The 288,358-nt window shown below is 39.5% G+C and overlaps 14 protein-coding genes and 1 long non-coding RNA gene across 18 annotated transcripts; 8 read left to right on the top strand and 7 right to left on the bottom strand.

Moving 5' to 3' along the window:
- Positions 1 to 18,222: 18,222 nt before the first annotated feature.
- st3gal2 (ST3 beta-galactoside alpha-2,3-sialyltransferase 2) lies at positions 18,223 to 46,504 on the top strand. The gene is made up of 9 exons (XM_058645512.1): positions 18,223 to 18,251; positions 23,558 to 23,615; positions 25,304 to 25,975; positions 39,590 to 39,649; positions 40,076 to 40,209; positions 43,864 to 44,043; positions 44,396 to 44,441; positions 45,264 to 45,383; positions 45,472 to 46,504. Exons 1-9 carry the CDS (start codon positions 18,223 to 18,225, stop codon positions 45,643 to 45,645), a joined length of 1,473 nt encoding a protein of 490 aa, XP_058501495.1. The 3' UTR covers positions 45,646 to 46,504.
- An 18,217-nt stretch (positions 46,505 to 64,721) lies between these two features.
- Positions 64,722 to 84,264, bottom strand: aars1 (alanyl-tRNA synthetase 1). Its single transcript, XM_058645329.1, has 20 exons — positions 84,117 to 84,264; positions 80,648 to 80,805; positions 79,924 to 80,112; positions 79,663 to 79,808; positions 78,702 to 78,893; positions 77,228 to 77,372; positions 76,534 to 76,679; positions 75,725 to 75,833; positions 74,722 to 74,872; positions 74,460 to 74,584; positions 72,018 to 72,162; positions 71,726 to 71,904; positions 70,345 to 70,458; positions 69,237 to 69,443; positions 68,948 to 69,132; positions 67,824 to 67,932; positions 67,401 to 67,514; positions 67,048 to 67,254; positions 65,912 to 66,025; positions 64,722 to 65,620 (listed from the first exon to the last, which is right to left on the bottom strand). The coding sequence occupies exons 2-20, from the start codon at positions 80,789 to 80,791 to the stop codon at positions 65,441 to 65,443; spliced, it is 2,901 nt and encodes a 966-aa protein (XP_058501312.1). The 5' UTR covers positions 80,792 to 80,805; positions 84,117 to 84,264; the 3' UTR covers positions 64,722 to 65,440.
- A 609-nt stretch (positions 84,265 to 84,873) lies between these two features.
- Positions 84,874 to 86,895, top strand: exosc6 (exosome component 6). The gene is made up of 2 exons (XM_058645332.1): positions 84,874 to 85,237; positions 86,126 to 86,895. Exons 1-2 carry the CDS (start codon positions 84,960 to 84,962, stop codon positions 86,670 to 86,672), a joined length of 825 nt encoding a protein of 274 aa, XP_058501315.1. The 5' UTR covers positions 84,874 to 84,959; the 3' UTR covers positions 86,673 to 86,895.
- A 723-nt stretch (positions 86,896 to 87,618) lies between these two features.
- Positions 87,619 to 97,359, top strand: psme3ip1 (proteasome activator subunit 3 interacting protein 1). The gene is made up of 8 exons (XM_058645333.1): positions 87,619 to 87,747; positions 89,589 to 89,720; positions 89,848 to 89,946; positions 90,949 to 91,071; positions 93,881 to 94,019; positions 94,520 to 94,599; positions 95,246 to 95,458; positions 96,944 to 97,359. The coding sequence occupies exons 2-8, from the start codon at positions 89,594 to 89,596 to the stop codon at positions 96,946 to 96,948; spliced, it is 786 nt and encodes a 261-aa protein (XP_058501316.1). The 5' UTR covers positions 87,619 to 87,747; positions 89,589 to 89,593; the 3' UTR covers positions 96,949 to 97,359.
- A 2,150-nt stretch (positions 97,360 to 99,509) lies between these two features.
- cpne2 (copine II) lies at positions 99,510 to 136,289 on the bottom strand. 3 transcript variants are annotated; one of them, XR_009241845.1, is made up of 17 exons: positions 136,076 to 136,289; positions 132,947 to 133,147; positions 129,076 to 129,255; positions 128,696 to 128,770; positions 128,409 to 128,480; positions 128,235 to 128,318; positions 127,932 to 128,021; positions 126,992 to 127,090; positions 125,340 to 125,426; positions 123,044 to 123,103; positions 115,649 to 115,782; positions 115,088 to 115,142; positions 114,420 to 114,471; positions 111,667 to 111,800; positions 105,362 to 105,598; positions 100,016 to 101,229; positions 99,510 to 99,897 (listed from the first exon to the last, which is right to left on the bottom strand). XR_009241845.1 is itself a non-coding variant. In XM_058645331.1 (17 exons), exons 3-17 carry the CDS (start codon positions 133,121 to 133,123, stop codon positions 101,122 to 101,124), a joined length of 1,644 nt encoding a protein of 547 aa, XP_058501314.1. In that variant the 5' UTR covers positions 133,124 to 133,147; positions 134,258 to 134,410; positions 136,076 to 136,289; the 3' UTR covers positions 99,510 to 101,121. The 3 variants fall into 3 exon arrangements, 2 of the variants coding, with proteins under 2 accessions (XP_058501314.1, XP_058501313.1); XM_058645331.1 differs by adding an exon at positions 134,258 to 134,410 and having other exon boundaries at positions 99,510 to 101,229; XM_058645330.1 differs by having other exon boundaries at positions 99,510 to 101,229.
- Positions 136,290 to 137,385: 1,096 nt separating this feature from the next.
- nlrc5 (NLR family, CARD domain containing 5) lies at positions 137,386 to 171,062 on the bottom strand. Its single transcript, XM_058645339.1, has 54 exons — positions 171,006 to 171,062; positions 168,577 to 168,911; positions 166,683 to 166,775; positions 163,583 to 163,768; positions 163,036 to 163,190; positions 162,478 to 162,609; positions 161,552 to 161,867; positions 160,992 to 161,418; positions 160,235 to 160,397; positions 159,996 to 160,126; positions 156,988 to 157,216; positions 156,661 to 156,902; positions 155,956 to 156,039; positions 155,435 to 155,518; positions 155,256 to 155,339; positions 154,500 to 154,589; positions 154,357 to 154,407; positions 154,213 to 154,242; positions 153,894 to 153,977; positions 153,471 to 153,554; positions 153,131 to 153,220; positions 152,931 to 153,014; positions 152,330 to 152,413; positions 152,160 to 152,243; positions 151,756 to 151,845; positions 151,455 to 151,502; positions 151,334 to 151,363; positions 150,675 to 150,761; positions 150,510 to 150,593; positions 150,280 to 150,369; positions 150,127 to 150,186; positions 149,767 to 149,850; positions 148,584 to 148,667; positions 148,421 to 148,510; positions 148,147 to 148,212; positions 147,869 to 147,952; positions 147,636 to 147,719; positions 146,908 to 146,994; positions 146,717 to 146,776; positions 146,125 to 146,208; positions 145,946 to 146,029; positions 145,773 to 145,859; positions 144,452 to 144,526; positions 144,020 to 144,091; positions 143,804 to 143,887; positions 142,436 to 142,534; positions 141,869 to 141,955; positions 140,366 to 140,449; positions 140,199 to 140,282; positions 140,004 to 140,087; positions 139,832 to 139,909; positions 139,371 to 139,454; positions 139,032 to 139,115; positions 137,386 to 138,490 (listed from the first exon to the last, which is right to left on the bottom strand). The coding sequence occupies exons 2-54, from the start codon at positions 168,893 to 168,895 to the stop codon at positions 138,403 to 138,405; spliced, it is 5,712 nt and encodes a 1,903-aa protein (XP_058501322.1). The 5' UTR covers positions 168,896 to 168,911; positions 171,006 to 171,062; the 3' UTR covers positions 137,386 to 138,402.
- Positions 171,063 to 177,099: 6,037 nt separating this feature from the next.
- On the top strand, positions 177,100 to 187,719 carry LOC131469905 (myosin heavy chain, fast skeletal muscle-like). The gene is made up of 40 exons (XM_058645325.1): positions 177,100 to 177,152; positions 177,546 to 177,586; positions 177,836 to 178,057; positions 178,131 to 178,274; positions 178,363 to 178,519; positions 178,611 to 178,638; positions 178,721 to 178,826; positions 178,920 to 179,012; positions 179,104 to 179,167; positions 179,251 to 179,349; positions 179,430 to 179,533; positions 179,661 to 179,799; positions 179,945 to 180,063; positions 180,444 to 180,593; positions 180,695 to 180,865; positions 180,963 to 181,263; positions 181,357 to 181,421; positions 181,516 to 181,603; positions 181,714 to 181,831; positions 181,950 to 182,073; positions 182,291 to 182,427; positions 182,516 to 182,771; positions 182,851 to 183,093; positions 183,180 to 183,356; positions 183,437 to 183,582; positions 183,671 to 183,761; positions 183,868 to 184,257; positions 184,354 to 184,480; positions 184,562 to 184,680; positions 184,762 to 184,958; positions 185,078 to 185,261; positions 185,373 to 185,538; positions 185,627 to 185,751; positions 185,839 to 186,351; positions 186,454 to 186,579; positions 186,661 to 186,831; positions 186,935 to 187,039; positions 187,134 to 187,229; positions 187,324 to 187,455; positions 187,620 to 187,719. Exons 3-40 carry the CDS (start codon positions 177,851 to 177,853, stop codon positions 187,638 to 187,640), a joined length of 5,799 nt encoding a protein of 1,932 aa, XP_058501308.1. The 5' UTR covers positions 177,100 to 177,152; positions 177,546 to 177,586; positions 177,836 to 177,850; the 3' UTR covers positions 187,641 to 187,719.
- Positions 187,720 to 190,058: 2,339 nt separating this feature from the next.
- LOC131469906 (myosin heavy chain, fast skeletal muscle-like) lies at positions 190,059 to 200,153 on the top strand. The gene is made up of 40 exons (XM_058645327.1): positions 190,059 to 190,127; positions 190,275 to 190,311; positions 190,603 to 190,824; positions 190,898 to 191,041; positions 191,129 to 191,285; positions 191,377 to 191,404; positions 191,487 to 191,592; positions 191,686 to 191,778; positions 191,871 to 191,934; positions 192,016 to 192,114; positions 192,199 to 192,302; positions 192,408 to 192,546; positions 192,688 to 192,806; positions 192,982 to 193,131; positions 193,232 to 193,402; positions 193,479 to 193,779; positions 193,863 to 193,927; positions 194,022 to 194,109; positions 194,189 to 194,306; positions 194,388 to 194,511; positions 194,745 to 194,881; positions 194,971 to 195,226; positions 195,306 to 195,548; positions 195,635 to 195,811; positions 195,892 to 196,037; positions 196,130 to 196,220; positions 196,327 to 196,716; positions 196,814 to 196,940; positions 197,021 to 197,139; positions 197,222 to 197,418; positions 197,538 to 197,721; positions 197,833 to 197,998; positions 198,087 to 198,211; positions 198,299 to 198,811; positions 198,915 to 199,040; positions 199,125 to 199,295; positions 199,398 to 199,502; positions 199,597 to 199,692; positions 199,777 to 199,908; positions 200,059 to 200,153. Exons 3-40 carry the CDS (start codon positions 190,618 to 190,620, stop codon positions 200,071 to 200,073), a joined length of 5,793 nt encoding a protein of 1,930 aa, XP_058501310.1. The 5' UTR covers positions 190,059 to 190,127; positions 190,275 to 190,311; positions 190,603 to 190,617; the 3' UTR covers positions 200,074 to 200,153.
- A 2,697-nt stretch (positions 200,154 to 202,850) lies between these two features.
- LOC131469904 (myosin heavy chain, fast skeletal muscle-like) lies at positions 202,851 to 213,465 on the top strand. Of its 2 annotated transcripts, XM_058645324.1 has the most exons (39): positions 202,851 to 202,878; positions 203,175 to 203,396; positions 203,472 to 203,615; positions 203,703 to 203,859; positions 203,951 to 203,978; positions 204,061 to 204,166; positions 204,260 to 204,352; positions 204,444 to 204,507; positions 204,589 to 204,687; positions 204,772 to 204,875; positions 204,987 to 205,125; positions 205,259 to 205,377; positions 205,544 to 205,693; positions 205,794 to 205,964; positions 206,042 to 206,342; positions 206,427 to 206,491; positions 206,584 to 206,671; positions 206,751 to 206,868; positions 206,951 to 207,074; positions 207,552 to 207,688; positions 207,780 to 208,035; positions 208,124 to 208,366; positions 208,936 to 209,112; positions 209,193 to 209,338; positions 209,431 to 209,521; positions 209,628 to 210,017; positions 210,134 to 210,260; positions 210,341 to 210,459; positions 210,542 to 210,738; positions 210,857 to 211,040; positions 211,152 to 211,317; positions 211,404 to 211,528; positions 211,616 to 212,128; positions 212,231 to 212,356; positions 212,441 to 212,611; positions 212,714 to 212,818; positions 212,921 to 213,016; positions 213,111 to 213,242; positions 213,356 to 213,465. In XM_058645324.1, the coding sequence occupies exons 2-39, from the start codon at positions 203,190 to 203,192 to the stop codon at positions 213,374 to 213,376; spliced, it is 5,799 nt and encodes a 1,932-aa protein (XP_058501307.1). In that variant the 5' UTR covers positions 202,851 to 202,878; positions 203,175 to 203,189; the 3' UTR covers positions 213,377 to 213,465. The 2 variants fall into 2 exon arrangements, with proteins under 2 accessions (XP_058501307.1, XP_058501306.1); XM_058645323.1 differs by lacking the exon at positions 213,356 to 213,465 and having other exon boundaries at positions 213,111 to 213,272.
- Positions 213,466 to 215,967: 2,502 nt separating this feature from the next.
- LOC131469519 (ganglioside GM2 activator-like) lies at positions 215,968 to 222,058 on the top strand. Its single transcript, XM_058644519.1, has 4 exons — positions 215,968 to 216,193; positions 218,815 to 218,967; positions 220,609 to 220,791; positions 221,143 to 222,058. The coding sequence occupies exons 1-4, from the start codon at positions 216,107 to 216,109 to the stop codon at positions 221,299 to 221,301; spliced, it is 582 nt and encodes a 193-aa protein (XP_058500502.1). The 5' UTR covers positions 215,968 to 216,106; the 3' UTR covers positions 221,302 to 222,058.
- A 4,083-nt stretch (positions 222,059 to 226,141) lies between these two features.
- Positions 226,142 to 234,146, bottom strand: syt19 (synaptotagmin XIX). Its single transcript, XM_058644517.1, has 10 exons — positions 233,680 to 234,146; positions 233,044 to 233,122; positions 232,188 to 232,402; positions 231,563 to 231,636; positions 229,289 to 229,405; positions 228,390 to 228,569; positions 228,090 to 228,242; positions 227,451 to 227,570; positions 226,944 to 227,055; positions 226,142 to 226,850 (listed from the first exon to the last, which is right to left on the bottom strand). Exons 3-10 carry the CDS (start codon positions 232,366 to 232,368, stop codon positions 226,543 to 226,545), a joined length of 1,245 nt encoding a protein of 414 aa, XP_058500500.1. The 5' UTR covers positions 232,369 to 232,402; positions 233,044 to 233,122; positions 233,680 to 234,146; the 3' UTR covers positions 226,142 to 226,542.
- A 304-nt stretch (positions 234,147 to 234,450) lies between these two features.
- si:dkey-12e7.4 (uncharacterized protein LOC558132 homolog) lies at positions 234,451 to 240,276 on the bottom strand. Its single transcript, XM_058644518.1, has 6 exons — positions 239,757 to 240,276; positions 238,430 to 238,481; positions 237,902 to 238,089; positions 237,635 to 237,808; positions 236,339 to 236,449; positions 234,451 to 236,051 (listed from the first exon to the last, which is right to left on the bottom strand). Exons 1-6 carry the CDS (start codon positions 239,907 to 239,909, stop codon positions 235,938 to 235,940), a joined length of 792 nt encoding a protein of 263 aa, XP_058500501.1. The 5' UTR covers positions 239,910 to 240,276; the 3' UTR covers positions 234,451 to 235,937.
- Positions 240,277 to 241,663: 1,387 nt separating this feature from the next.
- On the top strand, positions 241,664 to 243,226 carry LOC131469520 (uncharacterized). Its single transcript, XR_009241809.1, has 2 exons — positions 241,664 to 242,011; positions 242,387 to 243,226. It is a non-coding gene; the product is annotated as an uncharacterized LOC131469520 (long non-coding RNA).
- Positions 243,227 to 250,721: 7,495 nt separating this feature from the next.
- Positions 250,722 to 269,819, bottom strand: calb2a (calbindin 2a). The gene is made up of 11 exons (XM_058646633.1): positions 269,530 to 269,819; positions 263,074 to 263,150; positions 262,565 to 262,654; positions 261,489 to 261,569; positions 258,043 to 258,099; positions 255,989 to 256,066; positions 254,777 to 254,832; positions 254,615 to 254,654; positions 254,439 to 254,492; positions 252,329 to 252,400; positions 250,722 to 251,613 (listed from the first exon to the last, which is right to left on the bottom strand). Exons 1-11 carry the CDS (start codon positions 269,630 to 269,632, stop codon positions 251,497 to 251,499), a joined length of 825 nt encoding a protein of 274 aa, XP_058502616.1. The 5' UTR covers positions 269,633 to 269,819; the 3' UTR covers positions 250,722 to 251,496.
- A 5,794-nt stretch (positions 269,820 to 275,613) lies between these two features.
- Positions 275,614 to 286,885, bottom strand: pnp6 (purine nucleoside phosphorylase 6). Its single transcript, XM_058646361.1, has 6 exons — positions 286,476 to 286,885; positions 283,072 to 283,241; positions 282,877 to 282,980; positions 279,050 to 279,225; positions 278,755 to 278,945; positions 275,614 to 278,027 (listed from the first exon to the last, which is right to left on the bottom strand). Exons 1-6 carry the CDS (start codon positions 286,496 to 286,498, stop codon positions 277,831 to 277,833), a joined length of 861 nt encoding a protein of 286 aa, XP_058502344.1. The 5' UTR covers positions 286,499 to 286,885; the 3' UTR covers positions 275,614 to 277,830.
- Between the last annotated feature and the right edge of the window lie 1,473 nt (positions 286,886 to 288,358).

Raw genomic sequence — 288,358 nt, 5'->3', positions numbered from 1 at the left:
CTTGTCTGCCCCACACTAGAGGATTTTTCAAATCTGGTTTTTAATGTTTTTAATCCTGAGAAAGCACCGATCCAGTCAAGACACAGCACCACACATTTGGCATTTAATCAGAGCCGCTGCTCCCTAGTATGCAGACTGTAGGGCCCCAAGTACCTGGTGGGGGCCCCCAAAATTAAGGTTGATTTAAAAATGTCATGATAATCATTGCATTATTACATGAAAAAAAATATAAAAATTAGTTATGAACAGGCCCACTGTTGTTTTTTTAATTGTGTACCCTATCCCTGAATTAGGGCAAATTAGATGTTTTTACCTAATATCCCTTCCCCGAAATGGAACAGTCTTCAGAATGATCGTCTTTTTAGTATGGAGTTAGCTACGGTTCTCTGGTTGTAGCCTGATGTTTCCCATATTTCTTTATCAAGCTGTTTTTGAGTAGTGAAGTCGTCATAATGGCAAGTAAGATATATGACTCAATGACTCACCAATTATGATTAGGGCTCCCAAAAGCTTAGCAGCGGCCCTGCATTTAATCAAACTATTTCAAGGAAACTCTGGTGATTCAGCATAGACTGTAAAATGTAAACGGACATCGAGGATCGTGGACTGTCGTGTCGTGGGTTAATAGCTGTTGTGTGTGCGCGATGTTTTGTGCTGAGAAGATATGGATGAAGTCATGGCTGAGAAGACAGAATCAACTTGGCTTGTAGAAGTTACGGTTCTGAACAAAAGTACGCAATTTGTTCCTCGGTCAACTCGCCGGGGCGCTACTCAGTGTGGCAGCACATTGCTCCTAATTCTAGGATGTGTCAAATGCAGAGAAATAATTTCCCTAAGGGGATTAATAAAGTATAAGATTTAGATTTAGTCACAAATATAAAACATCAAATCAGCCTAAAATTGGAAGGTGCCCAGGATTGTCGGAAGGGCCAGTTTGGGACCAAAATCTAGAGTCTCCTCTTGAGTGGGACAGGCTTAAGATATCTTGATATAAGCTCTACAGTCGAGATCATTACTGGTGCATGTGAACTGACTGGCCTTATAACCAGGTGACCTTTTTAACATAAATGCATCAAAGGCATGTGTCTCTGTTTTGTTGCCTTTGGTGTTTTCTAGTTAATCTTAACGAGTGAACAATAAGCTGCCAACTCTGTATGTAAAGGTTAAAAAGAGTGTGTCTGTTCTTTCTGTCGGTGTCTTTGTTGTAAAGAAACAAAGACTGAGCCAGTTCTCAAGGCCTTTTGTCTGTCAACTGTTTCTTCATCATATCTGTCTCCCAGAAAACTTCTCATCCCTTTTTTCAAGAAATGTGTTGGGGCCAAGGCCTAGTTTTATCGACTCCCCCCCCCCCCCCGAAACCAGACGCTCTGCTCACTCTGAGCCACCACCTGACATGAATTTAAGTGCTCATTAGTTCATCCTTGGTTGAATATGCATGACATGAAAGCTCTGAGAGCTGGTTGGGGTTTATATTTACACTCCCTCTGGCACACATAAGTGAATGTGTGCCTCGTAACCAACGGTAACCACTCTCCTGGCACTGCAGCACCCAGTGTCTGCTGCTGTTGCTTTTCTACTTTTGAAACTTGGAAACTCAAAAAAAAAAACAAAGTAGTGGAGATCAAAGCTGTTGCAATCCATGGCAACACTGACAAACAGACTAGAAAGACTAAGACTATAGACAGTCCTCATCATAAAGTATCTGGTTGTTTTACAGCAACGGGGACACAAGGCCGTCATACATGACACTTCTTTTGTGTGCTGCGCAAGTTCCTTTCTGTGCTCCTAATTGTGTCAAAATGTTATGCCCTTGGGAACATTATGGTGTTATTGCTGCACTGAAGATATCACAAAGTGATGCCAGACATGATTCAGCATTTATAATTTGCTAAGAGCAAAAGAAGCTTTATAAACTCAGCTGCATACAAGCTGCCTTTTGTTGAGTCTCTCTATTCAACCCATTTAATAGTGACTCCAATACTTCAACTAATGTTAAGACATCCTCCCACCACCTGATGGCATGGTGAAACAGTGGTTTGTACCCTGGTCATTTCTTTGTTAGATTTGCATGTTCTCTCTGTGTTTGTGTGGGTTTTGTCCTACAATCAAAATGTGTGAGCGTAATGCTCCTGAACTCCTGAACATTCAAACTGGAGTTGTAGTTTTTGGTTCTAGGAAGGTTCCTTGTAGAGAGTGAGTGAAATGCAGAGGAAGAATTCAACGACCAGGATTAATAACGTTAACATAACGCTGCCTTAATCAGCCACCGGATCCTCACTGCTGTAAAATTTGTTTTCAACAGAGCCAATGAATTCAAGTTGTGGAGCAAAAATTGTGGAGTTCACATTACCATAATGTGCCACAACGTGACAACGTGACATGTATTACCACAAGATGGTAGCAGCAGCCAGTATTTAGTGGAATTCATGTGTGTTTGCAGAAGTGTTTGAATTTATGAGGTTTCTTGAATGCATCTCGTCAATTGCTCTTCTTCACCCCACATTCCTCTAACTAGCTCTCAGGCGTTGGAGTTTAGTGTTGTTTGTTTTCATCTGATGATCCCCAGTAACTGCTGAATAGCACTTTTTTCACCTCTAGTAATTACAGCTGTTCACCTAATGTTGCTTTATCCTTTCTGTGTGAGTTTCCTTTAAAGTTAACTGATCCGAGCAGCTTATACATCATTTGGGTTGTTGTGGTTCAGAAAGCTGACTTTTGATAGAAGGCTCATAAAGAAAAGATTGTCAGAAATGCAGTATTTCACTCTTGTCTGAATTGCCATTTAGTCTGGCCACATTTTTTGGACACAGTGCCAGTGATGGATGTGCTCTGTGATAAATGTGACACATACAACAGATGTGTTGCTGACTCCAGTTTATGTCACTGTTGTAGCAGAGTGAGTTATGTCTGGGCTCACACTGGATGCGTGTGCAGTGAATGACAACTGCATTATTGCTCACCTCTGGTGCATCTGCTGTGTACCTGCTGCTATGCATCTGGTAATTTTTGTCATGCCTTTTCACTCAACAAAATGCCAGGACTGTATGAAGTCATGCATCCACTGGTTCTGCAAGTATAACCCGCTGTAAAACCCTTAATGGATGCTTTTACTTTGAAATGGGTACATAAAGTGCTCTGTTTGTGACATATTCGACAGAAATAGACAATGAAAATGTGGTCAAAGATCATTTTCACTGTCTATTTTGCTGTGAGCCGTGCATGGCACGCAGAGATAATAGGCAGGAGCTTTGTTCCCAAGAACAGCAGCGGGGCTCTCTCACATCTCATGGGGCCAGTGTAGCTGATCTAATCTAATAAAGTGGGTGCCTTAATGAAAAGGAGCCGGTGTGGCCCAGTCCTCAGGTTCCATTCGGAGTCGGAGTGAGTGCTTGGGCTGCCTGCAGCTGTAACACGGAATATGAATTTAGCCTTTTGAAGAAGTGGAATTCATTATGTGGTGGGGAGTGTTGGCCACAAAGAGATAAGCATAAGGGCCATGAGAATCATAATTTTGGTTCATTGTGAAACTGCAGCAGGTCAGTGGACATCAGCAGAGTATCCAGACATTCATTGTGATCTAGTGACAAGTGTCAACCCATAATAACATCATCCTTTTCAAGTCTTAACTTTAGTATTTTAGCCAGCACCAACCATATTTAAAAAGATTGGAGGTGTATCTGCAACCATGCAACTTTTGGACAATGCTAGATGTCCGGCACGATGTGTTCCTGTCCCGATCGATGGTGTGCTTTGTCATCTATTTTGCTGTAAATATAGGACTATAATTTACAGGCTGGGCATACATACTACCACATTTAGGGTCATTTAGGGGTGTGTGTGGGGGGGGGGGGGTTTATGTGTATGAAGAAATGTCTTGAAACAAAGCTGTGTTCATGGAAAACCTTTTAAGATTGAAAAAGATTGCATCGGGAAAATTCTCTTTCTGTGTGAATCGGGCCTTGAGGGGATTAGGGATGAGCATTTCAAGCAAAAACAGTCCAAATATTTGACAGGAGGATTATTTACCAGATTTTGAATATTCTAAGTGCACAAGAGCTAGTGACAGTAATGCAGGGTGCACAGCATGTTGAGCTATGAGAAGCTCATCTGATGCATTCAGGAAACCTTGTAAACGCTATCATTTCAACATACATGCTGTAATAGATTCAAGATTCAAGATTCTTTATTGTCATTCCAACACACATTATGACATGAGGTGGGAACGAAATTGCAGTCTCTCCAGAACCTGGTCAGACCAAACATTAAGAAGAAAAAAAAGAATTTAAACTTAAAATATAAAATTAAAAATTAAAAATTAAACCTCTGGAGGTAAGGTGCTGTGTGACTATGAAAGAATAAAAAAAAAGTTTAAATTTTACATAGATACACCACAGATAGTTTTTTAAATTTAAGAATTGTCACATTTACTGATCAATTTGTAAACAAAGAATAATCCAGTATTCGTTCCTATGCCTGCTGCTCATGCATCCAGTGCGACCCCATATCCTAAAGCAGCACCCTCCTCCCATTTCATCCCTAGCTGGACGTTTCATCTGATATTTGTTGCTGGTATTTGCGTGTTGACATGTCTGATATGCATGGTGATGTGTCGGCGTGGAGGCATGATTAGAATACTGCGTCCCATCTGTGTGCATAGTAGATAAGGGATGGACACGCGTGATAATATCATTGCTTACAGAGCACACTGAAGATGACTTATGCTATCACTGCTGGTTTGTCACATAAGCACCCAGACAGCCCACAGGTCTGTGGAGGAAGTTTTCCATCAAGGGCTGGATTCCAAGGCAGTGTCATCCATGCCCCCCTGTGTTTGGATGGATCGCCTCTGCAGCAGCAGCAGCTGGCACTGGGCCTCAGGACCCAGTCTCTTCTCCTGGTCTTCCCTTTTATATTCCTCTCATCTCTCTCTTTAAGACCGAAGAGTAATGGAGAGAAGAAGGGGGGAAGAGAGCAGAGACACTATTAGGGACAGCAGGGAGATGGGAGAGAAGAAAAACAAGTGGCTGGTTCATGCTCTCTGTTGCTTGAAATGAAGCAACAGTGTATGGAATAAGACAGGCCATCTGGGCACTTGTACAGTCTTGTTTCTTGCACCTCCCTTGATGTTTGTGTACCTGAACCACTGAGTGCATAGGTTGGTGTAATTCACTCAGTATTGATCAGCTGACATGTACATTTTTGTGCTTACCCTATTGTGCTTTTAAAACGGTATAGAGCTAGTTGTAAATGGGGTTGGGTCGATCATGGTCAAAATCACTGGACCAGATATTGGGAAAAAACTCCATATATTGTAAAATACTTCACTAAGAATAGAGCTGCAATGATTATTTTCAAGATTAATCTGAAATGACTAATAATCTCATAATTTTCTCCCTAAATCAAAAATCAATGACTTATTTTGTCCATAAAATGTCAGAGAGTGTTGAAAAATGTTGATCAGTATTTCCCAAACGATGTTCTCAAATGTCTTGTTTTGTCCTCAAAACAAAATAATCCAGTTTTAATATTTTCTTGTCATGTGGAGCCGAAGAAACAAGAAAATATACCCATTATTTATTAAAAAAAAACACTGAAAGGATTCATTGATAATCAAAATGGTTGGCAATTCATTTAGTAATCGATCAATAATCAGTGAATCTTTGCAGCCCTAACTATGAACATACAACACGTGATAAAGCTGCTGCTATCATGTGACCAGAATGTGAGTGAGGTTTGCACATGACTGCCGCACTATTGCAGAACAATGTTTGTGAAATGACTTTTGAGGTATTGAGTGCATTAGCAATGTGACCTTTGCTGTTTTAAAAGGGACAGAAAGACTGCATGATACTGATACTGGTAAATACTTAAAACTTGTGGTATCTGCGCATTGGTATCAGATGAAAAATGAAAAAAAGTGGTATCGAACCATCTCTTGGTGGAAATGCAGGGGGGAATTATGGAAGAGAAATGTGTTGTTGTTTTTTTACTCTATAGTCCTGGTTGTGCGCATAGATCACATACTTGAACACAAAGTGGTTATTGCTTGGAGTTTATCGATTCTCTCTATGTTTGTTGAGTTTATAATATTCCGTTTTACTTATACACATTTTTGTTAGCTGAGAAACTTTGAAACAAGTACAGCCTCACACACAGCCCTATGTGTACTGTGTCAGTGTGCAGAAGTCCAGCTCCAACGGTACAACACCTAGTTACAGTCCTACCTCGCCTCGGCACGGATAAGTAACGTTTCCTCTAGCATAGTACCTGGTACCTGGTACTTTTTTTAGGGGGCGAGGTTCCAAGCACGCTGAGGCGATACTGTGCGTGACGTTGCCAGACTCCTGAACAATGCTGAACTGTAGATCAGTTAAAAAGACTTCAAAATTGGGATTGTCTTAAAAAAACAATTTAGAAATTGATTAAATGATTTGATGACTGATCACGACCGGCGAGCTACATCACAAACCCTGCCGCTGTATTTCAGTCCAGTGACTGTGTCAGATGAAGTACTGAACACATAGTTTTAATTAACCGATTCTAATGATTCAGTTACACTAAAAACAACTGCTTTACAAGTCACTAGTCACTCGTTTGTGTGTGTCGCATGCAAAGTGAAGTCACAGCAGTTTCATTTTGTAGTGGAAAACCAACCTAAACCGCGCCGTGCCAAGGTGAGTCGAGGTGAGCTGGGACGATAGGTGGAAAAGGGGCTTAAGCTATGAGTGGACAGTTGGTTTTTCAGGATTGGAGGTAGCGGCTGGTCAATAGTTCTTCTTCAAGGGCTAACACAAGGTCTGTTAAGGTGTTTCAGGCTGGTTCCAGATTATTACACCTCATAATAAAACACCCAAGGTGTGTTTTGGCTTTTTATTGCAATTACAAGTAATTACAATTTACATTTATGTTGTGCCTGGTGAGCATTACCTGATGTGCTATGATTTCCCCCATCTGTTTTAGTATCTCAGAAAAACCTCCAAGGAATCCTTTCCAGTTTGGTACAAACATTGACGGAAACGCAGAAATGAACTAATTAGTATTTGGCTGGCCGTTGGTCAAAATCACATGACCTCACACTACCTTTTTTTTTTTTGCCTTGTGAATATGTGATGTTAAGAACGCCCCGAGTGAATCTTTGTTTGTTTAGACTCATGGGTTTACTGTTCCGACTTTGGTGGTCAAAGCTGAAGGTTACTGCTACAAAACATCTTCTACCGGGGCGGTAAATCTATTTTTTAGTTAGAAAACACAACATAAATTTGCATTAAACAGTAAGGGAATTTTGTTGTTTTTCATCTTAAAGTCAGCCGAACTGTAGAAAACACTAAATGTTTGAATATTATTTACAAGCACAGTGAATCACCTCAGGGATTTCACACTCCAAGTTAAATTTCTGCCAGAACCCGACCTCGACGGTGTGAGAACAGTGTCTGAGATCATTCGCATGCAGCACTCTCCTGAATGCAGAGTGAAACACAGCGAAGAAGATGGAAAGTGTGAACACATCTGTTTGTGAAAGCATGCGTGTGGACGATAAGACACGCAATGAAATAAATTAGGTGAGAAAAAGAGCCTGAGGCGTCAAGATGCAGGGTGTAATCGAGGATCAAAGCGGAACTTTGCAAGACGGGTTGTTTTTTTCTTTTCCCTTTCTCTCCGTGGAGCTCCCCCTTGTGTCTACAGCTTTATCGTCACTGTCGTAAAAACTCAGCGCTGGCACTCCTCCCCTCCCTTCCACTCCCCTTTGTCCATGTGCATTTTGTTTTCAATAGAGCCGCCAAGCACGAGCCGTGGAGTCAACCAGCCACCAAAAAACAAACCATCACCAGACATCGTCAACACTAGCAAACAGCGAGAATGTGCAAATACACATAAATACATAGAGATCAGAGAGTTTATCCCAGAGATACTTACAAGTGCAGCGCTACGGCGATAACCATTTGCATTATTTTGGGTTTTGGGTTTTGGTCCATGTTCACTTGTGTGTGTGTGTGTGTGTGTGTGGCCCCTCGCTCGATCCGAGAGTCGTTTCCTCTTCCTCGCTTCCTCCAACAACGTTTTTCTCTGCTCCTTTTTCGCCGGCTCTGCCATGATGAATGTTTAAAATAATCTTTTAGGGGTACCTGGCTAGCGTGTATTGCCGTGTTTCCACCGGCTCGACATGCCTCGCCACGGTTAAGTTGCCAGCTACTTTTTTTTAGTACCTGCTCCGGCGTGGTTCCAAGCGAGCTGAGGCGATACTATGCCTGACGTCGCCACTGCTTTACAAGTCACTCGTCACTCGTCACGGCAGTTTCATGCAGCCATGCAGTGATGACTCCGCCCATGTTGAGGACGTCCTATTTTAGCAGTGGAAAACCAACCTGTGTTGTGTTGTGCTGTGGCGAGGCGAGGCAAGCTGGGACCATAGGTAGAAAAAGGGGCTTATGTGCGCTTGTGTAAAGTGCCTAGAAACAATTTGTGACTCGTGACTTCATTAGACCTCCCGATTCTGAGGACCCTGGTTTTCCGCTAACAGACAGTAGGGGGCAGTGTAGACAGCCCTCAATCTCCCCACAACAAGACATTTAACCATCACCAATGACTCTGAAGCTGAAAATCCTTTATGTTTAAGGTAGTTACGATTAGTGTCTGTGTGATAAGGTGTTGGCATGAGGTTTGCATGTGAGAGGGTGACTGTGGTGTGTTAGTGCGAGCAGAACAGTGCTGTAACAAATGAGAGTTCAGAGGAAACTTGCACCAGACATGAAAAAGAAACACGCTGGCATGGAATCCTGTAGAGAAGAGAGAGGGAAAAGAGCAGAAGTGTAGGTTACTAATGATTCATACTGTTAATTATGAGCCATACATTATTCACAACGCGTCCCTGAGTTGCATTTCAGTGCCCTTTTGTGTGAAAATCCTTTAATTTTAAATTTAGATTTTATGTAAATGTGTTGTGTTTGTAAGAATGAAAGAACAGAGAGATTATGATGAGAAGACGGACAAAGTGAGAAGTGAGGGAGGAAAGAATGGTGCAGGGAGATGAGAGGCAGGCAAAAGGATGTGATTGTTTTTGTGATCGGCCACTTCGCCGGCGCTTTTATACGTCTGTCAGGGGAGAAAAATCGTAAGTGCCCTTTAAGTGCAGCCATTTTTTCCAGTGATTGAGCAAACGCGATGCGATCCAATTCCAATACAGACTGTGACGTCTCATAAATCCAAAAGAAGAAAGTTGAGTGACCAACTTAGAAGAGAAAGTCGTTTTTTTTTCCCCTCGGAGTAAAAAAGAGTCGATGGAGCAGAGATTAAAATGTTTATTTGTCACGCCAGGAAAAATAATTAAATGATAGGATTTCCTCATGTTTGGCTGTAGATGAATATTCATTTTGTTTTCTTTGTTGAAAGTTTCCATGGGGAGTTTTTTTTTAAACCACCACTGGCAGTTTATGTGGTTTTTTGTGTGAAGTGTTCGCATGAGCAACAGTAGAAAATTGGAGAATTACTTTGGAGTTTATTACTTTTGAAGCAGATTAGTGAAACGTCAAGGTCTGAAATTCACATTATCTCCACAAATAATAGTTAATAGTCAGTTCACGGTGAGTAGGAAATAGTTTTATGATAAGTCACATCAGGAAGACATTCCATAGAACTGTGGCTTTGAGGTACTGAAAGAACATAAACCTAATATATCTAAAAAATAATAAATATAATGTAGAGATAAACTGATTTAGGGGTTTTCTTATGGCTAATGATGCTGAATTTTTTGGTCATTTTCTTTTCTGTCTGATAAACTCGCAGTTGTTCAGCTTCTTAAACATTTGTTGAACTGCTCTTATGGTCGATCTCTCTTATCTGCATATGCACTGATACCTTTTAAGATAAACATATTAAATACACGACACAGGTCATCAAAAAAAAACAAGATTTAAAATTAGATTTGAATAGTTTAGCTGACATAATGAGGTAAAAATAAACCACTTTTAGAAATTATAGTTGTCAGAAAGCTGACTAATTAATTGGCCAAATAATTGGTGAGCTTATTTAGTCTAATTCTCTTCTGCACAAGCCTTAAACTCACGGACCCCCCAAATCTCATGCGGCACATCACTAGTCTGTTTTTGATATTTGTCCATTTTGCATACTAAATATGTTTTTGTTGGGAACTTTACATCATTCCATAACAAAAGAAACAGTTTTATGTTGAAATTCTGTGAAATATTGTCATCATTGTGATATATTTTGAAGCTAATATCTTCTTACTCTCTGAATTGTTGTTTTTTTTCCCCCCAAGAAAGTTGGAGACCCCTGCTCTAGTGTCAAGAAAGCTTGGTTTACATTCATTCTCCAGCTTTTTTGAAAATGAATTTACGTTTTCTTCGTAAATGTGTGATCAAATCTATAGAATTGAGTTAACCGAGTCATCGGGTTATGGCCCAAAATATTGCCAACTAGTTGTTCTTTGATTTTCCAGCCTCTTCAATGTGAACATTTGAAAATATCATAATTCCGAGGTTTTGGGAAACAACTGATCAACATTCTCTGAAATTTAAAGACATTGCAACTTTAAATAGAACCTTGACATGGCATTGGTTCAGCTAATGAACGTAGAGTGGTGCAGTGTGATGCAGTGTTTTGCAGTGGCTCTGTAAAATTAGAGAGAGAGAGATAGATAGACAGACGGACGGACAGACAGACAGACAGAGAGATATCAGGCCTGAAGTAAAAGCTTCATGTATTTTGAATGAGCACGTACCTGCAAACACACAGAACATCATCTAATGCGATGTGATGATAACTCGCCTTACAGTCTGTTCTGCCCACTATTCTGGCATCAGAGGGGAGGATTACGCTCAGTAAGAGAGACGTAGCCTCAGACCAAACATCTCCCAGTCAGTATAAGGCACTATTGTGGCCTAAATTAAAGCTTAGTGAGTTAATAGCTTGTGTTCTTCAGTCCTTTTAAGTTTGACTCTCTCTCTCCCTCTCTCTGTGTATCTGCATAAAGTGGCTCCAGGCCAGCAGATAATTTCGGCACAACATGGCCGTGGTGCATCAAAGTACATTAGTTTTGATAGTTTATGGACGTCACGGTTCTCACAAGGTAATAAACTCGTGACAACACCATTATAGATTTTACAAGTAAAACTGTGTCAGCTTAATTTGGGCTTCTTTTATACTTTGGTCTCACACTATGAACAAAAGGCGAATGCTTGGAAGGTTGCGATGCAGTCGCAATCTGTCTTATGTTCAGACTTTATTTACAAAGTGAATCAGTCAAGATGAAGGACGCTGCTGACTGCAATGTAAAATAAAACTAACAAATTACACGGTTTTCAATCTACATTTGGGATGGGATCATATTGATTATAGACTCATTTATTATGTAAAACAACTTAATTTGTGTTGCATCCATTACCACAAGGTGGCAGCAGCAGCAAGTACTGGACTGCATGAATCTGACTGCAGGTGATGATATTTACCAGGGTCTTTGAATGCATCTCATGAGCTGCTCCTCTGACCTCAACTCTCTGTAAACCCTGCATGACTTTCTCTAGCTCTCGTGGTGAAGTTAGTTTGAAGACAGCCCACACTGTCAGATCAAAAAGAGCCAACTTGAAACGTACTTCACACTCAATTACCATTTTGTATCATCTCTGTTGAATGGCTTGTTTCTAAACTGTCACATGGAGGAGAGATCATCTATTTGTGTCCACTTTTGGCCTGTGTGTGTTGTGTCTGTCTTTGTTACCTCTTTAGCACCTTTTCGGGCAGAAACCCTGACCTTGTGAGGACCAGTATAGTCCTGATTGTAACTAAAACCTGGTCCTAATCAGGCAGAATCTAATTTGTGAGGAACTGGATATGTATTGGGCTAAGATTTAAATTGTGGTTCAGGTTAAGGATAGGGCTTTGTTTAGGCTTTACAAATGAATGGAAGTAGATGCAGTGTCCTTAAAACAATAGCTGCACAAAATTGTGTGTGTGTGTTTCAGATGTTGCTCATGTTGTGGGGACCTAAATCTGTTTACACGGTCACATTATGGCGACTTGTGAAGACCTGTTGTATGGTTAAAATCAATGTAATGTCCTCTGAAGTATGGAAACCAGACTCTGTGTGTGTGTGTATTTGTGTTTGTTACCTCTTAAGAACCTTTTCTGGCATACACAATAGACCTCATGGAGACCAAAACCTTGTCCTAATGAGGCAGCTCCTGAGGAACTGGGTAAAGTTAGGGTTGATATTAACTGGTTATGGGTAAAGCTAAAGCTTCAATATAGCTGCGCAACCCAGTGTGTAAGTCTTTCACACTGGTTTTTATGTAAGATATTTAGTTGAAGGACATTTATTTTCACTCAGATGTTTGTTTGCTTAATGAGATGTTCAGTGTTCATCGTTATTCATGTGAATTCAATTTCTCAGAGGCCTCTGCAATTCAAAATAACAAGATTAAAGTCGATTGTTGTTGTGGCAAATTTTCTCAGTACAGTTCGTGGTGCATGTTCCAGGAATCTTTAGCCATTCTAAACAGCCGTGTGTGTGACCTCTGACCCCCATGACGCAGCGGAGTGATGACTGATGAGTATTTGTCATCCATTTTGTCCTTTCAATAGTTAGATCACGCACTTATTCTTAGCCACTCTCTTGGTCACACTCACTCACTCTGGCTAAACAGCACATGAATTGTGTTTGTAGAGTGTGCACACACACACACATACAAACACAATATTATATAGTAATGATATGCACCAACAGTCTAGCGTTAATCATTTAAATTCCTCCAGCAGAAAGATGCCTGATGTGTTTAATTAGCCACGAGGGAGCTATTGAATGGCTTTTCTCTCTCTCTCTCCCTCTGTCTTTATCTTCTCCATCTCTATCTATCACTCTATCTTTGCCTCATAGTTTTTCCATCTCTGCCTTCCCCTTCCATCTGTCTACAGGCAGAGCAGCTCTCATGAAGTCAAGCCAAGTTTCCCAGTGTATTTAAAATACTTTTCATTTACATGTTGTGGTGTTTGTGTGTACATTTTGCCACCACGTCAAAACAGTGCGAACAAGACGGTGGAGAAAGTATCTGTGAAATTTTGTGCTCCCTCACGTGTTCATTGTGCTCCCTTACTTGTTCTTTGAGCTCCCTTATTTGTTCTTTGGGCTCCCTTATTTCTTTGCGCTCCCTTATTTGTTCTTTGGGCTCCCTTATTTGTTCTTTGCGCTCCCTCACAAGTGTATTTTCAAACAATCAAATACAATATTTTTGAATGATAAAATGGATATTTTTTTTGCTTCTTAAATAGTGTTGTTTGCTTTGTCAAAAGGGTTGTTTGAAAATATTGACACAAATCTAATTCCATATATCAAAGCTGTTTTACTCTACAATCTTGCCATTCACACCCATTCACTCACAGTCACACATTCACACGGCACATCTACGTGCAGCGTTGTGTGTAACCTGGGATGAGCCACTATTTTAGTTGTGGTCTTGACCACTGTTCCAGCATATCATTGATAAGGTTGTTACTGAATGCCCTTGCCACTTTTTAAAACTTGTTATGCTGGGAACACGCCGCTCCTGTGAAACGTCTGAGATTTTCCCTCAGTATGCAAATTCCCATCTGGTGTGATTATCTTTGTCAGCTTCTGAGACCTGAAGTGACTGTTGCTGCTACTGCTTTCATCTCCACTGCAAAGAAAAGAAAGTTTTACCATTTTAACCTCTAAAAAACCTGAAAGTCCACAATTACACAAGCAGAGATTGGTAACTAAAGTGTTACTAGTACAAACATCCACTCATGAAACCATAGATCTTTTATGAATGTGAAGCCCTGAAGAAATTCAGAAGTGCTATAGTAATAATAATAAATGTCATGGACTGTATATTATGGAATGCTTTAAAGCACTTTAGTGCACTAGATTTTCCTCCCAGTGCACTCAAATCTTTAATGCACAGGAAGAAAATCAAAATTGAAAAGTATAAACAGGATTTAAGGGGTTTCTGGACAAACCAGATTTTCAGAGTGGGATTTTACTTCTTGTTGTGGACAAAGTGGGAGGTGCTTAAAACATATCTTTTTACGGGACAAGGCTGCAGATGACTATTATTTTCATTGTTAAAACATCCATGAAATGTAGAAAATGGTGGGAAAATGTTTTGTTTTGTCTAGGAACTAAAGATATTCACTTTATTAATCAATTACTGAATTAATCATCATATTAACTCCTCTTTCTGACATTTCATGGACCAAACAAGTACTCAATTAATAATCGACAGATTAATCGATATGTTATGTTTATTTTCTTAGGATATATGTTTTATTTACTGTCAAAATGCCCTTTATTTATTTCCTAAAAGCACTTTCCTTTTGTTTTTCCCCTCCTCACGTTATTTACTGGTAGATAATATCCTTTGCCGTGTTTTTGTTGGTCTGTTTGTGCGCAGTTACAGACAGATTTCAGTTAAATGGTTTAAAGGTGTGAAATGATTATATTTTGGTATTAATGTGGACGCAGGTCACTTTTTGTGTGTATTGACACAGTAGGAAATGGATAGACCTTTTACACTGTGTGAGCTCTTTCTGTAGTTTCTGGAGAGATTGTTGTGACAGTGATCCATCTGTTACTGCAGTAGGTGTGATGATCATACTCAGAAAAATGATAGAGACTTCATTTCAAGAGAGTTGTCGCCACGCTGCTGTTAGAGATCACGATGAGAAATACTTAATTTTAATGAATCCCTGTGGGGAAATTGAGTTTTGTTACAGCTACTCAACAACTAAGAATGGTAAAATAAAAGATTATATAAAACGGAGCGTAAGAGTTTTGCACAACAGTGCATCTCTGTCACAGTATGTTAAGAATACGACTAACAATTATTTTCATAGTACACGTTTGGTCCATAAAATGTTGATCACTTTCACTCAAACCTGGAACTGATTAATGTTTTCAAATGTCTTGTTTTGTCCACAAGATAAAATGATTCATTTTTAATGATTTCTTTGTCATATGGAGCAAAGAAACCAAAACCTTTTCACATTTAAGTAGAAGTTGGGGAAAAAAATATCTGAAAACCTCTTTTAATTTATTGAAAAAACACTCAAACAATTAAATAGATTATCAAAATAGTTGACGGTTAATTTAGTTATCTATATCTATATTTGATTACGACTAAGGCATTAAGATGCAGAACAGTTATTACATTTATAAAAAAGTCTCCTCCAATGCCTCCTGTCTTTTTTGTGGTGCTATCTATCTATTACCACAAGGTGGCAGCAGCAGCAAGCATTTAGTTGTTGTGAACTTCACGTGATTAAAAGTGATTAAAAACATCTTGAAGTCGCCCCTCTAAGCTTAACACACTGTACATCCCGCAGAAGTGAAGAAATTTACTAGAGTCCTTGAATGCATCTCGTTAGCTGCTCGCTTTAGCTCGACACGCTTACTCTCACAATGCGCTGGAGTTTAGAACGTTTGAATATTCGAATACCAATACCAATTTTGCTTGAAATGACTATTAAATTTATACTGCATATATTCTGGTTAATTAATGTATATACTGTGTAGTGTATTCTAATTTTATAATCTTAATCATCAATATCTCCTGTATCGTACATTTGTACATTGCTGTCTTTGCTGTTGTGACACCAAAAAATTACCCCACTGTAGGACTAATAAAGGATTATTTTAAGTACAACAACAGCATCTTAACTCAGTCTGAAAGAAGTTAATTAAAAATAATGGGATATAACCTATTTTATCTGTAAAATAAGTGTTGAATTGTACATACGAACAGTATATACTGTAGCTGGACCATAGAGTAAGTGTATTATGATTTAAATTCTGTATATTCGATTATTGGAAATGGAACGTGAAACAGCACAAAACTCATCTCTCCTATGTGAAAACACTTTGTGAGAACATATGGATATGAAAAGCATGCATTGTGAAATGGTGTAATGAAGTGGTTTATGCCAATTCAATTCAATTTGAGCAGCGACGTAATCAGGGTGGCTTTGTGACACAATTAACTAAAGGCTGGAATGAAAGAATAATCTTTCTATAGGATACAGATAGTGTGTTTCCATGGCTACAGTCCAGAGCGTGAGAGTCAGGCTCTCAGCATGCAGTTTATAAAATTTGATGATGAAAAAAAACCCCATTGTCTTTTTTTAAAGTGGCTGCTTCTTTTGAGTCTCATCTCGCTTTATTTAATTTCACGTCTTAATTTTGTCCACTCACAGCGTGCGTCGCTGGAGCGCCTGCCCTCGTCGCCATGGTTTTCTTGTCTTGTGTTTGAAAGCGGCGGTGGTGGCCGTCAAAGCAAAATCGAAACTGCCCCAAATACACAGTGAAGTGCTGACGTAAGAGTTGCACCGCGGTGGAAGTTGTTTCTTTAAGTGGTTTTCTCCAGAGGACAGAGGAGACTTGTTGAAGGCAGTGACTGTGAATGAAGCTGAATGAACTCCATTTGAATTATCCCCACAGCACATTCACGCCTTATACTCATCAGCGCGTCTCCAGTATCTCCATGATGTATTATTCTTGTTTGTGTATAAAAAATATTGTTTGAATATAGGACAGGAAACAACTACCCAGCTTCTTAGATGTGAATATGTTCCGGTTTCTTTGCTCCACATCACTAAGAAATCATTAAAGCTGACTCATTTTTGGCTTATGGACCAAACAATAATTGACAGATGAATCGATTATGAAAATAATCATTAGATGGTAATTAGTTAACTAAGCACATTAAATAACCTTCACAGCCTATATTAAGATACATGTACTAAGATATAAACTAAGAATCAATATATTAGCTGCAACTAACGATTATTTTCATAATGGATTTTTTTATTTTCTTGATTAATCGAGTAATCCTTTGGTCCTAGAAATGATGTCCTCAAATGTCTTGTTTTTGTCCACAAACTAAAATCATTCAGTTTTTAATGATATTTCTTTGTTATATGCAGTGAAGAAAAAAGACAATATTCACATTTAATCAGAAATCTTGTTTTAATCATGTAAAATGTTTCAAATCCATTCATCAATTATCAGAATAGTTGACAATTACTTTAGTGATTGATTAATAATTGAGTAATTGTTTCAAGAACAAAAAAGATTGTATACAATGAAAATGTTTTACCTCTGGGTAAATATACAAGAACTGAATAAATACGTACCAATATACAGTATATAAACAGTCTTAGGACTGAAACAATTACTCAATTACTAAATGAATCATCAACTATTTTGATAATCTGTTATTGGTTTGTGAAAGAATTAAAAAAACAAGTTTTTTAGCTTATTAAATGTGAATATGTTCTGAAAGGACAATGTCAAAGAAGGCGTAATTTGAGAACATCATCATTTCCAGGTTTGGGAAATCTAGTTGCAGCTGTAATGTTGTGTTTATTTTCTTCCTAAAATCACTTTATTTTTTGTTTTCCTCCTACCTTACAGGTAGATAATTACCTCTGCTGTGGGCATGTTAATGTTTTTGTTTTGTCTGTTTCTAATTGGAAAGGCTGCGCCATACTGCTAAGGATAATTCTCTATATTAACCGTACAGTAATTAAAAAAGCAAAAATAATTACCGGATCCACCTGTCAATCTAGATTCCCCGTCCCCTGTCAATCACACAAACAAACAATGATAGACAGGCAGTGATAATGGACTGGGGACAGGAGACGGGTGAGGTTCAAACGGACCGATACGATGAAATGTGGGGAGGAAACAGAGAATACAGTTTGCGTAAGTGCACGTCGTGTGACGAGAGGCGAGAGAGAGAATTGCATAACAAATACAGTACACACACACTGGAGAGTGTGGACCATAGATCACATTAAACTAAAACTGTCCATTGAAACCTACATTTATAATTTATGCTGATGGGAAGCATGGCTTCTTTATGAAACTACAGTGATGCATCGCTACACACACACACACACACACACACACATTTGTGCAGCAGCCTAAACTCATCTTAACCATAACCAGTTAAACGTCTAACCCTAACCTTAACCTAACCACAGCTCAAATATCAGCCCTAAACTTCATCAGTTCCTCAGAAATTAGGTTCTGCCTCATTAGGACCAGGCTTTGGTCTCTATGAGGACTACTGGTCCTGACAAGGTCAGTGTTTAGGTAAACACACACCCCGGCACGGTTAAGTACCTGGTACCAGGTACTTTTTTTAGTGCCTACTCTGGCGAGGTTCCAAGTGAGCTGAGGCGATACTATGCGTGATGTCGCCAGACTGTCGGGCCACTGATGGGTCAGACTGCCGGCCACAGGAAGAGACGTCCGACACAAGAATCAAGCCGAACTGGAGATCAGTTAAAAAAAAAAGACTTAACAATCCCCAAAAAAGGGGGGTTAATCTCCAACAATTACCAGGGAAATGTCTAAAATCTCAATATTTATCAGAGCAGTCTGGTGTATCACAGCAGTTTCATGCAGCCTTGCAGCGATGACTCCACCCACGTTGAGTTGGTACTATTTTTGTAGTGGAAAACCAACCTGTGCCGTGCCGTGCCGAGTCGATGCGAGCTGGGACCATAGTGGAAAAGGGCCAATAGAGAAAGAACCAGATTAGGGAGAGAAAGCAGCAGCAGCAGCAGCAGGAGGGAGGAACATTAAATACCTGTAACAGCCAAAATGGCTGAGGTGAAACCCAAAGACAAATGGAGCAGTTGGCTTTGGCTGAGAGAATAAAAATTTAGAGGAAAGCAATGAAAGGGAGGTGATGGAACGTTTTTATGAAGCTGTTGTAAATTTTAAAAAGGACGTCTTCTGCTACTGATAAATGTTGCTATTACTAATGACAGCCGCATAAGAAGCACAGTGGGAGCAACTGGAGCAGGTTGTTGTGGCGTGGGATTCGTCACCTCGACAGTCTTTGATGCGTTTTATCATCGTAAACACACATCTTGTTGTAATGACTGGAGGAGGTGAATGGGGGGACTGGGAAATAATCAGAGAAAAATGGGAGCAGAAGAAGAGGAAAAGTGATTTTTGTGTGTAGTTATGGGTGGTGGTGGAGGAGGAGGAGGAGATTGCTGCTAATAACAGATGTTTCTTCGGCAGAATTCTGCTGATGCCATATTTTAAACTGATAACGACGAGAGGCAAAGAGACAAGGAAGCGGCGAGTGAAAGAAAGCAGATGCTGGTTGACGTATATGAGAATTGACTCTTTCAGGCAGGTTGGCAACAACAGCAGCAGTTCAGACGAGTTATTCAAGTAATTTAAATGTTGGAATAAAATCAGTAAAGTCAGAATGATGCAACACCGTGCGATCCACAGATCTACAGGCTGACTTAAAGTGCAACTATGCAGGATTTTTACCCTAATTTAACAGCTGCAGAGTCATTGTGATGGTTAAATGTCTTGCTGTCGGGAGTTTGGGGGGCTGTTTCCACTGTCTCCCCCTACTGTCTGTTAGCGGAAAATCAGCCTTGCAAAATCAGGGCCACCGACCTGGGCAGTGATAGCATTATTTTAGACGTAGCAGATACAGCAAAAAAGCAACCAGGCTTGCAATGTTCCAAGTAAAACAGAGTATTTTTCAAGCAGCTTGGTAATTCTTGTCTAAGTTGGATGTTTCTTATAAACGTAACAATAACAAAATCGCCCACCACACTCTGAAATTACTTTATTAAGATTTATTCATGTTCCAAAAAATGTTCCATCACCATATTTTGTATTTTTATATATTCTTTAGTTAGAATAATAATACATTTTTGGTGTGTTAATTAATAGAATAAACAAGTACAACTGAAGTGGATGAAGTAAATAAATGATGGCATTTCATGTCTTCATGACATGACCTGCAGCAGCTGTTAGCAGTAGTTCTCTCTGCCACACAGGAAAGAGCTTTGGATAAAAGCGTCCGCTAAATGACATGTAATGTAACGAAAGACATTTGCATGAGGGCAGATTTGCAATTGACTTAGTCACTTTATTTGTTCAGTCATTAGACACCCACACCTACTGCTTAAAAAGAGAAGGTGAGACTGAGTGGAGTGAGACATTACAGCACGCAGGAGGAAGGAATGTGTGAAAAGCCTGAACATTTTCCAGCACCTGTTGAGAGTCATTGTTTCTCAAAGGAGGGTTTTTGTGATTCTGTAATAATTACAAGCTGTAAAGATGAAAATGGGGTGGTGTCACATTCCCAGGATTATGACAATAGGTGTTTGCCTTAAAGCAGGAACTGGAGACAGCAAAGGGAAAGAGTGTGTGCAGGGGGGGGGGGGGGGGGGGGTTGCAGTTAAAGGTTGCTGTCATTCAGAAGGCAGAGCAGTGCAAAACTGGACTGAACACAGAGGTTGACATATAATCCGTGTTTCTTTTGACACTGGGGGCCCTTTTTTTTAGACAATTCTAAAATGCATGGTTTAGGGCGTGTCCATCTCCATTTTCACTCTTTACAAGTCGTGTAATCTCAGCGCAAAGTCCCAGCAGCCGGCACCCTGGCTGTTAAGACCAGGTTTTTGTGGGTCAGTGATGCACTGACTTTCTGCTGCACAATTTGCTACATGCACAGTGGGGGAGCTGGGTGTGAAATTGACAATTGCACTGGTTGGAAACTAGTAATGACGCTTGGTTTGCGTCAGGCGTAAATTAGGGGCCCCGTATGTTCACCAGCACCTGTAACCAGGCTGCTATTGGATGATACCAGCTGTCAGTCGCACCTCATATGTGCCGTGCTTTATCGCATACTTTCCTCTAAATGGAAACAGAATTTATAAAAACCAGGCACTCGCAATTGAAACCATTATTTGCTCGTGAAAATGTTGACTGACGTTTTATAAATCCAGTGAAAATCAAAGCTCACTTTTCCATACACTTCCATTCAAACCAAGTTCTTTTTGCAACCAGTGGTATGGCTGACCACTAAATTGTGCAAACACTCTATGGTTCTTACATAAACTCACTGGAATATAAACCAGAGATTATACTCAGAGAGCTGACAGGAGAATATCTTCTGAATCTATGGAGCGTCATCTGGTGTCGTTTGCATTCGCACATCCTGTACCGTCGTGCAATCAGCGGTGGATCAGTGGGTTTGAGTGCATGTCTGAGAGCAGCTGAAACCTGCGTCTACTGTGTGTGAATGTTTATTAAAGTTGTCTTCCTAAATGGGTTGAGTCACCGGTCGCGGGCTGCATGGATAAGTCTGCTGTTGACAATGTGTCTAATGCAATATATTCTCCTCACTGTTTACCTTGTCTCTTCGCTACAGATAAAAATGACAAGTGACATGTTTTGACAAAGATTTAAATCTGTGCAATCTAACAAGTTCCCCTTCCGACACATTTAAGCGTAAATGTGTAAAATCCCACAACGTTCATGTGTTAAATTTGCAGCATACAGTATTAGGGCTCAGCTGCGATAACATCAGGCTCTGTTGCCAAAAACCCAACTAGACAGGTAGGACTGTTGATGGTCTTGAGCAAACACTACGAAGAAAAGAAAGACAACTGTCCTAGCGTTGATTAGACGGGTCATGGTTGGGGACTCTGTCGTCTCTGTTGCCGTAACAACCCTGCCTTGCTTGCTGGCTGCCATGGCAATCATCAAAAATAGAGAAATGGAAAGTAATCATTACATTTTGTTTACTGGGAAGGTGCGTAGCAGGAGAGAGGAGCCGATTGTCTTCACAGTTTAATTCAACTTTAAACAAAAAAGTTTACAAGAAAAACTTTTTTTTTGTCTCCAACTAAATAATGAAGTATTTGTTGACTCTTTTCTGGTAAATTAGTTTCTTATTATACCACAAGGGATTCATGGAGGTTTTGCACCATTAGAATGATAAATGGTGAGACAGGAGTCATACATTAGAGCGGCATCTATTATTTTCAGTTAATTAACCTGCGGTTAATTTTAACTTACAAACTAATTAATGAGTTTTTTTAAATGTTACAAAACAACATAATGATGACAAAATGTCCTATAGCACAGATGAGTTCATCATATTCCTGTTCCAAAACACAAAGACCAATGAAATTATTATTGAGTGAGACAAATAATAATGACATACTCACACAGCTGAGAGGCTGCTTTATATATCTACAGTATGTATGCATGTTGACCACTTTACCCTCCACATAAGGGTCACGGGGGAAGCCAAGCCAATCAAAGACAGGTCTCCAGTCCTTTGCAGGGCCATTTTCTTTAGTTACCCCGTTCTTCAGTCTACCTTAAATAATGGCTAATTTGTAACACCTATATAGTGCGCCATGATTTGATCAGCCAGCACAGAGGCCCTGGAAACATCCAAAAGGGACCGTTAACTTAATAAACAGAAGGTTTTTATATTACCACCACAACTCAAGAGATGTACCCTGGGGGTTGCCTTTGTGAAGCATAATAGAAAAGGAAAACCAGGCAGGTTTAAAGAATGAGAAATACAAGTGTACAAGTGCATTTATCACGTTCAAAATAATGTATCTTCTATCTTCATTCAGCAAATTTAAGACATCCAGTTCCTTGAGCGATTTAAGCATTAAATTACTAATATTCCCAAGTTAAAACCTGATACACGAGGATAATAGAGTTGAGTGTCGTCTGCATAAAAAGATAGAAGATGCACTCAGCACTGAGTGAGAATGTCTTTAACCTAAATTTCTTTCTATTATTGTTTTCTATTGCTAAACCTGGCACACACAGACTGTTGCGGCCACTTGTCGTACTCCATGTCTCGCCACCAAAGCAGCAGCAGCAGCTTTGTATCTGCAGAGAGAAGAGTCTTCCTCATGTAGACTTACATCTCCAATGTGCTGTCGCTGCTGCGGCTGCCTTGAGTCCCAAAGTCACTCAATCTGTTCAGGTCCCTGTTGTGCAGTCACTGTCATGTGATATAGTAGGAAATCTTACAGGCGCCCTCTGCTGGATGCTAAGGTCTTTGAGACGGCAGCAAGTATTCAATACAGTGAGTCATTACAGCTCGAAAATGATGCTAAAATATAAAGTGACAGCCCTAGAGTCAGTTGGTACCGTTACAGAGACGTGAAGCCCTTACACTTGTGTTATACACTTGTAACCATGGTAACTGTATAAAAGTAGCCCCAACATACTGATTAGAAATCAAAAAAGTGTCACTGATGCTGACTTCACTAAAATATCTAAAGCCACTGTTTGAGAAAAATGAAATGACTAAGATTAAAGTAGTTGAAATGATCTTTGAGTAGAGCTGCAACTAACAATTATTTTCATAATCAATTAATCTGTCGATTATTTTCTCGATTAATCGTTTGGTCCATAAAATATCAGAAAACATTCAAAAATGTTGGTTGATGTTCGTCAAACCTGGAAATCATGATGTTCTCAAATGTCTTGTTTTGTCCACAAACCAAAATGATTAACTTTGAATAATTTCTTTGTTATCCAGAGCAAAGAAATGAAGAAAATACTCACATTTAAGAAACTTAAACAATCGGAAATTTTGTTTTAATCATAAAAAAAAGCTTCAAAACGATTATTTGATTATCAAAATAGTTGTCGATTAATTTAGTGATCGATTAATAATCAATTCATCTGTGAGTGAATAAATATCTTTTGTCTCTTCCTCTACAGGTTCTCCACGGATCAGGAGGCCAGACATCTGGCAAGAGAAGACAGTCAGGAATCCCAGGTGGACACAAATTCACAGACATGGACACTAGGAAATGAAATCATTTCATCAGTGGTTTTGTGCTTCAGGGCGTCGGCATATGTCTGTGTGTGTGCAGGTGAGGTAAGCAGGTGTTTTATAGGGCATGAGATGAGGGCAAGGCAGACACAGCTGGTATAGCGTGGACACCGCGGGGACTCCACCGCAGGATTCCAGTTTAGCAGGTTATCGCTCGACAGTCACCTCAAACTCGCCAGACGCCCCCCCATGAAACTTTCGCCACCGCCGGCCAGTTGGTCGTCCGCAAACACAAACACCGACACAGCTGTAGAACACAATTAGATTAGTGCAACTGGCAGACGCTGTGCAACCTAGCTTAGCTCCACACATTACATCAAAGGCACACACGTACACACACACAGAGACTGGGCAGCAGGACAGATGCTGCCCCCACCCTTCCACCCACCGCTCTCTCAAAGCCAGCTGGAGAGAAGATGAGATTTGGGACAGATTGGTTTTGTCTGTTTTTTCCGTCACACCCTCTGCACACCCCCGCTCTCAACTTCTCTTTGTGCCGCATCGAGCCCAGACGAGGCATCTTCATGAAAATCTTTCCATCAGAACGTCGATCAATCTGCCTTTTGATGCTTTGATAACTTCCCCCCAAACTTCTTTTGTACTTTTGCATTGTTTCATCTCAACGGGGAAGCGGCTGAACAGTGAAAAGACTTGTTGATCAGTCGTTTGATATTTTTAGCCAAACTGCCCACAGATGCAGCGCGGATATAAATAAGATGATTGTGAGAGATGCTGTACATCACCATGAAGCCTTGTTTTTTTCATTAAGATTTCATCGTCCAGCACAAAGGTCTTTTCATGCCGACTTTTAAAACTCCGAAGAGTTTCTTTAAACAGAGATTCAGTGGAACAGGCAGGCGTGCACAATGGAGTGAAAGAGGGGTAGAAAAAGGCACAAAGAGGGGCAAAGAAACAAGAAAAGAGTAAAAACGAGTAACCAAGCAGAGGGAGGGAAAAAAAGCAAAAGAGCAGGGAAGAGAGGTATCTTTTTGTCGAGGTTGGCGAGAGATGTGATGGAACACCCTTCAGGCCAAACCTCCTCCCTTGTTCTGCTCCTCCTCCCTCTCCTCCTCCCTTTGCCCTCCCTCTTTCCGCTGTTCTCTTACTAGTCTGCCAGCTTTCTGTGGTTACGTCGCTTCAGTGTAACCGGGAGAGACAGAAAAGAGAGAAAGCAGAGAGAGCACCGGAGCAAGCATCACCATTCACACAGGAAGGGCCTGCTGCATTCACCCACTGGATTTCACTGAAGATGGACACTGCTGTTGGGGGACAAAAGAGGCATGTAAAAGAGAGAAGAGGGTGAAGAGAGAGTGAAAGTTGGAAAGTTTTTTTTTTTTAAATGATAGAAAGATGGAAAATTCTGAGACTCTGCTCGAAGCCGAAGGACAGATCAGCTCATATTAACAGAAAAAGGACTTCCGAAGCAGCCGGGCTGCTGCTGAATGTGATTCAGCCACGACTCCTGTGTGTGCGTGTGTGTGTATGCTGTGTGTGAGACGAGCGCATAGCTGTGGAGCGAGAGGGAGGGAGAGAATCCAGTGAGAAGGCGGTGGAGCATCGCTCAGTGCACAGCTTGACTGTGAGACAAATGGACTCTGACACATTGTGTGTCTGAGTGTGCGTCTCACTAGGCTGATATAGTGGGTGATCTCGTAGTTCACTGTCAGGAGGTCACTCCCATCGCACTGACCAGGCCCTGGTGGTCGTTGCACAGAGGCGGAGGAGGAAGTGGGCTGGGGACAGTGGCAGGCCCAGGGGTGGGGGCATGGCCATGGGGGGGCCGCATCCCGTCCTCCACTCTGAACAGGGACAGACGCTGGGGCTGGGGGTCCTGGGGCGGAGGTCCGTCCAGGGGAGTGCCCAGACTCTCCGAGCTCAGGCCGTTCCTGGGCGGAGGGGTGGCTGGGGCAGCGGGGGGTGGAGGTAGTGGTGGCACAGGAGGTGGAGCGGAGAAAGGAGGCAGAGTGAGATGTTCCCGCAGAATCTGGGTTCTCCTGGGCTCGCTGGTTCTCGTCTTTCTCACCTCGCTCTTCTACACCGTCTCAATCCGCGGCGGTGTCAGCTTCAACTACCTGGAGCCGCCTGGGTGGGAGGAGTCCCGGCGAGTGAAGCTAGTGCCCAACTACGCGGGCACTCACCACCTGTCGCCACCCGACACTTCCCAACAGACTTGTGCCTGCCCGCGCTGTGTCGGAGACCCGGGCGTTTCCGATTGGTTCGACGAGAACTACGATCCAGATATCTCACCTGTTTGGACCAGAGACAACGTCCAGCTGCCTCCCGATGTCTACTACTGGTGGGTGGTAAGTAACAAGATGATATAACTTTGCCTTCTTCACTCAGTGAATTAATAAAGTGGGATCTCTTCCCACGTGGTTTTCATATCTTCTTCAGGTCAATGTTGAAAAACGGCAGTTGAAATCATTTGATCGTCATCTGAGATATCATGGTTTGCCTTATGTCCCTGTTGCTATGGAGAAGAAGCCATTCAGAGGCTGTGATCAGTGCTGAACACAAATTCAACAAAAAGGCTTTGTGATAAAACATGAAATATGGCACCAGAGGAACTGAATTCATCCATGGGCGTGAACTGATTTTAACATGCAAATTGTAAATCAGGGTTAGATCTTGGGTGCAGTTCTGGAACAAAAGCATGTACCTACGCCACAGTCTGCACACACTGTGCACCGTTAAAAGACATGAATACATGCAAATGTTGCAGCAGGGCGAATCTTGTCATGCAAATATCCACAATGCACACTTCAGACACTCAAGCTTAAATATTTGAACTGAGGAGAAAAAAAATGACAGTTAGCATGGAGATATTTTTACGGACTTTGCAACGCTGTATTAAAAGTTGCAGACAGTTGATTTATGTGTGCAAACACAGTGAGCGAGGCGAGGTGAAGAAGTGGGGCAGAAAGTCAGTGTGGAAGTTGGACAACCTGGTTAATTGCAGGGATTAAAGTTGGATTTCTGTCAATGCTGAAAAAAAAGGATTGAGAGGAGAAAAAAAACAGTTGCATGTGTTTATGTTGTGGTTTTGTTTTGGCCGTTCAATCTAATCATCTCCGAGGCATTAAACTGCTGCTACTCTTAACCCATAAAGCCAGCCACATCCATCAGAAGTAAAGCAGGGCAGGTCGGTGTTGCCAACAGTGGACCTGTGCGACTGCAAGGCCTGAGTAGAGTAGCTACGTTTGTTTAATCTCTGTGCTACTTGAACAGCTGTCGACTCGTAGGGAAATTAGATTAAGATGGAACGAGAGATAACGAGTTATTTGTTTAATTTTCCATGCACTCTGGTCAAAGTTCCTCAGCTCCACTCCGATCACTCACCCTGTCATATACAGCAGAACAGTATTTCTGATTATTCCTTCATGTACCACCAGAGGAAGCTCGCGTACCACTGGTGGTACACGTACCACAGTTTAGACTAAAGCCTTATTGCTATTTGAATGTTGTGTTAGAGAACAGAAGGTCTGTTGGGTTAAGTGCTCGTACTCCTTTTTTACATGAAAGATTTAGTTTTTGCTTAAATCCCTGTGAGATAATATAAGATAAGATAGTCCTTTATTTGTCCTGCAGTGGGGAAATTTGCAAGCAGTTGGTAAGTTGGCTTTTTCTCACTTTGATTGAATCTGTTGGTTGGTTGAGCAGTTGTTGATTGGTTAATAATTGTTGGTTAGAATTACCTGGTTATCATTACACTTATATTTACTCACATTGATCACTTGAGACAGGCAAGTAAATACAATGGGTTGTTTGATGGGAACGCACCTTAAATCTTACTTGTATTGTGGTTTAATATCATCGTTTTTTTCGTGCATGAATCACGTAATAATATTTATGAGCCGTTACTTTTGAAACAAGGCTTAAATAACACTTCAACCCTAAATTAAATTTGCTGAATAAGTCGAAACACAAATCTGTTCCTGATTTGGTTTGAGCTAAGTAGAAAAGAAAAGAGAAGAAAACAAAAGAAAGTTAATCAGGAGGATTGAAACCACATTCATCTGTTTAGTAAACATGACTCAGCAACCACTTGAATAAAGACTGGGAAATCTGGGAAAGCACTACACTGGCTCTGTCACTTATAACAAAGTCTGTTTACCAGAACCTCTAAACCTCAGTAATCATGATTTATCTTGTTTGTTTGCCTGTGGATTAAGCCATAGCACATAATCCTTCAAGCATCTTGTTTTTAGTCCACTCTGAATAGACTGCACAGTTTTGCATAGTCTTCTATTGACTGATTTGACGTCACTGCACTGATTTTCATTTCATCTTTATGATCGTATTTTTCTCTTGTGAATAATTACATCCCAGTCTTTGTTTTCTTATTCGATTAGTTGCTTCTCAAACTTCAACTAGTCCAGAACTCTGCTGCACGTGTCGTCACGAGAACTCTCCATCTTTTCATCACATCACTCCTGTTCTGCCACAGCTCCATTGGTTAACAGTCGCGAGGCAAGTCGAGCCGGTGGAAACACAAGATTTATCTTACATATTACCACACGCACCCGTACTTTAAAGTTGTCATCCTCCACTCATCTCGCTGTTGACCCCCATCTGTCTGACCACTAAGGCGGCCAGAGCCTTCGGTTACTCTGCCCCCCACCTCTGTAGTTCTCTCCAGAGGTGTGAAAACACACAACTCACTGTGATCATTTCTCATTTTTGCTCACATAAATTTTAATGTAGTGATTACTGTATGCTGTCTGTTGTTGATTTTTTTTATATTGTTTTAATCCTGTCTTGTGAGGCGATTCTGGCATGTTATTAATATTAATTCTAATAATCTAGTATTTATTAGTTACATCTTATCATGTACACCAACGACAAGAACTAAGCTCAACCTTAGCAGTAAACCTGAATCTGATTCTGATGAACAAGATGCTACACGATCCATCCTTTAGTTAGAACTGGCTTTGCAGCCCCCGTGCTCTCCTACTGAGCTGCACAGATTTAAAAAGCTCAGCTGTACTACAGGGAGAAAAAAGGCTCACATTTCCACTGACGCAGTGTGAGCAACAGTCGGGCCTGTTGTGATCATCGTAATTAAAGTAGGGCAGGGAGGTTCAATTAAAATTCAGAAAAATGGTCCATTTACAGAAAAACCTCTTATTACGTCGTGTTATGATTCAAGTGTAACTGTCAACAACTGACAGAAGTGCAGTAATAAGTTGTTCTGGAAAGATTATGAACGAGGATTCTAATAAAGAATAAATCCACTTTTCTTGCGTCGAGTAGAAAATAAAATCTGGCCTCCACAACAGAGAGATTTAGAAGAAAACTAAAATGAAAAAGTGTTGTAAAAGCGGTGTAAAAAGATGAGTCGAGATGTCTGTTTCCCTGACGCACCTGAGACGCGGGGCAGACTCTAATGAGCAGCGGAGAAGAAAATGAAAAGCAACGTTCCGTGACGCGGATGCAGCCGGTATGACCACGGTGTAATACATCATAATCACATATTCCTCTCCGTCCTCCCTCATCATCGAGACAACAGCTCCCTTATTGGTCGTCCGTAACACATCGAGTCAGCAGCAACTAGACTTTGTAGTAGTTTTTCTTGACGATGTTTCACCTCTTTTATCCTGCGAAGCTTCTTCGGGTTCTTCTTCATTAAACTGTAAATGTTGTAAAGAAAAAACTACAAATCGATGTGTTCATTGAATAATCAATGAATGAGAATCTACTCAGACGTAAACATGGTCCTCGTGTATCCGTGCTAGAGCTAGAGATACGAATAAATGAATTTTAGTGAAACATGGAGTAAAATAGGGTCGAATTCAAATGTCATCTAAAAGACAGGAGATTTGTGTTGGGAGTGACCAAGATGGACAGGATTAGAAATGAGCATAATCGAGGGACAGCTCAGGTTGAGACAGTTTGGAGATAAAGTAACATAGAGTCAAGGTGGAGACAGTTTGGTCACATGCAGAAGAGGGATAGCGGTTGTACTGGACAAAGGATGTTGGAAGGTGGAGCTGCCAGGCAGGAGGAGAAGGGTTAATGGACGCTGTGATGAAGGACATGAGGACAGTTGGTGTAACAGAAGACGACACAAGGGACGGGGACAAGATGGAGTCAGATGATCCGCTGTGACGACCCTCAGCCTCGTTTAATAAATGCAATGAGTGAAAATTAGTGATTGACCTTGTGTCTCTGTTAGGAACGGAGATTTACTATTTTCCAACAGCACATTGAACACAACACGCAGGCTGCAGTTCAATAAGAGCTTATTAAGAAGAACTGATGGTCGTTAATGGTGAGATGAAAATTAGAATTTTCTCTCTTAAGTGCTAGTGACAACTTAAGTTAACTGGATGTAACGATAACTTGTGTCGCAGTATCCATAAATAAAAGAGGACAGCAGCTATGCATGGTGACAGTCAGAGGATGCTTCAGATTACTCTAACTGTTGTTGGCAGCAACATTTTGGCCTGAGCGTCACTTTAATCTGTGCCATTTTGTGTGTCAGGGTGTTACTGTGGTGAAGAAGTGGAATATTACAGCACTGGCCACTGCACTGTTCTTAAAACTACAACTCAGCAGCAGTTTTTTAAAAAAAAGACGAGGAAATCCTCTGAGAGGAAGATGTGCAGCTCTTCATTAAATCATGCTTGCATTTGCAGTTTATATATAGTATATATATTTGGTTTTGTGCACATGTTTCATTGGTTGTATTCAGTGTTTCCAGTTCTATACCCAGTGCTGCATTGTGTTGTGTTCAGGTTCGTGCTTCAGAGCAGTATCCTCAGTCCAGCTCTGGAATAACAGAAAACTGCAAACACAGGCCAACAGTTGCCAAGTCATTAGGGTTACACCGCAACAGGGAGGTGATAAACAGAGAGAGTGATGGAGAAGAAGTAATTGAGAGGAAGGGAAGATGACGAGGAGATGAATGGGTACGGAAGGAGGCAGGGGGAACAGAGGAGGTCAAATATTGGATTAAGGAGAAAAAAAGTGGGATAATAACAAAAAAGCTATGTTGGAAACGAGGGTTGCAGTCATTATGTTAAATTTATTTATTTATTCAGATTGGTGTGGATTTTAATCGCCGCCGAAACAAAAAGAAACACATTTCAAAAACACAGTGAAACCAAAGCGTGTTTGTAAATATTTGCATTTTAATAAACGTTACAAATACAAAACCATGTGTTGCTATTTAAAATAAGATCAATGACTGTACCTTAATATAGTCATTCCTGCAGCACATCATAGTCTCAATCAATAGGAATATAGTGTTACTTCATTTGAAGGTCACTCAAAGTGGCAAACACCAACACAAAATCCAGACAAACACAAACAAAAATCAATGCGCAGCTGTCTGAAGATGAGAGGAAAAGTTCTTGTCCTGGCCTCTGCTTAGGTACAAGTGTATAGAACCACCACACGGTGCCTCCTTGTGGTGAAGAGAGGGACTCAATTTGAGTTTTGAGAAGTTAATTGACTGAATTTACTGAAACAATTAAGAATAACTTTTACCAAACAAAATAAACACACCAGTCTAGATCATTGTCTCTGTTTGGACCTTAGAATTTACCTGTTATGAGAAAGAATACAGATTTAATTGTCACAAATGATATATTGCACATAAATCTTAAAAGCTTTAATTTCCCTTTTTTATAAAACGATGAACAGCAACAACAACGTTTGCTTTTACTAAAGAATCCACTGACGGGCTGGAAACCTGGCAGGTGACTTGATGATGAGATATTATTCACAACAAAACTAGTAAAAAATAAAGATTAAGTTGCAAAAAGGAGAAATCTATAAAAGCTGGTGTTCAGCAACAAGATGAATGGAACCTGGTTGACCTTAAAAGGAAACGTAAAGTTCTCTTTACATCATTGCCCCGATTAAGGCCATTATTTGTGATTTGTAAACTCAAAATAAAGTCTAATTTAATCAACACTGCATCTGTTGTTGTTGTAGCAGATTTTATTATTCTTACAACACACACGCCATAAAGAAATAATAATCACATTATTGATGTTTTTAGAATTTTAAAAACAGGCCTCAGACATTCATGGTTGAATCACACCATTAACTTGAGTTACTGGTATTAATCATGCGGCTGGTTGGTGTAAAAGTGCTTTGAGTGGTTAATAAAGGCTAAACGCACCTTATTATTAACGCAACTGCCCAATCAGCCAATCACATGTCGGTTACTCCGTGCATTTGGGAGCACAGACATGGTCAGGATGACCTGCTGAGGGTCAAACTAGTGATCTACTGGGATTTACCCCAAAAACTACACTATATGGACAAAAGTATGGTGTCAATTCAGGTGTTTTAATTCGGCTTTGGTCTCAGGCCCCTTTTCAATGAAGGACAATCTTAATGCTTTAGATACCAAGACATTTTTGGACAATGCTATGCTTCCAACTGTGTGCCAACAATTTTTATAGCAAGGACTATAAAGACATGGTTTGACTGAGTTTGGTGTGGAAGAACTTGACTTGTCAGGTCTTCTCGTCCCAACATCAGTGTCTGACCTCCATAAAATAATGCTCTGCAGAAGGAATGGACACAAATTCCCATAGAAACACTTCTTCCAAGAAGAGTGGAAGCTGTTAGAGCTGCAAAAGCGGGACATAGCAATACTTGTGTTTTATAGTGTCTCTCCAGGGTTTACAGGGAATGGTTTACAAAGGGGAAAAATGTCCAGTGTGCAGCAGTTCTCTGGACACAAATGCCACCGTTGTTGAGAATGACCAGACTGAAATGATTCTGTCGATTAGGCACTAATAATTCAAATCAGCACTTGTTAAAAACAACATATGCAGAGAAGCATCTCTGAAAGCACAGCAGGTCGGTCAAACCGGGAAGCAGACGGGCTCCATTAGCAGAAAACCACACCAGGTCTTTGTGTACCTAATCAAATGTTATGTTTAGTTATTACTAAATATTTCCAGCCAGTAACTGCCTGCTGCAGGTGGAACCATTAATGCAGCTATTAAAATTGACAAAACGACTTGTTTTTCCCCGTCTCGGCTCTCATTATCATGTCAGTTTATCTTTGAAACGTATCTAAATCATGAGTTCAGCCGTTCTTAAACATAATTTACGTCCATTCTTTAAATACGACTCTTTTCTCTCTCTCTCTCTTATAGAAGGAATGAGCAGTAGCATGTTACGTTGGACTGAAAAGCATATACTCACTCATATAGTACATTGAAGGTTTTTTTTCCTGCTGAGCGGTGGTTGATTAGAATCTGTACTCAAAAGCAAATGAAATGAATGCGTGTTGGAGGATTGGGTTAATGTTACTCCACCATTTAGTTTGATTATGTTAACTCTCTCCATATTGAACCACTTTAGACTCACACACGGGAGAGAGAGAGAGAGAGAAGCACAGAAGTGACTGGGGAGCTCTTACACTGACGATCAGGAAACAACCATTTATTCTTATTCCCAAGAGGAAAACTTTAATATTATGTTGCCCAATAAGCAAATATTGGTTACAACACGTGAGATATGCACCGCCTGCAACACTGAGACTTAGCGAAGAACTGCAGGGATCGATGTAAATGCCTGGATCGGTTAAACCAGACTTGTAAGCCAGGGTCTCCAAACTAATTTTCCCCAACCTTTTTAAATTAAGATTCATCTTTATTTTATTTTATTTTTTTAAAGCAGTTATGGGGAATTATGTGGTGAGATATTTGCATGAAAGTAAAAAGTACTAAACTTTTTCCAGGTGTAAACAAGTGTATATGTGGGTCTAGTTCATCTTCACAGTTTTGTGTAAATCCATGGTTTTCAAACGGTGGCTTTTATCAATTTGCTCTGTGGGAAACGTTTCGGTGAGATATTTTTAACTAGTATTATGGGATGTAGTCCTAACCTGGAATGAAACAAAACACTGCTTCCCAAAAATGCAGGTGTATACAAAAGGTTAAAGTGGTGGAAAGAGTCTCTAATTGGCATCTGTTTTTTTGTCTTGTTTTCTGCATGGTGCCCCCCCCCCCCCACACACACACACACACACACACACCCGTGAGTCTCAATGTTGAGACTGCAGGACTTTACGTTGATTCCCCCCCTCAAGAACTTAAACTACCTTATGTTTCAATAAAACTAGTCAGACAGGAAAGATGGGGCTCCTGTGCTCCAGTGTTTCAAATTAAGTGACCGTGACTGTATGTGTGGTGAAGTGCTTTTTATTTAAACACCCCAAGCACAACCACATTGATTTCAAATTTTTGGGGGGGCCTTAAACATCCACAAAAACCTTTAAAATGTCATATTCTTTAGTCGTTAGCTGTGGGTGTGGTAAAATGGCTCGACAGCGCCCCTTAAAGTCAGTTCTGGGAAACTCTTTGACTGAAAGATCCCAAATTCGGGAGGAACATGCATCAGGTTAATATGAGCAAAAAATTCTCTTGAAACCACATCCCAAATGCAACAGAACATCCGTTTTATGCATTTTGTGGCAATTTCTTTAACAATTTTACGTCTCATCCTTTAGACTGATAAATCTCCTATTATCTCATTCTTACTTCAAACATAAAGTGACATAAAGCAGGTGCAGGACACTTTTTTTGGTTATTGATTTATATTGATTTAAAAGCTGCATTTTTACCTGGGAGTAAAGTAAAGTAGGGAGTAGAGGACAGTCGAGAGGCATCAGCACAGCTGCCAAAAACCATCATTAGTAGCTGCTGAACAACAGCAGTGCAGCATGCCAAGCTGAGTCTGGTGCCATGCATGGAGGGCAGAGGATGGAGGGATGAAGGAGGATAGAAAAACAGAGCTTAGCTCATGAAAGACAAAGTTAGAGATAGCGAGTGGAGAGAACTTTGGGGAAGGATTAAGTGGTCTCCAACACTGATGAGCTGTGAGGTGCAGAGGCATCCCAGAGAGACCAGAACTGGAAGAGAGACATCAGGGGGAGGGGGAGGAGGAGGAGGAGAAGGAGACAGAAGCGAGGGAAATTAAAGAGAAGGAATTAGACAGGAGGAGGGTGAGGATGCAACTGGAGATGATGTGGGAATGCAAATGCAAATGAAGGAGACCTGTGTTAGGAAAAGCAAATCAAGGCCGATGGTGGGTGAAAAGGAAATGGTTACAAAAGGAGTAGAGAGATGAATATTGCTGTGTGGGAGACCAGAAGAAAGGAAAATGTGCTTATAGAGAAGAACAGTCCTTATGGACGTGTGAGTGTGTGTGCGCGCGCATGTGTTTGTTTGCAGAAAGGTTTTGCATGATTGTGCAGGTGCTTTCTCTCTCTCTCTCTCCCTCTCTCTCTGTCTCTCTCTCGTTACACGATTGAATCCACATCTTTTGCATTTTCGGTTTGGCCGTCTTTGTAGCAGCTGCCACTTTGTGTCTTCGTTCTTTTTCTTCACGTCCCACAAGAGTCGCTTCAAGTCCACAATGAAGAAGAACTGTGACTTTTATGTCTCAAGTAAACAGTCAATTTGCAGGAGATTTAACCTGAAGGTGACGTCACGCAGCCATTGGTATTTAAAGACTTTTGGTTCATGTTTGGTCCTCATGTATAAAAGAGTGCGCAGCTTTCATACTAAAAGACGGTGTATGCACAAAATTTGAAAAGTACCTACACAAAGAAAACTGATTTATAAAACCGTGCATACGCCAAGTCCTGCGCACCTTTTCTTTATACATCCCATCAAATGTAAAACTGAGCGGAGGTGAATGAGTAACACACCACGCCCCCTGTTCCACCCACAAATTAATATAATATAATAATATATTAAGTGACTCTGACGCCTTCTTCCTGAAGAAAAAGAACAAATGAGGCACCAAAGAAAGAGGGAAATAAAAGAAAGAGAAGGAAAGTGTGCGATCAACACATCAATTTATGATGTATAAATCTGTAAAAATATATTATTTTGGTCGTTTGCTTTTTTTGGAATTGGTGATAAACACGAAGGAACTAAATGTCAGGGTCACAGCGACTGCTCTCATATTAATATTATTATTGATGCTTTAAAAAACTGGCTGTGCATTGATAGTTCTGTGTAACATGTAGGTTTAGACATGATTTTTCCGTGTGAGCTGAATTTACAGATCATTTCAACGATCTATAAGTGTCACACGTCATCATCTACACACATTACACACAGAATAAGCAGACAGAGCTCACTGAGTTACTCCATGTAACCATTCATTACTGTCACTGATTGTGTTGTGGAAGCTGGGGAGGGAGGAAGAGGGAGGAAGAGGGGGGAAGAACATAATACTTCGTGGCCACGAAGTAAGTATAACATGCGCACGTTATAGCTATTATTTTACCGTAGAAAATATTAATCTGTGGAAAATTCATTTCAATAATTTGCTCAAAGTAAGCAAGTGAGTCTCAGGCACACACAGGTTTGTAGTGTGTGTGTGTGTGTGTGTGTGTGTGTCTGTGTGTGTGTGTGTGTGTGTGTTTGTGCACAGGATCAGTTTCATCTTCACTGTCCTCTCTGATGTTATCCACATACTGTTTGTTCAGGCAGACGTGGTGTATCAGTATTGTTTGTCACTGTAGACACATTAATAATATTATTTTGAAACACTGTGTTTCAGCAACAGGCGGAGATTGAAAGTGAAAGTGCGTCTGCTGTAGAGCAGCAGCAGCAGCAGTGTACTCAGGTGGAATTTGCTCCAGCCTACTGCGACTCTCATGTGGAGGATAAAGCTCTAGATGATGCTTTTATGACTAAATACAATACATTTCTTACACAATGTACCTTTTAATGGACATTTTGTCATCATGAATGTGTAAGTTTCTTGAACTGGGTGAACTGATTTCACTCTGAAAGAGGGACGCCATTTCGGCCAACTTCAGAATCTCCTAAAATAGGAATAACCATCACAGCGGGGTTTTTGCATGGCGCGCTAGAGGAGACAGAGAAGTGACATCTAGCAGCTTTTGTATACATCCAACTTGCCCGCCATCAAAGACCAGCTGTTTCTCCTCGGAGCTCGAGCTAGAAAACTACAACAAGCTCGTTTCTTGACATGTTTTCAGTCACTCTACATAAGTCACCCGGGTCATTAGTCTGATTAGTTGTAGTTCTATCCAGTTGAGGCATTTTGGTCTACCTACGTCTAAACACTTCCTCCTTAAATTCCCCCGAGGTATCGCATTCTCCAGAACGGGACAGACAGACAGACAGACAGACTGACTGACCATTAACTGGAAATCACAACGCCTCGGGCCACAGCTGTCCCCGGAGGCACTGAAACCTCACTCAGCATTAAACTGAAGTGTAGAAACACAGAAGAACAGTATATTATTTTTTCACTCTCGAGTGTGAACTTGTGTTTTCACAGCAGTTCCGTGCCTCTAAGAACACGTCGGCTGTCAATCTCGTCAAGTCGACGCAGATGTCTGCCTCGGAAATGATAGGTTCACAGATTTCTCAGTCCGCTGCTCATACAATCACAGAAAAAGGGTTGTGTTTGCTTTATTTACGGGTGAGTTATTTAAGTTTCATGGGTCAGAGTCTCTAAAGTATTACCATATAGACGTTAAAACTCTGCACTGTGCTCTAGTTGGATGAGTTGTTTAAATATTAGTTAATCTAATCGTTTAAACAGCCTGCAGGTTAAACAAAGAAAGTGTCATTTCATGTCATTGTGTCACATGATTATTTTGATCATATATTAGAGAATCCCAGGCTTACATTTCGATGTCTTTACTTTAAATCCAGCTTAAATTAAGTGTCCTTTTCTTAATTTTTTTTACATTTTCAACCAGATATTCAGCTTGGCCTAAAAAGCCATTTTCACAGTAGTGCTGGAGAAAATCAGCCTGTTTTCTTGCCTATTAAATCTTTTTCAATTGGACAAAATTGAATCACCTGCAGCATTGCCTCCCTCCCTCCCTCCCTCCCCCCTCTTTCTGTCTCTCCATTTACATCATTTGCATCGTAATGCTCCCTTCCTCTTCTTAACATTCTCCACGGCACATGTCGTTTTTTATTGTCTTTTTCTTTTTATTGTCCACCTGCTGTTTTTTTCTGTTCAACTCATCCAGACATGAGAGTCTTGTTGTTATCTCCGCTGTCAGATCTGTTTATTCCTCACAACACAACAGAGGTGCTGTTGTTGTTGTTGGCAGACGGTGTGAAGAGTAAGATGTGCACGATTCATCACCTGCAAATCAGATACAGTCAATATTCTCCTTGTTGACTGTCTTCGGGGCATATTAGAGGACATTAATTGATACAAACATCAGCCATTATCTGGGCTGTGTGGGTGGATAAATCTTTTCATTAAATATATGCCAGTTGAGTAAGAGATTATTTATGACTGAATTTTGTATTTATGGTTATTTTATAACTCGGTTTGGTTGAATGTGTGATCGCTCAAAGATAGTGTGACTAAAGTGAATTAACTTTTTATGATGATGATTGCCTTTCTTTTTAATCTACGCCACAATAAAAAAACACAATTTAGCTGTTACATAAAATAAAATACATTTAGAATTAAAAAAACATGATTTAAAGATTCTAAAAGGTAAGGTGCACTATTACCCTACAACCAGTGTGCGTTTACATCCCTGTTAAGAGTCTGATTTTAAGGTGGACGAAGACAATAGTTTGGTTTTCTGTAAACATGAAATCAAACTATTCTTAGTCAGACTAACCTAGATACCTAGATAATTCGATTCAAAGTCCAATTACTCCTGCATGTATATGCTTTAACCTAAAGCAGGGGTCTCATACTCAAACGACCTGGGGGCCACTGAAGTGTCTAGTGTGGTCAGTAGGGGGCCAATCATGTTAAAAAAGAAAAATGATGAGAAAAATATGTGTCAAAATAATAATATTCATGATGACATTTCACAGAATTTCAAAATAAAAGTGTGGGACGTTGAATAGTTCACAATAAAAAGATATTTGTGACATAAAATTGAATCTATTCATTAGAAAAACATTAAAATGAACTCTCTAATACTTGATGTTAAGTCAGTGGCAGGTTTGAGTCCCCTGGCTTAAACAGACTGGAGTCAGACGCTGCACATGCACCAACATTTCCTCCCCGGTCTTTGTCCTTGGATGCACAAGGAGATGACGTTTAAACTGCGGCACTGTTGCCAACACAGCAACCACAGGAGCCGTGCTCCATCTCATGTGTATCACGACTAACATGTACAGCATTTATGAAACATACAGGACCACAGCACGACCCATCTCACTGCTCGTTGTTTGTTTCTCTGTGACGTGAAGGTCAACAGGAAACTGATTCAGTAGCTGATAGAGACATAGCATTAGACGTGTCATAATGACGACATCCTTGTGTCTCTGACACTAAAATACAGACAGAGATCACAGTGGGATCAGTGTCAGCTATAGGGTGAGTTTAAACGGCCAAGAATTTCACAGCTGTTGCATCATTACTGGAAAGACACAGTGGAAACCTTCTTACTTTCCCTCTGACATATTTCTTCTTATACTTCACTGCCTTTTTCCTCTTTTTTTCTTTACGTCAGCTGTTTTTTTTAATATACAGTATGTGCTTCTGCTCCTCTGACCACAGCTCACCAAGTCTGACTGCATCCCTTCAGTCTGACACACGGCTGATTTAAGGACTCGCATTGACTACCATTCATGTGGACAGCCTGAACAAACCCTAACCTGTTGTTTTGCGTACTTGTGTCTCGAGTAGAACTCTGCACAGTGCTGTGTTCATTCAAGGCTTAACCTTGAAAAAGCACTTTAAAGTTGTGGGGCAAAGAAAGGTGTGTACGTTTTCTTGAGGCCTCACAAAGACAAAAATACAAGTACACACACACACACGTGTGTGCACACAGAAGGAAACTAAATTTAAAGTCTGTCATATCCAATTTGTCTGCAGAAAATAAACTGCACATCCTAACCATACTCTTCCTCTGTCTCTCTCTCTCCCTCTGTCCCTCTCTGTCTCTCTCTCCCTCCCTCCCTCTCTAGATGTTACAGCCGCAGTTTAAACCCCACAGCATCCAGCAGGTGCTGCTGAGACTGTTCCAGGTATTTCATATTATTAATTCATCCTTCCATTGCCACGGTACTTTTCAAATCAACCCCAAGTCAATTACTTCACACTCGTGGGCGAAGGCAGTGGGGGAACAGATTGACTTTTATTGGACATTAGCTTTATCAACGAGCCAGCTCATTTCCCTCTAATGCACCTGTATGTCTTATTTAAAGCTGTGTGTTTTAAATGTCTCAGTCTGGCTTCCCTCAGGTCAAAAAAAAGGTGCTCATGATTTTTTCATGGAGGGTCTCATGAAGAATTCACCCCCCCGCCCCCAGTATAGAGATCAGGATGTATGTTTACAGTCAGGGTCTGAGCTGCAGGTTGGGTTATTAATGCGTCTCCTGCTGTTCCACTGCAGACGCCCCCGTTTCATTTAGCTTCAATCCAAGCGTGGCTGTGTACTTTTATTTTTTTAGGTGATTCCAGGAAGGACGCCGTACGGCTCGTGGGATCCCGGGCGCTGCCTGCGCTGCGCGGTGGTGGGAAACTCCGGCAACCTCCGCGGGGCTGGATACGGCCCCACCATAGATGGACACAACTATATCATGAGGTGAGAGGCGCACATGGAACGAATGGAGGAGCGAGCCAATAGAAAAGTGGGTGGGTGCTAGATTTCTTAAAGTAACTGAAATTGGACGCTGGGCTGCAATAATGTTGTGTTCCAGTCGCTCCAAGTCGGTAGTTTCAACTGGAACACTCGGAATAACCTCACAAATCCTGACATAGGACCTCCGTTGTTAAAATACTTCTACTTTATTGCAATTCTGTTGTATTTGGTTCTCATTAAGTCAGTTGTTCAGTTGTACACATGGCTCTGTACTGTAAATGCATGTAAATTGATGTAAATGGCAAAAGTGTAAATGCAGTCTTTGGATTTGAAGTAACTCACTGTGGGATGTAAAGAGACAGAATCTTCCACGTCCACATTGAAAATGAAAGAAATGTGGATTCAAACACGTAAAGTGTAATCCCACGTGGACAAAAGGGGGAGGAGTCTGGGACAACAAGCCTCACGCTGGTTGGACAAGATGGTGAGGAAAGTTTGTAACAGTTGACGCAAGAGTGGACTAAGCCAATGGCAACATTTGGAGGCAGTAGCTGGTGTTAGATACAGTAGATACACTGATTATGTATAATTTCAACACTTTTTATATCAAGAACCACCTGAGAAAATATTGAGCTCTGTTGAAATAACACCATTATCACCAATGTTAAAATACAGGTTGAGCAAAGTCAGTTAGGGCATTAGATTAAGATGGAGCGAGAGATAAAGTGACTTAAATTATTATTATTATATGAGTTGATATGAGTATGAGTGGTGGTACAGGTACCACAGTTTGAGAGGCATGGGATTAAACTATAAGAGCCAGCAAGATGAAAGCTGAGAGTGGGAGACAAAGAGGAGGAGGAGGAGGATAGACACTGGAAGGAAGAGGATTATACCGTGCACAGTGTGTTTTCATTGAAGTTACATCATCACCGTATTTGCGTGTGAGGGGGAGATGAACTTAAAAGATAGATGATGGGAGACGGAATGAATCAGAAAAAGGGAAATTGCAGAATAAAGAAGCAGACAGCTGATGTGTGGGTCTGATACTATATTTAACCTCGGTGCTAAATGCTGGCCGCTGTCCAACTCTCCCATTATTCAACAGAGAGCGAGGTCACCTGACTCAAAGATGAGTCGTCGCTTTGTCTCAGACTCTGTATTAATGTCCGTCATCAGTGATGTTATCAGAGTACATGAACAGGATTAAATGACAGAGAAAGAGAGGGGAAAAAGTGGGATTAGCCATGTGTAGAATCAAAGCTCTACACATGCTGCTGTAACATGAAATACCATTTAAACTGTTAGTGCTCATATTGTGGCGGTGGCTACATATACGGTGCGTCCCATTTACATGGATGACATCGCCGACAGGATTTGGCATGCATACTTATTACCAAGAGAATTTTCTCCAAAATCCAAAACTGGAGATGGACTAGGCTGTGATCCATAATGCTAATCCACAAAAAGTTCAATCTTTATTTGTAACATCAGTTCAATATATATTAGTGTCTCAAAAGCGATATAATATTTTTTTAAAAATACTGTGAAACTGTAGCGGGGGATGTCAGAGGACGTCTTTATTTTTGTCCTCAGTGCTGCCCTCGTGTGGTCACATCTCTCAGGACTCGGTCTTTCTTACACACACACACACACACAGTAAATCCTTTTGTAGCAGCTTTCATTGTGTCAGAGGCTGATTGTTGTCAGCGGACGTGTTGTCTCCTGCAGCGTGCATCTGTGTGTGTGTGTGTGTCTGTGTGTGTGTGTGTTTTGAAAGCCTCAGCAGGGCCGACGAGCGCTCTGTGCGCTCCAGACATTAGCATCCATTAGCAGTGCATTGTCAGCAGACCTGCGTGGGCAGGCCTCAAACATCCATCTCCTGTTTACCCCCCCCCCCTCTCTCCGCTGTAGTTTGATCCTCATTCCTCTGGCCCACAGCCGCGCTGCCCACCACTGCTGCCCACCACTGTCTGCTGTTTGTCTCGCGGTCTCTGAACAAACATCTGCTTTGTTCGCTGACACATGTGTAGGCACACTCGGCAGCTCAGTAGTTTTTTTTAGTTCAGGTGAATCCTTCATGTTTACATTAGCGGCGCACTCCTACGTACACTGAGTCACATGTGCTGTAAACACTGGAACAGTGATGCTCCATTTTTGTTTAGAAACACTTAAATCCTGCTCCATATTCGTGAAGCTCGTGCTACATGACCCGGAAAAATAAGTGGCTCTAGTTTAGGGCTGCAGCTAACGGTTATTTTCTCGATGAATCGAGTCATCGTTTGGACCATAAAATGACAAAAGATATTGATCACTGTTTGTCAAACCTGGAAATGATGATGTTCTCAAATGTCCAGAAACCAATAATGATTCACTTTTAATGATTTCTTAGTTATATGGAGCAAAGAAACCAGAAAATATTCACATTTAAGAAGCTGAAAAATCACAGAAACAAACTCAAATAATCGATTATCAAAATAGTTGAGGATTCATTGAGTAATTAATTAACAGTCAATGAATGTGCGGCATTTTTGTTTGCGTGCCGGAACAAGCTGTGATGTTTTTGGTAGTCCGTCTTCTGATTTACCAATAAGACTTTACACTGAAATTTAGCAGCACTTGTTCAATTTTATGATTTAAGTTGAATTAAATATAAATGTAATCCAAATTAGGTCCATTATTCGTATAATTGGACTCTTTGATTCTGTAGGGTAGAGGCCAGGTCTAATCTTTTACTTTACCTTTATGAAAGGGATTTAAATCATTTTTCAGTTGAATGAATAAACACATGTTTCAAGGTGTGTTTGTTTGTGAAAGTGAGTTGGAAGCGTTCCCGGCTTTTAATGTTGTGAAGCCGACACCGGGATTATTTTCTCTGTTTTAACATACTTAAGACAACATACTAAATACTGTATTACATAAAACACTTAATAAAGGCCTATTATTCTAATTCTAACTTTTTTATTTTTACATACTTATAGCAGTTTTTTTGATTCCCTGTATTATTATGAAGTTAAATATTCATTATAATATAATGTTACAATTAAACAACCACCTATAAGTGTAGCAGACCAGAAAGACATCACTAGAAAATAAATCAGAAATACCTACGGTAGATGACTGGATTGAGATTATGTCATTTTTAAGATGGAAAGAATCACTTTTTCAGTTTCAGAAAAGATGGCTGGATTACATTTGTTACACCTGTTCAACCATCATTTGTATAGACGACACATTTCGGCCTTTTGTTCTGTTTTTGTTGTTTTGTTTTGTTCTGTTTATGTCTACTTCTGTGCGAAGTGATTTGAGGATTATAAAGGTTTTCGATGCTCTGTACGTATTTTCATTTTTATATTCACATCTTTAGCTATTCTGCTGCTCTATACCGGTTTTGCATTGTCTTTTGGAAGACTCATAGAATGATAGCATCACTGCGAGCACTATGTAACTGTCTCAGTTTATATGGACCTGGAGATAGGTCAATAAAAAAGGAGAAGAAAAGAAATGAAACATAATCTTATGTTAACAGCAATGGTGTTTCCTCTGAGACACTGAAGTGGATTATTTCATAGCTCAGCCTCAAGAGAGGACGCGTGACCTGCCGACTCCTGAAGGATTACTGATGCTGTTCCTCCTCCTCCTTATTCTTGCTCCTAGGATTAATCTGGCTCCCACCGTGGGCTACGAGGAGGACGCAGGCAGCCGCACCACGCACCACTTCATGTACCCGGAGAGCGCCAAGAACCTGGCGGCCAACGTCAGCTTCGTCCTGGTTCCATTCAAGACGCTGGATCTCGTCTGGATCACCAGCGCTCTGTCCACGGGCCAGATTCGATTGTAAGGATTAAGACACACACACGTGAACACACACACACACACACACTGGAACTTGACACACACGCTGAAAAGTTGCTGTCCAGTATTTGACACACACACACACACACACACACACACACACACACACAGACAGTAAAGTCATTGGGTTGGAAAGATCTGTCAGCTGTTCGTCATCCTGGATTTATAACTGCAGCAATCACTTAAAGTGCTGATTGAAAATGTTTGATAAATCTCTCTCTCTCTCTCTCACTCACTCACTCACTCACTCTCTCTCTCTCTCTCTCCCCCTCTCTCTCTCACTCACTCACTCACTCTCTCTCCCCCTCTCTTTCTCCCTCTCTCTCTCTCTCAGTACCTACGCTCCAGTGAAGCAGTTCCTCCGTGTGGATAAAGACAAGGTGTGAATTTCCATCTACTACTTTTAGATAGACAGTCCCACACACACACACACACACAATCGTTGATGAAGGATTACACTTAGATTATCAAAGAAATTCTCATTGTTTCAAGTAATCATCTGCTTTGGCTCTTTAATCCATGAAAATAAATGAATGTGAATGAATCCTCCCGCTGTGAAGACTTGGTAAAAAAACATCTTCAGCCGTTCACCCGAGACTTTTCAGGGATTCACGGTGTCTTTGGAGCCGAGCCGACACAATATACTCTAATACACGGTGGTTTCAGGAGATTTTCCCGCTCCACTGCGAAGCTGGAAGCAGCAGCAGCAGCAGCAGCAGCAGCATAAAGCCCCGTTTGTTTTGACTCTGCATCATGTGGAGGGAGATGATGAATCTATTATTAATATTCATGTGTTCAACGGTGCTTTCAGAGAGCGTCGCCTGTAGTAGACTGTATTTAGACTCTTGTGTGCACGCAAGAGTCTAAATACACACCATCCACTCACGTGTTACTACAGCGACTGCTTTGGTCTGACACCTAGCTGAGACGTCTTTGTCCCACAGGTGTCTCACCTTTAAAAAGCACACAGAAAGGCTCTGCCACTTTATTTAACCTTCCTAAAGACGAGGACATGAAGTAGAGAAGAAGAGCAGACTCCTGCTGTGAGAATTAGTTCAAATCACACCTGTTAACCCTTTACACTACAGAATAATATGGCCAGAAATCAGCCTTAAAAAGGTCGGAAGGACCTCAGGACCGAAATCTGACCCTCTTTTTAAATGTTTTTAATGACATTTATGTCTTGAATAACTTTCTTTCAGGTCCAAATCTTTAACCCAGCGTTCTTTAAATACATCCACGACCACTGGACGAGCCATCACGGACGCTACCCCTCCACGGGCATGCTCGTGCTCTTCTTTGCCCTTCACATCTGCGATGAGGTGAGTGTTTCGCTCTCCTCGCTCACTGTGAATCCACCGTGCTGTGTCTTCTCACGCTCACGCGCCACTCGTCAATAATCTCCTGCAGGTGAACGTGTTTGGATTTGGGGCGGACAGCAGAGGGAACTGGCACCACTACTGGGAGCAGAACCGCTACTCCGGAGAGTTCAGGAAGACGGGCGTCCACGACGCGGACTACGAGGCCCAGATAATCGAGCGGCTCGCCAAGGCCGGCAAAATCACCGTGTTCCCTGGGAAATAAGCGGCTAATCACAGACCCAGTGCGTTTAATGTTAGAAGAAAACTCTGGAGAGGCTGCGTAGAATGTGTGTGATGTTCTAGCTGTCGCTCTTTAGTTTTGATTCCCAGTTTAAAGCTAGATAAAGAGGCCGCTTCACAATCAGCGCACCATTCTTGGATCATAGTGTTGCCTCTTCCTGGACGTGTTGATCTATATGTAGGTCTGAAACTAACGCTGAAGAGTTCACCTCTAATGTCCCTGACCACTGATCCGTTTCCCAGAGCAGATTCACCACAAATATCCTCCACCTCTGGACTCAATCTGGCGGAAAACATTTCCCTTTTATGATAATTTAATCCACGTTTATTAACAAAAAAACACTCAACATCTAACATACTGAGACGACCACAGTTGGGGCTTTTGTTTTGCAGCTTCATGGCGTCTCACGGCAAATTTACAGCTCATCGTCGGCGCCTGACCTGTTGGATATTTATGAAGACGAGGAGCCCGAAGGCCTTCACACGGAAAATTGAGGACACAAACTGTGGCGATATTGGATTTTATTGTACTGTCAAACACCTTGAAGGCACCAGGGCGACTTTTAACAGCTCCATTAGGACCTCGGGGACATTGTTTGATTTGCCGTCACGCGAGAAAAAAAAAAAATTGTTCTCCTCGAATCACAAATGAGGTAAAAAAAAACGTCTCTCTCGCCACTTTTCCACCATTAATAACTCAACTTTATGTGAGTTCTGCCTCAAAAGACTGTTTCATAGACTGTGTGTGTCTTTGATGGGTCATTAAAGACTTGTTATAAGATGATTGGTGACTGCTGGGGGGTTCTGTCCTCCAAACCCTTCCAGATCCTGACCAGCGTTTGCAGATGGCACTGAACATCAGCTCCTCCAGTCTGACTTTCACTGCCCACGGCAACCTCAGTCCTCGCTGCTGGAGAGTATTACCGAGACTCTTTAACGAGGCCCAAAAGTCCACCTCCTGGGATTTCATGTTTGGATGGAGACAGGCCCGTTTCTGGACTGGAGTTTAATCCCCATGTGGCCCGCAAGGCTCTAATTTGGGAGAGGGAGCGCGGCGCAGACAGAGAGCTGGAGAATGAAGAGCCAGTCTGACAAAGGCCAGTATTAGAAACGCAGCATTTGCTCCAGCGTTTCTTCAGTGATGTTTATCTGCAGCAGCTTCACCACGTGAAATGAAATGAAGCAAAAACAACAAAACTGCTTCATTTCATTTTCCACCCCCCGTCACTAATCTCAACTCTCCAGCCTGACTCTTTTATCCCTCTGAAGTTAAGAGACTGTGACTGACTCTGGCCCAGATTTAGGACCTTCATGATTGGGCGAAGGAAAATGCCCAGTGGATTTGGGAACTATTTAACTTGTCAGCAGCTCGGCTTCGTTAACCACCAGCTCCTGGTCCCTGCTCAGCCAATTAAAAAACGTCAGATAATGTCTGGAGGGCGCTGCAGCCACCAGACAGGCAGACAGGCAGACAGACAGACAGACAGACAGACGCCTTAGACTTCACCTCTGTACAGCATAAAGTGTGCACCTCCTGCTCAATGCACATATTCCTCCTGCAGATGTTGTTTGTTGCTGTGTTGAGTTTACACTTTCAGTGGATTTATACTTTTGGCTCAGATCAGATCCTCGTTACCGTCCAGGTGGCACATTATCATCATCCCGTGTCATTGTCACATAATATCCATTTGCACATTTATAGCCTCCATTGTTGGTCATTTACACTTGAACTGCACCAAGGACACGCAAACAAGTGTCGGGAAACTGAGACATCTGTGAAAAAGGAGGAGATGAAAGTGTAAATCTAAAGGTCATAGGTCAGAGAATAATATCTTCACTGCCCATTTCACACTTAACTCATGTGTGGGTTTGAATATTTATTGACCAGCATTAATGCGGCTACTTCTCACAGTCGTACAGTGATTCCCAAAGACTGGGTCGGGGCCCACAAACGGGCCATGGGGACTCCAAACTAAATTTGCAGAATTTTCCCAACTTTTCAAAGTTCAGATTTGTGTGTATTTTGTTTGAAATAACACGTGTAAAATGAAGCTGTTATTCATTTATGAGATATCTGTTCATTTTACTAAGTCATAATCATATTAGGGGTTACCATGGTTGTAAATCTAGTCATGATTTATATTGAGATTTGGGTCACAATAGTTTGCCAGAAGGTTTGGGGAACACTGTGATAGAATCCAAACAACATTCAAAGTTTCAGGCTCCATGTGGAGTTTTAAGACCTCGTTGAGCTTTTGACATAATGTTTTTCCACTTATTTATTTTGTCTGTGGCCACACAGTGACATGGCGGTTAGTATCGTCGCTTCACAGCAGGGCGGTCATTTGTTTGAATCCCAAATTGACGAGGACGTTCCTGTGTAGAGTTGAGAACGTTCTCCTCATGTGCATGTGACTTCCTGCCCAGCGCTGTTTTAAAACAGAAGACACGTTGAGGTATTTCAGTAGGAAAAGCACCGGTGCTGCAGGGGTTGGGTACCTTGCTCAAGGGTCTTTGAACTGATTAGAAGCCCCAATTCCCTTCCACTTCACATATGAGGAATGGAAAGGTTAGTTGGTTGGTGAATCAGCCTTGAACCCTGTCTTGTCACACTGATCTGTTTCAGTGAAAAGAGAGAAAATCACTGTTTTCTGCTTGTGTGGGGACGGTTGGTCTACATCACTGAGGTTAATCCTAACAAAGATTTTTATAAACACAGACGTAACTAAATGAAACATTTAAACTTACTGAAGGAGGCAGCAGTGGATCATTTGGTGAGAATATTCTAAAGATACTGTAGACTTTTGAGTTGACGTAGATTAGTTTTTCCACTGATCATTTACACCTGTGCTTTTCCTCCTGCGACCTCTCAAACCTCTCAAAATGGCCGGTTATTACTTCACTCAGTGACTCATCATATGTATCAGATATTAAAAAAATGTGCCGCCTCCACCACTGAATTTTAAAGTCGCGAACAGACGCCGTGGAAAAATTGAGAGTGTGAGCGGCTGCGGCAGATGGTCGCGATCGCGAGTTCGAGGTCAGGGGATGTAACCACATGTCACGTGTGACGCTTGTTTCACTTTAGTTGGGGAAACATTTAACACCTCTCACACACACACACATAGTAGAGGGGAGGAATGGGGGGGTGTCACACTGCCCCCAGCAGGTGATGGAAGGAAATGTGCCTCCTATGTTTTACATCAGTCCGTGTTGCCGTTTGTATTGTTTTGCTTTTACTGACGTTGTGAATAATGTTTTACTGTCATATTCCAGTGCTGTCAGTGTTTTTAGAGACTCTGAGTCAGTGTGGCTGATTACACATGTTTGTTACACACACACACACACCGTTCCTGCTTTCCGTGCCTTGTCCTGCTGTCGGACATCACTCACCTGCAGCTGCTCCATCAGCAACACACTGCTACCTTTGCATTTTTCTTAGACACAAACACACTTTCTGGCTGATATCTGTGCCTTTGGAGTTGTGTACACACACACATTTACACACACACACACACACACACACACACACGGACGGACGTGAAAACACACACACACTGCCTTGTGTTTGGGTTACAGGCTCCGCCTCTCGCCTCGCTCTTCAATTCTAAGCGCTTTGTAAACAGACAGCTGTAGGATAAAGGACATGATGTGCCGTGAATTTCATATGAACTCAACTGCTACTGTTGTTTTTCCTCTTAACATATAGTGGATGTTTTTTTAAAGGCACGGTGAGAAAGTCCAGCGACGATGGACGGCAGTCTCAGAGGGTCACCTGGTAAATGAAAGCCCGGGACATCGCAGATGCCAGATGGAAGGTTAAAGCTGTAGTGCGTAACCTCTGTCTCTCCCTGAGGAATTCTGGGTAATTAATAATTGCTGGAGCCTTTACGTGATGTATGCATCGGTGATCTTATACCAGCAAAGCCTCTCCGTTTTGACCAGTTTGACGGAATAAAAAGCATTTATTCTGTCAAACAAATGCAGCATTTATGAGGAGCTTAATATACCTTTAATTTGAGCGTCTGAAAAAAGTTAAATATTTAAAAAAAAAAAGGAGAAAAAAGTTGATTATAATGTACAAACTGTTTTCTGGGTTGTAAATTTTGATCCATTTTTGTTTATGTTTAAGCTGAAAATGTTAACGTTTGGACAAACTAGGTCAAACAGGTGCGAGGGGGCCAACTGTAGAGGGTGCTGTTCAGCCCTCGGCTAATGAGTTTCATGATTTTTCATCTATGGTCAATGGAACAAGAAAACCTAGGATAAATATTATGTGCAAGGGCCTGACGTTAGGGGGCACTGTTGAGCCAGTTTGCCATAGCCGGAGCCAACAACCCCATGATATTGGTTGAGAATGGGGTTTCCATTTTATTTCTCTATTTTAGGCAAAGGTTTGTTTAATCATTTGGGAAGAAGAGCAAGAAGAAAATCTTAGGTCAAACAAGTGCAACAAGCAGACTTTAGAGGGTGCTGTTGAGCTATTTTGTCATGCTAGCAACAACCAAATGCAAACATTTTTAGTGTTTCTGAATTGTGGGACCTTATTAAAAACACGACAGTTTCTGCTTTCAGTTTTCTTGATGACGAGAAAACGCGTTTGTCTTCGCTATTGGTTACTCTTATTTTACATTACATTTTCTTCTGTTGGCAGACCAACCAGCAGAATATTTCATTTGGTGCTTGGTGTTTTTATGGTGTTTTTTTAGCCATATTCCCACTGTCTTGGTTTACTAGTGAAATGTTGCTGTTAAAGTTAATGTGGAAAAAAAAACACTTCCTGTGCACAGATCAAGAATGTCTCCGGGTGACACGAGATTCCAGATACTTGATCAGCGGTTGTTCATTAGTTAGAAGTTACGCACTGCAGCTTTAAGACACATCAAATCAAATATACTTTATTGTGTCCACATGGAAACAGCTGTAGGACAACAAACAACAAACGGCAAACAAAGGACGTATAATTCACAGAATATAAACAACAGATGATAAAGATGCGCACTGTTCACACCTGGTTCAGTTTTTTTCCAGCCCTTTTATCGATGTTTGTTCACTAATGCGCTCCTTTCATCCTCAAAATGAATGTGGACATTGTTCTGGAGATAACTCGGCTTCCGTCGGGAGGTTTTTGTGTTTTCTGGCAGCAAAACAACAGCCTCTTATCACATTTACTGCCCCCAGTCCGCGCTGCAGTCTTTAATAGTCGACTGTGTGGCCTCCTGCGAACACAAATGCTATCAGTTTCCTTAATTTCTCACAGATGTGGACCAGAACATTGTGATCAGATAGAGGACACTGGTAGGGTGATCCCTCCGTGCTGTAACGGCCAAAATTAGATCAGATTTATTTTCCCCCACCAACAGCACATGACACAGATATTCGATGTCTCTGTTGCATTTATAACCCGAAGTAGGTCTTTTCCCCTGCTGCTGACCCAATGCACAGATTATGGTTTTTTCCTTCTTTCTTTCTCCTCTAACTCTCTTCAAGTTGATTCTCAAAATAACGTGAAAATGTGTGTCAGGATCATCAGTCAAGAAATAAAGAGCTGCATAGATTGAAAGCATTTTGGGAAATGTGTGTTTTTTTTTCTTCTTTCCTTCCCTCAAACAGGTCGAAATGAAACAGCAGGTTTTTCACAGGTGAAGTTTGATTGTTTGATTATAAAGACAGACTGTTTCAAAGCTTCTGTTCAAAACAAGAAATCATCATCTTGTTCTGTTTTGCTTCCAATTTTTTATTCTGTGTATTAAAGTGAGTGCATAGTGTGAGAAATCGATCTCATTTGACTTTGCCATCCCAGAGGAAAATGCATTTCTAACCACATTGCTCAGTTTAATGATTTAAATTATTAAGTTACAAATCTTATAATGTGTGAAGGGGAGACTCTCTACATTTAATTGACCGTGGCTCTTAGTTAATATGTGTTGTTAAGGAATGATGTTGTTTTCTTGAACACTTTTTGCTTGATTTTACATTCACTGATATACTGTATGCTCATAATCAAAAATGTTGTAAAATACAAAAGTTTGCTGTCACAGAACCCAGGGATTTTATATATTATTTTCCAAGAAAATAATGACAACATTAAGTACTTTTATGATGATTAAAAAACTTTGGAACTGTTTTTGGATAGGTGGTTTACAAATAAAGCTAACTTATCGTTATAATTACAAGTTATTATAATAATTAATAATATAATAATCATAAAATATTAAAATAAAGTCAGGCCAGAAAACATGCAGACTCTAACGTGATCATATTATTAGTAACAATAACAACGTGTTAGAAGTAGTTTTATAACTCCACATTCTTTCACTCAACATGTTTATCTTCAACTCTAATTCACGTGTTCATGTGAATCAGTGCTGGATGAGCAAACGAACTCTTCTCCTGTCCACAATTTCCAACCTACACAGACAATGTTTACATCAAAACGTTGCTATGGTTGTCGTCTAACCCTTCATTAAACTAGGACATTTTTGTCAAACTTGGACGACATACTAAACTATGACCTTTTAGTGTAAGACCTGAGTGGCATGGTGGTGAGTGGTTAGTAGGTCTTAACTATGCTACTGTTGCCAGAATGTGCTGGGTTCAATCCCAGGTCTGAGATGTTTCTGTGTGGACGACATACTAAACTATGACATTTTTGACTCATTTTGGACGACATACTATACTATGATTTTTTTGAGTGATTTTGGACGACATACTATACTATGACTTTTTTGAGTGATTTTGGACGACATACTATACTATGACTTTTTTGAGTGATTTTGGACGACATGCTATACTTTGACTTTTTTGTCACATTTTGGACGACATGCTATACTATGACTTTTTTGTCACATTTTGGACGACATACTATACTATGACTTTTTTGAGTGATTTTGGACGACATACTATACTATGACTTTTTTGTCACATTTTGGACGACATACTATACTATGACTTTTTTGTCACATTTTGGACGACATGCTATACTATGACTTTTTTGAGTGATTTCAGACGACATACTATACTATGACTTTTTTGAGTGATTTTGGACGACATACTATACTATGACTTTTTTGTCTCATTTTGGACGACATACTATACTATGACTTTTTTGAGTGATTTCAGACGACATACTATACTATGATTTTTTTGAGTGATTTTGGACGACATACTATACTATGACTTTTTTGTCTCATTTTGGACGACATACTATACTATGACTTTTTTGAGTGATTTTGGACGACATACTATACTATGACTTTTTTGTCTCATTTTGGACGACATACTATACTATGACTTTTTTGAGTGATTTTGGACGACATACTATACTATGACTTTTTTGTCTCATTTTGGACGACATACGATACTATGACTTTTTTGTCACATTTTGGACAACATACTATGCTATGACTTTTTTGAGTGATTTTGGACGACATACTATACTATGACTTTTTTGAGTGATTTTGGACGACATGCTATACTATGACTTTTTTGAGTGATTTTGGACGACATACTATACTATGACTTTTTTGAGTGATTTTGGACGACATGCTATACTATGACTTTTTTGAGTGATTTTGGACGACATACTATACTATGACTTTTTTGTCTCATTTTGGACGACATACTATACTATGACTTTTTTGTCACATTTTGGACGACATACTATGCTATGACTTTTTTGAGTGATTTTGGACGACATACTATACTATGACTTTTTTGAGTGATTTTGGACGACATACTATACTATGACTTTTTTGAGTGATTTTGGACGACATACTATACTATGACTTTTTTGACTAATTTTGGACGACATACTATACTATGACTTTTTTGTCACATTTTGGACGACATACTATACTATGATTTTTTTGAGTGATTTTGGACGACATACTATACTATGACTTTTTTGAGTGATTTTGGACGACATACTATACTATGACTTTTTTGACTCATTTTGGACGACATACTAAAGTTTGACTTTTTTAGTGTCATTTTGGACGACATACTATACTTTGACTTTTTTGACTCATTTTGGACGACATACTATACTATGACTTTTTTGTCACATTTTGGACGACATACTATACTATGACTTTTTTGTCACATTTTGGACGACATACTATACTATGATTTTTTTGAGTGATTTTGGACGACATACTATACTATGACTTTTTTGTCACTTTTTGGACGACATGCTATACTATGACTTTTTTGTCACATTTTGGACGACATACTATACTATGACTTTTTTGAGTGATTTTGGACGACATACTATACTATGACTTTTTTGTCACATTTTGGACGACATACTATACTATGACTTTTTTGAGTGATTTTGGACGACATACTATACTATGACTTTTTTGAGTGATTTTGGACGACATACTATACTATGATTTTTTTGAGTGATTTTGGACGACATACTATACTATGACTTTTTTGAGTGATTTTGGACGACATACTATACTATGACTTTTTTGAGTGATTTTGGACGACATGCTATACTTTGACTTTTTTGACTCATTTTGGACGACATGCTATACTATGACTTTTTTGAGTGATTTTGGACGACATACTATACTATGACTTTTGTGACTCATTTTGGACGACATGCTATACTATGACTTTTTTGTCACATTTTGGACGACATGCTATACTATGACTTTTTTGTCACATTTTGGACGACATACTATACTATGACTTTTTTGAGTGATTTTGGACGACATACTATACTATGACTTTTTTGTCACATTTTGGACGACATACTATACTATGACTTTTTTGTCACATTTTGGACGACATGCTATACTATGACTTTTTTGAGTGATTTCAGACGACATACTATACTATGATTTTTTTGAGTGATTTTGGACGACATACTATACTATGACTTTTTTGTCTCATTTTGGACGACATACTATACTATGACTTTTTTGAGTGATTTTGGACGACATACTATACTATGACTTTTTTGTCTCATTTTGGACGACATACTATACTATGACTTTTTTGAGTGATTTCAGACGACATACTATACTATGATTTTTTTGAGTGATTTTGGACGACATACTATACTATGACTTTTTTGTCTCATTTTGGACGACATACTATACTATGACTTTTTTGAGTGATTTTGGACGACATACTATACTATGACTTTTTTGTCTCATTTTGGACGACATACTATACTATGACTTTTTTGAGTGATTTTGGACGACATACTATACTATGACTTTTTTGTCTCATTTTGGACGACATACGATACTATGACTTTTTTGTCACATTTTGGACAACATACTATGCTATGACTTTTTTGAGTGATTTTGGACGACATACTATACTATGACTTTTTTGAGTGATTTTGGACGACATACTATACTATGACTTTTTTGAGTGATTTTGGACGACATACTATACTATGACTTTTTTGACTAATTTTGGACGACATACTATACTATGACTTTTTTGTCACATTTTGGACGACATACTATACTATGATTTTTTTGAGTGATTTTGGACGACATACTATACTATGACTTTTTTGAGTGATTTTGGACGACATACTATACTATGACTTTTTTGACTCATTTTGGACGACATACTAAAGTTTGACTTTTTTAGTGTCATTTTGGACGACATACTATACTATGACTTTTTTGTCACATTTTGGACGACATACTATACTATGACTTTTTTGTCACATTTTGGACGACATACTATACTATGATTTTTTTGAGTGATTTTGGACGACATACTATACTATGACTTTTTTGTCACTTTTTGGACGACATGCTATACTATGACTTTTTTGTCACATTTTGGACGACATACTATACTATGACTTTTTTGAGTGATTTTGGACGACATACTATACTATGACTTTTTTGTCACATTTTGGACGACATACTATACTATGACTTTTTTGTCACATTTGGGACGACATACTATACTATGACTTTTTTGTCACATTTTGGACGACATACTATACTATGACTTTTTTGACTCCTTTTGGACGACATGCTATACTATGACTTTTTTGTCACATTTTGGACAACATACTATACTATGATTTTTTTGAGTGATTTTGGACGACATACTATACTATGACTTTTGTGCCTCATTTTGGACGACATGCTATACTATGACTACGACATGCTATACTATGACTTTTTGAGTGATTTTGGACGACATACTATACTATGACTTTTTTGTCTCATTTTGGACGACATACTATACTATGACTTTTTTGTCACATTTTGGACGACATACTATACTATGACTTTTTTGAGTGATTTTGGACGACATACTATACTATGACTTTTTTGAGTGATTTTGGACGACATACTATACTATGACTTTTTTGAGTGATTTTGGACGACATACTATACTATGACTTTTTTGACTAATTTTGGACGACATACTATATACTATGACTTTTTTGTCACATTTTGGACGACATACTATACTATGACTTTTTTGTCACATTTTGGACGACATACTATACTATGACTTTTTTGAGTGATTTTGGACGACATACCAAAGTTTGACTTTTTTAGTGTCATTTTGGACGACATACTATACTTTGACTTTTTTGACTCATTTTGGACGACATACTATACTATGACTTTTTTGTCACATTTTTGACGACATACTATACTATGACTTTTTTGTCACATTTTGGACGACATACTATACTATGACTTTTTTGACTCCTTTTGGACGACATGCTATACTATGACTTTTTTGAGTGATTTTGGACGACATACTATACTATGACTTTTTTGTCTCATTTTGGACGACATACTATACTATGACTTTTGTGACTCATTTTGGACGACATGCTATACTATGACTTTTTTGAGTGATTTTGGATGACATACTATACTATGACTTTTTTGTCACATTTTGGACGACATACTATACTATGACTTTTTGGCTCCTTTTGGACGACATGCTATACTATGACTTTTTTGAGTGATTTTGGACGACATACTATACTATGACTTTTTTGTCTCATTTTGGACGACATACTATATACTATGACTTTTTTGAGTGACTTTGGACGACATACTATACTATGACTTTTTTGAGTGATTTTGGACGACATACTATACTATGACTTTTTTGACTAATTTTGGACGACATACTATACTATGACTTTTTTGTCACATTTTGGACGACATACTATACTATGACTTTTTTGTCACATTTTGGACGACATACTATACTATGACTTTTTTGAGTGATTTTGGACGACATACTAAAGTTTGACTTTTTTAGTGTCATTTTGGACGACATACTATACTTTGACTTTTTTGACTCATTTTGGACGACATACTATACTATGACTTTTTTGTCACATTTTGGACGACATACTATACTATGACTTTTTTGTCACATTTTGGACGACATACTATACTATGACTTTTTTGACTCCTTTTGGACGACATGCTATACTATGACTTTTTTGAGTGATTTTTGACGACATACTAAAGTTTGACTTTTTTGAGTGATTTTGGACGACATACTATACTATGACTTTTGTGACTCATTTTGGACGACATGCTATACTATGACTACGACATGCTATACTAAGACTTTTTGAGTGATTTTGGACGACATACTATACTATGACTTTTTTGTCTCATTTTGGACGACATACTATACTATGACTTTTTTGTCACATTTTGGACGACATACTATACTATGACTTTTTTGAGTGATTTTGGACGACATACTATACTATGACTTTTTTGACTAATTTTGGACGACATACTATATACTATGACTTTTTTGTCACATTTTGGACGACATACTATACTATGACTTTTTTGTCACATTTTGGACGACATACTATACTATGACTTTTTTGAGTGATTTTGGACGACATACCAAAGTTTGACTTTTTTAGTGTCATTTTGGACGACATACTATACTATGACTTTTTTGTCACATTTTGGACGACATACTATACTATGACTTTTTTGAGTGATTTTGGACGACATACCAAAGTTTGACTTTTTTAGTGTCATTTTGGACGACATACTATACTTTGACTTTTTTGACTCATTTGGACGACATACTATACTATGACTTTTTTGTCACATTTTGGACGACATACTATACTATGACTTTTTTGTCACATTTTGGACGACATACTATACTATGACTTTTTTGACTCCTTTTGGACGACATGCTATACTATGACTTTTTTGAGTGATTTTGGACGACATACTATACTATGACTTTTTTGTCTCATTTTGGACGACATACTATACTATGACTTTTGTGACTCATTTTGGACGACATGCTATACTATGACTTTTTTGAGTGATTTTGGATGACATACTATACTATGACTTTTTTGTCACATTTTGGACGACATACTATATACTATGACTTTTTTGAGTGACTTTGGACGACATACTATACTATGACTTTTTTGAGTGATTTTGGACGACATACTATACTATGACTTTTTTGACTAATTTTGGACGACATACTATACTATGACTTTTTTGTCACATTTTGGACGACATACTATACTATGACTTTTTTGTCACATTTTGGACGACATACTATACTATGACTTTTTTGACTAATTTTGGACGACATACTAAAGTTTGACTTTTTTGAGTGATTTTGGACGACATACTATACTATGACTTTTGTGACTCATTTTGGACGACATGCTATACTATGACTACGACATGCTATACTAAGACTTTTTGAGTGATTTTGGACGACATACTATACTATGACTTTTTTGTCTCATTTTGGACGACATACTATACTATGACTTTTTTGTCACATTTTGGACGACATACTATACTATGACTTTTTTGAGTGATTTTGGACGACATACTATACTATGACTTTTTTGAGTGATTTTGGACGACATACTATACTATGACTTTTTTGAGTGATTTTGGACGACATACTATACTATGACTTTTTTGACTAATTTTGGACGACATACTATATACTATGACTTTTTTGTCACATTTTGGACGACATACTATACTATGACTTTTTTGTCACATTTTGGACGACATACTATACTATGACTTTTGTGACTCATTTTGGACGACATGCTATACTATGACTTTTTTGAGTGATTTTGGACGACATACTATACTATGACTTTTTTGTCACATTTTGGACGACATACTATACTATGACTTTTTTGTCACATTTTGGACGACATACTATACTATGACTTTTTTGAGTGATTTTGGACGACATACTATACTATGACTTTTTTGAGTGATTTTGGACGACATACTATACTATGACTTTTTTGACTAATTTTGGACGACATACTATATACTATGACTTTTTTGTCACATTTTGGACGACATACTATACTATGACTTTTTTGTCACATTTTGGACGACATACTATACTATGACTTTTTTGAGTGATTTTGGACGACATACCAAAGTTTGACTTTTTTAGTGTCATTTTGGACGACATACTATACTTTGACTTTTTTGACTCATTTTGGACGACATACTATACTATGACTTTTTTGTCACATTTTGGACGACATACTATACTATGACTTTTTTGTCACATTTTGGACGACATACTATACTATGACTTTTTTGACTCCTTTTGGACGACATGCTATACTATGACTTTTTTGAGTGATTTTGGACGACATACTATACTATGACTTTTTTGTCTCATTTTGGACGACATACTATACTATGACTTTTGTGACTCATTTTGGACGACATGCTATACTATGACTTTTTTGAGTGATTTTGGATGACATACTATACTATGACTTTTTTGTCACATTTTGGACGACATACTATACTATGACTTTTTTGTCACATTTTGGACGACATACTATACTATGATTTTTTTGAGTGATTTTGGATGACATACTATACTATGACTTTTGTGACTCATTTTGGACGACATACTATACTATGACTTTTTTGTCACATTTTGGACGACATACTATACTATGACTTTTTTGACTCCTTTTGGACGACATGCTATACTATGATTTTTTTGAGTGATTTTGGACGACATACTATACTATGATTTTTTTGAGTGATTTTGGACGACATACTATACTATGACTTTTGTGACTCATTTTGGACGACATGCTATACCATGACTTTTTTGAGTGATTTTGGACGACATACTATACTATGACTTTTTTGTCACATTTTGGACGACATACTATACTATGACTTTTTTGAGTGATTTTGGACGACATACAATACTATGACTTTTTTGTCACATTTTGGACGACATACTATACTTTGACTTTTTTGACTCATTTTGGACGACATACTATACTATGACTTTTTTGTCACATTTTGGACGACATACTATACTATGACTTTTTTGTCACATTTTGGACGACATACTATACTATGACTTTTTTGACTCCTTTTGGACGACATGCTATACTATGACTTTTTTGAGTGATTTTGGACGACATACTATACTATGACTTTTTTGTCTCATTTTGGACGACATACTATACTATGACTTTTGTGACTCATTTTGGACGACATGCTATACTATGACTTTTTTGAGTGATTTTGGATGACATACTATACTATGACTTTTTTGTCACATTTTGGACGACATACTATACTATGACTTTTTTGTCACATTTTGGACGACATACTATACTATGATTTTTTTGAGTGATTTTGGATGACATACTATACTATGACTTTTGTGACTCATTTTGGACGACATACTATACTATGACTTTTTTGTCACATTTTGGACGACATACTATACTATGACTTTTTTGACTCCTTTTGGACGACATGCTATACTATGATTTTTTTGAGTGATTTTGGACGACATACTATACTATGATTTTTTTGAGTGATTTTGGACGACATACTATACTATGACTTTTGTGACTCATTTTGGACGACATGCTATACCATGACTTTTTTGAGTGATTTTGGACGACATACTATACTATGACTTTTTTGTCACATTTTGGACGACATACTATACTATGACTTTTTTGAGTGATTTTGGACGACATACAATACTATGACTTTTTTGTCACTTTTTGGACGACATACTATACTATGACTTTTTTGTCACATTTTGGACGACATACTATACTATGACTTTTTTGTCACATTTTGGACGACATACTATACTATGACTTTTTTGACTCCTTTTGGACGACATGCTATACTATGACTTTTGTGACTCATTTTGGACGACATGCTATACTATGACTTTTTTGAGTGATTTTGGACGACATACTATACTATGACTTTTGTGACTCATTTTGGACGACATGCTATACTATGACTTTTTTGAGTGATTTTGGACGACATACTATACTATGACTTTTTTGTCACATTTTGGACGACATACTATACTATGACTTTTTTGAGTGATTTTGGACGACATACTATACTATGACTTTTTTGTCACATTTTGGACGACATACTATACTATGACTTTTTTGAGTGATTTTGGACGACATACTATACTATGACTTTTTTGAGTGATTTTGGACGACATACTATACTATGACTTTTTTGACTAATTTTGGACGACATACTATATACTATGACTTTTTTGTCACATTTTGGACGACATACTATACTATGACTTTTTTGTCACATTTTGGACGACATACTATACTATGACTTTTTTGAGTGATTTTGGACGACATACCAAAGTTTGACTTTTTTAGTGTCATTTTGGACGACATACTATACTTTGACTTTTTTGACTCATTTTGGACGACATACTATACTATGACTTTTTTGTCACATTTTGGACGACATACTATACTATGACTTTTTTGTCACATTTTGGACGACATACTATACTATGACTTTTTTGACTCCTTTTGGACGACATGCTATACTATGACTTTTTTGAGTGATTTTGGACGACATACTATACTATGACTTTTTTGTCTCATTTTGGACGACATACTATACTATGACTTTTGTGACTCATTTTGGACGACATGCTATACTATGACTTTTTTGAGTGATTTTGGATGACATACTATACTATGACTTTTTTGTCACATTTTGGACGACATACTATACTATGACTTTTTTGGCTCCTTTTGGACGACATGCTATACTATGACTTTTTTGAGTGATTTTGGACGACATACTATACTATGACTTTTTTGTCTCATTTTGGACGACATACTATATACTATGACTTTTTTGAGTGACTTTGGACGACATACTATACTATGACTTTTTTGAGTGATTTTGGACGACATACTATACTATGACTTTTTTGACTAATTTTGGACGACATACTATACTATGACTTTTTTGTCACATTTTGGACGACATACTATACTATGACTTTTTTGTCACATTTTGGACGACATACTATACTATGATTTTTTTGAGTGATTTTGGACGACATACTATACTATGACTTTTGTGACTCATTTTGGACGACATACTATACTATGACTTTTTTGTCACATTTTGGACGACATACTATACTATGACTTTTTTGACTCCTTTTGGACGACATGCTATACTATGACTTTTTTGTCACATTTTGGACGACATACTATACTATGATTTTTTTGAGTGATTTTGGACGACATACTATACTATGACTTTTGTGACTCATTTTGGACGACATGCTATACCATGACTTTTTTGAGTGATTTTGGACGACATACTATACTATGACTTTTTTGTCACATTTTGGACGACATACTATACTATGACTTTTTTGAGTGATTTTGGACGACATACTATACTATGACTTTTTTGTCACTTTTTGGACGACATACTATACTATGACTTTTTTGTCACATTTTGGACGACATACTATACTATGACTTTTTTGTCACATTTTGGACGACATACTATACTATGACTTTTTTGACTCCTTTTGGACGACATGCTATACTATGACTTTTGTGACTCATTTTGGACGACATGCTATACTATGACTTTTTTGAGTGATTTTGGACGACATACTATACTATGACTTTTTTGTCACATTTTGGACGACATACTATACTATGACTTTTTTGAGTGATTTTGGACGACATACTATACTATGACTTTTGTGACTCATTTTGGACGACATGCTATACTATGACTTTTTTGAGTGATTTTGGACGACATACTATACTATGACTTTTTTGTCACATTTTGGACGACATACTATACAATGACTTTTTTGAGTGATTTTGGACGACATACTATACTATGACTTTTTTGAGTGATTTTGGACGACATACTATACTATGACTTTTTTGACTAATTTTGGACGACATACTATATACTATGACTTTTTTGTCACATTTTGGACGACATACTATACTATGACTTTTTTGTCACATTTTGGACGACATACTATACTATGACTTTTTTGAGTGATTTTGGACGACATACCAAAGTTTGACTTTTTTAGTGTCATTTTGGACGACATACTATACTTTGACTTTTTTGACTCATTTTGGACGACATACTATATACTATGACTTTTTTGTCACATTTTGGACGACATACTATACTATGACTTTTTTGTCACATTTTGGACGACATACTATACTATGACTTTTTTGACTCCTTTTGGACGACATGCTATACTATGACTTTTTTGAGTGATTTTGGACGACATGCTATACTATGACTTTTTTGAGTGATTTTGGACGACATACTATACTATGACTTTTTTGTCTCATTTTGGACGACATACTATACTATGACTTTTGTGACTCATTTTGGACGACATGCTATACTATGACTTTTTTGAGTGATTTTGGATGACATACTATACTATGACTTTTTTGTCACATTTTGGACGACATACTATACTATGACTTTTTTGGCTCCTTTTGGACGACATGCTATACTATGACTTTTTTGAGTGATTTTGGACGACATACTATACTATGACTTTTTTGTCTCATTTTGGACGACATACTATATACTATGACTTTTTTGAGTGACTTTGGACGACATACTATACTATGACTTTTTTGAGTGATTTTGGACGACATACTATACTATGACTTTTTTGACTAATTTTGGACGACATACTATACTATGACTTTTTTGTCACGTTTTGGACGACATACTATACTATGACTTTTTTGTCACATTTTGGACGACATACTATACTATGATTTTTTTGAGTGATTTTGGACGACATACTATACTATGACTTTTGTGACTCATTTTGGACGACATACTATACTATGACTTTTTTGTCACATTTTGGACGACATACTATACTATGACTTTTTTGACTCCTTTTGGACGACATGCTATACTATGACTTTTTTGTCACATTTTGGACGACATACTATACTATGATTTTTTTGAGTGATTTTGGACGACATACTATACTATGACTTTTTTGTCACTTTTTGGACGACATACTATACTATGACTTTTTTGTCACATTTTGGACGACATACTATACTATGACTTTTTTGTCACATTTTGGACGACATGCTATACTATGACTTTTGTGACTCATTTTGGACGACATGCTATACTATGACTTTTTTGAGTGATTTTGGACGACATACTATACTATGACTTTTTTGACTCCTTTTGGACGACATGCTATACTATGACTTTTTTGTCACATTTTGGACGACATACTATACTATGATTTTTTTGAGTGATTTTGGACGACATACTATACTATGACTTTTTTGTCACATTTTGGACGACATACTATACTATGACTTTTTTGACTCCTTTTGGACGACATACTATACTATGATTTTTTTGAGTGATTTTGGACGACATACTATACTATGATTTTTTTGAGTGATTTTGGACGACATACTTAAGTCTGACTTTTTTGTCACATTTTGGACGACATACTTAAGTCTGACTTTTTTGTCACATTTTGGACGACATGCTATACTATGACTTTTTTGTCACATTTTGGACGACATGCTATACTATGACTTTAGTAACTAAACCTTTTGTTGATAGGTGGCCTAAGACATTTGCAGTCAATGTATCTCTAAAATATTGCTGTGTTATTGTCTACATTTTTCTCAGATGGTTTGAGAACAGAACACACACACGCTTATTGAATATCCACCAGTTGCATTTATTCCATAACATGACATTGTCTCTCTGACATGGGAACAGCTACAGCGGCAACAATATGCACTGAATCAATAATAGTAAACGTCAGGGGAAGTCGAGTTCAGTTCTTCATGATTATTTCTTTTCTTTTATACAGTTAATGAACACATTTACTAAATTATGACATGAAAAGCAAGACTATCATACAGCTACATCATGTAAAACACATGGCTTCAGCCTCTTAATGTGTCTGAACTGGACGAGGAAGCCAAACGTTAAATGAAGAGGGCAAAGGTGAGATGAAACAGACATAAGATGGAAGTGTCAGATTAAGAGCAACTGAGCTGCTAGACGATTTAAAATCCCTAATCATTTTAAATTTCCTCTGTGCACATGCACATAATGACGACACAGACATGATAACGTTACTCTCAAAATAATGTGGCATTCCTCTTTCACCTGCATGAAACATGAACAGTTTCCCTAGAAAAGAATTTTACTTGTTGAAGACAGCAATGATTCATTCCATCCATAAATATTCGAGTGGCTCATTTTTTGATTTATTGCTGGCTAAGCGTCAATGTGCGTATGCTGAATGGCCAGAGTGAGAAACCTGGACGTTTTTTTTGTAAAAATCTTTTCAGACCCAAACAGAGACGAGAGACAGTAAAGGAGACGGATGTTTCGACAATTCCTAATTCCTCTCCTTCTCTGCTCTTAGTTTTCTCCCAGTTTGAGTCGTGCAAACTCGTTGGCCATCTGTAGTGCCTCCGTCAGGCACTGTGTGTTCCTGCCCGTGGCCTGAGCAGACATGTCCTTTCCGCCTCCTTTTCCGTCCAGCAGGGGGCACAGCTCCTGAACCCACTCACTGGCCTTCAGGCCGCGGTTAGCCACGTCCTGTGGAGAGAAGATTCGATCTGGTGAGTTTGCAGCTCACGCCTTCACATCATGTGACTGAATAATGTTCTGTGACCTCTGTGATTCCCAAAGACTGGGTCAGGGCTGACAGATTTTTTTCTTTTGGGGTTCCCAAGCACTTTGTCAAGCTTTAAATTAAGATTTATGTGCATACGCTTTAAATAACATGTATAAAATTAATTTACCAATTCAAATTGGATTTATATTGTGCTTTTTGGGTCACGATAAGTTTTCCATCTTTACAAAGTTTTGAGAAACGCTGCTCTCTACCTGAGGGACTTGACACAGGCAGGTGATCTTGCCGGCTTCGGGGTCTACGGTGAAGAGCATCGCTGCGGTCTGAGGAGAGCTGGACTTCAGCAGCTTCAGAGACTCGTTCAGAGCCTGAGAGGAAGAAAAGAAAAGAAGAAAAGAAATAGGAGGGAGGGAGACACACAAATAAGTCTACTTAATCAGCAATATTGATATCTCAAGGTCAGAGCTAACGAGGCCACAGAGCTCAGCCGCTCCCGTGGTAATAACACAAAGGGATGAGCCTCAAGTCTGAGCCGGGGAAAATGTTCAATACAGCAGAACAAACAGAATTTTAATTGTGTTTGTACATCCCAATTGTTTTTCTGTACAAGTCGATGTAGAAGTGTGAGTGCATTAATTATTCCTTTACATCGTAGTTTTTGTGTCCGATATGATATCAGTCACATTACAGTCTTTTAATCAGTTTAGCTGCTAATACGCAGACATTTGCAGCCTTTACTTTAGAGCGTTTATGGAGGGTATTGATTCTAATTCTTGGTTTAAACAATATTTAATCCTGTTATTTTGGCGAGTATCAAACTGATACCGAGTATCATAGTTTTCAGTAGAGCTGAAAAATATTTGAAACCGGGAGTTTTTACATACGTCACCTGCAACCACACTCTTTTCAAAACATCAATCAATATGTTATAATTATTATAATAATAATAATAATAATAATAATAATAATCAATAAATCTGCACCTTTGCATTGATTAATCAGTTAAAATGAAGTTTTTAAACAAACTATGACAGAAAACTAAGCATCTTTGTGTCTTTTGGATGTTATACTGAAGTTTTAGAAGCACTGATTTACATATTCTGCATTTTATGGAAGAAACAACTAGAAAACAATATACAGAAATAATAATTTTGAAAATAATCTTTGGAAACAATTCTCATGTTTGTGTTAGAGTAGTTAATATTTATTTGGATATTTGGATGATGTCATGTACTCCTTATTTCAAACATGGTGAATATTTAACGGAAGCTCCACTTAAATATATATATATATATATATATATATATATATATATATATATATATATATATATATATATATATATATTGTGAATCAATGTTGAATAAAACAACTTAATCCCGACTTTTACCTTAGCTGAGGCTCCGGTCTCCATCTCCATTACGAGCAGCGGCTGGTTGGGGCTGCCCTCGATCACCTCCTTGGTCTTCTCCAGGACTCTCTTCTGGATGTCGGCCTTGTAGCCGCGGTCCAGGTCGTCCATGGTTTTCTTCAGGCCCTTCAGAGATTCCCTCATCTCGTCCTTCTGCCACTGGGAGATCACTGCTGTGCCTATGGACTGCAGACAGAGCACAAGACACAAGGTGATGCCGCAGCAGAAGGAAGACGGAACATTTACTCTGATATTTGCCTGACCTTCATTATCATACATCTTTAAGCAAATAAATAGATGTCATATTTCAGGGGGTTGAAGTTGCGTATTACCTCAGTCATGTCTGCGATCTCTTTCTGTACGTCCTTGTTGGGAGCGGTCTGCTGCTTCACCCGCTCTGCCAGAGCAGACAGAGACTGATTGAGGGCATCAGCTTTTCTCTGAGCCTGGCGAAGAAAAAACCCAAGGGTTTGAACGGCGGGGAAGAAAGAGAGCAAAAAATGTATGCAGAAATAAAGGGAAAAAGGAGGATAAAACAAAGTGCTGATGCTACCTGAAGGCTACATACATACGCATAGTTTCCCCATCACACTTAAGGCGAGGGGAAATTTAGCTGCAACTTCACCAATAAATGATGTGCCTTTTTAATATTACATCCACTGTGAGGGGAAGAAAATTATTCTCTACTTTGTTTATAATATCAACAAGTGTGGGTGGATGTGTGTGTGTGTGTGTGTGTGTGTGTGTGTGTGGACCTTCTGGGCCTCTGCTCCTGTCACAGCAACAATGCGGCGGATGCCCTTAGCGATGGCCTCCTCAGAGACTATGACAAATGGCGCAGCATGACCAGAGTTCTGCAGATGGCTGTAGATAAGCAGAAACCAACGCTATGTTACCAGCAGCGATTCATGAGTGTGGGAGGAAGAGGAAAACAAGAGCTGAAGAGGAGGAGGAGGAGGAACAGCAGCAGCAGCGTTTAGAGGAAACATCACAAATCAGCAGCAGCAGCAGGAACAGAGGGAGTGTTTGTAGCAGAAGACAACAATGAGACACTTAACAATAGTTTTTTAAACCTGAAGTAGAACAAGATGGTGGAATTTCACTTAAAAAGGAAGATTCATTAAAAACCCAATCTAACATTTATATATGTAGGACACTTTTCCACATCTGTATACACGCTGAAAAACCACTGACTCCCGCAGTAAACACATGAAATGAAAAGTGTTGCTATGATCTGTGTCAGATCCGTGCGGTTCAGGGACGTCATGGCTTTTTAATTTTACAGCGAGGAGCAGCCACTGTAAAAGTCAGTGGAGCAAGTCTAAAATAGTTTAAGGCTTTGATGATGAGACAATACACAAGGGAAAACTGAAGAATATTTCATGTGAGGAGTTGAAAAATGCTGTGTAACTTGTTAACAGACAGCTGAATGATTCTTATTTTCCACTTTATGATGTTTACTGAAACTTTGCAGAAAAATAAGAGTGACGAAACTGTCCCGTCCCTACGGTTCTACGCGTGTGTAAAGTGTGGTAACTTATACGATCAAAACCTTCACATCCAGGACTGACAGCCACTGGGACACTGGGACCTAACCTAACCTAATCTGAAAAGTGACGTGTGGAAGTATTACAGGTTTCTACACAATAGATAACAAAGTATATATATATATATGTTCCAACGAATTTGGTTTGAAGCCCACCAGAGGGCAGTGGCCCACACATTGGGAAGCACTACCATAAAATATAAAACCACATAACAGCATAGAACAAGAGAAGCACGCAAACAGGACAAAAATGCCGACTGTATGTGCGCTGTGATTGGCTGGTTTTTACATCTCCAAGTTTGCACGAAAGAGAAAGAAAAACATCGTACTCACGTTCCACCACAAAACTCGATGGAGGTGAGAGAACCAGCAGCGCTGTTGGGGTCGTCCAGCAGGTCCTGAACGGGGATACCGATGGACACGACTCGCACGGGGTCAGGGTAAGTCTCGTCAAACACGGCGCGCAGACCCTGAATGGCTTTAGCTTCTGCCAGCGGGGTGTCCAGGGCGTAGACGGGCTGGAAGATTATAAAACCACGTTACACTGAGATCAGGACTGAAGTTCTGGTGCAGACGACACAGACACAGAAATAAAATGTTGTTTTCCCAAACCCACACTGACCTTAGCGTCTCTTATCATGGCACAGGCGATCTCCTCGGTGCGGCGGATCTCCCCTGTGCTCAGCGCACCTTTGGCTGTGAAGTCAAACCGCAGGCGGTCGGGAGCGACCAGCGACCCCCTCTGGTCGGCCTCTCCCAGAACTCCTCTGAGGGCAAAGTTCAGGATGTGTGTGGCGGTGTGGTTGTTCATGATGAGCCTGCGACGAGCCTGGAGAGAACAACAGGTAAACAACTAAGAGCTGCTGCGGCTGAGCAAACATACGATTGTATAGATATTTATTACATTTAACTTAAATTTAAAAAAAATTGTTATTAAAATGAGTTATCTAATATAACGAAAATTATCTTTTTCCCCTCTTAAAAAATAAAATACTGCTTTTCTTAAAGTTGGTGAGATAATTTTCCTAAAAAAAAAATCAATTTCTGCATTCTTTTTTAAAATTATTATTATTATTATTATTATTATTATTATTAATAATAATAATAATAATAATAATTCTTCATACAAAATTGATTTTTGATCCATATCTGAATTAATTAAACATTTTCCATAAAGATTTCAGTTCTCTTTCTTTCTGAATCAACACCTTTTATAATCATTAAAAAGATCTAAAGCCGTTTTTCTGAATTCAAAAAAAGTTCCATACAAATTCACATAAAAAATAAACTTTGGCTGTTTTTCTGAAATATAATTGTTTTTATACTAAATACATTTTGCAGTTTATATTTTATATTTTCATTAAAACAAATGTCAGTTGTTTTTGCTCTGTTTTTCTGAATAGAGATGTTTTCATTAAAAACACAGCCTGTCCTGTTTTATTAACAATTGTTCCATTAAAAATTGTTTCCAGCTTTCCTTTGTTTAAATCTGATAATTTCCTTCTTTATTTGTATTATTTGTCTGAATGAATGAGATGCTTTAAACAAAAGAATCTTCCATTTTCTTCTTGACAGCTCAATTTAATGGAAGCAAACATGTCGCGCTTATTAATTTATTTTTGGGTTTGAGAAGCTCCTGTCTTTATGTCATATAATGAAGATGACAGAACGCTGATGTTGCTTCATGTAGCTGCGAGCTAAAATTATAATGTCAGACGTTTGAGACTCACCTCATCTACTTGTAAGACGACGCGGTCTCCGACCTTCATCGCTCCGTAGACGGTTCCCACGTGGAGGACGTAACCTCCTCGCACCTGAGTGTTCTTCACCGTGAACTCCATCCGCTGCAAACAAAGACACGAGAAACAGACATTAAATCTGCCTCAGTGAGAAAGCCGTCTGATGCTTTGTGACAATAGTGTATTTAATTTTCCGAACTCAAGAACAAAAACAAACCCCTCAAATGTTTTTTTAATTGACAATTTGTGTCGGAGAACAAAGACTTCTCGTCCTCGGCAAAAAAGAAAAGAATATGAAGAAATGAAGACAAAGGGAATGAAGTGATGAGACAGCCGTTTGGAAACTGCGATATAAAAAACATCCTTGTGCCATTCCGAGCTCTCACTCATGAGACAAAGACAACACAAATGTATCTCTCCTCTTCAGCCAAAGCTGATGGATTTTATTTAGTAGCCTTTTGTCGCATTGTCGAGTCTCTATTTGTCTATTTTGCAGGCACAATTTCCACAAGCGATCAGAGCCAGCACAGTTCTACACAAACTGTTACACACCCAGTCTGCTGTGGAGATTAGACTGTGATAATTATTATGGGTTTTTTTTCTCCACATTTAAAAGTAAATAAAAAATGCTAATTATACTATATATATATATATATATATATATATATATATATATATATATATATATATATATATATATATATATATATATATATATATACATATATATATATATATATATATATATATATAGTATAATTAGCAATTTCTTTTATTCAGATCTCTTGTAAAATCCAATGTAAACCTGCATCAGTGCAGCTATTTTCAATAGAATCAGAAGAATCATGGTTAGTGGGTCAAAAACAGACCTCTGTACTCACTGATGGTACTCAATGTTCATACCATTTATATTTTATTATAAATTAACCTTTAGCACAGATTACATAATTACTTAAGATGTGCTGCTAGGTAACTTGACACAGTTACCTAGCAGCACATCTTAAGTTAATACAGTTTTATTAATATCTCTTTATTTAATCTTGTTAAAAAACTAAATATGACTAAGAGAGAATTCAATGAATATTATGCATAAAAACCTTACAATTTCTAATTCTTGTCATTTCTGATTATCATGAGTTATATATTGGTCATAATTCAATATGTTGATATTTATCAGAGATCAAAATACCTTATATTACACACACACACACACACACACACACACACAGTGTTAATTTGACATGTTATATGGTCGTGTTGTGGTGAGTCTGTCTTTGTGCACACGGAACATTCTCTCTACGCTATTGTCCCATATGTAATAACTTAGTACAGTAAAACAGTTTATTTATTGTCTTTTTTTTCTTGCACTTACGTCCTCCGCGTTGTCGTCCTCTCGAAGTATGAAGCCCTCGTCAAACGTCTGTCCGCCCTGCTCGGCGTAGAAGGACGTCTGGTCGAGCAGCACACCGCACACTTGACCTGTGGTCACCTCATCGCAGAAGGCACGGTCGCGACGCAGGGCAAGCACCGTAGCTGTGGTCTGATTGAACTCTGAAACACATTATTAACAGGAAGGACGAAGTAAGGTCAGAGCACGAACGTGGTGAAAATACAGAACTGAACTGAACTGAACTCGGAGTGAACATGTGTCTCCTGTCACTCACCGTATTTCCCGCTTTCATCCGAGGTGTATTTGTATTTGGGAGAGTCGTCTGTGGCCGGTACGTTCTTGTTCCTCAGTTCATCGATAGCGTAGATGTCCAGCATGATGTGATCGTTATCTCCTGCACCTTTACCCTGAGACTTCAGCTGCAAGCAAACACACACACACACACAGTTTCGTTATTTACTTAAAGAAACTCTAAAGCAGCTAAAACTATTTTTTAAAACAATTTTGACATAAAACTCAACAACTCAATCACCAAATACTTTGATAATCGACTATTTGGTTTGACTATTCATCTGATTACAGTTTCTCAAATGTGAATATTAGGACTACAACTAACGATTATTTAATGTTGATTATTTCTAGACTTATGACTAGACTATTAAAAATAAGCAACTGCGAAACACGTGTTTACAGAACTATGTTTAGTTTAGTTGTCGTTTAATTTAAAAAGGTGACAGTTTGGGAAAACGTCTCCATCAGTGAGAGTCGACAATCTCCAACTGTATCAAATTCAAAGTAAAACCAAAATGAATGTAAGGGGTTGTCTTTAAAATATAGTTTAGTGACTTTTGTTTCCTGTGCATGTCCACAAGGTAACAAAAGTCCAGCCAAGACGCATCATAATGAAAAGTTAAAAATCAATAATGAACAAAACAGTTTATTGTGTCAGCACTTGTGCAGTCAACAGACCAAGAAAATATATTATTGTAAATCATGTGGACCGTTACGCTGTGGTAGAAACCCCTGGAGACGGAGAAGCCGAGAGAAAAGAAGTTAAATAAAATGATGTCTCTAATAACAAATAACAACAAAAGTTTAAGCTGTTGTCAGCAGGGTTTTTAGATAATATCGATATAATTGGTAAACTTTGGTTAGTTTACTCACAGTTCGAGAGGGCAAATGTTCAAATAATAATAATTATAATGTCTTTCTTATCCAGTTATCCATGTATTAATTGTGCAGCCGACAAATCTGCAAAAATTGTGCAATGCAGTTTAAGGAAGGAAAGTTTCCAGCAGCCTATAAAATCTCCACCATAAAGAGGAGAGCAAAGATGGTCTCTGCGTGTAAACAAGGACGTTGTCATTATCTGATCCTTCACACATGTGCTGTGCAGGACGTAGCCACACTTTCCCACATGGGTAGAATAAAGAATAAAGCATAAAGCAGGTTTGTGGTACTGATCAGGTGACAGACAGTCATGTGTCCCATGAATAATGAAGGAAGCAGCAGTAAGCCACCAGGGAAGCGACTCTGCTGGTTGTGAAAATAACATCATTTGAATGATTTAGGGCTGCAACTAACGATTATTTTCACAATTCATCGAGTAATCATTTGGTCCATAAAATGTCCGAAAATGCTGAAAAATGTTGATCAGTGTTTGTCAAACCTAGAAATGATGATGTTCCCTAATGTCTTGATTTTGTCCACAAAATAATTTAAGAAGCTGAAACAATCAGAAATGTTGTTTTAATAAATAAATCCATTATCAAAATAGTTGAAAATTAATTTCGTAATTGATTAATCGAGTAATAGTTTTAGCTCTAGAATGATTCCTAACATTAGTAGGGCTTATTATTCATTGTCAAATATTTTTATAATCAGTGAAATAATATAAATATATAGTTTTTTAAATAATTAAAACAAATTATATTATTATTTTACCTTCTGTGTCAATTGCAGCTCAGTTAATGCTCTAAACAACTAGTTTCAGCTCTTCTTTGTAAATTATTTTCCCTGCTTAGAGGATAATAAATGATAAACAGCATGTTTATGAGTGGACACCAGCCTGTCAGATTAATCTCCATCTTGAACTTATGTCACAATACCAGTGTGTAAAGTATATGAGGAGGAGGATGATGAGAGAGCAAATGATCTTATTAGGAATAAATCTGCCTCCTGTGAAGTCTGTAGCTGACCTATTTATACCACTGTATTTTAACGTGGGTGAACTCAATATTTAATAATATTAATACATATGAATAAGGTGGTACTCGGTGTAAAAAGTTTGAGAACCACTGAAGTAGAGGCTTTTAAAAAAAAAAACGGGAGTTTGTTTTACAACCAGACGACTATATTCCTTTTTACAGTCTGCGGCCTGAACAAGAACAATAAGTGTTCCTATTAATAAAGTGCTCGACTCAGACATTAGGCAGCAGCACGATGCTGCAGTATGACAGCAAAGGAAATCAATCATCTCGCTAAATCAAACAACCGGGGATTAGAATGGGACTATAAAGTAAATATAATTAAAGTCGATTACAAGTTTTTTTCTTGTAATAGCAGGTGCTTTCACTTACAGGGCAATATCGCAGAACGCCGACACGAGGCAAAAACAGTGTTTCCCACGGGAGAGGACCCCAAACACAGCTCAGTGAAGTTTTACCTCAGAGCGGTCACGGCCAAATTCAAACAATCACAACATCCTTCTCCTCACCTGTGCTGCCTTCTTCTCCTCCTCGAACGAGGACAAGTCCACCAGCATGCCTTTCTCCTCTGCGATGAGGGAGGTCAGGTCCAGTGGGAAACCATACGTGTCGTACAGCAGCCACGCTGTGTCGCCTGGACACACAGAGAGAGAAAATAATCTTAACATGCAAGTAGGTGTAATCTGTGTAATCTGTGTAATTATTAATCTGTTTATAAATACACAAAAAAGAGCCACTAAAGTCATGCAGAACATGTTGAGGGCATCTCACCTGGGATGGTTTTGCTTTCTCCCAGACTCATGATCTTTCTGTCCAGGATACGCCGCCCCCTGCTGAGCGTTTTGAGGAACTGTGTCTCCTCCTCATTAATAACATCCTTCACCATCTCTGGGTCTTTCCTCAGCTCTGGGAATGCGTTGCCCTGGAGAGAAGAGAGTGTGATCATGTGGGGATTGATTTTGAAAAGTAAGGGAGGGCTGGAAACCTGAAGATGTTACTGTGGTGTTAAATGATGATGATAGAAAATAGTGAATATGAGGTACATCTGCAATTTATTTAGATATTAATGTAAGCCATTTTAAATGTGCAGTAGGTAGGGTTTTATCTGCAGGTTATTAAAACACTCACTCTTTCCTGAGCTCCGCTCGTCAGTGCTTCATACACAACAGATGACTCAAGGAAATCGCTCACACTTTATTGTGTTAAGCGTATTGTACTACTACTCTTTTTGTCTTGGTTTCTGTGCAGCATAGGTTTTTGTCAGTGCTGCAGCATTGGATACGACCCAAATGTCACTGCTAACAGAACTGTCATTCTCGCTCAGGTCACCCAAGTTACTAAATGCTAAAAGGTTACTGTGAAATCACCAATGACTACTTTACTTTTAACAAATTCTTATGAATTTAAAGTAAATGTCATACTGACACACACACACACACGGCTTACTGAGGGAAAAAGTGGATATATTGAAATAAAAACGGAAAGGAAGTAGGGCTGTAGTTGTTAATCGATTATTAAAGTTACCAGTTTGAAAAATCAGAACTTGTTTAATTATTTAAAACAACAACACTCTGTTTCTTCAATGTGAATATTATCTTGTTTCTTGGTGCCATATAATAAAATAAATCATTAAAACTGACAAGATCATAATTTTTCTTCCACATTCTGACATTTTATGGACCAAACACCAACTGATTGATTCAAATAACCGAAAGATTGATCGATAAGGAAAATAAATTGTTAGTTGCAGCCCTAGCAGAAAAATATATCTTACCAGAGAGCTGACGACCACGTCCACCAAAGTGGCAAAAAAGCCTCTCTGAGCCCCGAGCTTCTCGTGGGCGTAACGGACTGCACGGCGCAGAATCCTCCTCAACACGTAACTAATGAAGCAATAAAAAAAAAATCAACATAAAACCCTTGCGCTAATATCATGTCATCTAAAACTTTTTTTTTTTTTTTTTTAAATATTGTATAAGCTCTAATGTTTGACGGTAGTGAATCACCAAATTACACATTATTCTGCAAAATGAGTTCCAGAACCTCACATCACATGATCACTAAGAATCGAAACAAAGCCATTCTGGCAAGAAGCTACACTATTAAAATCCACAGACATACTGTATATACCAGGCAGTATATATATACCAGGCAATGGGTCAGGCAACTCTTTATTTTGCTGTGAAGTGAAGACAGTAGACAGCTGTTGTACCCTCAGATAACAGAACAGCCAGGGACAAGCAAACTTTAAAACATTTAACTGGATCACCAAAGATCCTGAGACCCAGCAGAAGTGGATCACTGCCATAAAACAGGCTTAAAGTGAGCATAGAAGACTGAAATATCTTGCTTATTATACATGACATAACAGAGACTTTATCAGAAAGCTGTAGACATTTGAATACTCTCAGGTTTGATGAATCATTGCTTTATATTAGGGAAGTTAAATGTGCAGTGAATGGCTTGAAATCGGCAAGGGTGGCATACATTTTGCTTTTCCTGCCAACATGGTGGCGTGAGCGACGTGATGCCCGGAGCTCTACATACAGTATATTCCCAATCAGACATTTCTACGTGTCTCACCCTCTTCCCGTGTTGTCCGGTCGGCCACCATCAGACAAGGCGATGGTGATGGTGCGGGCGTGGTCGGCCAGCACGCGGTAAGCCATGTCGATGCCGTCAGTGTCCTCAGCACCGACTTTACCAGTGTAAGTGCGAGCACCAGTTCCCTGAAACAAAACACAAAACTGTGTTGGGACTGCACGTTTTCCCTCATCCCCAAACATGGATCATGTATGGATGTAATCCAAGTAAATATTAATAGAATGTTTTTAAACAAAGAATTAATATTGTTTAGGTTTGTCAAAGTAAACCAGCCCAACAATTACTCACAGTGGTTTTTCTTTTGCTCTTTTTCAAGCTTTCTATTATTTGTTTTTGTCTACCACACTTGTGGCCCACAACATGACTCATTTACTGCTTATTATTTATTTATTATTTACAGTCTGCATTTATTATATTTTTATTGATATACAAACCAGTGATTTTGACCAGTATCTGACCTCATCTCTCCTTATTAATGAGTTTTCATTATTATTACAATGGCAGAAATTGGTGCATGGTGCATGCTAACGTTGAGATAACATTTCTAAACCTACCTTTTTGTTTATTTTCCTCACAAAAATGTTGATATTTTCTTTTGAAGCACTTTTCTTTTTAGTTAGTCAGGAATCAGGTATCAGTTTAGCAAAGTTCAGTAACGCAAATTTTGACCTACCTTCTGAATGGCTTCAAAGTAGGGGACAAAGAGGTCCGTGTCGTAGTTGGACATTTTGTTCTGCAGCACAGACACCAAACGCTCCAGACCCATTCCTGTGTCAATGCTCTTCTTAGGCAGCGGCTTCAGCTCCGTCTCAGACTCTCTGAACAAAACCCAGATTAACTCATCAGTAAAGAAGTGTATGATAAATTCATTATATAATGTAGTGATTCCCAAAGTCTGGGTTTGGGACCCACAGATGGGTCATGGAAGAGAATTACAGAATTTCCTCAAACTCTTAGTGGAGATTTGTGTGTATGTATTCAAGAACGTGCATAAGACCAAGTTGAAATTTGTTTTTACCAAACATCTTCCACAAATTATTAATTCACAAATTCATAAAGGATGTCTGTAAAGAAGATGTTTGCTTTAATCAGGATTGACATAATGATTTGGCTCATGATTGCATGCCATTGATAAAAAGTGAAAGGTTTGGGGTGGTATTCAGGAATTTCTTGTGTAAGAAGTTTACAAATAATCTACTTTTAAGTCAGGGTGGCTATGACTATTTGATTATATTAAAGAAAGAACATCACTAAAAAAGTTACTGATCCTCTGGTAGATAAGACAGGTCAAAGGAACTTTTCATATTTCAGAGCCAGGTTCATGATGAGTGGCAGGGTTTTCACAAGGTAAGAGATGACTACGAATAATCGCGGAGAATACACACACAACTGTAGATGAGCATTTCTGCTTGAAATACCCATCCCTAATATCTAGATATATCTAACCCTAGATCTGTTTCTTAGTTTTACAATGAATGCTTTGGACACATGTACTGACAAACAATGACAAAGGTGTGTCCAAATTCCAATGTCACCTAACCTGATGTGAAGTTCAGGTAAGGTTTATAAGTTGTTTATAGATGTGTTGCTGTCACATAAGTTGTAATTATTTTACTAATCTTTAATTACCCGACTGAACTGGTTACAGGCTTAAACTGGAACAAAAAAGAAAAAAGATGGAACTTGAAAAACAACAACAAAAAATCCAACAAGAACAAGTAATTCAGATCAATCCAGCTCAACACGTGTGATCCATCAACTGAAATGAACAATTTGGTGCATTACACAAACACAGGACTAATTAATTCATAGAAGACACATTACAAGTAGCGGTTAGGGCATTTTGTTTATTGTATTTTGTGTTTTCTTGGTCCTCATTAGAAATACGAATACTTTTTTTAAAACCTTTTGTTTAGATTTGTGTGTATAATTTTTAAATGACATTACCAAAATTAAGTTGCAAATTATCTACCAAACATCTCTTGAGGTGTTATGTCAGATAGGTCTGCAAATTAGTTGCTACACTATGCACAAATTTGCTCTTGTCACGACTGATTACGTCTGCAAAAGGACTGATTTGCAACTTACATTTAAGGTATGTTATTAATTAGAAATTCTGATGCCGTTATATTGTTGTGTCCATTTACCTGTTGAACTGGATGAACACCAGGTTCCAGATCTCCAGGACGTTGGGGTCGTCCATGTTCACCAAGTGAGAGGCGTCTCTGCCTCCGATGCGGTCGAAGTGCATCTCACTGCAGGGGCCGCAGGGGCCGGTGTCTCCCATCTCCCAGAAGTTATCCTTCATACTGCCGGGCAGGATGCGAGCCTCGTCAATTCTGAGAGAGAAGACAGCGTTACTTATATTAAGATGTAAAAAAAAAATATATTTACATAAACAAAAAATAAACCAGTAGCCACAAGAAAAGCCACATGGATACTAGGGTCGAGTTTTTCTGTGGCTGATACTGATCTTTAAAATAAATTAAATAATAAATATAGAAAAAAGATCATCAAATCATGTGAAATAAAGCTTTGAAGGAAAAAAACAAGATTTACTGCACTGCATTGAGCATTTATAAAGCATCTGTAGACAAGAAACTTGCATAAATATGTAATAATAATCTGTTCATCAATGAAAATCAGTGGCTTATTAACATAAAAATGTATGGTCTAAAATCTTAATTTTTTATGTTCACAAAACACTGCACTGTTGAAGGGCCAAAGGGAAATCTTCCATGTAAAAGATAAATTATGATGAGATGTGATGTGAGACGAGGATGTGGAGAAGTGAAGAGAAACAGATTATCCTTCGGGCTGTTGTTGTAACAAGTTCTCTGTTTCTGTGGCACTTGGGAAGGACAAGAAAGGAAGTTCTCCGGGGAACAATCTCACAACATTAAGCAATTACTCTGAACAGGGAAAATAAGACAGTGTGGCTGTCGTGCACAAACACAAAATAAGAGCCGTGTATAAATTCTATTGAAGTCATTAACTTATCCTGGGAGATGATGCATGGCATGGAAAATAATTCACAGGGAAGGGTGGTTATTAAAAGTTACTCAAAAGGCAAACATAATTAAGAGTAGATCTTATTTTTAAGCTCACCCCAAGTCGATCCAGATCTGTTTACACTCCAGGTCGGGCTCCAGGCCTGCTTCCTCGCATCCCCCGAAGTAGGTGACATACAGACGCTCTATGTCAATACCAAACTCCTGGGTCAGCAGCTCCAAGGCCATTTTACAGGCCAGGTGCTGCAGGTGACAAGAGGGAAGAAGGAGATCAGACAAGAGTGGACAATAAGACATACGTGTGACAGAAAGTAACTCTAGTGTTCTCATAAAACTACAAGGGCTATCGACATATTACCTTAAAGTAGTCCCCAAAGGACCAGGACCCCAGCATCTCGAAGAAGGTGTGGTGGTAGACATCTTTACCCACATCGTCCAGGTCGTTGTGTTTGCCTCCAGCGCGGATACACTTTTGGGTGTTGGCAGCGCGACGCAGCCTGGCCATAGGGTGGGAAGGGTCGATGGTGTTCAGGAAGATCGGCTTGAACTACGAGACAGTTATATAAAAACAAACTTATTTGTGACTAGTTTAAGAAAACTGTACAGCACCACTAAAAACATTGCTAAAATCAGTGTGTATGAAACTAGAGCCTGACAGAGAGAGGGGAACAGATATTTGGAAATTCTGCTGCTGGATAACCCAGCATTTGAATGTTTGAAAAGTACATTTTTGATTTAAAATTCCACAGCTGCATCTGATGGTGCATTCCAGTTGTAGTTGGAAGTGTGAACTTCCGAGTTCTTGGATCAGAAGCTAGGATTTACAACTCAAAAAGTTGGAGCAACCTCAAAAACCCTGACACTGGATTCCAATACAGCCATCACGTCATCATGTCAACAGCAATAACACTCTGCTACTTCGGTCTTATTTGTTTCATATTAAGTCAGTCACATAGTACTGTTCAATTTTTATCTGTGGACATGTTTATGAGTTTTCTATACTCAGAAAGAGCAAGAAAAACAAAGGCTTCCTTGTACAGGTGTGACAACACAGTATAGATGTGGATATATGGAGAAAATACCTGGTTCATGCCAGCATTGGCGAACAGCAGCGTGGGGTCGTCCAGTGGGATGGTGGCCGACGAGTGGACGTACTGGTGTTCATAGCGTCGGAAGAAGTCAATGAACTTCTCACGGATCTGAGCTGCGGTCAAATGGGAGTCCATCCTGAAACAGCTCTCTGAAAGAGAAATACAAGGTTGCAACACATTTAGTTCAATTGTCCTGGGTTCATTGTGGTTTTTCAAAGCATGAAGATTTCTAAACCAAATTTTGGATAACAGCTAATCTTCACCTGAGCCAGTGCTAACTTCTTAGATATAGTGATGTAGCAGCAAAGTCTAGTCTGGATCCACAATGATTCCCAAAAACTGGGTTGAGGCCCACAGATGTGTTGCGGAAAATGTTATTTTAAGTCCACAATTTACCCGTTTTGCCGCAGTGAATTCACTCGTTCTGCCGCAAGGCACCAAGAAGCAATATTTCCAGTAACAAACCAGTTTAACCAGTTGAGGCTTTTACTGTAGGTGAGCTATTGCCCCAAGGTCAGCTTAGTTCCAACACAGAGGCAAAAAATGAGGGGAAAGCACACATCAAAGAAAACTAGTACTAGTAGTTGTGAATTAACATGTTTAAGAAGACAGGACTTCTAATCAGTGTCAAAATAGTGGGGGAAAATGATTCAATTGCATTTTTCCAACAACCAAGGTTAGACTCTAACAGCCTAAACCAGCAGATATTCAATTTACAAATGTATTAAAATAAATAAGACCGCTATAAAGTATTGTCTGAGCCATATGTCGACCCTTGTCCAATCACCAATTCAGTTTGTATGCTGTACATGTCTGAACCGGCTCTCTTCGTAGATTTGGGCTTTGGGTTTTTTTCCTCATAAACTAAGATCAGCTCAGGAATCCTGGGGCTTTAGGTGCTGCAGTGCACTATAATCAACCTGACAGTCAGTTTGAGTTCCCACCGACAGCATACTGTCATATCAGTGCAGTATTGCATCAGTGATGCAGTGCTGATTTGGCTTTGTGTGGAGTTCCTCAAGGTTGCTGTTCAAAAATAGGGCTGCAATGATTAATCAATATCTACATGAATCAATCCCAGATTTAAGTTCTTATTCACAGTTCTTCTCCTCCTCTCCATCCTCATTCTTTCCTTGTTCCATAAGCCTTTTGGATTCTAATCCACAGTTCTCAAAGCTTTCCTTTGCCAGAAATTATTATTAGAAGAAGAAGAAGGCCATTTTGTGGCATCACAGAAAGATCACAGGACACACACAAAGGATACTAGTTTCTGTGGACAGTCTCTCCACAGCACCAAGTGGCCTTTGTAAAAATGAAGAAGCACCTCACAGTGTACACCCGGTCGGATATTATTAGAAGAACAAGAAGAAGAAAAAGAAGAAGAAGAGGAGGAAAAGGAAGAGGCTGAGGAGACGAGAAACCAGTTGAATGGAGAACTTGCGTTGAAGAACTTTGAACTGTTATGAAGAAGAGGCAGAGACTGAGGAGCTGAGAACTGTGATAGAAAAAGAATTTCAAACAAAGAGCAGCATTTCACCTCTCAGTGTACAGCCTGTTAAAATCATTAAAATCAATCTGGGTGTGGAGAGAGAAAGAACAATCTACAAAGTAGAAAATGTCAGAAATATATTTTATGCCAATTTGCTTTTGTCACAATGAATATTTGGGAAATGTTGGGCAACAATGGCACAAGTTTGGGCAACACTGGACTTAAAAGAAGTTCGGAATATTACCCACTCATAGATCGGATACCAATTAAAAACAATGATCTGCGTGATTTAATTTATTTAAATTCATTTCATCATATTGTTTGGACCATAACCAGGCAGTCTAACCACAAAACAAGATAAACCATATAATTGTTAAAGGCAAATACCCATCATACACTCATTTGTGGACTAGCTGACAAAGGAAACAACACAGCTGGCACATACAGCTCTCTGGGGCCAATAGGCGGCCAGTAAACAGCCACTGTCCCCATCCTGACTACCAAACCCTGTTGACAACCAGAGGAAGTAGAGTCATTTAAGTGATGGGATGGAAATTTCAGCCTGTGTGAAGAAGAGAATATTTAATAGAACTACCGTATTGTAAAGGCACAAAAAAGGGCAGAAATGTCAGAGGGGGTTTACACTGCACAAATATTAGTGTTTTTACATTACGCATAAACAAGTTTGTCAACTTCTAGCTTCATGATCGTCTATATTTACATGGCACATTTTCTCAGTGCCTATGGATAGATAATCAGAATGTTGTAATGATATACAAATGTTGTAATAAGAACAAATTAGGACTGCAACTAATTTTTTTCCCCATAATCTATTAATCTGTTGATTATTATCTCGATAAAATGTGAGAAAACCTTGAAAACTTTCGATCGACATTTAGAAAACCTGGAATTGGTGAACTTCTTGAAGTTAAAAATAAGGCATTGTAGAACTTTCTAGCAGGCAAAGCTATTTGTCTTTCATTCTATTTATCTGTTCATTGTTGTAACTGGCATCAAAGCACTGTTGCCTTTAAAGTGCCTTTAAGGTGCATCGTCAAAGCCATGTTTTGTTATATATTGCCTTTGTATGCGCCTTTGTAAATCTATCTATCATTAGAACTTGTACGACTTGTCGGTTTTACAACCTAACTGACTGTCTAACTGACTGACTAACTGACTGTACTTAGTAGCTAACAAGATGCTGTCTAACTAACTTCAACTTAACTTAACTGCTGCTTAACTGTGTATGTGGAATAAACCTTCAGAAAGACAGTCGAGTTGTGCCCGCCGTACTTGTTCTGGTTACCCTTTCCAGAAGGGAGCATTGAGCTGGAAAGACCAGCCAGCAGAAATCTGGACAGGCATCATAATAACAAAAATCTAAAATCATGCGCTCCTTTAGTAGCACAGGTTAATAAATCACTAGGTCTGTATGTTCATTTTCATTTCCATAAAATTACAAAATTGTTCTCCTTTCAGGATCATACTAATAATTGAAATTAAGCAGGGGTAATGTTGCAATTATTATTATTATTATTATTGTTATATCCATAAAATAAAAATTCAAATTAGGAAGAGACTCCCTTTCCAACAAACAATGCATATTACAGGAGTCAGATGGGTAATCTCCTCCTCAACACTTGCAATTGTGATGTAAATAAAGGCCCATAGATCAGAAACATTCATCAGAAAATAGTTCCTGTCATGTCGGACAACATCACACCCTTAAATGTGCTCCAAAACCCCCGTGATGTCACTTTATCAGACGGTGAAATGGTGGTTTGTAAACTGCTGTGTTGTCAGAGACATTAGCTTGACAAACTGACGTTAGCAAGCTAAAAGTTAGCCAGCCATGCTACTCCTCTATGTCCAACACAAAGAGACAGCTTTCACTACACTGCGCTGACAGAAAACCAGTTTAATTTAATCGTAAGGCAACTGCTGTTTAATTTAAACGGCGATAATACTCACAGAAGTCGCTCTTGACGCAGAATGAAACGGAGACTGCTCCCAAACACAGTGCTTTCACTCCACGCCGCTGGACCAGAAGGGAAGCGCAACGCTGATGAACACGCCCAAGCCGGCTGTTAATTGGCCCGCAGTTCCGTCGCATCAGAAAAGCTCGAACTCTATTGGACAGGCGAGCTGTCAATCACGGCCGAGCCCGCCACATCAGTGCCCTTACCCGGCTTGGCTGATGCAATGGGAACGACGTGGTGTCAGTAGACGTTAGTTTGAAAATAAATAAAAATAAAAATAAATACGTTTGTGAAAATATTTGTAATACTTATTTTATAGTATTTTTCAGGATAAATTTGTACATGTTATCGTTTGAGCATCAATGTTTATGTCTATATGCAAGATGCTGTTTGGGGGTCCCTAGTTTGCCAAACTATTATATTAAAATTAAACATCTTAATTTGAGCCACTCAAGCAGGTTACACTGATTTAAAAATGATAATATAAAGGAAACAACAAACCTCTATATGTCAATAAATAAAACACATATTGAGTGTAACTCAAAAAAGTTTACTTTAAATTTTAAAAGCAATAACAGATCACGTTCTCACAGTAACACAAATTCTCACAACCCTAAACAACAATTAACAGATGAACAGAAAATAAAGTACTCTGAGCCAGCATCGATATCAATGAATAAAACCTCAAAAAAGAAGAAAAGCATCGCTTTCCTTCGGCGGAACTATTCTCTGTCCGCTGTGCTTTAGTGGGAACATATTTCGCGCAGGACCTGGTCAGGACACACGCTTCTTCTGCTGCTGTTTTGAAACCCGCTCGTCTCGTTGCTCCATAACCATGCCGACTGACACCAAACGTGTACGCGGCCCAGAAGTGTCCCAGAGCCCGCTCTTGTATGCGACTAAGCCCGCGGTCACTGTGCCGCCTCGCGGCCCTAGAGCGGACGGTCGGCAGCGGGACCAAGTGGACGTCCGGCCCGTGTTTGTCCGGTGCGGACTGGTGAGCCAGGCTAAAGGCTCTGCGTACATCGAAGCTGGAAACACCAAGCTGATGTGCTGCGTGTATGGTCCCAAAGAAACCGAGCGGAAAGATGAGACCGATATGAAAAACGGAAGGTATTTAAAATGTCTATTTACTATTAATCACCATATCGGAAGAGCGTTGGAGTCATAGCCGCTATGACACCGGAACCGTCAACGATTTCTCATATTGTGTTTATTTTTCTAAATATACACTTCATTGGTCGCTTTATTATGCAAACTTCCTTATAACCGGGTTGTAAATTAGATTAGATGAGACTTTATTGATCCCACGCCGGGGAAATTGGCTTGTCTCAGCAGTAGCGGGGTCAAAGGTTACATTACATGACATGTCACATGTCATTTAGCAGACGCGTTTATCCAAAGCGACTGACAAGGGAATTGAGTACAACCTGCCACTCTTGCGACCATGAAGTCTTTTGCACACAGGGTCTTAACCACTGAACCACTCCATCCCCTATTGCACCATAGGTTGACATCTGACAAACACAAACTGGATTAGAACAAGCAATAAAATGTAAAATGGGAATAGAATGAGATAAAAAAAAAAAGGAAGACGACAACTTTCATGCTACTTCACAATGTCACCAAACCCATTCTTTTTGTATTGTTTTTGATTGTGAATAGAAGATGATGGCAGATTAAACATTTACTGTAACTTAAAATGACATTGGCATTGACACACCCTACATATCTTATAAGTGGTTTACTAAACACAGGCTGTAAAACAGTAAATAAAAGCAGTAACAACATTTTACTTAAACAGCATTGTTTTTAAAAATGGCTCGGTGGTAAATGCATCAGCACAAATGTGATGAAAATTGCTATTTAGTCAAGACTTTGGTGGACTGATCTCAGTATTGGACACTAGAATCACTACTTTTTACCATAAATTTGCATTTGTATCTGCTGTAGAAAGAATTTATATAAATAATAAAACTTTATCTTTCTCTATTTATCCAGATTGACAACTGACATGCGTTTTGCACCATTCTCCTGCCCGGAGAGGGGCTCCTGGATTCAGGGGAGCCAGGACAAGGACTTCTCTCTGATGCTACTGGAGAGTCTGCAGCCGGCGGTGTGCCTCCACAAATACCCCCGCTCTCAGATTGAGGTCAACGTGATGGTTCTGGAAAACAGCGGCTCGGTTCTGGCCCACGCAGTCACATGTGCTTCCCTTGCTCTCGCAGACGCAGGGATCGAAATGTACGACCTGGTGCTCGGTTGCTCCGTCTGCCAGGACGGAGTCTCTTATGTGGTTGACCCGTCTTACGACGAGCAAAACACCTGCAGCTCTGTCAGCGGCGAGAACCAGGGCAGTCTGACTGTTGCGTTCCTCCCCAGCCTGAACCAGATTTCTGGACTGCAGTCAGATGGAGAAATGAGTGAAGAGACTCTGACAGCAGGGGTTCGGACCTGCATTGAGGGATGTTATAAACTGTACCCTGTCATCCAACAAGCCCTGGCCAAGGCTGTGCGCAGCGCTGCTCCCCCACCATCAGAGAGCTGAGAGACTTGTTAACCAACAGTTTTTAGATTTTCTAATTTACAATCTCCAGTCATTACTTTAGCGATATAAACTATTTTTCTATGTTTGGTATTGTGGTTTAAACTTGTTTTCATGTTAAATAAAACGACCAGCACTCTTTGTAAAGTCTTTTAATGATATTGGTCCTTTGGGGTTGTTCTTGAATGGTCGTGATTTCAGTGTACAAAATAAAGTGTCAAGTGAGTTCAGTAGCCCCTTTATTCAGTACTGTTTAAGTGCTCATTCATGCAAATATCTAATCAGCCACTCACATGGCAGGAGCTCAAAATAAAGCATATACACACAATCAAGACAACCTGTTAATGTCCAAACTGAGCAGCAGAGTGGAGAAGCAAATTGAGTGGGAGAATTGGATGATAGGTTCAAAATCTTTTAGATCATGGATCCATTCAGCCTTCTCTGAACAGTTCAGGCTGTGTAATAGTGTGAGGGATATTTTCATAGCACACTTTGGGCTCCGTACTACCAACTAAGCGTCATATTCATCACCACCAACAGATCTGGCTGTTCTCTTAAAGCAGTGGTCAGCAACAGGCAGCTAGCCTTAATATCTGGCTCAGTAAATTCATTCAAAAATCAGATTGCCCGACCTAGAGATGTGCGTAATATAATTTATTTAATCTCTTGTTTAAGGTTTTAACTATTTTTGTCAGAATCCGCTTTACTGGCCAACGGCAGGGAACAATTTAAATACATAATAAATACATTTGTACACGGTGTATTTACAATTCAGTTGTGCTGGCATAAAGAGTCCTGTAGCGCCGACCGGAGGGGAGAAGGTGAAACAGCATGCGACCGGGATGGAATGGTCCTGGATTGTTTCTATGTTTGTGCTTTTATATTTGTCAGCACATATTAATTACCTACGTCAATGTTCTTCCCGTTTATAACTTTCAACAACATAAATAAATAGTATATAACAAGGGGGGGAAATAAAATCAAGTTGGAACTAAAGTCACACAAAAAATCCGTCACGAGCCGGTTTTACTGTAACACAAAACGTCATTGATCCGGAGCTGTAATACTACACCGACTGGTAAGTTAAATTTGACACAGAAAATGGACATAAAATCAATTAGTTATGAGCTTAAATGTGAGTGTGGACTGTTGTGCGTTCGGAAATAATATGTTTTTACAATGACAGTGAATTTAGCACACGGAGAGCGACGAGAACACTTAGCTCAGATGCTAACGTTAGCTGGGGGGGTTGCAGCAGCAGATTTGCGTGATCATGGATTTATTACTCAGTCACCAAAAGACTGATTCTCCCTCTCTATTGCAAGTGACACCGGCTAATTGTGCTTTGTTAATTGTCTGCCTTTAAAAGCTACGCTTTGTAAGCAGCCAACGCCGCACTGAATACAGCCCAGTGTGATTGTGTGAGTGCATTTAAACAGCACTGAGTCGAGCTAAAGCTTCTGCTCGCTTTGTGTTTCAACTGCTTTTTTCTTCGTTGAGAAGAGAAGTTCATTTTATTGTCGTTTAAAACCGCATATTACTTCTGACCATGCTTGTGATGACTGAGTATGACCACAAGGGGGAGCCAAAACCCCACTAGTATGGGTTTAGCTCTCTAAACCCGCGGCCCGCGGGCCACATGCGGCCTTCCAGTCGATGCCCTTTGGCCCTACACTTACTCTAAAATAGAGTAAGTGGCCCAGTGACAATATATTAATAATAATGATAATACATTGGGGTTAAACTGATCACATCATCAAATGTATGCATGCTTTGAAATTTCAATTAAATCTTGATAGTCCATTATGATGTTGCAATTAAAAATATTAAGGATGATATTGCACACCATTTCAAAGTTAAGTGTTTTCTTCAAAAACGTGATGCAAAATATAAATAACAATAAATATGCACACACCTATAGACAAGCCTATATATTATCAAATGTACTATTATAATGAAAATATTGTTGATGGGCCAGTGTTCAATATAACTTATTGTTATAAAGTAAATGTAGGGGCCAGAGGGTATCGACTGGGGAGCCAGTTGATATATATACACTTTTCTAGTGTAGACATGATTTATATTGTGAACAATAATAATAATAATACACCTTTTGAAAAGTGGGTCCTCATATATAATACATACATACACAAAAAATACTACTTACTTGACCTACGATAAATGTAGATTGTTCTTCGCACGAGTTTTGTTTGGCCAATCATTTGTTTATTTATAATAATCATTTATTATAAGATAGATAACTCTCTCTGTTTTTCCCTTAATTTTATCAAGTTTATTTACCATTTTCTCCTAATATGGCAGTGCTTTACTCTACTTACACCACCCCCACACCGCAACACCATCAATGGTAATCAATTATTGAATCAGTAACTTTGTGGTTGTACTGCTGCATATAATGTGTATATACAGTATATATATATTTTAGAAAAATGCAATGGCACTCACTGCAATTGAGAAAACCTAAAAATATAAAACACACATTCATTCAATTAGAATGATATTCAGATGTAAAACTGGTAAACCATAAATGTGATTGTAGAAATAGAAACCTATAACAACAATAATCACAGCTGAATATTGGCTTTGTGCAGTGGTTATTTGTAGTGGTTGCACATAGCTTTTCTCCGGGGACACAAGCTGAGTTGTAATGGATTAGATTGATTACTCTTTTACTGAACTACCTAGTTCAAATCAATTAAATCTAAACATAGTCGGCGTGGAAACGAAACCCAGAGGATCACCATTGACTACTGCTGCTATTGAGCTGACCTCTTCACCTCTGAGTCTATCATCGTCCGTGGGGAATAGACAATGCCCAGTATCCACCCTGCTACAAAACATCTTTTTAGGGGATAATAATCTTAAATATGGTATGTGTGTGTGTGTGTGTTTGTTAAGTTGAAATGGAAGGGGGAGGGACAGCGGGCGTCGACCTCAGCAGGAAGTTTGTGACCGAAGCGGAGCTCGATGAGAAGAGGAAGCAAAGGCAGGAGGAGTGGGAGAAAGTCAGGAAACCTGACGACCCAGAGGGTAAGACTGCACACACACACGCACACACACACACACACACACACACACACACACAGGTCCAAAAATGTCTACACACAGCTGTTTATTCATCCATCATATTTGTTTGTTTGTTTGTTTGTTTCTGCAGAGGCACCAGAGGAGAAGTATGACCCGCGTTCCCTCTTTGACCGACTACAGGAGCAGAAAGACAAGAAGCAGGAGGAATTTGAGGAGCAGTTCAAATTCAGTGGGTCCTTGTCCATCTGTGTCTCCTTCTCTGCTATTTTAAATCTTAGGCTACGTTCACATTACTCACTATTTTTGATTAAAAAAAAAAACCCTCTGCTTCTCATACGTCTGCCGTCCACACTACCCCGGCATTTTAGAGCCACAAAATTGAAGAAGTTTGAAAACGCTCTAGGCCCAATTTTCTCTGGGAAATGGTGATTTTAGGAAAACGATGAGGCACTTCCTGATCGGTTCGTATCGGCTGTGAACGAAAAGTATTGTTCCTTGTTAGCAGTAACACCAGAATTGTCACTTCTGCTTCAGAGCCAAAACTTTGCGCAAAATGAGTCTGTATTTTCAAGTAAAAACAAAATAATAAAGTAGTATAGATAAGTCACAGTGAGAGAGAGAGAGAGAGTAAAAAAAAAAAAAGATGTTTGAGTAAACAACTGCTCTACCAAGATGAAACCTCTGGATGCTTTATGCTCTCTGAGTGTTTTCTCTATGATTAATTCATATAAAGGTTGACAGACACCTTCCTTATGCTTTTACATTTTTCATAAAGTAACTGCTAACTGTGAATAGTTCCTGCGGTGGAAAAAACACACCTAGAAAGTAACTGAGGAAACACAGTATTTGATTAATTATATATATATATATAATTATATATTTAAGAAATGAAATAGTTGAGGTTTTTGTGCTAAGGTATTTCTTCCTAATAGAGCTTTCAGAGGGAAAATAATGTTCTTTTGACGTCACTGTTTGTACGTCTTGTAATCTACATCTAATTTTATCATTACAGAAGCTAAATCAAGTCAAATAAGTCAATTAACTGATACGTTAAGCTGTTTTTCAAGGTTTTTCCCTTTTACACTGCATGAAGGTTACTTGTGCATTGATTGAAAGCGCACTATTATTATTATTATGGTTTGTTTTCTGGTGGTGGTGGGGTAAAAAAAAAAAATAAATGCACTCACTTTGCTGCCATGTTTTGAGAGCATGTTTGTTTCCATGGCGACAGAGAACATGGTGAGAGGATTGGACGACGATGAGACCAGCTTCCTGGACGAGGTCTCCCGGCAACAGTGCCTCGTGGAGAAGCAACGCAGGGACGAGGAGAAGCAGGAACTGCTGGAATACAGAATATCCTTTCATCTCGTGTTTGTTGTACACGTTTTAGTCAGTGTGTTTGTTTCATCGTTTCAGCGAGCCACGACGGATTTAGTTGATTTAAAATAAGCGATGAGATGTCGAGGAAGTCACAGCAGTTGCAAAAAACACTCGGGCTAAGAGTAGCTCTGGAAATTAGTATTAGAGAAAAAAATATAGAGAAAAGAAATCATGACAAAATGCAAAAAAAAGGCATTTTGGCAATGAAAGGGTTAAATAAAGAAAATAAAGAAATCAGTATGAAATAAATAAACAGTAATTGCCTCATTCTCCGAACAAAGAGGAAATGAGGGATCCATCAATGTCCCAAAGCCCAACGGGGAGGGAGGACCCCCCAATACTATTGATTTTGCTGAAACAGACAAAAACCAGGACACTATTTTAACATCTGTGAAATCAGCTGATCTTTAGTGTTTTCCACACTCAGTAGCTAAAATTAAAGATCATTCACCGACGGCACGGGTAATTGACGGCACAATGACAGATTTTTTACCACCAGTCGCAGAAAAACTCGTCACATTGAGTCACGTTGTAAAAATGTGATAGTAGAGAGGGAGCTGAGAGCCAGATGTCCCGCACAGACTGGTCCCTGAAGTAACCGCCACTCGTGACGAGTGTGATTTCTGTAGCGGAGCGACGGCTCTCTCTCTCTCTCGCTTCCTCCACGTCCATTTATCTGCCTCAAGTGAAGCAGTTGAAGCCGTTTTCCAGGTGATGTTTGTGCGTGTGCGCGTCATACGTACAGAAGGACACGGCGGGTGTACTGCCAACACGCGGGGTCCCTGGGTTCATGTATGATAAGCAGCTTTATGCGCGGTTGGCACGTAGTCGGGGCCCCCGTTTTTTCCAGCACAGTCCTGGCTCCTGCTGGGACTGAATCATGCATACATTACACACAGTTACACCTTCTGTACTACAGTGTAATCTGTGTTTATGCAGCAGCAGCAGCAGGCGAGAACTGAGCCTGTGAACAGTGAAGGCATCTCTTTGTGTTACTGAAGGACAAATATCGTCAGCCACGTCCTTGCGATAACAGATACTCCAGGGCAAATATCGATATTTAAATTAGCACATTAAGGTGCTCTAAAGTAAAGAGTCGCTGCCAGTTTCACTGGCCCGGGCGTCGCTACTTCGCGTCTTCTCATGGCGGCGCTGTTCAAATGAGGGGGAAACTGTGAGTTTACAGCGGGATAAAGCTACAATAAGAGATGCTCCGTCCACGTTCAAATACATAGACTTTATGCACTTTGTTCTCTCTGTTGTGAATAAATAAGAGAGAGAAATCCTGCACTAACTTTAACATTTTGTTATCGCAATTGATTGCAAAACCGTTGTATTACGGTATTATCGTATCGTGAGGTAACCTGTGATTCACACCTAATCGCTAAGAGCAGGAAACTCGACTATTAGTTTTTTTTTTCCATGTGCGTTTTGTAATAAAAACAGCTTTTATAGATTTGGTGCCCTGGTTTTGTTATTTGTCTCACTGATACCGTTGATAACTGAGAATTTAAACAGACAAGTGTAGTAGCTACAACTCCCTGTTAAATCCGTGTGTGCTCACATTTCACACTTTGTCCGGTAAGTTGTCGCTCTTTGTGCTCCTCTGCTCCGTGCCGTCACTCTCTCTCTCTCTTTCTCTCTCTGTCTTTGCAGACAGACGGATCCCTGACAGACAGGTCTGTCTGCGGATGATGATGATGAGAAAGGGTTGTCGTGGAAACTGTATCATAGGGCTGGTAACTACGGCGACGATTTAAAAGCACATCCTTACACGTGTAGACCTTGGTTAATGCAAGAAAACATCTGCGCCGCTCGTGTTTTATCCTCGCACATCTGTAAACTCGGCCACTTTGTTAGGTACTCTTGTTTTTTTTAATTTAAAATACAGTGTATAATCGCACTGAATTGCAGACTTGGTTGTGAAGTTAGGGAATGTTTTGTATTTGTTATCATTAAACTTTTATGTTATATTTTATATCAGATGGTGGAAGAAAAAGAAAATCTGCTAAATATGTGGACCAAAAAAATCAGTTCCAAACATCAGGAGTTGGCTGTCCTGACTTCTAAAGATAACCCATATTAGTCGACCTCTTAGAAACATAGTGGCTAGTTAGTGTAATCCCTGATTTTACATCTGTTGGTCTCCTTCCACCTGTTTTTAATCTTCTGTTTTTAACTTCTGTCTTTCACCTTACTTGTGTGTGTGTGTGTACCAGGTATTACTAATGTTGTGGGGACCAAAACCTGTTTACACAGTCACATTATGGGGACTTGTCCTCCTTGTGGGGACAAAAAGCAAGTCCCCATAACGTAAATTACTACAGGTGAAGATATGTTTCATGGTTAGGTTGAGGTTAGGGTTAGGATTAGGATTAGGCCAGTAGTAATTGTGGTTAAGGTTAGAGTAAGTCTCCAAGAAATGAATGTAAGTCAATGCAATGTCCCCTCAAGTCATGAATGTCGAACATGTGTGTGTGTGTGTGTGTAGCTGACCTCCTCCTCCTGTCTCTGCATCTTGACCCTGTTTCATGTCTCCCGAGCTCCGTCTATCTCCTCTTCCTTGTTTTAGCCTCTTTATCTGTGCCACTGCTTTTCTTAGTCTCGCAGAACTGTGCCACATTTTCCAGCACAGTGACAAAGAGATTAAATGGCTCTTCTGGGGAAAAAAAGAGAGGACAAGACCATAAACTTTAGCTGAATGGGTTTTGTGGATCTCCTATGTTTCTACTTGTCCCTGAGCCTCGATTATGGTGTATTTAACTTAACCCCGCACCGACACAGCGCTGTCGTGAAGCAAGCATCCACTGAAAGCCGCAAAGAGCCTGAGAAGAAGGCGGCGCCAAAACATTCAGGTTCAGAGCAGAGGACGAGTCACCTGTCTCAGGCCCATCTATTGGTCGGAGCCGTCAAGAGACGGAAGTAAGCGCTGATGTTTCTGTTTGTTCATCTGTGAGCAACACTGACAATTCAGTTATGCTTTAATTCAGCAATTATGGCATTTTCTTCATGGAAATTATAACAAAAGCAAACAGTATATAGCAAAACATAAGCTATTTCTGAAGTATTTTGGAAGAAATTGAACACACTTCCTTCAAACCATGATAACATGGGTTTTTCTGGCTGCTGTAACACAGTGGTGTAAGATTTCCTCCAAGTAAGGCACAATCCTAGATTTCCTTAATTTTAAGTTCATTAATCAAAACATACATAAATATTAACTAAAAAGGTCATAATGATGATGGTCCCAGTGTTTGGGAATCACCGCTTTAGAAGCCCATGCTCACACATGAACAAGAATCTGGGTGCATTTCTGTGCAGTGTTACAGCACCACACACACATATAGAGAAAGTTCTGTTTCCGTGTGGATGAGTGAGGCCTTAACTCTTAAAAAGCTTTTTTCTTCTTCTCTCACCCCTAGTTCCTCCCAGTCGTCAGACGGCAGTAAGAAACAGAAGGTGGAAGTCACATCGGAAACAGGAAATGGAGACAGACACACAGGTGGGCTGCAGCCTCAGATCCGTCTGAAGTGGCTCTTCAGCTGCTGAATTTTGGCGAGATCACTCGTTCTGTGCACAGCAAAAAAAATCACACACACACATAACGTTGAAGGCAACTGCAGAATTTGGTTTAAGCACGCTGCTGTGCTTTTGACTCACCCGATAAAACCTACACCTGTTTATGATCTTAAGAGTACATTCACTGCTTTATCTCACATTTCCAATGAGAAACTTAAGTTTGTGTCTCTTTGTAAACCACTCACTCCCTGCACCAAAGTCCACAGAGTGTCATTTTGTGAGATAATCCTTGAAAATCCTTAAAATTGGATTAAATTAAGTGACACAAACTCACCACACGAGGCAGCAGCAGACCTGCGTCTCCTGTGACCCCTATGAGCTTAAACGCTGATTTTCTCTGTGGACTTTGGTGTGGGGGGGTGGGGTAGTGAACATCTTTACAAACTTGTTTGTTTCCAGTACACAGAGTTTGGTCACATTATCCTGCAGCATTAACCTTTGCATCAGTCACTCTCCATTAAACTCATTTTCCCCGCCCGCCAACTTCAGAGTTTCTTTGCTCTTCTAAATTTCGTGCCTGACCTTTTGCAAATGAGCCACCAAGTCTGACAGGGTGTTGTGCTGTTTAGAGCAGGAGCGAGGAGGAGGAGGAAGAAGAGGATCAGGGGGAGCTGAAGATCAGCAGACAGTCCCCAGCCTCACGGCGAAGACCACCTCGGCTCCCCTGACCTCCAGTGAGGGCGTGGTTCACCTGCCGGCAGCAGCCGTGTGCGTCGGCGTTTTACCAGGACTGTGCGTTTATTCCAGCAGCAGCGACTCTGACAGCAGCTCGGACAGCGAAGGTAGCGTGGACGCAATCCTGTTGCCATATCCCCGGCACAGCAGGGCTTACAGATAGACACACACACACATACACGGCCTCTGAAGCATGTTTACCCGACATTAAAATAGCTTTTCAGCAGTCAGGATCGGTAACGTCACACAGGATAAACATGTACACAAACAGACTAAAGAAGTGCTGCTTCAGAGGGGAAACACAAGACTTAGGATAAGAAAGTTTCATGCCGTGATCATTTTTCCCCCTCAAAATCACAACGTCGCGATTAAAATGGTTCCAAAATTGTGTTAATGTACAAACAAACAAGTATAATAATTATTATTATTATTATTGTTGTTAATAATTACAAAAGCAGAAGTATATATTAAATGTCGTTACCGTGGTGAAGACAAATTATTCTTACCGTTACCGTTCTGACGAAAACGAGTCACTTGCGTCAATTGTTTTGGGAGAAATATCTAATTGCGACATTTCTAGTTTTTGGCTTGTGATATTTTCTTTGAAATCAAATTTAAGTTTGATATGAAATGTAACAGCTTCATTAGGGGGTGCATGATTTGGGATTTTAAAATGAACATTTAAATGTTGCAGCAGATTTAAACATAAATAACAGCTGTAGAGGGCGTCAGCTAAGAAGTCAAGAAGGATCGTGTTTACGCGTTTACCGACGTCCGATAATATCGTGCGCATTAGAAGAGAACTTAAAGATATGAATTAACATGTAATTGATTTGTTAATCAAGTCGTCTTAAATTGAATATTTCAGCTTGTGTGTCAAAATCACGTGATGCGTTTTTTTCGCGATAACCAGTCGTTATCATTATCTCAAATTGCGATTTTCCAATTTGACATTAATTCATTTTGCGGCCCTGCGTAGCGTAGGAGTTGGAATATTTCAGCTTGTGCAATAATAAAATCCTGTGAGATTTTTAACGTCACGGACGTTATGCTGTATCTGTACGACACTGCTACTTCCGTGTGTATACGTTAAAAAAAACGATGACGTTGAATCATCTTCTCTTTTAAAAATACGCAAGCTTCAATCTAGATTTGCACAAAAATCTGCCCGTGTAAAATAGACACAATGGTGAACGCGTAGTAAGGACGCAGACTCCCCCTTGTGGCACTTCAAAATAACCACATTGGCGAACTAGATTAGTTCAGTTTCAGGGTACTCACATGAAATAAGTACAGTTATTCCCCGTTTTACACTACCAGGATTCCATGCTAGTTCTTTTTAGCACGTACGTCGTCACACAAACACTAACACACACTGAGCTTTTCCCATTGTTTTCACAGCTGTGAGTTGACCTGTCGTTCAGCCCAGTAATTTCATCTAAATCTAAAACATTTCAACTAAATCTGTGTATTTATTATGATTATTATTATTTGTTGTGTTTTGAATTTCTATTGTGGCACTCAACCATGACACCTTCCACCCTTCCTTCCTTCCTTCCTTCCTCTCCTTCCCTCAATCACATCTCACGCAGTTTAAGGCGAGCGACCAATCCCGCGCTGCCTACCCTGACGACATCCTGCCCCCCCTCCCTTCACTTCCCCCCATCCCAACACAAGCCACAGCGACTGCAAGCTGTGCTATTGGCTGAGGGAACAGTGATTGACAGCTGTGGAGCAAGGACGAGACCGCGCTAATAAGACTGTGTCACATGACTCACACCCTTTTTTTAAGCAATGTGCAGCAGAGGAGCGAGCGGGATTTGGGCTACATAAAGAGTTTGAATGGTTTGAAAACATGTTGTGTGTTCTTTGTTTATTTGTGTGTGCGATGTGATGCGTTGTTTGTTTTTCAAAGTAAGATCATGCTGGAAAGATGCTGGACTGTTCTTTTTCTGCCGAGTCAGGCTTTGGAGTCTGAGCAGTGAAATAAAGAGCTTTTCCCCTTGTACTTTGTCTTCACTGTGTGTGTGTGTTGTTTTTTTTGTGTGTCACGATACACAATTCACAAAAATGTAACAGTTAAAGGTGCAGTGTGTAAGATTTAGGTGGAATAAAAGTATAAATATGATTTTTTTTAAGTGTGCAGTTACCCAAGTGTATGTTATTTTTCATAACTACAGAATGAAACCTTAATTTAAATCACCTTGTTTTTAACTGACAAACTTCTGAGTTTTAATGAAGGCTACCATTGTGTTTGTGTAATAGCTAAATCCTAACACACTGCACCTTTAACCAACAGTGCCACTAATAGGGAGGGGTGAGACATAATATCGATTAGGTGACATATTGTCGTCCTTCCTCTTGTAATAAGATAATAGATACACCAGGTCAAATATTGATATTTTAATTAACAAATTAAGGCGCTCTAAAGTTCCTTTGAATGGCGATATATGGGGAAAAATAAGTCAACTGAATTTATTATTAACGTCTCATTAATGGTCTGTCACTAATATAAAGCTCTTCTTCAACAGCAAAATGTTGATTTGATAAATTACGTACCCATTGGACACCAGTGTGATTGACAGCAGGTATAGTCCAATAGGAGCCCGGCTGGAAAAACGTCAACGTAACCCTGGCCACATTGCGAATCCTGAGGCTTCAAAACGGGAGATCTGATTTTTGTCGCCCCCTGGTGGCAATCCAATGTATTGTAAGTTCCCGGTTGCCGCCATTTTGGTAAACTGGAATATTCTGTCCACTTTTTAAATACGATCTGTGGTAAATTACAAATTGGAGACTTTGGCGTTGACATGAAAATGGGCCATATTAATGTGGAAAATTGAACGACATCAAAACTAATTCAGATAATTGGATTCTGGGAAGTGCACCAAGTCCTCATTAAAACATGGCAGAGGCAGATTTGTGCATGAGGAGCCGAGCTCAAGTTCGTTGATTGAGATAGAAAAACAGGCTGGCAGTCGAGGGCGATATATTACATTTCTGAAGACTTTGACTTGCGTTTAACAAACTTATCCGTCCAAATGTTTGTCTGGAGCAGATAGAAAACCATCTCTGCCGTGTGTCACCCAGCGACTGAGAGTGACTCAAAGCCTGTGAAGTTAATTTTATCCTGCATTCATTGCCGCTAACAAGCTTTTTGGTTTGTCTGAGGACACTTCACTGACGACACCGTGGCAGCCGCTTCACCATCAGATGTGGCTCAGTATTTCTGGTGGAGCTGTGAAAGGAGTTGCCATGGCAACAGATGATAAAAACAACATACACATCGGAAATATCAGGTTCAGGATTTGAGCTTTGAGCTGCGGCAAACGCAAGCCTTTTTACATGAGAAAGGCAGCAGCACCAAACCAGAGAGGAGGAATCCACGCTGGCACCTCAAAGGCTGAAGGATGAGCTTTTTTCTGCTGCGTTTCTCTGATGCAACGTTTAATAGGGAAAAATACTGTAGTGTTACACTATAGTAGGTTGTTTTTTTACACCCACAAAGATCAGGTGCAAGTGTTTTTTTTCACCAACTACACACATTGTCTCTATAGATTTAACCATATATCAATTATATACATTCACACACTAATACAGAAGCAGGTTCAGTCATTTGTAAGAAGTCACTTCATCGTTCTCTATTTGTCTTATTTTCGTTTTGAATTACTTGTGTGTATTTTGTGTCTTTGTGGTCATATTGTGTGTCTATGTGGTCGTTTAGTGTCTCTTTGTGGTGGTTTTTGTGTCTTTGTGGTCGTATTGTGTGTCTTTCTGGTCGTTTTTGTGTCTTTGTGTTTGTTTTGTGGCTTTTTTTGGTTGTTTAGCGTTTCTTTGTGGTCATTGTGTGACTGTATGGTCGTTTAGTGTCTCTTTGAGGTCGTTTTGTGTCTCTTTGTGGTCGTTTTGTGTCTCTTTGTGGTCGTTTTGTGTCTCTTTGTGGTCGTTTAGTGTCTTGTGGTCGTTTAGTGTCTTGTTGTGGTCATTTAGCGTCTCGTGGTCGTCTTTGTGATCATTTTGTGTATCTTGGAGGTCTTTTTGTGTCATTGCAGTCAATTTGTGTTTCATTATTGTGCATTCCTTACAGCTGTCCTGCGTCTCTTTGTCGTCACTGTGTGTCTCGTCCTGTGCTCACGCCCACAAAACGCAGAGGACGTGTGACGTTTTCTTCAGTTTATTAACCTGAGTGTGGACAAAGACACAACTTCATATAAAATCAATATCACATCATTTGTTACAAAGATGCACGGAAACAAACACAGTAGCAGTTCAGGTACACAAATCAGCACTGCATAAAAAGTACATTTAAAAACATTGGCCTTTTTAGAACAGTAACAGCATATAATATAAATATACATTCAATATACTGAACATGCGCATCACAGACGTCTGCTTCCACTCGTTACACTTCATGACAACACTTTCATTACCTTTTTTGTTTCTTTCTTGTTTTCTTTTTTTTACACATAATCTCATTTAAGTATTTATAAAATCTGTTAAATAAAAAAAAAAAAGAAGTCATGCGCTTGTCATCATCAGCACGAGTCTGTAAACAGAGAGTAAATATCAACAACATGCAGGGTGGACAAAAAGTCATAAGAAATACAAGGATTTCTGTAAAAGCTGCATATTTAACAGCCAGATGCGTCTGCAGAGAGACTCACATGTTTGTCGCGTTAGCGCTCGAGCTCCTTCTCTGCTGTCTTGAATCAAATCCAACATAGCGCAGCTTTAACCGCCGCCTCCCCAGGCGACAGGCGATCAAAGCTTCTAAAAAGGGTAAAGTTTCATTTACGTCACAAGTCGGGAACTGAGAGTGACGTCACTTCCAGGGTGAGGAAAAACATGGACACAAATGTGTTGTTGTTAGCCACCACCAGTCAATAACGATGCTTTTAGCAACATGTCCACGAATAAAAACTGTCCAGTGAAACAAATAACACAGAAATGCAATTAACAGTGTTTTTACTGTTCACGTGAGCGGCGGCCGTCTTGGAAATCATACGTCGGAGGTTTGCAAGGTTGCTCCCACTTTTCCAAGTTAGAAATCCGACCCGAGAGGGCGCTCTAGTTGAGACCTCTGACAAGAAACTTGGAAATTCCAACATCCAACTACAATTGGAACGCACCATGAAAAAAAACAACCAACCCAAAAACGTTCACTTGACTCATGTTCAGGTTCGGTCCGAGCATAAAAACAGCAGCGTTCATCTGATCTGCTGCCAGGAAACGATCCACACGTTCAGCCAGAGAGGATTCAACCACCGCTGAGGTTCAGCTCAGTCATTGTACTGTATGCATCACATGGTATCAGTCACAAGACACACACACACACATACATGCAAAAAATAAAAGGCATAATAATAATAAAAAACAAGACAAACCAGACAAAGCTGCTTCTCTGTGTCTCATCTGCATACTCATTCAGTCATTTCTGGAAAAAACCTGCCATCACCTTTAACATGCAAGGTCCTTCATACTGTACATTTCCACTTTATACACGACATCACTTCTGATGGAGTCACACTGGAAACTGACCTTTAAACCAGTACTAACTAAAAGGCAGTTTTTTATTTATTTTTTACTCTCCTTAACTAATTTCTGCTGACACACACACACACACTGTCTTTCATTAACGACAGGAGAGGTTTTGTTGAGCTATTGTACAGTGTATATGAAGTGTGTGTGTGTGTGTGCGTGTGTCTGTGTGTGTGCGCTCATCTTTTTTTTCGGCAGGGTAGGTGGTGGTGGTGGTTGGCGGTGTGAATCCTCACTCTGGTGCCGGGTTGATGGGCGGGACGTTCCGCTGTTTGAAATACTGAGTGACCTGTTGGGGCAACTCGGCCAGAACCGACTTGGCGAGAGTCTCCTTGGGCGCCTGCGCATGAGAGAGAGAGAGAGAGAGAAGAAGGAAGGCACAATTCAGTTAAATATTTATTTGTATACCATATTATGTCAAGGCACTTTACATGGTGAGGTCAAGACCTTACAATAGATATAGAGAAACCCAACAGGAACACAATGAGCAAGCATGTGGAACACAACAGTGTACAAACATCTGCCTCCACCTGGATGAGGGAGGGAGGGAGGGAGAGAGGAGAGAGAGGAGGGGGAAGGGAAGGAGGTTAGTCGAGGAGAGGTGGGTGAAAAGAAGAATGGAGAGGAGGGAAGAAGATAGAGGAGAGATGGAGAACACAAACGGTTGTTGCAGTAATCGTTTGGTCCATAAAATGTCAGAAAATGTTGACCATTGTGTCTAAAATGTGGAAACGATGATGTTCTTAAATGTCTTGTTTTGTCCACAAACCAAAACAATTCCGTTTTAATTCTTTCTTTGTGATTTGGAGCAAAGAAACCAGAAAATACTCACATTTAAGAAGCTGAAAAATTCTGAAAACATTCACAGATGAATCGATTATGAAATAATTTGATGATTAATTATCAATTAATTCCAATTAATATCTTCACTATCATCTGATGGATGAAGATAATAGTAATTTTAGCAGTAACGAGTAGCTATATAATATATAACATATAATAGTAACAGTTATAGTAATTGAGTCTGGATGTTGAAGCACGTTCATTTTCAAAAAGCACAAACATGTGAGAGTGCACAGTTAAAGGCGTCATACGTAATTTCCAAAAACAATTCTCTACAGCGACACCTGTGGTCGAAACTTTAACTTCAGCCTCATATCTATGCTGTCTCCATCTCTATTGTATTGAAATCCATTGTTCAGATTCACCTGAGTGACAGACTGACCACACAGGGGCAGTAGTGGGCGAAGCTAAAAACACTAATTTACTCAAAGGACTTTGGTGCGGGAAAGTGAGTGAGTGAGTAAATGATTCATAAAAGTCATAAAAGTGATGGCACATGACTCTACACAAATATTTTCTTTTATATATAATATATATATATATATATATATAACATTTTCATCTCCGAGACGACTCGAGCGACCACATGAGCCACTCCTCTGCTCCACACCTTATCTTCTCTCCTATCGCTGGGACCTGTGCTATATCTCTGGTCACCATGGTGACTGCTGATGGGAACAGAGAGGATTTGTGTCGAGGTGAACTTTAAGCCGCTGTGATATATATATTTTTTTTCTGGGTGGGGGATAGGATCTTCTTCTGTGATTTCTTGCCAGGAGCTCCATGTAAACCATGAGTCACTTCAGCCTGAGCATCTGTCTTTGGAATCATCTGAGGAGAGTAGCCACTGAAATTGAGTATCTCTGTTTAAAGACTGATACGTACACTATATGGACAAAAGTATTTGGCCACACCTGTTGAGTATTTGAATTCAGGTGTTTCTGTATAGGCTATGCTTGCAACTTTGTGGCAACAGTTAAGGCTCTTTTCTATTCCAACATGACTTTGAGAACTGGAACAGAGATTGTGAGCCAGGTCTTCTCGTCCCAACATCATAAATGCTCCACAGAATGATTGGACACAAATTCACTTCAAAATCTTGAGGAAAGTCTTGCAAGAAGAGTGGAAGCCGTTCTAGCTGCAAACAGGGGAACAACTCCAGATTAAAGTACTATATGTGTTGTAAAATGCTAGCGCAAATGTGTTGTTAACAGCTTCAGAGATTAAAAAAAGACACCGTTATCAGTAGATACTCGAGTTTAGTATCAGACACAAAAGTGATATCGTGCCATCATCCTAATGTAAAGAGCAAAGAACTACAAGAGCAAAGACGTTGTAGTTCTTTTTTTTGGCACGGACTCAACACACCTTGGTTGACATTAAATTCAAGGACTTTCCAGGACCAATTCCCTCAAAAATCGAGGACCAAACATGCTTTATGAGAGGGCAACTTGCAAGAGCCGCTTCGCCCATGATGGTGTCTACTTTTCTTGATTTTCAGCACGCTCTGCATCTGGATTAGTGTTCTTAGTTAAAGTGGGATCTTGGTTAAAGTCAGTCTTTGTAATTTTGGGTGAGACAGAGATCTTGGAATTTTCCTTTCCCAGGCATCACGTTGTCATTTGCTCTCTCTTGCTCATTGTTCTGCATGGACTCTCACGTCAATGGCAGAGAGAGACAGTGGACAGTGTCCACAACACAGCTTATTAAATGTTTTTTCTGTGTAGGTCTAGTCTACGTACATCAAGCGATGCAGGGCATGAAACAGCAGGTGACGTCGCAACAAACAAGGGAGACATTTACCTAAATATCAACTGAACTTCTTTCTTGCACAAAATTCAAACACTTTCAATGACCCATGTCTATTCACACCAGTTTTCTCTATAACTTTCAAGGACCTTGAAACTTTTTTTTTCCTTCTCAAATGTACAACTTTCAGGGATTTCCAGGACCAGTGGGAACCTGCTCAGGCTTTGACAGAGGAGACATTCACCTTGTTGTAAGCTGATGTAGCATCAAAATAATCTAGGAGACATTATTTGAAGAACTTCTCTTTTCTTGCCACTGTAAATGTTGTGGTCAAATGGCTTTGGTCTCATGAATTAGACTTTAACGGAGGTTGCGAGTGTAGGAGATACAGACCGATCCAACTCCCTCTCTATAAATGATATTGTAATAGTTTCTAATGTTCGGTCCAATCGCCACCGACGACACCAACCTACAACTTCTCCTGCCAAATGAGCAGCTCGTCATTTCAGGTCAGTCTCATTAATACGTTTCCTCTGAGTCTCTGAGCTTCATTTATCTCCCTCTCTGTTCTCGTCTGTTTGTTGTTGTTGTCTCTCACCCTCCCACCAACAAACTGGAAGGAAGCCAGCAAACACTGTCTGTTCCTCCCACAACAAAGGAAGTCAGCTCACCCACTTACCAGCCCACACACACACACACACAGTACAAAAAAATGACAAAACAAAATACACTAAATTAGTCTTTGTGTGTGTGTGTGTGTGTGTACATTTTGAGGCTACACACACACTAATTAACCTGCATTCTGTCTCTTGCTTCACACATTTTTACAACTACACACACACACACACACACACACACGCGCGCACTCATAGGATAATGCTGCATTGACTTCCATTCATTTAGACAGAATAACCAGAACCTCATCTCGAACCTTAACCATAATCCAATCACAATGCACGTCTTAATCCTGACTCTGACCAGACTCCTCAGAAATGAGGATCTGCCTCATGAGGCCCAGGCGTAGGTTCCCATGACAACAATTGGTCCTGACAAGGTGGGGGTTTGTACCAGGTCTTAAAGAGCTAAGAGAGACAAGTAAAAGTTTGTGCTCATTCTGTTTCTCCATGGTTGTTCTGTCTCTCTTGGTGATCATCTCTTCATGGTCATTCTGTCTCTTCATGGTCATTCTGTGCCTCTTTGTGGTCTTTTTGTGTCTCTTCATGTTCATTCTGTGTCTCCCTGTGGTCGTTCTGTCTCTTCTTGGTCATTTTGTGTCTCTCTGTGGTCATTCGGTGTCTCTCTGTGGTCATTCTGTGTCTCCCTGTGGTCGTTCTGTCTCTTCATGGTCATTCTGTGTCTCCCTGTGGTCGTTCTGTTTTTCATGGTCATTTTGTGTCTCTCTGTGGTCGTTCTGTCCCTTCATGGTCATTCTGTCCCTTCATGGTCATTCTGTGTCTCTTTGTGGTCATTCTGTCCCTTCATGGTCATTCTGTGTCTCTTTGTGGTCATTTTGTGTCTCTTCAGGGTCATTCTGTGTCTCCCTGTGGTCGTTCTGTCTCTTCTTGGTCATTTTGTGTCTCTCTGTGGTCATTCGGTGTCTCTCTGTGGTCATTCTGTCTCTTTGTGGTCATTTTGTGTCTCTTCATGGTCATTCTGTGTCTCTTCATGGTCATTCTGTGTCTCTTCTTGGTCATTTTGTGTCTCTTCTTGGTCATTTTGTGTCTCTCTGTGGTCATTCGGTGTCTCTCTGTGGTCATTCTGTGTCTCTTCTTGGTCATTTTGTGTCCTAATGAGGCACGTTAGCTTAAGGTTAGGGTTCTGGCGTCATGTCTCTTAGGTCCCAGTCTGTGTATAAATACCAGGTTGAGATTGATACTCACGTTACGGAAATCCCTGAAAGGGACGAACTGCACAATGTCCCGCACCGCCTCCTCTCCTGCGCTGGACCTCAACACGCTGGCGTCACCGTCGAGAAATTCCATGGCAGCGAAGTCTGCGTTGCCCACGCCGATGATGATGATGGACATGGGCAGTTTAGACGCCTGCACGATGGCGTCGCGCGTCTCGTCCATGTCGCTGATGACGCCGTCTGTGATGATGAGGAGAGTGAAGTACTGCTGCAGAGGGAAAAAAAAAAATCAGAAAGATTATCATTGAAACAAATGCAAATAGAGAAGAAAATCTGTCACAATCGTGATGATTATGTTGTCAACGACTGTAAAAGAAACCAAAATGAAAGGTTTTCTACATTACAGCGAGTTGAGCTCCATTCAAAGAGCAAAGAAAAGTTTTTTTAATGAACCTTTATTTCTCTCGGAAGTCACACGGAGTTTAAAATAAATTGAATGGTGATGGACTAAATAAAGAAGAAATGATGAATCATTTACAGTAAATTCAGATGGAAACATCCTGTCGCCTGTCATCAAACATACATGTTTACATACATCTATGTTTCTTCTTAATTGTTTTCAATGCATTACAGGCAAGGCAGTTTTATGTTTTTTTATGTTTCATACATTAGTCAAGCTGCTGTACACAAATATATAAAACCAACACAGAGACAGAATTATAAGAAGTGACAAACGTAAGCAATGAAATAAAAAAAAAACTGTTAAAAATAGTGAAAGAGAAGTTAAAAGTTTAAGATTATAGGATATAGTCTGTATGAGTGGTTATATTGAAGTGTATATTTTCTGTGTACGATATAAACATTAACTGAAGTTGTTATTTTAACCACCTGGGGGCAGCGCAGCACAAACTCAACATGTTTTTACTTATACACCGACGTATTTAATTAAGCACTGGTGTTCTTTTGCAGCTGTGGGGTTTTTCTTTCGTTTTCTTTTTTGCTGAATCATTTTTATTTTGACTTTACTCTTGACGAAGTTCCAGAAGGAATGAAACATCAGTGCGATCAATAAAATACAACGTTGGGCAAGGGCAGTATGTTGCTTTTGTAAAAGGAAAATTGTGCCAAATTGTAGAAGCTCAAAGGTCTAAGCGTCATAAATATGCCTGATTATTTACGTCAAAAACCAGATGTAAGATCCTGAGAGATGATGAAATGTAAATGGAGAGAAATGCTGTGTCGTGCAAAGTCAAGTACAGTGATTAAATGGATCGGAACCAAAAATGTAATGAATTCTCCACTGGTCTTTCTCTTGTTCCTCATCTCTATAATGCAGCTTACATAAGACTCTGCTGGTAAATAAACACACAAACAAGTCAACAAATAGAAACAAGCATAAACAGTATATGAAGATCTAGGAAATGAAAATAATCGCTATTACAAAGTGAACGCATTAATCCATTTTGGAGAGTGAAGTTGTGGAAGAAAGCCATCAGGGGGCTGATCACCAGTTTCATGTCGTCTTCAATAAAATATGAAGTCAGTTTTGTAAACGATGTTCCCGTTTAGAGGAAAATAGACGACAAACTGTAACATGTGTGAGTGGACGTTCATTTTTATATAGGGTCCATGATAACAAGGCTCAGTTCTGAAAACTAAAAATGTAAAAAATGAAATCCCACTACCACACACACACACACACACACACAGGGAGGGCTCTGAAGCCTGTCTCTTTAATGTGGTAACAGCAGCGCTCATTAGACAACCATTATCACAGAGACAGGCTCGCTCGCTCACTGGGATACACACACTGACTTTACTGGTCACAGCTTGTCTGTGTGTGTGTGTGTGTGTGTGTCTCAGTAGCAGGAGTGTGTTCGTACATGGTTGCACAGTTTGCAGTTGCAGGTTCTCTCATTATCAGGAACAAGAACAGATATAACCTCCCTACAAACACACACACACATTCTTGTATTGCATTCTTAGTGAGGACACTCTTAATAGACATAATATATTCCGTGCAGCCCCTTACCCCACCTTTAACCACCTAGCTTAACCCTTACCTTAACTATATCTACTATTAACTTTTAATGTCTTTCTAACCATACAACATGTAATAATTCACGTTACAGGGACCGGATTTTTGTCTCCATGATATGACTAGGGGTCATATCATGTCCCACGATACCAGTAATATCACGATACAACGATTCTGTGATAATCAATATGTTGCAAGACAATATCACGAAATCTGTCTAACTGAAGGAAAATAAACACACAGGATTTCTCTATTTAGTCACAACATTCAGAACAAAGTGCTTAATATGTATTAAACGTGGATGGAGCGTCTTTTAACGTAGCTTTCCCCACTATCATCCTGCTGTGAAATCGCTCTTCTACGGCCCTCGTTCTTTTGAGCAGCGCCACCACAAGGAGACGTCAAATAGCGACAACGCCTAGTGAGTGAAACTGGCATGGACCTGTTTACTTTAGAGCGCCTTCATTTGATGATTCAAATATCGAGGAAGGGCGATGATATATCACCGAATCGATATTTTGACCTAAATATGACTGTGAAAACATTTACAACACACACACACACACTTCTCGTGTGACTGTCACATCCCATTGTCTGTTAACTCCTCCCTAAGCTCCACCCCTGATTGAACTTACTGTAATATAAAAGAAGAAAAGGCTCTGCACTCTCTCTCTCACACACACACACACACACACACACACACAGACGAGTGCATCCCTCTGTGTATTTGTTCTCCACAGGGTGACAGGGTACAATTACGAACAAAAAGCACTGTGGGAGCATAATGATACCCAGCAGCTACTGCACTCTCTACAGATTTAGGCAGGGGACATGCCACTGGATATGTGCAAGAGGGGGAACATGTACAGTGTGTGTGTGTGTGTGTGTGTGTGTGTGTGTGTGTGTGTGTGTGTGTGTGTGTAGATCTGCAGCCCTGGTTGTGTGTGTGTGTGTGTGTGTGACTGACCCCAGAAGGAACATCGTGCTGCGCTTAACAAGCGATGTAATTCACTCCCAGAGCTCTTTGTCATCTTTGATGTCAAAGTTTGTGCGCACTCTTGTTTCGTTTTATCTAAACACGTGTTCACAAAAAATCGAAAAAACATGAACCCAGGACAAAACATAGACAGGAACACACTCCACAGCCTCATAATTATCCTTCCTTTTTTCTCAAGGAATGACTACATCTATTCTTTAACTTTCTTATATATATATATATATTTATTTTTAATTTTCCGATTTTAATGAGATTTTCATTGGCCCAGTGTGACTCTGCTTCCTCACCAGTGGGCCTCACTGGGTGTTCAAGCCTGTGCCAGTGCCAACCACTGCTGCCTCATGATAATTAAGACTGTGGCAAACAAAGGCAAATACAAATTATTTGGGTCCCAAAGAGGCAGATTTAGAGTCCAGAGTGGCAGCGGTGATTGCACATTTAGTTGTGATTTAAATAGCAGCTCGGCTAAATAACGCTCATTTGAGACTTTTATTTCAGCCAAAAAAAACAAAACAAAAACTTACTCCAGTGTAAATAGTGAAAAGGAATGGTCGGACTTAAGTCTTGTCGGGCTGCAACTAACAATTAGTTTGGCATCGACTGATCAGACGATTATTTTATTCACATGATTCACATTATTTCTGTTTATTCAGACTAAACAATAGTCAAGTTATTAACACAGACATTAGTGACAATAGTGACAATCAGTGGTCTGTTATTTCTGTGTCTGTTGTTAAGTGTGGCAGACTGTTGCTAGGGACTAATCACACAGAGAGCCTTGTCTGTATCAATGTGCACAAGTTGTGTAACTCGTCAGAGACATCTCGGCCACTGCGGAATATTTTTCTAATATTAAATGAAATGTAATGTGGAGAGAAGGTGACTTGTGCTTTTATTCTTTTAGCGCAGAGAGAGCGTAGTCGAGGAGCGCTCCAGGGCTGGAGTGATGTAACACATGGGGCTAGAAGTCGCTTCCTCCTGCATGTAACAATGACTTTTGTCATTTGCCAGTGTGACACAGTGACTTGTTACTGTCTGCCAGCAGCACACGCACACACAGAGAAAGTGAAGAAAGCAAGAGAGACACCACATCTACACACGCAGACACGCCACACTTTCCACCTCTCCCCATCTTCCTGCTTTCCTGTCACCATAAATAAAGGCTAACAACCACCTGCATGACAGTCAGAGTACACTTCAGCTTACTCCATCTGTGTCTGCCTCGAACAAAATACACACAATGCAGGTCAAACATTCTGTTGGGTGCGGTCAATATTCTCTATAAAACAAAAGCTGAGCTGCACTCTAGTTACTCACTTTTCTTTATCTTAATAAAGACTGATTGATTGACTTGAGAATGACAGAGTTATAGGGCCGTACTGAGGAAGAAAGAATTTAAGCTTTAGCTAATAATGTTGTGATATTACTGGCACGATACCACCTCAAGTATTTGAAGTTCGCCCACTGACAAACAAATGAACGTCCATACTTTTAATTGTAGGTTTATTTTAACAGGGAGAGACAGAATATCATCATTCTCTGAATCATTCAGGTGTTCATTGGCAAACTTCAGAGGGGCCTGTACATTTTGTACACTTTACGGGCACAGCTGGATTTTAATTCATTATGGCGTAGTGTGTTACCAATGGTTTTCTTGGTGACTGTGGTCCCAGCTGCCTTGAGATCATTAACAAGCTCCTCTCGTGTAGTTCTGGGCTGATCCCTCACCTTTCTCATGATCATTGATGCCCCACGAGGTGAAATCATGTGTAGAGCCCCAGACTGATGGAGACCGCAGTCATTTTATGTTTCTTCCATTTTCTAAATGTCGCACCAACAGTTGTCTCCTTCTTGCCAATGGTCTTATAGCTCATTCTGGCCTTGTGCAGATCTATAATCTTGTCCCTGATGTCCTTAGAAATGTATTTAGTCTTGCCCATGATGGACAGGTTGGTGTCTGATTGATTCATTCTGTAACAGGTGTCTTTTATACAGGTAACAAGTTGAGATTAGGAGTACTTTATTAAAGTGAGAGGACTAGTCTGTGGGAGCCAGAATTCTTTATTGTTGGTACTTATTTCACTCAATGAAATGCAAATAAATGTGTATCTTTTTTAAAAATGTGATTTTCTGGATTTTATTTTTGTTGTTTTGTCTCTCACTGTTAAAAAAAACCATTAAAAGTATAGACTGTTAATTAGTTTGTTAGTGGGCAAACTTACAAAATCAGGGAGGGATCAAATAATTATTTCCTCCACTGTATATGTTCAAAACATGAAGCTGTTAACACATCTGTGCCATTTCAAGCTATTTCAGAGACATAATTCTCCAACTGTATAACAAATACTCTTCTCGGTTTTGTACATGTTTAACTGCCCAATAACCAATCCAGTGATCCAGTGACGGAGGCATACTAAAGTCATTAGTTAATGACCACAATCCATACGCCATAAAGAGCCTGGCCCTCTGTTGTTGTACTGACGATGTCGTCATAGTTCCAACAAAAACACACAGATGTAACCTTGCAGTCGACCACTAACAGCCATTTCCTCCTCTATGTCTTTGTGAATCTTTCTTTGGAAGAGACTCAGCTTCTTGACGCAAAATTGTGTATTCCTGTATTTGTGAAAACCAAAGTATAACCAACATTCTCCACGTTCCTCATCAGTAAGCAGGTTGACACGCTGATCATCTAAGATTTTGCATGAAAATAATAAAATTACAACTCCATTCTACTCTTGTATTCTTTTTTCCCCCATTATGGACCTTATACTCAGGAGAGTATACAACTTAACAACTTAAGACCATATTGAAAGGATCAAATGAACCTGAAGAGAGTTTGACTGCACAGAGAAGGATCATTTAATCCATTAAGGCTTGCTGTCTGAACCTACTTCCTGCTACTAATTATTTCCTTTCTTTACAGATGATTCAATTTCAACGAGCAAAGGCAGTAGTTTCAACTGAACACACACATTCACCTGCATTCAACACAGTTTAAAAGGTGCTTAATTAACATATTGTGTGGTCCTTTCCTCCCGTTATTCTTAAACCCCCGTCGGTATCAACAGAGGCTTCACAGTCTCTTTACTTAACATTGATATGTGAACCAATTATGGCCAAGCACGTCAGCATAAGAGGGTGTTCTGACAGAAAGTGGTACAAGGTTGTCTGTAGCGGTGTGTTTGTAATACACGACAGAACCTCTGGCTGGTGGTTTGTTGTTTTCCATCACACAGGTTTCAAATGGGGAATAATTAAAATGTGGGAAGAGCAGATAACCAGCTTTGTTTCAACCTACCGCTGCTTTCTCCTGTTGAAGGGCCTGGGCTGCAAAACGCGCTACGTGGTTGATGATTGGAGAGAAGTTCGTCGGGCCGTAGAAACGAATGTGAGGGAGGCAGGCGGAGTAGGCCTGGGCGATGCCCTCCACACCTGAAGAACAAGAAATACAGAGAGAGAGAGAGAAAAATTCAAATTTACTGAATTTCAAGAAGAGAATACATCACAGCCCCGACATTCCACCATTCCTCTGCTTCACTATGTTGTTAGGGCTGTCACTTTTTAACCCTAACCCTCACGAATATTACACGTCTACCAAACCTATTCACACGCTGCCAGCACAACCGTCAAGACCAATCAATGTAGGGTTGAGGGTCTTGTTCTTGCTTAGGGAAACATTCAGGTAATGGCAAATGCCAAACTGCAAAGCCTGAGGCAGGGGTCACTAACTATGTTTGTTGAAGGGCCAGAATTCTTCTTGACAGTCACTTTGGGGGCCAAATTAAATGAAATAAATCGCACATTTTCCCATGTTGGGCCACACGGTTGGTGTAGTGGTTGTACTCTTTGAAGCAAGAAGACCCGGGTTCAAACCCCGGTCGGAACAAGGGCCTTTCTGCATGGAGTTGCATGTTCTCCCCTTGTGTGTGAAATATGGGGATTAGGTAAATTGGATGTTCTAAATTGAATGTAGGTGTGACAATGAGAGTGAATGGCTGTTTGTCTCTATATGTGGTCCTGCGATGGACTGGCAAACTGTCCACCAGGGCGTGACCCCGCCTATCGCCCCATGTCAGCTAGGATTGGCACAGCACCCCACTGCGACCCTCCTGTGGAGGATAAAGCTGTAGAAAATTGATGGATTTTCCTATTACATAAATTAAATATATGAAATCTATTGAAAATGTTTGACCATGACCATGTTGGAGAAGTGAACTCTCTCACTCTCTCTCAGCACACAGTCTATTATATATTTGTTTATCTCAGCCTATTATTTTGTTCGAAAAGCTCAGGTTATAACTCAATCCTCAGGAATTAGACCATTAAATTAGCAAGATCCCCCCAAAATCAACGAGGGATGGACTCAACCAATCGTCGATACCCAATATATATGTTCATTCATTTCCCAAACCTCACTTTTTTACAACAGTGAGGATAAAGTGGTGGACAATGGATGGAAGGATGCTTACGGAGGTACCTGTAGGGGGAGCTCTCAGACGTGCTTGTGGAAATCATGTCGATCACTTGGTATTCCGTCAACACTCCAGAACAAACCGGTGAATGAATTTCAAATTCTTCAGTTGTACTCTAATAATTAATTGTGAATATATTTATCTGGATCTTTCACTCAGTGTAAATTATCAGGGGCAATTATTTGTGCGCTCGCGTTCACGCTGCCAACTCAGACAAATGTCTTCAGTGGAAAGTGTAGGGGAAGTGTGAAGTGTGTTATTTACTCAGTCAGTAAGATACACACACAGAGAAGTAGGACACCTGCTGCTGCCACAAGATCTGGAGATGGAATGTTTTCTTAAACCTAACAATCCTCCAGTTTTTGGTTGTTTTTATCACAATAGTGTTAGAATTCTCTCACTTCAGTGCTGCACTGAGGCTTTTTAAACATTCACTTTTCTTACATATAGCACCACGGCAGACATTATGTTTCATATTTAGACGGCTCAGTAAATGCCATCTGTTCATGCTGCTCACCGGCAGAACATGTAGGTCCAACATAAGATACGTGACCGTATTTTCAGTTCAGGTTCATTTTATTAAATGGAATAACAGAAAATGAGTCGGCGTCGTAAAGGACTGGTTCAAGTTGAGTCAAGTTTGTTTGCATCCGCATCATATGTCACAGTGGGCTCTACACGGTGAATCGTTATTAAAAATGTTTACGTACCAGCTTCTTTCCTTAGGTCATCTAAAATGTTGACTCAAATACACAATAAATATGACATAAATTCAAATTTAAACTTCAAGGCAATATCCATTCTTGTGTTTTAATGAACCTTATTGTCATGTGTCTTAATTAGTTTCATATTAACCCTAACATCAAGGGATGGCTGTGGCTCATTTGGTTGGGTGGTCAGTAAAATTCAATAAAATGTTATTTGTATAGTGCCAAATCACAACATACATTATCTCAAGGCACTGTACATTGTAAGGCAGAAACCTTTACAGGTCAATGGTTCAATCCTAGGCTACTCCTAATCCACAAGTGTCATTCATAGTTTGGTCCAAAGAAGATATTACAGTAATACCTTTTCATTTTAGAACAGTAACATCCAGGTGATCAAGCATATCATCACTATCATTATTACCAGGCGTATTACCTTATATTAAATAAGATGGAATTAACATTTTAATACCTATTTCTAGGTGTTTTTTTAATGTTTTCTTAAACAGAAGATGTGTTCAAGACAAATTTCCTTCGGGACAATAAATTATATCTTGTCTTATTTTTAATTTCTACAATTTAAAATATTAATATGTGTATGCGTCTTAAAGATACAGTAGTAAATGTTTAGTTTTTTGATGAGTTCACTTATTCACAGGCATTTATATGCACATTCATACAGTGCATCCATACTTTTTGAGCCAAATCCTAAACTCGGGATCAAACTGTTGATGTTCAGATTGGAGGACGACATAGTCTACACGGGTTAATCCAAGAAAATTAAATTACAATAAAAATAAATAAATATCAATACACAGTATCAACAGTTCCAAAAAGGGGTGGCAGGGTCCTGGCTGATTTTTGTGCCTCACCTGAACAGAAGGGGTTGGTGGGGTTAAAGTTGATGGCAAATTCATGTGACACCTGAGAGGAAGAAAAAAAACAAAACACATCAGACAATAAACTTGACGTTCATCCTTGAGAACAGAGTGAAATGTTGTTGAGACATACTGTCCATTTCTCCCACACCTTCTCCCTCCCACCCTCTCTTCATCTCTCTCTGTGTTCTGCTCTCTCTCCTTTGTCCTTTTCATCAGCTCAGCACCATGGCAACACAGATGGGTTGACAGTTGCATAATCATGTGAATATGCATGTATAATGCTTACAGTGTATGTGATATGTTTTTCTAAAATGTATATATGTATGTTTGATGCAGGCTTGCTTTAACTCCCAAGGTTTCATGTGACCACCATCCCCGTCTTTACCTCTCTCTCTCGCTCTGTCACTCACACACACAATCTTACAATCATCTGGAGATCCTACAAAAAACCCTTTATCCCTAAACTTAACCATAATCTAATTTTAAGACTTAAACTTAACCAGTTCCTCAGAAAAAGAAAGGTTCTGCCTCATTAAGACTAGGTTTTGATCTCCATGAGGTCTACTGGTCCCAACAAGGTCAGTGTTTGTTCCAGAAAAGAGGTAACAAATACAAGCACACACACACACACACACACACACACACAGATACATACATACCTTCCAGTCTGGTGGGAGTTGAGCTCCAAATCCCAGAGCAGGAAACATTTTGTCGCTGAGGAGGAAACCATGACAACAGATTGAAGCGCAAGTTAAACCTTTTATTTTTCAAATTCAACAAGCTGGATTTAGACGGCAAAGGAAATCACACAGTGCCTTCGTGCCTCTTGTGGACCAATACTTTCATGCTTTTGTCAGGTGGTTCCACGGATGCATCTGAATTGTTTTATTATTTATCCATAAGAAAGTTTAGAAAGTATTTCAGGAACAAGAGATACATGATGATGATGACGTTTAAATGAACAGGGTTGCAGCTGAAGAATGATGATATTTACAATCCCTCACCTTTTTCGGGTTTGTCCAATATTTATATAACCAGCACAGGTCACATCATTAACTACACAGTCCGGTTCTCATATTTTACCGTCTCCTTTGCTTTTTTCCTTGTCTTTGTGGCATTTTTCATCAACGTAATTTAAAGTGGTTCAGAAAGAAATACATTGTTTTTTGAAAACAAACGCAAAAACGCAACAACCACAACAGACCGGGCGAAACACTCACGTATCGTAGTCCTGTATGATCTGTCCCACAGCTAAGATGGCGGCCAGATACTCGTTGCTGCCCAGCGGGTTGATGTAATGGAGGGAGGACGGCTCTCGTGGATTCCCATTGGATGCTGTGAAGTCAATGCCGACCTATGAAAATACAGGAGGAAATTAAATGATACATTTGAGGGTTAAGGAACTGCGGTGATGATTTTAACTGGACTGACAGATGAGCAAAAAGAAAACAATTGTTGACAAATGTTGGGAGCCCTCTGTCGTCAGTCACTACCACCAGAAAAACACAGAAAAGGGTTGTGCTTCATACGATTGATACAATATCAATGAGTATGTAGCGATACTGTTATCACTGTGATACAGTCTTTTAAGTGTTTTTATCAACTTAATTCATCTGTGATTAATTTACAACTGAGCTATTATCACCAGGTATTGTATCAGCTGATTCCTACTTCATATGAGATAATCTCTCCATCTCTGAAAAGGCTCCGCCCATTTTGACACATGATTCATAGGATTTATTGTATAGCGGTCGACTGGTGCTTTTTGTTGCCGTCATATATTGTTGTGGTTTCGTGATTTAATAAACTTCCAAGGCCCTTAAGGAAGTCACCATTCTGCTTTTAAGTCTCGGATAAACAAGGTTTTCATCTGAGGCCAGATTCACAAAAACAGTGCAGAGGCGACCTGTTGGAAAAAAAAGGCATTAAAGTCACACTGAGGGATATTTTTAAACCCAGATGACCACAGGGTGACACTGTGAGAACATACAGACACTTTCAACACATGTACCCCAAACACACACACACACAGGGTCTAACATAATATGAGATTAAAAGTGACAAGTTTCTCCTCAGGCGTCACACAGCAGTGTGTGATGAGAAGAACTCGACCCAGAAACTTCACAAACCTCCCTAGCTTTCTATCACCTTTAAGATATTCTCCAACCATCTCCCTCTTTCTGTATTATGTTCGGATCCACGAGGGGGAAAAAAAAACAAAAAAGAGACGACAACAAAAACAACGTCCTGCTTCAATACGGACAACGAAACAACCGCAGGAAGAGGAAAAATGAAAAACTACACAGAAAATTGGGCAAATGAGGTGAATGACGAGAGGATGAAGAGCAGCGGGAGTGACACACACACACACACACACACACACACAGATGCAGAGTGACAGAATTAGGGTGTTGCTGTTTTTGTGTATATGTGCATGTTAGTCCTGGAACAACACACGTGTGAAGTGAGACCCATATTGCAAACTACTCTTAGCCCAGGGTTACTGCAGTCAGTAGACAAATGATGACATTTTCAGGAAATATAATACGGTGACATTAAAGAGAGAGTGGCACATAGTTGGGACAGACTACCAAGATTCAAGGTTCTTTCTTGTCATGCACTCAGTAACAATGTAACATTATTACCACTAACAAAAATTATCTCTGCTCGGTGTCGACTCAACTTTACAGAAGCAAAATGGATAACGTACAAAAATATAATAAATTCAGCCATATATGAAGTAAAAAATTAATAATATACAAGAAATCAGTGGTAAAAAAAAAAACCTACTAAAATACTGTACAATAGAATAAAACAAACTAAATCTAAATCTATTGTGACTGGATTTTTTAAAGCCACTCTATAATTACTACATGCAATTACTACAACTATAAAACTATATTTTTTGACATTGACTTACCAGCGAATGAATTTAATCTATTATCATATATATTATATATCTACATATCATTTAGCAGGCGCTAAATGATATGTAATTTGTTTTATCCATCTAAACAAAACTATATATATATAAATGCAGAATCATGTATGAAGTGGTGATTTTGGTTCTTATGTATTTTCATCGGTTTTAATTTGTTTTCCACTCAAAAAAGATGTATGCACTTTTAATCAACTGAGTATTTAACTTTAAACTGTTTTGTTTTATTTTACGACTTCTAGTTTAGCACTTTGTATTTATCTGTGTACTAGATTTGAACTGTTTAGTCCTGTATAAATACATTTTTCTATTATTATTGTTAGAAACATGTCAACATTTTTCTGTCCGTATCCTCTTCAGTGACAGATGCAGTAAGTTTCTGCTTTCAACTCACTCCTCGCCTCAAGCTTTTAGTAATTGCTGACACATGAGTAAAATAAAAACAAAAACAAAATGTTTCCACAGAGGTGAATGTGGCAGAAAACATCTTTGACTGCAGCAAATTAGAGGGATTTCACTACAGAAAAATAACTGTCAAATAAGTGACATGCTGACATTCCTCACATGTTCTCGGGCTCTGCCTTGTCAAGCATCTCATGTCAGAACCTTCCACTCATTTTGAAATTATACAGCTACAGAGGTGGTTGGAGGAGAGACTGGTTGGATGAGTGTGGTGTCAGACTCCCACAGATGGAGACTGTGGATACATCCTCTCTACTACTCCTGTATCTGTTCTACTAAATGTTAAAACTTTATATCCAGTGACCATTCGGGTAAACGTATCAGTATAAACAGGAAGCTGATTCACTAGTGACTTGTAAAGCAGTTGTTTTCAGTGTAACTGAATCATTAGAATCAGTTCATTAAAAATATTTGTTCAGTACTTCCTCCATGATCAGTGCACAGACTCCAACGTTAAATATTGAGATTTTAGACATTTCCCTGTTAATTGTTGGAGATTAACCCACATTTTTAGGATTGTTAAGTCTTTTTAACTGATCTACAATTTTTCGGCTTGATTCTTGTGTCGGACTTCTCTTCCTGTGATGGCAATCTGACCAATCAGTGGCCGGCAGGTACTAAAAAAAAGTACCTGGTACCAGGTACTATGCTAGTGGAAACGCAACTTAACAGTGCCGTGCCGTGCCGTGCCGTGCCGTGCCGTGCCGTGCCGGGCAAGCTGAGGCGGTGAAAACACACCATTAGTTTCATTAAACACTACCACCAAGAAACAACAATGTCTACATCTGAGTAGGGACCCCATTATAACGATAGAGAAACAAAAAACAAGTCTTAAAAGGCGTTATCCTGACTGAAACAAATATTGGCGGTATGATTTCTTTCTTTTGCATTACTAAAACGTTTTTCATAAACACGGCATCAAGACACGAAACCCCCCCAGAAGGACTCTGAGCGCGATCGTATATATATATATATATGCCAGGCCTGTATGTGGCGCTGTAACATTGCTACATAAAGGCACCAAGAACTGAAAAGACGACGTGGAGCATGTGCATAAAGCGTGTGCGATCCAAACGCAAGAAAAAGACAACAGAGTTAGAGTTAGTGACAGCAAATGCAAGAGAAGGGTGGAGCTCATTGTTCCTCAACAAAACAGAGCCAGCAGCATTTTTACATAGAATGTATGCATTTTAACCAAAACTGAGCAGTATGAATGTAATCTGTTTTATTTATTTTATTATTTTATTCTCCCAACACGACGAGCTAAATTCAAAACACGGGAGGGACTACATGTTTCATGAAAACAAAACTAGAGTCAATAATTCATTGGTATCTTCTCCTGCCCGTATATCCTGATCTAATGCTTCTGTACTGCTGTAGCTAGGCCTCAGTTCACTGAATAAAATGATGAGATCTGTTGTAAACTCTAGCACCGAGCAGACGGACTGAAGAAACAGCCCTGACTCTTTGCTGATAAGAAGCCCGCCTGTGTTCTCATTCATGAAAAGCTTTTTCTCTCCATCTGCAGGGTCAGGGGACTCTGCCGTGTAAGCTGACCTGAAGAACAAGGGAGTAAATGTGCTTTGGTCCTTCTCCATTTTATTTAGTTTCCCCTCTTTTTGGCATGAATGGATTTGAGTTAGTATCATTACAGCCACTGGGGACAATGGGGTTTTAAAGTCTGTGCAAAGCCAATGCAGAGATTCTCCTCTAACTAGCTGACATATCTTTGTCCAGAAAATTTGTTTAAACAAATTCCTAAAGAGGAAAGAAAGGAAAACAATGAAAGATCCGCCCACCTTAAAGCTTTAATTTAAAGAAACTTAATGAACACAACAACAGCAGGCTCTTCTTCACCCTAGCGGTAAATATAGCAGCTAATTTGAATACTCCAAAACTAGTTGAGTTCCCCTCTGAAGGGGCTTTCTTTTTTTGGAGACTTTCAGGCCTCATCCACTCGGAAACATTTCCCCAATACAATCTTTTGATTTTTCCTTTTCCATGTACACAGCATACTTCGAAGATATGTCTTACTTACACAAATTCTGGCGTTTGGAGAACTATGGCATAACCACTTTAAATACCTACAATCCATGGTGATCAACCCACACATGACATCACACCAATTACAAACAATGACTGGAATATTTTCTAGTTTCTTTTCTCCACAAAACAAAGAAATCATTAAAACTGAATACTTTTGGTTTGTGGACAAAAACAAGACGTTTGAGAACATCATCATTCAAATAATCAAGAAAATAATTGACAGATTAATCGGTTACGAAAATAATCATTAGTTGCAGCCCTAATCTAGTATGCTACTTTTTACTTTTCCCAACAACAGCCAGGTGCTTTTTATTCCAAACCTAACTAGCTGGAGAGGTGGAGTCAAGGTGTTGTAGACCCTGGACAGGTCGCCAATCCATCACAGGGCAAACATACAGAGACAAACAACCACTCAACTCACACAAATTTAGAGTGTCCAATTAACCTCTGCATGTTTTTGGAGTATGGGAGGAAACCCGAAAACCCAGAGAAAACCTACATTAGTACAAAAGGGTCTAACCAGGTGAACCGGTGACCTTCTTGCTGTGAGGCACCATGAAAACGAACAAACTACACTCATAAACAGGAGCTGGTTATAATCAACCACTTTTAATTATTTCTGCCAAAAGCACCACCACGTAGAAATAATAAAAGTGAAACATTATTTTGGTCCAGAGACAAATCTGTGGTTTCCCCCAAATGGTACGAGAGCAACATGGGATCCTGACGACCAGGTTGAATCAGCTCATACTTCAGGAAAAGGATCTCTTCACAATCTGAGTGTGTGTGTGTGTGTGTGTGACACATATTCCATCATCTCTGTATGTTTTCTATACCTTTTGTTCTCCGCTCTCAAATATCCCTTACTGAATATCCGTTTACATTCACAATTCTGAATGATATCAAACACCAGATATGAATAACAGCGTAATTCCACTGAAGTGAGTCTTTCTCACACACACACACGCACACGCACCCACACACACAGACACACACACTCACAGCCCACCAGCAGTCACAGGCTGTCTCTTTGTGTTGGAGTGTGTAACACAGAAATGATGCTCTCTCTCTCTCTGTCAGCTTCCACAGCCCTGAGACTTTCTCTTCGTGGAGATTAGGATTAGAGCTACGCTAAGTCTGATTGAACACCACGGAACAGCTCCTTCTGCCTGCATGGGTGTGTGTTTGTGTAGATGTGTGTGTGTGTGTGCAATATCTAAGCATATAAGTGGCAATGTGTGCGTGTGAGAAGACGTCCTCTATGATCAAGCATCATTGTGAGATTATATGTGTGTGTGTGTGCATGAGTGTGTCTAAATCAGTTAGTGTGCACGAGCTGGGGAAGGTGTGTGTCTGAAGATATTTCGAGTATATTTTCTGAGTACCAACGTATGTGAGATAATAAAATGTTTGTATGAAGATGATACTGAGGATTTCTGTGTTTATGTGTGTGTGTGTGTGTGTGTATGTTATATATTGGTGCTCACGTGTGTGATATAAATGAATTTTGAGAGATGGCAGCTGTGTTAAAACAGTATTAGACGCACGTGTGTGTGTGTATGTTCTTGTATTTGTCGCCTCTTTAGGACATTTTCTGTCATAAACACTGACCTTGTCAGGACCAGTAGGCCTCATGGAGACCAAAATCTGGTCCTAATGAGACAAAACTAGTCTTTAAGATTAGGACTAAGATTTGAATTGTGGTTAGGTTTATGATTATAAAAATAATGATATATAATTATTAGTTGTCCAAATGAATGGAAATCTTATGTGGTGTCCTAGTAAAAATAGCTCTGTGTGTGTGTGTGTGTGTGTGTGTGTGTGTGTGTGTGTGTGTGTGTGTGTGTGTGCGTGCGCTTCAGCGAAAAGAGCTGCAGGTCTGTGACAAAAGGCAAAAGATTAGGAGTGAGCAGTGAGGATTTAAGAGTTCCCATTCCGCCTTAAATGTGCTGCTCATCTCATCGCTGCTGGAAACAGACTAACGTTCCCACCGCACTGGAATTCTGCTCGTGTGGAAATTATCAAAATATTTACATCAGCCTCACGGTCGATGAACACATGTAGCCACCGGAGACAGTGGAGAATTAAAATACGACACGCTGACTGAACCAAAAAACAAAGAGACAGGAAAAACCTCCACCATTGAAATTTTTTCCAGTATATTGCTGAGATATACACATTTGAATTAGTTAAATGGGACTGAACCATGTTAAATTTAAATTGCTGCCAAATCTGTAATCTGGATTAGATCATCATGAAACTAAATCTGATGGTAGAGTGTCTGATCTGGCATACACATACAAAACTCTGTTAAAATCCAATGAGATTTGACAGAGATATAATTTCTTTTTACAGTTTTCTCCTATGTAAGTGATGGGTATTTGTGACATGTGACATTATCAGTGATAGTAGATTATTACCAAAACATTATGAGAACCAAAAACCAAAAATTAAGCTTGAAACAGTAGGACAAACAGAAATGAAGATATACTGATAAAGTAAAATGGACTAAAACTAAATGTTAAAGGGGACACACTAAAATGACAGAACAACAAGCATTATAGACATAATAGATACGTAATAAGAAATATTGTAAAATAGATGAAATCCAATTATGAGCATGCAGACTGAAGGGTGTAAGAAATAAAATGATGTGTCAAATAATAAACAAAGTAAACCTGTTGTTTAAGTAAATAAAGCTTTTTTTAACAGCCAGGTTAAAGAGGATGATCTTAAATTATTGGGATTCATGTTACATGTCCAAATCAGTGTCCACTGTCTTTCTCAAACTGCCTCCCTTTCTTAATCTCACATTCACTTGTTATTATTTCAAAAGTCAAAAGTAACTTTACCAAAATCTCTTGGTTTTTTTCCCCCCGTTTCCTCTTTTCACAACAAACCCACAACTCAGCGCCTCACAAAACCCCATTACTCTTCTCTCCCCTCGACAAATTTAACATCCTCTTGTCTCTCGTGCTTTTCCCTTTCTGAATGTAAATGATCATCCCGCTGTAACCCCCGGGAGATAACGACAGAGAACGAAAATGTTCCCCCTTCAATTTTCAAGAGCAAGTGATGCTGCAGCATGTGACTCATTACCATGTCACTTCAGTGGCGGCAGGAAAAAAAAAAAAAAAAAAACCCACGGGAATGCTAATTTAATACTCACAGTAAACATGAGCTGGCATCCTCCCAGTATGTAATCCAGAAAGGTGTAGTCTCTTGTAATCTGGAGGACGAGAGAGTCAGTGGGGTAAAGTTAGGAAAACGAGGAGGATGAGCCACAAAAAACGTAATAAAAAGCGTTTTTTTATTTGATATTATTAACATAATAACAAAAAAAAAACTTTCTATCTGATTAATTGATTTTAACAGCCCAGATTTAAACAAACTAAACAATAATAAAAAACATTACAAATCTATTTTAAAATCAAGTATTACATTACAACTTATTATCTTGTTTGAACACAATCTCCACTCCAATTACAATGAATATTTACCACACTTCTTTACTGTCATTAGTCTAATCCCTGCCGGCAGCCAACAAATATAATTACTGTATTAGCGTTTTGTGCATTTTGTGCTGTGTGTGTGTGTGTGTAAATAAATGTGTTATGTCCTGCATCAGGGGGGAAAAGGGGAGAAGGACTAGAATCAATTATGAAAGCTTGTCATTACACAAACACACACACGCAGGTTTACACAGCTAATCTTCTCAGGACACTGTATTGATTTCCATTCATGTGAACAGCCAAACAAAGTGTTATCCCTAACCTTAACTATAACCAGTTAACGACTAACTCTAACCTTAACCTAACCACAATTATTATTATTAAAAATATTCACCCTAAACTTAGCCAGTTCCTCAGAAATCAGGTTTTGCCTCCTCAGGACTAGGTTTTGGTGAACAGGACAGCACGCACAGCTATACTGACTCAATATCGCAGCTTTATACGTCTTCTGTGCGTCACACTGTTCCACTTATTTAGAAGTTATAAAGACACAATTATAAGTGTGTCAGCTGATCAAAATCAAATGCTGCACTGAGTGGATTATGAGGTGACAAAAGGACAAGCATGAAGGTTTACGGAATGTATTATCTTCCCGTTTTTTTTTTTGTTTTTTTTTAATACTAAAATATATAAAGCAATTTAAAAAAGCCCATTAAAAGGTCTAGTGTGTAAGAATTTGTAACATCTAAATGTTGTTGTAAACAGAGGACTTCTGTTCTTGGCCTTCTGGCCAAGACAGCAGCCCCCATAAATCGAGGCCCTATAAAATGCTTATTTTACAGGCTATAAAACACAAACCATATTTATTTATATCTATATATGTATATATATATATATATATATATATAGTATATTCAAATTCTCCTGATTAACCCTCCTGAATATTACACACTGGACTTTAAAAAGACTGGAAAGCCATCAAACATCATCATTCATCAAAGCAACAGCGACAGCACCTCCGGCAAAAAGTTACATATGAAGAACCCAGCAGGAGCTTTGTCTTGGTCAGATGTGATAATGAGCCTCGACGTGAGATTCTCAGGCTGTAGCCTCACATTAGCTCACTCTGATTATTTCATTTTGGGGAATTTTCACAAAGAGCCGAGAAGGAAAAAGCAAGATTTTTGGACAACTGCTTTGTCACGCAGATGAAAATTGAATATTAAAAAAAAGAAAATATGTAGACTGCAGTTCCCGGCTGGAAGCAGCTCTACAGTTCTGAACTCAATGAGCAATAACTCCCCATCTGTGCAGTTTTTATCCTCACACACATTTAAAAAAAAAGAAAAAAGATTCTGGTGTATGTTTACTTCTCATGGTTTAAATCAACCTCCATAAGCAGCTGTTTCTCAGCAGCTGAAGGGAAGTAAATGAGTTGGTTAAGAAGTACCTATAAACACAAGTCCAGTGTTGCTTTGATTCAGTAATCAACACAATGTTTTAGACAAAAATAACAAGGGATTATTATTTTTAAATAATTAAAACAAAACATTCTACTCTGACTTTTCAGCTTCATGTTCTGGTTTCTCTGCTTCATATAATCATTAAATCATTAAAACTAAATACTTGAGAACATCATTTCCAGGTTTGCTCGATAATGAAAATAATCGTTAGTTGCCGCTCTAATTAACTTGGTATGGTTCAATGAAATGGGATTAATGTAGGCCAACAGAGATTGACTAAATGTGTTTTTAATAGAGCTGAAACAATTACTCGATTACTAAATGAATCGTCAACTATTTTGATCATCGTTTAATCGGTTTGAAGCTTTTTTCATGATTAAAACAAGATTTCTGAATGCTTTTTATAAATGTCATTTCAGTTTTTATTTATCCTGAAGTCAGTTCTTTGTCTTAAGAGTGGAAACAAACACATGAAAAGCATAAAAGCGTCCAAAGTTACAGGATATACTGTAGAGTGTGTCAACGTCTCAGTGAGTAAATCCATCCTCACCTTACATGACTTGACAATGATGAAGCCAGAGTTTTTATAATTCTTCTTCTTCTTCTGCTTCTTGGGGTTGATGCAGTCAAACTCCACCTGAGGAGAGAACAGAGAGTCACAGGAGAAGAAGAGAAAGACGAGGAGTATCAGTATCAGAAAAGAAGGGAGATGTGTGTGGGGGGGGGAAATAACAGAGATGACAGCAGAGCTGGAAACTGAAGCTGGGAAATGAAGAGATGACAGAGAGAGAGAGACGTGACTTAGATTTGCATGTTTTCCACACGATGCATACATTTACTTCAACACTGACACGAGGTAATTGTGTCAAAAACCAAACAATTAATTATACTTGAATTAAACTGAATTAATCCGAGGATGAAAGACAAATGAAGGCACTGGAATCTTTATCTCATAAAATCTACACTTTTTCGATAGCACTGTGTTTGATCACAACAGACACGGTCTCGCATGGAGATTTAGTCAGATGGTGATTCATATGACAGGTAACTCTAAATGCCTTGTCGTGTTCCCGAGGCTCAGCTAATGGCTGTTTTACATCTCAAAAGCACCTCTCATTTTCTCATCCTTCCTTACACACACACACACACACACACACTGTCTCTCAGCCTCCATCCCCCCCTTCTCTCCATCCTGCCTCTGTCGTTCTATCTTCTTCTTTTCTCCATCTTTCTCTCCTCGTGCTTGTTATTTTGTGTAACCCCCCCGAACATCATTACCACAAACGAGGAGACTCTGTAGGAGAAGTCATGAGGGCTGCTTTGGCACATGAACACATGCAGTTTCACAGATGAACACATGCACAGATGCACGTGTTAACGCTCTCCGTCTCTCTCACACACACACGTTCTTGTACAGCATTCGTAGTGAGGAAACCCATACATATACAGTGCTACACACACACACACACACACGTGTTAGACCAAAAATGAGAAAACAAATTTTTGAAAACTAAAAATGTTATTATTATTTTTTTTTCACCTTTTTATTCCTCAAATTTGTGAGCCGGCGAAATTAATCAATCACTAAAATGAATGTTTCTGTTCAGGAATGCACATAAATAACATGTAATTTGACATAAAATAATAATGTGCTTTTCTATTTCTCCTGTTTTTTTGTAATATTGTAAATTTGAAAAATCATGGATAACAATAAGCATTATATTCTAGCATTAAAAATATAATTTCAGTTAAAGAGCTTCAACTGTACATAATGATTTTTACATGATGATAATTACCAAATGTGTTAAGCACTGTGCATCAATCAGATATAATACATTTCCTAGTCCCTTACCTTAACCTTTACCATGACAACGCCCAACACAACTCCAACACTAAGACCAAGTCTTCACACGTAGGAGTTGCAAGGACCACATAGACTTGAATCACAATTCGTTCTCATAGTCTACTACAGACAGGCTCACCAAAAACTGGAACTGTACAAACGTTGATTTCTCCTGCAACACTTGGAAGGTTAGGTCAGAGTTTGTAGTAAACGCGTTTCAACAGGTCAGGATCGTGGGGGGTGAATTCATGTGAGGGATTTTTCCTTGGCACAACAATCTCAACAACTCAACAAACCAGTTGTGTTCATATTGGGACCATGGTGATTTTTTTTCAGCTGAAACCAAAACCGTGTCTTACCTCCACTGAGTTCTGGGCTTCACTCATCTTGGTAACTGTGGTTTGAAACTCTCCGATGAAGTCGTGGCCTCCGTCGTTGTCGTAGTCATAACATAGGACCTGTCGTTATTTAGAGCACATCGCAGTATGGCATTATATTTTTGGTGATTTAACAACCACCTCCATATTGTCACGGGTTAAAAAGTGATGATTTGAAGTAGATATATTGGAGAAAACTTGACTTATTTGAACACAACATTTGTACATGTTCGTGGTCATAAACCAGAACTGGATAATGGAACATGATAAAAGGTGCAGTGTGTATAATTTAGGAAGGTTTATCGACAGTAACCAAGCATATAATTGCTTTAAAATAAAAACAGGGTCCCCACACCTTGGATGTCATCAAATTCAAGGACTTTTCAATAATCCCCTTAAAATTCAAGGACCAAATGTGTTGACACAGCCCAAGATGGGAGGGCAACTTGTAAGAGCTGCTTCACCCATGATGGCGTCCACTTTTATTGATTTGCAGCACGCTCTGAAGTGATTGTCCTTGGGATCTTGGTCAAAATCAGTCTTTGTCATTTTCTTTGAGATCTTGGATTTTCTCAGACATCACATCGTCATTTGCTCTCTCTTGCTTAACGTTACTCGCTTGCTGCTCTGCATGGAATCTCACGTCAAGGACAGAGAGAGACAGTGGACAGTGTCCACAACACTGCTGTGTTCTACATACATCAAGTAATGCAGGGTATGAAACAGTAGTGGCGTTTACCTGACATTTACCTAAATATCAAATTAACTTCTTTCTTGCACAAAATTCAAGCGCTTTTAACGACCCATGTCTATTTAGGGCAATTTTCAAGGATTTCAAGGACCTGTGGGAACCATGTAAAATCAGGATCAAGTGTATTTTCTTTTAGTCGGAGCCGCTTTTGCTTCTTTCCTAATGACTTACCTTGATGTTTCTGTCCACATCTCCGTTGCAGAGAGAAATGAGAGGCACAGTAAAAGATTTCCACGCTGGGTCTAAAGTGTTCTTTATGACCTGGAGTCACAGACACAGAAACAAGCAAGTTATTATTAAGTCACTCAGAAACAGATATGTGGTGCAGCTGCAGAATTACCTCAGCATCTGTAATTGCCTTCTGTTCTTACACTTACACTGCATGACCCTGTGTAATACATGCCTTCACTAAAAAAAGACAAGCTTGCGACAGTGATAAATGAAGGTGCCGTTAATCCCCCACCCGTGACTCACCTCTGTCCTGTGCACCAGCATCCATTTACCATCTTCTCCCTGTTTATGAAACTCCAAGTAGGGGTCTGACTTCCCAAAGAAGTCCTGCGCAGAAGAGGAAACAAGATGAGCACTCATATTCCATAACAAGCTGATCAAGGGTGCAGATCAGGGGGGATGGGGTGAGCTGCTCACCTTTTTGTCCAGTTTACGTCCACTCAGTGTCAACGTGATGATTCTGTTGTCAGACAGCTCCTGAGTTGTTATCTACAGTAACACAGATAGCGCCATAAAATAGCTGCAAACAAAAATACACAGCAACAGACGTGGCAACAACCTCACTCCACTGTCATCATCATCATCACCACCATAAAATACTGCAACCATGCCATTAAACATAATCCATGTGGATTACAACGGCAACCACAGATGACAGGGTGCAGAGAGAAAATCAGGACACAAAGTAAAGCACCTGTACTTACCATGATGGATCCTTTGCCAGCTGGCTTCCCGTTGGCTAAGATCAACGGTCTGTGGAGTTTTTTATTGGACACGATCTAGTGGACAATTAAAAAAATATCTTAGATTTAACCCATTTTAATTTGAAACACACAGGCGTAAAAAAAGAAAAAAAAGGCGTTTTCAGATGAAAACTTGATTTTCCTTTGCAGTTGTTTTAAAGGTGGATTTGGTTCACATCTGATAGTCGGGGCATGGTTAGTAAGAGCCAGTCAGGAAGTGTAAGTGGGTAAATGAATCCCTATTTCCAGCCCAGTAGTATGTAGTATGGATGTAGACTTAGTTTCCCTCTCGTTGAATTTATCAGCAGTTAGTTCCTACATTATCTACAATAATTCCGTACCACTCCAAGCGTGCAAATGAATTCTCCCAGGAAGTCGTGTTCGTAGAGCTGCGTGGCGCACTTGTCCTCGTCGAACATGGCAAATCGAAGCTTCTGGATCTCCTCAAAGTGGTAGTCCACCTGAAACTTCACCCCAAACACCGGATTCAAGTTGTTCACCGCTGTTTCAGTGCGGCCCAGCTAAACCACAAACAGACACGCAGAGAAAGAGAGAGAGAGAGAGATGTTTAAAAGAAAATCACCCATGTAAGAAGGAGGGAGATCATCAATCTAATTAGATTTATTCCCTGGGCACCATGAAGGAATCAACTGTTCAATTCAATTGCTAACTTTATTCCAACAATTTTTGATAAACAATTATTGGGTTTTAAGCGACTTAAATATGAATATGTTCCATTTTCTTTGCTCCTCTATGACAGATAACTCGGTGTTTCCCAATCCCAGTCCTCAAAAACCACTGCCCTGCCTGTTTTAGATGGTGTGTTGAAGCAGGGCCACATATAAAACAGGGGTCCCTGAGGACCAACATTGGGAAACCTGGACGTTAACTGAATATCAGTCATTTGGGTACGTCCTCATTTAGAGTTTGGGGCAACACAGCTCAACACTTTGAATCTGTACATTCAAATTTCCTGACATGCTCCATTTAAAAGTGTATTATAATAATAATAATAATAATGATAAAGCAGATACTTCATTTGTTCACAGTCACAAATACTGATGCAGCAAATGGTGTCACAGCTTCACAAGTCTGCAGTAAAGATGTGATTTTAAACCCCACTGATTTTAGCTTCCCTGCTGTTTGTGGTAAAATATCGTTCTGTATGTGAGTTCTCACTTGTCGTTATGCAGGCTTAGACTGTGTATGTGTGTCCTTAACACGTGCTAAGCCTTGAGGGATTCTGAGTTTAGAGCGAGAAAACAGTATTCTGGTATCTAGAGAATCAATATTTCTATAAGCTTCTCTAATAATAGCTGTAGCTCTGATGGTTTTGTTTTCTTCATTCATGAGATCCCTCCAATCCCTCTTGAGTTCATAGCTATTTCTGCTCTTTTCCTTTCTCTTGGTAATTTTTACCAAAGTCTTTCCCCCCCCCACCACTCCTTTCTCATCACACTCTCTCACACCTCCTGGCTCTCACACCCTTACCCCTCTCCCTCACTCTCTCTCTCTCTCTCTCTCCTTCCTCCCCGACGGACTCAGCTGCTTCTCACACCTCTATCTCGCAATGGAGACGAAGACAGACGGCAAGTGCGACGGAGACAGAGAGAAAGAGAGGGGAAGACGGGTTGACAGAAATCAGAGAAAGAAGGAAAGAGAAAGAGAAACAAAGGGAACAGGAGGGGAGTCCGAGAAAGTGAGAATGCCGAGGACGAGTGCGAGAGCAGAGCAACAGCTAACTGTGGAGAACATCCAAGAAATACGGTTCGGGCCTCATTTCGCCTCCGCCGCCGTCGTTGCCTCACTCCAGGAGCACTAAGCTTTTGTTTCCCTTCCGGTTGCCATAGTAACCATCGGCAATTTCACATCAGAGCCACATGCCCTGCTGACCGACAGCGAGCTACAACCTGAGGCACTCGCCTACACACACACACACACACACACACACATATTCACACACTTGCCCCGTTGACCAGCTGTTCGCTTAAGAGAAGCCTTGAGGCAGCAACCTACACACACACACGCGCACACACACACACACACACAAACTTCAACACGTTCCTCTTCAGCATCTTCAGCTCATGTTCGTTTCTTCCCATAAACCCTGACAATATGGCCATTCAGTTGTTGTACTGTATACTGCTTATAATAAAGCAAGAAACACAACACAAGTGTACTTATGAGCATGATCTTTTTGCAAAGGATCTTTTTTCAATCTCAATTAATTGATTATTTAGGCTTAAAATGTCAGAATATAGATGAAAAATGTTCAAATCCCAAAATGACCACATCCTCAAATGTCTTGTTTTGTCCAAAACCCAAATACATTCAGTTTACCGTCATAAAAGGGGCAAAGAAACCAGAATATATTCACATTAAAAGAAGCTGAAACCATGGATCACTCATCATGGGATGAGCTGAAGGTTCAATACTGGGTCAAAAATCACTCAACGGGAAAATCTGACATGATCCAAAAACACTAAAAAATCCCATAAATACTTTACTAGAGCACGGACAAGTGTACACCGTCCATCGATGTCTTGGGAATGGGAACCAGAATGTAAATGTCAGCCGTGCTGCAATGATCAATTCAGCTGTGTGGACTTATTTCAATATAATTTGAACTTACACATCAGCACAAGCGTGTTTTTTTAACAGCTTTGTAGTGTTAAAAGATATAAAAGATCTGATGCATCAGTCGATCCTAAAGGTCCTGATGTCGCTGTCAGGCACAAAAAGTGGTGTAAAACGCTCCCCGATTAAATTGATCGTCAAGCAACAGCAATGATTTAAAAGGGTGTTATCTGTAAGAAATGAATGATTTGCAGGTTGCCAGCTGTTTGGCAACACGTTACCCAAAACCTCACTAACCCTCTCAAAAACAAGGTCTTCGGTGGAGATGTACAGCTGAAAGGGAAGAGGTTGTGAGGGGATGTTTACCATATATAATGTTTTATCGTCTCTTACACTTTCAGCCTCTGTCTGTTGCTAACGAATGAACATGTATCAATAGGTTATTGGATATGAGTGTGGTCTATGTCGTCGTGTTTAAGAAACTTAATCAATGTTTTCAATTGGTATTGCAGTAACCGTTTTAAATGCTAAAAGGTCCATGTTGTACATACTTAAGAAAAAGCCCCTTTTAAGTAGTCAATTACCAATCAATTGAGTCACTGTGGAAGCTCTAAATCTTGGGTCTAGTGGTTCTCTTCCTTGTTCTCCCAGTTCTTTGGGTTGTGGAACACTGAGGCCATATCCACGTGGAAACGGAACTTTCCCGATGTGATCTTTTAAATTTTTAAAATGTTTACACCACCCTTTTTTCCCAAAATGAGTGTTTTAGGGCTCCCTGTGTTGACAAAAGGCCAATACGACACAAAACCTTTGCAGATTATCTTGCTTGGACGGAGATAAATGACTGTAAATGTAATATTGACGCACTTGCAGCACTCTTCAGAGCCCTTTGAATAGGTCTACATAACCAAACCACATCCTAGTGGGCTCAGCATCACAGGCCTCGTGCCAGATGGACAAGACAATGCGAGTTTGAATCTGACTCACAACACATGCTGCCTGCAAACTCACACAGACAACAACACAATTCTTTCATGTTTTCCTCTGCTGAAGACCCACCACAGTGAAAGTGACCTTGAGAGTCTTCTCTCCGGTCCTCTCTGTATTTCTGTCTCCCTTTTATCATCTTCTCTCCGTGTCCCTGGAGCCGATATGCAGCATGGAGAAACATCTGAAACGGGGTCGACTGCCGATGAGCCGAACACGAATGTATCATCTCTCTGTTTTTGCATAATGTGCCATTTTCATCCTCCATTTCTCTCCATTTCCACTTCTTTCACAAAGACAAAACACCTCTTCCTTCTCACCTCACCTGTGAAGGTTTTCAGTCATCCAGGTCATAGTCATCTTCAGTATTTTGCTGAAGACAACTGGACTTGCTTGAGTGAAGTTGAAGACGTTTCACCACCTTGTCTGAAGAGGCTTCTTCAGTTCATAAATGAAGAAATTCAAAACTTCTTCTGAGAAGCAGTTCTTGTCCTCCTTCTGCCAAGTCCTCCTGAACTGATGGAGCCTCTTGGATGAGAGGTCAAGCAAGTCTAGATGCCTACAGCTAACTCTATAGATTATTCTTCTCACCCTTCCCCTCTCTTCCTCCACCACCTCCATCTTCCATTTATCAAAATCCGTTCTTACCTCCACCCAGTTTCCATCCACTTCATGGAAAAGAACACAGAACGGGTCCGACTTGGAGGCTACGTCTCGGTCCAGGAGGTTGGTTGCGGTGACGGACATCTCCACCCGAGTGATGCAGTGCTGAGGTCCGACACTGCGTGTCTGGCCGTCGGCGCCTGAGCCGAGAGTGTAGGCCATGATCTGAGGTCAGAACTAATCACCCTGAAATAAACAAGGCAGAGAAGTCACTTTCATAAGTTTCATACATACCCACGCATCATCCCACACTGGCTGACCACTTGTAAACTTAAGAAAACTTTGAACAGTGCTGGTAGTTTAATCTGGTAAAATGTAAACTCCACAAGCACAATACAAATAATGTCTTTTTGCAGCCAAAACAATTGTGTGAGAGTGTATATTACTGACATAAACCATACAATCCTATTTAGCACAAAGCACAAACAACAACTTACAGTTATGTGTGACAAAAAAAACCACACATTTAAATCACTTGGAACCATGTCATTTTTAAGTTTTTGCTTGAAAGATCATGTACATTTTTCTCCACTGAATTAAATCTGCATCTGCCTGAATTCACTATATCTCAAGAATATGTTTTACTGGAAACTGAAGTTTGTGCCTCGTTACAAACTGCTCACTCTCCTGCACCAAAATCAGTGATTTTACATCTCCAGTACAGAGTTGTTGTTGATACACTGCTGCTTCTATCAGTTGACTTCAAATGTGTTATTTTGTGACTTTGGATTTTCAAATAACTTAATTCAGATCTACCTCACTGACACAAACTAACCTGTTACACCATGAGCTAAAAACACAGATTTTTCTTCTATATGGACTTTGGTGTAGGGAGAGTGAGCAGTTTACAACTTTGTGACAAGAGCAGCAAACATATTCTCAAATTTAAGAATCAAGCAGGTGTATATTTCTTTAGTACCTCAAACATTTACAAATGAAATGCTCAATCCTCAACAAGTCCAAAACCATCAAACAGCTCTTTGAATTTGTAAGGAGTGACAAAAAAGGCCTCAAAAATATTTCACAGTCATGGTTTTGAAACAAAATTGGTCCCCACAACTACAGAGGGACACACAGAGAGACACACACCTAATGTCCAGAGCCCAGATCAAAGCTGGTTGCAGAACCTCCAAAATGATGAAACCTCAATGCCGGGGTGAAAAGGAAGTAAAGAGCAAACCCCGCCCCCAAACATGTATCTTAAAACACTAACAAAACCTGCCTGGCGTCCCCTCTCAGTGTATAACTCACAGTAAATCATGTTCTGAAAGCATTGAGGACGAATCACAAACCCACCAGCAGCTTGTGTCCATGCAGGTTTGCTTCTCAGAGTGGCGCGCGCTGAAAACGATGCTGTCTGTTGCTAAGATACTAATGTGTCATAAGCAGCGTGCTTCTCCCGTTCTGCTGCTGCTCTGATGTCACACTGGTAGTAGTGGTGGTGCTGCGCTGAAAATACCAGTGCAATACATTCATTCATTTACTCAACCATTCATAGGCGCTGAAAAAGCTGCTGTGTGACTGGATGAATTCCTGTTTACTTATTCTGCCACTTGAGTGCAAAATAAACAGCAGTTTGAATGATGAGTGAACGGATTAAAAAAAAAAAAATGCTGTACAGTACGTGCTCATAACAATGAGAGGACAATAAGTATCATGTGTAAGTGAGTCTAACACAAACAGACGCTACTTATGCAAATCGTACTCGATGCTGTAATGCAATGAAGGGCAGATGGTAAAGAAAAATATCCTGGAGAAAATGTCTACTATCAATGTTTTCAACAAGAGGCTGGCATTATGAATGTCTCTTGTCATGATTATCTTGACCCAAATAATTGTCCTCATTTTAAAAACATGCTTTCATTTACAGTCGTCTTAAATGTCAGTGGGTTCAACCTTTTGTCTGTACCTCCATTTGGTTTAGAGAAAGTGCCACTATATTCAAATAATATAACAATAATATCATGAATCACACTTATTTTTGTCAGCGTTGTACTATTGGCTGTCAAGCTTTAAAACTTTAATGCGATACTTAAAAGATCTTTTTTTCCAAACTAGCCTGATGTTCTTGTTTTGTCCACAAACCAAAACACTGGGAGTTCTAATGATTTCTTTGTTATATGGAGCAAAGAATCCAGAAAAACCCTTCAACCAATTAATTGTTTATCAAAAGAGTTCACAATTAATTTAGTAATCGATTAATAATGGATGAATCGAGTAACTGTTTCAGCCCTAGAAGTTATTCTTATAAAATTTAGGGGCTAGCATTAAGTTATGGGTTTCTAATTTCCGCACTCAATCCGAACTTTTGTACGTGCTTTTGCTGCATTCCATTTGTAGTCGGACCTTGGAATTTCCAACTCAGAAACTCGGAGCAACCTCCCCATACAAACACTGCTTCTTTTGCCATTAATAGCACTGTTTTGTTGTTTTTGTTCCACAGTAAATCAGTCCTGCATAGTACTATTTATTTGTGATGTTGCTACGCTGTTTGCTAACATATCCCCAATGTTAGCATCAATGTTTTTTACAGAGTTTTGACGTTAATGGAGGTTCCAGGTAAAAATCAGGTTTTGACAGATGTTTGGACCTTTAATCTCTAAAGAATAAATGATTTAAACGCATTTCTTGTTGTTTGAATATTGCAATTATATTGTGAATGACAGGAAATGTTCCCATGCCATGTTATAAATACTGACCCTGCTGTGCATCAGTCACACCTGAGACATGTCCCTGCAGGACAGGACGGTGCTAATAACACAGTGAACTCATCATGCAGACAGTCATTAAGTCAAATGACATATTCTGGCTGCCACATTCAACCAAAACTCGCAGAGACATAAACAACAATCAGTTGTTAACTTTAATTAAACGTGGAATTGCTCTAAAAAAAAACAGAAACTGCCTCTTTACTGTCAAAATTCACCGTGCAGATACGGTGTTTGTCTGAAAATGCTGTACCTCCAACATCCTTCCTCTATACGTCTACACGGCATTTTACCGTGTCATTTAATGGACTGACAAGTAAACGCAGTTAGTCAGTGTCTCTTTAACAGTTACATTTCTGCTTGTAACTATCACACAAACAAACAACAACATTAGTCTCACACTCACCTCAGTCAAACGACGTCCAACTTCTCACCAGCTGACACTTTCTTCTTACCGCGCGCGCACACACACACACGTTAATTCCCGTTAAAACAAATAATTAAGAAAATTCGAACAAACACTTTGTTAAAAAAAAAAAAAATCCATAAAAAAATTAAACCGTCGTTGCCATTTTCCCTGGAAGAAGCAACAGCGTGAACATCCTCACCCTCGTCCTTCTAACGTGTAAAATGAATGAAGCAACCTGCGTCAAGTTAGCAGCACTAGCTTAACAAGACCGGACGTGCTGCGAGATTACCTGCAAAATAAAAGCGTCACTGCCAAAGCACTTCCGTTTAAGTTTATTTGTCAAAAACAACTAGTTGTGTGTATTATTGTATTTATTTGTGTTCTGTTTTGTTTTTAAAAAATCAAAGTATTTTATTTGCTATTATTTCCTTTTGTGTTTTTTTTTTTATTGATTTGTGATTTTTTTTTTTTACACATTAATTGTGTTTTGAATTGTGTGACATTGGTTGTCGTCTTTGTGTATTTAGTTTAGGCATACAACTGCAGCATAAATACATGTATTATTATCATTATTGTATCTAAGTATCTATTTGACATGTTGTTCCCATGGCACTCTCTTGTGGTTAAGATAGGTACATCAACTTAAGTCTCCCTCCATCTCTCTTTGTGTGTGTGAGTGTGACCTACTGAACATGTCAATGAATTGGTAATATTAACTCAGTTACACACATTAACAATGTAAGGGAGCACATAGTGTCCTAATTTGCGCACAGTGAACATGTTATTAATTGTAAATTGTACTTTTCATGTTATGTTTTCTTATCACTTTAAATATTTTTTTCTTCTGATTATAGAAAATTATTAATAACACAATATAACCTGTATATGTCACATTCCCAACAGCTATCAGTTAAAAATTACAGAACAATTTATTTTGAAACCACTAAATATAGTCTAAATACTCAACAAAATATTGATCACAGCTGAGATTAAAATCATGTGTCGCTGCACCGCCTCTTTTCACCTCAAGAGGACACCAGATAGAAATAAATGAGAGTTCAGTGACTGCATTTGGACAGCAATGTTCCCAGCTGTCATATCAGCAGCTGTCACCACACACACACACACACACACACACACACACACACACACACACACACACACAGTCTGTTAAAGGACATTACAAACATTCCTTGTGGTCGTTTTAGCTGCATTTGGACTCTGCCAACATATTCAAGTGAAACATGTGCTGTGTTGTGACATAAGAGACGGACAGGAAATTAAACACACTGCAAATAAAAGGCCAAAATATTTTTTTAATCTTCATTTCATTGCGAGTCAAAATGAAACAGAAGTGATTCATCACACGAGAACTCAAAACTCAACCTGAAAGCAAACGTCAACATAAGAAAAATCTTGTGCCAGTTCATATGAAACCTCTGCAGAGCGGATCATAGAAATGAATAAAATGGAAACAACAAAGAGGAATGGGAAAAGGAGAAGGTGAACTCATTTCAGAAATGAGAGGATCAATATAACACCAGAGAGTTATAAACTGCCATTTCATAATAAATAACAAAAAAAATAAAAGGTCAAATAATATTATGCAAAATAAATACACAATTTTGGAACAGAGACCGTTAAAGAGCAGATGACAGAGGAGGAGTAGAAGGAGCATCCCTTTCAACTCTTTCTTTACTGTCATTTCATGAATTATTATCGTGTTTTCACGAATGTGGCCTCTGATAATTGTAAACACCATCATAGTGCAATCTGCTAACATCATAGTGCAAACGTCTTCACAGGAACTCTTCAGTGTACATTACTGATAAAAAACAACAAGTGCTTCTGCACGTTTTAAATTAATTACTCATTAGATAAAATAAAGCCACACATTGTGAGTCACATTTGTGTGACTTACTCTATGTGAATGACCTGACAAGCGCAAGATGTGATGTTTTTTTACAAAATAAAACATCAACGTAACGTTACAATCAGTTGATTCTCAGTTTACGGAAACTAGAGACAAGTCAATGCATAGTTAATACTGAAATTAAAAGATGCATAAATTCTACCACATAGTGGTCTTTTTCAACAATTATTCCATTCAATACCAGCAGCTGCCACATTCTTCCTACTTCTTCCCGTTTCATCACGTTTCAAGCTTCATGATGAATGACGATCTGCAGGGTGACACTTATTTTGGCAAAAAGTAAAACAGTACTGTCAGCAGTGGTTTCACCTCCGCAGACAAGTAGGATGCTGCTCCAAATTCCACAATGTCCATCACACACACACACACACACACACACACGGTGAAAGCATCAGCATCCAGTGGAGGAGAAATTCAGTCTCTTGTCTTTCAGGCTCAGCATGTGGGCTTCACTGGGTGAGACCTTGTTCCTCCAGAGCCTAACAAAAACACATTATTATCTACTGTATATGGAGCTGATTTAAGTAAAATTATATTCAAGTGAAAGCTCACTCTCCTGCACCAAACTCAGCATGTTTAGCTCACGGAGACACAGGAGAGGATGGTTTAATGCTGGCTCATTTGGTGCGTTTGTGTCACTTTAGCACATCGGAATAAACAGATTTCAAAAAGCCAAATCCCAAGATAACATAATTGAACTTACTGATGGAGGCAGCAGTGGATTTACAACCCCTGTGTGCTGTGATGTAAAATTGCTGATTTTCTCTATGGACTTTGGTGCGAGGAAATACACTTTTGTTTTCAATGGAAAAAGGCTGTCTAACATTTTTTTTATCATTGGGTGAACCTTTTGTTAAGTGGCTTAAATCTGTGTTTTTTCTTCTTTTGTCTGTTCCAGTAGCCATGTTATCAGGCGTAAATGTTGGAGACATTTCAGCAGTATCTCATACAACCACACTTGAACTATCCCTTTAATAAAGCATCATTTACAGGTGCCGCTATGGGCCAAATCTTTTTTACCTGATAATCTGAAGAGCAGGACACGACTGTAAGACTCGAAGCAAGGCCTCCACTCCAGAAACAGTCACACAGTTGGACTCCAGACTAGGACACACAAACACATACACATATCGTGTAGTAGTGACTCAGCAAAATAACATATATAGCAACACACTTTGTTTCTGATGTGAAAATCCAGAGAATGACTTGTAATAACAATACAATAGTGTTCTAATAACACAATAATAATACAGTGATAATATGTTTTTTTCATTCATTCATCCTGAAGAACAATGAAAATGCAAAAATAGAAATAATATAAAATAAAAACTGAAAACAAATGTGATTCAGCAAACTCACTCAATTCTGGTCATTTTCAGACAAAAGGGCAAAACTCTGGCCAGTTCCAGCACCACGTCATCGCCACAGTTATTCCATCCCAGACTGAGGAGAGAGGGAGAAAATGAGAGGGACGGAGAGGAGATACTATACTATGTACTATTAGATTTAATTAATTAGTAGATTTCTATTTTGTAAAAGCAAGAATATAGAAAACTACAGTGATTGGTCAAAGTTGCAGAGCTTGGGCAGAAATGCAAGGCTTGCGCGGTGGAAAAGGGTCAGATGTGATCAATATGTCAAGTTTTGTGATATATCGCTCGATCTTTGTGGATTTAAAGTGCACAGTGAACTCTGACAGGTTCATTTTTTTGCAAAAGCTTTTCCTGCCAACATGGTGGTGTAAACAAACAAAATAAATAATAAAAAATAAATCAAACCCCAGTTAACCAAATTGCTTACAGCCCTATTTGGGCTCTTACCTCACTTCCTGTAAGAGAGGACAGTGTCTGAGGCTGGCAGCTACGGGGCAAAGCTCCGGAGTCCCGACAGAGGTCAAACTAAAAGTGCAGAACAAGACAGAGAAACAAATAATGATAATTAGTTTGTAAATAATAAGTGTCGTGACTCCTGCGACAATAACACGAGTCTTACTGAATCTTGGTGAGGTTCTTCATGCACAGGATTGCTTTGGACAGACTCACTGACCCTTCACTTCCAATAACATTCAATGAAATACTAAAAAAGACACATATAGGAGTAAAAAAAACAGAATCCTCAGGATATTTATGACTAAGACAATAAGATTCAATGATTTTGAGTGTGTGTGTGTGTGTGTGTGTGTCTTACTCTAACACAGTGATGTGTGTCAACAATGGAAGAACAAGGGTCATCCTGGCAGCAGTGAGGTCACCAATACGGTTGCTACCCAGACTGGACAACAAAGAGCAGCTTTAATATGACACAACCTAGATGATACTACAGTACATGGCAGCAAGATATATAAAGATCCTCACTAGAGCTCTTGCAGATGACTGCAGCCGATCAAAGCCTCCAGCAGTCTGTCTCCCGATTGGTCGTCAATAAGGTTCTCTGCGAGCCTGGAGAGTGGACGGACAAATGAAATACTGTAAATAATACTGTAAATACTTTATCTTCTATCAATCCTTTATATTCCTATTATGATACTTTGTTGGATACTTTAGATCTAGCTTTAGTCAATAAAGTAAAATAATAAAACATTGATATACTTTAAGTTCTTAGCCAAACCAAAACTACAACAAGGAACAATGTACATTTATCTCAGTTCAAGCAGTTGTATGTTTATGTGCATATTAATGGTTTTATCTATATGGAACATTATAAATCAAGAAAATATAGTAATACTGGTGGATAAGGGTAAGATAAAAAAAGTGAAAATAAAGTGAATAATAGATAAATAAATAATAATAACGTAAGGGCAGAATCAGACACCACAGAGCAGCAGAGAGAGTGCAGTGGTCTCTAAGAAGAACTGGGATTCTTACTGTATTCCACTACGTGTTACTGCAGTCTTTGAGACTACCACTAGGTGGCGCCGCTGCAGGACAGCATGTAAAGACGACTGTAAGTGTCTCAGGCAGGAACCTCCTGGTGCTGTCAGTCTCTCTGCTGCTGAACCTGCTGTCTCACGGGAACAGCTGGTCCCAGTCAAGGCGGAAGCTACAGCCCAGTAAAAATAGTCTGTGTAATTTGACTTTTAACCGGACACCGGGAGGATCAAGCAAATGCCAGGACAATCATTTATGGAAACAATTTGACTTGAGTTAAGACCAGTAATGACAAAGCTGGGACATGGCTGTTAGAGCTGTTTCCCACAGCGTCAGCACAATCCTCCGTCTCACAAGGTCAACAACTCATGAATCTAGATGTGGATCAGCTTATGCTGTTCATGCTGCTCACAGTAAACAGACTAAAGCGGCCAAAACACATAACCTCCCTGATGTAAGTGAGTGACAGTGACAATATAGTGATCATTTTGGGACGGGGAAGTAATATTAACATGATACTAAGACCGTCGTGTTATTTCTACACTAATTACTAAGGTATAGCTTGGTAATAAAACTATGGGAAATCCAATCCAAATCCAACTTTATCTATAAAGCACTTTAAAAACAACATGCTGTACATCAGATATAAATAAAACAACATACTGTAGAAAGTATAAAAACAATAAAACAGGTAAAACCGGTTCAAAAGCCATAGAGTAAAAATAGGTTTTACTAATGTGTAATAATAATAATTATGGTAATTATTGAGTTCATAGTCGGCCGCTTATTCGAGTTATTCCCCAGGAGAATAAGATGGAGCTGCAATATTATTTCTTACCAATTTCAAACTACAATTATTACCATCGTATTGCCATGCTGTTACTGTACTTTAACTAAAAGTGTTAGCAATATTTTAATAAAGTGTACCAGAAACACTTTGATTTTCAGAGAACAAATGAATATCCGGATATCCACAGCGACCTTTCCTACCTGATCTTCCTGAGCTCCGTCCAGCAGGGCAGGAGTCTGCTGCTCAGCTGCTCTACACCTCTGTCTGACATCCTCCATCCGTCCAACCTGAATCCAACAGACATCAAACATCGCTCAGGACGACATTTATTCATATGTCCTACATGTCAAGTCTACTCTTGTACATCATATGCCGTGTAGTATACATTATATTCTAATTTCACTCTGTTCACAGTGTACTTTTATTTAACCAGAAAGTCCCTTGAGAAAGAAAATCTCCACGCAAGAGAGCTTATGACGTTTATGTATTTGATTGCGACTGATCAAAGGTCACGGCCACTCCTACTGATTCTGAGTATGGGATGTTTTTATTTGTACCTGCAGTGATTAATGCTTACTTTTTTAAGTAAGCATCAAATCCACAACCTTTGAGCTGAAGGACGACTCACTCCACCACTGAGCTACCGTCAACCCCCAAGAACTATGTTTTTTTTTCTTCCATGATGGATTTAAAAGAGGTCGATTAATTTTGATATTAGGTCTCATGACCATCACAAATCTGATTTTCTGTGAGTGAAAAAAACTCACTCAATCTCCTCCAGTCGTGTCAGCCCTTCCATCGAAGCGAGAAGATCCAACGCACCACTTGTCTCTGATGATCCCACGACTGCAGCGATCTTATTTAGCCTGTCAATCACACACACACACACACACACACACACGGTCAGGCATTCTGTTAAACTGCTCACAAAAATCACAAAAGCATGTGACAAGGATTTAATCTTGCAAGCATGATACGTATTTATGCAATGTATAAACAATTTTAGTGTCCTGTTTGTCGGTAAGCGACACTTTGCAACTTCGCACTATGAGCAGACAGGGAATGACAGGGAGGAGGTGGGGGGTGGTGGGGGGGGGGGGTTGGTTTAATCACATAATCGGACCGTATTAAATTTATGTCGAGGTTCATGCCGAGTTGCTGACATGCTGGTATGTCAGCGGTGTGAGCGGCAGAGGCAGTGTGAGAAAACACGTCATAAATAGAGCAGATTATTCGAGAGTCTGGTGCTTCATGTGTGTCAACATTAAAATGATGAATGAAAAGGGACTAGAATAACCTTTGAGAGCCTGAGCCACCGCTCAGTTAAATACTTACTACTTACAACTATGTGAGGAGTTCTATGTCATGGTTTGATCATGTCAGTTTGTTTGCATGAGGTATTGGCACATTTCCACGACACATTCTTCTTTTCCATTAGTGATAATACCTGGTACCTGGTGCCTGGTGCTTCTTTAGTACCTGCTCTGGCGAGGTTCCAAGCGAGCTGAGCTGATACTAAAATGTGACAATGTCACGAGCGCGACGTCCGACACAAGAACAAGAAAAATGCCGCATTTAACGTACAGTTAAAATCCCCAAAAACTTGCATTAATCCCCAACATTTAGCAAAGGAAATGTCTAAAATGTTCTATTTCTATTTAACAGAGGACTCTGGTGAGTTTAGCGACAGCACTGCCGAAAGCTAGCGATTGAGTGCCGAATCACAACCCATTCGGTGGTATTTCAGTTCAGAGACGCAGATGCAGGAAGTACTGAACGAATCTGTGAACACATGTTTTTAATTAACCCATTCTAGTGATTCAGTTACACTGAAAACAAGTGCTTTACAAGTCACTTGTCACTTGTTTGTGTGTGTGTCACGTATAAAACGACGTCACGGCACTCGACTCCCCTCACGTCGAGGAACTATAGTAATGGAAAAGGATGCCGAGCTGTGCCCTAACTGTATAGTGGAAAAGACAGGAGGAAATAACAAGGATTTGAGCCACTTAACAAAAAACATTAAATTCAATCTAGTGAATTAAAGTAATGAGAGTAGTAATCCGAAGAATCCTTGAGAATCTCGTACATGTAGAGCTGGTTTCAGAGTTGAAAAGAAAGATTGTGAGCCTTACTTGAGACTGCGTATAGAGCGGATGTTCCTCAGTGTTTCTGCAAGACACTCCCGGCTCTTTTCATCCAGATGCACAGAGTCCAGACTTTAGGTTCACACACAACACACAGACAGAAGGTTATAATGGAAGCTACTTTCTTTCTCTCTTTCAGCTCCACTCCGATCACATACCTGGAATATACAGTAGAACAGTATTGATCGGTGATATTTGTCTTACCAAAGTTCTTCCAGGTGAACACAGCGTCCCAGCTGCAGTCCTTCAGCGGCCGACCATGAACAATGAGAGAGACTGGAGAAGACAGGTGGTGACATCATTCAACCAACAATTATTTTCACAATTAATCGAGTACTTGTTTGGTCCATAAAATATCAGAAAATGTTGAAACCTGGAAATGAAGACATTCTCAAATGTCTTTGTTTTGTCCACAAACCAAAATGATTCAGTTTTAATGATTTCTTTGTTATATGGAGCAAAGAAATCAGAAAATATTCACATTTAAGAAGCTGAAAAATCTGAAAATCTGTCTCAATAATTGAAAAAATATCACTCAAACCAATGAATCAAGTATGAAAATAGTTGACAATTAATTCACATTATAATCAAATAATCATTGCAGCCCTGTATTACATAATATTATTAAATACTTACTTGAGTGCCCGTAAACGGGGAAATACTGCGGTTATATTCCGAGCCGCTGTGTCACTGATCACATGACCTGACAGACTGAGAGGAACACATTGATCATCATGTTAAACAGGAACAATGCAAATACACAAGTCATACACATATAGAAACAAGGACAACGTGAGGATACACAGACTTTCCAAGCAACAAATATTCTTCTTCTTCTTCTCTATTAATACTGGATACGTGTATAAATCTTAGGTATAAACGTATTTACTATTTTTCAAGCTGCAACTGATTCATTTATTTATTCATTTTCTGTGATCTAAAGGGTGCTGAGGTTGATTTATTTATTTATTAATTTCTCTGAAGAAAATGGAGAACTAGCTATTTAATTAAGACTCTAAATCAGGGGTGTCAAACTCAAATACAGAGTGGGCCAAAATTTAAAACTGAACAAAGCCGTGGGCCAAGGTTGAACAAATTAACCTTTTAATAGGGACCCAAACAAGTTTTGCATTGAATATTGAACAAGCAAGGCTTATATAACTTTATAGTGACATGCAAAATCGAGTTTCAAATAATAATAATAATTAAAAAATACCAATGGCATATCAAATAAAATTTAAATAAAAATGTAATGCACCCTAAATACAGGATAAGCGGTAGATAATGGATGGATAAAAATTTAATGCCTCTTTTCTATTTGCAGCCTTCTGAGGTAAATATAAACTTATAAACTTTTTCCACAGGCTAATAATAAATTTGAAAATAAAATAACAATAATGAATGAATCAAACATTCAAGCCTTGAAGTAGCAAGAGAAAGTGCATGAATAAAACGTTAATTATTGCTAAGTTTGCTACACTGATTTGTTTTAACACTGAATATGGAACAAGCAACGCTTATATAACTTAATAGTGCAAAATCAACTTTCAAAAAACAAACGAAAAAACATCAATGGCATATTAAATAAAATTTAGATAAAAAATTGAATGCCTCTTTTCTATTTGCAGCCTTCTGAGGTAAATATCAACATTAACTTTTTCCACATGCTAATAAATTTGAAAATAAAATAACAATGAATAAATCAACCATTCAGGCCTTTTTACTGCAAAGTTTGCAGTTGGCGGTGCCGCTGTATAATACCGGCGGGCCAGCTCTAATGTTAATTTGATATTGCCTCAAGGGCCAAATGAAATTACACGGCGGGCCAAATTTGGCCCGCGGGCCAGAGTTTGACACCCATGCTCTAAATGAAGGCCACAAGGAGGAATTGAAGCAAATGAACGACGGCACTAGACGGGTAATAAAATGTGTGTGTGTGTGTGTTTGTGTTGCTCACTTGAGACGCTGAACAGCTGCAGACCGAAGCAGAGCCTCCGAGAGTTCCTCCACCACACTCACAGAACACATCTGTTTGGAAACAACACTGACAAAGAGAAGAGCAGACGACTCACATGCTTACATCCAGACAAAAAGTGTAGCAAACACAGTGTGACGAAAAAAAGCTCAAACCTGAGAGAAGTGAGTTTTGGCAACGAGGGCAGGACAGAGCAGAGAGACCGGGTTCCCTCTGTACCCAGGCTGCTGTGGGAAAAACTGGGAATAATCACAAACAAACGTCAGGTTTCTTCCATCCATTGCATACTGCTGCAGGTTGAATACATTCAAACACAAAATAAAGGGGTCCTCACTCCAGCTCAGTCAGTAGAGGACACTTGTGGATGATGTCTGTCAGAGGGGACAGATGACGACCCTCGAGTGCACAGTCCACAAGGCTGAAGGTGAGAGGAGAGCAGGACAGAAACATAATAATAATAATAATAAGAAGAAGAAGAAGAAGAATTCATGTATTCAGATTCAGGCTGGACACTAAAATTACAGTGACAAGTGTAAGTTTTATGTAATTATGTAAACAAATAAATGAAAACCCATTTTTACTCTTTTGACCCAGTATGAGACGTTGGTTTGACCTTTTTGTTACTGTTTTTATTGTATGACCTGTGTATTTGTGTTGTTTTCTACTTTCTACAGTATTTTTTTATTGTTTTATTGTTTGTTTTCAGGTCTCTTAGGTATTATATTTTTCTATATTTTTATTTGTTTTATTTACAGTATCTCTGATGTAAAGCACTTCCGGTCGGTAACGTTCCACTTCACACGAGATGCGTCTAATCTGTTAACATAGGGGTGAACTGGTTCCATCTCTTTATTTTGACATGTTTATAGTTTAGTGGACACATTTATAATGATTCAGTGAAAATATGCAAAGTAAACATCTATTACCTGACTGAAGTCAGTCCTGAGGATTTCATCAGGGACACGTGCAGTGTGCTGCTGTGGACCCTGACAAACAAACACATTTAAAAGTCTTCATAACTACGGACACATAAAGTGTATGTTTACCTTATTTTGGAGAATGTAACAAAATCCAGTGTCAATTTAAATATCTTATTGTGTGTTTTTGCTCGTCTCACCTGATGGTGTGAATGTTGCTGCTGAGCTGGAGACAGCGACACACGAGACCGACAGCTTTTTCACCTCTCATCCAACTCTCCTCAATACTGACGAGGAGGGAGAGAGAGAGAGAGAGAGAGAGAGAGAGAGAGAGAGCGAGAGAGAGCGAGAGAGAGAGAGAGAGAGAGAGAGAGGGAGAGAGAGAGAGAGAGGGAGATAAAGTTTAGTTTAATATTAGCAGTTTAATCAGCAACACAGATCTAAAACACGGTGAACTAGAGGTGGGCTGATATGGGTTTTTGGCCGATATCCTTTCCAATTTCCTCCATTTGATAAATAAACAAATGACATATTATAATCACTTAACTTAAACATTAACCACCACTTTTCATTGTCTCCAATCTACATTTTGTGTCCACACTTCAATGCACTAATGAATTTTGCCATTATGTGCGATGTATTTTTAAAAAAAAGTTTACAAAAAACAATATTGAAAAACATTACCCAGGCCTAGCCCTGTATGTGTGTATGATCAATTACCTAATCAAGATTTAGTTTTTTTAGTCCAGACAATGAAGCAAGACCAACCATAGTTGTTGCAGTAATCAATATCTAGTTAAATAAAAGTGTGGGTTGGGGTTAGTTGGTTAATTCAACTGATTAATTGTTTGTTTAGTGTCATTGTTTCTAACAATAAGACCAGTTTACCACATTTGACAGAGACTCTATCTAAATGTCTCCATCTCACCTGACATGGCATCCTCTCTCACCAACGTTCAACCCTTTCACAAAGTCTTCAGTCCACTCGGGCTGCAGTGAATTGTTCCTGAACCTGAAAATAAAAAGAAATGTACTGTACGTCTATGTTTATGTCTATGAGCAGAGTATGATCAACACTGTCATGAAACAACAGTATATGTTTAGTTTATGGAGTTTTTCACATGAAAACATATGGAAAACATTTCAAAATAGAAGACTTACTGTAGTTTGGTCAGAGTCGGACAGTGAGACACGATCTCTGATAATCTGACCAGATGTTCCTGTTCCAAACCACTCTCTCTGACACTGGTGGAGCGACGGAAAAGATGGAAAAGAACTGAACATTAAATGCAAATAAAAATAAATTCTGCTGTTACTGTACATGCGGTAACTTCCTGTATACTCCATGGATGATACGTTTGATGATTGACCCAGGATTCCAATCCCAAAACGATTGAAAACAGACCCTAGGTTGGATTTTTAGTCAATTCTCGTCTTACCTCAGGGATTTTTCCCAACCTCCGTGTTGACTGAACCAGATGAGACACTTCCTTTCTACTCCCAGACTACCAGCAGCCATCAGAGGACAAAGAGACACACAGGAATTAACCATTTTTTATTAATAATAATAATAATAATAATAATAATAATAATAATAACAATAATAATAAATAAGGTGGAGGTGGAGGTGCAGTATAAACACTTTTCTGCCATAATATACTAGAATATAATGTTTAGCGCATACGGCGCAGCTTCTACCTTGCACAGACTCACCTGACTTCCACAGCAGAGACGTCATCACAGGTACAAAGTGTGTTTGCCACGTCCAACAGTCCCTGCTGTGTCAGTGTGCTGTTGCTCAGACTGCACACATGAAGACAATGTTCAGAATCATTATTCTTCAGTCAACATCTGTTATACTATTTTTCTATCTTACCTGACAAAGCTGGTGATTTTAAGCTTTGGTAAAGAATCCATGAGACACTTCACTCCATCGTCCGTCAGCTGGTTACTGGATAAACTGGCAGCCAGAGGACAGAGTTGCTCATTACAGTTTGGTAGCAGAGCGCTGCTTTCAATGTACACTCAACAGCCACTTTATTAGGTACAGCACATCTCTTCAATTGCCTGTTAATGGAAGTATCTACAAGCCAGTCACAGTCCCAGCCACTGTCAATGTGGACCCCAAGCAGGTTTGTCCATGCACCCCATGTCACACCCACTAAGTACAACTTTCCAGGCTACGTGGATACGTGAGCTTTAAGTGTGCAGGTCCTATGTGGTTTCAGTAACATGGACCTCAGAACACAGGAGGGGCCGCCATGGAAACCATGGAAAAAACAGTTTGGGAACAAGATTATCAGCCCATAGATATAACACTTATGTGGCCCACATGGACACATGCTGGCTGGGATACAGTTAGTTAGTAAATATGAACTTTTGAACGTGGCATGGTTGATGATTTGGCTTTTCACACACAACTCATCTCTTGTTGTTACAGAGAACGGTCTGGAAAAGAAAAAACATCCAGTGAGAAGTGAGTTTCTCTGGGTCAAAAAGGTCAAAAGAGAAAGACCATTATAGAAAGGCTACAGTAACACAAATAAGCACTGGTCACAACCAAGTTTGAAACACATCATAATTATTATAATAAGACTAATAAACTTAAATATATATTATATTATATATTATAATATATATTTATTGATAAATAAAGCTAACAAGCCCAATCAAAGGCCAACAGTTCACACAATGAGCAAAAACAAGGCATCAGTGGAGAGAAAAGAAGAAACCTCTGATAGAACCAGACTCAAACATGTGCAGCATCTGCCTCGGGCCGGTTGGGGTGAAAGGAAAAAAAGAGAGAGAGGAGAGATGGGGGGCAGAAAGGGGGGAGAGAAAAAGAAAGAGAGAAGGAGGAACAAAGAGAGGTGAGAAACGGAGACAATAATATAACAACAAGAATCATAAAAATAAAATAGGCGGAAAGGGAGAGAACAAGAGACAGAAGGAACATGAACAAACCAACACAAAAATAAAATAGGCAAACTAGAACCTTTGTACCTAATAAAGTGGCTGTGAATGTATTAATGTTTAAGAGTATTTGAGAGAGAACATACTCTAGGACAGACAGTTGAGGACCCTGCAGCAGAACCTCTATCAGCCTCTCCATGTCATCACCGTTCAGGCTAAAATGAGTAAATCTGTGCCCACAGCAAGGAAAGAGAAGAGAGGAGAGTACATATATTATATATTAGGACATTTGGTCAAATATCACAGAATAAACATCATGTACATCAAGGTCTGCTGTTTTTTTTAAAGTTGATCTCTCCTTTTTAAAGTGGTTTATAAACTACACATTCATTTCTGTGCTTATATCATTTGTATGCCACATTAATACAACATTATATAGGCAGTTTAGATAAACAAGTCAAACTACAAACAGAAAACTGAATGTGATGTTTTTTTTGCTGACAAACCTGCATTTGGCTTGTTCTGCTCTCGCTCTGTCAAAATGGATGAAACATTCACCCTGAGGCCTGAGGAACAAAGGGTTCACAGCTGTCATCTTCAGTCTAAATAGTCCTTACTTAAAGTAAGTAAAAGTACACAGAGGAAAAAAAGAAACGTACCTGAGCTCCACTGATGTGATGCATTGACTGACCGTCAAACAGTCGACCATCGTCAGTGCCTCGGGTAATGATACGATACTGTTGCTGACACTGGAGGCAGAAAAGTTACCTTTTCAGTTATTTAAAGCAGATAGATGTACATAAATATTAAAGGGTCGACTGATTTGCAGATATGATAAGTGACTGATTACACACTCAAATGAAAACAACGCACACAGTAAGTGTCTTACTTGAGCGTCTGCAGTGACACCATCTTCGGTAGAACTCGGAGGAGACTCTTGATCGTCTCCACTTTCAATGCGTTGTGAGACAAACTGAAACAACATTTTAATAAAAAGTCAACCTGTTTGGACATACGGTATATAATAATACAGTAATATCAACACTGCACTTACTCTAACTTTAAGTGGGAGGAGCCACAATTGGCCAGTTTCCTGCACAGTATGTTTACGTCGGACGGCAGGAGGCTGCTGTCGCTCATCCTACACAAACGTGAATGAGTGTAGAGCTGAGATTAAAATGTATGAATCATTTAGGCAATAAAACAGAACCTGACTCTTGTCTGAACTTATAACTTGATACAATTGTTGTATATCTGCTCCTGGTCTGATTCTTCTGTCTCTACCTCACCTCCCTCGTGTCCTTTCTGTCCCCCACCTCTCCTCTGTCCCCCATTTTTTCCTTTCACCCCAACCTGTCTTGGCAGATGGCTGCACATCTTTTGCCTCTAGTGCTTGTTCACTGTGTGAACTGTAGGGTTTCTCTGCTCTCGATGATGTTGTCCATGTACAGTGTCTTGAGATAATGTTGTGATTCGGCGCTATACAAATAAAATTGAATTTAATTGAATTGAAAAAAATGAATGAACATCTTAACACGATACAAAAAGAGCTAAAAACTAAAATGTTAATTTTACAGACAAAGAAATGCAAGAGTAAATCTCACGTCTGAAAAACTTAACCAACACATTTGTTGTTGTTTTACAAATGAATTAATTGACTGACAAAATAGCTGATAAATATTTTCCTACAAACTCTTTATCAGCTTGCTTTACCTGAACATCTTCAGCTGCTGTTTGTCATCACTGCAAAATGCATCAAAAACAGAATTAGTTTTATTATCATTCAAATTAAAGTGCATTAAAGAAACTGTACATGCTGCCTTTTTTCTTTTACCGTCTGTCGGAGCAGAACTTCAGGATGACACGACCTCTTCCTTCCTTGCTGTAAAACCAACAGATACAGATCACAGTTGTAGTAGAATTCTGCCCGTTAATGTCAGCCAGTTTACACGTTATCAAGTTACCATTGTCAACTGAAATAAGTTCATTTCTATGCAAATGAGTATGCTTTTGTGAACATGTGTGTTTTTTTTTTGTTTTTTTGTTTAATATAAAGCTGTTTAACAGCAGCTCTAAAGGGCTCGTTGCCATGGTGACATGTGCACACACACACACACACAGAGAAATCTCAGTACCTGATGTTAATCTCGGTGAAGTTGTTAGAGGAGCTCAGAGCAGACGCCAGCGTTGCTACTCCCTCCATGCTGATGCCATTGTTGCTGACACTGACAAACAAATACAAACACACAAATTATAATCTCATGATTATTTTACTCGATTGATTCCTTAGTTGTTTGGTCCATAAAATGTCAAAAAGATGTTAATCTCTGTTTCTCAAAACTCTAAATTATTCACTTTTAATGAAACCTGAAGATATGCACATTTAAGTCGCTGGAAAATCAGAGACCTTGATTTATTTACTTATAAATAAACTCAAACTGGTAACTGAGTTGCTAATTGATTAAGTAAGGGTAATTAATTACCCTTCATTTGAATTTACCAAACACACATTTGGTTTTATTTAAAATTCTCCTCTTACTTGATTTCCTGGATGTTGCTCAGACGAGGAAGGACATCCAGCACTTTCTTCAGACCCTTGTTTCCTAAACTGTTACTGGACAAACTGATGAAGTGAAGAATGTAGAATTACTGTCGGGAGCAGAAGCGAAAGAGACAGAGAGATAAAGTGTTGACAGCAGAGTGTCTTACTCCAGCACAGTGAGATCACACGAGGTCCTCAAACTCCTCCACACTGGCTCCAGATCGTTGTGCAGCAGCCCACAGAAGCTGAGACTGAGAGACAGAGAGAGAGAGACAACAGTAGAACCATCATCAGTGACGATAACAACATCTGTGGCACTGACATCTGACCACGATAAAATAATATGTTAATGCAAATGAAAAGCGCTGTAAGAATGTGTCGATTATTTTAATCGTTTGGTCCAGGAAATGTCAGAAAATGCTGACAATGACGATGTTCTCAAATGTCTTGTTTTGTCAACAAACCAAAATTATTCTGTTTTAATGATTCTTTTGTTATATGGAGCAAAGAAACAAGAAAATATTCACATTAAAGAAGCTGAAAAATCACAGAAACTTGTTTGAATTCTTTAGAAAACACACAAACCGATGAATCAATTATCAAAATAGTTGACGATTCATTTAGTAATCGACTAATAATCGATTGATCGTTTCAGCCCTAAACTCTACCCTAATCCAGATGATTAAAGAGGTTGGGAAAGTAAGTAAATACAGTAAATAAAACAAACAATTTGTGAAAAAAGGACAAAGTTGACAACTGAAAACATACCAGAGTGCTTTAGTGTTTGCCGGCTTTTTGCTGCCTCCAGGATACACAACAGACACCTGAACAGGATCTGGATCAGACTGCAGTCTTCAACATAAACATAGACATAAACAGACAGTTATGAATGTATGAGCCACGGCTTCAAACCAAAGAGGAATCTTCCACGTACAGATTCATAGCCTTCATGTAATGCTGCGTCGTACCGGATATGAAGCTCCACCACGGCGGGACAGTGAGACAGCAGAGCGGTCAGAACAACCAGGTCCTCCACTGACGAGCAGCTGCCATTGAGTCTAGAAGAAAAGAAAAAGAACAACAACACACCGTCATCAAACAAACTGCAGTTTATTTATTTAATACGGACGTTGAGCAGGTTTGTTTTGTTTGTTTTTGCCAATATTTACACATGGAAAATGTAAGTGTAATTATGTACAATATAATCAACTACATACACATTTAGCTTCAACTCACATTATTACCTATACTTGACCCTATACTGGTCACTGTATGGTACTTAGTGATGATGCATGAATCAAGTCTTACAGGATCTTGTTGGTGACGTTGACCTTTGGTAGAAGTTGAGTGAGCGTCTCCAGAATGTCTTCATCCCACTGATCTCCAGACAAACTACAAACACACACACACACATACCATTTAGTGAGTGGTATTTACACGTAAAAGTGTAAGTTAAAGCTGTAGTAATGTGTAATTATATGTTATATAACAACAGTTTCTGTCAAGCAAAACTGTCAAGACCTTTCATCAAATCAAATCAAATCAAATTTAATATAATTTACTGCCCCAAAAGTGAGCAAATGAAGTAACTGCAGTGCAAAAACATGGTTTGTAACATCGATGTAATGGACATGTTTAAAAGTTACACAGTACAGCTTCAACATTCATTTATTCTTTATTGTATTTGATTAAAGTAGATGGTTTTATGATATTATGGGTACGGTTACTCACTCCAGGACGGAGAGGGCGGGGCAACGAGCCAATGATTTCCCAACTTTTTGTATCTCAGGCTTTGTCCATTTCTGGTTCACTAAACTGGAGAGAAATTGAGATTAAATCAAGATTAAAAAAAGGGATGAATAAGTATAATTACAGGTTCGGGGGCAAGTTCAATTCTTTCCAAAAACCCAAATAAAATCAGAGAATGTGGAACTTTGCTCACAACCCGTAATTTACCTTCAGAGACGGAGCAAAGTTCTCCCAGGAAGCTGATTTATGTTTTGTTAGGTCAATAACATGTGATAACAAAGAGTGTTATTGTTGTTTTTACCTGACAGTTGGTTGAGTTTTCTTCTTATGGCTGCACATGTGAATGTGTGACAAGAAGAAGGAAGTGTTAGTATAAGTGAGGGCAACATTACAGTGTGTTTTAATGGTTTTATTCATTTTATCAAACCATAAAAACTCAACTCACCACTCCATATCTGAGCTTTGGTGGAAAGTTATTGTAAACTCTTTCATTCCACTGCAACGGGACAACAATTCATGAAACGTCATCGAGATTCTGCAACAGCACCATGTGTGTGTGTGTGTGTGTGTGTGTGTGAGAAATCCTACTCTGCATGGACACTCTGGATGTTCACATGTGAAGACATTTTCCCGATGAGATAGTCCACTGCCTGCAGGGAGCTGTTGTTCCGACTAAACCTGTGACACAAACACAAAAGATTCAAACTTAGAAGCAGCAATATTTTGAGATTACGCAGCATCATAATAAAATGATCGGGCCAGTTTCATTTACGTAGGGTGCAAATCTTCAAAATGGACGGCAACATTAAATTCTGTTGAGTTGAGGCCATGGTTACGGTCGACGTTTTTGTTTGACTTGGTCTATGACATCTTCCCACAAAATTTCGGGTCACCTTAGGGGGCGCTATAGAGCCCTTGAGCAATGCAGGAGTCCGGGAACTAAGTCAATATCGCATTTTTACAGACCTGACCTCCATGCAGAGTTTTTATGCCTCTTAACCCCCTCAAAAGTAACCGCAAATCCACGCATATAATAATAATCTGAAGGATAACAATAGGTTACATGCAGGAGCCATTTCGGCCCCTGCCATTTGTGACTTGGGCCTTAATAATAATCATCAATGACATCTTCAACATCAGTGTTAGAGGGAGGGGAATAATAAAAATATATGAAATATAATAATAGTAAATGTCTACATTTTTAAACATTTCTTTGAAAAGAAAAGCAGAAAATATTCACTTTTAAGAAGCTGAAAAATCAGAGATTATCAAAAATAGTTGAATTAAGATATGAATTTTTTATGGATTAATGGTTTCATTGTTGCAGCGTTGGAATAAACTCACATTACAGACTCTAGTCTGGGCAGTTTGGTGACGACATCGGCAATGAGTTTGATCCCATCATCTTTCAGGCTGTTGTCACTTAGACTTTAAAAATAAACAAAACACAAAACAATCTCAGACCTGCATCATCTGAGCACATGTTTACACGTGGCATGAGATTAATGTTTGGAGATCAATACTTGACGTCAGTGAGGTGCAGACACTTCTCCAGAGCAGAGGCCAAACTCGCTGCTCCCGTGGCCGTCAGACTGGCACCGCAAAACCTACACAAGACATGGGAAAATCTGTCAATTACCAGTAATAAATGATTAAAAGACTTCTTTTCAGAGGGGATCTCAGGACTTCAATCAATTACAGAGGTTCTGAAACACGTACTGGAAACAATACAGTGCGATAAAGGAGCGTTCAGTTCGGACACATCAGGTCAAATGTTGAATATTGTACAATGTGTTCACTTCCAGCACGTCTCATCTATAAATAGGAACATTATTTACTCAACAGAATGGCAGAATGCACAAGTTTAGCAATTCAACATTCCTACTACATGATCATGTACTGTACATGATGATGATGGAGAAATATTGAATTATATTCCATTTTAAAAGGTTAAATAATTGTATATACTATACTGTATGTAAATGCTGATTTCTACAGTTAAGCTAAAGGTAAAAAAAATAAAGTTTAAGAAGTTTAATCTTACTCTAGTTTTCTCAGGAGAGGGAAGTCGGACAAAATGGAGGACAACTTCTCAGCAAACTTGTCATCGTACTTGCGGCTCCGGAAGCTAAAGACACACAAATAATGTTAAATAAAACGTAAAATAATGAATCAGGCATTAATGTTTGGATACCACCAGCCACCTAAAATCTCTCACTGAAGATTAAGCAGTGCGAGTCTGTTAGGTAAAATATGTTGTAATAATTACACTCAAGGACACTTTACAGAGACAAAACAATAAAACAACAGACAACAGGACGACACAGTTAACAGAGAACGGAATAGTGAAGCTATTTTGAGTCTTTTATGACGTGTTTCCACGGCCTGAAATATGGGAGGTAAGGGAAGGTGCGGAGGTTAGATGGAAATATGCAGACCGGGTAATGTTACTGACGTGTCTTAACCTGAGGGGAGGGGGGTGGGGGATAAGGAGGATATATAAGAACATAACCACTGATTTAATTGTTTTTCTTTTTTTACAGTTATTAATAAAGAGAAAGAGGTCCTTAAAGGAAAAACCGAAAGAGAAAGAGGAGGAAGAAGAAGAAGAAAGTGCATGAGCAGCTCATCCAGCTTCTCTACCTCTACTCCTTGCATCTTCACTGTAGCACCTGTCTCACTGTCCCATCCATCACTCCATACATGTCCTGCACCACCCTCACATGTTTGTGTTTGTGCGTCAACCTACCTGAGGTGGTGAATGTAGCGACACCTCTGCAGAACATCTAGACACTCCAGCTCCATCGAGCACGCTCTGAAATCCAACCCAATGCCATTATCCCCAACAGAGTTGACTACAAATGCCACAGCATCAATGTCTTTGGGCAACAGCCGGATGTTGCGCAGCTCCAGAGCGGATCTTGCACCAACAGTCTCTTTGGCCAGTTGCTGGTCCTGACTCTCCTGAACACAGTGGCAAAGCTCCAGTATCTGGGGAAATGTGGGGAGGAAGAGGAGGATGAGTAAGGAAAGAGACAGAAAAGAGGAAAGAAAGTGTCACATCTGTTCATTCCACCTTTGGTCCAGTCAGGTTGTTGTGGCACAGGGATTTCAGCAGTTTCAGAACGAGGGCTTGTCGTTTTTGCACCCAACTCTGGAGTCCTGCTCGACCAGAGGCCCGGGCAAACTGGACCAAGGCTGGAGTGCACTGTTCTGAAGCCAGACCACACACATAAAGGTGCAGAGAGTCCGTGAAGACAGTCCGATGGTCTGACTTGGTCATCCAACGGGTTTTCAGACTGAATCTGAGAAGAAAAGAGAAAAAAGAAAGAAAGAACAATGTCAATATTTGACAATGGAACACACAGTGACTTCCCAGTGATATTAGGATAACTGGAATAATATGCCTATTTTATTGTTTTTTACTTACAGAATCAAAACAGTGACAGTAGTGACACAGACATTTATTTTTATTTTGGTGGATATTGTAAAAGGAGTCTGCATTTTGTGTTTTTTTTGTATGTGTAACTCCCACAAATAATACACCAAACTTTAGGACAGACAACTTCAAGGAGAAGGGGAGAGATTAAATCAGTTTTATACTTCTTTTCACTCCTCCTGAGAAGAAGCTAATGAATGTGGATGATTTGGTTTGTATGTCTGCTTGTGAAATGAACATTAATGTTCTTCTTTATGTTCAAAATAAACTAAAACTAAACTAAAACCATTATTTATTATTTTTCTCTCACTGCCTATTTACCGATCTAAATTATAAATTCAAATTCAAAGGACCACAGAGGCATGGGAAACATACGTTTGTGTTGCCAAAGCGAGTGTACAAATAAAACAAAATTGTGTAGTGGCAAAAGGAAAACAGGACAAGACATGCAGAAAGTCTTATCTTAGTTGTCAGAGATATGTCATAGTGACCTCCTTCCTTATTGTGGTGCTGTTTTCGTGATATGTTTATCTTTCCCTTTTTTCTATCATCAAAGATACAAGTTTCATCTAGTCTCTACAGGATGTAGTGAACTCCTTTGATAGCATTTCTCTTTCAGTGTAGACTTCTTTTTTCTTTCTTTCTGTTTCTCTCTCACCATTTCTGTGGTAGTTTGTCAGAGATATGAACACCGTTAAGATTTATTGGGACTTTAGTATGAAAACTCTCAAAAGCCAAAGTGAATAATGCAAACTGTGACTTTGTTTTTTTTTTACTTTTGCACTTAAGTTGTGACTCTTCTCAATCATAAAAAAAGGTCAAAGTAAATTGAGGAAGATGGTGCATATGAATGAAAGCAAAGTCTGATTGTGCAGTAGATACATCCCAGAGTCCAAAGAACTCATACTGGTTTTAAAGGAAGGCATTGTGAACAGAAACCTGAAGTTACTTCCATCTATCTATCTATATATCTATCTATCATTCTATCTATCTATCTATCTATCTATCTATCTGTCTATCTATCTATCTATCTATCTATCTATCCATCTATGTTGCATGTTAGGATTTGAACACTGCGGCGTTCGTCAGGAGGAGAAGCTGCAGCATCTTCTCTCGCTCCTCAGACAGACTGGTATTTATACTGAAGTCTTCAGCTGTGCGTGACAGGAAAAAACCTTCAGCTGCGTCACAGCTGAGTGTCACTTTCACACACTCCCACACCCCTACTGCTGTATGTGTGTGTGTGTCTCCTTTTAGGGCGTCAGGTCACACGCATGTCCCATAGACTCGGATCCACTTACAACTCATTTAGCTTCCACTGCCAAGTTATTCCTGGAATATACGGTGTGACTTTATTTGGTCAAGTCCTACAGCACACAAATAAGTATAATAATATCAAAAAATAAACCCTGCATGTTTAAAGATGAAGTATTTTAGACGTCCACTCTGTGCATTGTTTATGTTTAAAATCAGGTTGGAAGTCGATGATGATTCTCTTGCGTTGTTGTGACTTGTTTTTCAAACTAAAGTGACATGAGTCTATTTTTACTGACAGACTACAGAACAGGGACAGGTTCACTTGCCCTTAAATGTTTTATACCTATATATATATATAATATATTACACTTTTAAATAGAAAATAATAGATTAAAATTTATAATCATACATGTGTGAATAGATATGATGTGTTCAAACCACACATTTATTAGAGTTAAAGTTTATTAATGTGCATGTTCCATGTTAACTAAAGCAATTAAAAATATATAATCATTACATTAAGTACATTTTATTTACATACCTCTTTTAACAAATTTTGAAAGATGCTTTACATCAATGTGACGCAAAGTGTTTTTATTTGTCTAGAGCTTTTAACAAATGTTCTGTCTGTACATCAGTAAAAAACGTCATATACATTGTTTTGCATTAAAAGTTAGTTTGTAATAATAATAATAATAATTTTTCATTCGTTTTTATAAATTGTTTAAGTTCTTCTTGTTGGCGAGTTCTTCCAAGCTTAAGTTAACCAGGCTCTATTTTTAGTTGCAGTGCACAGAGTAGCAATCAGTTCACCTAACCTAAAATATTAGTATTAGTATTAGTATTTTAACCTGTCTTTCTAAGCAATCTAGGTATTTAGAAAAGATAAGTTAGGTGACACAGCTTTAAATTCAGTAACAAATATAAAGAAGACCTGGGTTTGGGCCCCGGTTGGAACAAGGGTCTTTTTGCATGTTCTGTTCCGTGTGTGCATGCGTTTTCTCCGGCTCCTCCCACAGTCCAAAAACATGCAATATGCAATATGGGGATAAGGTAACTTGGTCACTCTAAATTGACTGTAGGTATGAGAGTAAGAGTGAAGGGTTGCCCTATATCAGATATATCATATTAGAAAATGGATGGATGAATAAAGTGATATATAAAAATTACAATGTTAAAAAATGTTAAAATGTGTGTGTGTATATATATATACGTATATACTGTATATATGTATAAAAATATGTATATGTACATGTATATATATACACACACATTTTAAATGTTCTTTTTGATTTGTCATCATCTCCCTTTTTTGCAAATTAATATTATTATTAGTAGTAGTAGTATTAGTAGTTGTTATAGTGGAACATTTGGCCCTCCTTCTTTACCTTTTCTTGAGCTGTGAGTCAGTGACATCATCACTGCTCATGATTCTGACCGCAGCCAGAAACTCCTGTATGGTCAGATGAATGAAACAATAGGCTTTGGCAGGGAAACCGTCGTCCAGCCTGAGCTCCACCTTCAAAGACAGATACACTTTATTTATCATGACTGACATGAGCTCATTGTAAAGAAAACTTTGGCTGTTTAGATTTGTGACAGTGTTACAGTATGTGGATTATGTGACCTGTGAGAGAAGCCCAGTCCTGATTGAAAACTCCAAAACATTGTCAGGAATATTCTCCTTCAAGAAGAGGATCTTGCTTTCCTCTAAACCTCTCCAAGCCAGTTCAGCGAGCTCACATATCTCTGATTGATAGCGACTCAGAGTGGTCTGCTTACACACAGAGCTGCACAAGGAAGAAAACAGAAAACAAATGCATTTGCATTTTAGTCAAAACATAACCCTTTTTTGTGTTTTGTTTTTTTACAGTGTATGAGCAGGAGGTTAAATTCAAATGTGTTGATAAATATCAGTTTGGATAGACATTGGCATACAATAAAAGGACATTTTACATCAGCAAAAGCAAGAATACATTCAATGTAATAGTTACACTAGTTATACTTCTAACTTTATAGTTATAAATAGTTATATACAATCCATTCCCAGGAGAAAAAACAGTATATTTTATCTTGTGAGTTTTATGTCTTGTGGCAGTCATTAAATTATTACTGTAATGTAATAAATTATTTGAACAAAACTAATAAAAGATCACACGAAAGTGACAAACTGTATATTTTGATTGTAATGTTGTATAAAAATGTGTATTATATTTTATATTTCTCAGTATTTCCTACACTTTATGGTGATTTCGATGCTTGCTTACTGTTTATTACCTTCCCTTTTTTTACTACTTGTGATAATCCTATCTTATCTTAGTAAAGCATCCGTTTAATCCATTTGTTTGTGGTGGTAAATGTGAAACAATAGTCTTTGTTGTTACCTCAGTGGATGTTTTGTGGCCTTTGCTTTGTCATGTATTCCTTGTTTTTCATGGTCACGGCTGAGAAATGCATCAAGAACAGTGAAGTAGACCTGAGTGAGAGTGGAGGGAATCTGGGTGTGTGACGGCTGAGCTCTGCTATTCGTCCAATCCATGTCCTCTTCATTCTTTCCTCTTCTTCTTCTTCCCCCTGCAGCCGGCACTCCTCCTCCTGCTTTTGGTCCCTTTTCAGGGGGTTTTCTTCTTGTCTCTCTTCCCCTCTCTTCTTCTTCTTCTCTAGATTGTTCGTTATCTTCCTGCAGAAGATGTTTCAGACATATGCAGCAGATGTTGCAGAGGGCTGGGAGGTAAGACATGGCCAGGAGGTGTTGGTTGGAAAGAAGGAGGTCTGCTGCCTTTTGACCAAGGCCTTTATTTGCTGAGTCACCTTTGGAGAGAAGATAGAAATGACTTCAGTGCAGAGAAACCCAAGTAAGATGGTGTTTTCACTAGTTTAACCTCTTCCTGCCTGATCATGATTCATTTTATCAAATTTATTACAACTTTATGTAGGTTTTTACCTTTCACTCCAAAGAAGTTCTCCACAAAATCCTTGATGTCGGGACAGTCCCATCCCAGCAGCTGGCCCACTTTGTCTGACGTGGCGTCCAAATCCATGACGTCACGCGTGCGACAGGTGATCAGCACGGTGCATCCGGGGAGGAGCTGACGGCTGAGGAGCCCCGAGACGAGGTCCGCGACGGGCAGAGGGTTTTCTGGGCTCAACGGTTCCCCCTGCGCTTCTTGTCTGGAGACTCTGTCGTGAAACTCATCGTAGCCATCGAGCACCCAGCAGCTTTGCTCTGGATTGGACAGGAGGTAATCCACGATAGCTCGCTGTCCAAACACAGAGAATATGCAGAATGTAAGAAAAAGAATTCTCCTAAATTCTCCTTCTTTCACATTAAAGCAGAACTTTGCAATTCTGGTAATTTTTATTGCCTTTTTCTACAGAGCTGCCACTTCAGTTTTGGAGTATATATTTTACAGCACCGCAAACCTCCCTCAATCCATCATCTACCTCTTTATCCTCACAGTGGTAAAAACTCACAGCTGACACTCCCCCCTCCCTTCCTCTCCCCTGGCCATGTGCACTTGTTTCCAATGGAGCCAGCGAACACAAGCCGTGGACTCATGTCCATTTTGCATTCTTCTGTGTTTTTCAATTCTCAGTATTCGATAAAAGCCTTGATGTCATAGCTGGTACCTGGTAAGCGAGTGTGTGTGAAGCGAGACTCGAGACTTTGCACGATCTCCTGATTCTGAGGACTCCAGGTCAGAGACGGTGGAGACAGCCCCAATCTTCCTCGCAACAAGACATTTAACCATCACAATGACTCCGAAGCTGTTAAATTAGGGTAAAAATCCTGCAAAGTTCGGCTTTTACCACCAGAAAAGTTCTGATTCACGAGGACACTGTTTTAATAATGTTACTGATTAATGTTACCTTTGCATCGTCGCCCCCGTTTGGAGGGAGGTAGTGTCGGAACAGCAGCTCAGACAGGGACAGAGGGCCGGACAGTAGATTGAGCTGACGAAACTCGAGCAGGACAAAGAGGTAGGATAAAGGGATTGGGCCCTGGATGAGAGGAGAGTGTGAGGGGACAGAAACACAGGCAAGGGATGAATAAAATACTCCAAATACACACAAACAAACATAGGGCTGCCAGCGACCTTAACGTGTGTTTTTATTTTATCACATTAATCGCACACAGAATGTCGCAGGCTTGTTGGTCAGTGTCACACTTTTAGAAATAGTTGATGATTGTTGTTGGGTGTTTTCGGCTCGACTCCATCAGTGATAGTATCTGGTACCTGGTGCTTTTTTTTGGTACCTGCTCTGGCGAGGTTCCAAGTGAGCTGAGCGGATACTGAAATGATACTAAATGTGACGTGTTTTGGTTATTTATAGTATGTAATTCAGACCCTCCACAAGTCGAATAACACAAATACAAAGGTGCTGTACCCACTAAATAACAAATGATTTAAATAGGTATGTACTTACAAGACCGTGTGCCCACTGCTGTCCGAGACAAGACGTCAGCAGAGTTTTTCCTGATCCAGCCAGGCCAACAACAACGGTCACCTTTCCTGCACATCCTTGGAGGAAGGAGTCCAGTGTCACTCTGGACTCCGGAGAACCAAAATCCCCATCAGGCTCTGAGTTAGGTGGAGGACATGTCTTAAGTTAACAAACATGCATTATGTGCATTATACATGTAACATCATAGGACATGGATTTATTTTTGTTTTTTTTGTTATTTTCTTTCCTGTTTTGTAACCCATTTATTTCTGTTTCTGCTGCTTAACAGCGTCAAGGTGAAATCAAAAGATCATGGTAAAACATCCCGCTCTCCTAATCACTTTGTGTGCGCACTTGATCGGGTGTGTTAATGATGGAGGTGACATTTAGCTGCCACCATGCCGCCTGCAATAAGGTGTCCACCCCCTAAGGTTATCGACCGCCAGAATCTCATTCCACATGGAGGTGAATTCCTCTAAATATCCTAATTGAACCGAAAGAAATATGATAAGGAATTCATCAGGCTGACCTGGTGTTCTGCTCACTCTGTCTGCCTGACCGGGGGTTTGATCAGGTCGGTCCCTGCCTCTGTTTGCTGGTCTCGGGCTGATCCACACAGTCTCCAGATGGACCTCCTTCACCAGGCCTTCACTCAGCCGCTGCCACCTTCTCCGCATTAAATGCACGACTGCCGCAATGTACTCCCCCCAGTGGTCTGTGGAGAGAGAGTGCAAGAATTATTTGAAGACCATTTCCATTACAGAGGAAATCATTCCGTAATGAGAAAAAACGCAGCCCTGTTTAAAAGAGACTGCAGATTCTAGGGCTAGTGCTAGCCAGCCATCCATTAATTAGATATATATTAAATACCCAGAATAAATGAAACTAACTAGATAAGGGGAAGGGGGAGAGACTTAAAGTTTTAACTAAATGGAAAAATGAACAGACAAACATACAAATAGATACAAGTGTGCAGCAACCCCTGGAAAACAACAAAGTTTAATTTGGACGGGAGTTTTCTTCCAATCAAAATACAATTATTAAGCTTTGTATAAGATGACTTGTTACTTGTTGGGAGCTAAAGCCTTGTCAATAGTGCACAGGCCTCCACAGATGGTAGGAGCAGCCACACAGGTGTTTGTGGTTGGCATGCAAAGCATGTCCATGTGCTCCATACCACAGGATGACATAAAAAACAACATCACTTTTGTTTTGTGTAATTTCCCCACCTCATACATGTAGTAATGAGCCATATTACAGCAGCAGATGAGATGTGTAATATAATGCATCTCACACAGTGTTTTGATTCAGGTTACATGCAACTTCTTTATAAGTCTGGTCCCTTTTTTGGTCTGTTGTTTACTCGTGTGCGGCCCCTCGCTCGGTCAGAGTCGTTTTCTCTGACAACACTTTTCGCTGCTTCTTTTTGAGCTTCTAAAATAACGCCATGAAGTGCCACGAAGCAATTTGTGTTTTCTCAAAACTGAGCGAGACCTCCAGTTTCCAAAGACTCCGGGTCGGCGGGTTTTCCCACTAACAAACAGAAGGGGGAGTGGAGACAAACCCCCGATCACCATCACAATGACTCCAAAGCTGTTTAATTAAGGTAAAATTCCTGCATAGTTCTGCTTTAATTACTCCATATAACTCCTCTCTACGGCTCCAGAACCATCTGATCATCTCCGTGGTCTGTGCAGCTCCTTCTAAACACAAATCTCAGACTGTTTTCCCCTTAAACGCTAGACGTTTCCCTTAGACGTAACTACATACTATGTAGCTCCACAACAATGAGGCCATCTGATAATGTAACTGTTAATGATAATGATAAGAAACAATAAAACATACTTGCATAACTTCAGTAACCAGCAATTAACCAACACTAATGGTCTGTCTCTCCATTGAACATTATAAATACATATAAATAAATAAATACAAAAACATAAATTAAACATTAAATACAAGAAACATATAGAAAACATATGTGTTTAAACAATAAAGTCAGTCCATAATGAAAATAAAGTGCTTTAGAGTAAATAGAACGTTGTTCTTTCACATCTGACGACTGCAGTTGTCCAGGTAATTCAATACCCAGCACACACACACATGGTAAACATACCACATGCACTCCCACACTTAACACATTAAAGTGGAATGAAAACAATTTGATCAATTTCTGTTGGGTTTTTTTATGGCCTGTGTTTTACGTTTGTGTCTTCATGTTGTTGACAGCAGCACACGCTAACACTGTTAGACAAGTAAAGCTCTTTATTCCCAGGCCTTCAGGAAATGTACTTGTGAATCCATTATGAAAGCGGCATACAAACGTTCATGTAGAGCTGCAGTCAACGATTAATCAACCACTACATTGTCAACGATTGAGTTTCAGTGGGGCTCATTAAATCATTAAAACAGATTATTTTTGGAATGCACCCAAAACAAAACATCATTTTCAAGGTCTGGGAAAAACAGGTCAACAGTTTTCATAGGGAAGCACGACATTATGGGCACAATGTTGACTTTAAAACGTGTTATCGGATATCTGCAATCACACCAAGTGACTTACACCAGATGTGACTTATGATTAAAAGAGTCAGCTAAAAAGGCTGCTACTTTTATTTATTTTACATAATCAGAGAAAAGTGAACAGAAGTAAATGGCGTCTAAGCTTCTGTGCAGTCTGCTACCAGAGGAGCTCAAATATCTTCTCGACAAGAGATCTCAGATGTTGTTCCTGAAATGGAATCTGTTTGAGTCAGCTTCTCCTTGTGTTCCTATCACCACTGGGGCCACAGTTGCCTGTACTCCTCACAGTTTCTCGTGTTCCATCATCTTGATGCTTATCTCAGCTTATCCCAAAATGCAGCTTAGGTCAGCCGCACGTTGCACCTCATCAATTTCTAACTGCGATAGTCAGTTCCTCTTCTGAGCTAGCAGCAGCCTGGATGTTGGGTTTCGAAGCATACCCTACTGTAGGCGCCACATTCTCCGCACAATTCCCTTCTCACTGGGGTTTGCTCTGCTCGAGTCCAGCTATGGTGTGTGTGTTCCAATAGCCCACTTTTCATCATGTTCTCCTTATTCCTCAACACCGGACATGGACCTTGTTGGCCCGGGCTACGTCCAAGATGGTAGTGCTCTATAATTTATCATTTATAATTTATAACACACACCTGTGCCAAAGTCAGTAGTATCAGATATCAGCAAAAAACTCCCTAATAGCTCTCATTTTTCAACATTTTATGGACCAAACCACAAATTGATTAATCAAGAAAATAATGGACAGATTTAGTCGATTATCACTCCTCTGATAAATGTTGAGATTTCAGACATTTCCCTGGTAATTGTTGGAGATTAACCCACGTTTTTAGTATTCTTAAGTCTTTTTAACTGATCTACAGTTTGCCATTGTTCGGCTTGATTCTTGTGTCGGACTTAATCTAATCTCACTATACCAGAGATTGAATAATATGTGAGGAAGAGGAGGAGGGTGATGAGAGAACAAATGATCTGATTGGAAATAAATCTGCCTCCTGTAAAAAAGTCCATAGCTGACTTTGCTCAACCTATTTACACCACTGTATTTTAACGTTGGATTGTTTAACATTTAAAGTGCAGTGAGAAAGTTGTACCGATCCGTGGGCGTTTCATAAGCTGCTGCTCCTCTGGATGAGGCCATGACGACTCCTCCTTGGTTACACTGTGAATGGAGGTGGAGTTTTCATCTACAGCACAAGAAAACACACACACACACACACACAAAAGGTTACATTACATATAAATAGACAAAGTATAAAAAAAAATCAAATAGCTACACCTTAGTGCTCACGCAGCACAGGTGCACCCATGTGTTTGTGTTTATAGGTCACGCATTCAGGCTTTAAAAAAAAATGCTGCTATAAAGTAGCGATAATTGTGCAGAAGTCACACAATTAGACTGTTTTTTTTTTCTTTTTGTTCATAAAAAAATTTGAACTGTCTCCAAATTTCATAAATTAAATCTGATTTTAAACATTTTGAGTACTTTTTGCTCAGGTGTGTTTATATAGTTGGTGAAATGTTTTAATTTTTACATCAGATTACCTAGGTTGTGCTAAAAGAAAAAGGATATAAGTATAACTCTACATTGCACATTCTTATAGCCTCTGTATATATTGTATGTTTAATCAAAGTCATGGAAAAAAGCAGCCAAAATGCTCTCTGTTCTAAGGGTTAATAACTATTTTGTATATTCTATTCACAGTGTCTAACTTTTACTTTCTATATCATCAAAAAAAATACAATCTTGGGGAATCCCGGAGTGAACCAACAGGAAGAAAATGATATGCTGAATAGGTACTTTCTTCTTTTACTTTCGTTTGATTTTCATTTCGTTTGATTTTCATTTCAATTCATTAATTACGATTGGTAACCGGTCTCCTCCAACCTCAGACTACTTTTCACCATAAATGAGTGAATTACTGTGTGTTTTCTACCTGTTAAGTTACATTTGATTTTTAAGAGATGCTTTGGATGGTGCTCAAAATGCAAAATGTGTAAAAGGTTAATGGAACAAATGTTGCCCATTTACTCACTAACTCGGTGAGTAAGAACACCACCTAAATTTGAATATGTTGTCACACAGGCACAGAGAAAAAGAGACTTCCTCCGTGATTCTAAGAGACGTCGTTGAACTGTGGCAACGGACATGTGCCCACACCTCCACTCCAAGTGTGCAACAGTAAACGCTTCCTGTTTGAAATCACTCGCATTAAAAAAAGGGTCTATGTTAACATCACACTAACACTGTTCTTATAATCTTAAATATGTGTGAAATATCAACGCTTACCCCAGTAACAATAACCCATTTTCAGGATATACCTGTTTTTTGGAGTATTTTGGTGTTTGAACAGTCACTGTATCAAATATAACTACAGATATTGAACACGATTCCCAGTCAAGCCGCACGTTTTGATATAACATGTGTGGGGGTTTTCTCAAAACTGTAGGAGGAGTTACGTGGCAAACTTTGGGAGGAAGAGGAATAATAAAAAGTAGAATAAACGCGTAGGATTACAAAAGATGCTTGCACTGCAATGCATTCTAGTGAGAACTCTAGATTCTCACGAGAATGCCTTGCAGCAGCAGGCACGAATAAGTCAGCTCTGTGTGAGAGGAGGTCAGAAGAAAAGAAGAGGCTCTGTTAGTGATACATCTGTGGCTTTTCAACTGATATTTCTTGCATTTCTTATCCAAACAACGTCAGCACTGCACAAACACTGACGTCCTTATCATCAGACAGACACACAAGTCCCTTGCATTTATAGATAAACCTTCCTAAATATCTCACATGCAGAGGACAATTGTCATTAAGCTTGAGGGCTCTCAAAGGACACATATATTATTGTATTATTATTTTCTGTGTCTCCCTGCATTACAATTTTTTAAATATTTTTCATGTAATTTCTGTGTATTTTCCTGTTCAAAACAAACCAATTCATTGAAATCCAAACCTCTCAACATGTACAGATTCCTTTTCATACTCACGGTCTGCATATCCCGCCACCGACATGAGCCTGGACTCCAGGCGCATGGGCATGTTCTCGCACAAGATACACATGCTCTGTACGAAACTGCAGCACTCTGCGTTACTGGCTACCGTCAAATACTCCAACATGGCCTTGGCGAGTTCTGCTGCGGTGGAGCCGGTGGCGTCCACTGACTCACATGCGCGACTGGGCATCCTCTGGAGCAAATCTTTAATGACAGCTGACGACTGACTGCTAAGGATCTGGAACAGTTCTGAGGATTCCTGGGCCAAGACAGAGTTCACATTCTCTTCACCAGGGTCGACCTCCTCATCCATGGTCAGACTCCATCAGCTGATGCACACATGAAGACAAATTACAAATGAATGAAATGTCAGGGAAATCCCCAAAATTCTCACAGTCATTATGCAGTTTATTTATGGTCCCTTTGTCACTAGGTTCTCAAAGTGGGGTTCTTGGGAGGCTTTCAGGCACTCTAAAGTGAAATTTGGGGCCATTTCGTGCCACTTTATAGGTACAGTTTGTAGGGAATCTGCAACATCTATTGAATCCTTTCCAAGTATATAAGGAGAACCTATGGCAAAAGGTGTTTAAAGCAGAAGTATGCATCTACCGATACCGATATCAGTCCAATACAGTCATTTTACACCCAATTATGAACGTATGAAGCTGTCATTTCAAAGACATCATTCTCCAACTGTGTAAAAAATATTAAATTCATTCAACAGCCTAAACATGACCCAGCTAAAATTCTGTTTGCTGATTTTTTTTTACATTTTTAGTCTGTACATAGTGAAGCATGCGATTTATAGGATTTTTTTGGATTGTATCGGATTTGTATCATAAAAATATGTACTCTGAAACTGTAGGGGGAGCTCCGCAGAGAAAAAGGAAGAACAATTTTGTCCATAATACATTTTTATCCTTTTTTTTTTATTTTATTTTTTTTAATTGAACCTTTATGTAACCAGATAAAGGTCCAATTGAGATCAAGACCACTTTCACAGGGGTGACCTGGCCAAGAAGGCAGCAAACAGCACACATTATAAACAAGAAGATAACAGTTAGAAAACAAACACTGAATGAAACATAAAAGTTCAAGTACAATAGACAAATGAAGTGCAGGAGTTATGGTTGCAGTAACAATTTAAAAACACAGGCAATGTTTAATGGATTCCCGTTTTTGGCCTTTTAAGATAGAGCAGAAAGTGAAATAAATCTTGGTAATTTTAGTTCAGTTTGGAGATGGTGGACTCCATCGAGAAAACACACTCCTGATACTAATGATATATAAAGGTACATATATATGCATATATTACATATATATATATACATATATGTATGTAATGTAAAGGGTTCATTCTGGTGTAATAAAAATGACAATTCATACATTTAGGTGATTGTACACTACAAACACTGCTACTTAGCGACGAGTCAAGCAGCAGCGGAGCTAACAGGACACCATCTGTTATTAATGCCACAGGTAACTTTCAACTCTCCAGGCAGCACAAGCCCTGTGCCTCTTAGTTAATGTGAGAAAACTTTTACTATACCAATAATCTCCATTGTCATTGTCCATCAAATTTGGATGATGATGACGGCCAGAGTCTGGCTGGCTCAGAGGCTGCAGGAAGTTGCTCTTGTGCACCTCTAGCTACTCTGTTCACAGAGGCAGGGAAGAATAAAATGACGAGGCGAGGATAAACGAACGGTGCTCATTTTGTTTTACACTAAATAATAACATCAACAAGGAAAATCATCTAAAAGTTAAGTTACACACGGCAGCTTTAATGTTTAACTTGCTAGTGACATGAAGTGGTCTCCAATGTAATGTCTGTAACTGGGGTTCATTTAGTAAAGATTGGTCAAGTTTGCAGTGAAACACTGTGGGTGATGGGAGGAAAACGTTTTTAACTGCATCTCAGTATGCAAATAACATAAACTTATGTGATGTTTGGGTTCAAGGTCACAAAATGTAATTGTCTTTCATTTGTTTAACAAAAATAATATTCCAATGGGGGGTGGGGGTAGTTTCTTTTCACATGTCCATTATAATTTGTAGTGGTTCATAATTCAGGTAGAAATAAAATAATACGTTTATATAAACTGTAGGGAATGTTTTTTTTCTGACATTTGACATCAAGCCTTTACGCAGAACTTCTTACTGGTTTTTAAGGGGTTTTCTCGCCTCTTATGTCCTCAGTGTAAGTTCAGTTAATGTACAGTTAAGTTAAGGCAGAACAATACACATACACACGCGCTCTGTTCTGCTCTGTCCCTGTATGCGAGGTCATCTCAGGACAATCGCAGACTCTGCGACATTCATTACCGGCAAAAACACACACACACACACACACACTTTAAAGCCCATGAAACCGCGTGAAGGATACAATATATGAAATAAAATAATAATAAATAAGCACTTACCATGGACTGCTGACTGCATCTCTGCAGCAGCCAGCCGATAGTATCTGTACCTTAAAAACGAAAGTGAAAGCATGAGCGGTTTTAGTTTCGTTTTTTTTTGTGCCACAGCAACCCAGAACATCAACAGCGATTTAACAACAATTTAAAAGACACTGGGCTTCGGTGTCGCAGGGTAACATTTCCTCACACCTGATCACAGTTTGTTTGTGTTTACATGAATCAAACACACGAGACATGAGTCCTCTTTCACACACACACACACACACCCACACAATGCAATAATAGACTAGTGATGTGGAAGGATACAGGACACAAGTCACTTTATTATGGTGTGTATATGCTTTCCTAGGTTTTCATAAGGTTTGATTTGCTTGTGGCATTTGGTTTATTATACTTTGTCAGCTGAAGCAAACCATGTTGCCTTCAGTGTTAAGTGTTTAAGAACCATGGTCTTTTTGACAACACCCACAAGAGGGTTACAGCGCCACCAGCTGTAAAAAAGAACAAAATGACTCAAAAAAAGTTCAATTTACTGTCCGAGAGTAAAAGATCCGAGTGAGTAAAAAAAGTCAAACTTCCCAACACTATAATAGACAGCGATATTCTGATGATAGGGTTGAGACAATAGTTGGAATATGACACTGGTGAATGATTAACTTTACACAGACAAGGTCATATACATACACTACTCACAAAAAGTTGGGGACAATCGGCTTTCAGGTAAAATTTCAGATGAACCTAAAATGCACTATAAACTTTACAGGTGAACCTAATGTGACCTTCTCTAAACTTTTGAATGCATATGTCCAACTGTTCAATGTTTCAGTACTTTTTGCACAACTTGCTGTTCTTAACGGCAAAATTCACAACAGGGGTTTGATCCATGAATCAACCAATACATTTCCTGGTTCAATTATAATGGGCATCCTAACAGTCCTTCCCATCATACTGTTCACATTTTGACATCATGAGACCAAGACGACACCTAACAATTGATCAAAAGTACCTCGCCATTGTGAGGCTTCAAACAGAGGCTTCTCAGATGGAAGTGGCCACTGAGCTTAAAGTGTCATCAGCAGACTGCAACAGAGATACAGAGAGACTGGAAGAGTCACAGAAAGGCAAAGAAGTAGAAGTGCTTTGACCACATCCCACATCGATGATCGCTTGATTGTGAACAGTGCCCTGCAGAACTGGATGATGAATATCACAAAACTCCAGGCACATTTAAAGGAGGTGAGAGGCACCCAAGTGTCACGTCAGACCATTTGAAACCGTTTATATATCCGCATGTTGTTATGGTTTTAGACACAAGACTGGAGGACTCAAATGCACGACACAATGTCAAAGTAAAGTAAAAACGCTCACAAGGAGGATCAAAAATATTAACAAAAGGCACTCGTCAGGAGGATCAAACTAATCTCTACACGGGTAAACCAATCCAGAGAAACACGAATAACTTGCAATGAAAGAATTTGACAATGTAACTCATGGACCAAACGATACAAACTGGCGATATGATGGGGGAAGACCAGGACTATTTATGCAGGAAATGAGAGGGAAGGGTGAATACAAAATAAAACAGGAAGTGCATATGAAAACAAGACATGAGTGACTAAACTTAACAAACTTGACGTGATATTACACATGGTCTGCCTGCTAGACGACCTGCAAAGGTACCTGACCACACCACCAGGCACAGGTCATCGTCTTGCATTGGCCAGGGAGCATTTACACTGGACGAGGGACCAGTGGGCCTCAGTGCTGTTCTCTGATGAAAGTCGATTCACGTTGAGCAGAGATGATGGCTGCAGACGATGTTGGAGACGTCAGGGAGAGAGAGTCATGCTGATGCATAACGGTGGTGCATCAGCATGGTGATAGTGTGGGCAGGTGTGTCTAGTCAATACAGAACTGCCCTGCTCTTTGTGAATGGTACAGTGACAAGCCCATACTACCTGAATAACATCATTAATCCAGTCACTGTGCCTCTGCATGAATAACACAGGCCTAATTTCCTCTTCATGGACGACAATGCTCCAGCTCATCGAGGTCACATCATTAGGGAACGGCTCCTCAAATTGGAGTGGCCTGCACTTTCCCCAGACCTGAATCCCATAGAAAACCTATGGGATCAGCTGAGTTGCCGTGTAGAGGCTCATAACTGTACCCCAGAACCTCAATGACCTGAGAGCCCTTCAAGAAGAGTGGGATGCCATGCCTCAGTAGACAATAAGTCGACTTGAGAACAGCATGAGACGTCATTGTCAAGCTGTAAAAAAGGACACATGACAAGTTATTGAGACGTTGACATTTTTTGTTGTGGTATACCCACCACTGTTGTTGGCTTTTGTTTCAAAAAAATAGTTTGAGATGAGAGAATCACAATTGCATGCTTCTACTTGCCCTACTTTCATGATATAACATCACTGTAGCGTGAACTTTTTTATTTTCCATACATTACACCCGAAAGCCGAATATCCCTAACTTTTTGTGAGTAGTGTATCATGATATCATTCGGATGGGAGAATAGACATTGATAAATACAAAATGGAATAGAATATCAATGAAATAAGACAAATTAATACAAAATATATAATAAGAATATTAAAAAAAATAACAGTTGTTTGGCCCATAAAATGTCATAAAATCTTATGAAACTGTGTTTTCCAAACCTCGAAACTATGACGTTACAAACCACAATCATTCATATTTCATGATTTTGCCATTATATGGGTCAAAGAAACAAAGAAATAATAAAAATTTCAGAAAACATCTTGTTTGACCATGTTTTAATTACTATTTACAGAAAACACTCCCTTATAGATCACTACAGAAAGAAAATGAAAGAGGGCAGTGGCACAGGATGTTGCACTAATCTAACGTACTGGTGTAACCGGTGTGGCCACAGTCTGTCCTTGTGTTGAGTAAAAAAAAAAACAGGGCTGGAGGCAGTCCAAAAATTTAAATAATAATAATAATAATAATAATAATAATAATAATAAAAAAAGCTACAGCAGAAAAAAGAAAGGACGAAAAAGCCACTTACCTCTTCAAGGCAAGCACAAAAACAGAAACATTCACATGAAAATAAAATGTGAAAAATGTGAAATTATACACGTTAAGACAATAATACTTGGCAAAAGTGTTGGTTTTCTACACTGTGTTGCTGTCAAAGTGTCTAATGGCAGTCGGGATGAAGGATAATAACTAGTTTGGGAACTATAGTTGGTTAAAAAAATAAAGTTCCTACTGTCAAATGGGAATATGTAGAGAGAGTAGACATGTGGTACTACATACTAAAGAGCCCTTCTCTACTCTGCAGACTCATCTATCACCATAGACCGTTTACATAAAAAATTACGTATTCTTCCAGTTGTCCCAAGGATGCAAATGTGGAAACAAATATATACTGAATAGCAACTACTAGGCCAGTAAACATTTTTCCTGAGGAGCCTCTGAACGTCCATTTGCAAGAATTCTAGTCTAGGATGACAACTCTAGGAGTTTTGAGATGACATTTTACTGCAAAAAGAAGGACACTCAATGAACTTCACTAGATTTTCACACATGAATTACAGAGGATGCCGAGAGAATTGGGTGTGGACATTCTCTGGAGTTTTGGGATGACATTTTACTGCAATAGGGAAGACACTCACTGAACTTCACTCACAACTTCCACTAAAATATGAGCCAGGTCCTTTACTACATTAGTTAAATGTCCGATGTGGATCAAAAATGTTTACACTGTCTTTTAGTAGTTGCCTTAAAATGAAAAAGGGAGTTTAAATTGACTAAATTGGAGCACTGCTGCATCCCTCTGTTTACAGCCTCCACTAAATTCTATAATTCACACTCTTGGTAACTTCTGCAGACACCAACACCGTCTGTAGAACATCTCTGTATCTTTGGCTGACCGCTAATAGTCGGGGTGGCTTATTGAAAACCAGGAAGGGAATGTGCATATAGTCAATTCTCCAGAGTTTGTTTGTCCTCTGGAGAATAGATAATCTCTGTAAAACGTCTACAATCTTCTGAGATCATCTGGACATCCATGTTTGTATCAAAGCGGTTGTGAAAGTGGAGTAAAATTCACCCAAATTAAAGTATACATATATGTCAGGTATTTGAATTTAGGCTATAGTACCCTAGAAAATTGTTCCCTGACAAATATGCTCTCGAAAATTGATCACTACAAGTAATGCATAAAGTGACAACCCTAATTTGTAACTAAAGGAACCAGAGCAACAACAAGGCAGCCCATCTGTCTATGCATCCGTGGTTCACCCATGGACTGTGCAACAGTCCTTTTTATCCTCTTATTTTTTTTCCTGACAAAAATAGATCTCACTGAAAGTGGTAAGTCAAAAAAATCCCACCCCTCTCCACCCAATCACACCTCAGCACCCGACCTCTGACCTCGCACTTTCCCACCTTCTTTCTTTAGTACATTGACACCTATCTCATTACATTGAACAAGCGTAATCAGATAGAAGCAGCCCCCGAAATGTAAAGTGAGCCAACAGGAAAACAGGGGGAAAAAATAATGTTCAACACATTTCTTACAATAACAATTAATTAAAATAGGTTTACACCCAACCAAGAGACATGCGGCTGCACGAGAGACAAATAACCGCCCTGTCTAACAAGTTTTAAACGTGACCACCCTTTATCATCATTTATTGGGGTGACAATTAACATTATTCCTCATTACAAAATGGCAGAAAAGTCATTTTATCCTGTGCCATAAACATAAGGCGTAGAAGCTGTGTTGTTTTCGCGACAGTTAGGCACAAACGTTTGGCTTTCTACCAAAACTCACATCTGGCACTAGCGGGCAGCCCGCAAAACAGAATGTTTGTTTTATAATGTACTAAAGTCAGAGCCTCACTCGTGATTGATACGCACACCCACCTCTTTCGCTGCAGCACAGTGGCCAGTGAAAGTGATCAAATGACATGATGAAGTATATGGCAGAGGATCCCTGACAGATGTAGCTCAAAGAGAAAAAAGTGTTGCTCTCAGGGTCCCAAGTTAGCCGACAACTGTCCCCCCCTCACCAATCAATCAAACCTACTGTTGCTCCCATAGACAGGATTTCACCACCCAGCTTGAAGCATGTACAGATTAGGTTCCAGGAGAGACTGGCATTACTGCAAAATAATTTTGAGAAGACAATGATAAATCTGTACCTTCAGTCATCAGCAATTTGAAGTAAAGCACACATCCATAAAATAATTTAATTCATTTTAACACATTAATTGTAAAAGATTGTATGGATGTTTACTAATATATATATATATATATATATATATATATATATATATATATCGACATATATATATATATATATATATTCTTTTTTGGAAGAATAACCAGGACTTTTCCTGGAAAACAGAATTGTTCTGGGCCACAGAAGAATTTTGATTGAGTTCTAAAAATGACTGCTTTACTGATGACATTGCACACTTAATGATAGTGTCAAGGACAAACAACTTTGGCGTGTTAATTGAAGGAAAAAGTGACGATCAAACAAGTCCAAGCTGATTACGCATCACCTGCTTGTGATCATCAAAGAGCAGATAAATGTCACTCCTCCCCTCTCCCCGGCTTTCCCTCACTAATAGTGAGCCATAAAATTTAACACACATTTGCATTCCTGATATAGTCTTAAAATCTCAAAGCAACATCCTTGTCAACCATTTAAAAATGTAATGGACTTCCGATATTTCATTAAAAAAATTTATAACAACAATAAGAATAATAATAAAGGAAATATTTAAAATACTACTAATGAATACATGGAATGAATCCTTAATCAATCTGCACCTTAACATGTGGGTTCTCACACTGTAGCCTCTGTTGTTGATACTGTTTGTGTAAATTAAGAATACAATTAGTAAGTAAATAATTTGAGTATTTACAAAAAGAAAGAAATAATTAAAATGCCACTTAATACAGTGATTCTCTGACATTTAGTCTCAGCAAAATATGCTAAGTCCTTTCACGGCTCAGCTGACATTCTTGCCATATTTGGCATGCAGCCCTGCTTTAACCTTTGCTTTGTAAGCAAACTGGACCGCATATAAGGGGTCCACGAGGGGCTACAGGTTGTGTGGTGGAAGACTGGTGAAGCTCCTTTCTGTGGTGAGAACATCTTCTCCTGACTCTGTAGCATTGAAATCCTTGTTTTATGAAATATCTCATGATCTGAATATATTATTCTTTTAACTAAAACAATAATGACTTTACTTGTTTTTTTCTCCTTGTTACTTGAAAATTAGCAGCAATTAGGATCATTTAAATTAGAAAATTTAAGTTGAGTTCATGTCTGGCACTGACTGCAACATCATTTTTTAAACATGATTCTAAGAAGTATCTTATGATTTTAATATATTATTCTTTAAAGTAAAATAATAATGACTTTACTTATATTTTTCTCCTTGCTACTTAAAATATTAACAGCAATTTGGATGATTTAATTTTTAAATGTCATGTCTGACATGTCTGACACTGACTGGAACATAATTTTTTAAACAGGTATCGAGAAATTCACTCTTTTTCACAAGGGGAAGGGGAAGGTATGTACAATTTTTGTAATTTTTGCAATTTCTGCCTGTTGTGTCAATGAACTTGGGTGTTTTTCATCCAATCTGAATAAGCTTAAGTCTAGCGTTGACAGGTTTTAAAAGCATGCCATCTGTAAATTTAGAAAAGGCATCCCTTGCTTTAGATTGATCAGTTGATGGTTCCGTAACAAGTTTACAGTGGACACTTGCACGAATGAAAACCATCACTTAAAGATTTCTGTTGTTTGACTTGTTACACAGACCTAAACCGCCACCATGAGTACCGACGCTGAGATGGCCCTTTATGGCAAAGCTGCCATTTACCTCCGGAAGCCAGAGAAGGAGAGAATTGAGGCTCAAACCAGACCTTTTGATGCCAAGACTGCCTGCTATGCGGCTGATGTCAAAGAGCTGTACCTGAAGGCAACAATCCTCAAGAAAGATGGTGGCAAAGTCACCGTCAAAATCCTGGATACTCAGGAGGTTTGTATCAAAAAGACAGACTTCACTAAAAAGTAAATGTGACCAGTTCTCACTGTGACATGTCCTGTTGCAGGAGAAGACAGTTAAAGAGGACGAAGTATTTCCAATGAACCCTCCCAAGTACGACAAAATGGAGGACATGGCCATGATGACCCATCTCAATGAAGCTACTGTCCTGTATAACCTCAAAGAGCGTTATGCAGCATGGATGATCTACGTAAGACAGTCTCTCCGAACACCTGTGATGACTTTCACAACTATACATTAAGTTACATGTTATATTATATGTTTATGATCCTTTTCAGACCTACTCAGGGTTGTTCTGTGCAACTGTGAACCCCTACAAGTGGCTCCCAGTGTATGACTCTGAAGTTGTCAGTGCCTATAGAGGCAAGAAGCGCATGGAGGCTCCACCCCACATCTTCTCCGTCTCTGACAACGCTTATCAGTTCATGCTTACTGGTATGTCCTGAACATCATGTGAAGTCTGAGAGTGAATCGGATTCCTGTTGTAGAAATGCATGCTAATTTAATTTGCTTTCTATTTCAATAGACAGGGAGAACCAGTCCGTCTTGATCACGTAAGTTTTACATTTAATTTACTTTATTTCAATAGAATCAAATATCGTGTTCAAATTCTTACAAGTCTCTGTTCATACCCAGTGGAGAATCTGGTGCTGGAAAGACTGTGAACACCAAGCGTGTCATCCAGTACTTCGCAACAATCTCAGTGGGAGGAGACAAGAAGAAAGACCAAGGAAAAATCCAGGTACGTCTTGATGAAAGACAAAGTACAAATTGAATTATATAGTATATGTCTATAATAACCTTTTCTAACACAATTTCTTTGCTTTGATTATAGGGGTCACTGGAGGATCAGATTATTGCAGCCAATCCTCTGCTGGAGGCTTATGGTAATGCCAAAACTGTGAGGAATGACAACTCCTCTCGTTTCGTAAGTATGAATTTATTTCCACAAGAAAAAAAAGTTCCTAAGCACTGCCTATGTGGAGAGAGACTTACAACAATGCATCTGTCCTAAACAGGGTAAATTCATCAGAATCCATTTCGGCACAACCGGCAAACTGGCTAGTGCTGATATTGAGACATGTAAGTAACAAACCTCATAGCAAGTCCAGATGAGTGGAACTGAAAATTGGCCATGTTGTGACTCTCTTCAACAACTTTTGTAGATCTGCTGGAGAAGTCAAGAGTGACATTCCAGCTTCCTGATGAGAGAGGCTACCACATCTTCTATCAGATGATGACAAACCACAAGCCTGGGGTGATTGGTGAGCAGACTGGGTACAACATTAAACTTAATAGAAAAGAAAAGAAAACTAAAAAATTGTTCACCCTTTTTGATTACTAGAAGCGGCACTCATCACAACCAACCCCTACGACTTCCCCTTGATCAGCATGGGTCAGATCACTGTGGCCAGCATTGATGACAAAGTTGAGCTGGAAGCCACAGATGTGAGTGACATGAATATTTCAAATATTATAAGTTAATGCTTGCCTTTAATATGAGACCTGAAGTGATCCTATGAATGCACTTTCAAAAGGTATTAACATTTTTGTAAACAAATCGGTTTGAACACAGAACGCTATTGATATTCTGGGTTTCACTGGTGAGGAGAAGATAAGCATCTACAAGATGACCGGTGCTGTGATCCACCATGGCAACGTGAAGTTCAAGCAGAAACAGCGTGAGGAGCAGGCTGAGCCCGATGGCACAGAGGGTGAGTACTTCAAAGAGTCAAGTGTTAATGTCACATCAAAGTGAATGGTTGTAAATTTTATAATCACACGGTTTTGTGCTCTTTCATGATGGACAATATTGTGACATCTTGTATACATTAATTCTAAGTGATCTCACAATTTCAGATGCTGACAAAGTTGCTTACTTGTTGGGTCTGAACTCCGCTGACATGTTGAAGGGTCTGTGCTATCCCAGAGTAAAGGTCGGAAATGAGTTTGTCACCAAGGGACAGACTGTACCTCAGGTATACAACATATTGTGTTTTTTTTGTTTCTTTTTTGATTAAAATATAATATAATGAGATGTCACTTAAGTGACATATGATGTTTGGAGGTATACATTTGATATGCTATGTGTATTATCAAATGCATTAGAATATAATGTGACAATTTCATATGAAGGTAAATTCATTCACTGTTAGAAGTGCAGAAAATTATCATAAAGGGTCAATCAAATGACAATTCTACAGAAAAAGCAGTGTAGTTAATACAAAACAAGCCTAACAAGTTAAAGAACTAGATATGTCTCTAGGAGGTTGGAAAATGTACAATTAAAACGTTTCAAAGATGGAAGGAACTGAAAAAAAAGCTTTTTAACTAAACAAATATATTTATTTTTCTTTAGGTCAATAACTCAGTTACTGCCCTGGCCAAGTCTATCTATGAGAGGATGTTCTTGTGGATGGTCATCCGTATCAACCAGATGTTGGACACTAAGCAACAAAGGAACCACTTCATTGGTGTCCTGGATATTGCTGGTTTTGAAATCTTTGATGTAAGCTTCAATCCCTGCAGCTCATCATCTTTATTTGTTTTTATAATGGTTTCATTGTTAGTGCCCATAAGAGATAGGCTGATTATTTTGCTCTCTCACAGTTCAACACCCTGGAGCAGCTGTGTATTAACTTCACCAATGAGAAACTGCAACAGTTCTTCAACCACCACATGTTCGTCCTGGAGCAAGAGGAGTACAAGAAGGAGGGTATCATCTGGGAGTTCATTGACTTCGGCATGGACTTGGCTGCCTGTATTGAGCTGATTGAGAAGGTATACATCAATTCGACTACTACTGTACTGTATACTACTGTATATAAGACTAAAGAATTACTTCACTTAATACCTTTCTCTCTGCATTTTCATCAAGCCCATGGGCATCTTCTCCATCCTTGAAGAGGAGTGCATGTTCCCCAAGGCGACAGACACATCCTTCAAAAACAAGCTTTATGACCAACATCTGGGCAAAAACAAAGCATTTGAGAAGCCTAAACCTGCAAAGGGCAAGGCTGAGGCTCACTTCTCCCTGGTGCACTATGCTGGTACTGTGGACTACAATATCGGTGGCTGGCTGGACAAGAACAAGGACCCACTGAACGAGTCTGTGCTGCAGCTGTACCAGAAGTCTTCAGTTAAACTGCTGGCTGCCCTGTATCCTCCCGTTGTTGAGGGTATGATGTCCCACAAGTGAATTAAAACATGCAAAAAAGATTTAACATATAGTACATTTTTGAAAAACTATCATGGGTTTGTGTGTTGCACAGATAACACCAAGAAGGGAGGCAAGAAGAAGGGTGGTTCTATGCAGACTGTGTCTTCACAGTTTAGGGTAAGGTTGAACTAATGAATAACATTGCAAATTTGATTTTTAATTTATACACATGTGAAATTGAATGACAATTTGTAATATTATGTATCTACAGGAGAACTTGGGCAAGCTGATGACAAACTTGAGGAGCACCCATCCTCACTTTGTGCGTTGCCTGATTCCCAATGAGTCAAAGACTCCAGGTATTCTATTCCTATCTTGTTTTAGGGATGGCCTACATAGGTTTAATAAAAACAAACACATGCCTATATTTACTTTTTAGTGTCCTGACCTACTAATATCTATTGTACAGGTCTTATGGAGAACTTCCTGGTCATCCACCAGCTCAGGTGTAATGGTGTACTGGAAGGTATCAGAATCTGCAGAAAAGGTTTCCCCAGCAGAATCCTCTACGGTGACTTCAAGCAGAGGTATCATTGAAGATAATATTAATGTTTGGTGTATCATATACTGAATTGTTCTTGTATATTTCAATGCAGACTATGAAGAGAAAATGTTCAAACTAATCATTAATTATTTCATAAACAGATACAAGGTACTGAATGCCAGTGTCATCCCTGAGGGTCAGTTCATTGACAACAAGAAGGCCTCAGAAAAGCTGCTTGGGTCAATTGACATTGATCACGACCAGTACAGATTTGGGCACACCAAGGTAAGCACCTTCAATGCAGTCATGTATTCAGTATATTAAAAAAAAATCTATTGATTATGTTGCAAATTTCAATACAGTTCCACCTCCCAAATACATAAATAGTCACTGGAGCACAGTTTTCTTTCAGATAAAAACATTTCTAAATGTTTGTGCAGAGTACAGACACTGAACTCAATATTGTGGACATATAGAGAGATTCTGTTTCCTGTTTATTCAGGTGTTCTTCAAGGCTGGTCTGCTGGGCACCCTTGAGGAGCTGAGAGATGAAAAACTGGCATCTCTGGTCACCATGACTCAAGCTCTCTGTCGTGCTTACCTCATGAGAAAGGAGTTTGTGGAGATGACAGCGAGAAGGCATGTTGAAAACAAGCTCTTATGCACACAAAGGACTAGCATAAAATTGCAACCATTCATTTTTGTAACACCGAGTTCTTGTTAATAGGGATGCCATTTATACCATCCAGTACAACGTCCGCTCATTCATGAATGTCAAGCACTGGCCATGGATGAAGGTCTACTACAAGATCAAGCCTCTGCTGAAGAGTGCTGAAACTGAAAAGGAGCTTCAGCAGATGAAGGAGAACTATGAAAAGATGACCTCAGACTTGGCTACTGCCCTGGCCAAGAAGAAGGACCTAGAGGAGAAGATGGTTTCTCTTCTGCAGGAAAAGAACGATCTGCAGCTGCAAGTGGCATCCGTAAGTGCACATTTAACAAACTTAAATTTAATTGATCAAACATTGACGTGTTAATGCTTATGTTATTACAATGACATAGGAAACAGAGAATCTGTCAGATGCTGAGGAAAGATGTGAGGGACTCATCAAGAGCAAGATTCAGCTTGAGGCAAAACTCAAAGAAACAACTGAGAGACTGGAGGATGAAGAAGAAATGAATGCTGAGCTCACTGGCAAGAAGAGAAAGCTGGAGGATGAATGCTCTGAGCTGAAGAAGGATATTGATGATCTGGAACTGACCTTGGCCAAAGTGGAGAAGGAGAAACATGCCACAGAGAACAAGGTTTTTAAATATTAATATATTCTGGGTGTCAAGTAAAAGTATGATCATCAACTGATTAAAAACCACATCTTGCTTTAAAAACATAGGTCAAGAATCTGACAGAGGAGATGGCCTCTCAGGATGAGAGCGTTGCTAAGCTGACCAAGGAGAAGAAAGCCCTTCAGGAGGCTCATCAGCAAACTCTTGATGACCTCCAGGCTGAGGAAGACAAAGTTAACACTCTGACCAAGGCTAAGACCAAGCTTGAGCAGCAAGTCGATGATGTAAGTTTACAAAATCACTCAAGTTTACGAAACAAACCGCTTTTTGTCCCATGACATTAAATACTGATATCAATGTGCAGCTTGAAGGTTCTCTGGAGCAAGAGAAGAAGCTGCGTATGGACCTTGAGAGAGCCAAGAGAAAGCTTGAGGGTGATCTCAAACTGGCCCAGGAATCCATTATGGATCTTGAGAATGACAAGCAGCAGTCTGAGGAGAAAATTAAAAAGTAACCTAATTTGGTTTCCGTCACTACTTAAAACAATAGTCATATTCTAAAAATCAGGTCAAACTTACTTTGCACTTTTATTTCACAGGAAGGACTTCGAAACCAGTCAACTCCTCAGCAAGATTGAGGATGAGCAGTCATTGGGTGCTCAGCTCCAGAAGAAGATCAAGGAGCTTCAGGTAACAGACATATTGCACTACTTATTACAGTAGTACTATATATTTTTAAAATGTACTGTTTTAACTTTGAATGTTGACTAAAGACCAGTATATTTACATTTAAAAGGCCCGTATTGAGGAACTGGAGGAAGAGATTGAGGCTGAGCGTGCTGCTCGTGCCAAGGTTGAGAAGCAGAGGGCTGACCTCTCCAGGGAACTTGAGGAGATCAGTGAGAGGCTCGAGGAGGCCGGCGGTGCCACTGCAGCTCAGATTGAGATGAACAAGAAGCGCGAGGCTGAGTTCCAGAAGCTCCGTCGTGACCTTGAGGAGGCCACTCTGCAGCATGAAGCCACTGCTGCTGCTCTTCGTAAGAAGCAGGCCGACAGTGTTGCTGAGCTGGGAGAGCAGATCGACAACCTCCAGCGTGTCAAGCAGAAGCTTGAGAAGGAAAAGAGTGAATACAAGATGGAGATTGATGACCTGTCCAGCAACATGGAGGCTGTTGCCAAGGCAAAGGTAGAAATACTTTAGGTGTTATAATATAAGTTAACTATGTATGATACATTATATAACTCGACCAAAAATGTCATATTTTCTTTGTCTTCTCTAAAGGGAAATCTTGAAAAAATGTGCCGTACACTTGAGGACCAACTTAGTGAACTGAAGACCAAGAATGACGAAAATGTCCGTCAAATCAATGACCTGAGTACACATAAAGCACGTCTCCTGACAGAAAATGGTATGTAGTTAACCTAAAAACACAGCAACCTTCTGGACATAAACCAAATACTGAAAAAAAATGATTGATCATTTTCTCAAGGTGAGTTCGGCCGTCAAATTGAGGAGAAGGAAGCCCTTGTCTCCCAGCTGACCAGAGGCAAACAGGCCTTCACTCAGCAGGTTGAGGAGCTGAAGAGACAGATTGAAGAGGAGGTTAAGGTAAAACACTTTCAAGAGCATCTTAAAATTCTTATGCTAGGTTAAGACATGTTGTTTACTCATCTATATTTCTTCTTTCAGGCCAAGAATGCTCTTGCTCATGCAGTGCAATCTGCTCGCCATGACTGTGATCTGCTGAGAGAACAGTTTGAGGAGGAACAGGAGGCCAAGGCTGAGCTGCAGCGTGGCATGTCCAAGGCCAACAGCGAGGTGGCTCAGTGGAGAACTAAGTATGAAACTGATGCTATCCAGCGCACTGAGGAGCTTGAGGAGGCCAAGTGAGTATTACTCAAACAAGAACATGCCCAGATGTTTCCTCCTGATGTTTTAAAAGTTCCTAGGTATTGGTAAATGTAAGGTTTTTCATTGGAAAATACATTTTTGATTTTTTTCATAGGAAAAAGTTGGCTCAGCGTCTTCAGGATGCTGAGGAACAGATTGAGGCTGTGAATTCCAAGTGTGCTTCTCTGGAGAAAACCAAACAGAGGCTCCAGAGTGAGGTGGAGGATCTCATGATTGATGTGGAGAGAGCTAATGGACTGGCTGCTAACCTGGACAAGAAGCAGAGGAACTTCGACAAGGTAATGTTTCCATTAGGCAACCTCAACATAAAATCAGAACAGTATGTTTTTGGAGGGAATGTTATTATTTTTCTCTATACTGATTACTACAAAACTGTAAAATTTGAATAGGTCTTGGCAGAGTGGAAGCAGAAGTATGAGGAGGGTCAGTCAGAGCTTGAAGGAGCTCAGAAGGAGGCTCGTTCTCTTGGCACTGAGCTGTTCAAGATGAAGAACTCTTATGAGGAGGCTCTGGATCAGCTGGAGACCATGAAGCGTGAAAACAAGAACCTGCAACGTGAGTTTCTATTTGATTGTATTAGCAAATAGACTGTGGTCCACACATATTTGGGTTTATGACATTTTACACACACATGTCTTTGCAGAGGAGATCTCGGATCTGACTGAACAGATTGGTGAGACTGGAAAGAACATCCATGAGCTGGAGAAGGCCAAGAAGCTGGTGGAGACTGAGAAGTCTGAGATCCAGACAGCTCTTGAGGAGGCTGAGGTATGTTTTTTAATATGGGAAATTACTTTATAATGGCAGACTAGGCCTGGAGGCAAGGATGAAAATGTTTCTTTTTGTTATCACTAGGGAACTCTGGAACATGAAGAGTCTAAGATCCTGCGCGTCCAGCTGGAGCTCAACCAAATCAAGGGTGAGGTGGACAGGAAGCTGGCAGAAAAAGATGAGGAGATGGAGCAGATCAAGAGGAACAGCCAGAGGGTGATTGACTCCATGCAGAGCACTCTGGATTCTGAGGTCAGGAGCAGGAATGATGCCCTGAGAATCAAGAAGAAGATGGAGGGAGACCTGAATGAGATGGAGATTCAGCTCAGCCATGCCAATCGCCAGGCTTCTGAGTCACAAAAGCAACTCAGGAATGTTCAGGTACAGCTGAAGGATGCTCAACTGCACCTTGATGATGCTGTCAGAGCCCAGGAAGACCTCAAGGAACAGGCTGCTATGGTGGACCGCAGGAACGGTCTCATGATGGCTGAAATTGAGGAACTTAGAGCTGCTCTGGAACAGACAGAGAGGGGACGCAAGGTTGCTGAACAGGAGCTGGTGGATGCCAGTGAGCGTGTTGGACTTCTGCACTCTCAGGTGAAAAAATGCAATAATTTCTTCAATCATTCATAAAAGAGTTTTTAAATATCATGGACAATATGCATGCAATGTCTTAACTAAGTATTTTGTATCTTTCAGAACACAAGCCTTCTGAACACCAAGAAGAAGCTTGAGTCTGACCTGGTTCAGGTCCAGGGGGAAGTGGATGACACTGTTCAGGAAGCAAGGAACGCAGAGGAGAAGGCTAAGAAGGCCATCACTGATGTATGTTTACATTTTTTAAGTATTCTACTCCAGCTAAACTGTGTTTTATTCATGGCATTTTTAATGAAATGGTTTATTTAGGCTGCAATGATGGCTGAGGAGCTGAAGAAGGAGCAGGATACTAGTGCTCACCTGGAGAGGATGAAGAAGAACCTGGAGGTTGCTGTTAAGGACCTGCAGCATCGTCTGGATGAGGCTGAGAACCTGGCCATGAAGGGTGGCAAGAAGCAGCTTCAGAAACTCGAGTCTAGGGTAAGACAGCCATGAAAGAAATTGACACAGATAAATAAATGTAATGAAGCTTAAAAAAACACCCTGATTCTAAACCTTGTCCATGTTATGTGGTTTTCTGAAGGTGCGTGAGCTGGAGGCAGAAGTAGAGGGTGAGCAGAGGCGTGGTGCTGATGCAGTTAAGGGTGTTCGCAAATATGAGAGGAGAGTGAAGGAGCTCACCTACCAGGTATGGTCATTTGGACATTTAAGATAAATCAATCTAATATTATACTTGCAATTTAAGTATTTACACACGAAAATCTATGTACTCACTACTATAGACTGAGGAGGACAAGAAGAACGTTGCCAGGCTGCAGGACCTGGTTGACAAGCTGCAGCTCAAGGTTAAGGCCTACAAGAGGCAGGCTGAGGAAGCTGTAAGTACATCACATTTAATTTATATTATGTCACATTTCATAGTAAACATTTCTGCTCTCCTATATTTACCAATCACTTTGTATTGTACAACAGGAGGAGCAGGCCAATGTTCATCTGTCCAAGTGCAGGAAGGTCCAGCATGAGCTGGAAGAGGCTGAGGAGCGCGCTGATATCGCAGAATCCCAGGTCAACAAGCTGAGAGTCAAGAGCCGGGACTCTGGCAAGGTAAATACATATCACTTTGGGACTAAATGTTAATAGAAATCTTAAGATACAATTTTTTACATTCTATATAATCTACATCCTACTAGGCTCAAACACTATAAAATCTGATCCATGTACATGTCAACTAAAGCTTCTAACTAATAAACCATGTATTTGTTTTACAGGGGAAAGAAGCAGCTGAGTAAAGCACAGAGCTTTGCTATGTATGTATCATATAATATGGCATAATGCTGACACAATAAAGCTTTAAGTGTTGCTCTTAAACTTCCTATGCTGTTCATCTCTTTTTTTCCCCTGAATTATCATTTCAATATGTATAACCTAAAAAATGGCAATGAAAAGAATTTAAAAATAGAAAAGTAATTAATCTAAAAATACATTTGAGGAATGTTTTTCTTTGAAAGCCACAGGGAGGACTGAGCATAATAACTGTATTATTGTGTACTATCAAATTGTACAGTTTCTCGTGAAAAATTAGCAAATCCAGAATGACTGTCTCAACTGTGTCTGACTGGATAAAAAAACAAAACAAATCTGGGCACTCAAAGAATTTCATGCAGGTGATTGTTGGGTACACTTCTTTTTTTAAAACATTCCTTGAAAGTAAATGACGTTGTCACATGATAGACTGCACTGTGGAAATTTACAGTATTTGCAATTTCAGTGCAGTGACCTTGAGCGACCACTGGTGTGTGTGAGCCAAAAATGGACTGCTATGCTATGTCTGCAGAGTCAGTTAAAGTGTGAATAGCTTGACATAGCAGTGTGAATGCCACAGGCCTATCTCTTTCATTTAATCACAATTAAAATATGTTTACATATATATACAGTATATATAAAATAATTATTTCTTGTTTATTACCATGATTATCATTATTGTTTATTTTAGTTTTCAGCATTGCACAAATGACTATTTACATCAAAATCTGTATTCACTGAAGGGTAACCATCTAAATTAATGTTTGCAATACATTTGTCAAATAAAAAATTGTAATCAACCCTAATCCAACAAAAGACCTCCAATTAATGTTGCCTATTTTAAGTGTGGATTATCACAAATTCAAGATCTGCTTTGACCGGTGGAAACATGAAACATAAGTAGGATGTACCAGCAAGGAATGTGAAACTCGTGTGACCAACAGCTGTGTTCCAAACCATGTTTGGCTCGAGTCCCTTTTTAACTTTTGCTTTGTAAGCGAAACACATTCAATGCAAGGATTCCAGTGCAGTAGGTTGATGCTGGTAGAAGACGTTAACTTTATATTTGTGGGGCCATACTCTCACTCTTTTGCTTCATCCAACAATAATTCAAACACTGTGGACTGTTATATTGAATGATGTTTATAAAAGCATAATTTTTTAATTTACTAAACATTTTTATGAGTAAATATATGTTCTACCATGAACAAAACTAGGTATTCACATAACTGTCTGACCAAATCTTCTCTCAGTGATACATAAGATAATCAAACTGTTTAAAGTTAAGACTATATATATACATACACACATATTTTTTAAATCATTAGTAGTTGAACTAATAGTTGAAATAAATATTGAAATCCAGCAAAGGATTTGCACATATACTGATTTGTATGTCTTTTATACATTTACAGGAAGAAAATTACATTAATACATACTAGTGGAAAAGACACAAACAAATATACCCCACTAAGAGTGCAGTCAGTGGGTAGCAGATACTGACAGTCTAAGGGATTCTCTGAAATAGTCTGGCACAGGGAACAACATGTCTGAGCAGCTGTGATGGTGACAGCTGGTAACTGTGACGGACATAGTTCATTTGCTCAAATATTTTCTTCACCATATGCCTCTTCAAATAAAAAATACTCTGATTATGTATCTTTTAAATGGAGACCATTAGTATGTTTAAGTAAGAAGAACCTTGAGTTTGGTAGATAATACTGTGCACACAAAAAAAAGCACAGTACATCGCACTTATGAGTAGCACTGTACAGTTTGGCATACTTGAAGCACTTACTTATTTCTAGCTCTTGTTTGTAATTATTGTACATTAATTATTGTATTTATTATTGTACTAATTGTAAGTTGCTTTTGATAAAAGTGTCTGCTAAATGACATGTAATGTAATGTGCAGCATCTTTTAAATCTCACTCATTCATAGAGGACAACAGCTGTAGATTCATGATGACTGCAACAGATTTCACTGGCAACTTTGAATGTAAGCTATAAATATATCAAGAATATGAAAGAAAAATATGACATTATAAATATTTAATCACGAAAAGAGTAATACATTTAAGTGAAAGATGTAAAAAAAAAAGAAGCCACAAACTAATGCTAAAAGCATTGGGATTGTTGCAAAGTGTAAAGCATGAGTAAAAATTAGAGACATAGAGACAAATGTGTGTATTAGAATTAAATCATATCATAACTGATAAATGCTCTTCATAGGCATTCAATGTTGATACGGTGTTAATCCCAGCTAAGGCAGCCACTGGGACACACTTGATATCTAATACTTTAGATGTAGGAACTCTAACTACACATGGATGTGAGTCAAGCGTTACCTACACCACATTTGGCAGATGTCCTCTATTTAACTTTTGCTGCATGTGCACTCATGATTGAATATAAGGAGCCCGAACAGAGCGGAATAGTGTGTGGTAGTGGACCCTTGAAGACTCCTGCTTGTGGTAGGCTTAATCTGTGTCTGCATTCAGCCTTTTGCTAACTGAAAATGTTTATAATAATCATTAATTAATCAAAAACATATGTGTTGATCAAATCTTTGATTCAAAACTTTCATCAGTAACTAATAATGTGTTGCATGTGTTCAACAGTATTGTGGAAAAACATTCTTCAGACTGAGAGGGTCAGGTATGAGCAACATTGTTTTTACTTTTACTGGTATTATGTGAACTAAAAAAGACATTTGACTCACTCTGGTTTTTTCTCACTCAGTTTTGACAAGGCATGTCAATTTATAACATTAACTAGGCATAGGATCACTTCAACAGAGATGTGTGAGAGTGTAGAACTAGTTTGAATTCTGTTGGTTCACTTACATGAGCTGAAGACCAGGGCTTTGAAACACATACAACATATTAATCTTAATGTCATTTTCTCACAGATCACTTAAAGATTTCTGTTGTTTGACTTGTTACACAGACCTAAACCGCCACCATGAGTACCGACGCTGAGATGGCCGTTTACGGCAAAGCTGCCATTTACCTCCGGAAGCCAGAGAAGGAGAGAATTGAGGCTCAAACCAGACCTTTTGATGCCAAGACTGCCTGCTATGCGGTTGATCCCAAAGAGCTGTACCTGAAGGCAACAATCGTCAAGAAAGATGGTGGCAAAGTCACTGTCAAATATCTGGACAATCAGCAGGTTTGTATCATTAAGACAGACTTCACTAAAAAGTAAATGTGACCAGTTCTCACTGTGACATGTCCTGTTGCAGGAGAAGACAGTTAAAGAGGACGAAGTATTTCCAATGAACCCTCCCAAGTACGACAAAATGGAGGACATGGCCATGATGACCCATCTCAATGAAGCTACTGTCCTGTATAACCTCAAAGAGCGTTATGCAGCATGGATGATCTACGTAAGACAGTCTCTCCGAACACCCATGATGACTTTCACAACTATACATTAAGTTACATGTTATATTATATGTTTATGATATTTTCAGACCTACTCTGGGTTGTTCTGCGCAACTGTGAACCCCTACAAGTGGCTCCCAGTGTATGACTCTGAAGTTGTCAATGCCTACAGAGGCAAGAAGCGCATGGAGGCTCCACCCCACATCTTCTCCGTCTCTGACAACGCTTATCAGTTCATGCTTACTGGTATGTCCTGAACATCATGTGAAGTCTGAGAGTGAATCGGATTCCTGTTGTAGAAATGCATGCTCAATTAATTTGCTTTCTATTTCAATAGACAGGGAGAACCAGTCCGTCTTGATCACGTAAGTTTTACATTTAATTTACTTTATTTCAATAGAATCAAATATCGTGTTCAAATTCTTACAAGTCTCTGTTCATACCCAGTGGAGAATCTGGTGCTGGAAAGACTGTGAACACCAAGCGTGTCATCCAGTACTTCGCAACAATCTCAGTGGGAGGAGACAAGAAGAAAGACCAAGGAAAATTCCAGGTATGTCTTGATGAAAGACAAAGTACAAATTGAAGTATATAATATATGTCTATAATAACCTTTTCTAACACAATTTCTTTGCTTTGATTATAGGGGTCACTGGAGGATCAGATTATTGCAGCCAATCCTCTGCTGGAGGCTTATGGTAATGCCAAAACTGTGAGGAATGACAACTCCTCTCGTTTCGTAAGTATGAATTTATTTCCACAAGAGAAAAATAGTTTTCCTGTACGGCTTATGTGGATAAAGACTTACAACAATGCATCTTTCCTAAACAGGGTAAATTCATCAGAATCCATTTTGGTGCAACTGGCAAACTGGCTAGTGCTGATATTGAGACATGTGAGTAACAAACCTCATAGCAAGTCCAGATGAGTGGAACTGAAAATTGGTCATGTTGTGACTCGTGAACAACTTTTGCAGATCTGCTGGAGAAGTCAAGAGTGACATTCCAGCTTCCCGATGAGAGAGGCTACCACATCTTCTATCAGATGATGACAAACCACAAGCCTGAGCTGATTGGTGAGCAGAATTGTTGACAATGTTAAAACTTTCTTAAATTGTTTGTTCTATCTATTGTAACTTTGACCCACTTTTGATCCCCAGATATGGCACTCATCACAACCAACCCCTATGACTTCCCCATGATCAGCATGGGTCAGATCACTGTGGCCAGCATTGATGACAAAGTTGAGCTGGAAGCCACTGATGTGAGTTCTTCTAATATTTTAATTGGTTAAATGTTTTCTATGCATTTCTTGTTCTCAATGCAAATTGAAGGTGTTAACACTTTTGAAAATGTATTTTGAACACAGAACGCTATTGATATCCTGGGTTTCACTGGTGAGGAGAAGATGGGCATCTACAAACTGACCGGTGCTGTGATGCACCATGGCAACGTGAAGTTCAAGCAGAAACAGCGTGAGGAGCAGGCTGAGCCCGATGGCACAGAGGGTGAGTACTTCTAATCATATTCATGTCATATAAAAGTAAACAACAGGAGTAAAGTTCTTGGGTACACTGGTTTTTGTTACATCCTGACAGAGAGTCATTGTCAATTCTTGTATTAATTCTCAGTAATCTAACAATTTATAGATGCTGACAAAGTTGCTTACTTGTTGGGTCTGAACTCTGCTGACATGCTGAAGGCTCTGTGCTATCCCAGAGTAAAGGTCGGAAATGAGTTTGTCACCAAGGGACAGACTGTACCTCAGGTATACAAAAATACTCATATATTTTTTCAGACTTTTCAAAATGTATATTTGTAGTATAAATAGATCATGCTTGCAAAAGGAGTATCACTATTGCTCTTCTATTTAGTCTAGTAAGTGGACAAAAATGACAATTATTGCAGATTAAGTCAAAACAAATATATTTCTTTTTCTTTAGGTCAATAACTCAGTTACTGCCCTGGCCAAGTCTATCTATGAGAGGATGTTCTTGTGGATGGTCATCCGTATCAACCAGATGTTGGACACTAAGCAACAAAGGAACCACTTCATTGGTGTCCTGGATATTGCTGGTTTTGAAATCTTTGATGTAAGCTTCAATCCCTGCAGCTCATCATCTTTATTTGTTTCATAATGGTTTCATTGTTAGTGCCCATAAGAGATAGGCTGATTATTTTGCTCTCTCACAGTTCAACACCCTGGAGCAGCTGTGTATTAACTTCACCAATGAGAAACTGCAACAGTTCTTCAACCACCACATGTTCGTCCTGGAGCAAGAGGAGTACAAGAAGGAGGGTATCATCTGGGAGTTCATTGACTTCGGCATGGACTTGGCTGCCTGTATTGAGCTGATTGAGAAGGTATACATCAATCCTGTGATGATATAAGACTAAGAATTACTTCACTTAATACCTTTCTCTCTGCATTTTCATCAAGCCCATGGGCATCTTCTCCATCCTTGAAGAGGAGTGCATGTTCCCCAAGGCGACAGACACATCCTTCAAAAACAAGCTTTATGACCAACATCTGGGCAAAAACAAAGCATTTGAGAAGCCCAAACCTGCAAAGGGCAAAGCTGAGGCTCACTTCTCCCTGGTGCACTATGCTGGTACTGTGGACTACAATATCGGTGGCTGGCTGGACAAGAACAAGGACCCACTGAACGAGTCTGTGCTGCAGCTGTACCAGAAGTCTTCAGTTAAACTGCTGGCTGCCCTGTATCCTCCCGTCATTGAGGGTATGGTGTCCAACAAGTGAATTAAAACATGCAAAAAAGATTTACATTTTTGAAAAACTATCATGGGTTTGTGTGTTGCACAGATAACACCAAGAAGGGAGGCAAGAAGAAGGGTGGTTCTATGCAGACTGTGTCTTCACAGTTTAGGGTAAGGTTGAACTAATGAATAACATTGCAAATTAGATTTTTAATTAATACACATGTGAAATTGAATGACAATTTGTAATATTATGTATCTACAGGAGAACTTGGGCAAGCTGATGACAAACTTGAGGAGCACCCATCCTCACTTTGTGCGTTGCTTGATTCCCAATGAGTCAAAGACTCCAGGTACAGACATATGACTTTATGAGTGTCTGGGTATGACTGTGTGTTTTAGGGATGGCTTAATATGGTGTCTAATCAACAGGTCTCATGGAGAACTTCCTGGTCATCCACCAGCTCAGGTGTAACGGTGTACTGGAAGGTATCAGAATCTGCAGAAAAGGTTTCCCCAGCAGAATCCTCTACGGTGACTTCAAACAGAGGTGGCCCTTAACACTTTTTAATAACTTTCTAGTATTTTACACAAAGTTCAGAAACACTGACCTTTTACTCTTTCTCAAAAGGTACAAGGTACTGAATGCCAGTGTCATTCCTGAAGGCCAGTTCATTGACAACAAGAAGGCCTCAGAAAAGCTGCTGGGTTCAATTGATGTTGATCATGACCAGTACAGATTTGGACACACAAAGGTAAGAACATGACTTAATTGTTTTACTTCGATATAATTTCCAAAGTGGCTTATTTTTTCCTGTTCTCTTTGCTTGGCTGTACAGTTTGTTGGTTGTACCTCACAGATTCTTACCTGGTCATAATTATCATGATGATGACCAATGCCCAGAGCAGTCATTAGATGGCAATTTTCAGTTCAAATTGCCTCAAGACCATTTGGAGTACCTGAAAATGATTGTTTCTATTTATTCAGGTGTTCTTCAAAGCCGGTCTGCTGGGTACCCTTGAGGAGATGAGAGATGAAAAACTGGCATCTCTGGTCACCATGACTCAAGCCCTCTGTCGTGGATATGTCATGAGAAAGGAGTTTGTGAAGATGATGGCGAGGAGGCATGTTGAAAACAAGTTCTTATGTTCAGAGAAATAGTGTAAAATCAGCAGCAACAACAATTTTTGTAACAACAATTTATTGTTCACAGGGAAGCCATCTATACCATCCAGTACAACATCCGCTCATTCATGAATGTCAAGCACTGGCCATGGATGAAGGTCTACTACAAGATCAAGCCTCTGTTGAAGAGTGCTGAAACTGAAAAGGAGCTTCAGGAGATGAAGGAGAACTATGAAAAGATGGCCACAGACCTGGCTACTGCCCTGGCCAAGAAGAAGGACCTGGAGGAGAAGATGGTTTCTCTTCTGCAGGAAAAGAACGATCTGCAGCTGCAAGTGGCATCCGTAAGTGTACATTTTACAAACTTCAATGTAATTGATCAAACATTGACGTGTTAATGCTTATGTTATTACAATGACATAGGAAACAGAGAATCTGTCAGATGCTGAGGAAAGATGTGAGGGACTCATCAAGAGCAAGATTCAGCTTGAGGCAAAACTCAAAGAAACAACTGAGAGACTGGAGGATGAAGAAGAAATCAATGCTGAGCTCACTGGCAAGAAGAGAAAGCTGGAGGATGAATGCTCTGAGCTGAAGAAGGATATTGATGATCTGGAGCTGACCTTGGCCAAAGTGGAGAAGGAGAAACATGCCACTGAGAACAAGGTTTTTAAATATTAATATTTTCTGCGTGTCAAGTAAAAGTATGATCATCAACTGATTAAAAACCACATCTTGCTTTAAAAACATAGGTCAAGAACCTGACAGAGGAGATGGCCTCTCAGGATGAGAGCATTGCTAAGCTGACCAAGGAGAAGAAAGCCCTTCAGGAGGCTCATCAGCAGACTCTTGATGACCTCCAGGCTGAGGAAGACAAAGTCAACACTCTGACGAAGGCTAAGACCAAGCTTGAGCAGCAAGTCGATGATGTAAGTTTACAAAATCACTCAAGTTTACAAAACAAACCGCTTTTTGTCCCATGACATTAAATACTGATATCAATGTGCAGCTTGAGGGTTCTCTGGAGCAAGAGAAGAAGCTGCGTATGGACCTTGAGAGAGCCAAGAGAAAGCTTGAGGGTGATCTCAAACTGGCCCAGGAATCCATTATGGATCTTGAGAATGACAAGCAGCAGTCTGAGGAGAAAATTAAAAAGTAACCTAATTTGGTTTCCGTCACTACTTAAAACAATAATTACATTCTAAAAATGTTCTATATCAAACTTACTTTGCTCTTTTATTTCACAGGAAGGACTTTGAAACCAGTCAACTCCTTAGCAAGATTGAGGATGAGCAGTCAATGGGTGCTCAGCTCCAGAAGAAGATCAAGGAGCTTCAGGTAACAGACATATTGCACTACTTATTACAGTAGTACTATGTATATTTAAAATGTACTGTTTTAACTTTGAATGTTGACTAAAGACCAGTATATTTACATTTAAAAGGCCCGTATTGAGGAACTGGAGGAAGAGATTGAAGCTGAGCGCGCTGCTCGTGCCAAGGTTGAGAAGCAGAGGGCTGACCTCTCCAGGGAACTTGAGGAGATCAGTGAGAGGCTCGAGGAGGCCGGCGGTGCCACTGCAGCTCAGATTGAGATGAACAAGAAGCGCGAGGCTGAGTTCCAGAAGCTCCGTCGTGACCTTGAGGAGGCCACTCTGCAGCATGAAGCCACTGCTGCTGCTCTTCGTAAGAAGCAGGCCGACACCGTTGCTGAGCTGGGAGAGCAGATCGACAACCTCCAGCGTGTCAAGCAGAAGCTTGAGAAGGAAAAGAGTGAATACAAGATGGAGATTGATGACCTGTCCAGCAACATGGAGGCTGTTGCCAAGGCAAAGGTAGACAATACTTTAGGTGTTATAATATAAGTTAACTATGTATGATACATTATATAACTCAACCAAATATGTAATATTTTCTTTGTCTTCTCTCAAGGGAAATCTTGAAAAAATGTGCCGTACACTTGAGGACCAACATAGTGAACTGAAGACCAAGAATGATGAAAATGTCCGTCAAATCAATGACCTGAGTGCACACAAAGCACGTCTCCTGACAGAAAATGGTATGCAGTTAACCTAAAAACACAGCAACCTTCTGTATATAATCCAAATACTGAAAAAAATGTTTGATCATTTTCTCAAGGTGAGTTTGGCCGTCAAATTGAGGAGAAGGAAGCCCTTGTCTCCCAGCTGACCAGAGGCAAACAGGCCTTCACTCAGCAGATTGAGGAGCTGAAGAGACACACTGAAGAGGAGGTTAAGGTAAAAACATTTATAAGAGCATCTTAAAATTCCTATGCTAGGTTTAGACATGTTGTTTACTCATCTATATTTCTTCTTTCAGGCCAAGAATGCTCTTGCTCATGCAGTGCAATCTGCTCGCCATGACTGTGATCTGCTGAGAGAACAGTTTGAGGAGGAACAGGAGGCCAAGGCTGAGCTGCAGCGTGGCATGTCCAAGGCCAACAGCGAGGTGGCTCAGTGGAGAACTAAGTATGAAACTGATGCTATCCAGCGCACTGAGGAGCTTGAGGAGGCCAAGTGAGTATTACTCAAACAAGAACATGCCCAGATGTTTCCTCCTGATGTTTTAAAAGTTCCTAGGTATTGGTAAATTTAAGGTTTTTCATTGGAAAATACATTTTGATTTTTTTTCATAGGAAAAAGTTGGCTCAGCGTCTTCAGGATGCTGAGGAACAGATTGAGGCTGTGAATTCCAAGTGTGCTTCTCTGGAGAAAACCAAACAGAGGCTCCAGAGTGAGGTGGAGGATCTCATGATTGATGTGGAGAGAGCTAATGGACTGGCTGCTAACCTGGACAAGAAGCAGAGGAACTTCGACAAGGTAATGTTTACATTAGGCAACCTCAACATAAAATCAGAACAGTATGTTTTTGGAGGGAATGTTATTATTTTTCTCTATACTGATTCCTACAAAACTGTAAAATTTGAATAGGTCTTGGCAGAGTGGAAGCAGAAGTATGAGGAGGGTCAGTCAGAGCTTGAAGGAGCTCAGAAGGAGGCTCGTTCTCTTGGCACTGAGCTGTTCAAGATGAAGAACTCTTATGAGGAGGCTCTGGATCAGCTGGAGACCATGAAGCGTGAAAACAAGAACCTGCAACGTGAGTTTCTATTTGATTGTGTTAGCAAATAGACTGTGGTCCACACATATTTGGGTTTATGACATTTTACACACACATGTCTTTGCAGAGGAGATCTCAGATCTGACTGAACAGATTGGTGAGACTGGAAAGAGCATCCATGAGCTGGAAAAGGCCAAGAAGCAGGTGGAGACTGAGAAGTCTGAGATCCAGACAGCTCTTGAGGAGGCTGAGGTATGTTTTTTAATATGGGAAATGACTTTTTAATGGCAGACTAGTCCTGGAGGCGAGGATGAAAATGTTTCTTTTTGTTATCACTAGGGAACTCTGGAACATGAAGAGTCTAAGATCCTGCGTGTCCAGCTGGAGCTCAACCAAATCAAGGGTGAGGTGGACAGGAAGCTGGCAGAAAAAGATGAGGAGATGGAGCAGATCAAGAGGAACAGCCAGAGGGTGATTGACTCCATGCAGAGCACTCTGGATTCTGAGGTCAGGAGCAGGAATGATGCCCTGAGAATCAAGAAGAAGATGGAAGGAGACCTGAATGAGATGGAGATTCAGCTCAGCCATGCCAATCGCCAGGCTTCTGAGTCACAGAAGCAACTCAGGAATGTTCAGGCACAGCTGAAGGATGCTCAACTGCACCTTGATGATGCTGTCAGAGCCCAGGAAGACCTGAAGGAACAGGCTGCTATGGTGGACCGCAGGAACTGTCTCATGATGGCTGAAATTGAGGAACTTAGAGCTGCTCTGGAACAGACAGAGAGGGGTCGCAAGGTTGCTGAACAAGAGTTGGTGGATGCCAGTGAGCGTGTTGGACTTCTGCACTCTCAGGTGAAAAAATGCAATAATTTTTTCAATCATTCATAAAAGAGTTTTTTAAATAACATGGGCAATATACATGCAATGTCTTAAGTAAGTATTTTGTATCTTTCAGAACACAAGCCTTCTGAACACCAAGAAGAAGCTTGAGTCTGACCTGGTTCAGGTCCAGGGTGAAGTGGATGACACTGTTCAGGAAGCAAGGAACGCAGAGGAGAAGGCTAAGAAGGCCATCACTGATGTATGTTTACATTTTTTAAGTATCCTACTCCAGCTAAACTGTGTTTTATTCATGGTAATTCTAATTAAATGGTCTATTGTCTAGGCTGCAATGATGGCTGAGGAGCTGAAGAAGGAGCAGGATACTAGTGCTCACCTGGAGAGGATGAAGAAGAACCTGGAGGTTGCTGTTAAGGACCTGCAGCATCGTCTGGATGAGGCTGAGAACCTGGCCATGAAGGGTGGCAAGAAGCAGCTTCAGAAACTCGAGTCTAGGGTAAGACAGCCATAAAAGAAATTGGCGCAGATGAATAAAAATAATGAAGCTTAAAAAACTCCTTGATTCTAAACCTTGTCCATGTTATGTGGTTTTCTGAAGGTGCGTGAACTGGAGTCAGAGGTAGACGGTGAGCAGAGGCGTGGTGCTGATGCAGTTAAGGGTGTTCGCAAATATGAGAGGAGAGTGAAGGAGCTCACCTACCAGGTATGGTCATTTGGACATTTAAGATAAATCAATCTAATATTATACTTGCAATTTAAGTATTTACACACGAAAATCTATGTACTCACTACTATAGACTGAGGAGGACAAGAAGAACGTTGCCAGGCTGCAGGACCTGGTTGACAAGCTGCAGCTCAAGGTTAAGGCCTACAAGAGGCAGGCTGAGGAAGCTGTAAGTACATAATATTTATTTAAAAGACAAACTTTATGTTATATCATATTTAATATACATCTGATCATTATTGCTGTAATACAGGAGGAACAGTCCAATGTTCACCTGGCCAAGAGCAGGAAGATCCAGCATGAGCTGGAGGAGGCTGAGGAGCGTGCTGATATTGCAGAATCCCAGGTCAACAAGCTGAGAGCCAAGAGCCGTGACTCTGGCAAGGTAAATATGAATACACATAAAATCTGGAACAAATGTCCAATCAAAATCCTAGTTACTTGATTGTGTAGGAGACACGGGTCATGATCATTCTCATCTTTTACTTAGTTTCTTTAAATTAATTGTACCTTTCTTTTTTTTGTCTGGATGCAGAAAGACGCTGAATAGAGCACTACAGTTGGGAGATGATTCAACTCATATAATATGATGTGAAACATTCAACAATAAAATATTTTTTCATCCAAAAATGATGTCTGTGTTTTTCTGATCTCATTGTGTTCTCATTGCACAACCCTTGCATGTTCGTTATTGAGACTTGAAGTCTTCATGACACATGCAGACAACCTTCTATAATATGTTTAGAATGATTATTAAAAAGAAAAAGAAAAAAAATGAAGGTCAAATTAGAATAATTAAAATGATCAATGTTTAACTGGGATTTCTTCCAACAAAACAGTAATACTGTACACTTCGGGACATGAAGCCCATAAAGATGATTTAAGGTAACAAAACATAGTCATGCCACACCAAGGTCTTTGAACGCCATGTTAACCTTCTGGGGACTCTAAAATAACTGCAAATATGAATGTGAATGTGATTGGTTGTTTGTCGTTGTATGTTTGCCCTGTGATAGGCTGGAATCCTGTATAGGATGTACCCTGCCTGGGATTGGCTCCAGCTCCCCCCATGGCCCTTAAAGGACAAGTGAGAATGAGTGAATGGAATAAATACAATACTGCTGGCATGGTATTTTGGATTGGAATGGATTCAATAATCTTTATTGTCCCCAAAAGGCAATTTGTTTGCAACAAAAGTCACACATCATACAAAATGCACAATACATGGAGTACATAAATGTATAAAACATAAATATATAGGATTTCATCATGGTAGTGTGCAATGAGCCATGTGACCTAATGGCAGCTACAACTTGTTTTAAGAACACACAGCTGATGGGACAAATTACTTCAGATATCTATTTGACTTGGCTATGGTGTACAGCTTAGAGACAGTGGCACTGTCTAAAATACAAGAGGCAGAGCTGGAGGTGTCAGAGCTGAGGATGCTGAAATTATCGTTGGGGGCGATAAAGATGGACAGTATTTAGAAATGAGAATATTCGAGGGTTGATTGAATGGTTTGGAGATAAAGTAAGAGAGTCAAGGTTGAGATGGTTTAGTCACATGCAGAGGTGGGATAGTGATTATATTGGACAAAGGAATTTGAAGATTGAGCTGCTGGGCAGGAGGAAAAGAGGAAGATCACAAGGAAGGTTCATCGATGCTGTGAATGAGGACATGAGGACAATTGGTGTAACAGAAGAGAACACAGGGATAGGACAAGATGAAGGAAAATGATCCACCTTAAATGGAGAAGCCAAAAGAGGGAGAAGATGACGAAGAAGAATTTTAGTGTGTGCATGATACACCTGCCCCATGTTATTTTTTGCAAATAAAACTGAGAAAAACTCACTCTATTAATGTATTTGTTTGTTTATTTATTTACCTATTTAATGTTCTCTGATAATTGTCAACACCATGTTGACTTTCATTTTTATTATCATGATATTTAATGTACAAGTCGTTTTAGAGACAAACTCTGTATTCTTTAAAGGAAGAATTCTTCAGCAGCATCAGTTACTGAGAGTAAAAGAATTAGCTATAGAAAATAACCAGTATGACCTGTGTGTCACACCCCACAGCTCTAAGAATACCATCTGTTAGAGGGCGACAACAACTGTTGGCACCAACAATGGATTCCAGTAGTCTTATAATAACATAACGTCCAAATACGTGCACACTTTTTTGAAGCATTCCTGCACCTTGATGTACTGTGTTGACTATTTTAGGCAGATACGTGATTTCCTATCATCAACTGATTATTATGACTATTTACAGTTTAACCATTTGGCCCTGGCTGCCACAGCATTATTCAATAAAATAAAAAATATCACAAGTAATTAATGACACAGCCTAAGTTGGTTAAATGCTGCTGAAACATATCAGTCATACATTTTAGTAATTGTCCCATGAGGAGAATATATTTTGAAATTGCTGGAATGGAAGCGTCAAACGCTAAATTAAGTCAAGAAAAATATTTCAAAAGTATGTGATCAAACAAGAATAATAATGATTAATTATTTAGATTTTAACTGGGCTGTGTTTCAACCAAGATAGTCACACTCCACTGTGGGTGAGCTTGTCCTCATAAAAACGCAGAAAATAGAAATGAAGCCCCTAGGGTTGTAGTTACACTCATAAAACCTGAGTGAAATGTGACCCTGTGCAGACAGCAGTATTTATCAAAATTTAAGTACAAATCTATTCCTTAATTTGCAAATAATAACACTAATAAAAAAGAACAGCCGAATAACATTCAGTGTTGACAAAGTGTGACTCACATCAAAAGCAGCCACTGAAACACGATCAGAGGAAAAGCTTTCCAGGAATTAATGCCACACAAATGTAAGTCGTATTAAAAATATAACAGCATCTTGTGCACCTATGCCTGTTTGTATTTATTATACTGACATCACCTTTGAATGAGATGGCAAATAAAATTTAATTTGACAATTTTACAAAAAGTTCTAAAATGTAAATAAATAAAATAAAGATACTGAAATGAACAACAAAATTAGGGGACATGAAGGAGCACATAGTGTTTAAGGACTACGTTTAAATGTATATATCTACTCAAACTAATATTATTCCATCCCTATTTGGCAGACATCCCATTTTTAACTTTTGCTGTGTAAGCACGTCTGGCACAATATAAGAGGTCCTACGGGACATGAGAGTGTGTGGTGGACAGAACTGGAAGACTTCTGCTTGGGGTAGGCTTATCCTCTCTCTGCTCAGGAGCATTTAAATGTTTTCATTATGGTTTAAACAAATCTAATTTTAAAACTATATCTCACTAACTAATATTTTAACAGGACTGTGGAATTTAAGACTTTTGGTGAAGGATTGTCAGGTAAGAGCCTCTTTTTTAATTATATAATTGAAGTATTTTTTTTATTGTATCTGCACTATTTTTAATGTATCCTAATTGAACATTTGTTTCACTTGAAAACGTGTTCATCCAGATTTGTTCAAACAAATGTAAATAACCACGGTTAAGTAACTTGTGATGATGAATAGATACCACTTGAATTGAAATATATCAAGCTGTTGAACTGCTTGGATTTTGCTTGGATCACTTACATGAGCTGAATATTGTGGCTTTAACAAAGATACAAAAGATTATTCTTGTTTGTAATTATCTCACAGACCTAAACCGCCACCATGAGTAACGACGCTGAGATGGCCGTTTATGGCAAAGCTGCCATTTACCTCCGGAAGCCAGAGAAGGAGAGAATGGAGGCTCAAACCAGACCTTTTGATGCCAAGACTGCCTGCTATGCGGCTGATCCCAAAGAGCTGTACCTGAAGGCAACAATCCTCAAGAAAGATGGTGGCAAGGTTACCGTCAAAATCCTGGACACTCAGGAGGTTTGTATCAAAAAGACAGACTTCACTAAAAAAAGTAAATGTGATCAGTTCTCACTGTGACATGTCCTGTTGCAGGAGAAGACAGTTAAAGAGGACGAAGTATTTCCAATGAACCCTCCCAAGTACGACAAAATGGAGGACATGGCCATGATGACCCATCTCAATGAAGCTACTGTCCTGTATAACCTCAAAGAGCGTTATGCAGCATGGATGATCTACGTAAGACAGTCTCTCCGAACACCTGTGATGACTTTCACAACTATACATTAAGTTACATGTTATATTATATGTTTATGATATTTTCAGACCTACTCAGGGTTGTTCTGCGCAACTGTGAACCCCTACAAGATGCTCCCAGTGTATGACTCTGAAGTTGTCAATGCCTATAGAGGCAAGAAGCGCATGGAGGCTCCACCCCACATCTTCTCCGTCTCTGACAACGCTTATCAGTTCATGCTTTGTGGTATGTCCTGAACATCATGTGAAGTCTGAGACTGAATCGGATTCCTGTTGTAGAAATGCATGCTCAATTAATTTGCTTTCTATTTCAATAGACAGGGAGAACCAGTCCGTCTTGATCACGTAAGTTTTACATTTAATTTACTTTATTTCAATAGAATCAAATATCGTGTTCAAATTCTTACAAGTCTCTGTTCATACCCAGTGGAGAATCTGGTGCTGGAAAGACTGTGAACACCAAGCGTGTCATCCAGTACTTCGCAACAATTTCAGTGGGAGGAGACAAGAAGAAAGACCAAGGAAAAATCCAGGTATGTCTTGATGAAAGACAAAGTACAAATTGAAGTATATAGTATATGTCTATAATAACCTTTTCTAACACAATTTCTTTGCTTTGATTATAGGGGTCACTGGAGGATCAGATTATTGCAGCCAATCCTCTGCTGGAGGCTTATGGTAATGCCAAAACTGTGAGGAATGACAACTCCTCTCGTTTCGTAAGTATGAATATATTTCCACAAGAGAAAAATAGTTTCTATGTACGGCTTATGTGGTTAAAGACTTACAACAATGCATCTGCCTAAACAGGGTAAATTCATCAGAATCCATTTTGGTGCAACTGGCAAACTGGCTAGTGCTGATATTGAGACATGTGAGTAACAAACCTCATAGCAAGTCCAGATGAGTGGAACTGAAAATTGGTCATGTTGTGACTCGTGAACAACTTTTGCAGATCTGCTGGAGAAGTCAAGAGTGACATTCCAGCTTCCCGATGAGAGAGGCTACCACATCTTCTATCAGATGATGACAAACCACAAGCCTGAGCTGATTGGTGAGCAGAATTGTTGACAATGTTAAAACTTTCTTAAATTGTTTGTTCTATCTATTGTAACTTTGACCCACTTTTGATCCCCAGAGATGGCACTCATCACAACCAACCCCTATGACTTCCCCATGATCAGCATGGGTCAGATCACTGTGGCCAGCATTGATGACAATGTTGAGCTGGAAGCCACTGATGTGAGTGACATGACTATTTAAAACATGTAATGATATTGCATGCATCTAAAATGACTCTATGAATGCCTTGTCAAGAGCAGTTACATCTTTGGAAATTTCTTTTGAACACAGAATGCTATTGATATCCTGGGTTTCACTGGTGAGGAGAAAATGGGCATCTACAAACTGACTGGTGCTGTGATCCACCATGGTAACATGAAGTTCAAACTGAAGCAGCGTGAGGAGCAGGCTGAGCCAGATGGCACAGAGGGTGAGTACTTCTCATCATATTCCCGTCATATTAAAGTAAACAACAGAAGTAAAGTTCTTGGGTACACTGGTTTCTGTGACGGACAATCATTGTCAAGTCTTGTATTAATTCTAAGTGATCTAACAATTTATAGATGCTGACAAAGTTGCTTACTTGTTGGGTCTGAACTCTGCTGACATGCTGAAGGCTCTGTGCTATCCCAGAGTAAAGGTCGGAAATGAGTTTGTCACCAAGGGACAGACTGTACCTCAGGTATACAAAAATACTCACATATTTTTTAAAACAAATGTATATTTGTAGTAAAAATAGATCATGCTTGAAGTATTATCACTATTGCTCTTCTATTTAGTCTAGTAAATGGACAAAAATGACAATTATTGCAGATTAAGTCAAAACCAATATATTTATTTTTCTTTAGGTCAATAACTCAGTTACTGCCCTGGCCAAGTCTATCTATGAGAGGATGTTCTTGTGGATGGTCATCCGTATCAACCAGATGTTGGACACTAAGCAACAAAGGAACCACTTCATTGGTGTCCTGGATATTGCTGGTTTTGAAATCTTTGATGTAAGCTTCAATCCCTGCAGCTCATCATCTTTATTTGTTTCATAACGGTTTCATTGTTAGTGCCCATAAGAGATAGGCTGATTATTTTGCTCTCTCACAGTTCAACACCCTGGAGCAGCTGTGTATTAACTTCACCAATGAGAAACTGCAACAGTTCTTCAACCACCACATGTTCGTCCTGGAGCAAGAGGAGTACAAGAAGGAGGGTATCATCTGGGAGTTCATTGACTTCGGCATGGACTTGGCTGCCTGTATTGAGCTGATTGAGAAGGTATACATCAATCCTGTGATGATATAAGACCAAAGAATTACTTCACTTAATACCCTTTTCTCTGCATTTTCATCAAGCCCATGGGCATCTTCTCCATCCTTGAAGAGGAGTGCATGTTCCCCAAGGCGACAGACACATCCTTCAAAAACAAGCTCTATGACCAACATCTGGGCAAAACCAAAGCATTTGAGAAGCCCAAACCTACAAAGGGCAAAGCTGAGGCTCACTTCTCCCTGGTGCACTATGCTGGTACTGTGGACTACAATATCGGTGGCTGGCTGGACAAGAACAAGGACCCACTGAACGAGTCTGTGCTGCAGCTGTACCAGAAGTCTTCAGTTAAACTGCTGGCTGCCCTGTATCCTCCCGTCATTGAGGGTATGGTGTCCAACAAGTGAATTAAAACATGCAAAAAAAGATTTAAATTTTTTAAAAACTATCATGGGTTTGTGTGTTGCACAGATAACACCAAGAAGGGAGGCAAGAAGAAGGGTGGTTCTATGCAGACTGTGTCTTCACAGTTTAGGGTAAGGTTGAACTAATGACTAAAATTGCAAATTAGGTTACACAAACTACTATGTTAAAGTGAATGACAATTTGTAATATTATGTATCTACAGGAGAACTTGGGCAAGCTGATGACAAACTTGAGGAGCACCCATCCTCACTTTGTGCGCTGCTTGATTCCCAATGAGTCAAAGACTCCAGGTACAGACATATGACTTTATGAGTGTCTGGGTGTGACTATATGTTTTAGGGATGGCTTAATTTGGTGTCTGTTCAACAGGTCTGATGGAGAACTTCCTGGTCATCCATCAGCTCAGGTGTAATGGTGTACTGGAAGGTATCAGAATCTGCAGAAAAGGTTTCCCCAGCAGAATCCTCTACGGTGACTTCAAACAGAGGTGACACCAAACACTTTTTAAAAACTTTCCAGTATTTTACACAAAGTTCAGAAACACTGACCTTTTACTCTTTCTCAAAAAGGTACAAGGTACTGAATGCCAGTGTCATTCCTGAAGGCCAGTTCATCGACAACAAGAAGGCTTCAGAAAAGCTGCTGGGTTCAATTGATATTGATCATGACCAGTACAGATTTGGACACACAAAGGTAAGACCATGACTTAATTGTTTTACTTCAATATGCACATTCTCTTCCTGAAGTGGTGTCTGCAGAGGGATGGAGCAGTGCTGCACTTTAGTCCCCTCACAACGCCATTTTCATTTTAGGCCATTTTTAATCTCTCAGGGCTTACTACTTAAAGAACTTGTACAGTACAATGTAAATGTTTTGGATTGTTGCCTTTACTTAATTTAAAAAGTCCAAGTTTCCCCTTAACTACAATAGGCAGGAAGTAAAGGAGCTGACTTATATTTTAGCAGAGGTTGTAAGTGATGCTTGAATTTAGTCAGTTGCCATGGTGGTTAATTTGTACTGTTCTCATTGCTCGATTGTTGTACCTCACAAATTCTTACCTGGTTGACCATCTCACTGACGATTGTCCAAAGCAATTTCTATGACCCGATTTTCCTCAAGGCCTTGGAACCACTTGGAGGACCTAAATATAATTTTTTTCTGTTTATTCAGGTGTTCTTCAAGGCTGGTCTGTTGGGTACTCTTGAGGAGCTGAGAGATGAAAAACTGGCATCTCTTGTTACTATGACTCAAGCTCTCTGTCGTGCTTACCTCATGAGAAAGGAGTTTGTGAAGATGATGGAGAGGAGGCATGTTGAAAATAAGCTCTTATGTACACAGAGATATAGTATAAAATCACCACCATCACCAATTTTTGTAACAACAATTTATTGTTCACAGGGAAGCCATCTATACCATCCAGTACAACGTCCGCTCATTCATGAATGTCAAGCACTGGCCATGGATGAAGGTCTACTACAAGATCAAGCCTCTGCTGAAGAGTGCTGAAACTGAGAAGGAGCTTCAGCAGATGAAGGAGAACTACGAAAAGATGACCTCAGACTTGGCTACTGCCCTGGCCAAGAAGAAGGACCTGGAGGAGAAGATGGTTTCTCTTCTGCAGGAGAAGAACGATCTGCAGCTGCAAGTGGCATCTGTAAGTACACATTTAACAGGTGTAATGTTTGTAAGTTTTGTTGATCAAATAATGACGTGCAAACTCTTATGTTCTTGCAATGACATAGGAATCAGAGAATCTGTCAGATGCGGAGGAAAGATGTGAGGGACTCATCAAGAGCAAGATTCAGCTTGAGGCAAAACTCAAAGAAACAACTGAAAGATTGGAGGATGAAGAAGAAATGAATGCTGAGCTCACTGGCAAGAAAAGAAAGCTGGAGGATGAATGCTCTGAGCTGAAGAAGGATATTGATGATCTGGAGCTGACCTTGGCCAAAGTGGAGAAGGAGAAACATGCCACTGAGAACAAGGTATTATCTTATATATCATCACCATTATTATTAAGCTATAATTAAAAGTCGATATCAGTATCATTTTTATCAACAACCTCTGCTGCTGCTTATATAAATGACATTGTGTGTCATTTATATGCCATCACTAACTCTCACTAACTGTCCTGTATAAACTTATAACTTGATACAATTGTATATCTGCTCCTGGTCTCTTTCCTCTGTCTCTACCTCATCTCCCCCTTGCTGTCCCCCACCTCTCCTCTGTCCCCCATTTTTCATTTCACCCCAACCTGTCGAGGCAGATGACTGCACATCTTTGAGTCTGATTCTGTCACAGATTTCTTCCTGTTAAAATTTAGTTTTTTTCTCTCCACTGATGCCTAGTGCTTGCTCATTGTGTGAACTGTTGGGTTTTGTCTGCTCTCCATGATGTTGTCTATGCACAGTGCCTTGAGATAATGTATGATGTGTTATGATTTGGCGCTATAAAAATAAAATTGAAGGTTTTTAAATATTAATATTTTCTGTGTCAAGTAAAAGTATGATCATCAACTGATTAAAAACCACATCTTGCTTTAAAAACATAGGTCAAGAACCTGACAGAGGAGATGGCCTCTCAAGATGAGAGCATTGCTAAGCTGACCAAGGAGAAGAAAGCCCTTCAGGAGGCTCATCAGCAGACTCTTGATGACCTCCAGGCTGAGGAAGACAAAGTCAACACTCTGACCAAGGCTAAGACCAAGCTTGAGCAACAAGTCGATGATGTAAGTTTACAAAATCACTCAAGTTTACAAAACAAACCGCTTTTTGTACCATGACATTAAATACTGATATCCATGTGCAGCTTGAGGGTTCTCTGGAGCAAGAGAAGAAGCTGCGTATGGACCTTGAGAGAGCCAAGAGAAAGCTTGAGGGTGATCTCAAACTGGCCCAGGAATCCATTATGGATCTTGAGAATGACAAGCAGCAGTCTGAGGAGAAAATTAAAAAGTAACCTAATTTGGTTTCCGTCACTACTTAAAACAATAATTACATTCTAAAAATGTTCTATATCAAACTTACTTTGCTCTTTTATTTCACAGGAAGGACTTTGAAACCAGTCAACTCCTCAGCAAGATTGAGGATGAGCAGTCAATGGGTGCTCAGCTCCAGAAGAAGATCAAGGAGCTTCAGGTAACAGACATATTGCACTACTTATTACAGTAGTACTATGTATTTTTAGAATGTACTGTTTTAACTTTGAATGTTGACTAAAGACCAATATATTTATATTTAAAAGGCCCGTATTGAGGAACTGGAGGAAGAGATTGAAGCTGAGCGCGCTGCTCGTGCCAAGGTTGAGAAGCAGAGGGCTGACCTCTCCAGGGAACTTGAGGAGATCAGTGAGAGGCTCGAGGAGGCCGGCGGTGCCACTGCAGTTCAGATTGAGATGAACAAGAAGCGCGAGGCTGAGTTCCAGAAGCTCCGTCGTGACCTTGAGGAGGCCACTCTGCAGCATGAAGCCACTGCTGCTGCTCTTCGTAAGAAGCAGGCCGACACTGTTGCTGAGCTGGGAGAGCAGATCGACAACCTCCAGCGTGTCAAGCAGAAGCTTGAGAAGGAAAAGAGTGAATACAAGATGGAGATTGATGACCTGTCCAGCAACATGGAGGCTGTTGCCAAGGCAAAGGTAGACTACTAGAATACTAGAATACTTTAGGTGGTTTAATATAAGTTAAGTATGTAAGATACATTATATAACTCAACTCAACCAAAAATGTAATATTTTCTTTGTCTTCTTTCAAGGGAAATCTTGAAAAAATGTGCCGTACACTCGAGGACCAACATAGTGAACTGAAGACCAAGAATGACGAAAATGTCCGTCAAATCAATGACCTGAGTGCACACAAAGCACGTCTCCTGACAGAAAATGGTATGTAGTTAACCTAAAAACACAGCAACCCTCTGTATATAAACCAAATACTGAAAAAAATGTTTGTTCATTTTCTCAAGGTGAGTTCGGCCGTCAACTTGAGGAGAAGGAAGCCCTTGTCTCCCAGCTGACCAGAGGCAAACAGGCCTTCACTCAGCAGATTGAGGAGCTGAAGAGACACACTGAAGAGGAGGTTAAGGTAAAAACATTTTTAAGAGCATCTTAAAATTCCTATGCTAGGTTTAGACATGATGTTCACTCATCTATATTTCTTCTTTCAGGCCAAGAATGCTCTTGCTCATGCAGTGCAATCTGCTCGCCATGACTGTGATCTGCTGAGAGAACAGTTTGAGGAGGAACAGGAGGCCAAGGCTGAGCTGCAGCGTGGCATGTCCAAGGCCAACAGCGAGGTGGCTCAGTGGAGAACTAAGTATGAAACTGATGCTATCCAGCGCACTGAGGAGCTTGAGGAGGCCAAGTGAGTATTACTCAAACAAGAACATGCCCAGATGTTTCCTCCTGATGTTTTAAAAGTTCCTAGGTATTGGTAAATTTAAGGTTTTTCATTGGAAAATACATTTTGATTTTTTTCATAGGAAAAAGTTGGCTCAGCGTCTTCAGGATGCTGAGGAACAGATTGAGGCTGTGAATTCCAAGTGTGCTTCTCTGGAGAAAACCAAACAGAGGCTCCAGAGTGAGGTGGAGGATCTCATGATTGATGTGGAGAGAGCTAATGGACTGGCTGCTAACCTGGACAAGAAGCAGAGGAACTTCGACAAGGTAATGTTTACATTAGGCCACCTCAACATAAAATCAGAACAGTATGTTTTTGGATGGAATTGTATTATTTTTCTCTATACTGATTGCTACAAAACTGTAAAATTTGAATAGGTCTTGGCAGAGTGGAAGCAGAAGTATGAGGAGGGTCAGTCAGAGCTTGAAGGAGCTCAGAAGGAGGCTCGTTCTCTTGGCACTGAGCTGTTCAAGATGAGGAACTCTTATGAGGAGGCTCTGGATCAGCTGGAGACCATGAAGCGTGAAAACAAGAACCTGCAACGTGGGTTTCTATTTGATTGTGTTAGCAAATAGACTGTGGTCCACACATATTTGGGTTTATGACATTTTACACACACATCTTTGCAGAGGAAATCTCAGATCTGACTGAACAGATTGGCGAGACTGGAAAGAACATCCATGAGCTGGAGAAGGCCAAGAAGCTGGTGGAGACTGAGAAGTCTGAGATCCAGACAGCTCTTGAGGAGGCTGAGGTATGTTTTTTAATATGGGAAATTACTTTTTAATGGCAGACTAGGCCTGAAGGCAAGGATGAAAATGTTTCTTTTTGTTATCACTAGGGAACTCTAGAACATGAAGAGTCTAAGATCCTGCGTGTCCAGCTGGAGCTCAACCAAATCAAGGGTGAGGTGGACAGGAAGCTGGCAGAAAAAGATGAGGAGATGGAGCAGATCAAGAGGAACAGCCAGAGGGTGATTGACTCCATGCAGAGCACTCTGGATTCTGAGGTCAGGAGCAGGAATGATGCCCTGAGAATCAAGAAGAAGATGGAGGGAGACCTGAATGAGATGGAGATTCAGCTCAGCCATGCCAATCGCCAGGCTTCTGAGTCACAGAAGCAACTCAGGAATGTTCAGGTACAGCTGAAGGATGCTCAACTGCACCTTGATGATGCTGTCAGAGCCCAGGAAGACCTCAAGGAACAGGCTGCTATGGTGGACCGCAGGAACGGTCTCATGATGGCTGAAATTGAGGAACTTAGAGCTGCTCTGGAACAGACAGAGAGGGGTCGCAAGGTTGCTGAACAGGAGTTGGTGGATGCCAGTGAGCGTGTTGGACTCCTGCACTCTCAGGTGAAAAAATGCAATAATTTCTTCAATCATTCATAAAATAGTTTTTAAATAACATGGACAATATGCATGCAATGTCTTAAGTAAGTATTTTGTATATTTCAGAACACAAGCCTTCTGAACACCAAGAAGAAGCTTGAGTCTGACCTGGTTCAGGTCCAGGGTGAAGTGGATGACACTGTTCAGGAAGCAAGGAACGCAGAGGAGAAGGCTAAGAAGGCCATCACTGATGTATGTTTACATTTTTTAAGTATCCTACTCCAGCTAAACTATGTTTTATTCATGGAATTTCTAATTTAATGGTCTGTTATCTAGGCTGCAATGATGGCTGAGGAGCTGAAGAAGGAGCAGGATACTAGTGCTCACCTGGAGAGGATGAAGAAGAACCTGGAGGTTGCTGTTAAGGACCTGCAGCATCGTCTGGATGAGGCTGAGAACCTGGCCATGAAGGGTGGCAAGAAGCAGCTTCAGAAACTCGAGTCTAGGGTAAGACAACCATGAAAGAAATTGGCTCAGATGAATAAAAATAATGAAGCTTAAAAAACACCTTCATTCTAAACCATATCCATGTTATGTGGTTTTCTGAAGGTGCGTGAGCTGGAGGCAGAGGTAGAGGGTGAGCAGAGACGCGGTGCTGATGCAGTTAAGGGTGTTCGCAAATATGAGAGGAGAGTGAAGGAGCTCACCTACCAGGTATGGTCATGGTTGATTTAGCATAAATCAATCAAATACTATACTTCCTACTTGCATTATATTAATGCATTAACATTATAATCGGTGTATTTTCTATGATAGACTGAGGAGGACAAGAAAAATGTTAGCAGGCTGCAGGATCTGGTTGATAAGTTGCAGCTCAAGGTGAAGGCCTACAAGAGGCAGTCTGAGGAAGCTGTAAGTACATCACATTTACTTCATATTATGTAACATTTCATTGTATGCATTTCTGCTCACCTATCTTGACCAATTACTTTATATTGTACAACAGGAGGAGCAGGCCAATGTTCATCTGTCCAAGTGCAGGAAGGTCCAGCATGAGCTGGAAGAGGCTGAGGAGCGCGCTGACATCGCAGAATCCCAGGTCAACAAGCTGAGAGCCAAGAGCCGTGACTCTGGAAAGGTACATTTCTGTGTGATAAACAAAGACTAAAATGTAGTAGAGAAATCACTGAAAGTTGAAGGTGTTTAAAATTAACCTGCTTAAAAACATACTTTTGTTTTTGCGTTTTTCAGGGAAAAGAGGCTGCTGAGTAAAGCATGCTGGCTGGATTGGTAATTTCTAATCATATAATATGATGTGAAAAATGCTGTAAAAAATAAATCTTCTCCACTTTGCTTTCAAATTGCTGTCTGTGTTCTTATTTTATTTAAGATAAAGTAGGATGTAGAGCTGAAACGATTAATCGATGGATCGATTACTAAAATAAATGAGCAAAAATCGGATTGTTGCTTTTTTCATGATTAAAACAAGATGTCCGATTGTTTAAGCTTCTTAAATGTGAACATTTTATTCATTTCTTTGCTCTGGATAACAAATAAATCATTAAAGGTCAATCATTTGGTTTGTGGACAAAACAAGACATTTGAGAACATCATCATTTCCAGGTTTGACGAACACCGATCAACATTTTTTAAGGTTTCCTAATATTCTGAACACCAAGCGATTAATTGATTAATTGAGAAAATAATCGACAGATTAATCGATCGTGAAAATAATCATTAGTTGCAGCTCTAGTAAAATGTGATTTCATGTTTTACAAAATTCCACTTGTTTTTTCATTCTGTTTTTTTCTTTTTAATGAGAAATTACATCATTTTTCCCTTCAGTGTTTAAAGACTGCTCTCACTTAGACTTTTCCATTGTGTTCGGAAAGTGACTTATTTCATCATTCATCCTGTCTAGACCATGGGTGATATAAAGAAAACACTGATAGTGTCATATTCAAAAATGAATAGGAAAATAAGCAGAAATGCTCCTGAAACTAATCACAATTCAATTCCTGAACGCAAACCCAACCAGTTCCTCAGTAAGATGGTTCTGCCTTATTAGGACCAGGTTTTGGTCTCCATGAGAACTACTTGTCCTGACAAGGTCTGTATTTATGCCAGAAAGAACTTTAAGAGGTAAAAAAAAAATACTGCAACTGCAAACACATTCTCACACTGCATTCTTACTGAGGATACTTATAAACATAATTGAATGCCTTTACCCTAACCTTAACCATCACAAATAAATGTCTAACCCTAACTCCCTCACTCCGTGTGGTTTATTAGTTTTTTGGTCCTCACAAAGACACACACAGGACAAGGATGCAAGACTTGCAGGAATTAGCTGCTTTACTGAATTACTATTTAATTTGGCAAGTGTTTTGATTTTCAGTAGTGATTGAAACTAGCTAGCCAGCTACCTAAACACATAGATGAATAAAATGAAGCTAATAGCTGTAGCTAAAACAAAATGAAGTATATCCCCTTATTCTAAAATGACTATTGTCATGAGAATATGTTAAAATAATTACAATCACCATATAATGAAAGTAATTAACAATAAAATGTAATGTATGTACAATAAAATGTAATGTATGTAAAAAATGTTACATTATTTACATACTTACTTATAAGCCTGTTTGTACCCAAATACCCAAATCATAAGTTTGACATCATAAGTCATTTTACATATTTTCACTTTTACTTTACTTCCTTAGATTGAAAACAAAATAATAAGGTAAAGGTAGTGGGTTTTGACAAGTGAAGCTAACCTAAGAATAGCTTACACTAACAATGTTGGAGAAATGATCTTCATTTGGCATAAATTGAAGTCAGAATAATTAAACTATATTTTAACAAGTGTACAATCACCTAATTGAACAAACTGTTGTATTTCTCCGACTGTGATGTTTTTCATTAGCCCAGAATGAGTCAGCTCTACGTGGCGGCGGCCATTTTCGACCACAATGTTTTGGGCACAATGGACAAATCTTTTGAGTTTTAATACTAACTGAAGACTACATTGGTTATTGAAAGGAAGGCATTTCCTTAAATTTAAATCAAATATAGGTATGTGTAAGGCAGTAACGTATTTGTGCCACAGGGCGTCGCTGTTGCACTGTCTTTGTGGCAGGAGTTTAATAACCAAAACGTTCTCCCAGGACACCGTCATTTTACAGCCTAGTCCGTATGGGGGCGCCATTTTGGCTCAGAATTTACTTCACCTTGCCCCGCAAAGTGTTGGAGCTAGCAGGCTAGCCACGGTGTTTGAAAGTCCAAGCAGACTGTCCAATAAATACTCGGCTGAGGTCTTGTTCACGATCCTGAACCCTGTGTCTGGTGACTCCTTTCTCTCGGCAAAATAACAACAGAAACACAACGCAGAGTGGAGGGGAGGTGTAGAGCAGGCAAAGTTGTACGGCCATACTAAAAACTCGACCAGAGTCACGTGTCTTCCTCATTAGCTCACTTGTTAAGAAGTTGTCCTTCGAAATTAAATCTACAGATTCGAATCTTAACTGTGGTAGACGAACGTTCGCTATTCGTTTACATTTCTTTAAAAATGACAATTGTAGCAATGAAAATTAGATTAAATTAAATTAAATTAAATTAAATTAAATTAAATTAAACATATATATACATAAAGCTGCGAATATGTATATATATGTACATATATTCGCAGCTCTATGAATTGAACTAAAGACATTTTTTTTAGAACAAGTAAACAAAAGGGGTATATTCAAAATAAAAACATTATAAAAAGAGACATACCGAGTGTCTTTTAATTTGGTAGCTCCGTTTCCTAGTAGCGTCCACGTGACGTAATCATGTGACGGGGCCGGCTCAACTGTAAATACGGAAGTTGAATAGTAACTAGAAGGGTGTCCTCGCTGGTTTTCACACAGTCGCTGCGGAGGATTTCTGACGTGCTGTGTGTCCGCGAGTGTCTCCTGTGTGTCTGCGTGTTTGTGTTTACGCTGTGAAGATACAGTCGGGATGGATAAATCCACGCTAATGTCGTTGCTGGTCACAGTGAGTGTGTGTGTGGCTCAGGTGAGCTGCAGGAGACTCGCTCATGTGAAGGTGAGTGTGAGTGTGTGTGTGTGTGTGTGTGAGGGAAATAATAAACACACCTGCTGCTATTTTATTTATAAGGTGGTGACACAGTTTTCTGCACTGCTCGTACGAAACACAATTGTGTTTTTATGTTAGTGTTTGTACAGCATTTATTTATTTACTTAATTCAATTTGTGAGGTTTTATTTCAATATCATAACATAGATATGAGTACATTTGCATTAAAGTAAATCTTAGACAAATATATTTGTCACTTCATTTTTTATTCAAAGTATTTCCTTTTACACAGGTGTAAAACCAACATATAGGAAAATACAGGAACAAATAAGTGTGAGTTACATTCAAAGCAATGCGTCCTTGTTCCTCTTTTCTTTTACAATTTTCTTCTACTCAATTAACTATCTTTCCTGCGTCTTTGTCGCTGTTCTTGTCTTGAATAAAGTAAATCTTTCATGGAACTGAGTTTCCTGTAGTCATAAGTGCATAAGAGTCATCTTTTTGCATTATGTAGATGATCTGCCAAATATCTGTCTTTTTGGTTGTACATTTTCTTCACATAAGCAGTGTTTTAATGCGTTTCATGGACTCTTCTAAGGTTTTTTTAATATGACTGTAAATCATGCAAATGTATCTCTTAAGTTACGACATAGAGGAAGCCTGTAAACAGATTTAAAGAAACAGATTTAGTTTATTGACTTGCTCTACAGTCCATTCAGGTGAACGGGGTCATTCTGCATCAGACATGTCTTGTTTTGTTTACAAACCTAAAATGATACAGTTTTAATGATTTCTTTGTTATTTTGAGCAAAGACACCAGTAAATATTCATATGTAAGAAGCTGAAAAATCAGGATTACTTTCAATTACAAAAAAATAGATCAATGGATGATCCAAATAGTTGGTGACTAATCTAATAATTGACTAATAATCAATGTATAGATTAATCGTTGCAGCCCTAGGGCTTGTTATTCAACAGTTTTCTGTAAAACCTCTTAACTGTATGTGGGGCAAACATTAACGTTGTAAAACCAACTCAAAATATAAAGCACACAAGTAAATATTGACTTGGACGACAAATAGTTAAAAAGGTGTTGTTTGGTTCTGTAAAATGTCAGAAAATGTGTATCAGTTTTTTCTTTATACCTGAAAAATAACAATGTTCTCAAATGTCTTTGTTTTGTCCACAAACCAAAACCATTCAGTTTGAATGGTTTCTTTGTTCTGTGGAGCAAAGTAACCAGAAAAGATTCAAATGTAAGAAGCTGAAAAAATCAGAAGCCTGTAGGCAAAACAAACAAACAAACAAACAAACAAACATGATTCAACAGTTTACTGTAAAACCACTCAGCTGTATATGGGGCAAACATTACCCAACTCGAAAAACCTATATATAAAGCACACTAACTAAATATTGACTTGGACAAGACAAAGAAATGCTGGAGTGGAGTTAAAAAGGTTAATAAAGTGTGTATCTTGTTTTAATTATTTGGAAAAACACACAAACACAATTTAGATCAAAATAGTTGGCAGCTAATTATTAATGATGATTACTATTGAAGTCATTTTTTCCGTTCCTTAAAGAATATTCATCATCAAGTGTAACAAAGGCCCATATTTGCAAAGTTTTAAATTGATAAAAGTCATCGTTAAAACATAGACATGATTAAGGATTTTCATTTCCATAAATGAAATGAAATTAAAAGGAGATTAATGTTAACTCTAGTAGTAAATAGTGACAGTAACTGTGTAATGTCTTAAAAAAATGGCTGTGACATTCTTGATTTCGAAGAAATGTGAGCTGCAGCAGATCTTCAGTTCCCTGAAGTTGAGTTTGTTCCACATTGTGTTGAGAACAGAAACCTTCTTTATTATGCTTCTTTATTTATGTTTTCATTTTTATCTGGTTCACGTGGCATTTACAGAGCAGCTGATCAGAACCATGTTTTGTTATTTTGCCCTTAACCATTTGTCGGTTCAATGAACCAATGAAACCGAAAAACAAAAAGTCAATCATTTGAAGAACAGGAAGTCACTGTAATGATCTGAGACCTGCTGCAGCTGTACGACTGATATTTTTAGAGAACCTGTGGCAGATAAAGAAGACGTTAAAGAAAAGAGACGAGGTTGTCCTAAATAGACTGAGAATATACAGATTCTGTGCCACTGTGGACAAATTGTGCTTCATGTTCCTGGGGTCAGTTCAAAAGAGAAGTGTATTACTAGAAGAATAATATTTTTTAATTTCATAAATGTGATAAAGATTTGTGGTTTTCTGTCTGAAGCTGAGCACTGACCGTTAAAGCGGAATTTTGTAAGTCTTGCGACTTTTTTGCCTTTTTCTCTACAGAGCTCCCCCTACAGTTTTGGAGTTCATATTTTTATGGTGGGGGAGGGTGGACACAATCTCCCTGCAAACAAGACATTTAACCATTACAATGACTCTGAAGCTGTTAAATAAAGGGAACAAATCCTGAACATTTCCCCCTTTTTAATATCTCTTAAAAGACGTTTTAAGTTAAGCTTAAGCTGTTAAACTTCTAGCTTTTATTGAAAATATCGCTCAAAATTGGTATGTGAAGTATCCAAAACGGATGTGTGTGTGTCTGTCTGTGTGCTGTGTGCTGTCCAGGTTCAGGATTTTGACTGGAAGAACTGTGGGCAGCCCGATGCTCCGGCTGTACTGAAAACTCTGGCTCTGTCTCCAGACCCCATCACCATCCCAGGAGACCTGACGGCGTCGGCCTCGGGGACCACAGACGTTGAACTCGCCGCTCCACTTCCAGTGAGTGCATCGAAATCTGTCTCGCACATCCCCGAGCATGAATCTCTCTGAAAGTCCCCTGTTAAATGGTTAAAATATCCATATCTTATTTTAACCACTTAACAGGGCCTGCGTTCTATGGACATCATACCGATGCAGGTCCAGAGAGTCAAAACTTAACTGGGCAAAAAGGCTTTTAAGTTTTCTGCCCCTTCCACCTGGAACGCTGTGCAGGAGGACTTGGAATTGACACATGTTGTAGCTCTGGGGGAATTCAAGTCAATTATAAAAGAAATAAGCTCAATAGGTTCTTGTGATTGCACTGTGTAATCATGTCAATCCCACTTTTCTTTTCCTGCAGTGTGTGATCGTATTTTACTTGTGTCTTGTGTGTTTGGAGTAACATTCTGTGTTTGTTGAGTTTTTTTACCTGGTTAAATACACAGTGTGTTTTACTCGTCCCCCGGAGGAGGAACAGGGTAGTTTGTACGGCGTTTCACAGCCACATTCTCTTACAGCAAACCCTGACTGCACACATGATAACAAAGTTATTGTCCTGTCTGCTGCGTAAAGCTACACGACTACTGTCTAAGTCTCTCACATAAATAATGGTTGGACGTCTACTTCCATGTTTCTGCCACAAATAAGGTCTATATCTTTACATTGTTTGGGGAGGAGTTATGTTAAATATGGCTCTGATGCATCGTCAAGCCATTTTTTGAAAAACATGCATGAAAAAAAAAGGGTTTTATCCACCATTTTCTAACTCTGCGTTCCCTTTGCAAACACTTCAAATTGGTGAGATTTTACAAACAAGTCTGTGCCAACAATGGGACCATAAACGCAGAATTACCCAGTTTAAACTTGTCTTGTGTCATCATGTCCTGTCTGTGAGCAGTGAGCGAGCAGGTAGTTTAAACGCAGACGTGTTTAAACATACGTGTCTGGACCTGTTGCTGAAAAATACTGTACATTTGAGGTTCATTTCATTGGAAAGACGCCGTAAACAATGTGTGTAAAAGTTCCTTTAACTGGGGAGTATATAAAAAGTAAGAGGAAAGTTGAATTATCTAACATCATTATACAAGTTAATAATGCACTAGACAACAAGTGCCAAACAAAATGGAGAAGTTTCCAATCTGAAATCTGCTTTCACTTTGTTCCGCATGTGCGGAGCAGAAAAAAATAACCGCTGCTTCCCCTCGTTCAGACTTTCTCTCTTCTGACCGTGTGACCTGCCCAAAAACACTTGTCACCATAAGCTTTTTTCTATATCGTTAATTATCACAAAACAAATGTCGGGTAATTAAACACCGAGTTTTGATCTTGGGTGAAAATTGAAGAAAAGTAGTTAGTACAGTTATTTCCTGTAATAGACACTTCAGACCATCTGGTCTCAGGCAGCCAGAACCTTTTGGGTTTTTTTTACTTTAGGGACATTTTGTTCTGGCAAGACAATGTAGCTGCAAATATTGAGGTATAACAGTTGCATAAAAAAGATGTATAAATATGATTTTTGGCAGGAAGTATTCAGAAACAATGGGGAAAGTATTTAAAAACTAGAAAATTCTACTTTGTGCCTGCTTCTTGCTGTCGATTTGATTGAACCTTTAAAACTTCGTAGTGTTTTGGTGGAATCAAACCGCACATTCTCCTCACCAGGTGACCTTGACTGTGGAGAAGGAGGTGGCCGGTTTCTGGGTGAAGATTCCCTGTGTGGAGGAGTTTGGCAGCTGCCACTACCAGGACGCGTGCGCTATTCTGAGCCAGCTGATCCCGCCCGGTCAGGACTGTCCCGAACCGCTGCACACCTACGGACTGCCGTGCCACTGCCCCTTCAAAGCTGTGAGTCTGTGCTGCTGAGAAAGAACACAACATACAATTAAAGAGTAATACTTTTGTATTGTTTTTGTTTTCATGTGAACACTGCGAATACAAAAATAACAATAACAATGTATCCATTTAAATGAACAATTGAAACACTAGAAAGCTAAGAGTACCAGTATAGAAACAAAGATGTTGGTATTGGGACAACACTAGTATACAGGAATAAAAATGGAATCATTTGTGTTTCCTGAGCAAAACCTTGAGCAATGACAGCGATACGAGCTCTGAACTGTTGCAGGGTAATGATTGATTTCCTGTGTGCAGAGACAGAAACTTTGACCTTGTGCCCTCGTCTGTGTCTCCTCACAGGGCTCGTACTCTCTCCCTCAGTCTGACTTCTACGTTCCAGACATGGACCTGCCGTACTGGCTGACCAACGGAGACTACCGCATCCAGGGTGTCCTGGGCAACGGCAGCGGCAAAGAGCTGGGCTGCCTCAAACTGGCTCTCTCGATTCACTCCAACTGAACTGAACGACAACAACACACAGACAGTCTGGAAGTGTAAAGTTGTTGTTTTTTTAGTTTTATTTGTTTAAAAACGTTGTCAAAGGTGTAGAGACGCATAAACCTCACAGTTTATGGTCACATGAGAAAAACGAGATGAGGCAACACAGTATTTCAGTGTAGATTTGGAGGGTTTTTAAACTCTTTATGTGATATTTCCTCTTTGTTTATGTACATTTGAGTCATAAAAGCATTTTCCTTTCAACGGCAACTGCGTTGGTGACAAAAGATTTTAACTCTTTGAAACTCTTTGAAAATTTCACACTTTTTAACGTGTTTTTTTCTGACGGCAGCGTCACATGAGATGCCACCGTATGGCCAGTAGAGGGCGAGCTTTTCACGTCTCCAAACAAACTCCACTGTGCCTTTTCTGCTGCCACAGTACATTCTGCTCTGTTTTGCCAGTGCATTTAAATATATATATCATTATTGTTATAATTGTTGTTGTGTTTGTGTGTGGTCAGCGATCGCACGTGTCAAAGACTTTTGATTTAATGTTTTTAATCATTTAATCGTCATGTGCCTTTGCTTTTTAAAGTTCTTCATCATTTCTTAATAATTATGAGTTGAAACTAAATCAATATAAATGAACACACAGACGCATCTGTCAGTTTTGATATTTATTTTAAGACCATTTCAAGTTTGTTTTTGTTTGATCGACTGTTTAAATCATTCCTGTGGTTTACTGTCAATTTTTCAATAAACGTTTTCCACATTAATTCAGTCAATTATTCATGATATTTTAATTGTTTATATTTTAAAGTGAGTACACGACATTTAACAAAAAATAAAAAAACACTGATCAATATTTTTCTACATTTCATGGACCAAACGATTATTCGATTAATCGAGAGAATTAATGAATAGAATAAATTTTTCTATTCATTTAAGGGAAAAAAATGATTCTTCAAACTTCTAAATCCACGGTCCACCTTTTATTCTGCTTCTCCACCTGCACGGTGGAGAAGCAGAATAAAAGGAGAATGTCACACTGAGGCTGACGGGGTGAAGTGGCTGCGACGCCCCCTGCTGGTTGCACGAAAACACTAACACCTTCCCAACTTTGACACAAACTGATAAGAAGTTTCTGAACATTGTGCTGTAGATTAAAGTATGCTGAATAATTTACTAAATAATAAAAAAATAATTTAAATGGAAATGTTGAAGTTAAAAAACATTTAAGACAGTTCATTGGCAGAATAAATAAATACGTCTTTCATTAATCTGCTCTGACTTCTTTCTTCTTTGTATCACTGTTTACATTTAAACTTCTGCTTACATGTATAAGAGAGAAAGAAGGGACAGAAAAGACAGACGAGAAAAAAAGAAAGGACAGAAAATACAGACGAGAAAGAAAGAAAGGACAGAAAATACAGACGAGAAAGAAAGAAATGAAGGACAGACGAGAAAGAAAGGAAGGACAGACGAGAAAGAAATGAAGGACAGAAATAAAGGACAGACGAGAAAGAAAGAAATGAAGGACAGACGAGAAAAAAAAAGGACAGACAAGAAAGAAAGAAAGAAAAAAGAAAGACAGAAAGAGAGAAAAAACACACCACATTTCAAAAATGTTACTGCATGTTTCAGTGAGTGAGACATCGATGCAGAGGAGAATCTTTCAGTTACTTCTACGGCATTTAATAATGTTTCGTAGTCGAACTTTTTGAATTTGTGTTACTGATGGAAGCCAGTTTCAGCCAAAGTCATAATTCTGACATAATATCCCATAATTATGAGATGATACGTAATACTAATGAGATATCATTTCAGATGTATGCACTACACTGACTGACTGTGTAGTCTAATATGTGACTAATGTGTAGTCTAGGACATTATGACCTTTTCATATTGTGATAGTTCTGTTGTAAAAGTTCAATTAAAATATGGCATCTTATTTATTATCTTGTGACTTGTGGTCCTGCAGCGCCCTCTAGTGTATTCACAAAATAATACATTTATTTCTATTATACTAAATGAATATAATTATCTTGCTTCTGAACAGTTACATTTACGAACAAATAATGGATACTTTCATTATAATGGACAAGTGAAGCTGCGGTTTTATTCGTTTTTAAATTCTTGAAATGATGATAATGTGATAACGGCAGATGTTAAATGTTGTCATCCAATTTCATTGACCAAATGATTGATTTGATGATTACAAACAGAACACATCAACAATGCAAAAGTAATTTTCTCCATTAGGACTTCCTGTTTATTTCAGTATTTTAGTTTATTTCAGCATTAGGTAGAAAAACACAGACTCTGACGTTTTCTACTTTATCAAGCATGGCAGCACGTCCTGCAGTCCATTTAATGAGTCTTTTAAAGCTAAAAATGTTGTATTAATGTCACCATCTGCATATTTTAAAGCTCTGCTATTTATATTACATCTGTCAAAACAAGGGGGACAACCAAAGTGCTTCACAAATGACAGAAACAAGAAAACAACCAAAACAAACTAATATTTACTATATATTATTAGTGTAAATATGCAGGACTTTTACCGTAATTGAACAGCTTCAGAGTCACTGTGATGGTTACATGTCTTGTTGTGAGGAGCGTGGGAGCAGTCTCTACTGCCCCCTACTGTCTGTTAGTGAAGAACCAGCCTTGCGAGTCCTCAGAATCCTCAGCTATAAGATAAAATGAAGGCAGCGATAGCGTTATTTTAGACGTTCATCATGGCAGAGCTGGCGAAAAAGAAGACCGCTGTCGGAGGAAGCGAGGAAGAGAAGACGACTGCCTGACCGAATGACGAAAATTGATGCTTATGGTGGTGTCGTAAAGAAATTTAAATAATTTACTCCGAAACTGTAGGGGGAGCTCCGTACAGAGCAAAGTGACTAGACTTTCATAGATTATCCATAGACAATTATCCATAACATTCAAATCGAAACCAAAATGGAGGCAGAATAATAACAACACAACTTTAAAGGTGACATCGAATGCTTGTATCGCACATATATCTTAGTAATGGAAGTCTACTTACATATATTAACTTGTTTTCATGGTGAAAAACCTCCTAGTCTCTGCAAACGAGCCGATCAAAATATCTCCTCACTGACGCTCTCGTCAGCCGCGCTGTTTCAGAATGCAGACTGTGTTGTGATTGGCCAGCCAACGAGGGCTTCCCCACTGTCCTGTGATTGGCCAGGTACCTGGAAGTGACGTAATTAGCACGTCGGCTCTCAGATACGCAGCTCCCCCTCTGGCACGGTGGATGCTCTGCATCTCAGCAGCTACAACCATAGGTATATATAAAGGGTAGATGTCTTACGGCGGAGTGTCGAACGTCATCTTGCCACAGTCAGCTCGCTCACCCATAACACGTGTTGTAGTGGTACATGGACTTTTTAAATAACCATAACTTGCTCAATTTTTCACACACACAATTTTAAAACGGTTTGGTTTGTTTAAAACGTCAGAGATGTAGTTATTATGCATATTTATGAATAATTATTACCATGGGCTTTAAATAACATTATACAGAACAGAAAGATGCAATGAATATATACACACACAAGGAATTTATGTTAAATCAATATATGGCCTACTAAAACTCGTGATGAGATATATGTATACTTTTATAATAGGAATATCACTAATATAATCCAATAATTTGAATTATTACTTGTTTAAACTAAACATGTAATAATTCAAATGATTTTAATAGGAATATTACCAATATAATCCAATAATTAGAATTATTACATGATTAGTTTAAACAAGTAATAATTATTATATAAATGATTTTTTTATATTAGTAATATTCCTATTATAAAAGTATACATACATCTCATACCATTCTGTATCCTGAGTTTTAGTAGCCCATATATTGACTTAACATACCTTGTGTGTGTGTGTATTTCCATTGCACCTTTCTGTTCTGTTTAATGTTATTTGAAGCCCATGGTTATAATTATTCATAAATATGCAGTGTCATAATAACTACATCTCTGATGTTTATAACAAACCAAATCGTTTGAAAATCGGAGTGGTGAGGTTTACTGATGACATCATCAGCAAACGCTTTGCAGAGCCCAGGAAAACAATAAAACCCTATTTTCTGAAACTTTAGGGTTTCATAAACGAGGTAATGACGCAGATACACACACAAAAGCAGTGTTAATTGAAGCTTCCGGTCTATGTCGCCTTTAACAATCACAACTTTCCCAGCACTCTTTTTTTTCTGCCTATTGCACTTTAAATACTATTGTTGCTTGATCATTGAATGAACTTATTTGAACACGCAATATTCTGATCTGGAGTCAGACGCTCTACTGTTGTGCCACAGAGTCTATTACTCATATAGGCCAGCAGAGGCTTGTTGCGTGAAAGGGGCAAAGTCTGCCATCTCTGTTTGCCTTGGTTAAGAAAATGTAGATTACATGGGCGTGTCTTCTTTAAAATAAGAATGTGTTAATGTTTGGGATCCACAAGGAAGCTCCAAAGTGTTATTTTAAGGGCGTAGAGAATTCATTTTAGTAAGTGGGTTAAACAACTTAAGTTAAGCGTTTTCTGCTACATTACCGGGTCATTAAGAGTGGTTTATTGGAAAGAAGATGAATATACTACACATAAGTATGTTTTTATAAGTGTATAATTGCTTTAAAATGTTTCTAGCTTTAGTATAAGTCTTTAAGTCTTTTATATTTACTTCAGGCAAGGGGCTTGTTTTGCAGAGGCCCTTGTAAATATATACTGTATAGTATATATATATATATATATATATATATATATATATATATATATATATAATATAATACATACTATATACTTCAGCTGTAGCTTCTTTCCTCTTTTTATTTTTTAAACACATTTGTGGGTGTTTAGCTATGGTGCTTCAGTCACTGTCTTAAATTTAAATGACACTTTCGCTAGAAATCAAACCAGGGGTCTCAATCTCAAATAACCTGGGGGGACACTGAGCGTCAAGTCTGGTTGTTTGGGGGCCGGTCAAGTGAAAATAAGTTCAACTTTGTGGGGAAAAGCAACCGTTCAGTAGGGGTGGGCAATATGAGTTGAAAATTATATCACCATAACAATATTTGTGACACCTTTTCCACAATAAAAGTGTCATTTGTTGACATGGAGCAATGTATAGTTCACAATAAAGACATAAATATGATGCAAAAATGTATCTATTGCTTGATATAATGTGGTGGGCTTTTTCAGGAGAGGGTTTTTGGTGCCGTGTGGCTCAGATCAGAAGGCTGTGCCACTTTGCTACTGGCTGGCGAACTGAGCGCATCATCAAGGTCCAGTGCTTGTCCTCTGAGCCCTTCACCTTCCCCACAGTCAACTGTCCCATCAAGTGTTTGGTGGACTTCCAGCTTGTGTGCGTCTCGTACACACAAACCAGAATCTTACACTGCTCCGTGGGGAACTCGGGCAGCGAGAACATGAGCACCTCGTTGAAGATGGTCACCAGGCACCGGGACACTGCTGAGGTCTTCTGGTAGCCAAGCTTGTAATGATTGCACTGGACACTGATCCTGGCGTAAAGGGCTGTGCAACACAATGAAGGCAAATACATTCAAATATGAATACCTGTTGGACGTGTGATGGCTTTATATTTGTGTAGGTGTTCGTTAGTTATACCAGTGTCAGAGCCTGTGTCAGTGAGGACTGTTCTGACCTTCAGCAGACCGACCTCCAGCCTCTGAGATGTGGGCAGAAACTTCAGTGACAGCAGCACTTGTCCAACCAGATCCTGTTCACACACAGTGACCGCAGCATAATGTACTTTTACCATGTGATTCAAAGGACAATTTACACAGTTTAGTTGAACTCAAACTTTATTAAAGTCTTGCATAAGGTTCCACAGCAAGACAGAAACACATTTCCCTTCTTTACCCACCAGTTTCTATGCCTGCCGATATACATCGTCCAGTGGAAACGCTGGTTTCTGTATATTTATATATTTTAGTTCTTAATAAAGACTGTTAAAAAAGTTCCTGTGCTATCTATCATTTGCTACCACAGGCGGGTTCAATGCAGAGTCAGCCTGAGGTAGAAGAGCTCATTTCACTTAATCTTTGACCAGTAAGAGGAAAAGGGAACCTGATATTGTAGACACATTGTAGGTACAGTGAAGTGCAACTGTACCTTCTGGGGAATCTGTAGATCCTCGTGCAGCTCCAGAGGGTTGGAGATGTTGAGGTGCCCTAGAGGAGCTCTCACATGTCCCAACAATGTGTTTCTGGAGAATTTGTCAAAGTCCCACACCTGAGATCATGCACACAAACACACTTAGTACATAGGACGACCATTTTTTGGACTCAAGACTCAAAAAATGTTCTTGTAAATATGTTGTGATAGTGTTCCATTTTCAGATTTAACACGCAAAATATGTTGTTCATTTACAACTGCAGTGTTTTTCTAAATGAACCTTCTTCAGTATAGTATCAGTATTTCAGTATTTTGGAGTAAATGGAGTAAATTGCAAATAACTGCCAGATATGGTACGTTATTCTGGAAAAATGGACAAAAGCACTTAGTTACAGCACATTCTCTGGTCCTTTCATGGTTAAAATGTGTAAAAAAAGAAAAATTAATAATAATAATAAAATATATATATATATATGTGCATATATATATATATATATATAAATAATATGTATAATATGTTAATGTTGTTTTTCTCGACACACTATTACTAAGTCACATTTATGACTGTTGTGTGTTCTCACTGATAAAATAAGATTTAAGGGCTATGGGTACAGTGAGAGTGATGTACTGCAGGACCTCCATCCTGAGGTTGATGGACTGAAGCATGTCTTTTTCCTGTTCCAGGACGCAGCTGAATTTTTCTCCAAATAAAGGACTACAGATGCCTTTGACGATGCGAGTCTGCCACTCTTGCAACACTGTCCACAGAGCCGGCGGCGCCCCCTCACCCTAAGAAAGACACAGCGGAGAGGACAGGGACAAGGGTTGGCTATGTCATCCAACAACAGTAGTAATACATAATGGTAACAATGCAGTTTACAAGACAATGGTTGGAATCACAGGGTCCCTCACGAGATACGATGGCTGATTGTTTACCTCCTCATCCTTGTAATCTGCCACTTTCACTCGTCGCGATCCTGCCCACATGACTCGCACCTTAACAAAGGGCTGGATGCCACCAGTCTGGCAGTGAAGTCCCTTCACCTGCAAAATGGTGACCCCCAGACGGGACTGCGGCTGGTCATAGTGGACAGAGAAGCGCAGCGATCCATCCACCTGCCACAAGAACATCCAGGTTAAAGCCACACACGTAAATGATATTGCTTTGAGCGGTTTATTTTCAGTGACTGATCTCTGTTGATCGTCACCCTACTGGAGAAAAGGGGAGACTTCCAAACACACATAAGAAGTTGAACAGCAAGAAACAGTTGCAAATTACCAGAATTTTAATTATTAGGATTAACAGGGTTCCCACACTTTGGTTGACATCAAATTGTTGTTGTTTTCGGTGTAACTGAATCATTAAAATCAGTTAATTAAAAAGATAAGTTCAGTATTTCCTGCATGACTGGAGCATAGTCACTGAACTAAAATACAGCCGAAGGGTTTGTGATGCGGCTCGGAGCAGTGCTGTTGTTAAATACACCAGACTCCTTTGTTAAATGTTGTGATTTTAGACATTTCCTTTGCTAAATGTTGGACATTAATGCACGTTTACAGGATGTTTAAGTCTTTTTAACTGATCTACAGTTCGGCATTGTCCGGTTTGATTCTTGTGTCGGACGTCGCCCTCATGACTCTTCCAGTGACGACACTCTCTGACCAATCAGTGGCTGACAGTCTGACGACGTCAAGCATAATATCGGCTGAGCAGGGCAGGTACTAAAAAAAGTACCAGGTACTGCTAATGGAAAAGCAAAAAAAAGTGCCATGCCGAGCCGAGGCGTGACTGTGTAGTGGAAAAGCGATGTCTGTTACACAGTGATGTCTGTTACCTTCTTAATGCTGCCCTGCTCCTCCACCTCTCCTGTGTGGCTGGAGTCTGAGGAGGCAATAGGGACCTGAGGCAAACAGCGACTCAGCTTGAGGACCTCAGTGCTGACTTCCTCCACCTGGACAACACACACAAAATACACATTATGTTGCAGCTGGTTTGAGAACTACCTCTCACAAAGAGCTCAGTGTGTGCAAGCAGATGGTCTAATCCCAACCTCACTAGCAGTAGCCAAGTGTGTTCCACAGGGGTCTGTCCTGGGGCCGCTTCTTTTCCTTATTTACTTGAACTATATTGCTCATAATGTTTCCCAGGCCAACTTCCATTTTTTATGCTGATGACACGGTTGTGTTCACCTCAGCACTCACTCCAGACCTGCCTCTCTCTAAATTGCAAATTCCTTTTTACGCTTTGCAGACAAAACCAAACTGATGTCCTCAAACTCAATGACAAAGCCAAAGGACTTCAACCCCACTATCACTAATCAAGGTTTATCAAGTGATTAGGTATCACAGTACAAATATGTTGAGATTTTATTATTTTGCTTTTTTTTGCAAGACATCAAATAAAAAAAATGCCAGTTAACTATGCTTGTGAACTTGTGAATTTTGTTATTTATTCATATATTTTTAGTCAAACAAAGGTTTGTGGGACGAGTAAAGTGTCAGTGTGACAGGGTAAGATGACAAAGTCACACACAGACTGATGGTTTTTGTGAGAAATGGGAGTCAAATCCTCTGAATGAAGAGTTTCAGCGCACACCTGCAGCTGAACGTGTCCCGATTAATGTCTCTCAATAAAATGACGTTACCATTAGAGCTGTGAAAATAAAAAAGATCATGTGAGAGAGAGACAGAGACTGAGAGACTCAGAAAATGCTATGTCCTTCACTTATCTCACCTACATTGCTTACAAACCTGTTAAGATGATCTTTTTATTCTTCTCAGGATACTGCATTGACTTGCGTTCATTTACGTAACTATCTAACCCTCACTGTAACCTAACTACAATCCAAATCTTAACCCTAAACCTAACCAGGTCCTCAGAAATCAGGTTCTGCCTCATTGGGAGCAGGTTTTGGTCCTCATAGCTGAGCATTTATGCCAGAAAAAAAAGTCTTGTGCAACACTAAATATGGAACAAATACAAGTAGACACACTCTGTGACACTCTCTGTCTCTGGAGGCCACCCATTTAAAAACATCAAGTGATGTAGCTAATTTGATATTTTAATTACACAGTTAATATTTGAACAGAGGGCGTGATATGTAATAAAAGATGTTTTAAAACACTTCCAACACTCTGTAAACAAGAGCTTTGCGTTCTTACCGACCCAAATTAACACCCACAGAGACACATACAGTGAATACACGTAAAGCACAACATGGCTTTTTACTTTTTTTAAGAGTTTTTAAAGCAGATTCACTCACTGAAGCATAAGAGACTCGGTGAAAAGCAGCTTCTCTCAGGTTTTTACACAGAGGGAGTGCAAAGGCAAACACATCCAGTTTCAATAAAGACCTGGTGCAAAACCACACACCAGTTGTTACGACCAGAAAATCCTCTTTATTACCAACCTGGCCCTGAAATGTCACCTGGTTGGTAATAATTTTATTTTTTCTGTGGTTTTTCCAGTTCTACCAGTTTGCTTCAGTCTTTTATCTGTCACAGAGTTTCAGGAGAGAGACTGCATTTAAGGAAGTATAGTAAGACATCCACTAACCAGAAGGTCAGTGGTTTGATCCCTGGCTTCGCTCCTCCAATTGCTGCTTTTTAAAACTAAATTGACAATTGACCATTTTTCAAGCAATTTCAAAAACGTAATTCTCCAACTGTGTAAGTTATATTCTTCTCCTATAAGAAGGGGAAAAAAACAGCTCACAACATGACTCAGCTAAATCAGATCCAGGGATTTTTGACCAATATTGGACGTGTGCTGAGTATCATATCAGCTCATCCCTCATTTTTACTGCCATTCCCGTAACAACTAATATTATTTTAACTCTGCCATTGACCTCGCGGGCCCCTGTTACCACCACCAGTGTCAGGTCTTCTGGTTTTTCTTACTTCATAACCATAATTAATCCCCTAGGATGGACTGGTGAAGCCGCTGAGAAAGTAGAATGTATTTTATGGACTTAATTTTTTTAACTTTATCATCACATTTCTACAGTCTGTGCTACATATTTTTTTCTAATTGACTCGTCTCTCAGGACTCAAATCTGCTTTCACCAGAACCACAATTGCAGGTGGATTTTGTCTCCACCTCTTCTTACCTTAGAACTTGGAGCAGCTGAGTAATTTTCTGCCGTCCTTGGCTTTTCGTCCAGATACAGCACGTCACTGTGCACTAGAGCAGAAATCAGACAGGTTTGTGTTTATTATTAATGACTTTTACTTAGTCAGACACCGTCCATCATCTAACCTCAACTGTAAAGCCGTGTTTCCATCGAGTGGAACACTTCAGTTTCATACAGTATGTTACATTTATGTATTTATTGGCATTTCCATTAGGAATAGTACCAAAATAAACAGCCCCAACTGTTCCATTCTTTGGAACCTTCTTCCCTTGGGGTACCAGAGAGGGTGGAGTTAGACCGGCTTCACCCACAAGTCTTTTCTGATTGGGCGACAGAAAAATGTCACTCCCTTGTGTTTGGTGATGGAAGTCAACGCCTGAAGTCACAAACCGAGCAGAAAAAAAAAAAAAAAAAGCTGCTGGATGTCCTCTATTGTTGTCCGTTGTGTCGCGTTGTTTGTCGTCGTCGTTTGTCGTTGTTGCACTGGAACGACGTCACGAAACGCAAGCCGGACCCAGGGCTTTACCCAAACTGCATCGTACTGTACCAAACTGAACCATACCATGATGGAAACACAGCATATCCGTCTCCCTGTTCTCACCTCTAGCTTGCCGGGTGTATGTCTTGCGCGTCTTGCAGTATCTGAAGGTCTGCCACGTCAAGATGCCCAGAGCCACAAGGAGTAAAGCCACGGAGGTGCCAAGGAGGATGTACTTGACTGAGTCCGAGAACGGCATGTTCAGCTCAGCCGACAACAACTGACCATGACTCCCTGCCTCCATGTGGTCTATTCACATCTCTTGGCAAACATAGAATCTGGAATACACGAGAGGATCATTAGGTTTGGTGGTGGCTTTGTGGACCTTCTGGTTGCAATGGTGCAGCTTCAACCATCAAACGGCCACAGTATCAGCAATACATGATTTCTGAATGTAGGCATGTGGCATGTGCCTATTCTCGCTGATCCTGAATCAACCTGATGTCCCTGTTTACTCTGTGTAAGGTGTATAAGGATACGGACAGTCAGGATGGTGATGCAGGACAAATTTCTTTACAAATGTACAATAAAGTATTATCTTATGTTAAATTCACAACTGTTCTTATCAGAAATTGACCTGCATTGCCTTACACACACAGCAATATGAACATTCTTGCAATTCCTCTGTCACCTGCACACAAGCTCACATTAAACTGTAAATATCATCCCGGGAATCTTATGGTTTCCTTGTTTCCCTCCTTGCACCTGAAATCACATTTACTCATATTTTTGTAACAATTTAGGTTTTGTTTGTCTTGGTATCTCTGTGCATGTGACAAATTAGGAATGTTGGAATCCATGTCATGCAAAATATGATTAACATTACAAAAAAAACACAAAAAACATAGAAATAAAGTTCCATGACTGGAATAAAAATGAATTTTCAACAACTAGCTAATGGTAAAAGACAGACACTTACCTGTATTGAAAAAAAAACTCAGCTCATCCTCGTCCTCGTGTATTTTCCTGTGCTTTGCAGCCACGCTGTGAGACCTGGTCTGCGAGAGAAACACAAATTAACACCTTATCTTATAACTGTTTGCAAACTCTTCCCTCCCACACACACACACACACACCCATCTGTGCGGCACCATGTGACTTCCTTCTGGACAAACTGGTTCTAAAGATGTTGGAGCACCTCAGACCGTCTTCTTCCGACAGCCCCATAGTTTATTATATACACATTTAAAACATATTAACAACTGCATTAAAAAACAAAACAAATTACTACATAATTTAAAGGGAAATAAAATAGACATTATGATGAAACATGAAGACGTTGATAAAGTTGAGTAAAGGCATAACATCTTATTTAAACGAAGTAAAGTCATTGTTCTTTGGCTTTTAAACAGATATTGTGTATTTTCAGCTTTATTTTCATGTTATTTTTCTTTTATTTCTGTGAGATTAAACCAAAAACTACAAGCAAAAAAGTTGAGAAAGATGCATTCATGAATTCCCACAAATTATGACATTAATGAAAAAAACATAAATTATTGTTGGTGGTTTTTTTCAGGTCCCTATTCGCAGCTTTGGCCATCAGACCGTTGCTTACCGTGTTGCAAAACCCCTGGATAGGGCTGCATTTCTCTGTTACACTTCACAAAACTCCCATTGAAATAACAGTGAATTCAAATCCACTGCATTGAGGTTTGAAACGTTGCGTTTTTACGACGTTTCCTGGTCGACGTTGGCTCCACGTTATCACTGAACTGTAACCAAAGCAGCAGGTAAAGTGTCAGAGATAAAGAAATAGTCGTGGCACAAAGACTCGAAAGACCATTGTGTCCTGAGAGCTTTTTTTCGTCATCACCATCATCATCATCACAGACTCGTCACCTTTTGTCAACAGCTGACAGGTAAGGTATGTGTCACAGAAAGGAAAACGTCCCTAAGACGGTGCCTGCAGCAGTGAAAGCATTGTGTCCCGTCATCTCGTTGAAAGACAAAGCAAACTATATAACCCAAAGTGTCATTTCAAGAATAAGGAAGTAAAATGTGTGTATATATATATATATATATATATATATATATATATATATATTTTTTAAAAGGTTCCTGGTTGAAAACAGGGTTTTAAAGGTCAACATGTCAAACAAATGATTCATAAAATAAAAAGCTTTAATAAGAAAAATAAGATTATAATAAAGATGGCAACAGTTTGGAGTCATATTTAGTCAGTTAAAGAGAAATCGAAATGTAAACTCACCTGAAATTGCTGCACAAACACGTGAAAAACTGATTATAGTATTATACGAAATAACATAAGGATGGATGAATTAGTCCAACTCAAAGTAATAAAAAAAACCAAACAAATAAAAAAATACACATTTATGGTGTAAATTTATTGTATTTTCTAGTGCATTACCCTAAAAACTACAGCATGACAATGTGCTCAGATCAAATATATAAAATACATAATTTTTGTTCATTAGGTATTAAATATTAGCTTTACAAACATACACCATTCAGCGATTAGACACGAGAAGTGTGTTCCACTTGTAGCCGGAAGTCGGAATTCCTCACAAAAGAACTGTATAAGTGCCCTCTCTTGCTTGCAGCTAATTGGTCCAGTGGCCACTCGAGGTACTGCAACAAAAAATACTAATGTGGCCCAAAAAGCAATTTCCCCTTAGACCACAATAGTAAAAGAGAAGCCTGTAAAACTGTTCACCCTAAAGGCCATAAAGGGCAGCCCGTGGCCAAGTGGAAAGGGAACTTGGCTTGTAACCGGAGGGTTGCCGGTTCAAATCCCCACCTGGCTGGGGCTGGGGTACCCAACCCCCAATGCTCACTGGGTGCTACTCACTGCTCCTAATTCTAGGATGGGTCAAATGCAGTGGAATACTTTCCCTAAGGGGATTAATGAAATTATAATTATTATTTTTTTTTTTTTTTAAAAAAGCACAGAAAAATCTTATTTCCCTGAGTGACATGCACGGTTGTCTTATCATCACTACCGGTTGATAAAGTTACTGATAAATGTGATGAACGCATGAATTAGAGTTGAAGATATACATGTTGAGTGAAAGAATCTGGAGCTGTAAAACTACTTTTAAACACGTTATTGTTCCTAATAATTTGGTCATGTTAAAGGTTTTTATTTTAACTAGAAAAATACAAAGCAGATGCTTTTTTTAAGTATCATAAAAGTATTTTTTTCCCTGAGTTCTGTGACAGCAATGAAACTGAAATAATAAAAATGTGTTGACCTGTTATTATCTACATGTTTGATCATGTCAAATAGACATCTAATAAATGGAAAAAATGTTCCACAGTGTATTTTTTAGTTACAATTAAGTATTTGACGTCAACGTACTTAAAATTACGTTTGATAATTATCATATATCCAGCTTTTTTTTTTTTTAAACAGTGGACATGTTGCTACACTGCTGGTGTGAGCAAAACAAACAGTACGGTTTGGAATGGTAAAGCCAAGGGTCAAGCTTGCGGTTCGACGGTATAGTACCTTCACTTGGTAGGCGGGGTATGCGCAAAACAAACAACGAAATCAGACGCGACAACAACTGAGCATGAACCAAACTGTTCCACTCAATGGAAACACGCCGTAAGAGCGTTGTCATCATCTGGCATTGCTTACCTTGGCTAACAACAGCTAGTCTGAGATAAACTATTATGTGGTAAACTTGGAGGTTCCGACTTCCGACGTAAAATGGTGTGCAACGTAAAACTTTGCTTTAATATCATGAGCTACACGAGTCAGATTCCTGCAGATTAAAGACTGAACACTGAAGTACAAACATGAATGCACGGTGTTTCTTTGGATAGTCAGAGACTGTGATGGTGGGAGAGTCACCAGGGTAGCACCTCACCAGTCATACCCAGAAACGACCCATGATCCTTTGCAGTCAGGCCACCAATCACAGACAGCATGGCCAAAACGCTCTCCTCGGGACTCAACGGAGCCTGGAAACACAGATGAACACTGAACATTAGGTCAGTGCTTCCCCAAGTGTGTTCCACTGCCCACTAGTAGTGTTTTGAAGGCATTACAGGTGTATGTTTGATCCCAGATAATTGACAAATATACACCTAATATAGCTGAGACTGGCACAGCACCCCCCCGCGACCCTCTGGTGGAGGATAAAGCGGTAGATAATGACTGACTGACACCTAATATAATTTTGATAAGAGATGTTTGGTGAATTAATAATTACACATCATATCAAACCAGAGAGCCCGTGCAGTCGTACCTGTGCCCCCCCCATGTCAGTTGCAACCCAGCCTGGGTGTATGGCCATACAGAGAATCCCAGCAGGCTCCAGGTCGAGAGCCATGGAGCGGCTCACCATGTTTAAAGCACACTGAGGAGGCAAAAATTAAAATACCATAGTTACCATACAGAGAAATACACAAGCTTAAACAAGGAAAGGTAACAAAATTCCAGAAACTGATCAACAGAAATATTAACTATTAATATATACTTTAGGGCTGCAAACTAACAATTCGATCATTCATCGATTACTAAATGAATCGTCAACTATTTTGATTATAAATTTGAGTGTTTTATGATTTTTCAGCATGATTTTCAGGGTTCTTTTGCTCCAGATAACAAAGAAATAATTCAAACAGAATCATTTTGGTTTGTGGACACAACAAGACATTCGAGAACGTCATCATTTCAAGGTTTGGTAAACAGTGATCAACATTGTCTGGACCAAACAAGTACTCGATTGATTGGGAAAAGATTAACAGATAAGAGTATTCATAATAATATTTTTAATATTTCTTTGATCACTTCGATGTGACTCCTTGTCAAACTAGTTCTAAGTTATTTTATCTTATATACATATAAACGACATAACAGCTTATAACTTACTTTTATTTACCCTTTTTTTTTTTTAAATAAACAATATTCACATCAGAATCAGAGTAAATCTATGTTACATACTTTCAAGGTATACCGTTCTTGTAACATTTAGAGTAAGGATTGATTGGCAAATGTTGACTGCACCCACCCACAAGTGTATTATCTCTCTGGAGATTTTTTGCTCTGGTTTTTGTATACGTTCAGATGAATCTCCACCTTGAGCCAACATGTTTCTACAGAACCCCGATCAGTCAAAACAGCCACAACATGCTTGAGATGTTTTGAAAGAATGACAATCCTCCTGTTTCCTGGTATGAAAAAGGCTCAGACAGGACATAACTCATATAATGTTTAAACAAACAAAGAATAAAAAAGGAAATGGCAGAGAGGGTGGGAGAGAGTTTACATAACTTCTGGTGTGTGAAGGCTACCATAGTAGTTTTCTGACTGGGAAAGGGAGCGGTCATATTCATTGGTTAAATCTTTATTTAGTCTAATATTTATGCACAGACCAAATTATGTTCCATTGGAATACTGAATAACCTACTAACCATAACATGCAGTACTTTTTACTTTATAGGATTTTAAGGACCCGTGGGAATCCTGTCATAGATATGGTGGATGAATATGTGAGTAAATGGGTTCTTTGGTGAAAGGGAAAATTGTACCATCTACACACCTTGGATGTCCTGTAGGGGTACCAACTCATCGCTTTGGCTTCCTCCCCCCAGTTGAGCTCCACGGAGCCCAATTGAGAGGACAGGTTAATCACAGCTGCTCTCTGGATGCTCATGCTCCCCGAACCACCTGCTCCTCCAGTGGACGCAGCTTTCTTCAGCAGCGGCAGGAACGCCTGAGAGCGAGAGGGGATAAAAGACAATACTTTAATGTTGTTGAAACGGCAGAAACGGCAGAACTGTTTGATGGAAAAGTGGAACTTCATTACCTTAGTGATCATCAGAGGAGCCACAGCGTTGGTGTGGAAGTTTTCCATCATTTTCTCCGCGGTGACGGTGTCAAAGTTAGCCAACACGTTGATCCCGGCGTTGTTTATCAGGCAGTTCAGACCCTGGTCTTGAACCAGGCGGCCAACATCTTCTGCACATTTCTCTATGCTCTCCTGGCTCAACACATCTGGAAAAACAGGGATGCAGGCAAAAAATACATCATAAAGACAGTGCTATTATAAGGAAACATGTATATATGAAGTATATAATGCTTTGAAACATCTAGATTATTCTTTTTTTCCTGATTGACATGTTTTAACATAAAAAATAATCTATGTCTGTGAAGGTTCTCAGTCATCGTCATCTTCAGTAGTTGTAGACAATTGAACTTGCTTGATTTAAGTTTGAATATGTTTCACCTCCCAACCAAGAGGCTTCTTCCTTTCTAACTAAGTGGAGGAAAATTAATCCAGTTATTAATGCTGTGTTTCATTTCCAACACCAACCACATTTTTTCTCGCTCTTACCCAGTGGGAGTATATGGATGTTGGGATGTTTGGCTGCCAGTTCCTGAAGTTTCTGTAGATCGAAAGTAAGATCATACCATCAGTGTTCATTCTCATAACTTATATATCTCATAACTTTCAACATAACTTTTTATTTATTTAATGTGGCGTAACGTTGTGGTGTACTGGTACAAGGCTGGGCAATAATTCAATAACAACATATATATATGTATATATATATCTTTTTTCTCTAACGTTATGTTAAAAAAGCTGTATACTGTAAGACTCTGAGATGCAGGACATACATGATATTAAATGCTTTGCCTCAGATTTGTGGAATGTTTCTGTTTTTTTAAATTCTAAAACCACAACTAACTGGTCTCTTCTACTTTTACTAAGGGGCAAAACTGCAATTTTAAGTAATATTGTCAATATTCTTTGGATTTGGTGCATCTTTTTAATTTGCTTACTTCTGAAATAAATGAATTTTGTCTTATAAGATTTGGTTAGCATATATTTTGTTGTACAGGCAGTGGAATATAATCGTTATGGAATTATTTCATCGTGTCATAAATGTTACTGTGCTAAATGTTACCGACATCAAAAGTTATCATCATCATATAACATTAGTTGCAGCCCTACTGTACAGGAATTGAATTGAATTGAATTGAATTGAATATACTTTATTAATCCCTTGCGGGAAATTCCTTCGTCACAGCGCTCCAGTGTACAAAGGTAACGAATCTTATAGCAGCAATTTTGAAGATTACAAAGTCAAAAACTATAAGAATAAGTAAGAATAAAACAAAGAATAAAATTAAAAAGTTACAAGAATACGAATAAAATAAGAATAAATTTACACAGTTAAAATTTTCCAGAATATACCTTTAAAGCTTGTACCTCCCCCTCCCCCCATATTACAATATATACAGATGAAATATAAGCTTATTTATCCAACAGAAGAGTTGTACAACTTAATGTCAATGTCAATAGAGCTGCAACTAATCTATCAATTCTATTAAGAATCAACACTAAATTAATCGCGGTTATTTTGTTTTGTTTCTTTGCTCCATATAACAAAGAAATCATTCAATCTGAACAATGTTTGATTGTGGACAAAACAAGACATTCAAGAACATAATTATTGCAGTTTGATGGACCAAACTATTAATCGATTAATCAAGCAAATAGTCGACAGATTACTCTGTTATGGAAATAATGGTTAGTTTCAGCCCAGTCAGTATCACTGTTTTCAGAAAGCCTCCTCTTTCACAGCCAGCCTCAGACCATCCAACAAGGGATAAACGTATGTTCTGTCTGGGCTGGGGTGGATGTTTGTTTGTTTTACCTGAGCGTTCGCAGGGTTTCTGGTGGTGGCGATAATCTTTCCCGGTGAGAACCCTCCACCTGCCAGACTGGCGACCATCTGCAGCCCGAGCCCCCGGCTGGCTCCGGTCACCAGCAGAGAACCGCACTTTTTGAAATTAACGGCGCCGCTCATCTTTAAACTCGTCCTCTGAGCGTGTAATGGTGGACAGTCAGTGACTCAGCACAAAAGTCGAATGGACCCCACTTTTCTTATCTGCGGACTGTTAGAGAGGGGGCGGAACTACAAGTGGGCATAACGAAGCGGAACTATTCCCCCAAAAATAACACAAAACCCCGCATAAAAGTCAGAAGTGGCCAAAAATAAACACACAAAGGGGGGGGGGGGGCAGTCCAGTATCACGTAATTAGGACTAACGTTAAGGTTAAATCACGTTACGAAACGCAAAAGATGGGGCGGAACTACATATAAGCGGAACGAATATGCAGGGGAACGTATTAGTTCCGCCCAGTAAAACTAAACCTGCGGCCCCGTTTCTCAATATCCATACTTGTGCGTACTTGAGAGTACTTGCGTACTCCCGTACTTGTGAAAACGTCATCAGCCTCAGTCCAAGTGCTGTTCCAATTCTCAAGTAAGCGAACAGCGAGGACGGTTCTCAAACCCGGAAATGTTCTCGCTCCGCCCATTTTTACCAAGTATGCATCGGAGGTGACTTAAGCGTACTTGCGATGGCCATGTATCCCAGAATACATTTCGGCGGAGCATAGCAGCAGATAATAGAAATATCAATCTTAAATAAATATTTTTCTGTGTCCCGGAACAAAGTTTTAACATCATTTGAGGCGAGAAATGAGTCATATAGAATTCAAACATGTGGTTTGTGTATGAAGATATGACGTATTTATAGTTTGGCAGCGACGTTTGTCGGAGGTGATCAGCTCCGCCTCTGCGGACGTTCGGCGCTCACTGTGCCCGGCACAGAGCAGCGTTACCTCGGCCTGTCCTGAAGAAATGATCCGCTGGCTCAGACGTCGCTGTCATTAGATGCTCGGTGTGATCCATAGATTTGTTGTTGACGTGTTATTTTGTTTTTAATGGAAACGTTTTGACCTGACAGTTAGAAAGTTTGTATATTGTTAATGTTTTATTTATTTTAACTTTGAATTTTAGATTTATATTAAAGTCGAGATTTATATTTAAATATAATATGTAAACATTAGATATGTATAGTATAGTATGTAGAGTAGTATATATTTGTACACGTACATATATGTCATACATACATATACTGTATATATATATACTACTCTACAATGCTGTAATATATCTATTTTCCACATTGTATTATTTGTAATGTGTATTTTAATAGAAATAAATTAATAAATGAAGTTAAATATTTAAAATGTAAAAATAATAACAACATATATATGTATTTATTAAAAGTATTTCATATGTTCATTTATCAACACTGTAGGTGGCGGTAATGAGGCTGCAGCACTTGGCGCCAGCCACCATTCAAACAGCAGAACAATACATACATACTTGCATACTTGAGTATTGAGAAACAACCACATACTTGTGTACTCCCGTACTTGGCAAGTATATACTCCCAGCGTACTTCTCAAGTATATACTTCCCAAGTACGCAAGTACATACTTGCTTACTTGAGTATTGAGAAACGGCCACAATATCCATACTTGTGCGTACGTGTGCGTACTTGCGTACTCCCGTACTTGTGAAAACGTCATCAGCCTCAGTCCAAGTGCTGTTCCAATTCTCAAGTAAGCGAACAGCGAGGACGGTTCTCAAACCCGGAAGTGTTCTCGCTCCGCCCATTTTTACCAAGTATGCATCGGAGGTGACTTAAGCGTACTTGCGATGGCCATGTATCCCAGAATACATTTCGGCGGAGCATAGCAGCAAATAATAGAAATATAAATCTGAAATAAATATTTTTCTGTGTCCAGGAACAAAGTTTTAACATCATTTGAGGCGAGAAATTAGTCATTTAGAATTCAAACATGTGGTTTGTGTATGAAGATATGACGTATTTATAGTTTGGCAGCGACGTTTGTCGGAGGTGATCCGCTCCGCCTCTGTGGACGCTCAGCGCTCACTGTGCCCGGCACAGAGCAGCGTTACCTCGGCCTGTCCTGATGAAATGATCCGCTGGCTCAGACGTCGCTGTCATTAATGCTCGGTGTGATCCATAGATTTGTTGTGGACGTGTTATTTTGTTTTTAATGGAAACGTTTTGACCTGACAGTTTGAAGGTTTGTGTATTGTTAATGTTTTATTTATTTTAACTTTGAATGTTAGATTTATATTAAAGTCGCACGGTCATTGTATCTGTATTTAAATATAATATGTAAATATTAGATATGTATAGTATAGTATGTAGAGTAGTATATATTTGTACACGTCATACATTTATATATGTATATATATTTATATATATATATATATATATACATATATACTACTCTACAATGCTGTAACATATCTATTTTCCACATTGTATTATTTGTATTGTATATTTTAATAGAAATAAATTAATAAATGAAGTTAAATATTTAAAATGTAAAAATAATAACAACATATATATGCATTTATTAAAAGTATTTCATATGTTCATTTATGGTTGCCAGTGTTCTCTCCTACGCCGTGGTGTGCTGGGGCGGGAGCACAACTAAGGCAGACTTCCACAGACTGGAAAAACTCATCAGGCGGGCCGGCTCGGTGGTAGGAATGAGGCTGGACCCTCTGGTGACAGTGGCAGAGAGAAAAACTGTGGACAAACTGCTGAGCATCCTGGACAATGCCAGCCACCCTCTGCACACTGTCATCAGCAGCCAGAGGAGCCACAGAAGCCTCAGCAACAGGCTGCTCCTCCCAAAATACAGGACCAACAGGCTGGGGGACTCGTTTGTCCCCCGGGCCATCAAACTGTACAACTCCTCACTGGGGGGGAGGAGGGCAAACAAGCAAACAAAAAATAAAAAAACCGGTACGAACTAAACAAACAACAACCACAACAATAACATAATGTGCAATAAAACCATAGACATGTGCAATAAAACCCTGGGCATTACGGGGTAACTCTAGGTGTGTGTGTACCTATACCTATGTGTGTGTGTATATATATATATATATATGTATATATGTGTGTATATGTATGTATGTATGTGTATGTATGCATATATATGTATATGTGTATGTATATGTATGTATGAGTGCGTATGTATGCATGTATCTGTGTATGTATGTATGTATATATATATATATACATTGGTTGTGTGTATGTAGGTATACATACATATATATAGCATGGGTCACTTTCATTTTTATTTTTATATTTTTATTTTTATTCTTATTCTTATCTTATTTTATTCTATTCTCTATTTTTAACAGTGCTGTGTATGGATGCTGGAGCTGTTAATTTCCCCGAGGGAACCTCCCAAAGGGATTAATAAAGTCGTCTGTCTGTCTGTCTGTCTGTCTGTCTTATCAACACCGTAGGTGGCGGTAATGAGGCTGCAGCACTTGGCACCAGCCACCATTCAAACAGCAGAACAATACATACATACTTGCATACTTGAGTATTGAGAAACAACCACATACTTGTGCACTCCCGTACTTGGGAAGTATATACTCCCAGCGTACTTCTCAAGTATATACTTCCCAAGTAAGAAAGTACATACTTGCATACTTGAGTATTGAGAAACAACCACATACTTGTGTACTCCCGTACTTGGGAAGTATATACTCCCAGCGTACTTCTCAAGTATATACTTCCCAAGTAAGAAAGTACATACCTGCTTACTTGAGTATTGAGAAACGGCCTGCCACTCTCCGAACTGGATAGAGCACCGCCCCTCAGGCTCCGTTTATTCCAACATCCATGCTCCCCATGTCTGCCGCTAGATGGCAGCAATGCTCCACTTTCCCTCCAAAGCGACTCGTTGTGAAGTCTTTACACAATGAAGATTGTTCAGCAACAGAGCGCGGAGTCGACTTCGGAGGCTGAAAACTTAACAAAACCAATTTTCTCAAAACGCCACACAGAGCATTTGAGACGCTTTGACTTTCGTAACAAGGGAAGAACAACGACGTTTTCTGGACAGTTCTATGTTGTCACACTTTCCCAGAATGCCTTGCGCACAGACTTAATGTAAACATTCCCTCCATTTTCCATATCACATGATGAATATGTACACGAATAACTGTTTTTCGTCGAATTGTTCCATTTTTGTGGCTTCCTTTATCTTTATTTATCAGTGGCCCTTATTTATGTGCATTCAATAGCAGCAACAACAATAATAATAATCATAAATTTAATTGAAAACAAGGTCACAAAGTGCTTTTCAGGGCTAAAAACAAGCAAACATAATACAAATATAAAAGGGGGCTCTGTTTTCATATAAGCCCTCACAGATTTTCATCTCAGCGTTACTAATTTTCATTGTGTGTTAAACAAATGAAATTCAAAATGTACATGTTTTAGATTAAAATCAAGCAAGTGAAAGACAGAGGAGCTCTTTCTAAGCACTATAATCTTTAATTTTCAGCATTAGTCACTAAAAAAGTAAAAAATGAGCATGATAGACAAAAAAAATCAATAAAATTTTAAACAGATATTCAAATTTGATTTTATCCTAACGTAAATGGTTGTAAAAGCAAATATTTTGTTGTATAACACACGTGTATGTATTAACAGTAGTGTTTGGTTTTCCTCTTCCATTCAGAAATCATGATTGGAGACTTGAGATTTCATGAATGAGCTCCTCTATTCTTTGTTTTTTACTGAGACGATGCAGAGAGTGGAGACAGAGAGCAGAGATAAGGCTCTGACGGCACAGCTGATGGAGCTTATGCAGCCATAGCACGCAGATGGTTTCTCTGGCAGACTCCCCAGCCCAGGTTGTATTAAAGCTCCCAGAGCTTGGGAGCAGCAGATATCCCCGTTCTCCTCCAGGTCAGTTAATTTGGATTTTGGCTTCTGTTCCTCTATTTACAGACACGTTATTTTGGCACCAAGCTTTTTGCAGTTGCAAATGATGAGTTGGTAATGGTACAATGTGAGGTGCAGAGCTGCGTTTCTTGAGCGGAGGCCAGTTAACTGGCTCGGCCAAGCGTACACAGTATTGTGGTATTGTCTCTGCAGAAAAAATCAGGAATTACTTAATTGCTTATTGCAATAATAACACACACATACACACACAGAGACACACAAAACACATTTTTATATCTCTGTGAGGACATAGACATAAGGCATTCCCTAGCCCCTTATACTAAGTTGTGGGGCCCAGTCAAAGTGTCTCCCACAAGGTCAACATGTCCCTGCATTTCAAATCTTAGCTCTCAGAAATTAGGTTCTCCCTCATTAGGACCAGGTTTTGGTCATATTGGTCCTAATAAGGTCAGTGTTCACATCAGAAAATGTCCTAAAGTACCGTCTGCTCCTGAACACTGCAAAGACTGAGAAGATGGTGGTGGTTTTTCGCAGGATCACTCAGTGTAGACCCAGAATGTGGACATTGAGGTGATGGAGACATACAAATAATTAGGTGTCCATGAGCTGGACTGGTCCCAGAATAGTGAGGCTCTGTACAAGAAAGGACAGTATTCCTTCAGCAGGTTGATGTCTTCAGTGTCTGCTGTGAGATGTTGCTTGGGGGTGACCAGGAATATTGGAGGGACAGCTCAGGTTGAACATTCTTGAAATGAAGTAAGAGAGTGAAGGTTGAGAAGATATGGTCATGTGGTATGGTCATGTGAGGACGAAGGATGTTGAAGATGGAGCTGCCGGTCAGGAGGAAAAGCAGAAGACCACAGAGAAGGTTCATTGATGTTGTGAAGGAGGACATGAGGCAGTTGGTGTAACAGAAAAGGACACAAGGGAGAGGACAAGATGGAGGCAGGTGATTCGCTGAAAGCCAAAAGAAGAAGCACTCCGATTTATTTTTTCATCTACTGCCTTGTCTATTTTGTGAGCTGTTGGATGACTGAATTTCCCTATGGGGATTAATAATAATAAAGAATGTCTTATCTTAATAATATCTTAATTTAATATCTTAGTTAAAAAGGTTAAAAAATGCTAAATAGGGTTAGGGTTAGGGTTAGTGACAGAGATGCATGGTGTTTCCACTTTGAATGATAATAACTCTGTTGAAAGCAGAGTGAGACGTGAGAGGACAAAATGTCAGAGAGACACTTATAGGTTTAAAGTGATAGTTCATGGTTTGTTGAAGTGTGCATGGTTCTATACTGACATACATTAGTCAGTGCTTTCTTTGTCTGCCAACGTGAGTCATAATCAGGCTGCGCACTGTGAAATGTTAACAGGGATATGAATGGAATATTCTATTAGCAACTCATGTAAACACTGCAGTTTGAATATTGAGTCGCTCAGAATAAGGTCAATAGGCAAATTGTTGGTGTAAAAACATTGTTGGGAATGTGCACATGCACAGGTGTGTGTGTGTGTGTGGGGGGGGGGGCACACAAGCTGGATCTGGGTTAGAAAGTCAATTTTTCATTCATTTTATTTAATTTACAAGGGCTCTATTTAAAGCCGCCATAAATAAAACACAAGGGTTCATTTCATCGATGAATAAATCATTGCAGTTTTCCCCTTCATCCTTATATTCATATCCTCCGCTCCTTTTCTCTGCAGCTGTTCAGTCCATCCTCCTCACATTGGTGTATTTTTGCATGAATAATAAAATAGTCGTCCAGATCAGTTAAACACGTATCAATAACGTTTACCACAAATTCAGATTCTCCAAGTATTTTACTATCTTGAAATTTTTTTTTCATAATTCATTTTCTTGCTGGCACATGTGCAGCATCTCTCATTTTCTACATTGTGAATTCTGACATTTTGCATATTCATAAGTCTAATTCAGTGTTTAATGTCCTCCTTAAGGGAAGACTAAAAGAACAGATGATCATTTTAAAATGGTACCGTCTTCTGCCTTCTCTGGTGCCTACAATGGCCTGTGGATTGACTTACAGTACTATAATATGACGGTCAGTAAGAAAATTATGGGCACTGGAAATTTATAGAAAATTGGGTCGAAATTTCTCTGAAAGTTTGGGAGAAAGCCTTCAAACTCTTGACAGTTCCACTTACTGGGTTTCTATTAGCCCACTTTTATGTGTAATTCTTTAGGGACAAACCGATACGATATTTGGTATCATCATTATCGGGCCTATATTTGTCAAAATCACTGGATATCAGACAGAAAGATTGGGGGTTGTTCTTTGTTATAGGAGAAGAATATTTGTTACACAGCTGGATAATTATGTCTTTGAAATAGCTTAAAAAATGTCATTAATGTGTTGTTAACAGCTTCGATAGTTCTAGAAAATATCTAAAAGGACGCATCGGACTGATAGCATCAAGTCTGTGATATCGGTATCAATATCAATAACACACGTTTAAATGTAAACCTTTTGCACACAGTCTAATCTCCCTTATTAACAGTGTCTTTCTATTCACATCACCAGATTTGGCTTTCTCATTTTCTCCATGGTAACTGGGGCAGCCCATAACCAAGTGCAGAGAGAACTTGGCTTGTGACAGATTTGCCGGTTTGAACCCTCCTGCCAGTTCTAGGGCTGGGATACCCCTGAGCAAAGTTCCCATTCCTGCATGCTCAGTGTTTATCTCTAAATTGACCCCTAGCCTCCTAACCTAGAGGGTTATGTCAGGAATATATGGATCCTCCGTTGTGGCGCCCCCTAGAGAGGGAGAAGCAGAAAGCAGAAAATAAATCTAATGTGAATGTGAGTTTTGTGCCACCTACTGCTCCCCTCAATGTAATGTAATGTTTTTGATTGAGTAAATTTTTTCATATAGGGAGTATACTGAGTCTCATTGCAATGTGTATTTTTAGTTTGTCATCCTTTCCTTTCTCCCAGAGCTAAATATAACCGAAGTTCACCCTGCATCTGTTTGAGGAGTCTGATTGTAGATGTAAAACCCCAGATGGTTACAGAGGGCAGTGCAGAGCGATGCTGCAGATTCTCTCTCCCCCGTGACAGAATTCACTCTTGATGGTCTTTTTGACAAAAACTGCATGAAGTGAGATTTGTCCAGGTGATCTACAGAAACACATTTACCTTCCCATGCTGATACAGAGCACGTAGAGATGATTTCTTCCCATTTCTTGACGGCTGGCACTACATTTTTATGTAGTGAGCAAGAGCAGAGATGTCTCTATCGCTGTCCAATCTCTGCATCTTCAGCAAAAAAAGTTTAATTAGATGTACCTGCTTTTCAAACCTTTCAGTTGCTCGTTGTTGTTTTTTTTTTACTGACATGGAGTCGTAAGAAATTGTTCTCACCCCTTTTTTCACCTTTTGTCGAAGTACTCTTCTCTGCTTGAAAGTCAGACGACAATGGCAAAGTCATCTGTGCACTTACAGACCAGACAGTCCTCAACGCTCTCATCTCAAAAGTTGTTGAAAAAGAGTGTGATGGCTGAGATTATGTTTTCAACAGAGAAGAAAATGTCTCTTTGGACTCACTGTGCAGCTTAAAAAAATGTAAGAAAGGTTAATGAAAATCAATCTGCACCAGATGCATTGTGCATCAAAAAGATACTGTGTAGTATTTTATTTTTTTTAAATCAATTTCAAGGACTATGCACTATGGATGACCAAGAAGTGCCTATGAGTGGTTTCAGAAATGTTGTGAGCACATTTTATAGCAGTGATTCAACTCCACTGCCTCTCTGGATCTGGTCTCTGTCGACTGTTCTGGCTCAACATCTATCCACCATCTTAACTTTTACGATGAAAACAGCTGGCAAAGAGACGAGTTACCCGACATATTGCCTGATTCATGTTTTGTCCAGCACAGTATATAAGTATAGTAGTATAAGTATTATCCTGCCAAGGGGCGTTAACTTGGTTGTGTAACGTCAGCTAACTCTCAGCTCTATTGGACATGCATGCTCTCCCAACAGCGATCAAGTGCTCTTGAAACAGTTGCCTAATTACAGCTGCCTGCTGCTGTTTCCTTTACCATGCAGCTCCAATTACAATCGCAATTTGTGCTTCTCGTGAACCTAATGATGCGATATCGGAAATGCTTGCTCCATCAACAGCAATCAAGTGCTCCCTGAACAGCTGTCTGTATGTTTAATCAAAGCTGCTGTTTCCTTTACCATGCAGCTCCAATCTCAATCGCAATTTGGACTTCTCGCAAACCTGATGGTGCGACATTGGAAATGCTTGCTCCACCAACAGCAACCAAGTGCTTCCTGAACAGCTGTGTGCATTGTTTAATCAAATCGGCTGCTGTTTCCGTACCATACGGCTCCAATTAAGTTTCCTGGATGCAGCGTGGACAAGTAATGTCACGTTGAAAGACAGAAATAGAACACAGAACTTACCGACGTACTGCAGAAACACGTGTCAGAAGAGACAAATTCTATGCTCTCCTCTCTCTCGCATACTGTGGTGTTCATTATTTAGAAATCAAAATCAAATTGGCGATTGAGTTTCAACACTGGAGCTTCTAGTATTTTAGCAGACAAATAAAGTTTCTGTGTAAGTGCAGCATCTGTAGTTTTAAAATTTTCAAGCTTGTGATATGTGGCCACAGTGTCCAGCACCACAATAAACGGGACTTTGTATGAGCTAAATACTCACTGCTATACCTCCATGATACGCGCTGTCCTCGAGCAGCAGCATGACCGAAAAAGACCGAAGTGCTTCTGATTAATTGATGTGCGTTTGCACCAGCTCGTCAGTGAGCTGGGAGCTTGTGCGCCTGCTGTATTATTCAGTCTGCTTTAAAAGCATGTCAACTCAATTATAGAAGTTTGACTAGAAATATCTTGTCCTGTCCATCTGTCTTAGGAGGGACATCTCACTTTAGGAGCAGGGACGACCCACCCAACCTGGATTCAGCTGGAGAAGATTCAGTAAATTGTACTGCCAAAAAGTTTGTTGTTCTCATTTTTTACTGCATGTGTTATGTAATTGACTTTGCAGTCACGGTGCTATTGACTTTTAAATCCCCTTGATATGTGATCACATAATCCTTCTGGGTTATATCAAAAATAAATAATTTCCTCTCTGGATTTCCTTTGGTGAATGAGTCATAAAATTCAGCCCTCGGTTTATTTTGGTTTTACTATTTAATCCCCGAATTACTTTAAGGTAATGTACTGCTCTCAGTTGAAACACAAGCCTGACCCAAGGCTTGGTCTGACCGTACCGTACTGTACCAAACTGAATCTCATCTGTGATCCCGCACAACCCCCTCATTCCACTACACATTTGCAATAATCCCATCAAAGTGTTCTATAGAATCCACTTTCCTGAACAGCCATCTTGATATGCTAGCGCTTGGTAGCTGTCGTACTCCGCGAAACACCGACATACTGAGAGACATGGGAGTTTAATGGAGCTAATAAGTTTAATTGGCATTGAGGGAAGTGGCCTGACTGACATTTGTTAATATTTAAAAGTTATGCATGACAACGGAGAATTGACGACCGTTAGTCTGTCAATTTTGTTTTACAATGCTTGGAAATAACAGTCGTTTCGCGATGTTTTCGGTCATCTTCTTGATTATGAAATACACTGGGCAATGCATTTCCAGGATCAACGTTACATGTTGCAGTGGCTGGTGTTAAGTTGATCACCCGAAACTGGCTTTAGCTAGAACCAGTTTCAGAATCTCTTCAAACTTAACGGTATGAGACACCGTGTTGCTCCCATTCTCACCGCATCCACTTTTAATCCTCGTAATCCTAATGCTAATGCCCTAAAATCAGCGTGAGACACCTGAATATATGCAGAGGGTTCAACAAAGCAGAGCGTGATCAGGAGACGAAACACGGCAGAGGATGACACAGAACTGCGAGGTTAAAAAAAAAACCCAATCACTTTCAAACTTTGAGGCAAAGTCCAGGCTTAATCACCACAGGTAGGCATCAAAATCAACTTCACGAAGTTTCCAAGCCGGTTTTATCTTAAGACATTTTATTCATATTTCCATTTGACACCATCAGCCAAAAACAAACATTGAAAATGAAAATCATATAATGGCAATCGTATGGGAGAGGATTAACGGACTCAAGAGGGTTCTGAGATGAATATAAGTTGGAGATAAAAAAAAATCAACATCAGTTCCATCACAGACTATGAATTCAGCCGTCTGCAGTTTTTAAAGACTATATTTATATTTATATATATATTTTATCTAATGCAAAGTGGACAGAGCAAGGTGGGGTGGGGATGGAAGGGTCAATGAATAAAGCCGGGGGTCAAGGTTCAGGGGTTAGCAACCAGTTGAGATGTCTGTGGAATAAAGGGTTTGGGCTTTTGGTCAGGAGTTGCAAGTCAGGCACAGCACGGGCGGCAGAGACGGGGGACGAGGTCAGAAACTTGTAAAGGACACGAGGACAAGTCTGAGAAGCCAAAAAGCGAAAGGTTTCACACTGGGCTGCAGAAAATAGAGGGTTTTAAAGAAAGAAGAGCTGTTGCGCGCTGCATGTGCACTTATCATTCACTCTGATGATGTCACTTTAGGGCGGGTTCAGGGAGATGATGAAGAAGAAGGGAGGGAGGGAGGAAGTAAGGGAGAGAGGGGGGGAGTGTCCGGCACATGCACCTGGTAAACACTACCAGGCAGCTGGAAGTGGGTGTGTTCTCAGGAGAGCGGGCTGGGGCGGGGCAGGCAGAGAAAATGATGATATGCAAACAAGAGAGAGAGAAAGAGAGAAGAAGGGAGGAGTCACACGATTGGCTCCCTGCAGAGGACGATCTCCAGCTCGCCACGGTAGAGCTTCCCGCCATCAGAGAGGCTCATGATGCTCTGCTTGTAGCCCGTCAGGTTCTTCACGTCCACATCCTGGACAAGAGACAGCTGAGGTCAAACTGTGACATTATCCAAGAACAAGTGTGGGTTCTTTGTTTGACCACAACCCAACACAAATTCAGCTAATTGAAACAGAGATTCAATTCAAAAAGTTTTACAGGAGTTGGCGGCCGTGATCTTGTAAGGCTGGTTTTCCCCTAACAGACAGTAGGGGGCAGTGGAGAGAGCCGCCATCTCCCTGCAACGTTTAACCATTACAATGAATCTAAAGCTGTTAAATAAGGGTACAAAGTCTGTTTTGTTTAACTGAGACTAAAGGGAACTTTTAAAGACAATGCCAATCTCTTTGAATAGGTTTATCAGAAAGTAAGGGTGATACGATATTTAGTATTGTTATTAGTCTGATAGTGGTTAAAATCATTGGATTAAAAGAAAAAACATAAATCTGACATTATCTGTAACACTTGAAACTCCTCAAAGTGATAAAAAGATCACTTCTGACTTTGTCAGCCCACAGGAAAATATGTTAGTAAGCACCTTACCAAGTTTGTCCAAGAGGGATTAAAAATGTTGATAATTGTTTAAAAATGTGGTTTTAAATCGAGGTTTCATTCTGGTCTACCCACTCAAGTGAGGACCTACTAAAAACAGATGACAAATTACATAGTAAATAATTTTTGGTGGTAAAACTATGGAATTAATATGAAAAAAGCAAACATTATTAAAACATCTAAAGACCTTGCCTCACCTTCTTGTTTTTCTGGTAAAGGTCTCGTAGCAGAGCGTCTAGCTCCTGCTCATCAATGTAGCCATTTCCATCCTGAAATAAATCGTCAGAGAAACAAAATAGATGTTACTTTCATCTCCACACAGAGAAGCACTGACAAGAAAGATACTTCAAGATCACTGCAATGACGACTTCCTGTAGAGAGTCGCATTGACTGCCCACTTTTATACCAGTTCTGGTTTGAAAAATCTATTTACCATCACATGTATTATCCAATGACATTTTAGAAAATCCTCATTAAAAGAGTCTTAAGCCTGGAACACGTAACATCTGGTTTCAGAGCAAAGACAAGGTAAAGGTACCATACCGTTGAGCTCTACTGCACCATTTTATGTTCTAAAGAGTGTCAACTCGCCATGTTCCTGAGCTGCTCTGCTGCTCAAGTCCATTCAATATTTCATGGCAGTCATTATGAATGCACTGGCCATTCTGAATAATGAGTAAATAAAAAAAATGACTCACATTGGCCATTCATAACTCTGTAAAGAGGGTTAGCTGTAAGGCTATAAAGTGGAGGCACTCTGTTAATTAATGAGTTATGGCTCACACTCATGTTAAGAATTTGGACGCAGGAAGTAATTCCAAAGTTCTGGAAATATTCCCTCTGGCAGTTGACATTAAACCAATGTTCTGTTCATCTAGGCCCAGTTTCAAGATGACTTCAGAGCTCAGGCCTTTGCCAGACTTATTTCTAAATACTCTTCGATATTTACACAGCTCGACTGAAGTGTCCCACCCATGGGCCATATATAGAAAGTGATGTATTCATCCAGTTCTCCCGGGGATTCCAATGTGCAAGTGAAAATATATGGAATAACCACCAGGGGGCGACTCTGCTAGTTCCAAAAAATTGTTAGTTTGAATGGAAATCTATCTTCTACTTCTCCCTCGATTTATAACATCAGAAAAGTCCTTAAAAGGTCTCAAATCTCTCTTTTTTCCTGTTACTTACTTATGACAGTGTTAGGAACAGAGATAACACTGCTTGGACCCAAATGCATGAGACAGGAGGCACAATGTATGATTCAAGAGTCTTTATTTTCCTCTTGAGTAAAACGGGCAAACTCAAAATCACTTCTTCATAGAAGAATAAACTAAACTAGACTAGACTTGGCACTTCAGCTTACAAGAAAAAGGCGACACTGGCTTGGACTCTGACGTGTTCTCTTGAAAGTGCAAATGACAAGGGAACTGGGGACACTATATAGGGGAGAGGGAATCAAGGGCAGGTGCGAGTGATTACTTAAGGATCACCAGGTGAAGTACATGAGGGAATTAGGGGAGATGTGTCAAAACAACTGAGGAAACTATGCGACAGGAAACCATGACATTTACCAAAATAAAAGGGGAAGTGAAAATCAAACCCACACCAAAAGTGACATGAACTTAACGTGACTTTAAACCTAAAGTAACACAATAACTAAACTAAGCAGACTTAACGCTTTGTGACACACAGTTGCTTCATTGTCCCTTCGTCAGGACCAGCAGTCCTCGTGGAGATCAAAACCTGGTCCTAATGAGACAGAACCTCATTTCTGAGGAACTGGTTAAGTTAAGACTAAGATTTGACTTGTGATTAGGTTAAGATTAGGGATAGACATTGACTAGTTATAGTTAAAGTTAGAGATAATGTTTTGTTTAGGAAGTACAAATGAATGGAAGTCAATGCAGAGACCTTAAGATAATAGCTGTGTGTGTTTGAAAATTGAAAATGATGCTCATTTTGGATTCCTGTCCATCTCAGCATCTTCAGCTCTGCCCCCTCCAGCTCCAGCTCCTCCTGTCTTTTAGACAGTGCCACTGTCTCCAAGCCTTGTAGACCTTCCCTTTCACCTTTGCTGCTGTCCTTCTGTCACACAGGCAGTTTATTTCCCACTCCACCGTGTCTGCAGTCACTACTTCACCTCTCTTGTGTACTGTCCATTACTTTGGACGTTTGACCCCGGGTATTTAAACTCACTACAGATTACAATATCATCTGCAAACATCATAGTCCTCTGAGACTCCTGCCTGACCTCACCTGTCTATCACCATTGCCAACAATAATACTAAGATTAATAATGTCACTTACCTTGTCATAGTATGTGAAGATGGCATTAAACTGCTCACTGGTCAATTTGACACCCTGCAAAAAGAAGATTTGTGCTTCATGACCATTTAATTAAACACAGTCACAACCTTAATATTGACAATGACATCAATTGTCCATGCAAACACGCTGTTCTTCGTGTCGTGCCTGTTCCGTACCTGGAACTTAAGTAAGAAATTCTCCTGAACAGGCAGAAGCCTGTGGGAGAGAAGGACTTCATTAGCCGACACAATGGCTGTTAAATTATTCAAATCCATCAGCAGGCAATGTGTTTCAACATTTATATAGCGAGCACAGAGGCAAGTAGAATTGCACATTACCTTGCCATTTCTGACAGGCCCAGCTTCCCATCTCCATTCAGATCAAACATCCTGAGCTACAAAGTGAAGCAGAACAGAGGAGGGAAAAACTGAGAGGAATGCAGATATATGCTGTCGAGATGGAGGTCCCAGGAATTTCAGTGACTGAGAAATATCATTTTCATTTTCATATTTCCAGGTCTTTAGCAGGGGACTGGTGCGGTTGGATCCATACTTTCTGAGTTAGCAGAGGTCAAATATAGTACGCTAGAGGTAAATGTTGTCATCTGCACAAGGCAAAGACAGTATACATGAACCGACATTTTGCTCTATGCAGTTAGTAAAATTCTGAAAATGAAGGTGATGGTAACCATGGATGTACCTCACGAAACAATACGCGATACATGGTCCACGATACCGATAATATTGCGATACGATTCTGTGATAATCATAAAGCGTAACAGTACAGTAATGTAACAGTACATGTCTAACTGAAGTAAACAAACCGGTTAAAAGTGCAGGATTTATCTATTTATTCACAACATAGAGAACAAAATGCATAAATATGTATTATATTATATATTATATATGTATTGAACATGGACGGAGCGTCTCTTAATGCAGCTTTTGTGGGGACATGAAGTAGTATATCACCAAAATCGATATTTTTTGACCCACCCCACCAAATATGGGCAAAAAAAAATCTGAATGAACGTGAGATCAAGTGCACATCAGTGGAACCGGATGATCAAGCAAACAAAATGTAAAGTGACGCTCTGCAAACACGAACTGCAGAAAGTACGGAGGAGGAAGCTTCCAGGATAAAGCAGATGTGAGCACATCTGGACTGTAAACACACAACCTGCAGGACATGACGGTCCACAACTACCAAGCCGAACAGAGCTTCATGCTGTTACTAACAAGCTCATACAGGCCAGACCCAAATTACCTGCCATAAAAATGTTTACTTCATACATCATGTCCTAGACTGACCTGACTGTTGTTGTTTATATGTTAAAAATTAGTTTTGGGAGATGAAACTTGGTCCCAGGGTTGAAATATAAGTTTTGTTGCTGCTGGTCTGAATCCATAATAAATCTGTGATTTGTTGGACCGTTAAACAACAACAGTGCTGTGTGTGTGTGTGTGTGTGTGTGTGTGTGTGGAAATGACTTTTCCATTATGTCTGAGTGTGTGTGTGTGTGTGTGTGAGAGAGAGAGATTGAGTCTTACTATGGTCTGTGTGTACTCCTGCAGCTTCTGGTCATCATAGTGTCTGTTCGCCTTCTGCAGCAGGTCTGACAGAAAACCCTGAGGACAGAGACACATGGATAACCAGAAATGAGAAAGAACAAAAGAAAATCTGGCACACCGTGGATGTTCATTCTTCACGGCTGAAAAGGAAAAGCCAAGATGCAAGAGCTAATCTGACTTGATTTTACATGGGTCTATTCAAAAGTAAAAGTAATATTAAGTGAAGTAAATTTCAAAATACATCTGATCGAACTTAAACTTCTACCTCCTTCCCCAATATAAAATTAGAAGAAATTAGATGATGGGATGAGATGACGTGGGATAAGATGAGATAAATCCACCAACGAGGACAGTATTTCAGCAGCAAAAGTAAAGGTAATAAGTAGGACGATTCAATATGAGGGAATGATACTTTTTTATAGCACACTTTGGTTTGATTTCATTTGATTTGATTGAATTCTATATGTACTATATTCTATATGTCTATATTTAATTTGTTTTTTATTAGAAATAATTCTACTTTATGGTCAGCACAGCATTGCTAAAAGAGCTTTGCACAGCGATGTACCTTTTATAACTGATTATAGTTACAGTGTAAACATTGCAAAGGATTGAACCTATGAGATATTGCATTTACGAATATGAATTACAAGGGAAAGAAAAGTATCGAGTGACACATTTTTATCATGAAGTCCATGAAGTTAAAAATGCAAAGTGATGATGCATAAAATAGGCTTTTTCCTCGAATCATTACAGCACTTGACATAAGTGTAGTTACTCTTTATGTTTCCTCCATCTCTACCTTCTTCTCCCACCTCAAAGTAAATCATAAATGTAAAAAGACATGATAGTAGCAAAAACCTGGGTAACTCATCTGCACTCAGTCAGCAGGAAGAAATATGATCCCATAACAACCTGAGCAGCCTAATCTGCACATGCATAATCACTGACCCCATTAATGCTCATCTCCCCAGGGCGGAGGATTTTTCCTTGGTGTGATCTGACACAATATTTCCAAAGGGTGATGAAGTGAGTGATGTTTGTGTGGAAGTGGTGAAGTGAGTGTTTCTCTGTAAAGCTGAATCCTCACCTGAAAAAACACAATTCCCTGAGGGGCATCCACTTACGGCGCATTCCGGTTGTAGTCGAAATTTCTGAGTTGAGGGGGGGTGTTTCCTCAATAAGCAACACCCCCTCAACTCAGATTTCCAAATGGGAAAGTCAGAGCCACCTCACCAAACCCCCAACATTGGGATTACAATATGGCTGCCACTTGTAACTCAAACACATTTACTTTTACTGTTGTCATATTTGTTTGTTTATAAAAACGTGACACGTAAGCAGACACGTAATGGTGCTGGTTAGTGTATCTTTTGCTTTTAGACACAGTTTACCTCCTGCTTCGGACTTTTTAATGCTAATGTGAGTAGTTTAGCGGGCCTTGAGGCCCATTTATACACATTTATACACATTTATACACATTTATACACATTTTATGTCCGTCCAGCCAAAGGTTATCTCCGTTACTACCCTACCTTACTCTTTTGCGTTAGTATGGACATTTACGCAATACTTCCTCTAGAGGGGCAGTGCTGAAAGTAGTAAAGTAAAGTAAAGTAGTATAAATGGGCCTTTACCCTCATATTTAGTCTCTAATTTCTGGCAATTTTTGCTTCAAACTCACCTATTCATCCAAAGAAGCATCCAAATAATGTCCTTATTGATCACAATACAAACATGGACTGTTATTTGTTGTGTTTGTTTTTCTTTTTATTAGTGCCTAACAACATAGGATTTAGGTAAATGACAGGGAGCGTGGTTTACAGATCAAGTGGTTGCATCCCTAGGCTAAAATTATTGTTTAGGGTTGTTGCTCTGTGTGTGTGTGTGTGTGCGTGCATGGAGGGAAGAAAGAAAAAAAAAGACAAAGCAAAACAAAACATGTATAAATATGACCATGCTTAAAAACAGATGGATTTAAAACATGAGTAGGTGAAAACGCAAAAATGTGTATATGTTTATTCACGACATACCTTCAGTTCATTTGCTTCAATGTAGCCACTGCGATCTGTGTCATATCGCCTCCATGCCTGAAAGAAAACAACAAAACAAAAGACTGAACCTTCTCACAAAGACTCTCAGAGACTCACATTTCTTTTCCCCCCACAAACATAAATTCTCTCCGATCGAAACCGCACCTCGCTCTTAACCCGCGATAAGAGTGCAGAAATCGTTCCAGTAGGAACATCCACAAAAGGCTGGACCATTACTGTAATCACACAGTTTTCAATAAACTCCCAGTGCAGCCACACACACACACACACACAGAGCAGAGGGCAACGAGAGACAAAGAGAGAAGCGAGGGAGGTAGAGAAAGTCATTTTAATGAATGCTTTAATCTCCCAAGCTGTCCCTGTCTAAAGAAGGGCTTCTTATCAAAGATGGATGGCCTTCCCCTTCTTCTCCTTCTCCTCCTTCTCCTCCTCTGGGCTCTGCAGAAAGGAGCTACAGTGGTACAGTGGTTATCCATTATATATGACTCTGAAAATAGAAGGTTCTGCTTCCTCATTCTAACCCTTTAAAAACCTCCCTGCCCTCCTCCTCCTCCCTGCACCCTTCAGCAAAGACTGATTAATCCTCCTCTCTTGTTTTATGTTCTCAAACTCTGGCTCTCAACTTCCCATCGACATTTCAATTACTCTGCTGCTGCTTTCTCTCGTTTGCCCTTTTGAATCCTCCTCTCCTTCTCCACACCTTCTCCTTCATACATCCTCCATCTCCCGTTTCATTATTCCATCTCAATTTGATACGGGAGACAAGGGCAGCCTCTTCCCCCCTCATGTAATTGGTTTCTAATTGACTCCTTCTTTTTCAGCGCGGCAGATCTAACATGAAAATCTGCCATTTTCATATCTTCTGAGGGCATTTTTGGGGGAAGAAAGAATTTCGCTGGTACTTTAGCAGCACGTTTGCTTTTTTGTGACTCTGCCTTTGATTCATTATTCATACTTCGCAGCAACACTAAACTTGTTTATGCTATCCTTGGACATTTTCATATAAAGCAGTTTTTTTTTAAAAAAACAACTGGGGCTCTCATATACAAAAATCCCTTTTTTCAGGTGTAAACCAGTGTATCTGTGTATCTCGTTAATGCTATTTGCTGATCCAGGTGCAAATCTTCTCAGTTTAGAATAAAGTGTTGAAATTAAATATGTTGTGATAAAAACTGGGGTCTCTCACACAAGCTACTGCATTCAAACGTCCGTCCGTCACAAACATTATCGCCGTCACTACCATATTCTGTATTTCCATCATGATGTGGTACGTTTTGGAACGGTAAAGCCCTCGGTCAGGCTTGCGTTTCGATTGACAACAGTGTCTTTACTTGGCTGTACCCGATACGGAGCATGACGTCGTACCCAGTGAGACAATGGAGGAAGTCCAGCAGCTCGTTTTTTGCCTTTGTGGCTATTTGTCTCAACAAGACGTCAAGCTTTGTATAAATAATAGACGGCGGGCATTGAAGAAACACTGTGAGTTACGTTTTTCTGTTTTTCTGACTGTAATTCTGGTACTCAAAGGGAAGGGTTCCAAAAATGGAACGGTTGGGGACAGTTATTTTGGAACTATTCATAATGGAAATATGTGCCATACTGAACCGTTCCACTCGGTGCATTATTCAAAATCAGGCAGTGGGCTAAGTTAGCCTCAGAGGATTACACTTTAAATTGCTGTGCTATAACTTCAGCAGTGATAACTCTCATTAGTTTCTGCTGCTACATCCTTTCCACCATGAAGATTCTGTTTTCAGTGTTTGTTTGTCTGCAGTATTCCTAAAAATAAACTCAATCAATTTCCACCCATTAAATTCTGAGGCAGAGCATGTTTTTTTCTTTTAGTTGCTGCAAAGTGTCAAGTGGAATTATATTACCACAAAGTTACTACAGATTTTCCCTCTTGTTATTTTGCATTCCATACATCATATAAATGATGTGATGTAATGTTTTCCTGTGTGTGTAAACAACACAGGAACGACTAATATTTACATTACACAGAGACAGCGATTCCCAAGTGTGTGTCCCCCCAGTGGACCGTGACAGTATTGCAGGTGGGTCAGGAAATATAAATAAATAATTTTCAGTTTTGCAATCAAGTTTTAAATTAATGAAAAATAGATTCTAAGAAATACTTATAATGAAAAAAACACAGCCATGGGATTTAAATTACGTGTCATTTTTCTTTTATCTGACCCAGTATAGCAGGTGTCATTATAATTAACGCCATAACTCTCGTAATCAATAGAAGGATTTGCAAGTGAATGACACAATTCAATGTTCAAGTGATGTTTTCTGTTGATGTATAATTGCAGCTAGACTTTTCAAATATTACATGAAACCCAGCTGTTAAAACCACATGCATGAGTTGAAGGATATGCAAGTTCAGAGATAAAGTGAAGTGGACTGATTATTAATCTGCCCTGATTTTATGGGAATTATTGATTCTAGTCTTCATCAGAGTTGTAGTTTAAGGTTTGGGTGTGGACTTCAGAGGATTCTTAGACTTCAAAGTGGGTTCTTAAGTTCGGGAATGGCTGCACTGACATATAATGGACCTCTGTTAAAATTAAAATTGAAGAAATTTATGTTGCTATATACAGTATAATATTATTGCCGAGCCCTGGTTGGAAGTTTTGCATGTTCGCTTTACTGCAAAGCATTTCCCATATATTCTCTGCACAGACCGATGCACACACACACACACACACACACACACACACACAATTGCATGCATCCTCAGAGAACAATGAACAGCCTAGGGTAATTAACACCGATCAGGTGCTGAGCATAAAACACTAGAGCAAACGGCACACACCTAATTACAGTAGCTGAGACCTATGAAGCTTTGCAGTGGGCACAATAAGCATCAGGAGAGTTCACTGTATTATAGTAATCAAAAAAATTCAATGAAACTGGTCCATTACAAAGTACTTACTCCTTTAACTTCACTGACAGGATTTATACCTCCACGGTTCGCTTGCTCTCCTATATTTTTCACTCCCTTGTCACATATTAGCCTTAACTTGCGCTCCAACGTGAGAAAACGAAAACATGTACAGTGGAGCCAGGGACTCTGTGGTTTCCCCTTCCACACTACTTCAGTTTATTTCACTAATTAGAGCACCGTCAACCACAGACAGGGAACTAAAGCGTGAAATCAGCCGGTAGGTAGAAAAGAGAACATGCACTCTGTCAGCTCTCCATGGCTGACTGACTCCTGACTCTAATGAACGGTTCGTTAGAACAAACCTGTCCTTTCTAATGACATTTCACAGTGAACGAGAAGCTTTTGCACACACAAAAAAGTCCTGGAAAAGTGCTGATCAAATGACAGATTGTAAAGAATGGGGGGAGCGAGCAGTTTTGGATTAAAAAGAAATATCCCGGCCCTTACACACTCACTCAGTGGAACACAGTCTTACCGCCATAAACTCAGCACTGGAGCTGACAAACTGTCTGAAGCACAGCAAGAAGTTCTCTTCAGTTGGGAGAATCTGGGCCAGCTGGAGGGAGACAGATGACAGGAAAATGGAAGTGGTGAGTGCACAAGATGGTGCAGTTGAAATGCCGGGACTGAAGAAATGAAGACTGAGGAGCTTTTTATCTGCCAAGCTTCAAATGGGCAACTCAGACATGAATAATAGAGAAACATAATCTGGAGTTATTTTCAAAAATGATGTTTTTTGGATGCTCAGACCAAGACTTTTTTTTTTTTTTTTCATTATTGGATTTTTCCCCCACAATAATTGAGGCTGAAACTCATTTGTAGATTTTCCAGGCTGGTGGTGGATCATTGATATTGCAGCAGCTCTCCATCTCACTCTGAAAATTGTAAAATCGAGGGAAAGCAATATCCCCCAAATGATGCTCCATAGAGATGATGGTGGCGGCTGCATTTACACGGCTGATGGGAGTATTGACCAGGTTTCTGTAAACCACCGCCGGCTTTACAGTTTCCTTTTTACAACTTTTTCTCATCTTCAATTCAGAGGAGAAAACCTTTTGGTTTGGTTGTTTTTTTTGGGTCGGGGCCACATTACAGTGACATAAACAATGTACCATAATTACTAGAATAAATAAATAGAATACTAGGATAATACCTTAGTGACAAGTCCACAATATTATTTGGATATGTGAAAAAATAAGACGAAAAAGACACTTTTAGAACAACTGAAACAGGAACATCCACATTTCAAAGACACGTATCATAACGAGTAATATCTTTATATACCTGTTCTATTTGCATCTTTTTTGTGTGATTTGCTTTTCTTCTTTCTTTCTTTCGTTCTTATTTCATTTGTATCAAATTCAAATAAATCAATTGGAAGTGATTTATTGTTCTGCCTTAGTGTCTTTGAATATAAAGCTCTTAACTGGTGTGGTTAATTGTAATTAAGTTATGTGATCCATTAATTTAAATTGTTCCAACCTTATTTTTGAAATATGTCTATCTTACACAAGCAAAAGAACAACTTGAAAGTGTCTGGTAAAGCCTCACCTCTGACATCTCAATTCGTCCATCTTTGTTCTTGTCAAACTTCTGCATGAACTCCTTCATCTTTTCTCTGAATATGGGGTTTGATGGGTCCTGGAAAAGATTTGTACCCAATTACAGTGAAACCGAACAGGTTTTTCTGTACTTAAAGACCACATAAAGCAACATTTATACATAATAAATGTTAGAAAAGTCTGGCTGAGAACATATGAAGTGACTGTGACAGGAATTATCATCTCGCTTCTCTAGATGTTTGTCAAATAAGTGGAATAACCCCTGGAGTGTTTACGTTAATATTCTGTATTACCACTGAAGTCTCCTCACGGTGGCGCTGCTCAAATGAAAGAGGGGAAACTCAGGTGGTTATCTGGCTGAAGAAGAGGGCGTAAACTTGCAGTGGGATAATGGTGAAGAAAGATACGTTAAGATAAAAGATATAAGCTATACTGCGTTAAACGTTAAGACATTTTCCTGTAGGGGTGACAAAGTCAGGAGATAGCTGCTGAACTCACCACTCCTGCTCCTCTCCGGGCCATCTCCAGCTCCCTGAAGAAGTTCTCCAGCTCCTTCCCCTCGATGTAGCCATTACCTGGGACACAGACAGACCATAACGCCACGTTATCACACCAACCACGACACCTCTTACCATTATTGCTGACATGGCAAAAAAAGAAAAAAGCACCAGCGCTGATGTGATGTGGCCACAGTGTCAGAATTGATTCAAACACGAGCCTTTTACCAGTAACTCTCTTCCGTCTCCCCTGGCTCGATAGATTATACTATTGACTGACTGGATGCAAACCGATCACTCCTGGAAGACTGCGCGTGTTCGCAGGGTTACACACAAGGAGAGGCTATAAATGGAAAACTGCTTTTCTAGGGTTTTCAAGGTGATGATCCACAGGCAGCTTCCTTTACTCCATGGACATCAATAGTGTGTTCAGCGGGGCCCATTCAGCAAATGGGCCGAGTCAATATGGATAACAGCGCAGTGTAAAAAATAGAAAGAAAAACAATAGTGTGATGCAGCAGAGGAGGCAATGCAGGTGCTTGCTTGAGACCCAGGGGAGATGATTACACTAATCCAATGAAAATGTGTTATCGGTAATGTGCGTGTATGTCACCATTTAATTATGAAATGATGTCTCTAAAACAAACTGAAATCAGTTTAATTTACATTTTTGCTTTTTGTCAAAGAACATATTCCTAAAATAACAATAACAATAACGATATATACTTTTTATAATGCTTTTTATAAAGATTTTCAAAGATTATTTAGCGATAAAGTCATGTAGTAGCACAATAAATACATTACACAGAAAAACATTATTGAAACAAACAATATTTACAATTGATTAACTGATTAATCTGGTTGATATTTGTCATTTTAATAATCTGCTTTGACCAATTACTATTTATTAATTGGCAAATGATTAACTTGATAAATTACCTGAGCATGTTGGTCTGACATTTGTCTAAAATTGAATGAATATAGAATTCAATATTTAGTTTAGTTTTTATTTCCTGTAAGTGGTTTTATTTAGCTTCCCTTGCTGTGTTTCTTTGTTGTGGTTATTGTTGTTGTTGTTTAGCTTTGGCTCCACTGGGCCAAAATGAATAGAGCCTTCCAAAGCATGACTCAGCACAAATGTGAGCCTTATGCAGCTGCTACGTTTAGCTGTTTCTGTTTATTAGCTGTGATATTTATTAATATCACAACTCTAGAAGAGAAAACTACTTTTAAAATCGACAAAAAAACCAAAACCCCACATGATTTATATTGTGATTAGATTTTTTGTGAAAGCATCTTGAAACCCCCCTGTGGCTGATTTTCAAACAAGCTAAATCAGATTATATAACCTGTGAGATTATTGAGATTTTCCTCCCAAGGAAGTCAAACTTCCTATTTTCCACGAGAAAATGCCTCCGTCTTTGAGCCGTCAATCACTCCGTCAGATGAAGTGTCACTTATGTCAAACTTTTCTTCAAAAGCATCTCACTCTGGGAGGATGTGTCCATCACATTTGTCTCTATTTTGTGATGCCAAATTTAGCCCAAATTGTTGTCCTTATCCTCTTTTTTTTTAATCTTTATTCCTGGTGTTTCCGGCACTGACAGTAACTATTCACCCAGGTAAGCTGTGAACCAGTGCCAATGTTCCATCAACGAGCGCGACGAGCGGTTGGACAGATGGCTCCAAACGATGTGAGGAGCTGCTTCAATAAAACCCTGGAAGGCAGAGCTGCCTCATTAAACTCTAACAAAGATTATTATGGGCATCCACTTCCTCTCCTCTGCCTCCTGCCTCTAACTCACTGTCTCATCTTCCATCTCCCTGGAGCCAACCCAGCATCTTAGCAGCTTTGTTCTATCCACGGAAGTTTTCATGCATATGTGTGTGTGTGTGTGTCAGTGATGTTATCTAAACTCATGAATAGCAGCTCTGCTGTTTCAGTTAAGTGGGACAGTCAAATGCCTCACTGCTGTCCAGCCTCCCGCCCTCCTGTGCATTTTTATTGACATTTAACACCCTGGACACGAAAGACCTGCGGGATAATTAAACTGGAGAAGAAAAAAAAACGCGATTAACTACAAAGCAAGTGGCATAAAATCTCCAATAAAAATAGATTTATGGATGGATTAGGCCATAGCTCTATACAATAAACGCAGATGTATTAGTCCAATTATATTTGTGTTTGTACAGCATTTATTTATGTGTAGCATTAGCTGTATCCTATGTTTTTTTTACGTAAAAATCCTATACAGTGTATGCTGCAGTCCAGTGGCCATCACATCCCAAAGTATCCAAAGCACTAATATGCAGCAAATCTCAATGACATGATACATATATATATATATATATATATATATATATGAATGTATATAAAAACACCTTTAAGAAAGACCCACACTCATACAGTGTATGATACCGATATTGCAACCTTGAATTCATTCCGCCATCGTCTTTTAGCTCAATAAACAATTAACTTAGCCGTTCAATAAACGGTTTGTGCTGATGCATTTATCACAAAGTTATAACCCCACCATCAAAATACATAAAACTGCACTGCAGACATTAAACAGCCGTCACTAATGTCCTTCTCGCATGACTCGCTTTCTATGGACTGCCTAAAATGTTGGCAGCCTAAGATGTGGCAAAAATCGACCAATATATCGCAAAACTCGACAGACTGAATAGATCTGATGCTTACAATGTTGCCAATGTGCTTTTTATGAGTTTAGAAACAGCTGGAGAGGACATTATTTGGGTATACCTGCTGTATCCTGACATCTTAAACTTCCTGATTAACCTCCTTTAATTTTTACTCCAGAGAGTCGTTGAAAGTTAACAAGAGCCTGGAGGGAAACAAATGGACACAATGTGGCTTTGTGACAAACATTTAACTAAATATTGCGTCGTCGTCACTACCCTTTAGCGTTTGTATGGATGTTTACACGGTTCTTCCTCTAGAGGGCAGTGCCGACTACCAGGTTGCAGGCATCAACAAACGTGGCAACCGTTGAAGAGGTTATTTTTTATAAAAGGAAACACATTTGCTTCCTTTTTGAAGTGACAAAGCAAGTCATGTGTGACTGTTCACTTAATATTAAAACATTTAAATATGCTTGAAAGCCGTGCTATATGTCTTTTTTTTTTTTTTTAAACTTTAAAAACCAAGAGTGACAGAGTTGAATACACTTGCATGGTGGTAAAATCTCTTAGTGTGACTTTAACATTAAATGAAGAACACTTTTTTTGGGGGTCCAAATGGGCTCTCTTTTGCGTTATCTTTGCACCAAATGCCCAAATAAAAGCTTCACAGAACCACTTAACTTCCTGTGAGTCTGTACAGACCAGGTCAAGTCAAGACACGTTTTACTTTTCTATTTGTGATTCTACAAAAAAAAGTCAAACTCAACACAAAAAGCCACTCACAGAGGACAGCTGTGGTGAACAATGTGCATATTTAAAACCATACAAAGTGCATTTGCCTTTCAAAGTAAAGTGCAGCCCTGTCTATTCAAATATTTTGTGGTGAGACAAACGTAGGCAGGTCAATTCAAGGTGTGGAGTTTGCTCGATGACCCCAGCTCAGCAAACATGATGGGACAGCAAATGATTTATAATTAGCAAAAGGAAACACATTTGCTTCCTTTTTGAAGTGACTGATTTGAGGCACTTGGATGGAGAGAAGGATGAGGATGAGAAATAGTGGAGGAGAAAATTCCTGGTGAGATTTGATCCCGGGCCAACCTTGGGAATATGTGGTTTCATCATCTCTGGGTGCACTGAGCCTCCTGTGTATTTTTATCTGCAAGTCAGAGATGTTTACTCAATCTGAGCAAACAAATTACACCCCCCCCCCCCACACACACACACACACACACACACACACACACATAGCCTTCTGCGCAGACAGAAGACGTTCATTTTTTTTTTTTTAATGAGAGCAGAAATCACTCGCTTCAGCCAAATCTGTTCATGCACGCTGGGTTGAATTTGATTTGCAAAGCTGCTCACTGCAAAGCACAATATGTAAACTAGCTCAGCATTAGGAGGACATAAAGAAAAAAGAAAAGAAGAAAAAACTTGGGCGGTGTCCTTGTCCACGTCCACTCTCTCACCGAGACTGAGGAGTTACAACAGATTATGTGACAACTTTCTACCTTACCTCCTCGTTCCACTTTGATTTCCCTGTGGAGCGTGTTCTTCCACCATGTGTGCCTCAACAACACATCATGTTTACACTGAATTCCCAGGAGTGTGTGTGTGTGTTTGTTTGTGTGTGTGTGTACATGTGTGTGTGTGTGTACATGTCTGTTTTAGACAAGTTGGGAGAACGAGGATGAGGACTATGGACGTCCCATCTCCTGTCTCACTCAGTCACTCACTTACTGGCTAATGATTTATGAGATATTTTTAATTGGTTGACAGTAGCTGATGACTAATAATTGGGGAGTTGGTTAACATTGTCAGTCTGATCTTATGTCCTCATTTCGTGGCCCACCAAAGGGACCAGAGTGTGTCCTCCCTGTGGGACCAGGTCTCTGATGGTGTAATATAAGCCAATCATACCCTAATTCTGCAAACCAGAAAAATATCCTCATGGACTAGTAGTCCTCATGGAGACCAAAACCTGGTCCTGGAAATTCAGTTTTGAGATTTGAACTGTGATTGCCCAGTGTTTCCCAAAGTTACTCACTTTAGTAATGTTTGGTAAATGAATTACAATTTCATGGTATGTATGTGATTTAAAACGTACACACATAAATCCAGGGTTCCTACACCTTGGTTGACATCAAATTCAAGGACTGAAAATGTGCTGACACAGCTTAAGATGGGAGGGCAACTTGTAAGAGCCGCTTCGCCCCATGATGGCGTCCAATTTCATTGATTTGCTCCAATAGGAGCTTTTTCAAGGGAGTCCCCTCAGTTCTAGTATCAATCTGATTCTGTAAAGTAATTTACTGGATACCAAATAGAAAAATGTGAAATCTGATATGATACAAAATCCCCAAATATCACATTCATACCCTTTGTAAAGACTGTAATAACACATACATATAAAGCAGCAGCATCATTTTAACCAAGTCATGCTGTGGCTCATTCATTTGGAAGAAGAATATTTATAATTAAGATAAAATGGCCGGTTATGGCTATGCATCAGCACAAATGCGTTGATAACAGCTTAGTCCTGTATCGGACTGATATCAGTATCAGTCGAACCATGGAGAGTGCAATATATCGGACGTGGAAAAAAAAGAGGCATCGAGCCGTCTCCTACTCGTCACAATGTGACAGCAAGGATCGAAACAGCAAAGATGAGACCTTAATCAATACTGAGGAAAACGTGAGTAAAGGAAAATGACATGATATCAATATGAAATTAGTCTTCCTTTTTTTTTGTCATATTGACTGAAAGCATCTCAACACCCAAGACACATCACCTATTGATTAAAAAACACAAATAGCCCGTTTTTGATTGGAAACGGATATCGATAAGCCAGCAAGGAGCATCGTTTGCAGCCAATTAGTTATAGGGCAACGTCTAAAGTGACACTAATTATAGGTCTTTTACACCCAGGAAGAAAAGGCCTAATTAAATCAGGGATTGATTGCAGGGGTAACAATTCAACTGAGGGTCTTGAAATCCAGTGTCTGAATAAAATCTAAACTGTTAAACAGCCACAGAGAGAGAGAGAGAGAGAGACAGAGAGAGAGAGAGATGAAAAAGCAGTTAATTGAATTCAGAGTATGTTTGAATACTGTGCTATATTATGTCTTTTTATAGAACTGTGTATAAATAATATATCTACCAATGCATTTAACTCATCAAATATTCATCTGGAGGGAGAAAAAAAGGTTGAATTTTCTTCTTTTTTATGCTGACATTGTAGCACCTTTAAAAATCAGGCAATATCATTGAAATGCCCCTTCATATATATATATATATATATATATATATATATGTATGTATGTAGCCTACATATAAATGTATGTATATACATATACATATGTATGAAAAAGGATATTTGATGGTGGATCAAGCAGGAGACTTAATTATTACCTATAATTTAAACATCAAACTGAACTTAAAAAGTCACTTTATAGATGTTTTCCAATTGTCATTTAAAAAAAGCCCAAACATTCTTAATTAATTCTTCAATCAATTCATTTATCAATCCATTAGTTATTCGAGCCATACAATGCTGAAAAATCATAATAGGTGTTTCCCAAACCTCAAAAATGATGTCTTAATTAAAAAACAACAACCTCAAAATAGTTGGCAATTAATTTAGTAATCTACAAATAATCGATTAGTCGTTGCATCCCTGTGGTTTATGACTCGTCAGGAACGACATTTTGCGTTTGACAGCAGTCACTTCATCTGTGTGTGTGTCATGCAATTCAATCAACTTTTAGGAAGAAATGATAAATGAAAGTAATAACAAGAAGAAACTCTTACCATCCGCGTCGAAGTGTTTCCAGATGTCCAGGAACTGGGACGCGGTGACCTCGGCCAGGTGCAGGTGAGGAGGTTGCGGCTGCTGCTGTGGTTTGTTTGCCATGATGCTGAGCTGAGGTTCGGGTGATGATGATGAAGCTGCTGCAGCGGATTCACACACGCACACACACCAGGGAGGAGAAGAGCACAAGGGAAGAAGAAGAAGAAGATGAAGAAGAAGAATCCGCGACTAACTTTTCTGTGTCTCCTGTTCAAACCAAACACTCCCCACACTGGAGCACCGGCGCACCGCCCGCCGCTTTTTAACCCCGGCGCAGGAGCCGCAGTGTCGCTGCATCGCCGCTGGGGGCGCACTGCTACTGGGGAGAGCACCCAGCTCCCCATCCGACTCAGTGTGTGTGTGTGTGTGTCTTTGAGAGGACCTAAAAAACGAATAAATCATGGGAAGTGAGGACATTTTGGCAATATAAGGACATAAAGACCTGGTTTTAGGGTTAGGGTTAGAATTTAAGGTAAGATATTTAGTTGTGATATTTAAGGTTAGGGAATGTATTGTCTATGAGTGTCCTCACTAATTACACTGTGCAAGAATGTGTGTGTGTGTGTGTGTGTGTGTGTGTGTGTGTGTGTGCATTATTTGTCACCTCTTTAGGACATTTTCTAGCACAAACAGGAGCAATAGTCCCCCCATGGAGACCAAAACCTGGACCTAATGAGGCAGAATCTAATTTCTGAGGAACTGGTTAAGTTTGGGGAACAAGAGGTTAGGTTATGGCAGGGTTTCTCAATCCTGGTCTTGGGGACCCACTTCCCTGCGTGTTTTAAACGCACCTGATTCAAATGAATGGATCATTATCAGGCTTTTTCAGAGCTTGGTGATGAGCTGACCATTTGAATCAGGTGTGCTGGAGCAGCAGGAAAACATCTAATATGCAGGGATGTGGGTCCCCAGAAACGAGGATTGACAAACACTGGGTTAATGGCTGGCATTTTCTGGTACGGTTTAGTTTGGAATGGTAAAGCCTTGGATCAGGCTTGCGTTCCCACTGAGAACAGTAACTTTCCTTGGTAGGCGGGGTGTAGGCTGTGCCTGTGACCATGTAAGCAAGATGCATAGTGCTCCAACAATGGCGGACGTCCAGCAGCTTGTTTTTTTCCCTGCTTGGTTTGTGGCTATTTGTCTCAACAAGACATCAAGCTCTGTATGAGAATTGACTGCAGGTATTTGCCTCGACTTCCATGGGATATTTACATTCATCGCAAGGTATTGACGTATTTCTGTCGCCCAGTCAGATGACTGTTATGGGTGGAACTGGTCTAGCTCCACCCTGACTGACTGTACCATTTTACTCTGGTACCCCAAAGGAAGGGTGCCAACGAATGGAAACAGTTATTTCTGTTAGTATTCCTAATTGAAACCCATAAAAATATGTACTGTACTGTCAAACCGTCCTGTTCTACTCTTTGGAAACACAGCTTTATACAAAAACACTTAAAAAAACACAGAATTCTCCCTTTTAGGAGGACAAAAACGTGTTTGTGTGTGTGTGTGTGTATTCCTTCTAATCTGTGTGTGTATCTAAGCGTGCAGCTCTACCAGTGTGTGAGGCTTCACAGACTTAATTAGAACTCACAAGCTAATCATATTCTCCACACTGCCTCCAGCCTGCGATGATTAGCCCACATAATAAATGTAAATTCTGGGAGGGGGGACGAGAGAGAGAGAGAAACTTTTTCATTAATGACCAATCTACTGTGTAGAGGGGCAAGCTAAGCCACATATCCTATTAGGAAAATGAGGATGTAAAAATATGTACTCATATGTGTTTCTTCTACTCATTTACTGTGAGAGGTGATAAAATCCAGGATGAAGTCATAAGACTGTAATGAGCAGGAGGGTAAGTATCCCTGCAAGCATGCGTTTCACATATGATGAATACTAATCATGTTTTTCACTGGGTCACTGTGAAAAGCACTAGGTGTGTTTTACAAGGCCCAGTGGGTTCATTTAACTAGATCCTTTAATGGGCATTTTCATTTGTCCCAGCATTAAGAGCGCAGTTGTAATTAACAGCATTAATAATGGCTCTGATCCATGTGCTTGCCAGGTGAATTGAGCCAATAAGCGAGTAAGCACAAAACCAGGGTGGTGAGACGGGACTAAGTAGTTATAAATGAATGTTATTCATTTCAATTGTGATTATCCCGCTGTAATGTGTCAACATGTCAAAATTCAATTAGTCCAACACAAACCTGCATTGATGTTTCAAACCCCTATAGAGGCAATGCAATGAGGTGCAAACTCACTGATCCTTTAAAGCACAGTCACCGGGCAAGTAAGGTGACTCAACCTTGAGTTTAGCATTCTGGCAAGTCCACCTCAGGTTTTATGATTATACGAGTTACTGAAGTTTGTGTCATTTTGTAGGCCACTAACTCTCTCACATCAAAATCCATAAAGGAAATCAGCAATATAAAAATCACACTACATAGGAGATGATGATCCACTGTTGTGTAAATCCAAATGTGTTATTTCAGGCACCTCTGTATGAAATCTTTATTTAAGTGACACAAACTTACCAAAGGTGGCAGCAGTCGACCAGCAGTTGCCTGTGTCCCAGTGAGCTAAAAACACAGATTTTCTCAACGGAGTTTGGTGCGGGAGAATGAGCAGTTGACAAACGTCAGTTTTCAGTCAGAGAAGGCTGTCTAATGGTGAGATAACAACATGTTCTCCAACTGAAATGCAACTATGGGTCGTTTTGGATGTTTTAGATCCAACACACCTGACTCAAATGATCAAATCATCATCAAGCTCTGTAGAAACCTGATAATTAGCCATTAATTTGAATCAGGTGTGTTTTCGCAGGGCAGGGGTCCCCAATGACCAGGACTGGGGAAACTCTGACCTAAACCTGAACTCACATTACTTTAGGGCTCCTCCATACAACCCGATGCCGTCCATTTGACCTCACGTGGGACCAATGCAGAGGCAGAACCTCATTTCAGATTAACTGATAAAGTTCAGGGCTAAGATTTTAATTGTGGCTGCAGTTAAGGTTGGGGATAAGGCTTTGTTTAGTCGTAAAAGTTGGGTTACGACATTTATGTCACGTAAAATGGTAACTATATAAACTGGACTTTACATTTTCTATCATGCACCCATTGGACAATATTATCTTAAAATCACACGTTGTCCACAACCCAATACATTTGACGTCAAATGGGACCATACTTCACAAAGTGGACACCATTCTGTATGGAGGAAACTGGATGTCAGGAATCTGTATCTGTATCTTCAGGAAACTGTAAACTGACGTTATGCATCACATCAGAAGTATAGGCTAATTTTCTATACAATATAAACTATATATACAGTAGACTTGATTTGTTATTCTTCACTATTCCTGCATCTTCAGTGACAGCGCAGGTTTGCATATGGTCAATGAAAACAAGCACAGATTTGTTTTCGCTGTCTAAGGTGGACGTGTTTAATAAACATCATATCATACCCTGGAACCTCATATAACAGTTTGCATCTGAAAACCTGAGGTGTTAGGTGCTTTTTCTCTGCCTCTATTCTCATATCAAAAACCTTCATCATCGTGTCAACAGCAAGCGAGAGGAGAGACATGACTGTGCTGTCGAAACCCAGCCTGTCACATCTCTTCAGAGGTGGAGTGGTAATTTTCCACGTCCTCCTTTGCTGCTACGCCGGTTCGGTGCTGACACGCTGCTGGCAGCCAAATCCTTCTGGAGGCGGCGTGTGAACGTCAGCGGCGACATCTCCCCAAACACTAATGCTTTCTCTTACTCTAGTGAGAGCCATATTTACTAACAGGAGCACTGATGTCTCATAGACAGTGCAAACGCAGGTACTTCACAGTGTAGAGGTGCACTGTGTGTGTGTGTGTGTGTGTGTGTGTGTGCACGTGTGAGGACACATTTATGATTCATACCTGTCCCTGTGAGGACATTTTGGCTGGTCCTTTAAAGGACTTTTTCAGGTTTAAGACATTTCAGGGTTAGGCCACTTGTGATGGTTAAGAGTTAGGGTACTTGTATTCATTACACCTTTATGGTTAGGGTACTATTATCCATTACGTTTTAAGCGTTATCATTGGGGCACATGTATCCATTACCTCTTCAGGATAAAGGTACTTGTATCCATTACTTCTTTAGGATAAAGGTACTTGTATCCATTACCTCTTCAGGATAAAGGTACTTGTATCCATTACTTCTTTAGGATAAAGGTACTTGTATCCATTACCTCTTCAGGATAAAGGTACTTGTATCCATTACCTCTTCAGGATAAAGGTACTTGTATTCATTACAACTTCAGGGTAAGGGTACTTGTATTCATTGCCCCTGTAGGGTTAGGGTTAGAGTACTTGTATTCATTACCTCTTTAGGATATTTTCTGGCATAAACACTGACCCTGTCAGGACGAGTAGTCCTCATGGAGACCAAAACCTGGTTCATAAAGAGGCAGAACCAAATTCCCAACAAAATGGTTTAGGACTAAGATTTGAATTGTTGTTAGGTTTAGGTTATTGTTTAAGGTTAGGCTTAGTCTAAGACTGTCCAAATGAATGTAAGTCAATGCATTGTCCAAAGAAGAATAGCTGCACAAACCAGTGTGTGTGTGTGTGTGTGTGTGTGTGTGTGTGTGTATGTGTGTATGTGTGTGATGGCATGTGACAGTTTCCAAGAGTGTGAACTCAGCACAGCTGCCCTGCTCTATTTCCTCTGAGCTTCTCTTTTCACCCTATAATAATCAATAGCCTGCGCTGCGTTCAGTTGGCACGGCGACAACAGATAGATCAACGATGCATTACAGATGAAGCCTGTCTCCAGCCTGCAGGGATTGCCAAGTCACACACACACACACACACACACACACACACACACGCACACTTCCTTGTACTATCGTATGTCTTTATCTATGCATCCTGTCTTCCATTTCACTCCATTCAAAGCAGCGATTTGCATCCTACACACTCAAACACACACACACACTCTGCTGTGTGAAGTGTGAAGCTGAGGAGCAAGGCACCAGGGTGAATGTGTGTATACACGGGCCGGGCCAGACAGTGTAGGTGCTGTGTTTGTGTTGTCAGGCCGCGTGGTTCATTTGTATTAATATTTCAGTTGCACAGTGTATGTGGATCAATTATGTAACAGAAAGGAGCGGAGCGTGGAGCAGTCATTTCCACTTCATGTCTCCATCTGTTTGAGGTGTGCATGAAATGATGAAGGATTGAGAGTGTGTGTGTGTGTGTGAATGTACTGCTGCTGTGTGTAAACCTGTTTTTATTACATCTTAAGGACCTTGTCTGGTGTAAACACTGACTTCTTCAGGTCCAGTAGTCCTGAAGAAGTCAGAAAAAACCTGGTCCTCATGAGGCAGAAGCTCATTTCTGAGAAGTTTAGGGTTAAGATATGTGTTGTGGTTAGGTTAGAGTTAGGGCTAGACATTAACTTGTTATGGTTCCCATTAGGTTGGGTTTAAATAATGACACCCTTAGTGGGTATAAAAAACAACAGTTTTAAAGTTAGTTTGGTTGTATTAAAATTAATAAAGTATGAAATTAAAAACCAATATATGTATAAATACGTACCCACAGAACAACGAGGGCAGAGGGAGTCTTTATTTCATGATTAACATGATCATTAGCCTCCATTTTCATCTCTTTAATGGAGTTAGAATTAGAGGAAAACACTAAAGTGTGGTCCCAAAGGGTCCCCCCTGTTGCTGTTAATCTTAAATCAAAATTAAATAATGCTGTTGTATATAAATCTATCTATAAATGCAAGAAATGTCTGTCTGTTATTGACATAAATGTCCAACTTTCAAATTTGCCAGGTGACTTACTCAGCATCCGTGTGTGTAATGCTGACTTTAGTGGGTTTTGGAGAAGAACTATTATAACACCATATAGGTAGTTGATTGAACAGACAACAAAGAGAATTATTCAATCTTTAAAAGAATGGTTGGAAAAACTTGCAGTCTTGACCGATAAATCTAAGGCTTTAATAAAAGGCTTTGGTTAGGGCGTACAAAGAGCTGTTCTGATAAAATGCATTTATTTATTTATTTATTTCAGCAGCATTTTACATGAAAACAACCGACAGAGGAAGTAATAAGATTATGACCTGCGACCTACGATTAAACCTCATACAAGACACACAACAGAAGGCTGACGTGGGAGTGAAATGCAAAATCTGGTGTTGTGCCCATACACAAAAAAAGGCAAGTGTGGTACTAAAGCAATGGTTTCAAGGCTGTTTTGGAGATTATATCCTGAGTAATGATCAAATGAAAGCATCTTAATGTTAAGTTTTCTGTTTACTGTACACAGCAGCTCCAGATCTTACATTTCCATGATGGCAGGCTCCACTCGGAGTGGAATCCCCCCTCCCTAAAGACTTCTATTGGCATCTAGATGTTATGCGTGACACAAAGCAGACTGCTGATCAATGACTCCCCCAGCTCTAATGGATGAAATGTTCAGGGGAACCTGACAGGAGCTTCCAGTTCAACAGAGAAGATTGAAAACTGCAAACCCCAGGGTTCAGATTATAATAGATTTCAGTATTTGATTAAAATATTAGATATTATTTCTCTCTATACGTATATTTCCTTTTTTTTAAAGATCCCCATTAAATACATTAGTTAATCTAATTTGTCTAAAATACAATATTCTGTAACTCCCTATTATACAAGTTGTTTCACTTAAAATATATGAATAAATCCACGGCTGCTTTCCTTCCAGCACATATGGGATTCAAACATAGGTTTTTAAAACCTTTACCATTCGACAACATCTTTTACTTCCACCTCTGTTCCTTTCCCCGGCTTTTCACATCTCATCATGATTCACACCCGGGCACTATTTATTATTTAAGAGCAACTTATCAGCCTCTGATAGTCTTGTTTTTCGATGCCCTGCGGTGCTTTCATTTCTCACTGTGAAGCAGTGATGCAGAGGGGGCGTGTCCGACCGTCCGTGCACCTGTCACATCACTGTCAGGTGTAGGTGCAGCAGGTGCAGGAGGCGACAGACACTTCTGACCACACCAACCACAGGCAAAACTGACGCTTGAAGTTTAGTCTACAGCTGTGGTTCTCAAAGGGTGGTACGTGTACCAGGAGTGGTATGCAAGCTTCCTCTGGAGGAACTTAGAAACATCAGAAAACTGATACAGTTCTACTGTATGTACCAGGGTACGATCGGGGTGCAGCTGAGGAATTTTCAGTATGTAGAAAATGAAACTAATTTTACTATACCAGAGGAGGAGGAAGAGGAGGATGATGGTGACAATGGAGGATGTATTAATCTACCTTTTAAAGGTCTGACATTGAATAAACTACCCTCAGGTATGTTTGTTTTGGTGTTTAATAGCTTTCAGTTTTTAAGTTTTCACGAATTTATTTTTTACAGCAGCCTGAATGGACTTGCTTTTTGCATTTTTGTGAACAGCCCCCGCCTCTATAAACCCGATGCATAAACCAACCAAAGACAGAAGAGGAAATGGCAGAGAGCGCAGGAGAGAGAGAATTGTATGTGATGCTCTTGGACCTTTAAGAAACCCGCAAGAGCAGCCACACTGTCAAGGTTGTTGCAAACAACTCAACTCAAAACTCAAAAAGTTAAAAATGTCTTCCTCATTATCTTATACTGTGGTTGCCTTGCTTGGAGTATTAGCTACACTGCTCCCCCCTTCCATTTCTAGTGGTACTGCATTAGCTTTCAAAAGATAAGTGCGCAATTAATGCCGGGAATAAATCAGCATTCAGTCTGACGAGCGACATCAGATGCGAGAATGAGACTGGCCTTCAAAGACAACATGTGGGACGAGTTTTAGTCACTGTTACTCTCCACGTTAATTATTCTGGAACTGTGTCTCTCACCTACACCTACCTTCTGTATTTCCCCATGTAGAATTGGTTTACAGATAAAACCATTTAACCTAAAGTCTGGACATTGAATGTCTCCATGGATGTGAATCATGGGGACTCGATCTAACACATTCCTTACTCCCAAAAGTCCTACAGTGATAACAATGCTTACATTCATCAAATACTATGCCAGTTACCAGCTATTATTTCCATATATTATAACATTATACTTTTTTTTACTCTTCCCTGTACCTTTAAAGCAACTTAAAAACACAATAATTACCCAGTAATAAACAATAACCCATTTCCCTTTATACTTCATTCAAACCTTTGATAAACCTGTCACTAATCATTTTGTGCAAAGCCTGGATTATGTGCGTGCATGTTTATAGATGTTTCTAGATCTTGGTGATGAGGTTGCTGACGAGCCTCTCCAGGTCGTGGGTTCGGTGTTGGGTGGTCTCCAGCACCTCTGCGTGGTTTGCTTTCACTGTGCTCTCGTAATCCATCACAGCCATGTTGGTGATGAGGGAAACACCCAGGACGTTCAAGCCACAGTGACGAGCCACCACCACTTCTGGGACTGTGCTCATGCCTAGACAAAAGGAAAGATATCATGAATACGTGTGTTTTTCTTGTGACTGACCGATGGTAGCCACCTCATTTCATATTCTGCAGGGTGTCTGTTTGAGCTAAAGGTGAGGAGGAATTAACTATAATCTCAAATGTGGTTTATTTATTTATTATTGTGTATATTGTAGCATGTAGCTATTTTTGAAACTTGACGTTCTAGAGGAAGTAAAAGTCGTGTAACAAGGTTTCCGTAGGTGAAACTGCAGAAGGATCATTAGGACATTAGCTGTTCCTAGGACTGTGCTCTTCTGGACAGAGATCTCAGACTTCCTGGAATCTGTTGGAGCCTCTCGCCCAATTTGGGAGTTACAGCTCAGTGGTTAACACACACTATTGACCTTGGCTTTTTGGGACTGGGATTCGATTATCAGTTAGGGTTTGGTCATCCAGTTGGGGCCCTTGGGCAAGGTCCTTCATGCTATACCTCGAGCATGAGTGTAGTCCCAACTGATGCAGTAATTACCAAAATGTGGGCCAAACACGATCAGCATCAGCTAGAGCGAAAGCTTCAGAGAAGAACCACTCACGTGCAGCAGGTATGAAACATATAGAACCACAGCATCATCCACCTCTGTGTTTTTGTCTGTGACATAAAAGGTCAACAGGCAACTGATTCAATAACACAAGCTTATGCGTTATTGAATCAGTAACCCATAAGCTTTAAGGGATCACGTGGGCAAAGTACTCACCGACGGCGTCAGCCCCCAGGGTCTGCAGAAACCTGGACTCTGCAATGGTCTCATATGTCGGACCGGCCAGCATGCAGTAAACTCCTTCCCGCAGGAAGCCGCCGCAGCCCTGCTCCTCTGCAATCTGCTTGGCCAGAGCCCTCATGTCACGGTCGTATGCGTCTGACATGCATGGGAAGCGCGTTCCGAACCTGCACACACACACACACAGAACAAACGAAACAAAAGGGAAATGGTAAATGTGTGAGACACAGACGTTGTTGGTTTCACTTGCTCAGTGTTTCTTGTGCGTTACCTCTCATCGTTGTGGCCACAAAGTGGATTCTGCCCCGAGAAACCGGGCATGTTGATGTGATCCTTAATGAGCATGATGTCTCCAACGCAGTAGCTGCCATTGAGTCCACCGGCTGCATTTGTCACAATCAGGGTTTTCACGCCGAGCATGAAAAACACTCGCACTGGGTACGTCACCTGGAGACAAGGGCAACCATGTTACATGCTTCAGAGACACACACAGTGTTTGTGTAAATGCACTGAGGCACGTCAAATGATTACACATGGGAGTTATAAGATGGGAGGCAGATGGGAACCATAGAGGAGAAGACACATCACATACTATACTATACTACTATATACTTCTGCTTGAACTAATGTAGATATTATAGTGCAGCTGTTGGCCTGCAAATGACTGATATACCTTTTTTTACTGCAGTCATATTTGTAAGTATTTTTTTTTTAACATAGTTTGAAAAATAGGTATTAGTCTAGTCTGGGTGAACTCGTCTGGGAAGGACCGCATTCTGGCAAACTACAGAATCTCCTAAAAAAAAAGGGGGAACCAATCACAATCGCCCGGTGCGCTAGAGGCGGGGCTTAACACAATGACGACAGAGAAACGAAGTCTAGTAGCTTTTGTTTACATCCAGTGTGGAGGTCACTGAAGAGCAGCTGTCTTTCCATTCAGCTGTTGCTTACATTTAGAAAACGGATGGATGGATATTAACATACAAAGAACTGTTCATGCCAGGGGGTACACATGTACGAATCGAAGAAATAAAACAAAACAACATGACATAAACACATTAGGTATACTCTGATTGCTAGATATCATGTCAAAAGCAGAAATAGTTTTGTTTTCAGGCCTAATTTTATTATTAAGACAATATTTGTCCCCAATGAGCCAAGTTTTCTTCCAGTCAATAGCTCCATTAAGTGAGATCCCAAAAAGAATGTAGCTGGTGGTGAAGTTGCATCATGCACAAGATTTCTGATATATTTATTTGAGCATTCAGTTTTAGTAATCCGAGTTTCTCCAAGACAAATCCAGCGTCGGCAAAGCATCAAACACTACTGCATACTCTTTTAGGGGAAATCGAGATGTTGTTTCAGGTTAATTTTTCGTGTATGAAGCTCGTACGTCTGTCCGTGTTCATCTGGTGGGAGGGGCTCAGGACAGAGACTATTAACTATTTACCCTGGCTCTGCATTGGTCAGTGGTCTCAGTTCGAAACATGAGACTCTGTTTGGTTCAAGTTTTAAGCATAATTTGGTGGAAGGCCTTAATAAACCTACAACTACAGACTTTCAGTAAATCACATTTCTAGAATCCTACCTGCAGACGGGCATGACACATCTTTTATTTCTGGAGGAATAAAGATTTCACGATGTTATGTGTTTTACCACATTTGGATTTTATGTGTAAAGGATCATATAGTGGTAAAAAAATCAGAATGCTGGATCAAAGGTCAGTCCCATCATGACACAACGGATGGGTTTTATACTGTCATCACAAAACTCTACTGCTGATCATTGAACAGACAGAGTCAATTGTTAGCCAGGCTTGTGCAAGACACTGTGATTTATTTATCTATATGTTTATTTCGGTCATGACATTTAGATCACTCATCACACAACAGTGCAGTTCACACAATACACATAACCGAAAGGGAAAGCGGGAGAAGCAAAAGCTTATCTAGTCCCGTGATCTATCAAGCTCTGGTCAAAAGTCAACAAAAGATAAAATAAAAATCTAAAAGGATTTATCAGAGGATATGAAAAAGGTTTGAGTCAGAGAAGTTGACTTTAATCTAACAGATTAACAGTGTGTGCAATTATCACAACAGTCAGTGTGGCACAAAATCCATCCTGTCTCGCCAAGAGGTTTTTTTCCCTTCCGGGACAAGGAAGTATAAAGTGAGTTTCCACTCACTGCCGTGGTTTAACGATTACATCGACACTGACAGAGGCTGTTAATACTTTTCTCAGTGACAGACAAAGTGATAATGTAAAGGGCCAGCTGCAGTTTGGTTTATCCAGTATAGAACATCATTTGCATCAGCAAGGTGTCGAAAACGCAGATGGCAGGGTTGGCTTGTGCTGGAACCTCAGTGAGGCAACGTAACAAATACTGAAGCAGAGGGTTCCCTGTGCCCGGACATCAAATAACGGCCTCCTGTGACTGTGCTCGACCTATTTACACTACTGTATTTTAACGTTAATGGAGACGATGGTGTAACTTCAAGAGTTCGGTATTTTCTCGGGTGGTACCTTTGGTATAAAACAAGTTTGGGAACCACTTTATTAGGTCGATTGCATTGATAAATGTTACGAAGCCAACGTACGAGACAGGAGACATGCCGAATGATTCAAGAGTCTTTTTTTATCTCTTGAGATGGCAGGCAAAAACAAACTCACTACTATTCAGAAGAAGGAACTAAACTAGACTACACTAGGAAAAAACTAAAATCACTTCTTTACAGACAGAAAACAAACAAGACTTGACCCTCGCGCTAATGCGACACAAACTTGGGACCTGACGTGAACTCTAGGAGCATATAGGAACTGGGAACACTATATAGGGGAGAGGGAATCAAGGGCAGGTGCAAGTGATTACTTAAGGATCACCAGGTGAAGTGAATGAGGGAATTAGGGGAGATGTGTCAAAACAACTGAGGAAACTACGACACAGGAAGACATGACATTTACCAAAATAAAAGTGGAAGTGAAAATCAAACCCACACCTAAAGTGACAAGAACTTTAAACCTAAACTAACACAATAACTAAACTAAGCAGAACATAAACACTAACAGACTTGACACTTCTTGACAATAAATCAGGCCCGAAGGTACAACCTCACTGTAAGTTTACCAAAGAATATGCCCACGCTGTGGATTTCCATTTAAGGACGGAGGTTTTTGGAGGTTCTAAAATAACTTCCTGAAATTAAGCCTTGGGAAAAGTCTAATGCAACACAAAACCAGATTGTGAGACTTAATAATCATCAGCATCAGCTGCACAAGCTTGCATTGAAAAACAGATGGGTAAGTGCTTCTGTCTTGGCACGAGGATGGAAAAGTTTCAGTGAGCGGTCGGACGGCGTAAAGGACACGAAGTTTGTCCACACAACTGCTCAGTGCACTGCAAACTCCAGTGTGCTCATTTTGGAGCCAAGAGGAAAAGTGTTTGAATTATGCACCAGTTGTGGACTTCTGATGCTGATAAAGTACTGACATGCATTATAAATATTTGGCAGAGACATTGCACAATCTTCATTATATATATATATATATATATAAAAATACTGTTTCGATCTGTCCCCCCCCGCGACTGTCATGTGGAAGATAAAGTGGTAGAACATGGATGGAACCATCTCTAGGGTTTATGTAGAATGGGTTTTAAAAAGAGGAAATACCCAATACCCAATTTGAAGCAGATGATATCTAAATACATAGTGTTCATTGATGTAAATTGCATATTTTATTTTATCTTATGTTATTATTTGTTTCTTTATGTAACCTAAGCCATTCTGTTCTGTCCTTTGTAACAAGTGAATTTCCCTGTTGTGGGATCAATAAAGTACAATCTAATCTAATCTAATCTAATGATTCCCAAAGAGTGGGTCAGTTAACATTGTGTGCATAGGTTTTTTGAATAACATGTAAAAATGTATTTGTTTGTTACAGACATGGCTGTAAATCTGTTGCTATAAATGTGCTCTTGCCACTGTTTATATTGTGATTAGGGTCATGATTGTTTGTGTTGCACCCTGACAGAAGGTTTGGGAAACACTGGGCTATTGCAGCACCAATGGAGAAGATGGATGGACGGTTACAGTATCTTACCTTTTGTATGTCGTAGCCCTCGTAGAAGTGAAATCGCCCCTGCATACACACACACACGCGGCCCTGCATCTTTCCAAACACCAGCTGACCGGCATGGCCTGGCACTGCACGGCACACATTCAACAACAACAGCATGAGCTAACAACATCGACCATTTTCTCATCAATTACAGTGAGTTTGGAAGAGACGACCTACCAGTGCTGGTGGGGAAAAGTGGTATGTCCGCATATGGAAATACTTCCTTGTCTTCTAACAGGTCAGCCAGACCACCCAGACCTGAACCGCAGATGATGGCCACTGTGGGGCGCTGCTTTGTCTGATCCAGCAGCCAGTCTGCTGTCTTTTTGTACTCGTCATAGCTGTATCTGGAAATGACAAGAATGCACTATTTAACAGTCGATATGACAACACAGCAGCTCCGATGTCACACGTGTCTTTGAAAGTGACAACGTCACAGTCTGACGAGGATTTTCAGCCGTGAGACAATAAAAGACACTCACCGGACATTTTATTACGTCGTACAATTGTTGTGTCGTTATCTAATCTAATTGGATAACCCCCGGGCGGGTGGGCGGGCGGGCAGCGGCTGTCTAGACGAGGTCAAGACAACGGGCTGAAGTTCAAAGCAAGTATCAGAATCAGACAGGCTGGTCTGAGTAGGGTTTTTCCACAGAGAACTAAAAACTCCAAAAAAGAAGAAATATCCAGCGAGTGGCTGGTTTTCTTGGAGTAAAATGCCTTGTTCATGCCAGAGGACAGAGGTGAATAAAAACTACCGATACTGATATCAGTCTGATAGTCTTTTACCTCTTTCATACAACTTAGCTGTTAATAAGACATTTGTGCTGATGCATTTACCAGCAAAAACGATTGCACCTCCCATTTTGGTCATATGACAGTGGTGGCCGACATCTCCCTTTACAGCCTGTGTTTATTTGAGTGTCTATGTCATAGTTCAGGTTTATTATCCAGTCATTTTTGGCCAGGTTTGGATTGACACTAAACATCCCATGACCTCATCCCTGCAGCCAGCTGAGGTAAGCAGAAAACCATCTCTGAATGCAGAACAGATGAAACCTTGAAAGAGATGAGCTACAGTAAATAAAGTCAACAGAGGGAACGATGTGTGTTTAGCAAATGGAAATCGGTGGTAGCTGGTCACCCATTACAATCTCAACTCCCATTTCAAAGCATTAAGATTCACAATTAGGGCCAAACAGTGGAGTAGTGGTTAGTGCTGTTGCCTTGCAACAAAAATAACACCTGTCTGTCTGTGCAGAAGCCCGCTGCATGGCTACTGGGAACACAAAATGTGTTTTTAAGTGTAATTCCTGCTAAATGAATCAGATTGCCTTAGAACTTGTAATTCTTGCAGGTCAATTTGTGAACACCATTTTCGTCCACGGCAAGGCCCTCAAAGGTTCACTCAGAGAGTAAGTCAAAGGAAAAAAGAGGAAGATGATGATAAAAAAAATACGAATAAGGCCTGAAGACAAAAGAAGTGAAGTGGTCTTGCTTACTCATCCGCTGTTGTTATGTAAAATTCATGAGGACACACAGACTTGCACATGCTTCAAATGTCAAGATTTGGCTTTGAAGTTGTAGTAAAACTAACAAGTCAGCTGCAGGCTGCTTGGGTTTGTTTGGTTTGTTTCCTTGAAACTAACAAAGGTGTCCACAGAGAAGCTTCTGTGTGTTCCAGGGACAGAGTAAAGTCAAAGTGTCTGAGTTTTATGTCTGCATAATGTTTCACCCAACTACACCAGTGGTTTATAATGACTGTGTGAATCATTGAACTAAACATTTAAGTGGCACTGTGTCTCCCTGTATCAGAGTAGTTTGAAGAGTTTGTTTGGTTCCCAACACACAGACACTCAGACTTCTGTTGTTATTAAAGTTAATATTGCTCATTTCAGTCGGAGTCACAAGTGAGAATTCCCGAGTTCCGAGACTTTAGTTTTAACAAGAGCGCCCCCTCAGGTCAGAGAGTCGAACAACCTCACAAATCTCAACCTAGGACTTTTCTAAGATGAAAGCCACTCGTGCCAACTATAAAAAAAAAAACACCACATTTTTATTTCCTCGACACAAAATATCAACACAGTGTTGATATCAACTGGTATAAGCTAACAAAACTAAAAAACTGTGGTCTATATGGATGTAGTACATGTACAATGTGTGGAATATGAGCACAAACACAACATCAATGTAGTTATACATACATACTGCACATACACAGATATCAGTAGAATATACAGTATGTAAATAAATAGTGTAGAGTATTTGAAAGGTCAACTCCTCACCTTTAAAATATTGGCTAAGGGTGTGGACCACAATTGTGTCAAGAGCTTGCATCAGTGTTGTTGTGTTTGTTCATTGTGTTGTGCGTGTTTTATTTCAATGAAAGGTGACAAAGGTCCACACGGAAAATTGGGAGGAAAAAAAACCTCTTTCACTTTGCTGCTGCGTCTCCTTTAGACGAGCTGCAAAAAACTGTTGAAACAAATATCCATTATCGCATTTGCACGAGGAAGGACGACGGTATGTGTCACCAAATCGATATTTTGACCCACTTCAAATTTAATTTCTACGTGATGAAATGCTGTAATAGGGTAGACATACGAGGGAGTGACATGTAGTTCATTCTCAAAGCTGGTCAATCAGTTTGCAAATGAGAGACAGGGAATAGATGAGGACACACGCAATCCAGAGTGTAAATGTGAAAGCTTTTCATTTCTAATGTCACAAATTTAAGGTAAATATGATTTTTTATTGCACCAAATCGATATTTTCACCTGAGAAAACATATCATGTCATGTTGAGGTTTTGGTGGGGGAAAAAATTGGGGGATTTTCTGACACAACGAATTCTTGATTAATCCATTATGAAAATAAATAGTTGCAGCCCTAGTTTTATCCTACATCCTTAAAACCATGTGTGGACCAGACTCTCTCTCTCTCTCTCTCTATGCAGGTCACGTACAGAAGCAGCTACATGTTATGTAATAGAGGAAGGGAACACGTGGTGGGCTTTTCCCTCTGTTTGTGTGTGTGTGTGTGTGTGTGAGCAGCTGAGGAGGAGCTGTCCACGGTGCTGCCTGTGTGTGTGTGTGTGTGTGTGTGTGTGAGAGAGAGGAAGCTGCCAGAGGATTCAGTGAAGCAGAAAAACCAGACTGAGCTGTTCGACTGTGAACATCAATAATGAAACTCCACAGTTCACGCGTGGAATGTGTGTGTGTGTGTGTGTTTGTGTGTGTAACAATGGTACCATCATTTACAGTAACGCCAATGTCGCCTCTCCCTCTCTCTTCCACCTGAGTCATTGACGCGTCTACGTCACAGTGCGCGTCAAACTTGCGCGGAGTGGTGTAGGAGGAGTGGGGGGAGCGTGTAATCCTGAGAATAAAGCCTCCGTGACACAAATGTTACCTTTTTACTCTCTAAAGCGATTCTCACATGATACATAATTTCATCTGAAGGCGAAGTAACTCCACCATCGCACCATCATTTTCTCCTCCTCCTGCTCCTCCACTCTGATATTTTATAGTCGCTTGACACTTGACAACCGTGAAGCTCGTTTGTCTTGTGCGTGTGTCTTACCTGCACGTGCTGGAGGAAGACATGTCCACGAATCTTTCAAAAAAAAAATTCAATTATCATTTGTGTAGAAAATAGAAGGTTCAGTAGTTTGTGACGCTCCTTTCTGTTGAGTTCATAGGAGTTGAGCGTCTGCTGATGGAGATCCGGGCGGAGCGGCGCAAGAGGGTCACGGTGCACGGTGACGTCACGGCGCACGAAGGGGGCGGGTCTCGCGGTGCTTTTGAAGTGGAGGACTTTAAATCCGGTTTTTTCTGCCACAATGGGCAGCTCAGTGACGCGTTTACTGAGGTGCAGAGACGACTCTGGGAACAACAGAGGGGAAACTGATGGAATCAGGAGCCACGAGCTTTTTGTTATTCATGTAACCAGTATGTCTTCATTCTATACAACAACAAAAATGCAATTAGAAATGTTGTGCGTGCCCCTGTTGACGAAAGGAGTACTCAATACTGTTGCCTTTGATGTCTTTAATGTCATATGGAAGGCTGGCTGCAGAATTCACCATTTGATCTGCCTTCTCAGTTTGTTATTTCATCTGTGAATATATGTATATATATGTATATATATATATATATATATATATATACATATATATATATATATATACAAAAAATATAAAACTGTAGAAAGAGTTAAACTGAAATTGTATGGAGAATTGAGCCAAATTGAAGTCGTACATAGTGACAAAAAAGGCTGAATATGATGATATAAATGTTGGGGGTCGATACAATGAAATGTTGCAACATTACATCACTTTTGAGCAGTCTTGTATAAAGTACCTTAAAGGGATACTTGAGTAAAAGTACAAGTATCTTTACCAGAAAGTTGAAGTCGCTTTTTTTTTTAAAATATAATATTACTTAAGTTAAAGGGTAGGCGGGTTGTCTTTCAACTGGAAGGTTGTGGGTTCAATTCCTGGCTCTGCTAGTCTATATGTGTCCTTGAGCAAGACACTTAACCCCATGTTGCAGCGTGTGAATGGGTATGAAAGATCGATCAAGACTAGAAAAGCTCTATATAAATACAGACCATAATACCAACTCTTCTTCTTCTGATTTTATTTGGTAACAATGCAGTGGAGTGAATGTCAAAGTTTCTAGAAATAAAAATAACTACAGATATGTGTGAATTTTGTACTTAAGTACAGTAACAAAGTGTTTGTACAACACTGCTTTTTAGACACTAAGTATCAATTTCTTTTAGCATATATTTTTTAACTGATGTTACAAATAAACATGAAACATTTTATGGATTTTATGGGTCCTTGAAATCCTTTAAAGTTTGTGAATTTGCATTGCTTGATGTACATAGACTAGGCCTTTCTAGCAGTGTTGTGGAAACTGTCCACTACAAGTTGTCCTCCCATCTTAAGCTGTGTCACACACACATTTGGTCCTTGAATTTGATGTCAATCATGGTGTGGGAACCCTGGGATTATCATAAAGTTTGTTTTCTGATGGTTCCAAGTGCTCACTTTCACTCGAGTATTTGTACGCCTAGAGTTCTGCATTAAACTAGTTAAACTAGTTATTTTTCTTCAGCCCTCCAGGTTATCCCAGCTAATCGAAAACCACATAACCAGTTTTGATGTGTGAAAAGGTCTATATTCAAGCTTTTCTGGTCTTAAGGGGCGGTAAAATCATTATGATGCTTCTGTGTTTGTTCAATTTACTCTACATTCTATTACTGAGTCAGATTAAATTTGACAATTTCTTTTTATTTGATTTTTTCAGATAATTTACTCATAAAACATGACCGAAACACAGTGAATAGGTGTAGGGCAGTGTTTTTTTATTATTATTTGAAGGAAGTGACTTTGACGTTGACTTTTTGTCAATTTCATTCATTTTTTTCAATCCCAACTTCCTCTGTTGTTGTGTGAA

Source organism: Solea solea, chromosome 12, assembly GCF_958295425.1.
Source record: "Solea solea chromosome 12, fSolSol10.1, whole genome shotgun sequence".
NCBI lineage: Eukaryota > Metazoa > Chordata > Actinopteri > Pleuronectiformes > Soleidae > Solea > Solea solea.
The sequence above is the reverse complement of the archived record's forward strand: the minus strand, read 5'-3'. Positions and strand labels throughout refer to the sequence as shown.

What these genes read in the sequence shown, in the direction of transcription:
- st3gal2 (XM_058645512.1), top strand. Translation starts at nt 18,223, where the DNA reads ATGTCGCCAGACTGTCGGGCCACTGATGG. An exon ending in TGCTGCTGAGACTGTTCCAG is followed by an intron (nt 39,650 to 40,075) that starts GTATTTCATATT and finishes TTATTTTTTTAG; the next exon opens with GTGATTCCAGGAAGGACGCC. An exon ending in CCCTTCACATCTGCGATGAG is followed by an intron (nt 45,384 to 45,471) that starts GTGAGTGTTTCG and finishes AATCTCCTGCAG; the next exon opens with GTGAACGTGTTTGGATTTGG.
- aars1 (XM_058645329.1), bottom strand. Translation starts at nt 80,791, where the DNA reads ATGGACTCCCATTTGACCGCAGCTCAGATCCGTGAGAAGTTCATTGAC. An exon ending in CCATGATAAGAGACGCTAAG is followed by an intron (nt 69,133 to 69,236) that starts GTCAGTGTGGGT and finishes ATAATCTTCCAG; the next exon opens with CCCGTCTACGCCCTGGACAC. An exon ending in AGATCGCAGACATGACTGAG is followed by an intron (nt 67,255 to 67,400) that starts GTAATACGCAAC and finishes CTCTGTCTGCAG; the next exon opens with TCCATAGGCACAGCAGTGAT.
- exosc6 (XM_058645332.1), top strand. Translation starts at nt 84,960, where the DNA reads ATGCCGACTGACACCAAACGTGTACGCGGCCCAGAAGTGTCCCAGAGC. An exon ending in ACCGATATGAAAAACGGAAG is followed by an intron (nt 85,238 to 86,125) that starts GTATTTAAAATG and finishes CTATTTATCCAG; the next exon opens with ATTGACAACTGACATGCGTT.
- psme3ip1 (XM_058645333.1), top strand. Translation starts at nt 89,594, where the DNA reads ATGGAAGGGGGAGGGACAGCGGGCGTCGACCTCAGCAGGAAGTTTGTG. An exon ending in TGAGGAGCAGTTCAAATTCA is followed by an intron (nt 89,947 to 90,948) that starts GTGGGTCCTTGT and finishes CCATGGCGACAG; the next exon opens with AGAACATGGTGAGAGGATTG. An exon ending in GGAACTGCTGGAATACAGAA is followed by an intron (nt 91,072 to 93,880) that starts TATCCTTTCATC and finishes CGCACCGACACA; the next exon opens with GCGCTGTCGTGAAGCAAGCA.
- cpne2 (XM_058645331.1), bottom strand. Translation starts at nt 133,123, where the DNA reads ATGGCCTACACTCTCGGCTCAGGCGCCGACGGCCAGACACGCAGTGTC. An exon ending in TCATTTGCACGCTTGGAGTG is followed by an intron (nt 128,771 to 129,075) that starts GTACGGAATTAT and finishes ATTGTCCACTAG; the next exon opens with ATCGTGTCCAATAAAAAACT. An exon ending in CTTTCAGGGATTTCCGTAAC is followed by an intron (nt 101,230 to 105,361) that starts GTGAGTATCAAT and finishes TCTCATGCGCAG; the next exon opens with GCGCCCAAGGAGACTCTCGC.
- nlrc5 (XM_058645339.1), bottom strand. Translation starts at nt 168,895, where the DNA reads ATGGATGAGGAGGTCGACCCTGGTGAAGAGAATGTGAACTCTGTCTTG. An exon ending in CCAAAACTCACTTCTCTCAG is followed by an intron (nt 145,860 to 145,945) that starts GTTTGAGCTTTT and finishes TCTCTTTGTCAG; the next exon opens with TGTTGTTTCCAAACAGATGT. An exon ending in GTTCACCTGGAAGAACTTTG is followed by an intron (nt 143,888 to 144,019) that starts GTAAGACAAATA and finishes GTGAACCTAAAG; the next exon opens with TCTGGACTCTGTGCATCTGG.
- LOC131469905 (XM_058645325.1), top strand. Translation starts at nt 177,851, where the DNA reads ATGAGTACCGACGCTGAGATGGCCCTTTATGGCAAAGCTGCCATTTAC. An exon ending in AGGCTGTTGCCAAGGCAAAG is followed by an intron (nt 184,258 to 184,353) that starts GTAGAAATACTT and finishes TCTTCTCTAAAG; the next exon opens with GGAAATCTTGAAAAAATGTG. An exon ending in AGAGGCAGGCTGAGGAAGCT is followed by an intron (nt 187,230 to 187,323) that starts GTAAGTACATCA and finishes ATTGTACAACAG; the next exon opens with GAGGAGCAGGCCAATGTTCA.
- LOC131469906 (XM_058645327.1), top strand. Translation starts at nt 190,618, where the DNA reads ATGAGTACCGACGCTGAGATGGCCGTTTACGGCAAAGCTGCCATTTAC. An exon ending in TAGTGCTGATATTGAGACAT is followed by an intron (nt 191,935 to 192,015) that starts GTGAGTAACAAA and finishes CAACTTTTGCAG; the next exon opens with ATCTGCTGGAGAAGTCAAGA. An exon ending in TTGGACTTCTGCACTCTCAG is followed by an intron (nt 198,812 to 198,914) that starts GTGAAAAAATGC and finishes TGTATCTTTCAG; the next exon opens with AACACAAGCCTTCTGAACAC.
- LOC131469904 (XM_058645323.1), top strand. Translation starts at nt 203,190, where the DNA reads ATGAGTAACGACGCTGAGATGGCCGTTTATGGCAAAGCTGCCATTTAC. An exon ending in TGCAGCTGCAAGTGGCATCT is followed by an intron (nt 208,036 to 208,123) that starts GTAAGTACACAT and finishes GCAATGACATAG; the next exon opens with GAATCAGAGAATCTGTCAGA. An exon ending in CTAAGAAGGCCATCACTGAT is followed by an intron (nt 212,357 to 212,440) that starts GTATGTTTACAT and finishes TCTGTTATCTAG; the next exon opens with GCTGCAATGATGGCTGAGGA.
- LOC131469519 (XM_058644519.1), top strand. Translation starts at nt 216,107, where the DNA reads ATGGATAAATCCACGCTAATGTCGTTGCTGGTCACAGTGAGTGTGTGT. An exon ending in GGAGACTCGCTCATGTGAAG is followed by an intron (nt 216,194 to 218,814) that starts GTGAGTGTGAGT and finishes TGTGCTGTCCAG; the next exon opens with GTTCAGGATTTTGACTGGAA. An exon ending in AACTCGCCGCTCCACTTCCA is followed by an intron (nt 218,968 to 220,608) that starts GTGAGTGCATCG and finishes TCTCCTCACCAG; the next exon opens with GTGACCTTGACTGTGGAGAA.
- syt19 (XM_058644517.1), bottom strand. Translation starts at nt 232,368, where the DNA reads ATGGAGGCAGGGAGTCATGGTCAGTTGTTGTCGGCTGAGCTGAACATG. An exon ending in CAGCTGCTCCAAGTTCTAAG is followed by an intron (nt 229,406 to 231,562) that starts GTAAGAAGAGGT and finishes TGTGTTGTCCAG; the next exon opens with GTGGAGGAAGTCAGCACTGA. An exon ending in AGCAGGGCAGCATTAAGAAG is followed by an intron (nt 228,570 to 229,288) that starts GTAACAGACATC and finishes TTCTTGTGGCAG; the next exon opens with GTGGATGGATCGCTGCGCTT.
- si:dkey-12e7.4 (XM_058644518.1), bottom strand. Translation starts at nt 239,909, where the DNA reads ATGAGCGGCGCCGTTAATTTCAAAAAGTGCGGTTCTCTGCTGGTGACC. An exon ending in CATCCATATACTCCCACTGG is followed by an intron (nt 238,090 to 238,429) that starts GTAAGAGCGAGA and finishes CTGTTTTTCCAG; the next exon opens with ATGTGTTGAGCCAGGAGAGC. An exon ending in ACCCCTACAGGACATCCAAG is followed by an intron (nt 236,450 to 237,634) that starts GTGTGTAGATGG and finishes TTGCCTCCTCAG; the next exon opens with TGTGCTTTAAACATGGTGAG.
- calb2a (XM_058646633.1), bottom strand. Translation starts at nt 269,632, where the DNA reads ATGGCAAACAAACCACAGCAGCAGCCGCAACCTCCTCACCTGCACCTG. An exon ending in ATTTCTTACTTAAGTTCCAG is followed by an intron (nt 254,493 to 254,614) that starts GTACGGAACAGG and finishes TTCTTTTTGCAG; the next exon opens with GGTGTCAAATTGACCAGTGA. An exon ending in TCTTCACATACTATGACAAG is followed by an intron (nt 252,401 to 254,438) that starts GTAAGTGACATT and finishes GATTTATTTCAG; the next exon opens with GATGGAAATGGCTACATTGA.
- pnp6 (XM_058646361.1), bottom strand. Translation starts at nt 286,498, where the DNA reads ATGTCTTCCTCCAGCACGTGCAG. An exon ending in TCTTCCTCCAGCACGTGCAG is followed by an intron (nt 283,242 to 286,475) that starts GTAAGACACACG and finishes TGTCATTTCCAG; the next exon opens with ATACAGCTATGACGAGTACA. An exon ending in TGTGGCCACAACGATGAGAG is followed by an intron (nt 278,946 to 279,049) that starts GTAACGCACAAG and finishes GTGTGTGTGCAG; the next exon opens with GTTCGGAACGCGCTTCCCAT.